The 229,739-nt window shown below is 43.6% G+C and overlaps 4 protein-coding genes across 9 annotated transcripts; 3 read left to right on the top strand and 1 right to left on the bottom strand.

Annotated features, from left to right (window-relative positions):
* Positions 1 to 23,065: 23,065 nt before the first annotated feature.
* On the top strand, positions 23,066 to 80,022 carry LOC124034130 (tenascin-like). The gene is given in 23 exon segments (XM_046346889.1): positions 23,066 to 23,085; positions 36,744 to 37,327; positions 37,675 to 38,895; positions 39,747 to 40,010; positions 40,689 to 40,804; positions 42,326 to 42,451; positions 42,453 to 42,480; positions 45,049 to 45,318; positions 46,089 to 46,274; positions 47,941 to 48,030; positions 48,440 to 48,703; positions 66,247 to 66,522; positions 69,435 to 69,557; positions 70,287 to 70,430; positions 71,087 to 71,206; positions 72,134 to 72,277; positions 72,462 to 72,592; positions 72,938 to 73,070; positions 74,122 to 74,273; positions 74,521 to 74,617; positions 77,405 to 77,566; positions 77,835 to 77,998; positions 78,173 to 80,022. Coding segments are annotated over 22 exon segments (4,809 nt in total). The 5' UTR covers positions 23,066 to 23,085; positions 36,744 to 36,840; the 3' UTR covers positions 78,284 to 80,022.
* A 672-nt stretch (positions 80,023 to 80,694) lies between these two features.
* On the top strand, positions 80,695 to 82,325 carry b3galt8 (beta-1,3-galactosyltransferase 8). The gene has a single exon (XM_046345211.1). The coding sequence runs from the start codon at positions 80,971 to 80,973 to the stop codon at positions 81,958 to 81,960; it is 990 nt and encodes a 329-aa protein (XP_046201167.1). The 5' UTR covers positions 80,695 to 80,970; the 3' UTR covers positions 81,961 to 82,325.
* Positions 82,326 to 87,085: 4,760 nt separating this feature from the next.
* LOC124034129 (dual specificity testis-specific protein kinase 1-like) lies at positions 87,086 to 118,099 on the top strand. Of its 3 annotated transcripts, none has more exons than XM_046346886.1 (10): positions 87,086 to 87,608; positions 90,476 to 90,591; positions 102,710 to 102,915; positions 104,879 to 105,000; positions 106,973 to 107,021; positions 109,291 to 109,440; positions 115,019 to 115,192; positions 115,351 to 115,434; positions 115,648 to 115,734; positions 116,170 to 118,099. In XM_046346886.1, the coding sequence occupies exons 2-10, from the start codon at positions 90,561 to 90,563 to the stop codon at positions 116,284 to 116,286; spliced, it is 1,020 nt and encodes a 339-aa protein (XP_046202842.1). In that variant the 5' UTR covers positions 87,086 to 87,608; positions 90,476 to 90,560; the 3' UTR covers positions 116,287 to 118,099. The 3 variants fall into 3 exon arrangements, with proteins under 3 accessions (XP_046202842.1, XP_046202844.1, XP_046202841.1); XM_046346885.1 differs by having other exon boundaries at positions 87,089 to 87,608; positions 102,707 to 102,915; XM_046346888.1 differs by lacking the exon at positions 90,476 to 90,591 and having other exon boundaries at positions 87,088 to 87,608; positions 102,707 to 102,915.
* A 38,203-nt stretch (positions 118,100 to 156,302) lies between these two features.
* On the bottom strand, positions 156,303 to 192,942 carry LOC124033235 (NMDA receptor synaptonuclear signaling and neuronal migration factor-like). 4 transcript variants are annotated; one of them, XM_046345207.1, is made up of 16 exons: positions 192,650 to 192,942; positions 182,305 to 182,366; positions 180,963 to 181,733; positions 179,886 to 179,958; positions 178,764 to 178,769; positions 176,190 to 176,267; positions 164,465 to 164,529; positions 163,317 to 163,406; positions 161,110 to 161,237; positions 160,734 to 160,817; positions 160,446 to 160,479; positions 160,238 to 160,308; positions 159,999 to 160,078; positions 159,762 to 159,864; positions 157,401 to 157,476; positions 156,303 to 156,818 (listed from the first exon to the last, which is right to left on the bottom strand). In XM_046345207.1, exons 1-16 carry the CDS (start codon positions 192,718 to 192,720, stop codon positions 156,721 to 156,723), a joined length of 1,890 nt encoding a protein of 629 aa, XP_046201163.1. In that variant the 5' UTR covers positions 192,721 to 192,942; the 3' UTR covers positions 156,303 to 156,720. The 4 variants fall into 4 exon arrangements, with proteins under 4 accessions (XP_046201163.1, XP_046201164.1, XP_046201165.1 ...); XM_046345208.1 differs by having other exon boundaries at positions 164,477 to 164,529; XM_046345209.1 differs by lacking the exon at positions 176,190 to 176,267.
* Between the last annotated feature and the right edge of the window lie 36,797 nt (positions 192,943 to 229,739).

Here is a 229,739-nt window from a genome sequence, read left to right as displayed (position 1 = left end):
TTTCAATAAACATTAAAGACAAAATATAGTTTACATGTTGTCAACATTCTAAACCAAACCTGTCTATTTTCCCCAATAGTTGAGCATGTGTCGGTTTTGTTGCTAAACAACCAATCCGTCTTTGCATCTAAGAAATTGTTTTCACATTTAAACGTTATGCACAATCTCAGAATCAATTGGGCTCTCCAAAAATAACATCGTCACTCTGATAGAACATTTATTTTGATTGCCGATTTCCTGCATTGTTCAAAGACCCATCAATGGACAGTGGGGTTTTCACTAGTTACCACAGCCACAAAGTCAGAATTGACTATATATTCATGTAAACAAAAATTAACTTTTTGGTCTAAAATCATAATTATTATTTTGTGACTGTGGTAACAAGTGGCGACCCGTTCCCAGGCTTGCTCCCTTCCATTTTAACCACAAACCATTCAAGTCCCAATTTGTGGCACAGTGTTACCAGGCTCTATGCGCCAGTAATTTGAGGCTGGGGACGAGGTTAGTGGACCACCAACAGGCTACCAGACCTGTCCCAAGGTAGACATCAATCATGTGGGGTTTCTATCCCCTGTCTGGTGGCAAGGCCTGTTATTCCCCTGAAATGAGGGGGGCTGACAAAGCCCTTTATTCAGACAGACTGCCTCATCCCCTGTCACCCCAGCCCCCTGCAGCCTGTCGCACACACACACACCCAGCCCCCCCACCTGTCACCCTCAGTTAACGTGTAGAGGTCAAAGGGGTCAGATGGTCATCATTTGGATGTCTGTCATCATTTCAGATGATTATAAGGTTGACATTTGTGGATCAATAAATGTATAACAGTACAATTTGATGTAATTTATAAAGGTAATGTTACTAACATGAAATGTGTAATGGCAGAAATCTTTATTTTACTCATGTTGTATGTTGTTTGGCACAACTGTAGCATTATATTGAAATATACACCGATAGCAGAATGAACAATAGTTCTGTCGTCTCATACCAGGATCATCTTTGGGACTCCTACACACGGTGTTTTCTGGAACATTCTCATCTCATCCATACATAATCAATTTAGGAGTGAGACGTTTTTTGTTGTTGTGTCAATATGAATGTGTGTGTGAGTATGTGTATGTGTGTAGGAAGAGGAGTTGATGGGGCTTGCTGTCAGTAGTTCATAAGCATGACTTGTCCTCTATTTAGCACTGTGCTGGATTACTGACACTGGGGATGGAGAAATGCAGCTGAAAGGAAGTAGTGATAAGAAGAAGCAGACAAAAAAAGACCAAACGGGAGGGAGGGAGACTGGGTGGGTGGGGGACTGGAGACCGGGGTGGGAGGGAGGGAGACTGGAGACTGAGGCAGGTAGGAGACTGAGGTGGGTGGGATACTGGAGAGGGTGGGAGACTCGAGACTGGGGTGGGTGGGAGACTGGAGACTGGGGTGGGTGGGAGACTGGAGACTGGGGTGGGTGGGAGACTGGAGAGGGTGGGAGACTCGAGACTGGGGTGGGTGGGAGACTCGAGAATGGGGTGGGTGGGAGACTGGAGACTGGGGTGGATCAGAGATTGAAGACTGGGGTGGGTGGAGGGGTGGAGACTGGAGACTTGGGTGGGTGGTTGGGAGACTGGGGTGGGTGGGAGACTGGAGACTGGGGTGAGTGGGTGGGATACTGGGATGGACTGGAGACTGGGATGGACTGGAGACTGGGATGCGTGGGTGGGGTACTAGAGACTGGTGGGTGGGGGTGGGAATAAAGAGATGGCTTTGCCGCAAAATAAAATATCAGGACTGATGGAGAGGCAGGGGAAAAATAGGAAACCAGCAGCAAATCAGGTGGAACCCAAAAGGCAATTTCGAGAGGATGAATTTTCAGGAGATCTCTATTCAATCATATGAAAGGAAAGGTTCCAAGCTTTATTAAAGGGGACAGTGCAATTTCAATGTAAATTCTATAAACAGTTTGAGAAATAAGCACATACATTAGGGATTTATTTCCAGTTATCATTTTAAATAGGTTTCAGATCTGAGCATATTGCAGCAACATATTTTGCCAAAAGAGAACCAACCATTACAATAATGGCCCAACAGAATATAAATAAACTGGTTTTCCATCATTCCTTCCTGGTTTTCAAATAGTTTTCCCCTTAGCTTGCTGCCTCTCTCTCCCCCATTCTCCATGCACTTGAGGACGGCATCAGTAATGTTACTGATAGATATTGATGAGGTATTTGTATGACACAGACATACTGTGGCTGTGGTGGGATAGAGGGAGGAGCTCAGCTGTTCCAATGCACACTACAATTACTCATCCCCTTCCTGGACAGGAGACTGAAGGTGATCGAGCTCTTGCCCCCCTCCCCCAACATTGTCCAGACCTCTCATTTACATTGGCTGCCATAACCAAAAATGAAGCTCATTTGTCCAACGAATAGACCCATGATCTCCCCTTTGTCCTGTACAACCTCCCATTCATTTCCCCCAAGAGAGTAGGCAAAAGAGTAAAAGGAGAGCGGAATCCTTGGCCCAGACAGGCTGTGGAGAATGGCCCATGAAGACTGCTGGAGTCTGACTGGGATTGGATGAGGATGGGGATCCCCCTATAACTCTGGCTCTGGCTCTGCTAAGATGCCCCCCTCAGCCCATGTTTGTCTGTCTCATCCATCTATGATAGTATTTCACCCTGATCGTTGCTCTATTTGATAACCTCCACTAATTGCTCTTTTACAAGTAATCAGTGAGCCTCGTTTTATGCGTATGTATGAGCCAGACACAGGCTGTATTCCAATTTATGGTTCACATGAACCTTTTTCCTTCCAAAGTTACTTAACATTTGTACATTTTTTACTTCCACTGTTTCTCGTTTAATAATAAAGCTTTGCGACAGAAGACTTGTTGACAGCTTGAATCCCCCCGGCTTAGCCCTCCCTTGCGTTTAGTGGGGCAAACAACATCACATTTCGACATTAGCTCATGGTCTACAGACTGGAAGACATATAAGTTAACTCTGCGACATGTTAATCTAGACAGGAATAAAACCCTGACAAATAGTAGTAGTCTGTCTCCTCTCCTACCTGTGTCACATGAATAAGTCATCAGTTCAACACCGGAACACACAGTGTGAACTGCAATGCGCTTCCACAGGCTTCTCTCTTTCTGTAGAGCTTAAAACTGAAGCAGATATGGGGAAAGTCTCAGTAGGTATTTAGAAAGTTGCATGTTCCACTAACTAACCGTTTATGTGCCATGAGCTAATGATATACTCGAGAATACAGATTCCACAAACTAATGTTGCACACCAGTGTTTAATGTAGTAAATTGGAATGTTGTGGGTTCAAAATGAAATTGAAAAATGTTGATACTCTTGTTACATGTTAAGATGTTCATAATTGTAAGCTCTAAAAAAAATAAAGTGAGTCACACACTCATATATATATATGTATATATATATATATATATATATATATATACACACAGTTGAAGTCGGAAGTGACTTAGGTTGGAGTCATTAACAAACTATAGTTTTTGCAAGTCGGTTAGGGACATCTACTTTGTGCATGACACAAGTAATTTGTTTACAGACAGATTATTTCACTTATAATGCATTGTATCACAATTCTAGTGGGTCAGAAGTTGACATACACGAAGTTAAACTGTGCCTTTAAACAGCTTGGAAAATTCCAGAAAACTGTCATGGCTTTAGAAGCTGCTAATTGACATAATTTGAGTCAATTGGAGGTGTACCTGTAGATGTATTTCAAGGCCTACCTTCAAACTCAGGGCTTCTTTCTTGACATCATTGGAAAATCAAAAGAAATCAGCCAAGACCTCAGAAACAATTATAGACCTCCACGAGTCTGGTTCATTCTTGGGAGCAATTTCCAAACACCCGAAGGTACCACATTCATCTGTACAAACAATAGTACGCAAGTATAAACACCATGGGACCACGCAGCCGTCATATTCGCTCAGGAAGGAGACACGTTCTGTCTCCTAGAGATGAACGTACTTTGGTGTGAAAAGTGCAAATCAACCCCAGAACAACAGCAAAGGAACCTGTGAAGATGCTGGAGGAAACGGGTACCAAAGTATTTATATCCACAGTAAAATGAGTTCTATATTGACATAACCTGAAAGGCCACTCCGCAAGGAATAAGCCACTGCTCCAAAACCACCATAAAAAGAGCCAGACTATGGTTTGCAACTGCACATGGGGACAAAGATCGTACTTTTTGGAGAATTGTCCTCTGGTCTGATGAAACAAAAATAGAACTGTTTGGCCATAATGACCATCGTTATTTTTGGAGGAAAAAGGGGGATGCTTGCAAGCTGAAGAACACCATCTCAACCGTGAAGCATAGGGGTGGCAGCATCATGTTGTGGGGGTGCTTTGCTGCAGGAGGGACTGTTGAACACAAAATAGATGGCATCACAAGGTTGGAAAATGATGTGGCTATATTGAAGCAACATCTCAAGACATCAGTCAGGAAGTTAAAGCTTGGTCTCAAATGGGTCTTCCAAATGGACAATGACCCCAAGCATACTTCCAAAGTTGTGGCAAAATGGCTTAAGGACAACAAAGTCAAGGTATTGGAATGACTATCACAAAGCCCTGACCTCAATCCTATAGAACATTTGTGGGCAAAACTGAAAACGTGTGTGCGAGCAAGGAAGCCAATTAACCTGACTCAGTTACACCAGCTCTGTCAGGAGGAATGGGCCAAAATCCACCCAACTTATTCTAGGAAGCTTGTGGAAGGCTACCTGAAACATTTGACCCAAGTGAAATTATGTTAAAGGCAATGCTACCAACTACTAATTGAGTGTATGTAAACTTCTGACCCACTGTGAATGTGTTGAAAGAAATAAAAGCTGAAATAAATTACTCTACTATTATTCTGACTTTTCACATTCTTAAAATAAAGTGGTGATCCTAACTGACCTAAAACAGTGTATTCTTACTCGGATTAAATGTCAGGAATTGTGACAAACTGAGTTTAAATGCATTTGGCTAAGGTGTATGCGAACTTCCGACTTCGACTGTATATAAACTCCCAGTAATTTATTGGGTAAAACACCAAGAAGGAACAGTGATGCCGAAATGTTGGTGTTTTACCCAATAAATTACTTGGAGTTATATATATATATATATATGAGAGAAAGAGTGTGCGACTATTTTACCGCTTCCAGTTTATTCACTGTTAGACAGCACCTCTAACTTAATAATGTTCTCAGGGGGTGCCTCAGTTTAAAACAAATCAGATGTTCATAATTAAAACACTGAGATGAGTTGGCTATGGCATAGGGTGCACTAGAGGTCATCTGTACATTAGTTTGTCATCCCAGCAATTAAGAGAAAGAGGCAGCGGAACTTAAAAATGATGTATTGTCTTTTCGATGTACTGTCTTTCATTCAATTAAATCAACTGAAGTTTTCTGTATGTTATTAGCCTGAGCTGTCCTGTGTCCCAGGGTGTCTGTGTGGATGTTGCCCTGCTCAAAAGTACAAAACTATATAGGGAATATAATGACATTTGGGACACAGTGTGACTGTGGTATTTCCTTGGCTGTCAGCCTGTCGTCTCTGGGATGAGGTTGGACAGAGATCAGGTCTCAGGGGTCACACTTGTCACATTGTACCCATGTGGTCCCAACTGCCCAGCTTTGACTTGGCTCACATTGCCACATTCTACTCACTCTGGTTACGGCCAAACCGCACCCTAGTCCCTATATAATGCACTACTTTATTCCATAGTCCAATTAAAACATTGCCCTTTGAAATATCAGCAGTTAGGGGTCAGGTTTGGTTCATAGTTTCCCTGTGTGCAGGTTAAATATGTTCCATTGGCTCCATTAGTGGAGAGGAATCAGCCCGTTTAAAGTCCCCCAATAAAGTTCTCATTCAGTAGCCCTATCTGTGCTCCATGGACCCCTCTATTCACTATTGAGCCCTTTGTCAGAAGCCAGTCAGGAGGAAATGGTTTACTTGTCTCTCCATGTTTTGTTTGTTTATAGGGAGAGGTGTTGGCACTCAGTCCCTGATGTTTAAAATGAGCCATATCTGAGCCAATAGAAAAACATACAGAGCTGAGAGAGAGAAATATATCGAGAGACATATTCAGCTGTTAATGTTTTAACAGGCTCTACCTTTCAATCACCCTGAACTGAAAAATGAAATGTAGGCCAGATTGTGTTAAACTGGTCTTAATTTTCTCTTTATACAAGGGATGGACAGGGAAATTATTAAGTAATACAACCTACCAACATTTAAACATGTCCATAGCCAGGGTTGGGTAGATTACTTTCTAAATGTAATCGTTACCCGTCCAAAATTGTAATCAGTAATGTAATTGATTACATTCGGTTACTTTTAGATTACTTTTCCCTTAAGAGGCGTTACAAGAAGACAAAAATGTATGTTACCAATTGAACGACATCTATTGCAGGATAAATCATTTTAAAGTTTACATAGCTGGCCATATATGGATGTTACATTTTACTTCATGAGTTGGTTATGTAGGCTTCTTCTAACGCATTGTTTTCTACTACATATGATAATACAATTAAATGATCTCTTTACGTTAAAAACCAAAGTCTATCAGAATTCCAGTCATTCCAATAAATGTTGTATCACTTGATCTTCAAGAATAGGACTTGGAAATATGGAAGTATAGATCAGCCAAATTGTTTTACCTGAGCATGACCCCAAAACTAAGGACTTTGTCACAGGTTCTGTTTCATTTGAGAGTTGTTTCCTTAGGTTACTGCTGGAGGGCACCTTGTTTTCTAGTTTCCAGGTTACCTTGTTTATTTCTTATTGGTTTCAACTGTGTTTAATTACCTTCTCTGTTCACCTGGTTGCCTGGCTAATTAGGTTCCTCAGTTGGCCTGTATCATTGCTGTGGGCTCATGTTTTTTTTTTGTGCTCTTGTTTCTTTTAAGACTCTAAGTAAAAGTTCTGGATTTACCCATACCTCTGCTCGCTGTGTTGCTCTGCGCCTTGGTTCGAGTTCGTATAAGCATTACCGTCACATGACTTATTAGCCAGCCCTACTCTGTTGTTTATGATTTTGTTGTCGTGGAGGACTGATTCGGCCCATTGATTCAAGTTGAAAATAATGCTGCGCTCATGGAATGACATGCTTTGAGCACTACTGAAAAGTGCTATTTACATGTGAAAAATGAATGCCATATGCTGCATTTGCTATATGCCTATTTTTGACCTTTTTGTTGGTGACACTTTGATATCTTGATAATATGCAGCTGTTTAAAGGGCAAATTCACAGATGAAACAATAACAAAACAGTTGCCCCGCCTCTGTTTTAGTAAAAAGCTGAGGGATTGGCCTAGAGAAATGTAACCACTCAGATTAATAGACAGAGCTATGGATGCAAGGACTGACCATCCATGATATCAACATTATAGTTATGAGGCTGTACAGTGTTTGTTAACATTTACAATGTTTACATATATAAAATGTATAAGTCCAAAAATGGATGTATCAACTACAGATTGCCCTGTTAAGTCTATCAGAAGTGTACAAGTTTGAGCATGTGTCCATTAAGCCTCTTGATTTTTTTTATATATCAGAATGAATTCGATTGAGCAATAAAATACCCACTTTTATTCCATGGGCTTGGATCTGCACTATGCAGCTGTTGCAAGAGCACATTTTTCACTGGCTGTCCACTGCTTTCAAAAACAATGATTGATAGGCAGCTTAAACTTCTTGAATTGAACCATTATTGGGTTCAAATAAACATTTAGATTTGTGAACAGCCATCCACAACAACCACAATCCGTAAGGGTGAGCATCAATGAGTGAGCAGCAGTGCCTAGCTCCACTCCTATTCCCCAGGCACTCTCTTTTGACGACTTCTGTAACCATATTAGCCTTGGTTTCATGCATGTTAACATTAGAAGCCTCCTCCCTACGTTTGTTCTATTCACTGCTTTAGCACACTCTGCCAACCCGGATGCTCTAGCTGTGTCTGAATCCTGGCTTAGGAAGACCACCAAAAATTCAGACATTTTAATTCCAAACTACAACATTTTCAGACAAGATAGAACTGCCAAAGGGGGCGGTGTTGCAATCTACTGCAAAGATAGCCTGCAGAGTTCTGTCCTTACTATCCAGGTCTGTACCCAAACCATTTGAACTTCTACTTTTAAAAATCCACCTCTCTAAAAACAAGTCTCTCACCGTTGCCGCCTGCTATAGACCACCCTCTGCCCCCAGCTGTGCTCTGGACACCATATGTGAACTGATTGCCCCCCATCTATCTTCAGAGCTCGTGCTGCTAGGCGACCTAAACTGGAACACGCTTAACACCCCAGCCTTCCTACAATCTAAGCTTGATGCCCTCAATCTCACACAAATTATCAATGAACCTACCAGGTACCTCCCCAAAGCCTTAAACACGGGCACCCTCATAGATATCCTAACCAACTTCCCCTCTAAATACACCTCTGCTGTCTTCAACCAAGATCTCAGCGATCACTGCCTCATTGCCTCATTGCTCATTGCAAACGACCTCCACTCATCACTGTAAAACGCTCCCTGAAACACTTCAGCGAGCAGGCCTTTCTAATCGACCTGGCCGGGGTATCCTGGAAGGATATTGATCTCATCCCATCAGTAGAGGATGCCTGGATATATTTTTTAAATGCCTTCCTAACCATCTTAAATAAACATGCCCCATTCAAGAAATTTAGAACCAGGAACAGATATAGCCCTTGGTTCTCCCCAGACCTGACTGCCCTTAACCATCACAAAAACATCCTATTGCGTTCTGCATTAGCATCGAACAGCCCCCGTGATATGCAGCTGTTCAGGGAAGCTAGAAACCATTATACACAGGCAGTTAGAAAAGCCAAGGCTAGCTCTTTCAAGCAGAAATTTGCTTCCTGCAACACTAACTCAAAAAGGTTCTGGGACACTGTAAAGTCCATGGAGAATAAGAACACCTCCTCCCAGCTGCCCACTGCACTGAAGATAGGAAACACTGTCACCACTGATAAATCCACCATAATTGAGAATTTCAATAAGCATTTTTCTACGGCATTTTTCTATCATTTCGTTTTACTAGCATTTAAGAGCACTTGGAGGCCACGGAAGGAGCGTGTATGGCATTGAAGCTCGTTTGGAGGTTTGTTAATTAACACAGTGTCCAAAGAAGGGCCAGAAGTATACAAAATGGTTTTGTCTGCGTAGAGGTGGATCAGAGCATCACCAGCAGCAAGAGCAACATCACTGATATATACAGAAAAAAGAGTCAGCCTGAAAATTGAACCCTGTGGCACCCCCATAGAGACTGCCAGAGGTCCAGACAATAGGCCCTCTGATATGCCCTCTGATTTGACACACTGAACTCTATTTGAGAAGTAGTTGGTGAACCAGGCGAGGCAATCATTTGAGAAACCAAGTCTATTGACTTGGGATTCAAAATGGTCGGTGATCTGTTTGTTAACTTGGCTTTTGAAGACTTTAGAAAGGCAGTGCAGGATGGATATAGATCTATAACAGTTTGGGTCTAGAGTGTCTCCCCCTTTGAAGAGGGGGATGACCGCGGCAGCTTTCCAATCTTTGGGAATCTCAGACAATACGAAGGAGAGGTTGAAAAGACTAGTATTAGGGATTACAACAATTTTGGGGGATCATTTTAGAAAGAGAGTGTCCAGATTGTCTAGCCCAGCTGATTTGCAGGGATCCAGATTTTGCAGCTCTTTCAGAACATCAGCTGTCTGGATTTGGGTGAAGGAGAAGCAGGGTCTTGGGCAAGTTGCTGTTGGCCGGGGTAGGGGTAACCAGGTGGAAAGCAAGGCCAGCCGTAGAAAAATGTTTATTGACTGATCGATTATCATAGATTTATCGGTGATGACAGTGTTTCCTAGCCTCAGTGCAGTGTGCAGCTGGGAGAGGTGCTCTTATTCTCCATGGACTCTACAGCGTCCCAAATTAGTGCTACAGGATGAACATTTCTGATTGAAAAAGCTAGCCTTTGTTTTCCTAACAGACTGTGTATATTGGTTCCTGACTTCACTGAACAGTTGCATATCGCTGGGACTATTCGATGCTAATGCAGAATGCCACAGGATGTTTTTGTGCTGGTCAAGGGCTATCAAGTCTGGGGTGAACCAAGGGCTATATCTGTTCTTAGTTCTACATTTTTTTTAAATGGGCATGCTTATTTAAGATGGTGAGGAAGGCACTTTTAAAGAGCAACCAGGCATCCTCTACTGACGTGATGACGTCAATATCTTTCCAGGATACCCGGGCCAGGTTGATTAGAAAGGCCTGCTCGCTGAAGTGTTTTAGGGAGTGTTTGACCGCGGACCCATTACGGACGCAGGCAATGAGGCAGTGATCACTGAGATTCTGGTTGAAGACAGCAGATGTGTATTTAGAGGGCAGGTTGGTCAGAATGATACCAAAGAGGGTTCCCATGGTTTCGGATTTGGGGTTGTACCTGGTAGGTTCCTTGATAATTTATGAGATTGAGGGCATCTAGTTTAGATTGTAGGATGGCCGGGGTGTTAAGCATATCCCAATTTAGGTCACCCAACAGTACGAACTCTGAAGATAGATGAGGGGAAAATCAATTATCATATGATGTTCAGGGCACAGCTGGGAACTGAGGGGGGTCTATAACAAGCGGCAACAGTGAGGGACTTCTTGAGAGATCGATTTTTAAAAGTAGAAGCTCGAACTGTTTGGGCATAGACCTGGATAGTATGACAGAACTCTGCAGGCTATCTCTGCAGTAGATTGCAACCCCGCCCCCTTTAGCAGTTCTACCTTAATGGAAAATGTTGTAACTGTGGATGGAAATTTCAGAATCTTTGGTGGCATTCCCAAGCCAGGATTCAGACACGGCTAGGACATAGGGTTGGCGGAGTGTACTAAAGCAGTGAATAAAGCAAACTTAGGGAGTAGGCTTCTGATGTTAACATGCATGAACCCAAGGCTTTTACAGTTACAGAAGTCAACAAATGAGAGTGCCTAGGGACACGCAGGGCCTGGGTTAACCTCTACATCACCAGAGGAACAGAGTAGGTGTAGAATGAGGATACAGCCAAAGGCTATAAGAACTGGTTGTGTAGTGCGTTGGGAACAGAGAATAAAATGAGCAGATTTCTGGGCGTAGGATAGATTCAGGGCATAATGTACAGACAAAGTTATGGTAGGCTGTGAGTGCAGGAGGTAAACCCAGGCATTGAGTGATGATGAGAGAGGGTTTGCCTCTAGAGGCACCAGTTAAGCTAGGTGTGGTGGTGTCTCAAAGGAGCTATCTGAGGCATGATGAGCGGGACTAGGGGTTCCGCAGTAAAATAAAACTATGAGAGCTACCCTCAACAACAGTATACAAGGCATATTGACATTAGAGAGAGGCATATAAGCAATCACAGTTGTTGATTGGGAGAGCAAGGACAACAACAGGTAAGACAACAACGGGTAATCAGCTAAGACAACAACAACGGGTAAATTACAATGAATGGGCAGAGAGGGTTAGTTAGCTACACACAAGGCCTGAGTTCGAGGCTGGGGCCGACAGATAAACAAAACAAAGTACCGTGTTAATGAACAGTCCAGCAGGCATCATGTCACGACTTCCACCGAAGTTGGCTCCCCTGCCTGTTCGGGCAGTGCTCGTCGTCACCGGCCTACTAGCCGCCACGATCCCTTTTTCGTTGTCTGTTTGTCTTGTTTTATTAGTTTCACCTTTGTCCTGTTGTATGTGCTTAATGGGCTTCCTTATTTAATGTATGTGTACCAGCGCCCTTGTTTTGTGCGGGATTGTATTTGTGTTACGTGTGTGCGTTAGGTAGAGGTGTTCGTGTTCTGGACCTGGCACCCTGTGTTTTGGGTGGTCCACATTACTGTCCGCGCCCTGTGTTGTGGGCTTGTTATTTTGTGCCGCATTAAAGTGCACCTTTTCCCTGTGGAACTCTCTGCGCCTGATTCCTTCCTCACCCACCTAGTCCCGCGTGACACATCAGCTGTGTAGCCGAGTGATCAAAGGGTCCAATGAGCAGCAATAGATGAAACAGGGAGACGTTCGGTAGTCGTTACTACGCTAGGCGAGTGGGAGACACGGCGTTCAGGAAGCTAGCTGGCCGTGGCTAGAAGAAGGGTCTTCACCAATATCCACGATGCAGAGGCCGGTTGAGAGCACATCGGCCGAATTACATCAGCAGACCAGCAGACCAGTCATGATGGATCGGTGGGGCTCCGTGTCCACAAACGGTCCAGGTCAATTGGCAAGAGAGGTATTGTAGTTGGTGTACTTAGTTTGATAGCCGGGAGATGGGCCGAGCTCGAGACTAGCTCGAGGCTAACTGGTGCTTGCTTCTGGACAAGGGCGTTAGCCACAATAGCCACTCGGTAGCAGCTAGCTAGCTGCGATGATCCGGTGTAATGGTCCAGAGCTTGCGGCAGGAATCCAGTGATGTAGTGGAAAAAAGCAGTCCGATATTGGCTCAGTGTTCTGTCACTCATGGGGAAAAACTAACTCTGACTGGGAATATAGGTTTTGAATGGTCATCCAACTCAGAATGAGTCCAAAAATGTTGTGTATGCTGCTGCATAAATTGGCGACATGTAAAATTCTAGGGAGATATGTACACTGTAGCTAAGAAATGAATACTAAGTGTATGGTGTGTGCCGTAACGAGCAGCCTGGTGACCTAGAGGCCGGAGAGGGAGCACATGTGACAGTACCCCCTCTCCGGCACGTTCGGCTCCAGCCGCAGGAAAACAACCATAGGGATGATCCCGGGGATCAGGAGCGTACCGGTCGCCTCCGCTGAGATGCAGAAATCTGATGAACCGGCTGAGACCTCCCCAGTTGCCTCGATCGAGGCACGGGAACCTGTTTACCCAGCTGAGGCATGGGAACTTATCGAGCCAGCTGAGGAATGGGAGCCTATTGATTCCGCTGAGGTATGAAAACCCGTCGAGCCAGCTGAGGCAGGGAAACCCTTCGAACCCACCAAAGCATGGAAATCTGACAAACCGGCTAAGGCCTCCCAGGTAGCTCCGGTTCTGACACCCGGACCCGACATCACCTCCAAAATAAAAGCAAAACAAAAAAAACACTCCCTGATGCTTCCCTTAGGTGAGGCATCATTCTGTAACATGTGCGCTGAGAGTCGGGAAGCAAGTTCAGGGAGTGAGTATTTTAATAAATAAATGGAACATAATACAAACAAGAAACTCGAACATCACACAGACATGAAACAGAAACAATATCGCCTAGGGAAGGAACCAAAGGGAGTGACATATTTAGGGAAGGTTATCAAGGAGGTGACGGAGTCCAGGTGAGTGTAATAATGCGCGTAACGATGGTGACAGGTGTGCGCCATAACGAGCAGCCTGGTGACCTAGAGGCCGAGAGGGAGCACACGTGACAATGCTGAACAAATAGTTGTATTGACTACGTCTGTCCTAGCTCGCTCATTAATGTCTTCATCGAAATGACGGATTGCCTCTTAGGCCGGGAGAGTGGTGGAAAAAAAATTCAAATACTGTGAAGAACTATTATTATTTACAAAGGATGTAAAAAACAAAACAAACAAACTTGTTGACTTACTGTGTGAGGTGAATAAAAAAATGAATGAGAAACTCAGCTTATTAGTGGTGAACTTGGTGAGGTAAGAGAATCCAAAATCAGATATTCCAAATGGAACTTTCCTACATATGCATGCAGCAGGCCAATTAGGACCTACTACTATGTGTGCTCAGGCTCGCTAGCTCCCTCTGTATGTTCCTAGAGAAAAACCAGACACATGCTCATTGGTCACATGGAATGCTCTAAACAAAAGACAATGAAAAAATGGTCAAAACTCGTAAGTGATGGTTGTGAAATAAAGCAAAACTTGTTTCTCACAAGCGTAGCAGGTTGTGAACTCAAAGTTTCCACTCCGATAATGAAACGGTAGGCTAAATGACTGTAATTAATACATGCATTAACAGAAATTAATGTAACCAATTAATGGATCATTAATGGTACATTTACTGGGCCTGCTGGTGACATATGTAATGGGGAATTGATAAATAGATATACAATCAAAAGGGCAAACAATTTACAAAATGAATGTGCAAGAATTGGCGGGAAACAGCTGAGCCGATTCTGGAGAGCTGAGTACAGGTATTCTGGAGAGCCGAGTACAGGTATTCTGGAGAGCTGAGTACAGGTATTCTGGAGAGATGAGTACAGGTATTCTGGAGAGCTGAGTACAGGTATTCTGGAGAGATGAGTACAGGTATTCTGGAGAGCTGAGTACAGGTATTCTGGAGAGATGAGTACAGGTATTCTGGAGAGCTGAGTACAGGTATTCTGGAGAGCTGAGTACAGGTATTCTGGAGAGCTAAGTACAGGTATTCTGGAGAGCTGAGTACAGGTATTCTGGAGAGATGAGTACAGGTATTCTGGAGAGATGAGTACAGGTATTCTGGAGAGCCGAGTACAGGTATTCTGGAGAGCCGAGTACAGGTATTCTGGAGAGCTGAGTACAGGTATTCTGGAGAGATGAGTACAGGTATTCTGGAGAGCTGAGTACAGGTATTCTGGAGAGATGAGTACAGGTATTCTGGAGAGCTGAGTACAGGTATTCTGGAGAGATGAGTACAGGTATTCTGGAGAGCTGAGTACAGGTATTCTGGAGAGCTGAGTACAGGTATTCTGGAGAGCTGAGTACAGGTATTCTGGAGAGCTGAGTACAGGTATTCTGGAGAGATGAGTACAGGTATTCTGGAGAGCTGAGTACAGGTATTCTGGAGAGATGAGTACAGGTATTCTGGAGAGCTGAGTACAGGTATTCTGGAGAGCTGAGTAAAGGTATTCTGGAGAGATGAGTACAGGTATTCTGGAGAGATGAGTACAGGTATTCTGGAGAGATGAGTACAGGTATTCTGGAGAGCTGAGTACAGGTATTCTGGAGAGCTGAGTACAGGTTTTCTGGAGAGCTGAGTACACGAATTCTAGAGAGATGAGGACAGGTATTCTGGAGAGCTGAGTACAGGTATTCTGGAGAGCTGAGTACAGGTATTCTGGAGAGCCACATGCCATGTCTTCTCCACACACCCCTCCCATTCTTGTTTCAACATTTTTATATTATACTCAAGAAACATTATCTTAACACATATGTTAGAAGCTTTTCACGGACAGCCACAACTTAATCTGCTAGGACTATTGACACATGCTCTGCCCAAATTGTGGGCCTCCCAAATAGACATAGGCCTACAAACTTGGGATTTGAAACAATCCACAGCAAAAAAAAATTAAAGAAGCTAATTATCCTTTGTCATGCTGTCTTTAGACTGGAGTAATTATATAATTTTGGCAAAACATCAATTCAGTTTAGGGGAAGCCAGCATCCGAACAATGCACTGTGCAATCGCCAACTTTCCTTTCCAATTCGCAAGAGGCTGAAACCAGAGATCTGTATATAATGACGAGATGTTCATGTCTCCGCCCTAACAATAGGAGTTGTTGTCCCAAAGTCGGGAAGGCAAGCTACAAGCTTAGGTCTGCATAATATGACCATGAAAACACATTGGACGTATTCTGGACAGATTTTTGGCAAGAGTGAAACCTCTTGCTCGCTCTCTGCTGAATCTATCACTGGAGAAAGCATCCGAGCGAGCCAAACAGCGCCCATCTGTCTTACTATACAGTACCAGTCAAAAGTTTGGACACACCTACTCATTCAAGGGTTTTTCTTTATTTTGACTATTTTCTACATTGTAGAATAATAGTGAAGTCATCAAAACTATGAAATAACACATATGGAATCATGTAGGAACCACAAAAGGGTTAAACAAATCAAAATATATTTTCTATTTGAGATTCTTCAAAGTAGCTACCCTTTGCCTTGATGACAGCTTTGCACACTCTTGGCATTCTCTCAACCACCACTTTTGTGGTTCCTACGTGATTCCATATGTGTTATTTTATAGTTTTGATGACTTCACGATTATTCTACAATGTAGAAAACTTTTGACCTGTACTCTATGTAGCACATGTATGTATCTGATCCTGTCTGGCCAGAAAGAGTATGTCATACTCTTTTCATCCAGATACATGATCTACACATACTACGGAGCGCTGTCTGGCTCACACGGACGCTTTATCTGAGATTGATGCGTCTTTCTTTAGGCGCTCATCTCGGTCAAATAAATTAGAAATATTTCTATATTTTATTTGGATGGGCAAGGAGGTACGGTAGGACCCCCTTAGGCCCGCCCATAACGCCGGCCCCGACACAGTCACACACACACATCCCTCTGCACCCTGCTCCTCATCTGCGGCTTTTTTGAGCTTATGAATGTGCCAACATCTAGCCCGTTTAGGCATATTAAAACACGTCCGTGTTATCTGATCCAATACGACTATCAACGGTCAGTCTCTCTGTTTGAACAAGTACTTTCCTCGTGTGTTGATCATCCCATTTCTTCACACGTAGGAATGCTCATGAATAAATATCGTCTAATTGGTTCCATTTGTGTAGTTCCGTCATTTCTGCAGTATTTGCTTTTGCCAAATGTCCATCGTTCATAGAGATTGAAGAGCCATTGAACAGTGAAAGAGGAAGAAAGGATCCTCTGTCCTCCAGCTCACGGTGTAGCTCTGCTTGAGCCTAACCTGGAGCCATGTCTCTTCCCTCCCTCGGTTATGAATTATGGATTCCTTCTAATAGGCAGTTTCTCCCTTGTTTAACTTACTGCAGCCACGGGCTTATTGTGCTGATGTCTGATTTTAATGGCACACTCACTTCACCCAAGCTGAGCACTCTCCACTTACAGATCCACTAGCACATCCCTTGCCTCCCAACGCTGTGTTATTGTCTCACTACTGCATTAAGCAGCATGGGTTCCTGTAGACTGGAGGATCTACAGGACTTCTCCGCTCCTTGCTACTCTTGCTACTGTCCAGGTTGACCTTCCCTGAGGATTTAACCCACACCATGCCAGCTCGCGGCTAGTGCATAATAGATGAAGGACAGACATCGGGAGGGAGGCAAAGTGACCAGGCCCCATTATTACCTGGGAATTCAATTTTAATGAGGTAAACAGGTTTTTCCAGGTCATCTGCACCTTCAGTGGGTGGTGTGTCTGCCCCATCAGCTGCCTCATTGCTGCCCGCCTGCCTCCACTACAGTACCTCCCTGCCTTGACACACAGAATTGCTGCAGGGGCTCCATCTTATAATTAGGTCTCACTGTCATTGACAGAAAGTGTCTCACTTCCCGCCGAGTCCTTTTCCTCGCCTTCAAGTCGAGTGCCACCAATTATACAGTGGCAAGAAGACCTTATTAAATATGCTCCAGGCAACCCTTGCCTTAGTTTTTCTTCTCACTCTAGCCAGATGATGTTTTCTGTCAGCTAACATTAGACAGAAGGCTAGCTAGCTGCTCCACCACAAATGAGTGACTAGAGCGCTGTATTGATTTCATTCTAATTTGCTGCTTAGAAAGAAACAATTCCTTTGGCTGGCTTGTGTACTAGCAAGTTATTCAATGTCGATCTGGAGAGAGATGTACTAGCTGGCCATTTTCATGCTGTGGTCATGGCTAAAAGGGATCCAGCTTTTGTCAAATGAAAACCCAGGTTTGACTTTTGTGGCAGGTTAGGAGAATTAACATAGCAGGTTCGGAGAATTAACATTAGCAGGTTAGGAGAATTAACATTAGCAGGTTAGGAGAATTAACATAGTAGGTTCGGAGAATTAACATTAGCAGGTTAGGAGAATTAAGATTAGCAGGTTAGGAGAATTAACATAGCAGGTTCGGAGAACTAACATTAGCAGGTTAGGATAATTAACGTTAGCAGGTTAGGAGAATTACCGTTAGCAGGTTAGAAGAATTAACGTAGCAAGATCGGAGAATTAACGTAGCAGGTTAGGGGAATTAACATTAGCAGGTTAGGAGAATTAACGTAGCAAGTTCGGAGAATTAACATAGCAGGTTAGGAGAATTAAAGTAGGAGGTTAGGAGAATTAACGTAGCAGGTTAAGAGAATTAACGTAGCAGGTTAGGAGAATTAACGTTAGCAGGTTAGGAGAATTAACGTAGCAGGTTAGGAGAGTTAACGTAGCAGGTTAGGAGAATTAATGTAGCAGGTTAGGAGAATTAACGTAGCAGGTTAGGAGAATTAACGTAGCAGGTTAGGAGAATTAACGTAGCAGGTTAGGAGAATTAATGTTGCAGGTTAGGAGAATTAACATAGCAGGTTAGGAGAATTAACGTTAGCAGCTTAGGAGAATTAACGTTAGCAGGTTAGGAGAATTAACGTAGCAGGTTAGGAGAATTAACGTAGCAGGTTAGGAGAATTAACGTTAGCAGGTTAGGAGAATGAACGTAGCAGGTTAGGAGAGTTAACGTAGCAGGTTAGGAGAATTAACTTTAGCAGGTTAGGAGAATTAACGTAGCAGGTTAGGAGAATTAACGTAGCAGGTTAGGAGAATTAACGTTAGCAGGTTAGGAGAATTAATGTAGCAGGTTAGGAGAATTAACGTAGCAGGTTAGGAGAATTAACGTAGCAGCTTAGGAGAATTAACGTTGCAGGTTAGGAGAATTAACATAGCATGTTAGGAGAGTTAACGTAGCAGCTTAGGAGAATTAACGTAGCAAGTTCGGAGAATTAACATAGCAGGTTAGGAGAATTAATGTTAGCAGGTTAGGAGAATTAACGTAGCAGGATAGGGGAATTAACGTAGCAAGTTCGGAGAATTAACATAGCAGGTTAGGAGAATTAACGTTAGCAGGTTAGGAGAATTAACGTTAGCAGGTTAGGAAAATTAACGTAGCAAGATCGGAGAATTAATGTAGCAGGTTAGGAGAATTAACGTTAGCAGGTTAGGAGAATTAACGTTAGCAGGTTAGGAGAATTAACGTTAGCAGGTTAGGAAAATTAACGTAGCAAGATCGGAGAATTAATGTAGCAGGTTAGGAGAATTAACGTTAGCAGGTTAGGAGAATTAACGTAGCAAGTTCGGAGAATTAACATAGCAGGTTAGGAGAATTAACGTTAGCAGGTTAGGAAAATTAACGTAGCAAGATCGGAGAATTAATGTAGCAGGTTAGGAGAATTAACGTTAGCAGGTTAGGAGAATTAACGTTAGCAGGTTAGGAGAATTAACGTAGCAAGATCGGAGAATTAATGTAGCAGGTTAGGAGAATTAACGTTAGCAGGTTAGGAGAATTAACGTTAGCAGGTTAGGAGAATTAACGTTAGCAGGTTAGGAAAATTAACGTAGCAAGATCGGAGAATTAATGTAGCAGGTTAGGAGAATTAACGTTAGCAGGTTAGGAGAATTAACGTAGCAAGTTCGGAGAATTAACATAGCAGGTTAGGAGAATTAACGTAGCAGGTTAGGAGAATTAACGTAGCAGGTTAGGAGAATTAACGTAGCAGGTTAGGAGAATTAACGTTAGCAGGTTAGGAGAATGAACGTAGCAGGTTAGGAGAGTTAACGTAGCAGGTTAGGAGAATTAACTTTAGCAGGTTAGGAGAATTAACGTAGCAGGTTAGGAGAATTAACGTAGCAGGTTAGGAGAATTAACGTTAGCAGGTTAGGAGAATTAATGTAGCAGGTTAGGAGAATTAACGTAGCAGGTTAGGAGAATTAACGTAGCAGCTTAGGAGAATTAACGTTGCAGGTTAGGAGAATTAACATAGCATGTTAGGAGAGTTAACGTAGCAGCTTAGGAGAATTAACGTAGCAAGTTCGGAGAATTAACATAGCAGGTTAGGAGAATTAATGTTAGCAGGTTAGGAGAATTAACGTAGCAGGATAGGGGAATTAACGTAGCAAGTTCGGAGAATTAACATAGCAGGTTAGGAGAATTAACGTTAGCAGGTTAGGAGAATTAACGTTAGCAGGTTAGGAAAATTAACGTAGCAAGATCGGAGAATTAATGTAGCAGGTTAGGAGAATTAACGTTAGCAGGTTAGGAGAATTAACGTTAGCAGGTTAGGAGAATTAACGTTAGCAGGTTAGGAAAATTAACGTAGCAAGATCGGAGAATTAATGTAGCAGGTTAGGAGAATTAACGTTAGCAGGTTAGGAGAATTAACGTAGCAAGTTCGGAGAATTAACATAGCAGGTTAGAGAATTAACGTTAGCAGGTTAGGAAAATTAACGTAGCAAGATCGGAGAATTAATGTAGCAGGTTAGGAGAATTAACGTTAGCAGGTTAGGAGAATTAACGTTAGCAGGTTAGGAGAATTAACGTAGCAAGATCGGAGAATTAATGTAGCAGGTTAGGAGAATTAACGTTAGCAGGTTAGGAGAATTAACGTTAGCAGGTTAGGAGAATTAACGTTAGCAGGTTAGGAAAATTAACGTAGCAAGATCGGAGAATTAATGTAGCAGGTTAGGAGAATTAACGTTAGCAGGTTAGGAGAATTAACGTAGCAAGTTCGGAGAATTAACATAGCAGGTTAGGAGAATTAACGTTAGCAGGTTAGGAAAATTAACGTAGCAAGATCGGAGAATTAATGTAGCAGGTTAGGAGAATTAACGTTAGCAGGTTAGGAGAATTAACGTTAGCAGGTTAGGAGAATTAACGTTAGCAGGTTAGGAAAATTAACGTAGCAAGATCGGAGAATTAATGTAGCAGGTTAGGAGAATTAACGTTAGCAGGTTAGGAGAATTAACGTAGCAAGTTCGGAGAATTAACATAGCAGGTTAGGAGAATTAACGTTAGCAGGTTAGGATAATTAACGTAGCAGGTTAGGAGAAATAGCGTAGCAGGTTAGGAGAATTAACGTAGCAGGTTAGGAGAATTAGCGTAGCAGGTTAGGAGAATTAACGTAGCAGGTTAGGAGAATTAACGTTAGCAGGTTAGGAGAATTAACGTAGCAGGTTAGGAGAATTAACGTAGCAGGTTAGGAGAATTAACGTAGCAGGTTAGGAGAATTAACGTAGCAGGTTAGGAGAATTAACGTAGCAGGTTAGGAGAGTTTATGTAGCAGGTTAGGAGAATTAACGTAGCGGGTTAGGAGAATTAACGTAGCAGGTTAGGAGAATTAAAGTAGCAGTGATAAACATCAGACATGTACATGACAGTACATTTAAATGACAATCTAAATCAGAACATCCTTCTGCACTTAATGAAAAAAAAACGTGTCTCCCTTGAGCGAGTGTCTGGTTCCGGATAACTACGAGAATGGATGACAGGGAAGGATACGCTCGCACACACACACGTCAGCAGGGAAATCAAACTCTGCTCCATGCATTTTGTGAAAAGTCAGTAGACAGAGGTAGGAGTAGAAGCATGACAAACAGGGAGTAGTCAAGCTCCCACTGCAATTCCCTGTGAATCCTCCCTCTCCTCCCTGACTGCGCTGCGGTGAAAGAGAGAGAGAAGTGGAGAGTGCGACAGGAAGGTGAGAAGAGGAACAGATGGAGAGTCGCAGTACGTGTTCCACAGGAACGTAGGGTCTCTCTGCGTGTACAGACATACTCATTTAAAACAGGTGCTATACTTAGACATGGCTCCACAGCTTCTTTTCATCCTATAGTTAATGACGGCGTTGATTATAACCTAAGCACTGATTATTAACACAACTATACATCTATAGACTAGATCCTCTTTCCCTTTTACCCTCAGGGGAGCCAAAGCAAAATGAATCAGGCCACTTGAGTCATGGAATATGCTTTATTACCCAGCGGCCAAGCTACATACAGTATGTGCCATTGGGTTTTGTATGGGATTAGGGGGATATTTTCTATCTGACTGGTCACTGGCTCTCAATAACACGGAGGGGATCATGTCCCCTGCTGAGAAAGCCTCTCTCTCTGTCTCCCCTCACCACACACCGCTACGTCCCTTGCCTCACACACCAGGCATACTTATCACTGTTTATGCATCCCAAACGGCGCCCTATTCCCTATATAGTGCACTTATTTTGAACAGAGACATATGGGCCCTGCTCAAAAGTAGTGCACTATTAAGGTAATAGGGTGCCATTTGGGACACACACAGTGTTATTCAGCCATAGAGAGGAAGGAAGACAATGAAAGTGTTTCCATTTTCAGATTGTTTTATACAGAGAACATCCAGAAACTGGCACCATTAGAATATGCCACATTTTGACAAGGTTTTTTCTGTCACAGCAGCTCTATTTCATGATATATTGAGGAGAAGGAAGCTAATGGGGGTTCCACAAGGTAAGCCCCCCCCCCCATGCACCACGGCCATTATCAGCACCATAGCCTTTGTAGCTCCCGATTAGTCTGCAGGCCGGGTCACTCCATTCTCCATGCTGGATCCTCTGGCTCTTATGAAATATCTTTGATGCACATCCCCTTTTGAAGTCCCTAGGAATTAGGGGACATTGCCTGGGAGCAGTATGGCTTTGGCTCTGGCTGGGTCCTGCCTCGTCCTCGTTGGTTGTTCCTGTGTTTATTTGAAGTGGGGCTGTCTGTTTACACTAAATGCTCAGTGCAGCACAGCTCACGGCTGGTAATTGCTACCAGCATCCACCGGGTTCTGCTCTACTGGCGTACTTGTAGTGGACCCTAAAGAAGGAAGTGTTACATTCACCCCAGACCTGGGTGTAGACCAGAGGGATGGAGGTCCCTGTGTGTCCTGGTCAAAAGTAGTGCACTATAAAGGGAATAGGGTGGCATTTGGGCCGCAGGCTGTATCTAAACACACACTAATCAAGGGCTGTGTGGTTGGTGGAGCACTGTAGGGAGAGCAGGCTCGCTCTGTATGATGCCATGTATGAGGTTTCAGTCTCCTGGTATACTTGGGGAAGATAGTCGGTGAGAAGGGATAAGAGGACAAAGATCTGATTGGCATCATCATAATCATAATTACCATCACCACCACCATTATTATCATCATCATAAAGCAGAGGCAGTCACTAGCTGCATTTCTCTTCTATATTCAAGTCTAAAATTGTATATTAATGTGGCCCTGCATTCACTCATTTTTTCCCATTGGCTGCCTTACTTTGTGGCTAATATGCCCCCCCCCCCCCTCTCCCCGTCTACTTCGTCTACTCCGTCCCTTTCTCTCTCTCCCTCTCTGTACCGTGAGCGAGCAGGAGCCAGCCTTGAGGCATCCCGTTTCAACTCCTCAGCTTCCCGTAAGAGGGGTGGGGGGGGGGGTATTTAAGAGCGCTAGGTAGGAGTGGGGTCTGACCGCAGAGTCTACTGTTTAAGAGAAAGGGAATTCTCCCTCCGTCTCTCTTTCACTCAGTCCCTAGATCTCCTGGCTGCTCTCTCTCTCTCTCTCTCTCTCTCACTGGCTACAGCATCAGCAGGCTGGCTCTCTAGGTGGCAGGAATAGAGTGACTGAGAGAAAGAGAGGAAAATGACATAACTGTCATTGCTTTAGAAGGCAAAGACAGACCCACAAGAACATTTGTTTTATTTGAGCCCAACTCTACTACATTGATTTAGCTCCAGTGGAGAGATTCTGTGAATTCAGTAGAAGGTAAGCTGCTCCTGTCTTTACCTGGCTGCAACACTTTGATGCTCTGTTCGAAATAGAATGAGTGCTGATGTCTAGGTTTTGTGTAATCAGATCATTTAAGGCTATTGTTAGTGTGACTGTGACTGTGGATTTGTATTCATATTAGAGAAGTATCAAATTGGAAAATACAATCAATTTCATGATTTTGGTTTCTAAATCTTCACAGGAAATGACGTATTTATTGCAAAATATGTAGATATCAATGCATATTCTATAGATACATCAGAGAAATTGCTGTTTATTGTCGTAGCAACATCTTTTGAAATAGTAAACTGTGGATTGTAATTAGATAGATTTCATCAATCGAAGTGGGATCTTTTATTGTTTACCTTCATTACCGACAGTAAATTGACTTTACATGTTCAAAGGTGCCCTTTACAGTTTATGAAGGATGTTGTTCACCACATTTTTGACATGCTTCTACTATTTAGCTCTTACCTAATCTCCTCCACCATCCGGCTCTCTCTCTCTAGAGCCTGAGGATGAGGTTAGCTCTTACCTGAACAGAGGAAAATGTGTAAATTGAGGGATCCAAGACATCAGCTAACTACTGAATAATTCTGCAAGGTGTTGTGTTCAGTTGCGGTCGGCTCGGGTTGTGTTAGGAGTACAGATAGGGGTATGGTTGTTTCCGTGGGTGCTGCCTGCTGCAGCCTGCCAGATCTGAGTCTGTCCAGCCCTCTGTAAATCTACTAAATGTGTGCCAGCAGACAGCGGGCTTCTGTAGCCCGGAAGACAGACAGATGCTGTGCATTTGAGTTGCTCTCTCCACTCTCGCCCTGTTCTCTCTGCTCTCTCTGCTCTCTCTGCTCTCTTTGCTCTCTCCACTCTCTCCCTGTTCTCTCTGCTCTCTCTGCTCTCTCTACTCTCTCTACTCTATCTACTATTTCTCCTCTCTCCAGGTTCTCTCACTGTACGGTCGGTACGCAGTACTAGCTGGCAGCTCCGCCGACTCCCTCCCTCCCTCTAGCCTATAGCAATGTACTGTTCACGCTGTTCAGCATGTGTGTGTGTGTGTGTGTGTGTGCACGTGGTCCTCACTCCTCACAGATGTCAAATATATCAGCACGCTCAGAGAGAGAAATTAGGGATATAAGGAGCTTATTGGGGGGTTTGTCGATAACGTCCCACAAAGAGATTACACCCCTGGGACTGTGATGACTGAGAGTGGAGGAGAGGATGGGTATGGAGCTGTGTGTGTGTGTGTGTGTGTGTGTGTGTGTGTGTGTGTGTGTGTGTGTGTGTGTGTGTGTGTGTGTGTGTGTGTGTGTGTGTGTGTGTGTGTGTGTGTGTGTGTGTGTGTGTGTGTGTGTGTGTGTGTGTGTGTGTGTGTGTGTGTGTGTGTGTGTGTGTGTGTGTGTGTGGAGATATTTGTGTGGTGTGCTCTGTGTATTTTGAGGCGCTGTGTGTGTGTATATGTATGGAGATGTGGGGTGCAGTGAAGGAGGAGACTCCCAGGATACCAGGGTTGTGTCTGTTGGATGGTAATTGCGAAATTAGGGGGAGATAAATAACGGTTGAAACAGGCTCAACCCATGCAACACAATGATATTCAGTACCTAATTGGCCGATATTGAACTTTTTCCACACACGATTCCAATGCTTGTGGGATTATTTTTGACATGAGTTGCCTTGGTTTATTTGTGTGGGTTTTATTCTATCGCCGTGAGCTAAGACATATGACACTTCAATGTAGGTTTTCCTCTGTCAACCACTTTCTCATATACTTGACGTGTGTACAGCCAGTGTCAGATTGGTGGCGTTTGAGTGCCGACTGCTTGCCTTCGGTGGTTGCTCAGGCTTGGGGTAGGAATGTTTTATGACCCTATTGCCATGTGCAGAGGGAGGATCCATTGACAGTGACACCCAGTGCCAGAGATGAGTGGGGAAATGTCCTTTGTTTGGACAGCTGTCTCCTCTAACACCCCACGCTTGATAATCAACGCACTTGGAGAAATGAACTGTTTTTACATGTGTATTCATGATGACCTGAAGAGGTTTGTCTGTACACGCCCACGAGGAGAGGGAAGGATGGCAAATGAGTTGAATTTGGATGATTCTCAGGACCAAATGGTGATTTTTTCTTTTGCTGGACCAAACAACTGCAACCCCCCCCCTTCCCTTCCGTCTCTCTCTCTCTCTCCCTCTCTCCCTCTCTCGCTCTGTGTCTCTTTGCACAGTCATTGCTCTCACTGACCGTATGACATAATTACATTCCTGCATATGTCTCGTTGATTGAATTGAATGATGTTCAGTAATTGACTAGATAATGACCTGCTGCGGTTCATTTAGACTATTCCAGGTTGGTAAATGTGTGTTGGTATTTCTGATAAGGAAGTCGTGCATATCACCTTGTATGTCCCAGCCGCTGGCAGTAGGGCATGTCTGTCTGCCAGATGTTAGCTACAACACAGAGATTTAATCAGATCCCAGTACCTGGGAACACATAGCCCACAATGTGGAGCTTGACTGCAAGACCAAAACCTTTCTGGAGTGAAGAAGTAATTGTTTGTGCTTGTAGTAGTTTGAGTTCCTGTGACTCATGAAATCCCACCATTGACAATGAATGAATAGCATCAATCTACCTCTTTGAGAGGACCTATTTGCTTCATGTACACACAGACTAAGCCTTCGATCCAGTAAATTGACCTCTGTAGTATCATGCTTTGTATTTGTGCTTTGTTTTCATGTTATATTTGCTGAACACATTTGAGAGTGACACATACGCATGTATTAAGCCTTATAAAAGGCCTCTTTCCTATGTCACTCCCAGAATTGGCCCCTGATGGTGACGGCCCCTCTGAGACAAAAAGCTCCCGACAGATGAGTCATCACCACGGGAACAAAGACACAAGGATTCTCTCAAAAAGAATCCAATGTCTTAAAGTGCAGAAATCGCAGATGGTTTGTAATGCTCCTCTGATGCTAATGTGTGAGCTGAGTAGAGGGGAAGCACTGGCAGCCGGTTTGTGCGTCCCACATGACACCCTATTCCCTAAATAGTGCACTACTGTTGACCAGAGCCCTGGGACACAGCCTGCCTGTGTTCCGGGGCCTCTGTGTTACCAACATAGTCACTGCATTGGAGGCGTCCAAGAGATGAACACATGTGGCTAATAACACGGCTGTGACTCGTTGCCTTCACCAGTGACCCCACATATTGGAATACACCCACCATAGCATAATGTTCCCGGGGTGGGGTTATATAGCTCATACAAGTGTGTGAATGGATGGTAGTACTTCCCATTAGGACACGCGACACACTTTCAACCCTTATCGACATGCCGACAAGGACAACCAGATGTCCTCATATCACAGCCAACATTCCTGCCTCGATTTCCGAGTGGGAAAACCTCTCCTTCCTGTTAGAGAATAGGGTGGGAGAAAGTCATAAAGCCTGTCAATGCTGTGAAGAATCTCCCTCTTTTCAGTCCTGAAAAGATAAGTCTACAGTACTTTGGATGTCCTTGAATAACCTGAACATCCCTTTGATTAATTTGCAAGTGAATGAAGAGAACATCATTTTATTACTCTGTACCTTTTCATCAAGTTGTCTGCTGTACATTGTTAACACATTTGCCATATTGGAAATACTGGACTGCTGCCAGTGCAGCTTGCGAGGGAGGGACTAGGACCAAGGACAGAGGAAGTTGTCCTCTCCTCTGTCTGAATGTACTACTAACAGTGCAAAGTCAGGGAGCAGCACCACGAGACGCTCCCCAGACGACATGGTGCTCCCTCTCCAGGAAAGGGAATTCTCTGTCCACAGTTGATAGATAGTTTCCTCTCCCAAGTAAACATGAACACCCAGATTGTTCTTGCCTTGAGCCTACCACAGTCCAGGAAGTGGAAGGTTATTGGTCTATAAAGCCACGAAAGAGCCTAGCTCAGGTATCTTCTATCTTCATGTCTGTGAAGGAATTGGATCATGCTGTCCGATTTTTTTCCCCTTCACTCATGTCTGATCCTAGTGTCACTTTTGCATGTGTAGGCATTAAGTAATAAATCACTCTCTAGAGGTAACTAATATGAAGCCCACACAGCTCCTAGTTCTCTTGTTATAGGACTGCAATCAGATCTCGGTCGAGTTCGTCTTGCAGCTAGATTCGGTGACCTGAGACGGAAGGTGTCGGTTACTTGGAAAGTTTATCAGCCAGCCTCAATAAGATACCTTTTCACCACATTGCGACACAGTTGGAATACAGTTCAACACAAGCAGATTCGATTGGAATTGCTCAAGCTAAGGGAAAGGAAGTGGGATAAATGAATGGAGGGTTAGGTTGTTAAGACCGTCTAGAAAGATGAGTGATTAGATGTTCTGTAAAGGCAGCAGATGAGGTTAGACTAATAAACAGAAGGTCAACAGTCCTCAACGTGTAAAAAAAGAGCTCATGAACAATGACTAGTATCTATCCTCTCCAGCTGGACTGGGCTATAAGAGCAGCGTGAGACGGACCTACTGTACGTTGGGCCATGAAGCAGTGAAGAACATTGATGGGCTCACTGTCCAGAGATGAGCGAAATCTTGACATCATAAAATGGAATTGACTCTTCGGATATCTGCCAAGGCATTCCCCTCCCATGTGCATTCACAGTATCACACTTTGTCTCTGTATCTCAATGTCAGATTTGGAAATGGCTTTTCTGTTAAATGAATGTGTGTTTATTTTTGTAACAGTCAGATAAGGTAGGAGGGCTTCAGGGCAACCTTGTGGTTCCGTCAGGGTGATACTGTTCACCCTTGGCAAAGTGATCTCGCTGCAGTGTATTGGCTTCGTCCCAAATGGCACCCTATCCCTATATAGTGCAGTGCTTTTGACCGGGCCCCATAGGGCTCGAGTCAATGTAGCGGACTATATAGGGAATAGGGTGCCATTTGGGACGTAGCACAGTGCTGCGAGATAAGTGTTTGTGCTGGTATCACAGTCCTCCACCCCCGGCCTGTCTTATCAGACGTGAACACACCAACCCCCCACTCCCGCGCTATGTGTGCCATCAGATACACCAGGGTCATGGAGGACCAATAACATGGGCCTTAATTTATATGAAACCAAATCAATTCATCCCAAGAAAAAAAAAACAGACCATATTTCGATTTAATTTTCATTTTGTGTAATTTTATGCTTTTCCCATAAGAGAGAAATTGATAAGCTATATGCCAAGAGGGGAAGTAATCAAAACATTGCAACACATAATTGATTTCATATTCTCGCTTCTTTGAATGTTTTCCCCTTAGTTTTGAAAGCCAGCATATTAAAAGAGAGTCGCCTACAATTTAAAGTTTCTTAAAGTTAATCTTTTGGGATTTAATTGCATTTCTGCAATTATTCAACTGAAGTTGTCACCATGTAAATTTACACAATACGGAAATACTGTGACTTGTCCAACAGCCAGACATGATAACAAGCCAGGGTCCGTTTCTGTGTTGTGACCAACCAGGCCTTTCATCTGAACAAATGGAAGTGTATTGTGTGTTTATTATGACTGCTCAAAACAATCCAATCAGCGAACCCAAACCTGACCTGCCACGACCGACTGCCCTTTTATTAAGGGTGTCCAGACCAGACAAAATAAACGGCTAAGGGGCGTCGGCGTCCAGTCGTCCACTAGCAGACTAGACTAAGAGGGCTTGTTTGGAGGCAGTGGACTGTGTTGCAGGGTGTGTCCCAAAGGGCACCCTATTCCCTATGCAGTACACTACTTTTGACCAACTCCAATAGGGCTCCGTTTAAAACTAGAGCACTATATAGGGAATTGGGTGCCATTTGAGGCTCCTATAGGGTTGTAGGTCATGAGCACAGTCAGTCCCGTCAGTTAGCCTCATCCCTCTAAGGCAAGTGGGGGCAAAGTACGGCACTTTAATCCAGCACGCAAGACATTTACAAAAAAAGAAATAAAAACAAATGTTATACTTTTTTTCTCCCAATTTCATGGTAACCAATTGGTAGTTATAGTCTTGTTCCACCGCTGCAACTCCCGTACGGACCAGCCAAGCCGCTGGCACAATGCCCACTTAACCCGGAAGCCAACTGCACTAATGTGTCGGAAGAAACACTGTACACCTAGCAACCGCGTCAGCGTGCATGCGCCTGGCCCGCCACAGGAGTCTCTAGAGCGTGATGGGACAAGGGAATCTCGGCCTGCCAAACCCTCTCCTAACCCGGACGATGCTGGGCCAATTGTGCGCCGCCTCATGGGTCTCCCAGTCACTGCCAGCTGTGACCCCACCTGGGATCGAACCCAGGTCTGCGATGCAGTGCCTTAGACCACTGCACCACTCGGGAAGCCCTGGCAAATTGATTTTAACAAACAATTGGTCCCCCAAAAAATGCATCCCTCCGTTGAATTTCAAAATCTCGAGTGAAAAAGTTTGCCCAGCCCTGCTCTACAGTATGCGGTGAACTTCCTCCCCTCCCTTTGGACAGATAAGATGAGATTGATTGACTGCTTCATCCTCTGTGTTATCAAATATGAATTCCTGGGGCATCCTGAACCCTGTGCAATATCAGCACAGGTCGTGCACTGTATGATAGGTTGAGACAGAGAGGACAGAGTCTTCCATTGTTGCAAGGTGATAACTTTAAAAACCCATTTTGAGGAGCAGCAACATCGCAACAGAGGGCTGAATTTTACAATCGATGCCATGTCTCTCTCTTTGCAGTCAATCCATGTTATGAGTTGTCCTGGAAATACATTTTTGTGTTTGATGATTATAACTCGCAGCCATAGTGCTGTCCTCAGCTACTCTCTCGCTCTCTCTTGCTCTCTCTCTCTCTCTCTCTCTCGCTCTCTCTCTCTCTCTCTCTCTCTGATTGTGACCTTGGTGGGGATTGAAACAAATCAATACTTTAACTGCTCCAGAAGAGGACATAAGTAGAACCCCTTTCAACTTGCAGGCGTTTCATTATGATTTATGTACATATAAATAATTTCAATATCAGCCACTAGGACCGCCTTATTGAGGAGCTTCTCTTCAGAGATGAATCTTGACATGTGATGAGAGAGTCACTTATTAGCCGATTTATTCTTGGCTTTGCAATGAATGGATGCTCTTAGTATGGCAGTGTGGCATGTTTCAGTTTTGTTTGACGGAGCAACGTTTCCTGGTCATTGAGCCCGGTCCATCCACCCAGACATTTTGTATGGCGTCTCAAGGTGAAAAGATCCTCCAGACAATAACTTTTCATTCATCTCCTCACGAGCGACCCAGATTAAGGAATAGTGTGTGTGGCAAAGAAGGAAAGCTCGTCGTTGTCATGGGTGACCTACAAAACTAGGCAAGCTTGATGATTTCCACAGAAATGAAAAGAAAAGCATGCTTTTCCACATTCCCCTGTTTAACATACTGGTGATGTATAGTCTGGGGAGTTGGTCGGTTGAAGAAGTCATTGAATATTTACAGTTTTTACACATCAAGTGGGCCAATCTGCTTCAATATTCAGTTTGTTTGTTGTGGAGTTTATCTTACTGATACTAGATAGTAGTACGCTCCAGCCATGTGAATGCTTCCCTTATACTCCATCCCACAGGCATATCTTCTATTTATCATTAGCAAACTATCATGATCTGTATTAGCTTGCATTTAAGTCATAAAACACATGCCTGCTGTGCAGAAGGATGGTTGCCTTCCTTCCTGCTCTATCGATAGCTAGCATCTTTCACCAAACGGGCTACACAGTGACAGCCTGCACTGTGCATGGTGAACAGTGGTGTTTTCTGGTGATTTATCTTGGCTGCACCATATGGCACAGTGGGTATTAGTAAAGGTAGACTACAGTGATGATTAAGTTTTCCAGCATGGGGGCCAGGCTGGGCTGAGTTTGAAAGAAATCCTGGCTTCTGCATAGGACGTCTGAAATCCTTGACGGGATTGAATTCAAAAATTCAAAACTTCCAAGTGTCTGCAGGGCCGGTACTGGGCATATTTTTTTTTGGAACTCAGTCATGGTCTCAACCTTCTTTCTCTCTGTCCCATGGCAAAACGAGAGTAGAATTGCATGAAATTAGTTATAAAATTGCTAAATGTTCTGTCCGTCCCATATCAAAATGGGGGGGAAGGGGCTCCCAACCAAATCTCACCTAGGGCCTCCAACCAAATCTCACCCAGGGCCCCCAAAAGGCTAGGTCCGGCCCTGAGTGTCTGAAAGACGGGAGAAGGAAAGAAAAAAAGACATGGTACCACTGGAAAAACAATCATTGACAAAATATTTCTGTGTTTATTTCCCCTGAAACTAGAGGTGAACGTGAGAAATGGTAGCAGTGATGCTAAGCGATTGAACATTTACAGTGCAAATCTTAACACAAGTCAAAACTTGGGCCTATTCCCTATATAGTGCACTTCTTTTGACCTGAGGCCCTGGTCAAAAGTAGCGCACTATAAAGGGAATAGAGTGCCATTTGGAATTAAATCAAATATTGGTATACACCACTGTAGCTTATATGGATTTAAATGGGCTGTAGAAGTGTCCGGGTTTTCCCTCTTGCTAACTCCCTATATTCCACCCTGATCCTCTTCCTTCTGCTTTGTGTTAAATAAGTGCATTCACTTGATTTACTGAAGGATTAAGATCCTCCAAGACTCCAAATGCAACACGCAGCGGAGAGACGAAAGGAGTATTTATCAGAGAAAGAAAGAGCGTTTGGTACTGTAATGGTAACGGGGGGATCTTCGCTTGCATTGTTTGGAGATGGATAACACAGCGCCATGGTTTATACATGACACTAATGAGGAAGTCAGGAAGGTACTGTATGGGAAGGAGATGTACCGAACCTGCCCGTTTCCATCGCAGCTATCGCGGTGTATTTTTTATACGGTGTGATTCTACTCGCATGACAACTGTGGATGGAAACGTGGTTTAGACAGTGGAAATAACACCACGTTGCAAACGGAGTAGGCTTTAATCTCTGCAGGGTCTCAATTCTGTCTCGTACACTCTCTTCTTTTCCATGCAACAGGAAGAAGCATGCTTCTTGTATTCACACCCACATGGCAAAACCGTTCACCAGTTCGATATGGATTTCTAGATTCTCGTCATGTAGATTTGTGCAGGATCATCCTGATTCGATCCGTCAAAATCATGTCAATTTAGTTGGCACTGTTTCTTATAACTGTGATCCCCATCACCGATACTGTATGATCAGAGACCAATGCTGACTTCATTGTTTTTGAGATTTACCGTGTCTCGTTCATTTTGTCTAACCAATCCAAACTTTTGCATATGTATGTTGGCGGAAACCTTGTTCTATAATCTACGACAGGCATTATTGTTGCCTCAGAGGCACGGTATATACAGCAGCGTTTGAAATTAGAATTCGTTTTGAATTGGAAGCTTAGGAAGAAGAGGGGACTTTGTTTGAAACCATTCCCAGCTATCCTCTGTGTGTGATGGATATAAATCTGAAGTGTTGCCGGCTCAGCAGCACTCTTACAATACTGGGCTAATTTAGATCACTTGCACTAAATATGTGTGCCAGCCAGCAGGTTCTTGTTCCCCTGGTAAAACCCCCCACACATTGGCCACATGGCAGCCAACTGGCTTTGTTGCCGTCTGAGAAGCTAACAATAGAGTAAAATAAAAGTGAGAGAATTAGAAAGTAGCAGCAGTCAAATTGTGTCAAGTCCGAGTGAGTGTGCCAGCAACCAACTGCATTAGCATAGTGCCATGGCCACAGGGGTCTGCTGACGGGAAGTCCTGGAGGAGAGGTTGTTTTCTCTGTTCCCATGGTGGGAAAAAGGCTAGAACTGTCTGGTGTATTTCAATGATCATCTAATAATAACCGTTGCAGCATATCAAATTGTGGTTGCAAGTAGTTGATATATTAGACTACTGTCTATGGATATTTGAGAAATACACGTTTGGTTCCTTTCCACTTGTTTCGCCAAAGCCACAGATTTGCTAAATAATGCCTCGCACAAAGACTAGTTTGCTCTCTCAGAGAGGGTTGGTTCCCTAAGTGTTCCATGTGGAGAGAAGCCAGCCAGCCTCCAAAGTGAGAAAGCCAACCATCCGCCCAGAACTAAAACCCTAGCAGCAACTCAAAGCAATTTTCTGGCTATTTTGTTGATTTAATCCCTGGTTTGCGATGCTCAGGCACAGCGGAGCAAGTGTGTGTGTGTGTGTGTGTGTGTGTGTGTGTGTGTGTGTGTGTGTGTGTGTGTGTGTGTGTGTGTGTGTGTGTGTGTGTGTGTGTGTGTGTGTGTGTGTGTGTGTGTGTGTGTGTGTGTGTGTGTGTGTGTGTGTGTGTGTGTATGCCTGTGAGGGGGGGGGGTAGCTTTTTCATGCCCCCGAGGGCCCAGATCTCAGCGCTCCCATCAGCAGGCTACATTAGTGCTCTTACTGTGCGTCCATCACGGAGGCACTCATCCCTGTCTGTCTAATCAGGGGCTGGCTGCTGAAGCTGAGATCAGCCGTGGGATCCCGTTCGCTCTATCCCTGGGACTGGAGCTCATCTGTCAGACAGCCTAATCACACGTCAGCGCAGGTTCAGGAGACTGAGCAGCAGAGCAGTGGCTCCTCACATCACAGGAGCTACTGCTCATGACCTCCCTGTGCCAGTGGCTGTCAGGCTCCCGCTCTCTGTGTGTAGAGAAGATTTATGATTCGCTGCACACCGTTAGTATATTCTGTGTCACTCTGACCCTGTCTGCGGCAAGGCGGTAACCCCCTTTTCATCACCCCACGATAATGGAACTCCCTCCATTATATATCCATGGCTGAGTCCGAAAGGGCACCCTATTCCCTATACAGTGCACTACTTTTGACCAGGTCAGAAGAAGTGCACTATACAGGGAATAGGGTGCCCTTTGGGACGTGCCCGTATGGAACATGTCTAGGGGCTCATGTCTAGTTAATGTTGAATTGGTGTTGAATCGCAACAATTGTCTCTTTTTGGAACATATGGAGAACATTTTATTTTGACTGCTGAAAGCAATCCTACTTTTAGAGCAACCTGTGTATCTGTTCTTACTGAAGGTGAGAAACACCAAATAGATGGTGGCAGCATTTTGACGGTGGCAGCGTAGCCTAGTGGTTAGAGCATTGGACTAGTAACCGAAAGGTTGCAAGTTCAAATCCATGAGCTGACACGGTGCAAATCTGTCGTTCTGCCCCTGAACAAGGCAGTTAACCCACTGTTCCTAGGCTGTCATTGAATATAAGAATTTGTTCTTAACTGACTTGCCTAGTTAAATAAAGGTCATATGAAAATAAAAAGTTAGTGTGTAATTAGCTAGGGGGAAACACCTCTTCTTTGTAGGCAGGAAATCCATTGTTAAATGTGTATTTCCCCTCCCCATTATACTGACCAATAATGACATGTTAAATGTCATTATACTGACCAATAATGACATGTTAAATGTGTATTTCCCCTCCCCCTTATACTGACCAATAATGACATGTTAAATGTCATTATACTGACCAATAATGACATGTTAAATGTGTATTTCCCCTCCCCCTTATACTGACCAATAATGACATGTTAAATGTGTATTTCCCCTCCCCCTTATACTGACCAATAATGACATGTTAAATGTGTATTTACCCTCCCCCTTATACTGACCAATAATGACATGTTAAATGTGTATTTACCCTCCCCCTTATACTGACCAATAATGACATGTTAAATGTGTATTTACCCTCCCCTTATACTGACCAATAATGACATGTTAAATGTGTATTTACCCTCCCCTTATACTGACCAATAATGACATGTTAAATGTGTATTTACCCTCCCCTTATACTGACCAATAATGACATGTTAAATGTGTATTTCCCCTCCCCTTATACTGACCAATAATGACATGTTAAATGTGTATTTACCCTCCCCTTATACTGACCAATAATGACATGTTAAATGTGTATTTACCCTCCCCCTTATACTGACCAATAATGACATGTTAAATGTGTATTTACCCTCCCCCTTATACTGACCAATAATGACATGTTAAATGTCATTATACTGACCAATAATGACATGTTAAATGTGTATTTACCCTCCCCCTTATACTGACCAATAATGACATGTTGAATTGTATGTCACTCTTAACTTACACAAAGTTACTTAATTCCTGATTGTTCAGCATTGTCTTTACAAAGCCCTTCCATATGTCCAGATTTGTTCTGTTGTTGATAAAGAACATGTAATGTACACTCCACGTTCAAGCTCTGTTGCCCACAGAGGGGCATATTTTCACTAATATGTCTTTTTTTATGTAACAACGAGATCAAAGGACAGACCACAAGGTTTTACTGCCAGCCTCCAAACCATAACTCAATCTCAGCACATTTTCCAGCAGACCGTTACTCTTAAAAGAAGCAACATGTCTTGGGAGCCTAGAGAAACAGCCCAGTAACTTTTGGTGTGGAAAGAATCATGTTACCAAATTGAACTGAATGTTCATCTGGAGAGCATCCCGAATGGCACCCTATTCCCTTTACAGCCCAGGGCTCTGGTCAAAAGTAATGCACTATAAAGGAAATAGGGTGCCATTTGGGATGCAAGCCCTGAACACCCGGCCAACCCTGCGCGGTTTGCTGCAAGGCTAGCCGGAACACTGCAGATGGTCTCCCCCTCACCGGTTTTAATCTGTCAGCTTGGGTTGTGGTCTGGGGCGTCGGGAAGGGGAGGGAGAAGGTTAGTTCCATTTTCCCCACATGCAGGTGTTGCCTGTCGTTCATGGCAGCCTGTCATGAGAAACCCGGACAGAGAATAAAATCCCTCAGCACTCAAGGTCACAACTCGCCACCCCTGCAGTAATTGCCCTTGCAGTGTTGGTCCTCAGAGAAAATGTCTGTCTCCTCCACTGTGAGCAGGGGGGATGAGATGGGGTGCGGGCAGGCAAGGAGATAACTAGGCAGAAAGGCAGGGCAGACAGACAGGCGGGCAGACAGACAGGCAGCAACAGGATCATGTATTGGAGGAGGTATTCTGTTAAATGAGTCTGTGGAATGTTAATTGCTTTTAGTAGGATACTTTGACATTTCACTGTAGCCACATGATCTGAAGTGAATCAGGCTGTTGTGTGTTGGTCCCTGCCAGATCCATACTGGCTAGTAAGGGCAAACTAGAAATGTCAAGATGAACAATGAGTTTCATAACTTGAGAATTGAGAGTGGGTTGAGATTGTGCATTCAATATTTTATAAATAGATAAAGTAGCTACTGTTCTCCAATCTTTCTCCTATTATCTTCCCTACTCTCTCTTACATACAGTTTATCTGAACCTTCAGCTTCGATTCACACTAGGCTTTCTTTTTTTCTTTGATTCTAGGATACAAGGGCATCTTCGCCATCTCACAGGTAGAACGACTCCATTCTCCTGACAGATCACAAGCTCTCCCAGCAGGACTTGACAGGACCTGGTCATCATGGTGATGAAAGGCCTACTCCTAGGCTGTGTGACCGTGACCGTGTTGCTCCAGCTCTCCAGCGCTGGCCTGGTCAAGAAGATCATCCGCCACCGCAGAGAGACCCTGAGAGACCCCTCTGAGAACATGACCCTGCCCCACCCTGACCAGCCAGTGGTCTTCAACCACATCTACAACATCAATGTCCCCTCCAGCTCCCTGTGTTCCGTAGACGTGGAGAGCCCCGGAGGAACCGAGATCAAGCCCAAAGGAAGTCCAGTCCAGTCGGACATGCAGACCACAGAGCACCTGGAGCACACGGTGGACGGGGAGAACCAGATCGTGTTCACCCACCGCATCAACATTCCCAAGCAGGCGTGCGGCTGTGACAACCCCATGCACGACATGAAGGACATCCTGAGCAGGTTGGAGATGCTGGAGTCTGAGCTGTCCAGCCTCAGAGAACAGTGTGGCAGTGGAACCAGCTGCTGTGGAGCTCAGATTACAGGTACAGTATAGCAGAGTTGGTCTACAGACGCTCTAGGCCAGTGTTTCCCAATCTTGGTCCTGACACACCTGATTCAACGAAAGGTTTGATAATGAGTTGATTCATTGAATAACATATGTTAGTGCTATGACAAAAACAAAAGGACCAGGATGTGGAAACACTGCTCTCGGGGCAGTTAGTTGTAGTTTCGATTTAGATAACATTTTTAGATTGGTCTTAATTCTTCTAAAGATCAATAATCCCTATTCAGACTTGTCTTTGTCTTTTTGCATAATATTTGTGGTAGAACTTCTACTATTATAATCATCTAAATTGAATTTTGCGATGCTCCCTCCATGTTTCCTCAGGTGAGGTGGCCACCAAGCCTTACTGCAACGGCCGTGGTAACTTCAGCACTGAGACCTGCAGCTGTGTGTGTGAGCCCGGCTGGAAGGGACCCAACTGCACCGAGCCTGAGTGCCCCAACTTCTGCCAGGACCAGGGGCGCTGCATCGACGGCAAGTGTGTCTGCTTCGAGGGCTTCTATGGAGATGACTGCAGTATGGAGCTGTGTCAGGTGGACTGTGGGGACAACGGGGAGTGCATCGACGCCATGTGTATCTGTGAGGAAGGCTTCACAGGGAATGACTGCTCCCAGACCAACTGCCTGAACAACTGCCTGGGGCGTGGCCGCTGCGTCGACGATGAGTGTGTGTGTGACGAGCCGTGGACGGGCTACGACTGCTCTGAGCTCATCTGTCCCAACGACTGCTACGACCGCGGCCGCTGCGTCAACGGAACCTGCTTCTGCGAAGAGGGCTTTACAGGAGTGGACTGTGGGGAGCCTATCTGCCCCAGCAACTGTAACAACCGCGGGGTGTGCGTCAACGGCCAGTGTGTGTGTCACTCCGGCTACAGTGGGGAAGACTGCTCCAAGCTCACCTGCCCCAACGATTGTACTGAGAGAGGCCACTGTTTCAACGGGAGGTGCATCTGCGACCCAGGCTTCGAGGGAGTGGACTGTTCCATTTTGTCCTGCCCAGACAACTGCAGCAACAGAGGCCAGTGTGTCAATGGAGAGTGTGTCTGCAATGCAGGATTTGAGGGCGAGGACTGTTCTGAAATCTCCTGCCCTATGAAGTGTCTGAACCAAGGGAGCTGTGTGAACGGAGAGTGTGTGTGCAGTAAAGGCTTTGCGGGGGATGACTGCAGCATCAAGACCTGCCCCAAAGACTGCCTGGGACACGGCGAGTGTGTTGATGGCAAGTGTGTGTGCTTTGTGGGCTTCACAGGCAAAGACTGCAGTGAGCTGACTTGTCCCAACAACTGTCTGAACCGTGGCCACTGTGTCAATGGCCAGTGTGTGTGCAACCAGGGCTTTGCTGGGGAGGACTGCAATGAGAAGACGTGTCCCAATAACTGCCTGGAGAGGGGTTACTGCGTGGACGGGAAGTGTGTGTGCTTCGAGGGATTCCAGGGCCTGGACTGTTCTCTGCTCACCTGTCCAGGAGACTGCGAGGACCAGGGGAAATGTATGAACGGAGTGTGTCTGTGTAACGAAGGCTTCATCGGAGAAGACTGCTCTGAGGGTAAGAGACACAGGCTGCGTCCCAAATGGCACCCTATTCCCCTTATAGTGCACTATGTTCAGGGATGTAAAAAACTTAAGCAAAAATACTTGAAAGTACTACTTAAGTCGTTTTTGGGGTATCTGTACTTTACTATTTATATTTTTGAAAACTTTTACTCCACTACATTACTCCATACATTTTCACTGACACCCAAAAGTACCTGTTACATTTTGAATGCTTAACAGGACAGGAAAATTGTCTAATTCACACACTTATCAAGAGAACATCCATGGTCATCACTACTGCCTCTGATTTGGCGGACTCACTAAACACAAATGCTTAATTTGTAAATGATGTCTGAGTGTTGGAGTGTGCCCAACTATCTGTAAAAAAAAATTTTTTTAAATTGTGCCGTCTGGTTTGCCATACATAAGGAATATGAAATGATTTATACTTTCACTTTTACTTTTGATACTTAAGTATATTTTTGAAATGACATTTACTTTTGCTACTTAAGTGTATTTAAAATCAAATACCTTTAGACTTTTAATCAAGTAGAATATTACTGGGTGACTTTCACTTTTACTTGAGTCATTTTCTGTTAAGGTATCTTTACTTTTACTCAAGTATGACAATTGGATACTTTTTCCACCACTGACTATATTTGACCAGCGCCAATACGGCTCTGGTAAATAGTAGTGCACCCCCATTGAACTGTAGTTGTGTTGCTGTAGTTTTCATACAAAAAATATTCACTTAGCCTATCTTGACATTTTAATTTCCTTGCTTCCATGATATATACAAGCTTCCATGATATAAACAACAAAAAACAATGATCACTTGTAAAAAGATGTTTTGTGTCTCTCCAGTGTCTCCGCCCAAGGACCTGACAGTGCTAGAGGTCACTCCGGAGACAGTCGACCTCTCCTGGGTTAACGAGATGCAGGTGTCAGAGTACCTGGTCACCTATGTGCCAACCGGCCTTGGGGGCCTGGAGCTGGACATGCGTGTGCCTGGGGACAAGAAGACTGCCACCATCAGTGAGCTGGAGCCTGGCGTGGAGTACCTGATCAGTGTCTTCGCTGTTCTCAACAACAAGAGGAGTGTCCCCGTCAGTGCCAGGGTGGCAACACGTAAGTCAGGAGTAGCGGAACTTTGACCCAGGATGCTGACCTTGGGTCAGTTTAGCACTTTCCCCACTAATGGTTAAGGTTAGGATTTGGGTAGGGGAAGCCTTTCCTAGATCTGTACCTAAGGTAAAATTCACCCCGGAGCCATCAGGCACCTCTGCGGTGCCCACTTTCGGACATTCTCTATCTCAGCAGGCACTCCTGATAAGGCTGACTAGTCTGACTGAGACTGTCCTACAATGGACGCTGTACAACCTTAACCGTTGATGCCTGACTGCTATGGGTAATGCAAAAAATGCCATTCATTAAGGGCAGTCAATAAAAATCCAATGTAACTTTTAATATCAACAAATTGATTACATGGCTAATGCAAAAATCTGTTGCCAATGTAATTTCAGTCAATCACTCATTTGTACCTGGGATGGTGCAGTTTTTCAATGTTGCCCTTGATCTACCCGTCATTGGAACCAGCTGGACGTGAGTCCATGTCTGGGTCTCAATGGCACCCTATTCCTTATAGTGGACTACCTTGACCAGAGCCCATAGGGCTGGCTCTGGTGTAATCAGTGTACTGTATAGGGAATAGGGTGCCATTTGAGATGTAACCATGTGCTGGGTGTCCTGAGGGTTAAGTAAACAGAACATCAAATATGGTCTTATTTGTCCGTCTCATCCCCTTAGATCTTCCTGCGCCTGAGGGTCTCAAGTTCACATCAGTGAGGGAGACTGCAGTGGAGGTTCAGTGGGACCCTTTGGACATCCCCTTTGATGGCTGGAACCTCATCTTCAGAAACACTGTGAGTTAGCAACAGTAGACTCCTCATCTTCAGAAACACTGTGAGTTAGCAACAGTAGACTCCTCATCTTCAGAAACACTGTGAGTTAGCAACAGTAGACTCCTCATCTTCAGAAACACTGTGAGTTAGCAACAGTAGACCCCTCATCTTCAGAAACACTGTGAGTTAGCAACAGTAGACCCCTCATCTTCAGAAACACTGTGAGTTAGCAACAGTAGACCCCTCATCTTCAGAAACACTGTGAGTTAGCAACAGTAGATTCCTCATCTTCAGAAACACTGTGAGTTAGCAACAGTAGATCCCTCATCTTCAGAAACACTGAATTAGCAACAGTGGATCCCTCATCTTCAGAAACACTGTGAGTTAGCAACAGTAGATCCCTCATCTTCAGAAACACTGAATTAGCAACAGTAGATCCCTCATCTTCAGAAACACTGTGAGTTAGCAACAGTAGATCCCTCATCTTCAGAAACACTGAATTAGCAACAGTAGACCCCTCATTTTCAGAAACACTGTGAGTTAGCAAGAGTAGACCCCTCATCTTCAGAAACACTGTGAATTAGCAACAGTAGACCATTCATCTTCAGAAACAGTGTGAGTGGGCAGCACGCCCCTCTCCTGTCTCCCATGGTGCATTGCATGTTGTTAATGGAGCTCTCTCTACCTATTCCACAACGAGGAGGTTGAGATCTTCAGAAGCCCACAGCCTATCATTATCCCTGTTTCCCTGTGGAAGAAACCATATACGCCCCATAACAGGACAGACACCCACTTCAAGCTTCAGTAATTGCCCTAGCTATGTGTCTGCATCCCAAATGGCACATTATTCTCTATATAGTGCACTACTTTTGACCAGAGCCCTATAGGTCCATAGGTCCTGGTCAAAAGTAGTGCACTATATTGGGAATAGGGTGTAGGGTGCCATTTGAGAGGGAGATTATGTGAAACAGGGTTAGTATTTCATGGAAAATAGTTTAGCCGAGACAGTATCCAAAGACTGTTTTCTTTAAGTCTCTAAGTTTAAATGTGACTGAATGTTCTGCGAGGCTTCTATTGACAGCTCTAATGGCCATGTACTGCAGCCATGAGGCACAGAATGATTATTGTTTCTAAAAGCTTTTTTTCTTTTCAAGAGCCTATGAGAAATAGTCCTAGGACATGAAAGCCACAGTTAATTGCATTCAGTTCCCCCCACACACCATACTATAGTTCCACCATCACAGACTGGACCCCTGAGTATGATGTGGCTGACCTATTCCCACACCAAGGGATTGTCCCAAATGGCTCCCTACTCTCTATATAGTGCACTACTTTTGACCTGAGCCCAATTGGCAGTGGTCAAAAGTAGTGCACTGTAAAGTGAATAGGGTTTGGGAAGCTACTCAAGCCTAAGCTTGCCTTTGAGGTGGGTAATGATAGATACACTAGATAGATAGGTACTTAATTAATCCCCAAGGGGAACTGTGCCATTATGAAACATGCCATATCATTTTAATGATTGGTGTTGTTTGGTGTCGGCAGAAAGAGGAGAACGGGGAGATTCTGAACTCCCTGGGCAGCCCTGACACCATGTTCGAGCAGTCTGGGCTGGGACCTGGTCAGGAGTACGAGGTCAAACTGGAGGTGGTGAAGAACAACACCAGTGGACCCCCCGGCACGCAAGAACGTTTTCACAAGTGAGTGTATATCCATTTGTTTACAGGACAACAATTTACTCCTCCAGGCAAATAACTTGTACCTGAAAATAACTTGTACCTGAAAAATGTACCTGAATGTTGAGCCTGAGTAGATGGTAGCTTATAGGACGACCCCCCCCCCCCCCCCCCCAAGTATATCCACTTGGTCGCACTGTGATACCCAAGGTTTACAGAATCATATATACTGTAGGCCTTTGATTTAATGCGTCAAGGCTTGAATGTTTTATCTCTGAAGAAGCTTTGAATGAAATGTTCAGAATTAATTCAGAATTAGACTTTTTTCATGCCTGCCAATGCTGGCAACACACAATTACAGGTAAATAACTAATTCAAAATATGGAGAGCTTCACACGGGGACCTGCCAGCATCAAGTCTACTGTAATCCTTGTATTCATGACATATTTGCATGGGAATAAACCATAAACCCCCCCTTATGCCATTCTGACCTCCTGCGTACATTTTTAAATATGATTTCCATCAATACAGACAGACAGAAGCAGCTTTCAGCTGTCAAAGTTACACACAGAAACACATTGTCACATTGATCCAATAGATTTCTCGAATATCCCCTCTCCTGCAGCTCTGAGATTCTGTCCTAAATGCCACCTTATTTCCTATGTAGTGCGCTACTTTTGACCAGGGTCCTATGGGACTAGTAGTGTACTATGTAGGCGACAGGGTACAATTTAGGAGGATGCAGTCGGACAGTCGTTCCAAGGCATCCTGAAGTTCCAACGTTGAGTGATTAGCTCATTACTTTTTATATCATCGTCTTGATTTACCAGAGGCAGTAAAAAGCCATCACTACCCTCTTGGAATATTTAACAGTTATGAGGAAATAATATCTCCATCAGGGTGCTGCTATCAAGGCTAATGGCTTGTATCAGTGAGAAATACTTTGGGTTTTGGATCAATAGAACTACAGGTTTTGGGGTTGAAACTATACTCCAACTGCCAGTTTGGTTCCCACCAACCCTCTCACCAGCCAAGCTATTTTTAGGTGGCTCAACACCAACACATTCAAGACTAGTAGTCTTCGGGAATGGTGTTTTATTATATATATATATATATTTTAAAGATTTGTGGAACATTTCAGCACTGAAATGGGATCTGAACAGAGTGTGAGCTTTTGACGCTGCCCCAGAGAGTTCTGTAACAACCAATCAGAATAAGGCAGTTTCAATATGCTCAAGAAAATGTTTCACTAGGTTCTCTACTAACCTTTATGGCCTCACCTCCATCCCAAAGCAAGGTCAGGCTCCCTCTGCTTATTTATGGTTTGAAAACAGCCCCCAATTTGCCAGAGTAAACGGAGCAAGGCAAGGAGAAGCCATTAGCTACCTGACGTTCTCCTCTTATAGACCTCTTTAGGATGGATGGGTAGTTTATAAGTTAACGCATTGACTGTCACTACTATAGGACTAGTATTTACAACGTGTATGAAGTCTATGGAGCTGTTGAACAATGGAACCTGAGCACCACACACACACACACACACACACACACACACACACACACACACACACACACACACACACACACACACACACACACACACACACACACACACACACACACACACACACACACACACACACACACACACACACACACACACACACACACACACACACACACACACACACACACACACACACACAGCAGCACAGGGATGGGGTTTCCTATATCTCCATGTCACTCAGGGCTTCTTTATGTCTTCCATTAACACACATTGACATACTGTAGTGGGATTTGCATTCTGGGGGTCTAATTGCATGGAGTGATCCCGTCCCCCCCTCACTCTCCCCCTCCCCCCATGGTGTGTATGTGTGTGGGATGGAGGCACCACTTAGGAGACAATCACAACCCTGGAGCCGCACACATGCACGCACACACACGCGCACACACACGCGCATAAGCACACAGCCAGTCTCATTGGGGGTTAAATCTGTGTTAAGCTCCAATGCAGGTTCCATGTCTTATCTCCCTTTTGCAGAAGGTTTGACTTTCCTGAAGTTGCTGAATGTGACAAATCAATTCCATCACACTGTAGGGAAAGTGCCTTTCATGCTCTAGGTTTTGATGTGTACTTACATGAAAAACCACATGCATGGATGCATACTAGAAATTGCAGTGTTTTCAAACTATTATTTGTAGTACATGCTCTCACTATTCATATTCAACCCTATAGCAAAGGTTCTGATGAGAGCTCACACTCTCTAACCTGGATTCCAAGTCTCTCTGCCCGATCCTTGGCGTCTTACCTGGGCACCTGCACCCAGTACCACTTCCTCCCTTGCCCAGTGCATTCCTAAATAAGCACCCTGCCTTAATTTAACAACCAAACCCCCTTCTCTGGCCTACGAACCTTATGAATGCTTACTAAATGCTTATTAAATGGGATTCGACCCAAATAGCACCTTATTCCCTATATAGTGGACTACTTTTGATCCGGTACCATAGTGCTCTAGTCAAAAGTAGTGCTCTATATAGGCAATATCACCCTGTATTCACCCCACCCCCTTTTCTGGCCTCTTCTCTCTGCAGAGATCGATTCGCCCAGAGAGGTGGATGTGCGTGACGTGACGGACACCACAGCGCTGGTGACCTGGTTTCTGCCGGTGGCTGTGGTGGACGGGGTGAGCGTGACCTACGGGCCCAACGACAACCCCTCAGACAGGAACACAGTGGAGCTGTCCTCCAGCGACACACAGTACCACCTGGGCAGCCTGAACCCTGACACAGAGTATGAGGTGTCTCTCATGGCCAAGAGGGGAGAGATGACTAGTGTGCCTGTGTCTGAGAACTTCCTAACAGGTAAGACACAAGCAATGTCCCAATTGGCACCCTATTCCCTTTACAGTGCACTACTTTTTCATCAAGGCCCATTATTGCTCTGGTCAAAAGTATTGCACTATATAGCATTGTTGGGGTCAATTCCAATTTAATTTGAAATTCCAATTACATTTTTGATTTCACTCATGAAGTGGAGAATGTTCATTGAATTCAATTTGAATTTCAACAATTGTCAATTTACACAATTGGAATTGAATTGTATTTAGACTGTTTGAATTAGAATTGTAAAAACATGTAAATCTTTGTAATTTCATTTAATTGATATTTGTATATGTCCCAGTTAATATAATTAATGCAATATCAAAAGTTGACTACATGATTTGTTTAAGTAATTTCAACTTGTATTTCTATATTTCCAGTACAGCTAGGCTGTCTGAACAGATCAGCCTGAAAGCCTGAGGGAATTCATTTGAATTTGTAGAAGTTCTGGGGATAATATTGAATCGGGGAATGAATTATTGGAATGACCTAACATTGGAATTGAATTATCTCAGAATTCAAATATTTGAATTAAATGGAATTTACAGTGATGGAATAGAATTAGAATTTAATTTGTGGAATTGACCCCAATCCTGCTATATAGGTAATATTTGGTTCCAGGTTCCATTTGGGATATGCAGCCAAGGAACCTGGAACAAGCATTTCATACAGCACTAGGGATGCAAAATTCTGTTTTAAAAAAGTGGTGGTCTGTTCCCACTCCGACTGATCTGTGACTGGATGTGTTCCAGACCTGGATGCCCCGCAGGATCTGCAGGCGGTAGAGCTGACTGACGAGAGCATCACTCTGGAGTGGAAGAACAGCCTGGCTAAAGTAGACAACTACCGCATCAAATACGGCCCCCTCTCTGGAGGAGACCACGGGGAGCTGCTGTTCCCTACAGGACCCATGGACACCACCCAGGCCAAGATCAGTGGTAAGTGATCTCATTTGAATATCTGTAAAACCCTGGCGAGGGCAGAGGGCTCAAATGTGTTAGTTATATCAATAAAGATGTTATTTTGATCTACTTCAACTGCCCTCCAAGAGTTTCTCTTCCAGACAACTTCCTCTTCACTTCAGTTAGCTCCTCAGTTCAATCGGCTTTGTTGGAGAGCGAGGTTGTGGCAGTGTTCCTTTCCCTTTGGTAAGCCAGTACCCCTCCCACTAGTCCAGAGTTACAGGATGCTGTGGTGGTGCTAGTCTCGTTTCCCACTCTACAGGAAGTGAGGAAGTGAACTGAAGTTCTGGTACAGTTTCAGTTTTTAGATACTTTTGCTTTCTCTGAGTTTACATTAACTCAATAACTCTTTAAAAAAGGATTGAAAAAGGATTTCTTTCAATGTGATAACAGCTGTAAAACAACCATGCTATCTGTGTGTAAATGAATAGATATTGTTTTTCAATGTAAACGGCGGCGGCGCTCTGCCAACTATTCAGCCGCCAAGCATTTGTGGTCCTCTTTCAAAAATGTTCTGCATTATATTCAATGCACTTACAGTATTTCCAAATGGTCTGGTTTCTTTTTGTCTCGTGAAACGTTTGTCCGGGCCACAAAAGCCCCCCCAATTTATTAGAAAACAGCTAAAAGGAGAGTGCATTTGGGCTTTAAATTGAAACAAGCAACAGTGTTATTCCATGTGAGCTCCATCCTGGTCAAACAAGAAAAGCAAGGAGGGCCTTTTTTCATCCACATGCATCGGCTCCCAGAAAGCACCATGCTTTGAGGTGGGCGGACGGACGTGTTTTTCTAAACCATGTGCCACTGAATTGAAGGATTAGGCTTCCTACCTGAGAAAAAAAATTAAAAAGATTCCAAACCAGTAATTGTGTCTTTGTCTGAGGCCCATTCTTTGTCCTTGGGAGGCCCATCCCCTGTATATAAGGCAGTGTGTGCATTCCAAATGGCATTCCATTATCTACATAGTGTTTTACTCCCTACACAGTGCACTACTCAAAATAAAAGTGCACCCTGTAGGGAATAGGGTGCCATTTGGGACACACCCAGTGTTTCTATTTAGCTGACTGACGTCCCCCTCCGCTCCTCTCTGATCCTCACACACCTCAGCACTTTTTTCACACAGTTATTATCTGTAATTGCCTTCACGCTTGTGATTTTATTGATAATGAGTTTCCTCTGCATTAGGTGTAATTTCATGCTGCAAGACTCCTGGTGCTTGGCTGCCTAGTGACCTCTGTGGGAGTTAATAAAGGAAATAAGGGCAGTTGGACTGAGGGCTGTTAATTGCACCGCACACAGCGATCTCAAAAGCCTCTTATATCACAGCAAATGTTGTTTCTGGCCCATAGAGAGCCTCTTCTAGAGCCATCAGTGCAAATAGAGGTTCCAAATACAGGTTCCAGGATGAAGAGGCTGAAACCCAATTATGCTTGAATCTCTTTTAGGCAATTAAGACCTTGAAGTGCTTGAGTCTTTTTCATTGTTGTCGAAGCTATTAGCTGCAAACAGCTGAGTGTTTTTCTATTACACTATTTTCATAGATCAAAACCTGATCATTGGTCAATACAACAAAAAGATGTTCCTCATACTCTGTTTGCACACATCCGGTACAATACGTGTTATTTGTCTGTGTGTTGTGTAGGCCTGAGACCTGGGACAGAGTATGGGATGGGAGTGACTGCCGTGAAGAGCGAGCGCGAGAGCCTTCCTTCCACCACCAATGCCGTTACAGGTGAGATCTATTCACTTTTACTGTATTGTAAATAATTACATTGTGTTGTTTACTGTCATGGATAGTAGTAGGAATCTACTAATTATAATTCCCATTCAACTATTTACCTCCTACAATCCACAAATAGTTTTCTCCACTTGTCTTGCACTACAGTCAGACATCCTAGTCTTGTTAGCCTGAAATGCTCCTTCTATATTTCCTATTCTATATTCTATATTCTCCTTCTATATAATTTATTCTATATTCTTTGTCTATTTCATATTCTTTGTTCTATATTATCCTTCTATGTTCTATATTCTCTTTCTATATTTCATATTCTTTGTTCTATATTATCCTTCTATGTTCTATATTCTCTTTCTATATTTCATATTATTTGTTCTATATTCTCCTTCTTTATTCTAATCTTCAGCATTGGATGCGCCTAAAAACCTTGAGGTGGAGTCTTCCACTGAGACTGAGTTGGTGCTGGTGTGGCAGAAGCCGGTGGCTAAGATCGACAAGTACAAGTTGCTATATGTGTCAGCTGACGGGTACAGGGCTGAGTTGACCCCCTTCTCCAATGACATCAAGTACACCCTGAGGAACCTGACGCCTGGCATGCTGTACACTATAACCCTGACCGCTGAGAGGGGACACAAGCAGAGTGGCACCGCAACCATCTCAGCAGCGACAGGTCAGTGAAGTCTCTAGCCTTGGTCCCATACATAGAATTAGAATGAATAGAGCAGGTATCCCCATTCAGGCCAGTTATAGCCATAGTGGGAGGACTGGCGGCCAAATTGAGTGTCCCCTCATTCTATTTACAGTATATGGTTCCATACTGCAGTAGCCACAAGTCAGTTTGGACAGAACCTCTCCAAACCTGGTCCCATACATATATTTTTATGGTCTCAGAATGTACAGTATGTATACGAGCCACAGGTCAGTGTAAACAGTACTGTAATTGTCAAGCCAAAACTTCAATTTAATTGACAATAACTGTCTTGACAATGACAAGTTGGCAAGAGCACAAGCTAATCTGGAACCAGGGTAACAGTACACCTCTCCTAGACTGGTTCCAGACTGTATGTACAGTGTCTGACCTAACTCCATCTTCATTGGCTAAAGCACAAACAGACTGGATGACTAGGCTACATCTCTTCACACGATGAGTTTTAGAAAGTAATTATGTTAGGCTATACCTTAGCACGACCACTATTCATCTTCCAGTTATATTAACTATCAACAATCTCTTACTGTATCTTAAAAAGCTATAGGAGGGATTTACACTGTCCATCATCCATGTTGATGCTGTATAGTAGGGAAGAAAGTTTTTTTTTTATTTATTCTGTGAGAATGAGTTTGGGCTGTGTTTTGTGAGGTTTGGTGCTGTAGGGTTTTTTTATTATATGGTTTTGTACTGCAGGCTTTCGTACTGTAGGACCCCAGCCCTTTTCTCATTAACCAAAGATTCACTTTTGCTCTCGAGGCCTGCAGCCAAACCTAGGCAGTGAATTGAATTCATTGTTAGCACTTTTTCTGTCTGTCTCTGTTTCCCCCCTCAAGCCTTTAATTTAACTGAATGTGGGTTTATTTCACTTATTTTACTGAAACTAAGGAAAGAAAAAGAAAAGATGATTGTGATTTTTTTTTGTTGCTAGCCCCAGTGGTCAGGGTGCTTCCAAACCAAACATTTGAGAAGAAAGTCCTCCAGTTATGTAACAGGGTAGCCAGTAATATGGCTATGGGCAAAATTGAAAACGCTGGGATGGAAAACGCTGTGATGGTTCAGAATAACTTTATTTTGTTGAATCTGTGTCCCATGCTGCCAATGGTGCAGAATGGAGGCAGTGTGTGTGTGCTCCATACAAAGCTCATTCATGTGATAATTGTTAGAGTGAGCCCATTCCCCTGTGTTTTTTGTGTGTGTGATTTGACTACGATGAACTGTGGGTCTATCAGATAAAAGGACACATGCGGGAGCCCCTGCAAAAACATTGTGTCCCCGAAATTAACACTCCTCTAATCCGCATACAGCGTTCGCTCCTCCGACTGTTTTATCGTCTCCAGACGGGTAATGCAAACACTAAGCATGCTGCATGTTAGCGGGGATATAAAGGGATTGGACAAGGGGGGAGGGGTGTGGGGGTTGCCCCCCCCCCAGGTCTGGGCCTTACTTGTACTTGTGTTTGACAATCATCAGGCATCGAAAGGATTACAAGAATCTGAGTTCAAGTGTCTGGAGACCCACTGGAGTCACTGAGCAAATAAGAAACACATACCTCTGGCGGGAAAACAACGCTCAGGAACAGCGGTTCTGAATTTTGAGGCTATTTCAAATGCTGAGCCAGTATTATAATAAATGTCCCGGTAAATTGAAAGTACCAGATCCGTACAGCAGTCAGAAATGTACAGGAAGATCAGGAGACAATAAACCTGCAGTTTAACCATCATTTAGGCTAATCTGCAAATTCAGGGACTCACCGAGTTGTGGGGAGCCTTTGTGTAAACGGAAGACTCAGGCACAATGAGAGAGAACTGTTTGATTGATCATATCTTGAGCAATAGTCAAAGGAGCCAATAACCGGATTGGAATAATAGAATAAACACATCAGCATGTATTGGCTTTAGTGCCCTGCACACACCATACAGACTTTGATGTATAACCCTAGAGTGTAAACAAAGACTTATTTAAACCTTATTAAGATTCTGCTGTACAGAACCCTCGCTATTCCGTTCACCCAGCTCAATGTAACATTGACAGGTTTAGGCCAGGGTTTCTTAAACTATGGTTTGGGACCCAAGGTGGGACCTGAGCATGTGAGCCAGTGGAGGCTCCTCAGAGGAGGAAGGGGAGGATCATCCTCCTCAGTGAATACATTTAATTATTTATTATTGTAAACAGATAAAACTATACAAAATATACAAAAACACATATAAATATATATATAAACTCAGCAAAAAAAGAAAGGACCTTCAGGACCTTCAGGAACTTGTCTTTCAAAGATAATTTGTAAAAATCCAAATAACTTCACAGATCTTCACTGTAAAGGGTTAAACACTGTTTCCCATGCTTGTTCAATGAACCATAAACAATTAATGAACATGCACCTGTGGAACGGTCGTTAAGACACTAACAGCTTACAGACGGTAGGCAATTAAGGTCAAAGTTATGAAGACTTAGGACACTAAAGAGGCCTTTCTACGGACTCTGAAAAACACAAAAAGAACGATGCCCAGGGTCCCTGCTCATCTGTGTGAACATGCCTTAGGCATGTTGCAAGGAGGCATGAGGACTGCAGATGTGGCCAGGGCAATAAATTGCAATGTCCGTACTGTGGGACGCCTAAGACAGCATTACAGGGAGACAGGGCGAACAGCTGATCGACCTCACAGTGGCAGACCACGTGTAACAACAACTGCACAGGATCGGTACATTCTAACATCACACCTGCGGGACAGGTACAGGATGGCAACAACAACTGCCCGAGTTACACCAGGAACACACAATCCCTCCATCAATGCTCAAACTGTCCGCAATAGGCTGAGAGAGGCTGGACTGGGTGCTTGTAGGCCTATTGCAAGGCAGGTCCTCACCAGACATCACCGGCAACAACATTGCCTATGGGCACAAACCCACCGTCGCTGGACCAGACAGGACCGGCAAAAAGTGATCTTCGCTGAAGAGCACTTCGCTCACCAGGGGTGATGGTCGGATTCGTGTTTATCGTCGAAGGAAAGAGAGTTACACTGAGGCCTGTACTCTGGAGCGGGATCGATTTGGAGGTGGAGGGTCCGTCATGGTCTGGGGCAGTGTGTCACAGCATCATCGGACTGAGCTTATTGACATTGCAGGCAATCTCAACGCTGTGCATTACAGGGAAGACATCCTCCTCCCTCATGTGGAACCCTTCCTTCAGGCTCATCCTGACATGACCTCCAGCATGACAATGCCACCAGCCATACTGCTCGTTCTGTGCGTTATTTCCTGCAAGACAGGAATGTCAGTGTTCTGCCATGGCCAGCAAAGAGCCCAGATCTCAATCCCATTGAGCACGTCTGGGACCTGTTGGATTGGAGGGTGGGGGCTAGGGCCATTCCCCCCAGAAATGTCTGGGAACTTGCAGGTGCCTTGGTGGAACAGGAAAATCTGGTACAGTCCACGAGGAGGAGTTGCACTGCAGTACTTAATGCAGCTGGTGGCCACACTAGATACTGACTGTTACTTTTGACCCCCCCGCTTTGTTCAGGGACACACTATTTAATTTCTGTTAGTCACATGTCTGTGGAACTTGTTCAGTTTATGTCTCAGTTGTTGAATCTTGTTATGTTCAAATATTTACACATGTTACGTTTGCTGAAAATGAACGCAGTTGACAGTGAGAGGACGTTTCTTTTTTTGCTGAGTTTATATACACTACCGTTCAAACGTTTGGGGTCACTTACAAATGTCCTTGTTTTTGAAAGAAAGGCACATTTTTTGTCCATTAAAATAACATCAAATTGATCAGAAATACAGTGTAGACATTGTCAATGTCGTAAATGACTATTGTAGCTGGAAACAACAGATGTTTTTATGGAATATCTACATAGGCGTACAGAGGCCCATTATCAGCAACCATCCCTCCTGTGTTCCAATGGCAAGTTGTGTTAGCTAATCCAAGTTTATCATGTTAAAAGGCTAATTGATCATTAGAAAACCCTTTGGCTGTTATGTTAGCACAGCTGAAAACTGTGGTGCTGATTAAAGAAGCAATAAAACGGGCCTTCTTTAGACTAGTTGAGTATCTGGAGCATCAGCATTTGTGGGTTCGATTACAGGCTCAAAATGGCCGGAAACAAATAACTTTCTTCTGAAACCTGTCAGTCTATTCTTGTTCTGAGAAATTAAGGCTATTCCATGCATGAAATTGCCAAGAAACTGAAGATCTCATACAACGCTGTGTACTACTCCCTTCACAGAACAGGGCAAACTGTTTCTAACCAGATTAGAAAGAGAGTGGGAGGCCCCGGTGCACAACTGAGCAAGAGGACAAGTACATCAGTGTCTAGTTTAAGAAACAGACAAGTCCTCTACTGGAATCTTCATTAAATAGTACCCGCAAAACACTCAACTCAATGTCAACAGTGAAGAGGCGACTCCGGGATGCTTTGACGTCCTCTAACCTATCAGAGCTCTTGCAGCATGAACTCACATTTTGTCCGCCCAATCAAAGGATCAGAGAATTAATCTAATACTGAAAGCATAAAATACAGCTAGATAGCACTGCAGTGTATAACATGTGGTGAGTTGTTGATTCAAAGAGAGATAGAGGCAATAGTCGAACAGTTTTGAACAAATTAATTTCTTCCAAAATGAAGGAGAGACAAGAGAAAAATAGAGAGAGAGAGTTCTTCATTTTTTTCACTTTCTATTTCACTTATTTAGCTAGCAAATGCAGCTAGCCTACTGAAACACCCTGCTCAAACAGAGGAATTATATGTTAGCTAGCTGGCTATGTCTTTCCAACACAACACTGGAACTCTTCCAATTAAAGGTAAGCTTTTGGTTTACTAATATATTGCCTCCGGGGCCCGTCGGTGTAACTGCTTAATGACTGTACACTGTAACGTTACTCATGATTGTAGCGGGTTTACTAACGCGTTATTTCTATCAGCTATGCTGACTATGATGCTACCACAGATAGAACAATGAGTTTAGTTATACATATCTTTGTTGTTACTTTAGCAAATATGGTGACAACGATGTAGGCTGTGTGTAGCGGTTTGGCTTGGAAAGGTTTTTTCGCCTGGTCACATACAGCTGATGTGTTGTGCATGGAAGTCCACAAGTGAAGGGAAGAGGTGAGGTTAAACTAGGTAGCTGCATTCTCTAGCTAAGTGAAATAAAATAAAAAAAACATACAATCAAATCTCTTTCTCTCTCTCTTGCTTCTCCTTCATTTAGTAAAAAAATGATTTCTTCAAAACTGTTCAACTATTATCTTTCTCTCAATTTAAATCAACTACTCACCACATTTTATTCACTGCAGTGTTAGCTAGCTGTAGCTTATGCTTTCAGGACTAGATTCATTCTCTGATCCTGGACAACATGCCAGTTCATGTTGCAAGAGCTCTGATAGGTTGGAGAATGTCCTCTGGAATTTGTCATAATTACTATGTAAGTCTGTGGAAGGGGGAGAGAACCATGTGCCTCCAAGGATTTGTATTGAATTCAATGTACCCAGAGCAGGAAAGAAGCTAGCTGTCCTCCGGCTAAACCATGGTGCTACCCTGCAGAGTGTTGCTGAGGCTACTGTAGACCTTCATTGTAAAGCAGTGTGTTTTAATCAATTATTTGGTGACGCAAATATATTTAGTATAGTTTTACCTAAAATCATTTGTAGTTTTTAAAGTTTCACAATTTTTATTTTGATGACATTCACTGAGGAGGATGGTCTTCCCCTTCCTCCTCTGAAACCAAAGTTCCAGGAACAAGACCGGAAATGTTGTTGAATTTTAAATACGTTTTGACGTTTGATACAATTTTTTTTATTTTACCCCGTTTTCTCCCCAATTCTGTGGTATCCAATTGGTAGTTACAGTCCTGTCTCATCGCTGCAACTCCCATAATGACTCAGGAGAGGCGAAGATCGAGAGCCGTGCGTCCTCCCCGAAATAAAACCCGACCAAGCCTCGGTGTTTCTTCACACAATGCCCACTTAACACAGAAGCCAGCCGCACCAATGTGTTGGAGGAAACACAGTGCACCTGGCGACTGTGTCAGCGTGCACTGCACCTGGCCTGCCACAGGAGTCGCTAATGCGTGATGGGAAAAGGACGTCCCTGCCGGCCAAACCCTCCCTTAACCCGGACGACGCTGGGCCAATTGTGCGCCTCCCCATGGGTCTCCCGGTCGCAGCCGGCTGCAACAGAGCCTGGATTTGAACCCAAAATCTCTAGTGGCACAGCTAGCACTGCGCCTTAGACCACTGCGCCACTCGGGAGATCATGTTGATACTATTTTGATATAAAAAATGTTGCATGACAATTTATCCTCCAAATGGAGCACAAAGTGCCTGTCCTACATGTTTTTGAGATGATCTCGTCTTGATAATAAGTTATTTTATTCATCCCATCACATATCCATCTGCATGTGCTAAAGGCCAAACCTGAGACCCTGCCACAGTTGCTTCTGATGACTGAAAATGGGAGCAGATAATAATCCCAAATGGCACAGTATTACCTACAGTTGAAGTCAGAAGTTTACATACACCTTGGCCAAATACATTTAAACTCCCTTATTCACAATTCCTGACATTTAATCCTAGTCAGAATTCCCTATTTTAGGTCAGTTAGGATCACCACTTTATTTTAAAAATGCTTTTATTTCTTTCAACACATTCCCAGTGGGTCAGAAGTTTACATACACTCAAATAGTGTTTGGTAGCATTGCCTTTCAATGGTTTAACTTGGGTGAAACGTTTCAGGTAGCCTTTTACAAGCACTCCACAATAATTTGGGTGAATTTTGGCCCTTTCCTCCTGACAGAGCTGGTGTAACTGAGTCAGTTTTGTAGGCCTCCTTGCTCGCACACGCTTTTGCAGTTCTGCGCACAAATGTTCTATAGGATTGAGGTCAGGGCTTTGTGATGGCCACTCCAATACCTTGACTTTGATGTCCTTAAGCCATTTTGCCACAACTTTGGAAGTATGCTATGGTCATTGTCTATTTGGAAGACCCATTTGCGACCACATAATTTTCCATCCTCATGTCGCCATCTATTTTGTGAAGTGCACCAGTCCCTACTGCAGCAAAGCACCCCCCACAACATGATGCTGCCACCCTCGTGCTTCACAGTTGGGATGGTGTTCATCGGCTTGCAAGCCTCCCCTTTTTTCCTCCTGTCATGCAGGTGATAGAGGACCCAAAAGCGACTTAACAGAAACAGAGTTTATTCAAGTCCAAACAGGGAATAACAGAAATCCTCTAGTCTGTAGAGGGGAATGACAAGAGAAGCGGCCACAGACTGCAGGTCGCTTCGGGTAGGCGCAGGCCGTAGTAGACAGAGACACCTGCTCACACGCAGCATCTGATGAAGGCAAAAAAACACGACAGGACAGGGCGAAACACAATCACAGCATGGTGAATACAAAACAAGGAACCGACGGGACAGGAACGGAACACAAAGGAATAAATAGGGACTCTAATCAGGGGAAAGGATCGGGAACAGGTGTGGGAAGACTAAATGATGATTAGGGGAATAGGAACAGCTGGGAGCAGGAACGGAACGATAGAGAGAAGAGAGAGCGAGAGAGTGAGAGAGGGAGGGGGAGAGAGAGGGATAGAAGGAGGGAAAGAACCAAATAAGACCAGCAGAGGGAAACGAATAGAATGGGGAGCACAGGGACAAGACATGATAATAAATGACAAACATGACAGTACCCCCCCCACTCACCGAGCGCCTCCTGGCGCACTCGAGGAGGAATCCTGGCGGCAACGGAGGAAATCATCGATGAGTGAACGGTCCAGCACGTCCCGAGACGGAACCCAACTCCTCTCCTCAGGACCGTAACCCTCCCAATCCACTAAGTATTGGTGACCCCGTCCCCGAGAACGCATGTCCATGATCTTATGTACCTTGTAAATAGGTGCGCTCTCGACAAGGACGGGAGGGGGAGGGAAGACGAACGGGGTGCGAAGAAAGGGCTTAACACAGGAGACATGGAAGACAGGATGGACGCGACGAAGATGTCGCGGAAGAAGCAGTCGCACAGCGACAGGATTGACGACCTGGGAGACACGGAACGGACCAATGAACCGCGGAGTCAACTTACGAGAAGCTGTCGTAAGAGGAAGGTTGCGAGTGGAAAGCCACACTCTCTGGCCGCAACAATAACTTGGACTCTTAATCCTGCGTTTATTGGCGGCTCTCACAGTCTTCCCCGCAGACAAAGGCAGACCGGTAATGAAGTCTAAGGCGATGTGAGACCATGGTCGAGAAGGAATGGGGAGCGGTCTGAGACGACCGGCAGAAGGAGAGTTACCCGACTTAGTCTGCGCGCAGTCCGAACAAGCAGCCACGAAACGGCGCGTGTCACGCTCCTGAGTCGGCCACCAAAAGCGCTGGCGAATAGACGCAAGAGTGCCTCGAACACCGGGATGACCAGCTAACTTGGCAGAGTGAGCCCACTGAAGAACAGCCAGACGAGTGGAAACAGGAACGAAAAGGAGGTTACTAGGACAAGCGCGCGGCGACGCAGTGTGCGTGAGTGCTTGCTTAACCTGTCTTTCAATTCCCCCGACTGTTAACCCGACAACACGCCCATAAGGAAGACTCCCCTCGGGATCAGTAGGAGCCACAGAAGAACTAAACAGACGGGATAAGGCATCAGGCTTGGTGTTCTTGCTACCCGGACGGTAAGAAATCACAAACTCGAAACGAGCGAAAAACAACGCCCAACGAGCTTGACGGGCATTAAGTCGTTTGGCAGAACGGATGTACTCAAGGTTCTTATGGTCTGTCCAAACGACAAAAGGAACGGTCGCCCCCTCCAACCACTGTCGCCATTCGCCTAGGGCTAAGCGGATGGCGAGCAGTTCACGGTTACCCACATCATAGTTGCGCTCAGATGGCGACAGGCGATGAGAAAAATAAGCGCAAGGATGAACCTTATCGTCAGACTGGAAGCGCTGGGATAGAATGGCTCCCACGCCTACCTCTGAAGCGTCAACCTCGACAATGAATTGTCTAGTGACGTCAGGAGTAACGAGGATAGGAGCGGACGTAAAACGTTCTTTTAGAAGATCAAAAGCTCCCTGGGCGGAACCGGACCACTTAAAACACGTCTTGACAGAAGTAAGAGCTGTGAGAGGGGCAGCAACTTGACCGAAATTACGAATGAAACGCCGATAGAAATTAGCGAAACCTAAAAAGCGCTGCAACTCGACACGTGACCTTGGAACGGGCCAATCACTGACAGCTTGGACCTTAGCGGAATCCATCTGAATGCCTTCAGCGGAAATAACGGAACCGAGAAAAGTGACGGAGGAGACATGAAAAGAGCACTTCTCAGCCTTTACGTAGAGACAATTCTCTAAAAGGCGCTGTAGAACACGTCGAACGTGCTGAACATGAATCTCGAGTGACGGAGAAAAAATCAGGATATCGTCAAGATAGACAAAAACAAAAATGTTCAGCATGTCTCTCAGAACATCATTAACTAATGCCTGAAAAACAGCTGGCGCATTGGCGAGACCGAACGGCAGAACCCGGTACTCAAAATGCCCTAACGGAGTGTTAAACGCCGTTTTCCACTCGTCCCCCTCTCTGATGCGCACGAGATGGTAAGCGTTACGAAGGTCCAACTTAGTAAAGCACCTGGCTCCCTGCAGAATCTCGAAGGCTGATGACATAAGGGGAAGCGGATAACGATTCTTAACCGTTATGTCATTCAGCCCTCGATAATCCACGCAGGGCGCAGAGTACCGTCCTTCTTCTTAACAAAAAGAACCCCGCCCCGGCCGGAGAGGAAGAAGGCACTATGGTACCGGCGTCAAGAGACAGATAAATAATCCTCGAGAGCCTTACGTTCGGGAGCCGACAGAGAGTATAGTCTACCTCGAGGAGGAGTGGTCCCCGGAAGGAGATCAATACTACAATCATACGACCGGTGAGGAGGAAGGGAGTTGGCTCGGGACCGACTGAAGACCGTGCGCAGATCATGATATTCCTCCGGCACTCCTGTCAAATCGCCAGGTTCCTCCTGAGAAGTAGGGACAGAAGAAACGGGAGGGATGGCAGACATTAAACACTTCACATGACAAGAAACGTTCCAGGATAGGATAGAATTACTAGACCAATTAATAGAAGGATTATGACATACTAGCCAGGGATGACCCAAAACAACAGGTGTAAACGGTGAACGGAAAATCAAAAAAGAAATAGTCTCACTGTGGTTACCAGATACTGTGAGAGTTAAAGGTAGTGTCTCAAATTTGATACTGGGAAGATGACTACCATCTAAGGCAAACATGGGCGTAGGCTTGTCTAACGGTCTGAAAGGAATGTTATGTTTCCGAACCCATGCTTCGTCCATGAAACAACCCTCAGCCCCAGAGTCAATCAAGGCACTGCATGTAGCACCCGAACCGGTCCAGCGTAGATGGACCGACATAGTAGTACAAGATCTAGATGAAGGGACCTGAGTAGTAGCGCTCACCAGTAGCCCTCCGCTTACTGATGGGCTCTGGCCTCTTACTGGACATGAATTAACAAAATGTCCAGCAACTCCGCAATAGAGGCACAGGCGGTTGGTGATCCTCCGTTCCCTCTCCTTAGTCGAGATGCGAATCCCTCCCAGCTGCATGGGCTCAGTCTCAAAGCCAGAGGAGGGAGATGGTTGCGATGCGGAGCAGGGAAACACCGTTGATGCGAGCTCTCTTCCACGAGCCCGGTGACGAAGATCTACCCGTCGTTCTATGCGGATGGCGAGAGCAATCAAAGAGTCCACATCTGAAGGAACCTCCCGGGAGAGAATCTCATCCTTAACCACTGCGTGGAGTCCCTCCAGAAAACGAGCGAGCAGCGCCGGCTCGTTCCACTCACTAGAGGCAGCAAGAGTGCGAAACTCAATAGAATAATCCGTTATGGACCGTTCACCTTGGCATAAGGAAGCCAGGGCCCTAGAAGCCTCCCTACCAAAAACTGAACGGTCAAAAACCCGAATCATCTCCTCTTTAAAGTTCTGGAACTTGTTAGAGCAATCAGCCCTTGCCTCCCAGATAGCTGTGCCCCATTCTCGAGCCCGGCCAGTAAGGAGTGAAATGACGTAAGCAACCCGAGCTCTCTCTCTAGAGTATGTGTTGGGTTGGAGAGAGAACACAATCTCACACTGCGTGAGAAAGGAGCGGCACTCAGTGGGCTGCCCGGAGTAGCAAGGTGGGTTATTAACCCTAGGTTCTGGAGGCTCGGCAGGCCAGGAAGTAACAGGTGGCACGAGACGTAGACTCTGGAACTGTCCAGAGAGGTCGGAAACCTGAGCGGCCAGGTTCTCCACGGCATGGCGAGCAGCAGACAATTCCTGCTCGTGTCTGCCGAGCATGGCTCCTTGGATCTTGACGGCAGTGTAACGAGCGTCTGAAGTCGCTGGGTCCATTCCTTGGTCGGTTCCTTCTGTCATGCAGGTGATAGAGGACCCAAAAGCGACTTAACAGAAACAGAGTTTATTCAAGTCCAAACAGGGAATAACAGAAATCCTCTAGTCTGTAGAGGGGAATGACAAGAGAAGCGGCCACAGACTGCAGGTCGCTTCGGGTAGGCGCAGGCCGTAGTAGACAGAGACACCTGCTCACACGCAGCATCTGATGAAGGCAAAAAACACGACAGGACAGGGCGAAACACAATCACAGCATGGTGAATACAAAACAAGGAACCGACGGGACAGGAACGGAACACAAAGGAATAAATAGGGACTCTAATCAGGGGAAAGGATCGGGAACAGGTGTGGGAAGACTAAATGATGATTAGGGGAATAGGAACAGCTGGGAGCAGGAACGGAACGATAGAGAGAAGAGAGAGCGAGAGAGTGAGAGAGGGAGGGGGAGAGAGAGGGATAGAAGGAGGGAAAGAACCAAATAAGACCAGCAGAGGGAAACGAATAGAATGGGGAGCACAGGGACAAGACATGATAATAAATGACAAACATGACACCTCCAAACATAATGATGGTCATTATGACCAAACAGTTCTATTTTTGTTTCATCAGACCAGAGGACAGTTCTCCAAAAAATACAATCTTTGTCCCCATGTGCAGTTGCAAACCGTAGTCTGGCTTTTTTATGGTGGTTTTGGAGCAGTGGCTTCTTCCTTGCTGAGAAGCCTTTCAGGGTATATCGATATAGGACTCGTTTTACTGTGGATATAAATACTTTAGTACCTGTTTCCTCCAGCATCTTCACAAGGTCCTTTGCTGTTGTTCTGGGATTGATCTGTACCTCCAGGCATTCGGAAATTGCTCCCAAGAATGAACCAGGCTTGTGGAGGTCTATAATCTTCTTTCTGAGGTCTTGGCTAATTACTTTAGATTTTTCCCATGATGTCAAGCAATGAGGCACTGAGTTTGAAGGTAGGCCTTGAAATACATCCAAATGTACACCTCCGATTGACTCAAAGGATGTCATTTAGCCTATCAGAAGCTTCTAAAGCCATGACATAATTTTCTGGAATTTTCCAAACCATTTAAAAGCACAGTCAACTTAGTGTACGTAAACAAAGTAAATGTCCTAACCGACTTGCCAAAACTGTAGTTTGTTAACAAGAAATTTGTGGAGTGGTTGAAAAACGAGTTTTAATGACTCAAACCTAAGTGTATGTAAACTTCCGACTTCAACTGTATATAGTGCACTACCTTTGACCAGGGCCGATAGGTTTCTGGAATAGGGTGACATTTGGGACACAGGAAATACACTACATGACCAAAAGTATTTGGAAACCCCTTCAAATTAGAGGCCTCTGCTATTTCAGCTACACCCGTTTGCTGACAGATGTATAAAACCGAGCACACAGCCATGCAATCTCCATAGACCGACATTGGCAGTAGAATGGCCTGTACTGAAGAGCTCAGTGACATTCAACGTGGAACCTTTATAGGATGCCACCTTTCCAACAAGTCAGTTCGTCAAATTTGAAGAACTTGACTGGTCTACACAGAGCCCTGACCTCAACCCCATCGAAAAACTTTGGAATGAATTGAAAAGCTACCTGAGAGCCAGGCCTAATCACCCATCATCAGTGCCCAACCTCTCTAATGCCCGACCTCACAATACAAAAAAAAAACCACACGTTTTAACCTATTGCCACTCAAATCATGCCTCTCCCATAACCCATTATCACCTAACAATACCTCTTCCCACATTGTGTGTTTCCCTCACTTTGATGCACTGACTGTAAAAGATGTTTTGAAACCAACCGTCCACGGTATAGAACCACCCCTCCCAGACAAATATGATTCAGTTCACATGAGGCCTGGCATGGCCTACGGTGAATCAATCGTTGATCCACCCGTAGCACACTATCTGCCTGTCAGGACATGCCATGAGATAAAAAGCACCTGAAGCATTTCTAAACTGTCAGTGGGCTAAGAAGTTAAGCAGTAGTTACAATAAGTAATAATACGTATTTGTATGCAGTGGCAAAACTAGTAGCGTTGCGTGAAATTAGTTCTAAATTTGCAACATTTTCTCTCTGCCACATGGCAAAATGTATAGAATTGCAAGAAATGAACTTTTCAACTTCAAAATGTTCTGGACGGGTGCCACTAAAATGTTTTGTCAGCAAGGTAGGGAGGACGCCCAACCAAATCTTTCTTAGGGCCCTCAGGGCTGGCCCTAGCCTTTTGAGTGTTGTTCAATGTAGTAATCTATTTTCAGTTGGGATTTAAGTTGGGTTTCAGTTTGGTTACAGCCATCTGTTTTACAGCATAGAGTACATGGATGAACCTGGCCTCTGCATACTTCTGCTGTCATGGAGAGAATAATACCTGTCATTTCAGATCAGTTAGCCCCCTGGTACCACCCACTCTACAACAACACTCACATAGAGCCCCCTGGTACCACCCACTCTACAACAACACTCACATAGAGCCCCCCTGGTACCACCCACTCTACAACAACACTCACATAGAGCCCCCCTGGTACCACCCACTCTACAACAACACTCACATAGAGACCCCTGGTACCACCCACTCTACAACAACACTCACATAGAGACCCCTGGTACCACCCACTCTACAACAACACTCACATAGAGCCCCCCTGGTACCACCCACTCTAAAACAACACTCACATAGAGCCCACCTGGTACCACCCACTCTACAACAACACTCACATAGAGCCCCCTGGTACCACCCACTCTACAACAACACTCACATAGAGCCCCCTGGTACCACCCACTCTACAACAACACTCACATAGAGCCCCCTGGTACCACCCACTCTACAACAACACTCACATAGAGCCCCCTGGTACCACCCACTCTACAACAACACTCACATAGAGCCCCCTGGTACCACCCACTCTACAACAACACTCACATAGAGACCCCTAGTACCACCCACTCTACAACAACACTCACATAGAGCCCCCTGGTACCACCCACTCTACAACAACACTCACATAGAGACCCCTAGTACCACCCACTCTACAACAACACTCACATAGAGCCCCCTGGTACCACCCACTCTACAACAACACTCACATAGAGACCCCTAGTACCACCCACTCTACAACAACACTCACATAGAGACCCCTAGTACCACCCACTCTACAACAACACTCACATAGAGACCCCTAGTACCACCCAGTCTCCAGAAACACTCACATAGAGACCAGGCTGCACACACACATCGCTTTGTTCTATTGAGGTCTCGCTTTCTGTCTTGCCTCTCACCTGCTAAAAAAAACCGACGTCAAATTAGTTGTCCCTCATCTACTTATTTGGTCACTTTAAAAGGGATATATTTGAAATGATCCTTTCAAAGCTCATTTGAAATGATTCTTTATTTTGACAAAGGGAAGTTTTTCCATTGCATACTCGCAGTATAAACAATACGGGTATTGTATCATTGTTAGTAAACATCAAAAGCACATGATAGTTCAGCTGTTCCCAGATAATGATGATTCAGCAAATGGATAGATGGAGAGTCAGTGGTTTCTTCAAGTCCCTGAGGAGCTTTTGTTTCATTCTGTGAAGGCTCTGTTCTGTATGCACCCCCAGTTCTCCCTCCATCCCTCGACTCAGACCGCTCTGCTCCGCTCCCAGACCCTCTGCTCCTCATTCTCATGCTCACATTGACACTGTGGCCAGGAGCCTGGCGCCTGGTGTTGGGGTGCCAGGGACTGTTGCGGCTTGCTGGGACCATGGCTCAATGTGGCACATATTCAAGTCTGCTCTGAAGCCCATTGTCTGCATGCTAATGATCTGAAGAGAAACCAGCCCCAACCCCAACGTTTCGTAATTGTATGTTAGTTAAAGGGAAAATATGGCTGTTTTTTTCCCCCCCATTTACTGAAAAGTTTCTGTTTTGGAGCTACAGTGTTTTCTTCAGACAGCGCTGATTGACATTAGCCTAAACATAATCCATTCACAACACTATGAAGTATCCATACAAACACTGTCAGTCTGTCTCCATTGATTGATTAGTTTGTGTAATGTATGTTCAACACACTTCTGAAAGAAGTTGAGAAAGAAATGTTTGCACTCCTAGGTTGTGTCCCAAATGGCTATTCCCACTATTCCCTATATTTTATTTAACCTTTATTTAACCAGGCAAGTCAGTTAAGAACAAATTCTTATTTTCAATGACAGTCTAGGAACAGTGGGTTTAACTGCCTTGTTCTGGGGCCAGAACGACAGATTTTTACCTTGTCAGCTCGGGGGATTCGATCTTGCAACCTTTCGGTTACTAGTCCAACGCTCTCACCACTAGGCTACCTGCCACCCCATATACAGTGGGGCAAAAGAATATTTAGTCAGCCACCAATTGTGCAAGTTCTCCCACTTAAAAAGATGAGAGAGGCCTGTAATTTTCATCATAGGTACAATTCAACTATGACGGACAAAACGAGAAAAAAAAATCCAGAAAATCATTGTCATGCTGAAAGACCCAGCCACGTTTTATCTTCAATGCCCTTGCGGATGGAAGGAGGTTTTCACTCAAAATCTCACGATACATGGCCCCATTCATTCTTTCCTTTACACGGATCAGTCGTCCTGGTCCCTTTACAGAAAAACAGCCCCAAAGCATGATGTTTCCACCCCCATGGTTACAGAAAACGTTTGACCTCAAAGGGTATATAACAAAGTATTGAGATACACTTTTGTTATTGACCAAATACTTATTTTCCACCATAATTTGCAAATAAATTCATAAAAAATGCTACAATGTGATTTTCTGGATTTATTTTTCTCATTTTGTCTGTCATAGTTGAAGTGTACCTATGAAGAAAATGACACTTTTTTTGCCCCAATGTATAGTACACTACTTTTGACCAGGGCCTCCATGTCCCTCTCTATCACCCTCCCTGCTTCCCTGACTGACTGGCTGACTACTGTATCTAAAGCAGGCCTGCTCCGCTCCTAACGAAGAGTTACAGCGCCTGGGATTTGTCTACTCTGATTTTCATTTTCCACCACTTCTTCTCACAACAAGTTCCCTCGTTTCACGTCAGCCGAATCCTCTGGGTTCACACTGGCTCGACCCTTAACGTTTGGTGTAGTGTTCTAATGAGTTATGCACTTCCTCTAACAGCTGTAGACTCCTGCTGGTCTCGGCTCCTCTACTCTTCCTCGGCCATCATTAGCTACTGCTAATGACTAGTTAACACCGTTGGCTTCTACAACACTGTATCTGACCGACCCATCTGCCCTGACGTCACCCAAACTCTAGTAAAACTCTGGCTGTGTCTGTCTAATGTTCCTTTCCTTCTGAATGTGGATTCCTTTGCGTATCAGTGTATTATGGAACTGATGCACAAATCCCATGTATGTTCTTTTGCAGTCACAGCATCGATAAACTGAGGGTTGAATTTGATCAAACTAGGTGGTTAACAATGTACCTATCTACACCGATAAAATGCATGTTGTTACTTTCATACTTACCTAGGGTTGCACAATTCCTGGAACTTCCAATAAATTCCTTGTTTTTCCAGAAATCCTGGTTGGAGGGCTCTGGATTTCTTGCTTATTCATTCCTGATTCCGGGATACCTCCAACCGGGATTTTGGGAAAACCATGGAATTTATTGAAAATTCCAGGAATTCTGTAACATTACACACTCACCACAGTGGATGTGATAGGCACATACACTAAGCACAAGCTTTTCTACCCGTGTATAGTCGTGTCAAAACCTATTAAGAGGCCTACGTGGTATAAACACTTCAGTTATGCCTGACACAATGAGTATGAGTGAACACAAAGTCAACGTGAAAATCGTTATAATTCTTGGAAATAACCTCTTCATTTCCCCCAGGATGGGGTATGTAACAACTCTTAATTATTGCATCTGGTGAACCTGCTCTTCTTGATTGTCTCATATGGATCCATAGATTGATATGGACCCATAACTAATTGTGATGTCTATTGTACACACAGATTTGAATAACTTTTATTTTCTGATCTTCTGTAATCTTCATAAGAACTGATTTAAGTACTCTGGAGGTCTAGGGGACAAAAACAACATGTCTTCCCTTATCACCCAGAAGCTGAACCCATCGTGGAGTATCTCTTGGTCTCCGACATCACACCAGACAGCTGTAAACTGGCCTGGTCAGCGGAAGAGGACCTCTTTGATAGTTTTGTCATTATGATCAATGATACAAGCGACGACCTCGCTTCTCCGCAAGAGGTGGTCGTGCCCGGGGAGGAGAGAACAACAGTGCTTACTGAGCTAATTGAGGACACAGAGTACAACATTGAGCTCTATGGAGTCATTTCGGGACAGCTCTCCAATTCTATTTCCGTGGTGGCAAAAACAGGTACGTGATATGACATCACACCAGCAATGGCCTAGGGCTCCTGGATAGATTACGTTAGGAATGTATTCATTACAACGTGCCAGCTTCTTTTAATACTGTAAATGGTATATTCTCAACGTCTCAATGTGTACTCCTAAAACAACAGCATGGAAATGGGGTCAACGTTGGGTCAGTGTTGAATATTTTCCATCCCTGCAGCCATTTTTGTTTACTAACCTGATAATATTGTGTGATAATATTTGTTCAAGGCAGTAATCTGGTAGAATTATAAACAGTTATCTTTGCAAATTAATTATTAAAACCTGCTTGGGCTGCCTTGTGTGTCATGTGTCAGCAGCTGTGTGTGATGTGCCTCATCGTGGTTTGTCAACCCAGTTGGGCATGTCTGTTCTGTGTTCACTGTCCTGTCATTGTCTTGTCTGTCAGCACTCTTGAGTGATTCCACAGGAATCATCCAGCAGTCCTCTCATCTTAAACCAGTCGCAGCGTCTGTGAACCAACACACTGTCCTGTCTGTCTGTCTGTCTGTCTGTCTGTCTGTCTGTCTGTCTGTCTGTCTGTCTGTCTGTCTGTCTGTCTGTCTGTCTGTCTGTCTGTCTGTCTGTCTGTCTGTCTGTCTGTCTGTCTGTCTGTCTGTCTGTCTGTCTGTCTGTCTGTCTGTCTGTCTGTCTGTCTGTCTGTCTGTCTGTCTGTCTGTCTGTCTGCTTCTTTCTGTCTGTCTGTCTGCTTCTTTCTGTCTGTCTGTCTGCTTCTTTCTGTCTGTCTGTCTGCTTCTTTCTGTCTGTCTGTCTGCTTCTTTCTGTCTGTCTGTCTGTCTGCTTCTTTCTGTCTGTCTGTCTGTCTGCTTCTTTCTGTCTGTCTGTCTGTCTGCTTCTTTCTGTCTGTCTGTCTGTCTGCTTCTTTCTGTCTGTCTGTCTGTCTGCTTCTTTCTGTCTGTCTGTCTGTCTGCTTCTTTCTGTCTGTCTGTCTGTCTGCTTCTTTCTGTCTGTCTGTCTGTCTGCTTCTTTCTGTCTGTCTGTCTGCTTCTTTCTGTCTGTCTGTCTGCTTCTTTCTGTCTGTCTGTCTGCTTCTTTCTGTCTGTCTGTCTGCTTCTTTCTGTCTGTCTGTCTGCTTCTTTCTGTCTGTCTGTCTGCTTCTGTCTGTCTGCTTCTTTCTGTCTGTCTGCTTCTTTCTGTCTGTCTGCTTCTTTCTGTCTGTCTGCTTCTTTCTGTCTGTCTGTCTGCCTGTCTGTCTGTCTGTCTGTCTGTCTGTCTGTCTGTCTGCCTGTCTGTCTGTCTGTCTGCTTCTTTCTGTCTGTCTGCTTCTTTCTGTCTGTCTGCTTCTTTCTGTCTGTCTGCCTGTCTGTCTGTCTGCCTGTCTGTCTGTCTGCCTGTCTGTCTGTCTGTCTGTCTGCTTCTTTCTGTCTGTCTGTCTGCTTCTTTCTGTCTGTCTGTCTGCTTCTTTCTGTCTGTCTGTCTGCTTCTTTCTGTCTGTCTGTCTGCTTCTTTCTGTCTGTCTGTCTGCTTCTTTCTGTCTGCTTCTTTCTGTCTGTCTGCTTCTTTCTGTCTGTCTGCTTCTTTCTGTCTGTCTGCTTCTTTCTGTCTGTCTGCTTCTTTCTGTCTGTCTGTCTGTCTGCCTGTCTGTCTGTCTGTCTGTCTGTCTGTCTGCCTGTCTGTCTGTCTGTCTGCTTCTTTCTGTCTGTCTGCTTCTTTCTGTCTGTCTGCTTCTTTCTGTCTGTCTGCCTGTCTGTCTGTCTGCCTGTCTGTCTGTCTGTCTGCTTCTTTCTGTCTGTCTGTCTGTCTGCTTCTTTCTGTCTGTCTGCTTCTTTCTGTCTGTCTGCTTCTTTCTGTCTGTCTGCTTCTTTCTGTCTGTCTGCTTCTTTCTGTCTGTCTGCTTCTTTCTGTCTGTCTGCTTCTTTCTGTCTGTCTGTCTGTCTGTCTGTCTGTCTGTCTGTCTGTCTGTCTGTCTGTCTGTCTGTCTGTCTGTCTGTCTGTCTGTCTGTCTGTCTGTCTGTCTGTCTGTCTGTCTGTCTGTCTGTCTGTCTGTCTGTCTGTCTGTGTCTGCTTGCTTCTTTCTGTCTGTGTCTGCTTGCTTCTTTCTGTCTGCTTGCTTCTTTCTGTTTGCTTGCTTCTGTCTGTCTGATTCTGTCTGTCTGTCTGCTTCTGTCTGTGTAAATACCACACTCAGCTTCTGATGGCCTCTCATTCACGGGGGTCCAGAGAACTGCTCAGGAAATTTACTCATCTATTAATTTGCTCCGTTTTTTTTGTCTCTATCTGTCAAGTTGTCTCCAATGTTGTCTTTGGCTGGCTTGCCCCTAAATGGGTTTGTCTAATTGTCTTTAAACTGTAAAGGGAAAGTTGTCTGAGTGTCTGAATGGCTCTCTCTTGCTGTCCTCTGCCTTCTCTGGGGGTATGGCTTCACTCTCGGGTCCAATGGCCCTGCCGCATGTTTCACTTTAGTGTGTCTGCAATGGGGGCAAGTTAATCTGCCCCTGTCATGTCTGTCACGCAGATACTGTGGCTCAGTGCTGACGACAGGCGCTGGCCTCTTTGTTTCAGTCTATCTCCTTTTATTATTATTATTATCTACTTTAACTAGTGGTTCTCAATGCTGGTGTATCGGCTCACACTAAAAGAATAGAATAATGTGTATTATCTGGGTTATTAATGGGATTTAATATGATCTTTACGGATGTATTGAGGGATGGGATCTTTAGGAATGCTTTAGGGATGTGTTTTCCTGTTAAAATTCTTTGTTTTAAATTTGGAACCAGTAATATTTTATACAAAAATGTGACGAGGCATTATTTGATATCTTAGGATCTGGTATACATTTCTCCTCACTTAAAAGCCTGCCCACGGAGTCTTTAGCTAACTAGCTACCTGTCTTCTGTGTGTTTGTTGGACTCTCTATCATTTATCCTATGCCAGGGCTGGGCACCCCCACGGGCATCCGTTTCTCTGAAGTCACTGATACCTCTGCCACCGTACACTGGGCAGTCCCCAGAGCTCGAGTGGACAGCTACCGTGTCACGTATGTCGCTGCTCAGGGAGGTGAGTACATACAGATATACCTATACTAAACATACCCGTGGAGGCTGCTAAGGGGAGGACGGCGTCAAACACATAGAAACCGTTCCGCTCCAGCCATGACCACGAGCCCGTCCTCCCCAAGGAAGGTGCCACAAACCTCCTGTGATATACATACCTATACTGGACATACAGTGGCTGCAAAACCAGGGGTAAGTCATTGACACGTATGGTGTGGTCATATGGCATTCGTTTTCATTTAATCAATGAAAAATTAATACGGTGTTTTTTTGAGTTTCTGTAAAAAGAACTGATTCCTGTGGAATCCTATGTTAGTCTCATTCTGCCCTCTAGTGGCTGTTCTGTCTATGTGAGAGGATGTGGCAGTTTGACAGCAGGGTGTCAACACAACTTCGATGTCAACTGCTTCGCTACTGGTTCACTATTTCACCTCACTACTTGATGATAATGAAAACACTTTTTGGGAGCACATTCTATGGAGTTCATATGCAAAATGCTTTAGAATGCCTTGCATTATAACACACTTATAATGTGTTATGACACTAACTTTGTATACAAAATCAGACGTTTGACTGACCTTTTGACCGTGTGCGCGTGTGTGTGTGTGTGTGTGTGTGTGTGTGTGTGTGTGTGTGTGTGTGTGTGTGTGTGTGTGTGTGTGTGTGTGTGTGTGTGTGTGTGTGTGTGTGTGTGTGTGTGTGTGTGTGTGTGTGTGTGTGTGTGTGTGTGTAGGCGCTCCCAAGACTGTGACAGTGGGTGGAACTGAGACTCAGACCGTGCTGCCAAACCTGACCCCTGGAGTTACCTACCAGGTGTCCGTCATTTCTGTGAAGGGACAGAAGGAGAGTGAGCCAGGCTCCAGCAGCGTCACCACAGGTGAGATTCACACTTGTTCACAACACAAGGGCTGTGTCCATTTGTGTTACAAATGGGAATTCTGTTGAGCGTGGAAAAACCCAGCAGTATTGCAGTTCTTTACACACTCAAACCGGTGCGCCTGGCACCTACTACCATACACCGTTTAAAGGCAGTTAAATATTTGCCCATTCACCCTCTGAATTGTCTCAAGGCTTAAAAATCATTCTTGAAGCTGTATCCTCCCCTTCATCTACACTGACTGAAGTGGATTTAACAGGTGACATCGGTAAGGGATCACAGCTCCACCTGGATTCACCTGGTCAGTGTGTCATGGAAAGTGCAGGTGTTCCTAATGTTTTGTACACTCAGAGTACATCCTCACAACAGCTATAGGCATGTCTTTGTATGCTCTGCAGAAATGGTTGGATTCATTCAATATTTCTAAACAAAGCATCAAACACTAATGGTGGTAACCCGCCTCTAAAGGCTGAGCGCGTAGACCATTGTGAAAGCTGTTAGTGTGCACAGATGGAGCATGGCTGGGGGTGGAGAGGCTTTGTGTTTCCGTTTAACAACAGAACATGTCTCTATCCTTGGGGAGGTATTTGATGTGGTTCTGCTCAGAGTAACCATATTGTTTGTCTGTGTGCGTGCGTGCGTGTTCTATGTGACAGCTCTGGACAAGCCCCGTGGTCTGACCGCAGTCAACATCACTGACACTCAGGCTCTGCTCCACTGGCAGCCTGCCATCGCCACTGTAGACGGATATGTCATCACCTACAGCGCAGACACTGGTACAGTATCACAAGCACACACACACCATCTGGATGTACTGTACAGTATATTACAAGGGATTGTGGGAGAAAAGGCATTAGGCCTCCCATTGCGTGTGTTGTATGTTCCTTCATTGTTTGGATTTAAGAAGAGATCTAAATTGACAGATTGCTTTAATCTCCTTGCCAGAATATTTTAGACAGATGCTGACCGGGCCCTTACTGTATCTGTACGGATACTCTCCTTTACTGTCTCTGTCTGTCTATGTCTGTCTCTGCCTGTTTCTGTCTCTGTCTGTCTACAGTATGTCTGTTTCTGTCTCTGTCTCTGTCTCTGTCTGTCTATGTCTGTCTCTGCCTGTCTCTGTCTATCTACAGTATGTCTGTTTCTGTCTCTGTCTCTGTCTCTGTCTCTGTCTCTGTCTCTGTCTCTGTCTGTCTATGTATGTCTCTTCCTGTTTCTGTCTACAGTATGTCTGTCTCTGTCTCTGTCTCTGTCTCTGTCTCTGTCTGTCTGTCTGTCTGTCTGTCTGTCTGTCTGTCTGTCTGTCTGTCTGTCTGTCTGTCTGTCTGTCTGTCTGTCTGTCTGTCTGTCTGTCTGTCTGTCTGTCTGTCTGTCTGTCTGTCTGTCTGTCTGTCTGTCTGTCTGTCTGTCTGTCTGTCTGTCTGTCTGTCTGTCTGTCTGTCTGTCTGTCTGTCTGTCTGTCTGTCTGTCTGTCTGTCTGTCTGTCTGTCTGTCTGTCTGTCTGTCTCTGACTGTCTCTGTCTCTGTCTATCTCTGACTGTCTCTGTCTATCTCTGACTGTCTCTGACTGTCTCTGTCTATCTGTGACTGTCTCTGTCTATCTCTGTCTATCTCTGACTGTCTCTGTCTATCTCTGACTGTCTCTGACTGTCTCTGACTATCTCTGTATTCTTTAATTGTATCTGTGTGTTCTGTGTGTGTAGTTTCCCCAGTGATGGAGAGAGTGTCTGGGAACATTGTCGAGTTTGAGATGAGCTCCTTGACCCCTGCCACCCACTACACTGTCAAGGTCTATGCCATGAGAGCGTCTGCTAAGAGCGCCGTCACCACAACTGAGTTCACCACTGGTGAGTGGCCTAAAGGGCCAAGGCCTAGAACATGTCCCTCCCACACACAAACTCTCACTTCCAAGTCTGCCAGCTGTTTGTTTTTGTTTTTTACCCCCTACCACTTCAAACAGACAACCTGAACCTGCAAAAAGAAGGTCAAAATAAGAGGTATGCAGTCTGAACTATGCTCTCTCTCCCCTAGATGTGGATGCTCCTCAGGGCCTGGCAGCCAGTAACATCCAGACAGAGAACGCCATGTTGACCTGGAAGGCCCCACGCGCTGACATCACCGGCTACATCCTCAGCTTCGAGTCAGCTGACGGCACAATCCGGGTAAGTAATGGTCTGCTGGAGCCATAGAAATGGAACCGTAGAAATATAATCTATTCTAATCCAGTAGAATCTATTCTAATCTGAAACCTATTTCTATGGGTGGAACAACCTTGCATTCTTTCAATTCTAGAATAGATGATTGTTTTGTCCAAGAGGTCTATTGACCTATTGATGAATACATATTTGGGATCTAGAAAATCACTATATTACAGTGTCTATGTTAGGACAGACACAGTCTCACAGTTTCAGGTAATATGGACACTGTCCTATCTAAATCCAATTTATTATTAATTCTGTATTTCTGGCGTATATTCTGACTACTGTGGTGTTGTGGTGTTCCTCCAGGAGGTTGTTCTGAGCCCCACAGCCACCTCGTACAACATGGCCCAGCTGAGTGCCTCCACTGAGTACTCCGTCAGACTGCAGGCCATCGCAGGGCCCAAGAGGAGCAGAGTCATCACCACTGTCTTCACCACCAGTGAGTGTGTTACCATAGTGATGCTGGAGTCTAGTGGTAGCTCTGCCGACTCCGGACCAAACATACCTTCTGGCAATAGGGTTATGGATCCTGCCTCGTCCCCTACTCTCTGTTTTCCTCTGGATCTGTCTCCCCGACTGCCCCTGTTCATAAACGCTAAAATATGAAAATATACACTACTGTTCAGAAGTTTGGGCTCACTTAGAAATGCCCTTAAAATAACTTCAAATATACAGTGTAGACATTGTTAATTTGTAAATTACTATTGTTACTGGAAATGGCAGATTTGTAATGGAATATCTATATAGGCATACAGAGGCCATTTTGAGCCTGTAATCGAACCCACAAATGCTGATGCTCCACACGCTCAACTAGTCTAAAGAAGGCTAGTTTTCAGCTGTGCTAACATAATTGCAAAAGAGTTTTCTAATGATCAATTAGCCTTTTTAAAATGATCAACTTAGATTAGCTAACACAACGTGCCATTGGAACACAGGAGTGATGGTTGCTGATAATGGGCCTCTGTACACCTATGTAGATATTTCATAAAAAATCTGCCATTTCCAGCTACAATAGTCATTTACGACATTAACCATGTCTACACTGTCTTTCTGATCAATTTGATGTTATTTTGATGGCCCCAAAAAACGGGCTTTTCGTTCTAAAACAAGGACATTTCTAAGTGGCCGTAAAACGTTTGAACGGTGCTGTATGTTTAATGAAACATGTAGAGATGGCCACTGTTCCCTCTGTTCTGTTCACCATCCACTGAGACCATCTCTATTCAATATTCATCTCAAGCGTAGAGTTTGTTGGGCGGATGGAACTGTTTAGTAACTAATCCTGTGTGTGTGTGTGTGTGTGTGTGTGTGTGTGTGTGTGTGTGTGTGTGTGTGTGTGTGTGTGTGTGTGTGTGTGTGTGTGTGTGTGTGTGTGTGTGTGTGTGTGTGTGTGTGTGTGTGTGTGTGTGTGTGTGTGTGTGTGTGTGTGTGTGTGTGTGTGTGTGTGTGTGTGTGTGCGTGCGTGCGTGCGTGTGTGCGTGCGTGCGTAGTTGGCGTGCTGTACAAACACCCTAGGGACTGCTCCCAGGCCTTGCTGAATGGAGACACAGCGTCTGGTGTTCACACCATCTACCTGGGTGGAGATGAGGGTCAGCCCATACAGGTCTACTGTGACATGGACACGGATGGAGGTGGATGGATTGTAAGTCACCGGCCAGTAAACTGTGCAACCCAACTTGGCAAGACCTCCTATGAAGTGCATACGTATAATGCTTTATATCACATCCTTTATCATGCTTTATAATGAGTTATAACACTGACTATATGAACAAACGCATAAGCGGTTCTAAACCGTGTTGATTCCGATATATCTAATGTGGTGCAATGGATCTTAGTCCATACGATGTTTGAATGTGCGAGCTGATGTAGTTTGGCCCGATCCCATGCAGGTGTTTGTCCGACGCCAGAGCGGTAAACTGGAGTTCTTCCGCAACTGGAGGAACTACACTGCTGGCTTCGGTGACATGAACGACGAGTTCTGGCTTGGTATGGTCATATTACATTACATTTACATTTAAGTCATTTAGCAGACGCTCTTATCCAGAGCGACTTACAACTTGGTGCATTCACCTTATGACATCCAGTGGAACAGTCACTTTACAATAGTGCATCTAAATCTTAAAGGGGGGTGAGAAGGATTACTTATCCTATCCTAGGTATTCCTTAAAGAGGTGGGGTTTCAGGTGTCTCCGGAAGGTGGTGATTGACTCCGCTGTCCTGGCGTCGTGAGGGAGTTTGTTCCACCATTAGGGGGCCAGAGCAGCGAACAGTTTTGACTGGGCCGAGCGGGAACTGTACTTCCTCAGTGGTAGGGAGGCGAGCAGGCCAGAGGTGGATGAACGCAGTGCCCTTGTTTGGGTGTAGGGCCTGATCAGAGCCTGGAGGTACTGAGGTGCCGTTCCCCTCACAGCTCCGTAGGCAAGCACCATGGTCTTGTAGCGGATGCGAGCTTCAACTGGAAGCCAGTGGAGAGAGCGGAGGAACGGGGTGACGTGAGAGAACTTGGGAAGGTTGAACACCAGACGGGCTGCGGCGTTCTGGATGAGTTGTAGGGGTTTAATGGCACAGGCAGGGAGCCCAGCCAACAGCGAGTTGCAGTAATCCAGACGGGAGATGACAAGTGCCTGGATTAGGACCTGCGCCGCTTCCTGTGTGAGACAGGGTCGTACTCTGCGGATGTTGTAGAGCATGAACCTACAGGAACGGGCCACCGCCTTGATCTTAGTTGAGAACGACAGGGTGTTGTCTAGGATCACGCCAAGGTTCTTAGCGCTCTGGGAGGAGGACACAATGGAGTTGTCAACCGTGATGGCGAGATCATGGAATGGGCAGTCCTTCCCCGGGAGGAAGAGCAGCTCCGTCTTGCCGAGGTTCAGCTTGAGGTGGTGATCCGTCATCCACACTGATATGTCTGCCAGACATGCAGAGATGCGATTCGCCACCTGGTCATCAGAAGGGGGAAAGGAGAAGATTAATTGTGTGTCGTCTGCATAGCAATGATAGGAGAGACCATGTGAGGTTATGACAGAGCCAAGTGACTTGATGTATAGCGAGAATAGGAGAGGGCCTAGAACAGAGCCCTGGGGGACACCATTGGTGAGAGCGCGTGGTGAGGAGACAGATTCTCGCCACGCCACCTGGTAGGAGCGACCTGTCAGGTAGGACGCAATCCAAGCGTGGGCCGCGCCGGAGATGCCCAACTCGGAGAGGGTGGAGAGGAGGATCTGATGGTTCACAGTATCGAAGGCAGCCGATAGGTCTAGAAGGATGAGAGCAGAGGAGAGAGAGTTAGCTTTAGCAGTGCGGAGCGCCTCCGTGATACAGAGAAGAGCAGTCTCAGTTGAATGACTAGTCTTGAAACCTGACTGATTTGGATCAAGAAGGTCATTCAGAGAGAGATAGCGGGAGAGCTGGCCAAGGACGGCACGTTCAAGAGTTTTGGAGAGAAAAGAAAGAAGGGATACTGGTCTGTAGTTGTTGACATCGGAGGGATCGAGTGTAGGTTTTTTCAGAAGGGGTGCAACTCTCGCTCTCTTGAAGACGGAAGGGACGTAGCCAGCGGTCAGGGATGAGTTGATGAGCGAGGTGAGGTAAGGGAGAAGGTCTCCGGAAATGGTCTGGAGAAGAGAGGAGGGGATAGGGTCAAGCGGGCAGGTTGTTGGGCGGCCGGCCGTCACAAGACGCGAGATTTCATCTGGAGAGAGAAGGGAGATAGAGGTCAGAGCACAGGGTAGGGCAGTGTGAGCAGAACCAGCGGTGTCGTTTGACTTAGCAAACGAGGATCGGATGTCGTCGACCTTCTTTTCAAAATGGTTGACGAAGTCATCTGCAGAGAGGGAGGAGGGGGGAGGGGGAGGAGGGTACAGGAGGGAGGAGAAGGTGGCAAAGAGCTTCCTAGGGTTAGAGGCGGATGCTTGGAATTTAGAGTGGTAGAAAGTGGCTTTAGCAGCAGAGACTGAGGAGGGGAAAATGCCAGGTCCGCAGGGGGGAGTTTTCCTCCATTTCCGCTCGGCTGCCCGGAGCCCTGTTCTGTGAGCTCGCAATGAGTTCGAGCCACGGAGCGGGAGGGGAGGACCGAGCCGGCCTGGAGGATAGGGGCAGTCAAAGGATGCAGAAAGGGAGGAGAGGAGGGTTGAGAGGCAGAATCAGGAGATAGGTTGGAGAAGGTTTGAGCAGAGGGAAGAGATGATAGGATGAGAGCGGGGGAGAGAGGGAAAAGGATAGCACAGGGGCAGGTGGGAGGTGTGGATGAGAGCGAGAGGGAAAAGGACTTGGAGACTTGGAGGGGGAGTTGCAATGAGGTTAGTGGAAGAACAGCATCTAGTAAAGATGAGGTCGAGCGTATTGCCTGCCTTGTGAGTAGGGGGGGAGGGTGAGAGGGTGAGGTCAAAAGAGGAGAGGAGTGGAAAGAAGGAGGCAGAGAGGAATGAGCCAAAGGTAGACGTGGGGAGGTTAAAGTCACCCAGAACTGTGAGAGGTGAGCCGTCCTCAGGAAAGGAGCTTATCAAGGCATCAAGCTCATTGATGAACTCTCCGAGGGAACCTGGAGGGCGATAAATGATAAGGATGTTAAGTGTGGAAAACATTTCAACACACACGTTGATTCAGCTATAGCACCACTGTGTGATCAGGAGTATTTTGTCAAATGTTTGAAATCTTTTAGATGCGATATGTTTTATCGTCCTCCACAGAGGAAACTTTATGTCCACAGTTCCCTACATTTACATAAAAAGTCAAGCACATCACCTTGACTTGATATCTTTTTCTCCAAAGGCCTGTCAAACCTCCATAAGATCACAGTAGCAGGACAGTATGAACTTCGTGTGGACCTCAGAGACAAGGGGGATGTAGCCTACGCCCAGTATGACAAGTTCTCTGTCTCTGATCCCCGCAGTCGCTACAAGGTCCACGTTGGAGGCTACAGTGGTACCGCGGGTCAGTCTTCCTTCTCTACAACCATTAGTTACATGCCTGCATCCCAAATAGCACCCTATTCCCTACATGGTGCGCCATTTTTGACCAGAGCCCAAACGTAGTGCACTATATAGGGCATAGGGTGCCATTTGGGATGCACATTCAAATAGATAGAATAAACTGAAGTTATGAAGGACTTGACATGGTGTTCGGTGTGAGTATGACGTCAGCATGGATTCAAAACCTCCTTCCTCAAGTCCGATCACTTTCTCTCTGCTGCCCTGTGTAGGTGATTCTATGACCTACCACCATGGTCGCCCATTCTCAACCTACGACCATGACAATGACATCGCCGTCACAAACTGTGCCCTGTCCTACAAGGGTGCCTTCTGGTATAAGAATTGCCATCGTGTCAACCTTATGGGACGATATGGAGATGACAGTCATAGCAAGGTGAGCGCACATATATTTGAAAGTACAAAAACGAACAGCAATTTCTACATCCATGTTTCAAAAATACTTCTGTAGCGCAGTATGAAACTATAGACAGAAATGTTTGCATGCAAATTGACTATGCAAAGGAGGAAATGCAAGGCATTTGTGTTAATAAAATAAAATGTTCTTCAGGGAGTCAACTGGTTCCATTGGAAAGGCCACGAGCACTCCATTGAGTTTGCTGAGATGAAGATCAGGCCGTCCAACTTCAGGAACTTTGAGGGAAGAAGGAAGCGATCGTAAACCAACCGACCAATCCACGCTCCGACCCCTCTCCTTGTCGCTCCGCTTCGTGACCCCTGAACGCATCCTCCATCCTCTGCCCCCGCTGATTCCAGGGTAGCATTCCAAAAGGCACCCTATTCCCTGTGCAGTGCACTACTTTACGGGCCCTCGTCAAAAGTAGTGCACTACATAGGGAATAGGGTGCCATTTGGGACACAGCCCACACCTCCCCGCAGCTACCAAAGCCACTGCCAAGAGCCCAGCCACCTCATATTACACCCCTCCTCCTGCTCACTCACAGAAATAAGCACAGATTCAGTCAAATTCACTACAAATTCCACTATCCAACCCCACCTGATACAAAATGGTTGTGTGCAGTATAAATACTGTCAAAGCCAAATTGATGTGAAACAAATGAACTCCACCAACCCAGCCCACGCCGATTAAACATGCACCAAAGAGAGCTTAATCTATGAAACCCGAGTATAAAGCATTTCTTTCTTTCTTCTCACTCTCACAATGTTACAGCACTAAGCGGAGGGGTGCATTTGAGTCTGGTATGGCATGGCACATTAACATGTAGAATACTGATGTTTTCTGCCTCTACAGTGTGTCCATCTCCTCCAGCCACAGTAGCTGGTTCATTAGGGTGTTCGCAGAGAGGGCATGGCTGTCTACATACATGTGGTCTTGTTTTAGTGTCAGGGCCTCTTCAATAATACTGATAACCTCTAAACTGGATTATATACATTCTATTCTTTGAATAACACAACACCCAATAAAAGCACATACTGTTCCGTATCTACATTCGATTCCATCATCCGGATTGAAGTGATGTTATTGATCTCCTGGATTGAAGTGAGATGAATTGATCAAAAAACGGATGTTCTTCATGAACCGCACGACTCGCTAAGGTGTTAAATGTCACGTGTAAAAGGGCGAGAGATCCCAGAGAAAGTCCTATCTTGTCGTTCCTCAGTCTATATGTGTGACTCATCCTTTGTCCCTTTATATCTTTCCCGACGTCCCTTCTTCACCTCGACCTGCGAACTGTCATCTGAAACGACACGGGCGAAAAGGAATGACATTCTGAACATGGATCATCTGCTGCATCCCACACAGACATACGTGGATGACATGACGTGTTTCCATTGATGTGTGTGGGCCACGCAAGTGCTTGTGCAATTGTTTCTGACACATTTACCTGAGCTTGTACTATTTGTTCCTCCAGCTATCATGCATTAGCTACAGGATCCAGAGGGAAAAGTCCATGTGTTTGATTTGTTTTGATTTCCTCTATAAAATCCAAGGCGGGACCTATTATTCAATATATAATGAAATGGTGGGTGATTGTTACATTTTTTGCTAAATGTGAAATGCATATATGGATACATATATGTGTGCAACAAGTCAGAGGGGAATATTGTGTTGAAATACAAAATATATTGATGCTGAAAAGAGGTTCATGGCAAATTCCAATTGACATTGTAAGGTCACAGTGTTCACTTTGCTGATAAACATATATTTGGGCACACCAAAATGAACGAAAGAAAGAGAAGTTGTTCTCATTCTGTTTTGTCCCCCCTCCCCCTCCCCATGCCTGGAGACGAAACCACTGACCCCCGTCCCTTGAATACCTGTGTAATGAAACGTGCTTCTGTGCTTCTGTGGTTTAACATTTTGGGGGATTACAACTGGGTGAACAACAGGTGTTTCTCTGTAACACGTATTACAATAAAACAAAGTTTGTTTAAAAATGACGAGTCTTCAATCTTGTCTGAAGCAAAACATTTGTGTGTGTTTTTACCTTTGATATTTGGAGTTGGCTCGTCAATAGCTCTGCGACGCACCCATGGGAAGGAGCCATAGAGTCTCTATAAAGCCTATTTTGGGGGCTATTTATATTTAAGATTTACATTTACATTTAAGTAATTTAGCAGACGCTCTTATCCAGAGCGACTTACAAATTGGTGCATTCACCTTATGACATCCAGTGGAACAGTCACTTTACAATAGTGCATCTAAGTCTTAAAGGGGGGGGTGAGAAGGATTACTTATCCTATTTAAGAATGCACGAATGCACGCCTCATATTTATAATGAGATTGTATTTTTATGACAGGTGGCCTACACATGAAGGTCTATCGATCACATGTATTGATCAATGTCACGTGAAGGGGGCACTAGCGCGACAAAAGCACCGCTGCTATGATACTGATGGTTTGCGGAGACTGATAGTTTGTACGGTTGTGGCTACCCGCATAGCGCCATCTAGTTGTCACTTCGGTGATAACAGTTGTTGACAGCTGTGGCGTTGTAACTAACCCGTTTCCTAACCGTAAACTTATTAACCTAATCTGCTACATTTAGTTATCGTAACCCACTAGGTAAACAAACCACCAGTGCTGAAAACCGGTAGTATCACCACCACCACCGGCCATTCCAGTATGACCCGTATGCTGTTTAGTAGTCAGAGCTTTTAAGGAGCTCTGAGTCAGACGGAAACTATTTTCCTGGTTGCTCTTTGGCCTGGGAGTGGCAACATGAAATCGTAGCAAGGAAATGATGCAAGCTTGATGTTGTCGCCACGGTGAATGCTTTTCTTTTGGTGCTTCGCGAATACAAAAACAGTGACCTAGGAATTAATATGTTTAGGAATTAAAATCAGATACACTCGAGATACCGATTGTAATATGATTACTTTGCAATGCTTAAAACGTCTTACTGGAGGTTAGTGAAGTATTTTATCATTGCAGGTGTACTCATAGTTGTTGTTAATATCTTACTGAACAAAAAAGCTCAGCCAAAGACGGATTTACCAACACCAAGTCCTCTGTCTCAGGAACTTTACAAGGTGATTTCCCCAGAAACCTACAAATACGTTCTCAACCATGTGTCTGTGTGTAAGGAAAGAAGCCCATTTCTGGTGCTAATGGTTCCAGTGGCACCCTCTGATGGGTTGTCCAGGGATGCTATCAGAAAGACATGGGGCAGACCAGGCCTCATCTCTAATGTGGATATCCTCACTCTGTTCTATGTGGGCTTGCCCGCGGAGGAACAAAGCTCCCACATTCAACAGGACCTGGAGAAGGAGAGCAAAGAACACGCTGACATCATCCAAATGGATTTCCTGGACAGCTACCAGAACCTGACCATCAAGTCCATGATGATCATGAACTGGCTCGCCACCCACTGTCAGGGTGCCTCTTATGCGATGAAGGTGGACACAGACATTTTCGTCAACGTGTTCTACCTGGTCAATAAGCTGTTAGTTGAAGGTGGCCCTCTCAGGCGTAAGTACATCACAGGCTCAGTCATCAGTGACGGCAGGCCTCGTAGGGATAGGAAGAGCAAGTGGCATCTGTCTGAGGACATTTACCCCGAAGACACGTTCCCCCCATATGTCTCTGGAGCAGGGTATGTCTTCTCTATTGACCTGGCCAACAGGATCTCATGGGCATCCAGGTTTGTGAGACCCATCCCCCTGGAGGATGTCTATGTGGGGTTGTGTCTCCGGGTTCTAGGGGTCCGGCCTGTGTACTCTCAAACACTGCTTCCTCCCAGGAACTTGTTTGAGATCAATCGGTTGGATTATGAGACGTGTACGTATGCCACGCGGGTCATTGTCACTGGATTTAAACCACATGAGCTGCTGGACATTTGGGGTGACTTTCAGAAAAGCCATCTCACCTGTTGATGTCTCAATCCAGTCTTTCTGAGGCACTAAAATGAATAACAAGCCCTCAAATTCATGTGTATGTTTCTTTGTTTTCTCCAGTGGTGGAAAAAGTATCCAATTGTGCTCCTTGAGTAAAAGTCTAAAAGTATTTGGTTCTAAATATACTTAAGTATTCAATGTAAAAGTATGAATAATTTCAAATTCCTTACATTAAGCAAAGCAGACGGCTCCATTTTTCTTGTTTTTCGAATGTACAGATCGCCAGGGGCACACTCCAACACTCAGATATAGTTTACAAATTTTGCATTTCTGTTTAGTGAGTCAGCCAGATGAGAGGCAGTAGGGATGACCGCTTGTTCTCTTGATAAGTGCGGGAATTTAACCGTGTTCCTGTCCTGCTAAGCATTCAAAATGTAACGAGTACTTTTGGGTAATCAGGGAAAATTCATGAAGTAAAAAGTACATTATTTTCTTTAGGAATGTAGTGAAGTAAAAGTTGTAAAAAAATATAGATAGTAATGATACCCCAAAAAACTACTTAAGTAGTACTTAGAAATATTTTTACTTAAGTACTTTCCACCACTGGTTCTCTCTGACATTACAACTAGTGGAGGCAATGTTCTTTGATGTCATACACAATATCTTGAACTTGACTGGTGTTTGTTGGCAAAATTATAAGCTACAATTAGGTGAAAGGTTTATTATCGACCTCCAATGCTAAAGAGGTTGACATAAAATGAGATGTATTCATTCCAAAGGTAGGCAAAGCTCTGCAGTTACACTTGATAAACAGCTGGTGGCATAGTTCACCCACTATCCTATTATAATGACATGGAAGAGAACAGATCAGTGTCACAGTGCAATGGTGTGTGGTGTCATGGCCAGAGTATCATTACAAGTCACATATGTTATTTAATCATGTCTATTGAAGTGCCTTCTGATCATAGAACATGTTGAATCTGTCCAACTTACTACCTCAGAAAATGTATTCCATATTATGTTCAATGCATTTTTATCCTCTGCACTGAAGAGTGTCATTGAACAAGTAGACCATACTCTAAATTCACCTGACTATCCTTAATGCAATGTAATCTAACTGAGGAAAATGTTTATATTTATGACTTTATTTAGTTATTTGATGTTATAGTATAGTAATCCATATCATCATAATGAAGTGTTTGTTGGTGGAGACTGTTACATAATTGCTGTGGGAAAATAGTCAAGTTAACAGAGGAATGAAGATGTCCTCAGATGCTGTGTAATCACAGGGTGGGTGGATGGTAAAAATGATGATATAATGATAGAATCTCCCTGCAGCTGAAGAGGGATTTGTTAGTGAGGGGGATCAAAAATAGGCTGATGATTCATGAACATTAGAGTCGGCAGCCCGCTTCTCTCAGCCAGCCTGCAGCAGATGGTTGACTAACAGTCAGGCTGTAGGACCAGTCACACTAACCATAGCACCATGAGACGGTGACAAACAGCAAGTTCCAGCCTTTCTTTTTTTTACGCTACTTTACCTCTTTTGTGTTTATTTGGTTCCCACACTTTCAGAGCGAGTTTATGCTTAGACTGGTGCACTCAAGCCTGCAAAACAACCATGTTCCGCTTTCCCGGCTCCGATGTTACCATCACGCAAACTCTGTTTGACATCAAAATGTTCCAAGAAATATAGCTGGTTCATATAATATTTGTGAGTTTAGTTTACAGTGACTGTCTATGAAAATACTGTTTAAAATGATTATATAGTAAAGACTTAGCTCGAATAATGTCTATGTCTCCAATACTGCATCATTTTACAGATTATTATATTGTGTTATGGGGGGGGGGGGGGATTCTGACCCGGGCTAAGCACGTGTAAATGGAACTTAATTCCCTTGTATTAACTTTTCTCTCTATGTGTATTCTGACCTTGAACTTAAGCATGGGAATAGCATGCTATTCACCCGCTATTCATTGCCAGTGGATATCATATAAATGAAGGCGTGGTGGAGGTGTGTCTACAGATCCACCGTATTCTGACCTTGATTTAATTCCCTCATAATTCCACCACCTTAACGCGATGAAAGGTTGAATAATGTAGAGCAACCTGTCACTTCCAAGTGCAACAACATAAAGGTATGTTATACTTCATTCTTTCCCAAATAGAAATAACACCATTCTGGCTCCTGAGTGGCGCCGTGGTGCAACTGCATTGCATGTAGTAGTGTTAGAGGTTTTACTACAGTCCCGGGTTCATATCCCGGGCTGTGCCACAACCGGCCGTGGTCGGAAGTCCCATAGGATGGCGCACAATTGGCCCAGTGTCGTCCGGGTTAGGGGAGGGTTTGGCGGGTGGGGTTTTACTTGGCTCATTGCGCTCTAGCGACTCCTTGTGGTGGGCCGAGTGCCTGGCGGCTGACCCCGGATGCCAGATGAACGGTGTTTCCTCTGACACGTTGGTGCGGCTGGCTTCTGGGCGTTAGGCGGGTCATGTTTCGGGGGGCGCATGACCACCTTCGCCTCTCTCTCTCCCTCGAGCCCGTTGGGGAGTTGCAACGATGAGCCAACATCGAACAATTGGGGAGAAAAAGGGGCTAAAATAAAAAAACATTTACAAAATAACACCATTCTCCATGCACTATACTTTATAAATTGACAAGAATAAAACAGTAGGTATCAATTACAATTATTTTATATATATTTTACCTTTTGATCGCTGGAGACATGTGAAACCAGTCATATGGCGGCAAACGGAAGCATATCAACACTCTTCCACAGTGAAGTTCGGAATGAAATGTGGAGACCCAGACTATAGGCTTCTAGAGGCCATGAAGGTGGTATACCGGGAAACCAACGGAGTTGATTATTTCTAGAAGGTTTTAATTATATGCCCAGACTTTTCACTGTATTTCTTTTACAATTTGTAGTATTACATATTAGACACTATTGGTAGCCACGCTCAGTTCTACTCACGTACATGTATAATTGTCACTAACTTCATTTGTTAGTCTCCTTACATTTTGCATCATTCCATCGTTAGGTTACCTTTCTTTCCCCTGTCACGTTCATGTGGTTGTTCCTGAGGATCGCGAGCAAAAGTGGATCATATAAGGCTAACGTATTACAAGTTGTGCATTAATGTATCCGATTTGAATCATTATGGAACGCACACCAGACTTAGCAGTTTAAACCTGGACCCTGACACACGGTTCATGACAACTGGACCATTGTCATCACAGTTTCATGATTAGTGAGGGTCATCAGGTTAGAGTTATAGGACTACTATTCAACCCTTACTGTACACTTTTCTCCCCTTACAATATTTCATGGATGGAACCATTGATTATGGAACTTTCGGGATAAATGAAACCACTGTATTTTTGATTCACCAATATATTTTGTGCAAGGGCTGGTTCATTTGTAATCCTAGTGGGCCTATCTAACTTGTTTTTATTGTGCAAAATGATCATTATCTGGCTAATAATGGGGGCCACATCTGGCTAATAATGGGGGCCACAAGGAATATGTTTTGCAGGTGGGTTAGAAATGCCAAGGCTGATTTCTGCTGGTCACAGCCTCTACCCCTAATTTTTTGCGTTAAAGGCTTTCCAAACCTGTTTGAAAACTTTACCAAAATACTTTCCTAACCCTAAAAAATATACAAGATTAGAGTATTTTTTTATCTATATATTGGTGCTGGAAGGATATGAATATACATATATTTACATGGATTTCGTTTATTGATCCCAAATATTCTGAACCGTTCCATACACTACATTACCTAAAGTATGTGGACACCTGCTTGTCGAACATCTTTTTCCAAAATCATGGGCATGAATATGTAATTGGTCTCCCTTTTCTGCTTTAACATCCTCTACTTATCTGGGAAGACTTTCCACTAGATGTTGGAACATTGCTGCGGGGACTTGCTTCCATTCAGCCACAAGAGCATTAGTGAGGTCGGTTACTAATTTTGGGCGATTAGGCATGGCTGGCAGTCAGCATTCCAAATTATCCCAAAGGTATTTGATGGGGTTGAGGTCAGGGCTCTGTGAAGACCAGTCAAGTTCTTCCACACCAATCACGAACAAACCATTTCTGTATGGACCTCGCTTTGTACACGGGGGCATTGTCATGCTGTAACAGGAATGGGCCTTCCCCAAACTGTTGTCACAAAGTTGAAAGCACAGAATCATCTAGAATGTCACTGTATGCTGTAGTGTTCCTATTTCCCTTTACTAGAAATAAGGGGCTTAGCCCGAACCATGAAAAACAACCCCAGACCATTATTCCTCCTCCACCAAACTTTACAGTTGGCACTATGCATTCGGGCAGGTAGTGTTCTCCTGGCATCTGCCAATCCCAGATTTGTCCGTTGGACTGCCAGATAGTGAAGTGTGATTCATCACTCCAGGGAACGCACTTCCACTGCTCCAGAGTCCAATGACATCGAGCTTTACACCACTCTAGCCGAAGCTTGGCATTGCACATGGTGACCTAAGGCTTGTGTGCGGCTGCTCGGCCATGGAATCCCATTTCATTAAGCTCCCAACGAACAGTTATTGGGCTAACATCGCTTCCAGAGGCAGTTTGGAACTCGGTAGTTAGTGTTCGAACCGAGGACAGTCGATTTTTACATGCTACGTGCTTCAGAACTCGGTGGTCCCATTCTGTGAGCTTGTGTGGCCTACCACTTCGAGGCTGAGCCATTGTTGCTCCTAGATGTTTCCACTTCACATTAACAGCACATACAGTTGACCGGGGCAACTCTAGCATGACAGAAATTTGACGAACTGACTTGTTGGAAAGGTGGCATCCTATGAAAGTGCCACGTTGAAAGTCACTGAGCTCTTCAGTAAAGCCATTCATCTGCCAATGTTTGTCTTTGAAGATTGCATGGCTGTGTGCTCGATTTTATACACCTGTCAGCAACGGGTCTGGCTGTAATAGCCAAATTCTGTCATTTGAAGGGGTGTCCACATACTTTTGTATTTATAGTGTAATTTAGTGTGTCAAGAAAATTCTAATTAAAGGTACACCAAATTTAAAGGGATAGCTTTAGATACAGTAAATGTTCTGAAACCCCTATTGAATGAATACTCCATGTGAACATTTGTTGGCTAGCAAGTGGGTGGGTTTTCAGTGGTTGAACAAAATGTATTCAGCGCGCAAAAGGGAACCACGCTGCAAAGCCCAATATGCAGCTGCATACGGTAGCCTACTGTAAGTCTGAATACCAACTACTGAGAAGTGCATAGGAAAGGCTGCACAGGAAAGGTATACATTTCCTAAATCTGAATTGGCCACAGAAGTAAAAAATATATATATATATATTGTAACTGATTTCATAATGTAGTTTCACGCCACTTATTGTAGAGTGGGTGGAGACTGAGTTGAGCCATGTCAACCGACGTAATGGAAGTTGGATCCTAAGACAAACCATCAAACATGTATTTCATCGAGTTTGTTTCACCCCCCGTCGCCATACCGCTTTCAGACTGTGAACCTTGCATAACGCGAGTGCGTTGGTTGGAGACTGAAGATCCGCACACCCTACACGGAAACAGTGAAGCGCGCCCAGAATTCGGTGCCCAATATAGTATATCCTGTGTAGAATAAAATCAAGACATTTCTGGGAGATCACATAACTTGCCTTTATAAACGAAGTGGACTGTTATAACCATGTAAGTAGGCTAGAATTTATACCGATTAAGTATGTGTATGTCGTAAATAGATGTATCAAAGGTTGGAGTTGTAGCCTAAAGTTGCCCTTGTTTTTCTTAAAACAACTAATCATTCATTGATTGAATAGTTGAAGATTAGGTTGCATACCACTAAGGCATAGAAAATAGCCTCGATGATGACTGGGCAAATGGCTGGCTCCTATTCAAAAATCTAATCTCATTTTTTAAAGATTTGTCATATAGCCTGCTGTACTTTGCTTTTGTAATCCTGCTTTTAATTGTAATATTTTATTAGATAGGGTAGTTTGGGGCAACTAGCCCTCTGGGTAACCCCCTGTAATTCTCATAGAAACCCACCTTATGTCACCAATCTTTCCTAACACTTTCCTCTGACTGCCACAACTCTAACTCAACTAAAAATGTAATCGTTCTCATCTACATGTTTTAAGTCACTCCAACAAAACGATTTTAAGGTAAATGTATCTAGTATTTTGTCATTTAGAAAAGGTTATATTTATATATAAAGTATATAAGCTAATGAAGTCAGATCTATACACTCCACATTTTGTTGTGTTAAAGCCTGAATTTAAAATGGATTCAATTGAGATGTTGTGTCACTGATCTACACACAATACTCCCATAATGTGAAAGTGGAATTATGTTTTTAGAAAAGATGAAATGTAATCAGTCAATAACTATTCAACCCTTTTGTTATGGCAAGCCTAAATAAGTTCAGGAGTGTGCTTAACAAGTCACATAGTAAGTTGCGTGCACTCACTCGGTATACAATAGTAGTGGTTAATTAAGAGTCTATAGACGGTCCTGTGCGTCAATATAATGAACATAATATTAAAAGTCCCCATCAAAATCTATACATTTGCATGGCTTGCGCCTCAATCCACCACATCTGTGGTGGAAAGTGGCAGAGCTACAGAACTGTTTGTCAGACCAGGAGACATCTCAGAAATTGGTCTTCTCAGGAAAACGTCTGTGGCCACCCTATGGAAAGATGAGACTCGCGAACACGATGGTGTACTCCGTTTTGCTCTATGACCTTTACAAATGTCACGGGACTCATATTTCCAAATTAATGGAAATATGGAGGTAGTTTTATGCCAACAAAATAAGGGGTTAAATATGTGTCACCCGACAAATATTTCCTAGATCTCATAGATGTAGGACAGACACTGCAAAACTTTATACCTCATGATTTTTTTTTTTTGGACTGTATTCTTTTGCCGTTTAGGAATGTGTTATTCAATCTATTGTTATGGGCTACAGTAGGAAAGGCCAAATTCAATATTTTATCAAATAATTCGTGAATAGTTTGTTATATATCTAAAGGGGTCCTAAAAATCCAAATCAAATAGTTAAATGATCCATGGTATGACCATTTTAAAACAATTCCATATGTTGGCTTAGTAGAACATGATTTTTAGATGATTACCATATCTCTGTACCTTACACATACAGTTATCTGCTCTGTCGAGCAGTACATTCAAGCACATATTCAACCACAAAGACTAGGGAGATTTTACAATAGTTCGCAAAGAAGGGCACCTATTGGTAGATGGTTAAAAAATCAAAAGCATTCATTGAATATCCCTCTGAGCATGGTGGGGGGTCGGCAGGTAGCCTAGTGGTAAGAGCATTGGGCCAGTAACCGAAAGGTTGCTCGATCGAATCCCAGAGCTGACAAGGTAAACATCTGTTGTTCTCCCCCTGAACAATGCAGATAACTGTTCCTAGACTGTCATTGTAAATAATAATTTGTTCTTAAACTGACTTGCCTAGTTAAATAAAGGTTAAATACATTTTTTAAATGGTGCAGTTATTAATGAAACTTTGGATTGTGTATCAATACACCCAGTCACTATAAAGATACAGGCACCCTTCCTAACTCAGTTGCCGGAGAGGAAGGAAACTGCTCAGAGATTTCACCATGAGGCCAATGGTGATTTAAAACAGTTACAGAGTTTAATGACTTTGATCGGAGATAACTGAGGATTGATCAACTACATTGTAGTTACTCCACAATACTAACATAAATTACAGACTGAAAAGAAGGAAATCTGTACAGAATAAAAATATTCCAAAACATCCTGTTTGCAATAAGGCAAAAAATGTGAAAATAATGTATTTTTTTCCTGAATACAAAGTGTTGTATTTGCAGCAAATCCAACACAACACATTACTGAGTACCACTCTTCACATTTTCAAGCATGGTGGTGGCTGCATCATGTTATGGGCATGCTTGTCATCGTTAAGGACTAGGGAGTTTTTAAGGATAAAAATAAATGGAATAGAGCTAAGAAATCTATTTTAATCCTACCTTGTAACATAACAACATGTGGAAAAAGTTAAAGGGAGTGAATACTGAAAGCACCGTTTACATACCATTAGGGAGCCTAAAGATAAATTATACACTTGTTTAGAAAGATATTAATGCAATCAATGGTACCTAAATTAGCATTTTCCAAATCATATATAAATCATCTATACGTAAATTCATTGAGTTACACAGTCATGTTTTGATACTTTAGGATGATTTGGACATGAAAATGAAAATAGGAACCTTACATTACAACCTCATCATAGTGAGGATATTAATAGTGAGATGTGCAATGCCATTGTGTTTCAATATTTGATGTATTTCATAAAAATAACATACCTAGACTTTATCTTTAAATAATGAATTACTCAAAAATGTCCAAATAAGTGAATGAAACAGGTTGCCTATTGAATTCATGTTTATGTCTGCCTCTAAATGTTGCCTGCACGAAAGAAAAGCCTAATGTTTGTCACTGTACAGTAACAGTCCTGGGTCTGTGTGTGCTCATTGTTGCATGTATGTGGTTTTCCCCCAGCTTCTGGATAAGGACTATAGCTTCTGCCCAGCTGGCTTGGGTATTGTACTGACTGACAGTCAGTGCATTTTCACCCATCCTCAAGATGCATATGAATAGCTTATTAAATCAATTGAGTAAGTACTGTAAAAAACTACATTTTTTTCTTAGCCCTTCTATTTTCCCTTGCAAATGGAAATCCCCTGCCGTCATATCCTATGATTCTCCCATGACAACTATGTATAATATAGGAACGTTTCACAGCTTTGCAGAAGTAGTGCTTTGAATTTGTATCCTAAGGCCTGGTTTTACTCCTAACCATATGCCTATGAGTCTGATAGATACTTCCTTAGACATAATACCCTTTAAGCCCTGTTTATACCTGGTGCTAACATGTACCCGTTGTCCTGATCTTGTCCACATTCTGATTGTGCCACATTTTTAGACAGGCGTAGACAAATAAAAGACACATTGTGATCTGATTGTGATCAGATCTTCCTCACCAGCTCCAGAGGTAGTCAGCATGCATTGTGCCTGGATATCAACCAAGTGTAAACTGTGTAAACAGATCTGGAGGGTCATCATTATACCGGCCTCTAAAATCATTGACAGGTAGCACCATTGACTCATGGCATCAGTAATTGTCTCAAAATAAATACATTCATATTATTTTGAAATAATATCTTTCAAATCATTTGCAGACCAGTTGATCTGGTCACGATGTGGACACAGTGGACGGATGAGACACATTTTTAATGCAATGTGTAGACTCGACAATCCTTGATCAAATAGTAACTGGATGATATTGCTCAGATCACGAAACTCACATGTTAGCACAGGGTGTAAACGAAGCTTTAGACATAACTGTTTTATATCCTAAATGATCAGTCAAATCAAATATTGTGCCTGCTTTGCAGAGTTTATGATTATAGCGCATGTGCATGGAGCTTCAGTTTCTCACCCTGTGTCCTTGTTTAGACATTGAGTCTCTCATATTGTGTGACTAATGTGTGTCTCAAATGGAACCCTATTCCCTAGTGCACTACTTTTAACCAGAGCCCATAAGGAGTAGGGTGCATTGTCCTAATATAGAAACTCCTTTCCTCTGCATATCCTAACCTTTTTCAGAGGTGTTGAGTCAGGAAAGTGTCCCGTTACCCTGTTACTTGTATACATCTATCCTCCTGGAGATCAGAGACTCATTCTCTAAACAGACTCCATCAATTTTGATCTTATGTATGACTTACGCAGAAAACCACGTATAAGAAGTTATTTATAATAACCTTCCTTTGACGTGGAAATGATCTTACGACTAAGTTCAAGTATAAATCTAAGAACATTATTATAAATGAGGCCTCAGGTGAATAAATGTGACGAGAGTGATGTACTGGCACGTTAGAGACTCGAGCATCTAAAATAGCCCTTGGGGCCATACCAGAATAGAAGTGCTGATTTAGGATCAGGTCCCCTTGTCCAGTCATTATACCGGTAATTAAACATGCTAACTTGATCCTTGACCAGAGCACTCTTACCCTGAGACACTTTATGAATACGTGCCCTGAAGACTTGCTGGAAATTGTCATTTTCTGTTAAAGTGGTTGTGAAGTGGATGTTTACAGAACATTTGGCATTTTAGTAATCGAGCAGACGCTCTTATCCAGAGTGACTTACAGTAGTAATTGCGTACATTTTTCATACTTTTTCACAGAAGCCATGGAGACTGTGCAGGGCCTTCTTCTGTTTCTGTTTGCCATCTGACCAGCGTAGAAACAAATGGTCTGGTTCCCGTGAAGCCTGTCTGTGGTGGGGGTTAGTACTTTGGAGCAGATAGGAGGGGATGGCAAGGGGAGGGGAGGGAGAGAGAAATAGAGAGGCCGGAGGAGTCAGGAGAGGGGACTCAGAGGAGGGAGGGGCTGGCATAAATCCCTCTCCTCTCTCTGGGTTTGTTGCTGTTTATGATGATGTAATCAGAGGGGTTGAGGCTTTTTAGTCTGTCCTCCTCTGAACCAGGATTTCCATATTACTGGGCAAGTAGGCAGACTGACTTACAACGTGTATGTTCTGCCCTTTTAACTTCTTAGCCTTAAGCTCACACACAGATGTCACAGTGTATGTTACATAGGGAAGGATGCATGGGGATAACCTCAGGTTTCTGTACGTCTGTTGTCATCCCTAATGGCAACACTACTTGTGCACTATATTATGCATGTATTTTGAATTATGTATCCGGTGGTGTATTTAAACACCCAAAACTATTTCTATGAGGTTTTTTCATTTATTCCCACTGACACGCCACTCTTCCCTCACCTGAGAGGACTTGCAAATGATGTTGTTCCTTCCTATAAGTGTCTCCCGTCCAAGACTGTCCAAGGCTGTTCTTTACTCTCCCAACGTTCCTAAAACTTCCTCCCTCACTAAATGTCAACTCCTAAACAAACCCTAGATCCAGTTGGTTGTTTGACCACTGCACGGTAGGAGACAGGACAAAGCTGTGTCTGAAATGGCACTCTGTTCCCTATATAGCGCACTACTTTTGACCAGAGCCCTATGAATGACCTGGTCAAAAGTAGTGCCCTATTAGGGAATAGAGTGCCGTTTAGGACATACACAAGTTGGAGAGGGACAGAGCTACATTGTGTCCTGCTGACATTTTGTGTGACCTCCCATACTGTACATCATCCTACTCCCTCCCGTCCCACAATGCTGTGTTGTTCTCAAAAGTCATTATGCTACCGGAAAGCATTTAGTGCACAATTGATCCATGATGAGCAAAGCCAGCGTTTCCACAACTGTTAACAACTACAGTGTGTTGTGGGCCTGCACTGTCTGCATCAGTATCATTTGTAAACAAGGCTTCATTCTCAAAGTAAGGGTGCCTTTTATACGATTTCTTCTCTGCCTATGCTGTATATATAATTCAATTGTAATATATATATTTTTTATCCTATAGCATCTAAGCAAAGTTGCACTGAGAGTACAAAACATTAAGAACACCTGCTCTTTCCATGACATAGAATGACCGGGTGAATCCAGGTGAAAGCTACGATCCCTTATTGATGTCACTTGTTAAATCCACTTCAATCAGTGTAGATGAAGGGGGGCGACATGTTAAAGAAGGATTTTTAAGCCTTGAGACAATTGAGACATGGATTGTGTATGCGTGCCATTCAGAGGGTGAATGGGCAAGACAAAAGATGTAAGTGCCTTTGAACGGCGTACGGTAGTAGGTGCCAGGCGCACCGGTTTCTGTCAAGAACTGCAACGCCGCTGGGTTTTTCCACGCTCAACAGTTTCCCATTTATATCAAGAATGTTCCACCACCCAAAGGACATCCAGCCAACTTGACAACTGTGGGAAGCACTGGAGTCAACATGGGCCAGTACAGTGCCTTGCGAAAGTATTCGGCCCCCTTGAATTTTGCGACATTTTGCCACATTTCAGGCTTCAAACATAAAGATATAAATCTGTATTTTTTTGTGAAGAATCAACAACAAGTGGGACACAATCATGAAGTGGAACGACATTTATTGGATATTTCAAACTTTTTTAACAAATCAAAAACTGAAAAATTGGGCGTGCAAAATTATTCAGCCCCCTTAAGTTAATACTTTGTAGCGCCACCTTTTGCTGCGATTACAGCTGTAAGTCGCTTGGGGTATTTCTCTATCAGTTTTGCACATCGAGAGACTGAAATTTGTTCCCATTCCTCCTTGCAAAACAGCTCGAGCTCAGTGAGGTTGGATGGAGAGCATTTGTGAACAGCAGTTTTCAGTTCTTTCCACAGATTCTCGATTGGATTCCAGTCTGGACTTTGACTTGGCCATTCTAACACCTGGATATGTTTATTTTTGAACCATTCCATTATAGATTTTGCTTTATGTTTTGGATCATTGTCTTGTTGGAAGACAAATCTCCGTCCCAGTCTCAGGTCTTTTGCAGACTCCATTAGGTTTTCTTCCAGAATGGTCCTGTATTTGGCTCCATCCATCTTCCCATCAATTTTTTAAAAAGCAGGCCCAAACCATGATGCTGCCACCACCATGTTTGACAGTGGGGATGGTGTGTTCAGGGTGATGAGCTGTGTTGCTTTTACGCCAAACATAACGTTTTGCATTGTTGCCAAAAAGTTCAATTTTGGTTTCATCTGACCAGAGCACCTTCTTCCACATGTTTGGTGTGTCTCCCAGGTGGCTTGTGGCAAACTTTAAACGACACTTTTTATGGATATCTTTAAGAAATGGCTTTCTTCTTGCCACTCTTCCATAAAGGCCAGATTTGTGCAATATACGACTGATTGTTGTCCTATGGACAGAGTCTCCCACCTCAGCTGTAGATCTCTGCAGTTCATCCAGAGTGATCATGATCATAGAGGGACGGCCAGGTCTTGGTAGATTTGCAGTGGTCTGATACTCCTTCCATTTCAATATTATCACTTGCACAGTGCTCCTTGGGATGTTTAAAGCTTGGGAAATGTTTTTGTATCCAAATCCGGCTTTAAAATTCATCACAACAGTATCTCGGACCTGCCTGGTGTGTTCCTTGTTCTTCATGATGCTCTCTGCGCTTTTAACGGACCTCTGAGACTATCACAGTGCAGGTGCATTTATACGGAGAATTGATTACACACAGGTGGATTGTATTTATCATCATTAGTCATTTAGGTCAACATTGGATGATTGAGAGATCCTCACTGAACCCTTTCCCATAAAAAGTGCACTACTTTTGACCAGACGCCTATGGAGCCTAGTCAAAAAGTAGTGCACTACATAGTGAATAGGATGCCATTTGAGACGGAACCCAGTTCTGCATCACAACTCTTTATTTGATTATTTATTTTCATAATCCTAGTACATTTGATTAGGCACTGGGAATTCGTTTGAGTTTCAGGGGATTATAGCAAAGTAAGCACCGTGCACAGTGTACACACATTGTTCCACACTTAATTAACATTGTATTTTTTTTGTTTACAGAGGAAATGGATGTCAATAGGCCTGTCAGTTTGTGCAAACTGCTGATGTAAAAAGGGGCTATCTGAAATAAATGTGATTGACTGGTAGTTAAGATTTCCAGGCAAATCTCTGGTCTTTGCTTTAGACTGATGGTACTGAGATCTAGTCTAATAGCGGGTTAATGCGAGATACTAGAGGTCCCCACCCACATGACCACACAATGATATAACAAGAAAATACGATGGGATTTTCCTGAGGAAATACATTGTGTAAGATACAGAGGAGCTGCAACACTGATGCAATTATCTACCTTATTCATGGCAGAAATGTACTCAATGGAAGTATACATTTCTCAGTTCTATTCTTTCTTTCTTTCTTTCTTCTCTCTCGCTCTGTATTTCTCTAGAAAGCATTTCATTTTGAGTTATGCCTTGGTTTGGACTCTCGGGCCATTAGCTACAGGCTCAACAGGAACCCAAACGTAGAGACAACCTCAGACAGACCGCCATGTATGGCACACACATACATTTTAATTGCAAAAAGGACAGTGGCTTTGGCATGTTCCACCTATGTGCGGTGACTTATGGTTGATACTGAGCACAGTCAGCGCCACAGGTATGTGTGGTCTGGCTGGGGCCTGTATGTTTCAGACCTATTGATCAGCTGTAGAGACACACAACATGATCCTTCCATGCTGTTTCTGTGTTGATCGCAGAACTGCAGACGTACACAGGAAGCACCAGGGCTCATGTGGCAGAGCCCCTTTCTTTGTGTGTGAAAGGTTGCAGCTCGAAAGTGTCAGGGATCGTATCAGAATCTCTGTCGTGAGACTCATGTCGGTTGCACGTCTGTGCGAAGGCGGCGTAATCCCTTCAGACATCACCCCGTTGACGTGATTTACTCTCAGTCCGGAAATGGCTTCGCTGAAGGGTTTCGTTCAGATGCCTCTGACTCTATTTCTCTCTCGATGGCCACATTTATCACACAGCGTATTCACTAGAAACACTGTCCCGCTCTCTCTGCCAGGAACTGAGAAAGCAGTCAGATCTGCGGGAACTTCCTCAGAAAGAGAGTCGTTCCCCTGAGGGACAGCCTCACCCTGGTGTGGACTGATCTCACTGTTAAAGTCTCATAACTCACATTCCTTATCTGTAGGTGGGACGTCAGTAGGGCGGTCCCACTGGTGGTGTTTCTCATAAAGGTCTCTGCTGTCGGACACTTAGTCAAAGGTCAAACTCGTTTCGTGTGATAACAGGCCTTTCCACAGGAGATCACTTTAACGAAGGCCCTGATCTAAAGTAGTATATAGCGAATAGGGAGCTATTTAGGACACCCACTAACAAGTGTCTTCCTTTTTTTGCAACTCTTGGCTCAGTAACAAAGCACTTTGTAAGATAAAGCTAAAAATAGACCAACCCAAAAAATACAGATTTGTAAACACAAATTGAATCCAAACATTATGAAATTCCGTTTAGAGACAGAGATTTGTTGTTTGCACACCGAGATTCACTCTCAATTAACGTGAAGCACAAGCAAACTGATGCTAAGTGTCATGGATCCCTCCGGAGCTGTGTCATTACGCACACCTGGTCCCCATTCCCATTGATTAGTAATTGTATAAATGTGCCCTTTGGTTCACTATTAGGCTGTCGATTTGTGTTCTAATGTCTGTCGCGTGAGTACCTGCGCTGTGTTGTCTTGGTTTCAACCCTGTGTTTTGTAAACGTGTTTGTTTGGTCCTGTGCCTTTACACGGCGCACTGTAATTTGGGTCAATAAAAAAAATATATATATTCCTTCGCCTGTCTCCCGACCCTTTTAGACCGACGTGACACTAAGGAGGCCTGTCACAATGGCCTGATTAATCTACCAACATGTTTTCATGCAAAACAGTGTTCTAAATGGCATTCTATCATTTACATTTACATTTAAGTCATTTAGCAGACGCTCTTATCCAGAGCGACTTACAAATTGGTGCATTCACCTTATGACATCCAGTGGAACAGCCACTTTACAATAGTGCATCTAAATATTTTAAGGGGGGTGAGAAGGATTACTTTATCCTATCCTAAGTATTCCTTAAAGAGGTGGGGTTTCAGGTGTCTCCGGAAGGTGGTGATTGACTCCGCTGTCCTGGCGTCGTGAGGGAGTTTGTTCCACCATTGGGGAGCCAGAGCAGCGAACAGTTTTGACTGGGCTGAGCGGGAACTGTACTTCCTCAGTGGTAGGGAGACGAGCAGGCCAGAGGTGGATGAACGCAGTGTCCTTATTTGGGTGTAGGGCCTGATCAGAGCCTGAGGTACTGAGGTTTCCCCTCACAGCTCCGTAGGCAAGCACCATGGTCTTGTAGCGGATGCGAGCTTCAACTGGAAGCCAGTGGAGAGAGCGGAGGAGCGGGGTGACGTGAGAGAACTTGGGAAGGTTGAACACTAGACGGGCTGCGGCGTTCTGGATGAGTTGTAGGGGTTTAATGGCACAGGCAGGGAGCCCAGCCAACAGCGAGTTGCAGTAATCCAGACGGGAGATGACAAGTGCCTGGATTAGGACCTGCTTCCTGTGTGAGGCAGGGTCGTACTCTGCGGATGTTGTAGAGCATGAACCTACAGGAACGTGCCACCGTCTTGATGTTAGTTGAGAACGACAGGGTGTTGTCCAGGATCACACCAAGGTTCTTAGCGCTCTGGGAGGAGGACACAATGGAGTTGTCAACCGTGATGGCGAGATCATGGAACGGGCAGTCCTTCCCGGGAGGAAGAACCGTCTTAAGTTCAGCTTGAGGTGGTGATCCGTCATCCACACTGATATGTCTGCCAGACATGCAGAGATGCTTGCCACCTGGTCATCAGGGGGAAAGGAGAAGATTAATTGTGTGTCGTCTGCATAGCAATGATAGGAGAGACCATGTGAGGTTATGACAGAGCCAAGTGACTTGGTGTATAGCGAGAATAGGAGAGGGCCTAGAACAGAGCCCTGGGGACACCAGTGGTGAGAGCGCGTGGTGAGGAGACAGATTCTCGCCACGCCACCTGGTAGGAGCGACCTGTCAGATCCAATCCAAGCGTGGGCCGCGCCAGAGATGCCCAACTCGGAGAGGGTGGAGAGGAGGATCTGATGGTTCACAGTATCGAAGGCAGCCGATAGGTCTAGAAGGATGAGAGCAGAGGAGAGAGAGTTAGCTTTAGCGGTGCGGAGCGCCTCCGTGATACAGAGAAGAGCAGTCTCAGTTGAATGACTAGTCTTGAAACCTGACTGATTTGGATCAAGCAGGTCATTCTGAGAGAGATAGCGGGAGAGCTGACCAAGGACGGCACGTTCAAGAGTTTTGGAGAGAAAAGAAAGAAGGGATACTGGTCTGTAGTTGTTAACATCGGAGGGATCGAGTGTAGGTTTTTTCAGAAGGGGTGCAACTCTCGCTCTCTTGAAGACGGAAGGGACGTAGCCAGCGGTCAGGGATAAGTTGATGAGCGAGGTGAGGTAAGGGAGAAGGTCTCCGGAAATGGTCTGGAGAAGAGAGGAGGGGATAGGGTCGAGCGGGCAGGTTGTTGGGCGGCCGGCCGTCACAAGACGCAGATTTCATCTGGAGAGAGAGGGGAGAAAGAGGTCAGAGCACAGGGTAGGGCAGTGTGAGCAGAACCAGCAGTGTCGCCTTTTGACTTAGCAAACGAGGATCGGATGTGTCGACCTTCTTTTCAAAATGGTTGACGAAGTCATCTGCAGAGAGGGAGGAGGGGGGAGGGGAGGAGGATTCAGGAGGGAGGAGAAGGTGGCAAAGAGCTTCCTAGGGTTAGAGGCAGATGCTTGAAATTTAGAGTGGTAGAAAGTGGTTTTAGCAGCAGAGACAGAGGAGGAAAATGTAGAGAGGAGGGAGCGAAAGGATGCCAGGTCCGCAGGGAGGCGAGTTTTCCTCCATTTCCGCTCGGCTGCCCGGAGCCCTGTTCTGTGAGCTCGCAATGAGTCGTCAAGCCACGGAGCGGGAGGGGAGGACCGAGCCGGCCTGGAAGATAGGGGACATAGAGAGTCAAAGGATGCAGAAAGGGAGGAGAGGAGCGTTGAGGAGGCAGAATCAGGAGATAGGTTGGAGAAGGTTTGAGCAGAGGGAAGACATGATAGGATGGAAGAGGAGAGAAGCGGGGGAGAGAGAGCGAAGGTTGGGACGGCGCGATACCATCCGAGTAGGGGCAGTGTGGGAAGTGTTGGATGAGAGCGAGAGGGAAAAGGATACAAGGTAGTGGTCGGAGACTTGGAGGGGAGTTGCAATGAGGTTAGTGGAAGAACAGCATCTAGTAAAGATGAGGTCGAGCGTATTGCCTGCCTTGTGAGTAGGGGGAAGGTGAGAGGGTGAGGTCAAAAGAGGAGAGGAGTGGAAAGAAGGAGGCAGAGAGGAATGAGTCAAAGGTAGACGTGGGGAGGTTAAAGTCGCCCAGAACTGTGAGAGGTGAGCCGTCCTCAGGAAAGGAGCTTATCAATGCATCAAGCTCATTGATGAACTCTCCGAGGGGACCTGGAGGGCGATAAATGATAAGGATGTTAAGCTTGAAAGGGCTGGTAACTGTGACAGCATGAAATTCAAAGGAGGCGATAGACAGATGGGTAAGGGGAGAAAGAGAGAATGACCACTTGGGAGAGATAAGGATCCCGATGCCACCACCCCGCTGACCAGAAGCTCTCGGGGTGTGCGAGAACACGTGGGCGGACGAAGAGAGAGCAGTAGGAGTAGCAGTGTTATCTGTGGTGATCCATGTTTCTGTCAGTGCCAAGAAGTCGAGAGACTGGAGGGAGGCATAGGCTGAGATGAACTCTGCCTTGTTGGCCGCAGATCGGCAGTTCCAGAGGCTACCGGAGACCTGGAACTCCACGTGGGTCGTGCGCGCTGGGACCACCAGATTATGGGTGGCAGCGGCCACGCGGTGTGGAGCGTTTGTATGGTATGTGCAGAGAGGAGAGAACAGGGATAGACAGACACATAGTTGACAGGCTACAGAAGAGGCTACGCTAATGCAAGGAGATTGGTGACAAGTGGACTACACGTCTCGAATGTTCAGAAAGTTAAGCTTACGTAGCAAGAATCTTATTGACTAAAATGATTAAAATGATACAATACTGCTGAAGTAGGCTAGCTGGCAGTGGCTGCGTTGTTGACTTTGTAGGCTAGCTGGCAGTGGCTGCGTTGTTGACACTACACTAATCAAGTCGTTCCGTTGAGTGTAATAGTTTATACAGTGCTGCTATTCGGGGCTAGCTGGCTAGCTAGCAGTGTTGATTACGTTACCCTGCGTTAAAAGAACGACAATAGCTGGCTAGCTAACCTAGAAAATCGCTCTAGACTACACAATTATCTTTGATACACAGACTATGTAGCTAGCTATGTAGCTAGCTACGATCAAACAAATCAAACCGTTGTGCTGTAAAGAAATGAAATGAAAAATGTGATACTACCTGTGGAGCGAAGCGGAATGCGACCGGGTTGTTGAGTGCGGAAGTTCTATTCAGTAGACGTTGGCTAGCTGTTGGCTAGCTAGCAGAGTCTCCTACATTAAGGACGACAAATATCCCCTACATAGTGCACTACATTAGGGCTCTGGTCAAAAGTAATGCACGATATAGGGACTAGGGTGCCGTACGGGAGGTGGATGAGAGTCTGGATGTCTGTGAAAGTAACTGTGATTGAGGAGGGTGTCTTTATGATATACCATGGGTTGTCAGTGAGTGACATAAGGCTGCACTGTAAGTGTTTTCTCTGACAGCCAGTTGGGTTAAGTCGGTGCAGTAGAGCTGAAAAGAGTGCGTGTGCTAGCTTTGATTCACACTTGTGTCAGCATGTCAGTCTGTGCTGTTCACTGGTGTCATTGTCAGGACTGGGTTTGTTTTTCTGGAAACTAATACCGAACGTTAAGAACCTTTTAAGATGTAGTGACGTGCTTAGAGGCTTGTGATTGTCCAGTGCTTGAACATTGCTTGTACAATAAACTTTGTTTGAATCAACAGAAAATACTGTCTGCTTCCAACTCACACTCTCAAACACATCGACCCCCTGAATGCAGCTCACTCTCCAGATCCCAATCACCTGTTCACACACCTGTATGTCATTTACACACACTATTTAGTTGATGTTTTTGTTACACGTTATATTCAGAGCTCTGTTTTATTTCTGCATTAGCCCTCCTGTGTATTGTAGTTTTTGGCCATCCTCAGTAACAACACCTTGCCTATTCCCTGCCTGTACTTTTGCCTATCAGATTTCCTGTCGTCAGCCCCTTGCCTGATCTCCCGGACTACGTTATTGGCCTTTTCCCTGCCTGTACTGTTACCTTTTTGGCGTCCCTGTGTATGACCTTCTGCCTGCCCCTGGACCCAGCTACCTGCCTCTTCCTGTGGTCCATTGCTAATAAACACCTGCTGCGCCCTGCGCTTGGAACCAGCACCCTGTCTCTCCATCGTGTTCATTAAAGTTGTAAGCGGTGGACAGTTATGTACGTTGTAAACCACATGTCTGTGCCACACGTCATAGGTGCCTATCCTACTGCTATAAAAACAATGACCGTTTGGTTTGCTGCACAAGCTTCCTGTTAGAGGTTCTCTTCTCAGCGACAGTTTCCTGTGACAGGCGATTCCAATCATTTGTGTTTGTCTGATAAGGGCTTGGTGAAAGAAGGCCTAAAAACCTTAAAGATGGAATCACACACTGACATTTATAAATGATGCAATCGAGGAACATAATCTTATGAGGACAAAAACGGGTTTACAAATTAATAAAAGATACATCTACAGATAAATCAATAACACATTTTATTTGCCAAATGTCTCCCTCTCATCCTGTGTGTGGGCTACATGTCCCACTCATATCATCTCATTAAAATAAATATAACCCCTCTCCATCTTTCTTTTTATGATAAACCAAGATGGAAAACAAGTCACTTGACTAGAGAAGGCTACACTGGACAGTCTCAGGCCTGCTCCTCTCTATTTTAGGGAACCATTGTTGTCTCTTTGTTTCACTCCATAAAGAGGAGGCATGAAGGGTAGGCACTTTCCCTCCCATCTAGTTAACGAGTGTGTGATTGAATTATTGTGTTCTAATCTGCTCTGTCTTTCATCCGCTGTACTTTATTTCTGCATGGGGTTATTTGGGGGTTTTGCAGACTCTTTGTTTAAGGACAGCCCTTCTTTCAATGTAATCTGTCACAGAGGTGAGGGGTGTGGCTAACATTTGTGTGTGCGTGTTTGTGTGTGCGTGTGTGCGTGCATGTGTTTGTGTGTGCATGCGTGCTTGCATCTTCATGTTCGTGTGTGTTTGTGTACCATAGCAGACATCACTCCCCACTCCAGGATGTGTGACTGTGATGTGGACGTGTCCTCGGAGCCCACCAGCCCCACGCTCTATGGCGAGTCCTCTGACAAATACTACCATGTGGACCGCTGGCAGAAGCTCCGCACCGCCGTCCGCAAGCTGGAGTTCTGGGAGAACTTCACCGCCGAGCTCATCGGTAGTGGCTTCTTTTCCAAAGTCTACAAGGTACCTGGTCCCTCCCTAGCTATCTGTATTGAACGTAGCATGCATCCCAAATAGCACGCTATTACCTATATAGTGCACTACTTTAGAACAGAGCCCTATGGGTGCCATTTGGGATGCATTAGGACAAAGCATCCTGTGGGTTGGGTCTAATTGGGACATACAGTAGTTGCCATTACACAATTAGCTTACACTCCATCATGGATGCCTGAGCAATGGTACCCCACTGTGTTTCAGCTAACATAACTTCCCCAGGGGCCTCCCGGGTGGCGCAGTGGTTAAGGGCGCTGTACTGCAGCGCCAGCTGTGCCATCAGAGTCCACGGGTTCGTGCCCAGGCTCTGTCGTAACCGGCCGCGACCGGGAGGTCCGTGGGGCGACGCACAATTGGCCTAGCGTCGTCCGGGTTAGGGAGGTATTGGTCAGTAGGGATGTCCTTGTCTCATCGCGCACCAGTGACTCCTGCGGCAGGCCGGGCGCAGTGCGTGCTAACCAAGGTTGCCAGGTGCACAGTGTTTCCTCCGACACATTGGTGCGGCTGGCATCCGGGTTGGATGCACGTTGTGTTAAGAAGCAGTGCGGCTTGGTTGGGTTGTGTATCGGAGGACGCATGACTTTCAACCTTAGTCTCTCCCGAGCCCGTACGGGAGTTGTAGCGATGAGACAAGATAGTAGCTACTACAACAATTGGATACCACGAAATTGGGGAGAAAAAGGGTGTCAAATTAAAAATAAAATAAAAACATAACTTCCCCAATCTGTACTCTGTACAGAAGTAGAGCCAATGGAGGAGTAACATGGCATGCATTTAGATTTTGAAGTGGAATGGGCCTGGGGAGAAAGACAGATGGGATGATTACAGAATGAATTTATTAGTCTACTAGAGTTGAACACTGGATGTTCTGAGTAGAGAGAGATAATACTGGCCATTAATCTGTTTTATGTTATGTGATGATTTAATCACATTAAAATATTAATATAATTGAGCAGTGCCAGTGAGATGGTGAGGTAATACATCAGAGGTCACTGTAAAACCATGGGGGCTGTTCAGAATGAAAATGAGGGCAGTGTCAATTAATGGAGGTCATAATGAATTTACCTGCAAAAACAGCTCCTTTCATACACCCAACTGTTATTTTTTTAATTTATTTTTATTTTTTGTACATCGTTACATGACTAGGTCTTGAGCAGGTCTTTTAGTGGTTAAAGGCCCAGGGCAGTCAAAAAACTGGATTTCCTGTGTTTTATACATATTTCCACACTGTAAGGTTGGAATAGTACTGTGAGATTGTGGAAATGATGATAATACTCTTTCAGTGTAAGAGTTATTTGAAAAGATCGCCTGAAATTTCAGCCTTCTTTGGTGGGTTGGAGTTCTGGCCATCCATGATGACATCACCATGCGGTAAATTGGTTAATATTAGACCAATAGGAAAAAGAGTTCCAAACCTCTGGCAATAACAGCAAATGTTCTGTTTTTCCCTCCCCACTCAGACCACTCCAAGACAGTTCTGGCAAAATTCTTGATTGTGAAATTGCTCTTTGCTGAGATGCTATTTTTGTTTATTTTAATTGATAACAATCACAGTAAGGTCCTTAATTGAATAATATATGTTATTTATCTTTGTGTAGCGTAAGACCAATCAAATCAATCAATGTGCATGCAAAAACACACATATTAAAACAAACAATTCTAAAAATCAACCTACAATAGAGCATGCTGGGAAATATGATAATGATTGGCATAGTTTTTGATAGTCACGTAGGCCCATTCTACCCCTATGAAGTGGTTCCATAAGGTGTGAAGGCATAGTGTTTGTCCAAGCAATCTTATTAGCCTTTTTTGTTTATTTTAATTGATAACAGTCACAGTCAGGTCCTTAATTGTTGCCCAGAATGATTTGATATTGAGATAAAAACGGCTGCATTGGCCCTTTAAACTGTAAACCCTCGTCTGTTTCTCTAAGGTGATTCACAGTACGACCCGTAAGGTGATGGTGGTGAAGATATATAAGAACGACGTGGACCAGGATAGCATCGTGCGTGAGATTAGTCTACTGCAGAAACTCTCCCATCCCAACATAGTCAGGTATTAGTCAGTTACTCCCACCTTTTTGTGATGATCACTTATACATTTTGGTACATGTCCTTATTGATGACAATTGGAATGCAGGGAATGTATGCGTTTGTCTTCTACGTGCTGCAGTCAATGGCACGGGAATATAGTAGTTCAATTAGTTCAATTACCCCTCTGAAGTGGTTAGATAAGCTGTGAAGGCATAGTATCAGGTGGATATTATTAAGTGCACCACAGAATCATGGCATACTGTTCCTGTATTCGAGTCCAAAATATAGGGTATTATACTGTGTTATATTGCATTATCTTTATACTGTATTTACATATTTATATACACAAGCATTTTGCTACACCCGCAATAACATCGGCTAAAACATGTGTATGTGACAAATACAAATACATTGATTTGATTTATATTATGCTGTACACTCTCAGAAATGTGTTCTTTAAAGGGGCACACACGCTTGTCACTGTAGTACCTTAAGTTATCGGTACATAATTGTACCTTTGCAGTTCGTATCTTTGTGTAGCGTAAGATCAATCAATCAGTCAATGTGCATGCAAAAACACACATATAATGAAACAAACAATTCAAAAAATAAACCTACAATAGAGCATGCTGGGAAATATGATAATGATTGGCATGGTTTTTGATAGTCACGTAGGCCCATTCTACCCCTATGAAGTGGTTACATAAGGTGTGAAGGCATAGTGTTTGTCCAAGCAATCTTATTAGCCTTTTTGCAAGGTCACAGTATCAGCGGGAATCAAACAGCACAGTTTATCTGCTGATGTCAGAGCATAGAAAGCCGTGATAAAAGCGTACAATATGTACCTGGCACAGACAGGCCATCCGTCCCTCTGTGAGTGGGCACTACTCAAACAAGGATGTGAAAACATGGCCTTCCTCAGACACAGTGGTTGAATCCCAAATGGACCCTATTACCCACAAAGTGCCCTTTTTTTTTACCAGGGCCCATATGGTGCCATTTGGGACAAATTCACTGTGTTTGAGGAAGGCAATGTTCTCAGGCTCCGTTGTCAGAGCAATATAATAAAATGGAGACTGACCTGTTCATGTAATTAGTAATAACCTTTCAGTGAAGGATGGTGTTTTTAGGTTGTTAATCTCGGCAGCCCAGGTGAGTTTCTCGACATTTTGTCTGTCCGCAAGAGATGCTGCCTAGAAGGTCAGCATCCCAGAGTTGCCTCTTCACTGTTGACATTGAGACTGGTGTTTTGCTGGTACTATTAATGAAGCTGCCTGTTGAGGACTTGTGAGGCGTCTGTTTCTCAAACTAGACACTCTAATGTACTGGTCTTCTTGCTCAGTTGTGCACCGGGGCCTCCCACTCATCTTTCTATTTTGGTTAGGCCAGTTTGCATTGTTCTGTGAAGGGAGTAGTACACAGTGTTGTACAAGATCTTCAGTTTCTTGGCAATTTCTCGCATGGAATAGCCTTCACTTCTCAGAACTAGAATAGGCTGACAAGTTTCAGAAGAAAGTTATGTGTTTCTGGACATTTTGAGCCTGTAATTGAACCCACAAATGTTGATGCTCCGTATACTCAACTAGTCTAAAGAAAGCCAATTTTATTGCTCCTTTAATCAGCACCACAGTTTTCAGCTGTGCTAACATAATTGCAAAAGGGTTTTCTATTGATCAATTAGCCTTTTAAAATGAAAAACTTGGATTAAATTGCACAACATTGGAACACTGGAGTGATGGTTGCTGATAATGGGCCTCTGTATGCCTATGTAGATATTCCATAAAAAAATCAACCGTTTCCAGCTACAATAGTCATTTACAACATTAACAATGTCTACACTGTATGATCAATTTGATGTTATTTCAATGGACAAAAAAAATGAGCTTTTCTTTCAAAAACATAGACATTTCTTCTAAGTGACTTTAAACGGTAGTTTATATTCTGAATTTCATTGTGTTCCCCATTATAATTCTGTTTTTTTCCATTCATTCTAGGTATCTGGGGATCTGTGTGAAAGAAGATAAACTCTACCCCATATTAGAGGTGATTGTTACTTTCTCCAACTTGGATTCATGACATGTTCACACTCCAGTGAGATAAGTGAGGAGCCATGCTAATGTTTTTTTCTGAATCAAGTACTGTACATATGCACACAATTAGGAAAACAACCTCTCATTCAACGTCAACAAAACAAAGGAGATGATCATGGACAACCACATCGAAGGGACAGCAGCGGAGAAGGTGGAAAGTTTTAAGTTCCTCGGCATAGACATCACAAACAAACTGAAATGGTCCACTCACACAGACAGTGTGGTGAAGAAGGCGCAACAACAATTTGGCTTGTCACCCAAAACCCTGACAAACTTTTACAGATGCACAATTGAGAGCATCCTGTCGGGCTGTATCACAGCCTGGTACGGCAACTACACTGCCCTCGACCGCAAGGCTCTCCAGAGCGTGGTGCTGTCTGCACAGCGCTTCTCCGGGGGAAAACTGCCTGCTTTCCATGACACCTACAGCACCCGATGTCACAGGAAGGCCAAAAAGATAATCAAGGACAAAAACCACCCGAGCCACTGCCTGTTCACACCGCTATCATCCAGAAGGCGTGGTCAGTACAGGTGCATCAAAGCTGGGACCGAGAGAATGAAAAACAGCTTCTATCTCAAGGCCATCAGACTGTTAAACAGCAATCACTAACTCAGAGAGGCTGCTGCCTACATTGAGACCCAATCACTGGCCACTTTAATAAATGGATCACTGGCCACTTTAATAAATGGATCACTGGCCACTTTAATAAATGGATCACTGGCCACTTTAATAAATGGATCACTAGTCACGTTACACAATGCACTCTAAATAATGCCACTTTAATAATGTTTACATATCTTGCATTACTCATATCACATGTATATACTGTATTTTATACCATCTATTCCACCTTGCCTATGCCAATCAGCCATCGCTCATCCGTATACTTACATGTACTTATTCTCATTCGCCCCTTTAGATTTGTGTTTATTAGGTAGTTGTTGGGGAATTGTTAGATGACTTGTTAGATATTGCTGCACTGTCGGAACTAGAAGCACAAGCATTTCGCTACACTCGCATTAACATCTGCTAACCATGTGTATGTGACAAATAAAATGTGATTTGTTATGCAAAAGTATATGGACACCCCCTGAAATGGGCACACGGCCATAGATAAATATCGGCAGTAGAATTGACTTACTGAAGAGCTCAGTGACTTTCAACGTGGCAGCGTCATAGGATGACACCTTTCCAGAAAGTTAGTTTGTCAAATCTCTGCCCTGCTAAAGCTGCCCCGGCCAACTATAAGTGCTGTTATTGTGAAGTGGAAACATATAGGAGCAACAACGGCTCAGCCGCGAAATGTGTTCTCTGGAGTGAATAATCATGCTTCACCATCTGGCAGTCTGACAGACGAATTTGGGTTTGGCGGATACCAGGAGAACACTACCTGCCCGAATGCATAGTGCCAACGGTAAACTTTGGTGGAAGAGGAATAATGGTCTGGGGCTGTTTTTCATGGTTCGGGCTAGCATACTATGACGTTCTAGATGATTCTGTGCTCCCAACTTTGTGGCAACAGTTTGGGGAAGGCCCATTCCTGTTTCAGCATGACAATGCCCCTGTGCACAAGGCAAGGTCCGTACAGAAATGGTTTGTTGAGATCGTTGTGGAAGACATTGACTGGCCTACACAGAGCCCTGACCTTAACCCCATCAAATCCTTTGGGATGAATTGGAACTCCAACTGCAAGCCAGGCCTAATCGCCAAACATCAGTGCCTGACATCACTAATGCTCTTGTGGCTGAATGGAAACAAGTCCCCGCAGCAATGTTCCAACATCTAGTTGAAAGTCTTCCCAGAAGAGTAGAGGCTGTTATAGCAACAAATGGAGCACCGACTCCATACTAATGCCCATGATTTTGGAATGAGATGTTCGACGAGCAGTTGTCCACATACTTTTGGTTATGTTGTGTATATAAGGTTGGGTTGTGTGTCTGTGTGAGTGAGCCCTTTCATCTGGGACAATATGGCCTGCAGCAGTCAAAACATGTTGGTTTTTCAATAATGAAGCAGTTTTATCAACTTCCAAGAATTTCCTCTTCACTTCAGTTTGCTACTCAATTCATGCACCTTGGTTGGAGAGTAAGGTTGTGGCAGTGTTCCTTTCCTTTGAACTTAAACCTAATTTCCAGGTCTGTTTTCGTAAGTGAGGCTGATTGGTCTCTTGGTCTGTTCTCAGTTTGTTAGTGGGGGCTGATGGGTTGTTTATCTGTTGCAGTATGTGAGTGGGGGCTGTCTGGAAGAGCTGTTAGCCAGGAAGGATGTGTCTCTGTGCTGGAGGGAGAAGGTGGACCTGGCCTGTGACATCACCAGGGGAATGATCTACCTGCACTACAAGAACATCTATCACAGGGACCTCAACTCCAAGGTACAGTAGATTAGGGACCTCAACTTCAAGGTACAGTAGACTAGGGGCTGCAACCTCAAGGTACAGTAGACCAGGGACCTCAACTCCAAGGTACAGTAGACTAGGGACCTCATTCCAAGGTACAGTAGACTAGGGACCTCATTCCAAGGTACAGTAGACCAGGGACCTCATTCCAAGGTACATTAGACCAGGGACTTCAACTCCAAGGTACAGCAGGTCAGGGACCTCAACTCCAAGGTACAGCAGACCGGGGTCTTCAACTCGAAGGTACAGTAGGCCAAGGACCTCAAATCCAAGGTACAGTAGACCAGGTTCCTCAACTCCAAGGAACAGTAGATCAGGGACCTCAACTCCAAGGTACAGTAGACTGGGGCCCCCAACTCCAAGGTACAGTAGACCAGGGACGTCACTGAAAAAATAAAACTACACGCCCATCTAAATGTAGATTATTGTCGTATTTGTGGTGCATCGACCAAAAGGTAACCATTTATGAACAGGAACAGTAGGAAGGTCCACACTCAGGAAAAACAGTAGGAGATGTAATATAATAATAATAATATATGCTATTTAGCAGACGCTTTTATCCAAAGCGACTTACAGACAAGTGTGCATACATTCTATGTATGGGTGGTCCCGGGGATCGAACCCACTACCCTGGCGTTACAAGCGCCATGCTCTACCAACTGAGCTACAGAAGGTCATCTCACACACTAGCTGTCACTGAATTGGCACCCTATGCCCTATATAGTACGCTACTTTTGGCCTGGCTACAGCCACTGACTACTCTCTTTGACATCAGGAAAACCCCTACTCTTACGTCAAACGTTTGCAACATCAGTGCTGTGGCATAATGTAGTGATCCCATTGGCTGGTCTCGATTGTAAAAGAGGTCTCCTGATCTCCTGAATAAATAAATGTTAAATAAATCGTTTTTTTTTCTGTTGTGGACAATGCAGGATAAGGTTGAATTAAGGCTCATTCAGTAGTCAGACTGAAGCTGAGGATAACTCTGTCCCATGTGGAGAAGACAACAGCGTAGAAAGATCGTTTGACTCTCTCTCCCGGTTGCCAGGTTCCACAGAAGTGCAGGTCAGTTATGTTATGCAGAGGAGCCAAGCAACAAGCACAGTCCATTGTCATGCTAATGTCCTCCCACTCTGAGCGGGGTTATTGTACACACACACACACACACACAGACACGTACACACACGTGAATGCACACACACACAGGGTTGGGGAGTAATTGATTACATGTAACCAGTTACATGTAATTTGATTACTAAAAACGTGTAACTGTAATCAGTTACGTTACCAGCACACACAAAAATAGCCAATTACAGTTACTTTTGAAAAACTAAATGATTACTTAATGGATTACGTTTAAATTCAGAAAGGATGTTTGCGAGAGAAACAAATACATTATGACATCTTTCTGTTTTCTCAATGACATTCCATACAGCCAGAGACCACTATGATGAAATACCAAGTGCGTTTGATGGGTCTTTTTTGTCTTCTTCTGGAGCCTCTTAAGGGGAAAGTAATCAGATTACTTTACTAAATTTGGGTAATCCAAAATGGACGTTACTGTTTACGATTTTGGACAGGTAATTAGTAACCATAACAGATGACATTGAGAAAGGAACCTACCCAACTCTGCACACACACACATCCAGCCAGCCAGTCTCGCTTAGTCTGGGAAAGTAGGATCAGTGAGCAGTGAATCAATAGTAGAGGCCCATTACACACACGCACACACACACACTCTCTCACACTCACTGTAAGGATGTATGACAGAAGCCTATAGACAAGACGAGGCATCTTCTCATGTGCAATCTCTTTCAATCGTGAAAGAAGAGACTTCCATGCCTATAAATAACAAAGGATCCAAGCCAGACATGCAAGGTCATTCACTATGTCCAATAAGACATGTGCAGTGTATTTTCTGAAGTGGTAATGTTAGGTTAAACCAATCACTGCTTCAGTTAGAGACATGAGGTTTGGCTGCACAGCGCAGGGCTTCTGACATCTCTCCTGTAGAAGCAGTCATTACAGTGTAAAATGACCAGGGTAAGGAAAGGCATGGTGGATGGAATTGCAAACATAGATCATTTTAGTGAGCTTTACAAGAGTAACTGGAATCCAGATTTAGCTCTGAAGGTCAAATGGCACCCTATCCACTATAGTACACTATTGGGATCATAGGGCTCTGGTCAAAAGGAATGCACTGTATATGGAATAGGGGTATCATTTGGGACACAACCTTGATTGCAGTTCATGCCAATTCCTCTGAGTTCCAGTGGCACAGACCTTTTTTATTTCCCCTCAAACTCCATTCTAGATATTTTCCTTTCTTTGGCTCTGGGGTGAGGGCCCATGCTAAATTTAGCGGTCAGGTCTGGTGCTTGGAGCGATCTCCAGATAATAACAGGCTACTGAATGGAAACGCTGGAGCGGGAGGGAGGGCCTGTGGCTCCCTCTATAATGGGATCCAGATGCTTAGGAGTCGTCAGCCAACAGGGCCCTCCCCTCCCTCCCTCCGCCCGCTTTCCCTCATCAGCAGTTCCTGCTCTGCTCCACACCCCTGTCTGCCTGCCTTTCTGCTTGTCTGTCTCTCTTGGGCTGTCTCTGCTCCACACCCCTGTCTGCCTGTCTGTCTGCTTGCCTGTCTACCTGCCTTCTTATTGCCGACTTGACTCTCTCTCTCTCCGCCTGCCTGTCTGTCTGCCTTTCTACACCCAAACCGCTCTGTCTGCCTGACTGTCTCTCGGCCTGTCTGCCTTCCTGCCCTGCTTGCCTGTCTCCCTGTCTGCCTGCCAGTCTGTCTGCTTGCATGTCTGCCTGCATGCTTGTTGCCTGCATGCCTCTCTTCCTGACTCTCTCACTACCTCAGCCTGCCTGCCTGCCTGCCTGTCTCTCTCTCTCTCTCTGCCTGCCTGCCTGCCTGCCTGTCTCTCTCTCTCTGCCTGTCTCTCTCTCTGCCTGTCTCTCTGTCTGTCAGCCTGCCTGCCTGTCTCTTTACCTGCTCGACTTAAGTAACCACTCCACTGTTGAATCTTGGGTCCTATAGTAGCTTACCTACTGTTACTGAGCCCAGGCCCCAGTCATCTCCCATGCACTCTCTCCACACTTACAATAAATATTCTGCTATGGTAATCACCACCGAACACACAGTTGGGCTTTGTTCTCTGTAAGCATAGATGCCAAAGCAGGTGGATTATCACCTCTGTAGCTCACCAACAGAACCCAGGTCAGAACTGAATCCTTTAGCATGGAGGGGAGGTGATGAGTGCAGATTCCATTGAGTCAGGCTATTTAAGAGTGTCTGGTCTGGCTGTCTGGTCTGGGGTATCCCCTTCATAACGGCTTCGTCCCAAACAACACCCTATTTCCTAGACCAGAGCCCCATACAGTTATCTGCCTATACTATGGAGAGAATTAAGAGTTGTTTCATGACATGTCTGTCATCACGTTTTCTCAGCTTTCAAAATGCCTGATTTGATTTGCTCGGGTATCTAAAGCATCAAGTAGGCCTACAGACAAGTGTAATGTTGAACGCATCTGGTTGAGGATCATGTGTGAGATTCCAAGGCAGAGAATGTTCTGTTGAGTTGTCTGTATATTCAGACACATTTTCTTGACTCAATAAGTTGTGTGGCGGTATGGTAGAGCTTGCTTATTGCTGTGATCGTACTATAACTGTGTTACACTACCCTCTGCTGGCAGATGTCATAACAGAAATGCTTAATGGTGGCAGGACGACTGTAGTGGACAAAAGGGTCCGAATGAAATCTCCAAAATATGTTGTTTATTCGGCTGGATCTTGCCATGTCATGTTGAAATGTCTTGGCATATTGTTGTGTATTGGGGATAATCATTTTCTATATATTGATACATGTTATTGGTATATTGATGTGGATACTGTGGTACAGTGTGACATTGCCAGGGTTGGGTGTTCAATTCCCACCGGGCCACCCATATGAAAATGTATGCAGACTACTGTAAGTCGCCTTGGATAAAAGTGTCTGCTTAATGGCATAAAGTAACCTCCAAAATGATTGGCACCCTTAATAAACATGAGCAAAAAAGACAATAAAATAATTAATAAACAATACTGAGCTATATTGTATACTAAAAAATATATATATATATATTGTTTTATACTAATACAATTGCTCAGAGAAAGATATTTTTGCTTGACAACAAGTCATGTTTTTCTCGCTCAGAAAGATAGAGATCAAACGTATTGGCACCCTCGTTTCCAATACATTGTGCACTCTTCCTTTGTAAGGATAATGGCACTGAGCCCTTTTCTATCATGTTTTATGATTGGAGAGTGGACAAAGACCTCTATTTTTGTCTATTATGACCATATCACCTGCTTCCTATCCAAGTGCCACAGCCTTATTCTAAAATGTATTAAATAGTTTTCTTCCCTCATCAATCTACATACAATAACCCATAATGACAATGCAAAAACAGTTTTAAAAAAATGTTTGCTAATAAAAATGAAAAATAAACAGAAATATCACATTTACATAAGTATTCAGACCCTTTACTCAGTACTTTGTTGAATCACCTTTGGCAATGATTACAGCATCGAGTCATCTTGGGTATGACGCTACAAGCTTGGCACACCTGTATTTGGTAAGTTTTTCACATTCTTCTCTGCAGAACCTCTCAAGCTGTGTCAGGTTGCTGCACAGCTATTTCCAGGTCTCTCCAGAGATGTTTGGTCGGGTTCAAGTCCAGGCTCTGGCTGGGCAACTCAAGGACATTTAGAAACTTGTCCCGAAGCCACTCCTGCATTGGCTTGGCTGTATGCTTAGGGTCGTTGTCCTGTTGGAAGGTGAACCTTCGCCCCAGTCTGAGGTCCTGAGCGCACTGGAGCAGGTTTTCATCAAGGATCTCTGTACTTTGCTTCGTTCATCTTTCCCTCAATTCTTACTAGTCTCCCAGTCCGGGTTCAAGTCCAGGCTCTGGCTGGGCAACTCAAACATTTAGAAAAAGCCACTCCTGCATTGGCTTGGCTGTATGCTTAGGGTCGTTGTCCTGTTGGAAGGTGAACCTTCGCCCCAGTCTGAGGTCCTGAGCGCACTGGAGCAGGTTTTCATCAAGGATCTCTGTACTTTGCTTTGTTCATCTTTCCCTCAATTCTTACTAGTCTCCCAGTCCCTGCCGCTGAAAAACATCCCCACAGCATGATGCTGCCACCACCATGCTTCACCGTAGGGTTGGTGCCAGGTTTCCTCCAGATGTGACGCTTGGCATTCAGCTCAAAGAGTTCAATGTTGGTTTCATCAGACCAGAGAATCTTGTTTCTCATGGTCTGAGAGTTTTTAAGGGTCTTTTGGCAAACTCCAAGCGGGCTGTCATGAGCCTTTTACTGAGGAGCGGCTTCCGTCTGTCCACTCTAACATAAAGGCCTGATTCGTGGAGTGCTTCAGAGATGGTTGTCCTTCTGGAAGGTTCTCCCATCTCCACAGAATGACGTAACAGAATGTGGAACAAGTCAAGGGGTCTGAATACTTTCCGAAGGCACTGTATACTAATATATTATTTCTTATGTCTGTCTCTGCAGAACTGTCTGATCCGTGTGACAGCGCGGGGCAGGGAGGCCCTGGTCACAGACTTTGGCCTGGCCAGAGAGGTGGTGGAGCAGCCGGTTAAAGACCCAGAGAGGAAGCTCTCCCTGGTGGGATCTGCCTTCTGGATGGCCCCGGAGATGCTTCGCGGGGAACCCTACGACCGGAAGGTATACATGCCACCAAGACCCTTCATTGGATAAGATGTGGTTAAGAACACTCTTTGGAGGCTAATGGAAAGATTCAGTTTTTTTCTTCATTTTCTCATTGTTTGAACACGGCTCATTGTTGGTTGGATGATTGGTATGTGGTTCTGTGTTGTCATCAGGTGGACGTATTCTCCTTTGGGATTGTACTCTGTGAAATACTGGCAAGGATCCCTGCAGACCCGGAGATTCTACCAAGAACGCAGGTAAAGCTCAACTCTGTATTCGCCTTATGTATGACCGTCAGTGAAAAAGCTCTGTTCATTTTGATGTACACTCACACAAACACACATAGTGAATAGAGAGCTGCAGGAGACCTAGAGTACGACTAGACATAGATCCAGGTTGTCTGCCGTGTACCCTGGGTGGAAGCTCTGCCGTACGCACCATGTGTAATGTCTGCTGTGCGTGTTTGACAGGACTACGGCCTGGATGTGAGTGCGTTTAGGGAGCTGGCGAGCGGGTGTCCTCAGCGCGTGTTGGAGCTGGCAGCCAGCTGCTGTCTGGTGAGTAGACACAGTGCACTATACTTTACAGCACAGTTCATGGCTGCTTACAGATACAGTATACTTTGCTATAGTAGATACAGAATTAGGTACCATAACTTTACTGTAGTAAACGTTACATGGCTGCTGACAGCCTGATGACCAGTATAGAGCCCTAGCTATGTGTAAACTTAAATGGGAAGCCAAAATCTCTTTGTCTCTGGTCTGATGCCAGACAGACTTCACATGTCAGAAATAGTATTTCAGGACCCACAAAGCAGTAGGAGTGCTGATCTAGGATCAGGTCTTTCCTGTCCAAAATATCTCATGTATCTTAAAGACTGATCCTAGATCAGCACTCCTACTCTGAGACGGTTTGCGTATACAGGCTCTGATTTTGTTTTAAACCCCAGACAAGGCCCAGTACTGATCCTTATGTTTCCTCTGTGTTTTCAGATGGAGTCCTTCAGGAGACCGGCATTCATAGAGTTGCTGGATGAACTGGGGGAGATCGCTGAGACTCTTGAGCCGCCCCCTAACCCGCCCCTTAACTCAGAGCAGACCACTGGGTGAGCAGCCTGGGCTGGCCTGGTCTGGCCGACGCCCCCGTCCACCCATCCATCTGGAGGAAGTTCTGTACTCATATACGGACTTAATCCCAAATGGCACTCTGTTCCTTGTATAGTGTACTACTTTTGACCAGGTGCCCTTTAGAGAATAGGGTGCCATTTGGGACACAACAATAGACAGCTGCACAGGGCCAGGGGACAGAGATCCTCAGGATGACCTCTCTATAGGGGCTGACCTCTATGCCTGTGCCTACCTACACTGCACCTACAGATGTGTCTGTGGGTGGATCCACAACTTTCAAATTTAAGAGACTGGTGGATTGATGAATAGAAAATACTATATGTGTCTTCTTGAAGAGAGGGTCTCTTTGGAAGCTGGAAGGCTTTACTTAACCAGTTCACACACTTTGTGTGCAGTTGAATATCTCACCTAGGGGGATAGCAGTTGGGCATCATTTTGTTTAGCGGCATATCTCACCTTATTTCAACGTTCTTTCCTTAAATTCATCTAATATTTCTACTTTTTGTTTTAGTTTGTGTTGTTGTTTATGACAGTATTTTGTGTTGATGATACAGACATCAATCTGTTGATGCCTTTCCTTCCCCCGTTGTTTTCCATTGTCTATCTAGCTCTAGTTTCTATTGTTTATCCAACTCTACCTAAATGACCAGACGCTAGAGAGACGTCATGTTCAATTCTCCATGTCACCTCTTTTCAGAAGTGAACTTGCCTCTCTCAGTTCATTTAGCTGCGCTCTGAGTGGAGATGTTTGTTGTTCACAGCCCACAAGGAGCTCAACAAAGACATCGCCACGGCCCCGATTCTGACCTGCTGACGTCAGTTCAGCTAGCTAGCACAATGTAGACGGCAGGCTGATGCCAGTGGGTGGGTACACAATGTAACAGAGTTTGATTCGTAACCTCACACCTCAGCTTGAAATGTCTCTACGCGTGCTTTCAAATTGGGTACCTTTTCTTATTGGCTATTGTTAAGCCAACACAGTGACACTTTACATACAGTGGATAGGTCTATAACATTAGCTACAGTACAGTAATACTCAATTCATTGTCCCTGAGCTCACTCTACCTGGCCGAAGATCTTATTTCAATAGATTTAGTATTTTATGTTCTTATGTACAATGTAACACTTTTTGTCCCCAGCATGTTTAATCATCTGTCCTATTTATTTATTTGTCAACTTTTTTTGCAATGTACATGTGCACATTTATATTCAGGTATCTACGGTATCCGGTACTGCTTTTGACATCCAATATCCAATCGGATATTTCTTGTTAATGAATAACATGTGGCTGTAAATCTTGCCCGTAGTTGCCTGTAGTTTTTAACGGAAATGTAAAAAGTGCTTTGACACGTAGGAAAGTCAGCCAATAACAACTGTCTGTGAGAACGTTCCAGCGGAGTCGATGCTCTTGCCAAGTGACCAGTATTTACCAGTGAGTGTGTACTCATCTCAATCAGATGTTTCAAGTATCACTTGAAGAGTAGAGACATGTTTTATTTGCTTTTTGTTGTTGTAAAACAGTGTATTTTTAGAGCAATCTAGACATTCCTTTTTTGAATTTTAGTTTTTTTAAATATGATTAAATATCCCCCTTCTCGCCCGCTCTGGCAGTCTTTGTGATATTCTATGAAGTAAGTTCTTACTTTATTTGGACTTTGTGTACCATTACTCTGAAAAGCTAAATACATTTGTAAGAAATGAAAAATAGGCGTTTAAAGAAAAAAAAGTCATATTTGAAACATTCACATGTATTTTACAAATGAATTGCTTCTTTCAATAAAAGTTTTTTCTAGAACAGGGTAAGACTGATGTGTGTTTGGCATAGATTGGATCTTACATCATCAATGGCGGTCTAAGTCCAGAATTGTAACTACTGTATAACAACCTTGTTGGGGGTCAGAAGTGGCTTTGCTTTCATGTTTGGTTACCTGGGCAACTCCCCACCTCCTCAGGTGTTCTTGACCATGCTAATCAGATTTCAGACTGGCCCTAAGCTCTTTGAAGCTTGGTCATTGGCATAGTGAATTTACAAAGTGATTATGATGTACTGTACGTAACATCTTTATCTGAAACATCTGGGTCATGCAAAATGTTTTGAAACTGAAATTAGCTAGCATTTTCAGGTGGTACCTCCCTGCTGACTGAACATGGTCCTAGTACCTGGTCTGGTTGTTCTATTCCTGTTCTTCACTTCCTGCTGTGTGGACAAACAAGCTGCATCCCTCTATAGTGCACTACTTTTGACCAGAGCCCCATGGGCCGTGGTCCCGTGGGCGGTTGTCAAAGGTAGTGCACTATGAAGGGAATAGGATGCCATGTGTGAACAACAGGAAGTCATTACAAGGCCAATTCTCTCTCCGGGTGAGCTGTTATGAAGAGGTCATGTTAGTGGCACACTAAGGAAGAGGCAGCTGTGCTGTCAGAGCTGCCCATCATTCAGATGATGTCCTGGTCTTCACCTCTCTTTCAGCTTGTGTCTCTTTCAAAATGACAATAATGAATAGATCTATACTGATGAATTATGCAGAAGGACTGTTTCTTGCTGATGGTTTTTGTCTGATGAGGCTTTGTTCCCTCCACACAATGTAAGGGCTCTGGCCCTTGAGATCAAGGCGTTTATCCCTCTCCTCTCATACAGGGGTGTTGGTTAGGAGCTGCCGCGGTTTATTATATGTCCGTGCGGTGTTAACCTGAGCAATAACACAATCTGATAGGAACCCGAATCCACTGGGGCCACTGGGTTTCTCTCTCGCAGAGGTTTGGTTTTATGGGGACGCATGGGGAAATGCATGATGGTGTTTAAGAAGCATTATTGGTGAGGATAATCTGTTTCCTAATCCCTTTCTATTTCATTCAGGCTCGTGGTAATGGCTGGAGTCGTATTGGCGGAATGGCATCAAATACTTTAAACACGTGGTTGGATGCCATTCCATTGGCTCCGTTCCAGCCATTATTATGAGCTGTTCTCCCCTCAGCAGCCTCCACTGAGTAGCTGGTACGTGTAGTGTTGTGTAGTTGTCAGTAGTACTTTACCCAAAATTCAAGTAGTGCATTATGTACTGACTTAAACTGCCCACAAGGTTGTAGCGTTTTGTAAAATATGTTTTGGAAGACCACGTTTTTGTTCGCTTTTTTTCCCTGGGAATAAGGGCCTCACTTGGTTGCTTTTGCTCAGTTGTATTCTTCCCTGTCGTCATTTATAGCAGGGTAAGTATAGTATAGCTTTTGTGAAATAGCATCAAATTCAAACCCCTCATTTCCGTGCAAATGTGCTTTCACACAAATATGTTTACTGGTCATAATGTTTGGCTAAAAATGCCTTCATTCAACGATAGCTTCATTGTTGTTCCCCTTTTATCATCCACCGGTGTTCCGCCGGGGGTTTAGGGATGATGTCACTCCATTTATTGCACCTACGCAGGTCTTTGTGAGGTCGTTCCTTGTGTGACTGTGGTGAGCCGATGCGGTAATTGTTTGCACGGCAAATATATATCATTTGAAAAATCTGCAGAGAGTTGAATAATTAAACACTGAGGCAATATCTCTTCTTTTATTAGATTGGGCTTTGCTGAGCACAAAGAACACTGGTACCATGGGTTATATGGGGAGGTGTGAGAACTAAGGAAATAGATTCTACTTAGGACACACGGCACACAATCTCCACAAACTAACAGCAGAGATGAATAATAACCTCCAAATAAACCATAAAAGTGAGTTGAAACATTTTTGTTGTTGTTGCATTGCACAAAATGTGTGTCAAAGCACAACCTGAACTGTTTTCACACTGCGCAGGCAAATTCACTTTTTTTTTTTTTTTACTTAATAGGGCTTAAGACTGGGCAGATACAGTAGAGTGAGTTTCTGGGTTTCAGTAAATCGACCAAAGCTTAATCACTACTTGAGATTGACCAGGCACTGCAGCTGTCACTTAGCCTACTGAACCAAGTAAGCATTGGTATAAATGTCATACAGGCTATTGAACTGTGCATGTGTGTCATGTGTGTGTGTGTTGATGTGTGTCCATGTATATATGTACAGTCAGTGTCAATGTGGTAGACAGCGCATGAAACCAGTGATCGATGAAGAAGAGCCTGTAAATGTCAAACCCAGGCATGGAAGCGTACTGGAAGGGAAGAGCATTGTCCCAAATGGCACCCTATTCCATATAAAGTGCACTGCTTTTGACCAGAGCTCAAAGGGAGCATGAACAAGTTTACCTTTATGATGTCAATCCATATTCATGGCTGTACACAGACATGAATATGACCTCGAAGGTTCAAATAAGAGAAATGATGCATAAAAGCTGTGTTGTCAGTGATGAGTCAATAAGTATAATAATACGCTTTGGTGGGTAGAATAAGGGGCATGCTGCTAGGGTCAGGGCGTGTGTCAGCGAGATTGAATGCCTACATGTTCCCGAGCTAGAAACTGGGTGTGTGTGTGCATGCGTGTTTACAAAGTAGGTCAGGGAGAGACTGGAGGTGACCCAACATTGGTAGATAAAACCAGAATCAATCAGGAAGATGGATTTGGAGGGAGTGCCATGGTGAATATTTTTCTATACATCACATATGCGTATATGTATGCAAGCCTGACTCTGTCTCTTTAGATAAAAGCATTTCCTAAATGGCATATGCAGTATTACTGTATATTACAATTTCCTCTCATATTACGCCTAGGGAAAGTGGATGAATTCTCAGTCATAAAATCAGATTTTACGAGGCAGTTTACTGCTCTGTGTCCAATTAAGGTTACTAGATAATTTATATAATGCTCTTTCCAAGAAACATGAGCGAGACGTGGTATAAAGTGGTCTACGTGCGTTATTGAAGCCCTCAGAAAGTATTTCATTCAATTCAACCCCACGAGGTCCACAGCTAATTAATTCTCCCCAGCACCAGCACCAGCACCAGCACCACCACGGCCAGTAACCCCTAATGTGCTGAATGGAGCAGAATGCAGAGTAAATCAATGGGTCTGATGGGATGTTTCAGTGTTAATCGATATTGGGAGGGATAGATCTATAAACCCTGCTTCTAGGAGTGAATCTGTCTGCAGGACCTACAGCTAGAGGTCACAGTGTCTGCGTCCCAAATGGCACCCTATTCCCTACACCCAAATATAGTGCGCTACATATGGCTCTGGTCAAAAGTAGTGCACTATATAGGGAACAGGCTTCCATTTGGGATGCAGGCATTATGGATGGACCAAGGAGAAGGGAGCTCTGTCATTGGTATTCTGGGAAGAAGCTCTCCTCTCCCGGCCGGCCCAGTACTTTCGGTGTAAATGGGGTTGTACATTACTGTTGTTTTCGGTAATTGAAGTGCCGTGGTGACAGAAGATTTACTGTTCTGCCAATAAGCAGACGTTTGAAGATAGATCAGAGCTGGCAGAGCCTTGGCAGAATGTGTTGAGCTCTGCGACGGAGTTGTTTGTTATACGATGACCACTGGCCAAATCCTTTCAGAGTCAAGTGGGAATGTGGCGGAGAGTTGAGGAGTGAAACATAAGCAAACAGTGAAGAATAACAGCCTAAGAATGATTTTTTCCCTGCCAAAGAGAGGGGGGAGGATATGCAGAGACAGAGCGATGAGGTAGAAATGACCTTTGAATGACAAAATTCAGATTGTGGGGCAGCAGGGTAGCCTAGTGGTTAGAGTGTTGGACTAGTACCCGAAAGGCTCCAAGTTCAAATCCCCGAGCTTACAAGGTAAAAATCTGTCGTTCTGCCCCTAACCCACTGTTCCTAGGCCGTCATTGAATATAAGAATTTGTTCTTAACTGAGTATCTTCCAAACTGAGTGTATTTTTAGGTGTTTCAACATGGCTGTACTTTAAGACTTTCTTTTTACCTCTACATACAGTGCATTCAGAAAGTGTTCAGACCCTTTGACTTTTTCCACATTTTGTTGCGTTACAGCCTTCTTCTAAAATGCATTAAATTGTTTGTTTTTTCTCTCATCAATCTACACACAATACCCCATAATGACAAAGCAAAAAACAGGTTTTTAGAAATGTTTGCAAATGTATAAAAACAAAACCTGAAATATATTTACATAAGTATTCAGACCATATACTCAGTATTTTGTTGAAGCACCTTTGGCAGCGATTACAATGCTGCAGACAATGCTGCAGACATTTTCGGTACCCTTCCACAGATCTATGCCTCGACACAAACCCGTCTCAGCGCTCTACGAACAATTCCTTCGACCTCATGACTTGGTTTTTGCTCTGACATGCACTGTCAACTGTGGAACCTTATATAGACAAATGTGTGCCTTTCCAAATCATGTCCAATCAATTGAAATGACCACAGGCGGACTCCATTCAAGTTGTAGAAACATCTCAAGGATGATCAATGGAAACAGGATGCACCTGAGCTCAATGTCGAGTCTCATAGCAAAGGGTCTGAATACTTATGTACATATGGTATGTTTTTTAAATTTTTAATACTTTTTCAAAAAATTCCAAAAACCTGTTTTCACTTTGTCATTTTGTGGTATTGTGTGTAGATTTGATGAGGATGTTTTTATATTTAATCCATTTTAGAATAAGGTTGTAAAGTAACAAAATGTGGAAAAAGTGAAGGGGTCTGAATACATTCTGAATGCACGGTACATTAAGAACACCTGTTCTTTCCATGATATTGACTGACCAGTTGAATCCAGGTGAAAGCTCTGATCCCTTATTGATGTCACCTGTTAAATCCACTTCAATCTGTGTCGATGAAGAGGGGGAGACAGGTTAAATAATGATTTTTAAGCCTTTAGACTGTGGATTATGTACATGTGCCAGTCAGAGGGTAAATGGGCAAGACACAACATTGAATTGCCTTTGAACGGGGTATGGTTGTAGGTGCCAGGCTCACCGGTTTGAGTGTGTCAAGAACTGCAATGCTGCTGGGTTTTTCACGCTAAAGAGTTTCCGGTGTGTATCAAGAATGGTCCACCACCCAAAGGCCATCCAGCCAACTTGACACAACTATGGGAACCATTGGGGTCAACATGGGCCAGCGTCCCTGTGGAACGCTTTCGACACCTTTTAGGGTCCATGCCCCGACAAATTGAGAGTTTTTTTGTTAATGAGGCTATGTTTAGGGTTGAACCGAGATGTGGAAATTAAGCTAGGGTAGGGTTGTGGTTGATGTTAGGGATGAACTGGGATGTGGACATGAAGCTAGGGTTAAGGTTGTGGTTGAGGCTAGAGTTGAACTGGGATATGGACATGAAGTTAGAGCCTGGATGTAGTCATAAATACCCCACCTAACCCTAGCTTCATGTACACACCCCGGCAGAGTGCAATATTTTATGCATAGTGCAATATTACTCCACTGTGGCTGTTTCTAGTTACAATACAGACTCATACAGTAATGTCTATGTACCTACATATTTCCAATTATATCACACCTAAATATCTCATCCTTCATACAAATCGATACAGATATACTGAATTGTTAACCGTTATGTGAGTAATGATGAACAGTGAAGTAAGTGTGGTTCCCTGCTGTACAATCCAGAGCAGAGAGCAAAGCAGAGGTTCTGTAAATAAAGAGAGTAGGAGGGTCTAGAGGACAAAAATGATGACATTGAAAATTCAGCCAGGAAGGAGGGGAGGGGGGGGGGGGGGTGATATAAAACTGGAGAGACAAAAATCAAATGAGAGAAAAGAAGAATGAAGGTGGGAGTGAAGGAAGGAGGGAATGAGAACAATGCAAGGATGATGAATGTCGGACAAGCTGTAAAGAGGCGTGCTGTATAGGAGGCCATAGATTTTCTACTCGGCTGTGGGAGTGACATGCAGAAGTTGGTGCTGATAGAGAGGAAAGGGGAAATGAACGGGAGGAAAGTTTGTGCGTGCCTGCGTGTGTGTGTGTGTGTGTCTGTGTATGTGTCGGTGACTGTGCATGAAAGATCAGAGAGTGGGTCAGGCATGGTATATTGCTTTTGTGTATTTTAAAGATAGAGTGTGAGTGTGAGCGTGCGAGTGAGCGTGTGTCAGGGGGATCCTTGTTTTCTGTCAGAACAGATTGAATAGTGCAGTTTAAGAGGGAAGGTGTTAGTGCTGTTCTTAACACAGTTTTGATGCAACTCTTCTCCTGGCTGTATTTGACTGTCTCCTGGCTGAAGTGCCAGAGCTAGCAGGCTAATCCTACCTGGCTGTCACCTGCAATGCTTGTCTTGCGTCGCGGTAGGCTCTTGTAGCCCGGAACAATTGATCCTGACCTGAATACGAGCCTGTCTGACTCCTCTGCCATGAAATGTGAATTAGAGGATCTGAGGCATTTGACAATGCCTCCTTGAACAGGTGAACTTTCATGTGCCTTAATTACAAGCTTGTACGGGATCCGTAAATATGAATAAAGATGATAAACTATCAGCCTATTTGAGCCAAGTACAGAGCACTGAGCTAAAGGATCCTTCCTGGCTAGTCATGATTGGTTGGACATGCCGAGAGATGAATCCTGATTGGTCTGCCATGTCAAAGGCTTCTGTCTATAACAGAATGGGCTCTACCCCGGTCAGTATATAGATCATTTTAGCTAGCACAGATATTTTGGAAAGATATAGCTATGGACAACAGCAAAATTGTTGCTACATCTCTCAGAAACATTGCTGCCCTGAATTTAGCTGGGTTCAAGTAGTGAGTTTACTTTCTAGAGGACAATGCCATGCTGATTCTAATGCGTTTACATGTGTGGGTGGGGTGGGGCTAAGGCTTAAGAGGGTGAAAACAATGCTGAATGGGCATAAACAAAGAAGAGCTCTCTTGGAATGTGTGAAAATCTCAGGGCATTTCCTCCTACTTGTCTTTTAAGTGGGATAACAAATACAATTTTAAAGCAGCATAACTTTCCATGTTTCCTCCAACTACAGTGTATGATATACCATTTTGAAGCTCCGAGTCTGTCCTTTTATAAGTAAGCAACTTACTTCCATTTGACATAAGCCTCAATAGAGAAATCTGGACACAAATGTAAGACCAGTGATATGTTCAACGTGATCCCCTGGATCAGCCCCCAGAGCACGTTCCACAGTCTCGCAGCAACCTTCTCGTCTTTTAGAGGGGGTTGATTTAGGAAGCTCGTCTTTTAGTGGTAGTTGATTTAGGAAGCTCAGCTCCCAGAGCACGTTCCACAGTCTCGCAGCAACCTTCTCGTCTTTTAGAGGTGGTTGATTTAGGAAGCTCCATAGTTAGGGATGTAGTGATCGCGGAAGTAAGGACCCTCTGCTTCCTTGCAGCCTGTGTTCGGGACGTAGATCACCAGGTCGCTGTTGTAATGGAGCAGTTCCCGACTGCTCACACAGTAATCACTCATGTTGGTACAAACAACAGCAAACTTCATATGTCGAAGCAATCCACAGCTGACTTCAGAGGGCTCATAGGCAGGCTAAAGGAGACGGACAAGCTGGTTCTCATTTCCTGTCCTCTGCCAACAATAGGTCACGGAATTGATTGCTTTAGCCATCTACACTACTGGCTTGAATCCTACTGTTCCTCAATCGATTTGGAGATCATTGACACTTTTGACCACTTCTGGGAGAGGCTCCAGCTTTATAAGAGGGATGGTTTGCATCCAAACAGGAGAGGGGCAAAGTTCTCAGCCAACATTGAAGAAGCTATTATAAAGCATTGGCTCAACAACAGCTCAAGCCCTGCTCCGAATGTCCTTGAGTTTACATTTACATTTACATTTAAGTCATTTAGCAGACGCTCTTATCCAGAGCGACTTACAAATTGGTGCATTCACCTTATGACATCCAGTGGAACAGTCACTTTACAATAGTGCATCTAAATCTTAAAGGGGGGGTGAGAGGGATTACTTATCCTATCCTAGGTATTCCTTAAAGAGGTGGGGTTTCAGGTGTCTCCGGAAGGTGGTGATTGACTCCGCTGTCCTGGCGTCGTGAGGGAGTTTGTTCCACCATTGGGGGGCCAGAGCAGCGAACAGTTTTGACTGGGCTGAGCGGGAGCTCAGTTCCAGTCCCTAGAATTGAGGACGGAGATGATAGCAACATAATATCATGAAAATAATCATGGCCTCTAAACCTTCAAGCTGTATACTGGACCCTATTCCAACTAAACTACTGAAAGAGCTGCTTCCTGTGCTTGGCCCTCCTATGTTGAACATAATAAACGGCTCTCTATCCACTGGATGTGTACCAAACTCACTAAAAGTGGCAGTAATAAAGCCTCTCTTGAAAAAGCCAAACCTTGACCCAGAAAATATAAAAAACTATCGGCCTATATCGAATCTTCCATTCCTCTCAAAGATTTTAGAGAAGGCTGTTGCGCAGCAACTCACTGCCTTCCTGAAGACAAACAATGTATACGAAATGCTTCAGTCTGGTTTTAGACCCCATCATAGCACTGAGACGGCACTTGTTATTGTCGTACTGCTACAGATAACCATATTCCCAGGGGGAATTGGCAGCAGTAATCTTGTGCCCATACATTTTAATTCCACTATTAGTTATGTTACTCTTAGCCCAAATGGGAAGCCCACTGTGGTCAGCTCGTCCAGTGCTATTATTTCAAAAGCCATAAATATTGATACCCCAGCTGTTAAAAAAACATCACATTCAGGGCTTGGCCTGTCACATACACTACATTGCGAAAGTATGTGGACACCTGCTCATCGAACATCTAATTCCAAAATCATGGGCATTAATAACATGGAGTTGGTCCCCCCCTTTACTGCTATAACAGCCTCGTCTCTTCTGGGAAGGCTTTCCGCCAGATGTTGGAACATTGCTGCGGGGACAAGCTAATTAGTGAGGTTGGGCACTGATGCTGGGCGATTGGGCCTACCTCGCAGTCGGTGTTCCAATTCATCCCAAAGGTGTTCGATGGGGTTGAGGTCAGAACTTGACTGTGCAGGCCAGTCAAGTTCTTCCACACAAATCTCGACAAACCATTTCTGTATGGACCTCGCTTTGTACACGGGGGCATTGTCATGCTGAAACAGGAATGGGCCTTCCCAAAACTGTTGTCACAAAGTTGGAAGCACAGAATCATCTGGAATGTCACTGTATGCTGTAGTGTTCAGATTTCCCTTTACTAGAAATAATGGGCTTAGCCCAAACCATGGAAAACAACCCCAGACCATTATTCCTCCTCCACCAAACTTTACAGTTGTCACTATGCATTGCGTTTTCCTGGCATCCGCCAAACCCAGATTCGTCTGTCGGACTGCCAGATGGTGAAGCATGATTATTCACTTCCACTGCTCCAGAGTCCAAAGGCGGCTAGCTTGATACCACTCCAGCCGACGCCTGGCATTGCGCATGGTGATCTTAGGCTTGTGTTGCGACTGCTCGGCCATAGAAACCCATTTCAGGAAGCTCTCGACGAACAGTTCTGGTGCTGAAGTTGCTTCCAGAGGCAGTTCGGAACACGGTAGTGAGTGTTGCAACCGAGGACAGATGATTTTTATGCACTACGCTCTTCAGCACTCGACGGTCCCGTTCTGTGGCCTACCACTTCACAGCTGAGCCGTTGTTGGTTCTGGACATTTCCACTTCACAATAACAGCACTTACAGTGAACCTGAGCAGTTCTAGCAGGGCATAAAAGTCACTGAGCTCTTTAGTACAGTTATTATTATTTTATTTAAAACATTTGGGGTGTGAACTCAGTCGGTGTCTCAACTTACTGTTGAGAGTTAGAATAATAGAATTCACACTTGCCAATGTCAGTTAGTATTTATTTAAAATGGTAAATTAGTCTAGTGTCCAGCTATCTAAACCTTTAACGTAATCAAAACAGCAAACTCCTCGCTGATTGGCCTAATTCTGACAAATAGGCCCCACAAGTGCTTGTCCAGTGCTGTCTTTGCTAATTATCTTAAAAAGCAGGGATGACACTTAAGCATTGTGTGAAATTGGAGCAAGTCACCTAAACCATAGCATGGATGGAGGTGAAACAAAACGTTCAAAGAATTTCTGTGAGGGTTTTGAAAAATTCCCTCTTGAAGCAAATTGTGTTCTCGAAAACAGGATGATTCGTCAACAGAAAACAAGAAAAAGAATGCCTGGACAACCATTTGTAATGAATTGAACTCAAATGAAAAAGTTAACAAATAGACGCTACAACAAATTCAGGTAAGAAAATATATTTATTGTTGGATCTCTTTGAGTGTTAAGTTTTTCGTTTGTCAAACAACACAGTGAGGCATAAATGTATTCGTGTGACAGAAATGTTGAATAAAAAAACAAGAGCTGGCACACACCCAGAGAACGCACACTTTATATATAATCTCCCAGTAATTTATTGGGTAAATCCCCAATGTTTCGGAATCAGGGCAGCCTTCTTCAGGGCAGAAATGTAACACAAACAATATCATACACAATTACTGATATCATTTCTATATTGTCTTTTTATGGTCCTGTGGAGAAACATAAAAATCTACTTAAAGAAGACAAATGTTGCTCATAGGGAGCGTTTCAAGACTGGTTGCAGCCCCCCAGTAAGACAGATGAGCTGGGGAACTAGTTTGACCGGGATCATTGAAAGTCAGCAACCCCGGGAAGGTATCCCAGATGATGACCATTTGGACAGTGCAGATGTGGGACCGTTCCTATCCTCATTTGGTTGGACACATTCATTCAACATGTGCCAATCCCGGACTGCAGGGAATATGTAATGTCGTCAGTTATCTCTTGCACTCCCAGAATAAAGAGGAGGCATACGATCACAATAGCCTGGAAGGGATCAAACTGGACGAAGGTCAGCCTGCCACATCTGCAGCAGCCAGAAGAAAAGGTCGTGTCACTAACCTGGGTCGGAGGACAACAAAAAAAGAGCCTGAGCATGAGACACCGGCCATGGGATTTCATGGGCGGAAACGAATGTGTTTAAAAGAAGACCGTGATATGAAGAGGCACATCCTTCATGTTGAGTCGGCTATGAAGGAGAAGGAGATAAACATGAAGCAGCGGCAGCACCAATGTTCTTCTCAAACCAGCACCAGTCCGGGGTCCCGATATTTCCATTTATGAATTAAAACCATATTTTTTTTGTCACCAATCCATGGCTATTGTTTTCTTCAATCACTTGAGCTATCTTCGTTGTGAGAAGTGCTCCATAGCAAAAGCACCTCTGCAGGCTATTGCTGTCATTGTCTGCCTCAAGCACGGGAATATCTGGGTCATCCTCATCTTCAATGCGAGGATGCTGTTTGAGGTCGTTGTGAAGCACTGCTGTTGCAATTACGACAACGCGGCATCTTCTTGGTTGGAAGCGCAATGTGTTTCTGAGACACTAGAAACGACTCTTCCATGCACCAAACATGCGCTCCACTACACCTCTGGTGCGTATATGACCTTGGTTGTACTGTTGTTGCTCAGGTCCTATTGCATGAAGATTGGAGGTGAACAAGAAGTTGGTCTGTGACTACCCACTGTCAGCAAGTAGGATTCCACGATGCTGTCCTCCTTCATGCAGAGCATACAAAGAGGAGTTTGGAAAATCCTTGAGTCATGAGTTGTACCTTTCCAATGTGCAATAATGTTGGAGAACTGCAAATTTGGAGTGGACACACTTTGTACATTTATTGTGAACCAGTTTTTACCATTCCTGTACTCCTCAGCACCTGCTGTAAAGGGACACTTGATGGGAATATGACATCCATCTATACAGCCAATGACTCCAGGGAAGTTCCCATATCCAATTAACTATACCTTGTGGGCAGCAGCATCAGGGATCTTGATGTAATTTTGTTTCAGTTCACATATAGCATTGCATACTTTGTGGACTATTTTGCATGCAGTCGTTTAACTTACACTACAGAAGTCTCCTGTTCACGATTGAAGGTTCCAGATGCCAAAAACCTCAAGGAGATCCGTACTTCTAGGGAGGGAGATATGGGCCTTCCCCTAAGAGAGTCAGTTGAAAGCCTTGGCTTAAGCAAACAAATGGTGTCAGCTGCATTTTCTTTGTACATACGGAAGCGGTCACGTAAATTGTATTTAATCAAAATCATTCACTGGGCTGCTCCTGTCTATAACTGCCTTTCTGTCTGGCCTTGGTGGTACTCTTTGATCATCATTGAAAAAGTCCAACATTTCCTCATCTTCTAATGCGACTATCCCCGATGCTCCTCCCTCTTTTTCCCCTGCCCTGCTACAAAGTTTCTCCCTGCAGGCGGTAACTGAGTCCAAGGTAATGAGCTCCTTAAACTTGACCCCAAAAACACATATTTCTTCTTTAATGCTGCTGCCCCTTAAATCGCCCGGCCTATCTCCTCTCGGGGAAGGTTCCCATTGCTTGTAAGGCAGCCACGGTTAGTCCTTTATTTAAAAGGGGGAGATCAAGCTGATCCTAACTGTTAAAGGCCAATTTTTATTTTGCTCTGTTTATCAATGTGTTGGAAAAACGTTTCAATAATCAACTGACTGGCTATCTTGATATAGTCGAAATTCATCCTTCCGGCACGTAGGTCGTCACCTTCACATTGAAATTCGATGCTAATTTCGTTAGCTTCTCTAAGGTTGGCTTAGTTCTGTAGGTGGTCTTTGTCCTTTCAACGTGGGGACCTCAAGTCCACACGTCCTTGGAACAGCTTACAATCTGAGCCCCTTTAATGTAGGACTGTCGCGCTAACGTCCTCGGAACACAAAGTTACATTTTCGTCAAGGGCTTTATATAGGAGGGGAGAGAAGGGCGTGTTTCATAGTTTATAACCAATGTCTGTTCACATGGGCAGGGCCACTGAGTTGAGCATAGTTTACTATGACAAACCGTTCGCTCATTAAGAAGATCAATTACGTTTAATCTTTTCACAAATAGTTTCACGTTTAAACATTTAAATTGCACAACAATTCCATGTGAATCTGATAACTATAATGTGCAGACTTCCCAAGATACAGTTTATGTCATCCTATCATCAGTAATAAAGGTCTCAGACGTCAACTGATCTGGCATCATATTCATTTAGTACAAACGCATATTTTCAGCTGGTTGGATTACCAGAATATGGTTCCTTTCCCCCCACCTTTTGATGTTCCCAGACTCTCTATGTTTAACAAAGGCTTTTCAAGAGTCCTTCTGTAGAGTCAAGAGAGAGGAAAGGGAGAAAGCTATTTATGGGGGGGGGTCATAAACCTCACCCACAGGCCAACGTCATGACAGTACCGAAGCGGAGGCAGAATCAAGGTCAGGGCAGACAGGATGATCAGGCAGACAGGAAAGTAGTCCAGAGTCAGGCCGGGGTGAAAACCGAGAGGACTATTAAAAAGAGAATAGAAAAGGAGTACAGGAAAACCACGCTGGTTGACTTGACTAAACATACAAGACGAACTGGCACAGAGAGACAAGAAACACAGGGATAAATACGCTGGGGAAAATAAGCGACACCTGGAGGGGGTGGAGACAATCACAGGAACAGGGTATGACAGCTTCCCACAGTTGTGTCTAATTGGCTGGATCTCCTTTGGGTGATGGACCATTCTTGATTCACACGGGAAACTGTTGAGTGTGGAAAACCCAGCAGCATTGCAGTTCTTGACACACTCAAACCGGTGAGCCTGGCACCTACAACCATACCATACCTACAACCATAAGTCACTTAAATGTTTTGTCTTGCCCATTCAACGATTGTCTCAAGGCTTCAAAATAATTATTTAACCTGTCTCCTCCGCTTCATCTACACTGATTTAACAAGTGTCCTCAATAAGGTAGTATTGCTTTCACCTGGATTCACCTGGTGAGTCTATGTCATGGAAAGAGCAGTTGTTGTTAATGTTTTGCATTCCTGGCTGATTATATTTCGTTCTAACCTGGTCCCAGATCTGTTTGTGGTTTTGCCTACTCCACTGTCATTGTCAAGCCAAACATGGCAATTCCGTAAAGAGTTAGCAAGAGAGCAGAAACGTTGGCACCCAGGCTAATGTCGCTCTAAGAAACAATACTAAACAACTCTCGTCAAAAACAGTGCACTATAGAGGGAATAGGGAGCCATTTGGGTTACAACCTGTGTTGTTTTGGGGAGAGTGGCTGTGAGGATGCAGTGTTAGAGTGATTTCTATTGACAGGCCCATTGGGCTCTCTGGTCTAATCCCATCACTGGTGGTGCCCTTCCTCAATGGAGGAGCTTCCAATCTGACAACTGCAAAATGAAAGCCAGGAGGAATGAAACACACACACACACACACACACACACACACACACACACACACACACACACACACACACACACACACACACACACACACACACACACACACACACACACACACACACACACACACACACACACACACACACACACACACACACACACACACACGCTCATTTCTGGACAGGAATTAATTATTTTATGTAGGACAAACAGAATTTCAGACACAGACTATATAGACAAATGCACGCCCGCAACCACACACACAGACACCCACACTACGTACAGTGGGGAGAAGTATTTGATACACTGCCGATTTTGCAGGTTTTCCTACTTACAAAACATGTAGAGGTCTGTAATTTTGTAATTTTCTGATGTATCAAATACTTATGTCATGCAATAAAATGCAAATTAATTACTTAAATCATACAATGTGATTTTCTGGATTTTTGGTTTTACGTTCCGTCTCTCACAGTTGAAGTGTACATATGATAAAATGCTTTGTAAGTAGGAAAACCTGCAAAATCGGCAGTGTATCAAATACTTGTTCTCCCTACTGTATGTGTGCGAACGCCACACGCACACACACACACACACATGGTGTGGTAGTATCTGTGTGTGTGCATGCATGGGTGTGTGTGTTGAGGTGCCCCACATTAACAAATACTATAGTTTACTATAAAATACTATAGTACTTACCATAGAATTATGTAGAAAACTGTAGAAATACTATACTCCCCACCTCGATTGTGTAGTGCTTACTATAGAATTGTGTAGTACATCATAGAATACTATACCACTACCCCTTGATCCCTTGATTAGTTGTGCATATACTATAGTTTCTTAACTATAGTAATACTACAGTACTAATACTATACGAACATGTAAATAATACAGTTTATCATAGTCATGTCACAAAAACACTAGAGTAAATACTAGTCATGTCACAAAAACACTACATTGATTACTAAAGTGAGTTGTTGCCTGACGTTTTTGTCTTCCTATGTACTTTGATTTGTTCTATAGTTTCGGACTTATCAGATGATGTTCTTGAACATGACTTTTGATGCTGTGTTGCCCTATTGTTTCTTATGGCTTCTTAGCTCTAGCATTTAGCATATAGTTAATTTACGTTTAAGCCAGTTCAGTATTGCTAGTTATAGCACCCTTTTTGAGTAGCATTATATGGCAAAGTTGTATTGATGAATTGTGCCAGGGTTATTGTAGCTTATTGTGGATTTATGTTTAATGGCTACCTGTTTCCTTTGTTCCTAGAACCATACATACTACACTGAACAAAATTATAAACTCAACATGCAACAATTTCAAAGATTTTACTGAGTTACAGTTCATATAAGGAAATCAGTCAACTTAAATAAATTCATTAGAGCCTAATCTATGGATTTCACCTGACTGGGAAAACAGATATGCATCTGTTGGTCACAGATACCGTAAGCAGGCCATGGATGAACTGGGACAATTTCAGGTTCCAAGAATTGTGTACAGATCTTTGTGACATGGGGCCATTCATTATCATGCTGAAACATCAGGTGATGGTGGTGGATGGACCTCAGGATCTCATCACGGTATCTCTGTGCATTCAAATTGCCATCGATAAAATGCAATTGTGTTTGTTGTCCGTACCTTAAGCCTGCCAATACCATAACCCCACTGCCACCATGGGGCACTCTGTCCACAACGTTGACATCAGCAAACCGCTCGCCCACACAACACAGAATATGCCATCTGCTATCTGCTTGGTATAGTTGAAACCAGGATTAATCCACGAAGAGCACACTTCTCCAGCGTGCCAGTGGTCATCTAAGGTGAGCATTTGCACACTGAAATTGGTTATGACGCCGAACTGCAGCCAGGTCAAAACCCTGGTGAGGACGACGAGCATGCAGATGAGCTTCCCTAAGATGGTTGTGCAATCCCACAGTTTCATTAGCTGTCTGGGTGGCTGGTCTCAGATGATCCCGCAGGTGTAGAAGCCAGAAGTGGAGGTCCTAGGCTGGCGTGCTTAAACGTGGTCTGCGGATGTGTACTGCCAAAATTCTCTAAAATTACGTTGGATGCGGCTTATGCTAGTGAAATGACCATTCAATTCTCTGGCAACAGCTCTGGTGGACATTCCTGCAGTCAGCATGCCAATTGCACGCTCCCTAAACTTGAGACACCTGTGACATAATTGCACATTTGAGTGGTGTTGTCCCCAGCACAAGGTGCACCTGTGTCATGATCATGCTGTTTTAATCAGATTCTTGATATGCAAAACCAGTCAGGTGGATGCATTATCTTGGCAAATGAGAAATGCTCACTAATGGGGATGTAAACAAATTTGTGCACAAAATTTGAGAGAAATAAGCTTTTTCTGCATATGGAACATTTCAGGGATCTTTTACTTCAGCTCAAGAAACATGGGACCAACACTTTACATGTATCATTTTATATTATTGTTCAGTATATATATTCTTTAACTTCAATGTCCTCTGACGATTGACCTGCCTAAAATAAAACGTCTTAAAGAGAAGTCATGAATTTGAGTCCCTCTTAAGGGAGCCTTTTTCACCATTTTCTAAAACCAGCCATACAGTCTTTTCAACACTAGACAATTTCTTACAAATAATGCTAAAGTGTTCAAAGCATAGTATACTGTTGTATTTTCATGTGGGTACTCTGAAATTCAATTTAAAAGATGATATGCCTGTCATTAAAAAAAGTCCAAGGACTGAGAGTGTTTGTGAGAGTGAAACAGCATGGTAAGTGTTGCAAATCTGAGTTGGCTTAAAATGTGTTCACCGACAGCTCAATACTTCCTGAGTCATGATCAGAAGAGACAGAACACTTGCAGAGGCAGACGTAGTCACAGGGCAAGGAAAAACACATCTGAGAGCTGATGGATAAGACATGGCGTTCCAGGGTCAAGGCGACCCCATTTCTAGAATTTAGACCAGCTCTGTCACATCCTGTGGGACAGATATCTGTGTTAGACCATTCTTGAGAGATGTGGGGGGGAATAGAGATTGATTGATTGGGGACAGAGCATCTAGACCAGGCCACATGGTGAGCCACTCACCTCTCCTCAGGATTCCAGGTTCAACTAGGCCAGTGTAAGAAGATAAATACATAACGCAGAGGATGAGAGGACTAAAAACTAGAGTACTAATGGTCAATAGGGAATTGTAATTAGGAGTTGGTTTTCGGTTCAACAGCTGTTTAGAATCTGTGGAATGTCACTCCTGAACTCAGAGCTACAGTGGGTCAAAAAAGTATTTAGTCAGCCACCAATTGTGCAAGTTCTCCCACTTAAAAAGATGAGAGGCCTGTGATTCTCATCATAGGTACACTTCAACTATGACAGACAAAATGAAAAAAAAAAATCCAGAAAATCACATTGTAGGATTTTTAATTAATTTATTTGCAAATTATGGTGGAAAATAAGTATTTGGTCACCTACAAACAAGCAAAATTTCTGGCTCTCACAGACCTGTAACTTCTTCTTTAAGAGGCTCCTCTGTCCTCCACTCGTTACCTGTATTAATGGAACCTGATTGAACTTGTTATCAGTATAAAAGACACCTGTCCACAACTTCAAACAGTCACACTCCAAACTCCACTAGGCCCAAGACCAAAGAGCTGTCAAAGGACACCAGAAACAAAATTGTAGACCTGGACCAGGCTGGGAAGACTGAATCTGCAATAGGTAAGCAGCTTGGTTTGAAGAAAGCAACTGTGGGAGCAATTATTAGGAAATGGAAGACATACAAGAAAATACAAAATATAACTTTTTGGTAAAAACTCAACTCGTCGTGTTTGGAGGACAAAGAATGCTGAGTTGCATCCAAAGAACACCATACCTACTGTGAAGCATGGGGGTGCAAACATCATGCTTTGGGGCTGTTTTTCTGCAAAGGGACCAGGACGACTGATCCGTGTAAAGGAAAGAATGAATGTGGCCATGTATCGTGAGATTTTGAGTGAAAACCTCCTTCCATCAGCAAGGGCATTGAAGATGAAACGTAGCTGGGTCTTTCAGCATGACAATGATCCCAAACACACCGCCCGGGCAACGAAGGAGTGGCTCCGTAAGAAGCATTTCAAGGTCCTGGAGTGGCCTAGCCAGTCTCCAGATCTCAACTCCATAGAAAATCTTTGGAGGGAGTTGAAAGTCCGTGTTGCCCAGCAACAGCCCCAAAACATCACAGCTTAGAGGAGATCTGCATGGAGGAATGGACCAAAATACCAGAAACAGTGTGTGAAAACCTTGTGAAGACTTACAGAAAATGTTTGACCTCTGTCATTGCCAACAAAGGGTATATAACAAAGTATTGAGATAAACTTTTGTTATTGACCAAATAATTATTTTCCACCATAATTAGCAAATTAATTCATTAAAACTCCTACAATGTGATTTTCTGTATTTTTTTCTCTCATTTTGTCTGTCATAGTTGAAGTGTACCTATGATGAAAATTACAGGCCTCTCTCATATTTTTAAATGGGAGAACTTGCACAATTGGTGGCTGACTAAAAGTTTTTTTGCCCCACTGTACATGTGCTACGGTCTGTACATTGAGTCGGGAGCAGGATGCTTGTTATTTGGCCATTGGCCAAGTGGTACTGCAAGGACTTCTGATTGGTCAACCCCAGGCTAGGGTGGGGTGGGGGTTTATAAATGGCATCCTGTTCCTTTGTACGGTGGAGAAAAGCTGAGGACAGGGGAGACTGAACGTCTGTCTCCCAGCATAACATCTATGATTTGTCCTGCTCAAATAAAACTATTTTTCTCCCCCTGATTTGCTTTGTAGTTAGTGTTATTGAAGAATAACATCAACTGCTTAACAGCAGTCACAGTGGGAGAGCCACAAACAACACTCAGCATCAGTCACCAAGTGGTATTTCATCCAAAATAAGCCTTACGTAACACACCACTCTAGCCTAACCGTTCTGCTCGAGGAGAGGTGAGTAATTTCTCTGCCAATTTCAGTGGTTCATTTGGATCTGTGACTCATGGCAGCTTGCTTCAGGCTCCGACTGTCTCCATAATGGGGAGTAAACACCTTTGACTGGTACTTTGTCTCAACCAGGTGGCCAGGGCCAATAAAGAGATATCACATGGGATATAACTGCAGTTATGGTAACACAATTTGAAAAGAGTTATTGTAATTTATAGAGCTTCCTGTAGTTCTAAAAGCACAATTTGAATTATATGTATTTAATTGTAGACGGCAGGCGATGAATGCTATTTGAGTACTGATGCCTCCTGCCTCTGGGTTCAGTGTGAGCAGCCACAGCTCTGTTGGACGCTTGATGTGTGAAAATGCTCCAGCTCTGTCACTTCCCAATTACAGGCCAGAGTTGAAAAAGCCACCTCAGCAACTTTCCTATCCACACACTGTTCTCTCTCTCTCTCTCTCTCTCTCTCTCTCTCTCTCTCTCTCTCTCTCTCTCTCTCTCTCTCTCTCTCTCTGAAGCAATTAAAACACCCTGATTAGGTAGATGAGCAGTGTAATCAGAGCGTAAACCTGTGAATGAGCTCAGCTGGAACGACAGAGACAACATAGCAGAATACCTTCTTACATTAAGTGTATAAATGATGTGTTGAACCAATTATATGTGTTATATGTGAAGTGGTATGAAGAATGAATTCATGTTGAGTTCAATATTTGAACCCTGCTTACAGTTTGAGGTGGGGTTCAACCAGCATTCATACTGCGTGCCAGGCTGACGGCATTAAAATCATTGAGTTTAGATAGGACAGGACACCAGAGTCATTGACCTTTTCCGATCTCAGATTTCCCCTCAGAATGTTTAAAACCATCTTGCAACTAGACCCAGATGTCATGTCTTGCATCAGCCAGGAGTATATGTGAGTCAAGATGCTGAGCGGAGGGGAAACACAGATCGAAATGCAGCCTGGTCACATGGTCACACCTAAAGCCCTGCAAACTGTTGACTCTCTCTCGCTGGCCATTAGAAAAGAAACAAACTGAGACCAACTCAAAGAAAAAAATGACTCCGCAGCAGAGAGAAGGTACATCAGTTCAGCTGTCAGTTCTCTTGTCTCTTCTCTCTGTTTTCCTCCCCTCCCCTGGGCCTGGTAATGTGCCATAGAGGCAGGTTTCTACAAAGTGCGAGAGGAGAGCTGACTGAGCATATTGGAGAGGAATAGAATAAAAAATGTAGAGAGACACTGAACGAACAGGAAAGCTAACAGTATATCTCTCCTTGGGGTCTATGAGGAATGTATATTTCTATACAGAGAACTATAGCTACCTTTGCGGAAAAGAGGAACTTAGTAATAAAGCCTAACTTCTGACGTTCAGAACTACAGGGGAGATGAAAGGGAGACCAGAGAGAAGCTTTCTCCTACATAGCTGGCCTGGGGCGAGGATTAAAAGTAAAAGTGAGTTACACGGTTGTTAAGGATTTAAAAGTCGGTTGAACACACACTGGCCAATTCATGGTAGATTTAACTAATTACTTTACAACACAGGAAATTCATCACCTCACGTAATAATTTAGCAGAATGAATAAAACATGAACAGAGTAAAAGTTTTGGGGGAAAAAAAACAAAGAATAAAATATGAATATATTAGAAGATAAGGCCGGTCTTTACCATAATCTGACAGTCGGATAAAGTCTTCTGGATCGATGAGGATTTGCCTAATGAAAGGGACTGAAATCCCATTTTCCTTATAGTAACTACATCAGCAGTATCCAGAGGTCCAGAGGTTGCACTGCAGTAGATATATTTACGGAATGCTAGCATTAGTGTCCTTGGCTTATTACACTGCGTCAGTGTCCTCCCTTCCCAGGGGTCTGTGCTTGTGGGCCATCGCGCTCTCTCCAGTGCCATCATAGAGTTATTACCATCCTAATGGCAAGAGAGGTGGACGGTGCCCCAAAATGGACCTGTAAACTAGGGCTGGGTTGTAGAGATTGGAAGAACCATAAATGGAATAAGAGGCCGGTAGCAACCGCTACAGAATGTCCGGTCAGAACAAGGAATGAAGCAGAATGTCCAGGTTAAGAGGTTTTGCTCTGACCTCTATTGGTTCAGATAACTGAGAATCTTATCCAGTGAGAACTGACATTAATTGTGGTTCTGGAAATAAAAAGGAAAATATACTTACAGTAGGCTATAGCACTGCTATGACATGCATGAAATGGCTGTGCAATCTTTGTCCCAAGTGGCGCCCTATTCCCTATATAGTATACCTTTTTTGATCAGGGCCCATACGGCCTGGCCTATATGTGGGTCAAGATGCTGAGAGGAGGGGATCCATTTGGGACAAAGTCATACATGGTGCTGCCTGCTTTCACACTGCACACAAGCATTTCGCTACACCCGCAATAAAATCTGCTATACACGTGTATGTGACCAATGAAAATTGATTTTGTCCACTTTATCAGCAAGAATTGGTCTGTGTGCTCAGTGCTGGCTGGTGTCTTATGTGATTATACCTGGCAGGGAATATCACTTAAGGCACTGTAACGGATCTCGTCCTCCTCTTCTGAGGAGGAGTAGCGAGAAGGATCAGAGGACCAAAACGCAGCGTGGTAAGTGTCCGTAATGTTGAATAAAAACAACAGAACACTAGAACAAGACAAAATAACGTCCATCAACGAAACAGTCCCGTGCGGCGAACAAACACTGACACAGAAGACAAACACCCACGAAACACAGGTGGAAAAAAGGCTCCCTAAGTATGATCCTCAATCAAAGACAACTAACGACACCTGCCTCTGATTGAGAACCATACTAGGCCGAACACAGAAACCAACATAGAAAAACAAACAGACTGCCCACCCCAACTCACGCCCTGACCATACTAAACAAAGACAAAACAAAGGAACTAAGGTCAGAACGTGACACTGTCAGCCTATGTGTGTGAAAAGTGATGTGAACATATGGCAGTCTGGTATATATACTGGACAATCTGTTGATGCTCTTAACCCAGCCAGTACAGGAAGCTGTGCCTCTAATACAGCAGTAGGCAATTAGATTCAGCTGCGGATGGTCGGGGGCCGGAACATAATTTGAATAATTTTTACACTGCAAAGTGATCACAACTAAGCACAAAATAATCTTGGGAAATTATCATATCTCTTTTTTAAAAATGGGAGTACTTGGTGAACAGACTTCCTAAATGAAACACTTTTAGCTGAATACCATTTTGGGGGAAAAAATACTCAAATCTGTTGCCTACCCCTGCTCTATAATATATCTATAACATATTTTTATATCAGTGAGGGATGGTGAGGACTAGTGAGGGTGGATGGCTTTAGGGCATGATAACACTGTAGAAGCATTCAATTCCCTCTGTCTCAGCCCGAATCTATTCCGAGGCCCTGTCCCAAATGGCAATCTATTCCCTATATAATGCACTACTTTTGACCAGGGCTCATAAGGTAGTAGTGAATTATGTAGGGAAGAGGGTGCCATTTGAGACACACACTGAGCTCTGCTCTCTGTACTCTTCTCCCCTCTCTGACCCCCACACAGTAAAGACCTGATTGATGATTGATCTGACCGTTATGATGTGTACCTGGGTTCAACCCAATTAACCTTCAAACCCCAAGTACAGGAGTGGTGGGAGAACGGTTAGGGTGCGGTGGGGGAGCGACAGGGCCCTGACAGGTTCACCAATGGCTGAGTCTGAAATGGCATCCTCATTTATTTCCTACATAGGGCACTACTTTTGACCAGAGCTCTATGTAATAGGGTGCCATTTGTGACACATCCATATGCTTGCTGGGGTGCATCAGGCATCTATCATACACACTCGTCAGGGAGGGTGAAGGATGGTTATTGAGCTCAGCAGTGGTGGTAGGTGGAGTACATCCATATTCTCAGAATTTCACCTCCGATACCTAGATAGCAGCCCCCATTGACACCACTCAAATCGATGTTGTACTGCTGATGAAAATGTCCTGCATAAATTCAAATATTGATTGTTTTTCAGAACCATCTTCTGTTATATAATGTACTGATCTAAAATCTTAACCAAGGAAACAAATCCAATGTAAGGATTTTTCTGTCATTGGATTCCTTGGGCATTTTTTCAGGTCCAAACAGTGTAAAATATATATGTACATATACACACACTTCTGGTCAAGATTTTTCTTTTATTTGTACTATTGTCTACATTGTAGAAGGGGGAATGCAAGACAAAAGATTGAAGTTCCTTTTAACGGGGTATGGCAGTAAGTGCCAGGTGCCCCGGTTTGAGTGTGTCAAGAACTGCAATGCTGCTGGGTTTTCCACGCTCTACCTTGTAGAGTCCATGCCCCGACAAATTGAGACTCTTCTGAGGGCAAAAGAGGATGCAACTCAATACTAGGAAGGTGCTCCTAATGTTTTGTACATTCACTGTACAGTATACATAAAAAGGTATGTGGACACCCCTTCAAATTAGTGGATTTAGCTAATTCAGCCAAACCCGATGCTGACAGGTGTATAAAATCGAGCACACAACCATGCAATCTATATAGACAAACATTGGCAGTAGAACAAGTCAGTCCGTAAAAAGAGCAGACCCGGTAAACTGTAAGTGCTGTTAATGCAAAGTGGAAACATCTAGGAGCAACAACGGCTCAGCCGCACAGTGGTAAGCCACACAAACTCACAGAATGGGACCACCGAGTGTTGAAGCAAGTAGCGCTTAAAAATTGTGTGTCCTCAATTGCAACACTCACTACCGAGTTCCAAACTGTCTCTGGCAGCAACAGCAGCACAGAACTATTCGTCGGGAGCTTCATGAAATGGGTTTCCATGGCTGAGCAGCCGCACACAAGCCTAAGATCACCATGAGCAATGCCAAGCGTCGGCTGGATTGGTGTAAAGCTCGCCGCCATTGGACTCTGGAGCAGTGGAAACACGGAGGCATATGAGCTGGGGGACAGTTATTGCCCGGGATCACTGATAGCCAGCAACCCCTGTAAGGCATCCCCGATGATGACCATTTGGACAGTTTAGATGGGGGGCCGTTCCTCTCCTCATTTAGTTGGACATTTAACATGTGTAATTATGACAATGGAGAATCTTCTTGGTTGGAAGCGCAATGTGTTTCTGAGACACCATACACCAAACATGCGCTCCACTACACTTCTGGTGCATATATGTGCTTGGTTGTACTGTTGTTGCTCAGGTCCTACTGCATGAAGAAAGTGGGTGAACAAGAAGTTGGTCTGTACATACTGTATGTACCCACTGTCACCAAAGTATGTTTTCCTCCTGAGCATGAAAAGAGGAGTTTTGGAAAATCCTTTCAATGTGCAACGACGTTGGAGAACTGCAAATTGTGAGTGCACACACTTTGTCCATTGATTGAGAACCAGTATTTACTCATCCTGTACTCTTCAGCACCTGCTGTAGAGGGACAATTGATGGGAATATGACATCCATCTATACAGCCAATGACTCCAGGGAAGTTTCCATGAACTCTACCTTGTAGTTGGCTTGGGCAACAGCATCGGGGATCTTGATGTACTGTAATTGTCTTTCAGTTCACATATCGCATACACAGCCCCTGTAGGGAAGGAGGGATGGGCATTCCCCTAAGACAGTCAGACAAAGTCCTTGGCTCAAACAAACAAATGTCAGCTGCATTTGCTTTTGTACGGAAACGTTACAGAAATCGATTTTATAAAAATCATTCTATAACCTTCTGTCTATAACCGCCCTTCTGTCTGGCCTTGGTGGTGCTCTTTGATCATCGTTGAAGAAGTCCTGGTAATCCATTTTCCTCCATTGCCAAGGTAAACCTGGGGGCCACCCCCCGAGTGGCGCAGTGGTCTAAGGCACTGCATCGCAGTTGCTAGCTTTGCCACTAGAGATCCTGTTTCGAGTCCAAGCTCTGTCGCAGCCGGCTGCAACCGGGAGACCCATGGGGCGGCACACAATTGCCCGGGTTAGGGGAGGGTTTGGCCGGCAGAGTCGTCCCTGTCCCATCGTGCCTCAGCGGCTCCTGTAGTAGGCCAGGTGCATACACAATGACACAGTCGCCAGGTGTACGGTATTTCCTCTGACACATTGGTGTGGCTGACTTCTGGGTTACGTGGGCATTGAGTCAAGAAGCAGTGTGGCTTGGTTGTGTCGTGTTTTGGAGGATGCATGGCTCTCGACCTTTGAGTCTCCGTATCGGGAGTTGCAGCGATGAGACAACACTGTAACTACCAATTGGATACCATGAAATTGGGGATAAAAAAAAGGGTAAAAGTTAATTAAGAAAATAATAATTTTAAATCACCTGGGGGTCAATGTCCATTAATCTGAAGTTTAACCTGCCTCTGGCCAGGTTTAATTTAAGGCTTCATTTAGATCTAGATTAACTCTAATCATCCTTCTGGAAATCAAACTTTTTAAATCTACCTTGGCAAGTCGGAGACTTTTTTAAACCTGAGAAATGCCATTTAAATTAGTCCAGTTTAAAAGTGCAATTGAGTCTAGGATGAGGCTTAATCTGTATCCAAGAAACCGCCCCAATGAGTCTGTCTATTGAGAAGTCACAAGTTAGTCCTCTCACTCAAACCATTGTATTTTTGTTCTTGTCTTATGTTGCACCTACCCCACATTTTCCAGGAATATTCTTATCATGTCACTGAATGTATCCAGATTAATCATAGATTTCGTTATCAACAAATGCAGTGAAAGATATAGTAAATGTAAAACGCACATAAAATCAGCAGTGTAATGTCTGGATTCAGTCTTGTGTCAGGTGAACTGTTCTCATCACCTTTTGGTCTAATAATTTTCACATAATCTCCAAACTGATCCCTTTCAATTGCTACCGTAGTTCTGCATATTTCTTCTATAAGAAACATTTCAATTTAGCCCGATCCATATAGGCCATTTCCCTTGAGTATAAAGGGTTCAGATTTAAGGGTCTTACAGGACTATAAAGCCTTCTCTATGGCCTCCATTCCTCAGCTGTGAGGTGTGAAGTGGACCTGGAGGGTCAGGACCCCATGGCTCATTTTACCCTATATAGTGCACTACTTTTGACCAAGGTCTGGTCAAAAGTAGTGTACTATATAGGGAATATGGTGTCATTTGGGGCCGCTCTCTGAGGAAAGTGCAACGAAGCAGTGCCCTTGGTAGGACTGGGGCCCGGGGGGAGAGGCAGGAGGTAGTGTAGTGTGGAATATAGCACCCTTCTTCAGTGAAGACAGCAGAACGGTTGAAGCAGTCTGTCATATGATCACCCATCTTGCTGTCCATGATTCATACAGGCTGTAAATGCCTGGTGAAACCTACAACCTAGGAGACATACCTGCTATAAAAGTGCTTATAAATGCCATTCTTCACTCCAATCTGAGCCATGCATGCATGCACACAGGCACGTACACACACACGCACGCAGGCACACACACGCAGGCACACAAGAACACAAATGGAAGTGCACACGCACACACAAACAAAGAGATGCACGTGTATGTGTACAGGTAAAGAGATGTGTTTGTGTACAGATACTGTACAGTTATCCATAGGAAATCACTCTCGCTGTGTGGTTGAACGTCTTTGACGAGGCACAGAAAACACTCTGAGCTAATGGAAAACCCTGACTCATTATCTTGAATTATTAATATCCCTGGGGACCTTTTTCAAATGTGTTGCCAAAAGCCACAACACCAATTAAACACCAACACTCTGAGAATGTCACGTAATCCAATCGTGTGCCCTTTGAGGAATGTTAACTTTGGGGCTTACGACAGAGGGAGGAGAGTGGCCCAGATTCAGACTACATCACGTGTCATGGCTTGTTTCTCCCTCCCTCACTCCCTCTCTCTTGTTCCCTCTACCTGCTAATGAAAGAATCTAGCCAGCCAGCCAATCCCATGAGTGCTCACCATCACTTTGTTCTTGTTTTGCAGTGTTGGTCTCAGCAGCTCCATCCTCCATCTCCCTTCAAGAGTTGTGTAAAGTAGTAAAGCAAAATACTTTAAAGTACTACTTAAGTCGTTTTGGGGGTATCTGTACTTTACTCTTTATATTTTTTAATTTAAAAAAACTTTTATTCCACTACATTCCTAAAGAAAATAAGGTATGTTTTACTCCCATACATTTCACCTGACACCAAAAATGACTTGTTAAATTTTGAATGCTGAGGCAGGAGAGAGTTATGGTCCAATTCACACAACTATCAATATAACGTGTTGTCATCCCTACTGCCTCTGATCTGGCAGACTCACAAAACACATATACTGCATAAGCTATTTCTCAGCCTTTGATTCAGTTGTCAATTGCATAAAACACTTTTTTCAAAACACCACACACAATCCTCTACCTAAAACACAAAAATCTAACAGGAAGTGACTTGCTTTCCTTTTCTAAACACAACCAATCAAAATGCTACACTTATTCACCATGTCACACACACACTCCTCACATGTGCAAACACTAATAGCTTAACTGATCACTAACCAATCACTGCTTTACTGTAGTATAGGCCTATAAATAGGTCAAAGGTCAGATTACCTGTTTTGAACAATGGATGCCAACAATGGACAGAGAGCAAGAGGAGTAGGAGGGAGAGGAAGAAGAGGACGAGGGAAAAGAAGAGAAGGAAGGAGAGTCATCTCTGATGAGATTAGGGCAACACCTGTTGATCATGTGATCAACCACGGTTTGACCATGAGAGAGGCTGGACTGAGAGTCCAGCCCAACTTGAGTCGATTTACAGTGGCATCCATAATTCGAACCTTCAGAAATTAGAACAGGTATGCAACTACAGTGCCTTGCGAAAGTATTCGGCCCCCTTGAACTTTGCGACCTTTTGCCACATTTCAGGCTTCAAACATAAAGATATAAAACTGTATTTTTTGTGAAGAATCAACAACAAGTGGGACACAATCATGAAGTGGAACGACATTTATTGGATATTTTAAACTTTTTTAACAAATCAAAAACTGAAAAATTGAGCGTGCAAAATGATTCAGCCCCCTTAAGTTACAGTTTTTTTGGATTGATTACACACTAAAATGAAAAGTAGTACACTATTAGCAAAACCTTACACTCAAGAAGCAAAACATCAGCCCACATTTGCACAACTATAAGCACATTGTCAACCTCACACTTGTAGCAAAACTCTACACACAGTGATTTGCAAAACATTAAACACACTTAACATACATTACACACAAAAATCTATCATGAAGTCACATCCTTGCAATACCAAAGCACTGACTGTCAGATTACCACACCCTCCAACCTATTGGTTCAACACAGTCATCAGGTGTGCAAACACTCGTTTGCTTAATTGTAGACACACCAATCAGGTGTATTAGCACTATAAAAAGCAGCAGGTGAGTTCATCGGCCTTCAAGCACAATGGAAAGAGTCAGAGAAAGAGGACGACGACGAGGAGAACGAGGAGGTGGAAGACAAGAAGGTGCTCAAAGAGGACCGAATCTGACAAATGAGATCCGCGCAACACTGGTTGACCACGTTGTCAACCACGGCCTGACGCTGAGGGAGGCTGGACTGGGAGTACAGCCAAATCTAAGCCGATATACAGTGGCAAGTGTGATGAGAACATTTAGACTGGAAAATAGGTATTGTAAAAATATCATCATATCAAAAACATCTGCACGGTTTCAGTAACTGCTTACAGTACTGTATTCTATGCACTATCAGCACTTCTGTTACCTTTTCCTGTGAAATTACTGTACTATTTTATACTGTTTTTTTTCTACATAGGATTGAGGGTCAGGGACGACAAGGGGGAAAGGCCTCCTATGTTCACAGAACAGCAAGAGAGGGAGATAGTAAACATGGTTTTGGCCAACAATGCTATAACACTCAAGCAGCTCCAAGCTAACATTGTCAATAACCACGCCATTTTCAACGACATCCATCAGGTCTCAACATCAAAACTGGCACGCATCATATTCAACTGAAGCAAATTTATCGAGTGCCTTTCGAGCGCAATTCTGAAAGGGTGAAATGACTGCGGCATGATTATGCAGAGGTATGTATTCACTTTAGCAGTGTGATCTTGCATACTGTCTCATAATCTTTTACTGTACTGTAATATGTATACTAGATCTACACTGAACAACACAATTTTGCCTGACACTGTTTTTCAGAGAGTTTTACGAATGGATGGAGAGGAGATCCAGCATGAGTTCATTTACGTAGATGAGGCTGGGTTCAACCTGACGAGAACACGGAGGGGAAGAAACATTATTGGCCACAGGGCTATCGTCAATGTCCCAGGGCAACGTGGGGGTAATATAACACTCTGTGCAGCCATTACACAGAATGGTGTCCTCCACCGCCATGCCCATATGGGCCATTACAACACAGCACTCATACTTACATTCTTGGACCAATTGCACAACATAACAGCAGCAAATCAAATCGATCATATGCAATACATTGTTGTCTGGGACAATGTGTCTTTCCACCGCTCTGCTCTGGTTCAGATCTGGTTTCAGCAACATCCACATTTCACCGTCCTATATCTTCCACCATACTCTCCATTCCTCATCCCTATAGAAGAGTTTTTCTCGGCATGGCGGTGGAAGGTATATGATCTCCGTCTCCAGGCTGAGGTACCCCTCATCCAAGCCATGGAGGAGGCCTGTGACCAGATGGAGGTAGCAGCAATGCAAGGATGGATTCGTCATTCAAGACGTTTCTTTCCAAGGTGTCTTGCTAATGACAACATTGCCTGCGATGTTGATGAAATTCTCTGGCCAGATCCAGCTAGGCGAAGAGACAATGTCTAGTTGTTTATTTATTTTATTTTTTGATCTTACAATACGTAAAGTGACGTTTGTTTACAGTATTATGAATCTCCAAGTCAACATTTTGGGCGTGTTGAGAAATAAATGAGTTTCTTCAGTCTGCAACATTGGTCTTGTGTAGTGTTTGGTGAATTGACATTATATTTGTACTTTGTTGATAGTAGCCTACTCTAATCATAGGGAAGTAGAAGTGCTAAAAGTGTTTTAGGTTTATCACAGCATAGTGTAACTCGTGCAAACAGAGTATAGTAATGTGAAACGTGTGTGTTTCATATGGTAACAAAGTGTGGTTTTTAAAAAGTGTATAGTTTTTACAAGAGTGTTTAATTTTGCAAAGGATCTGTAGTGTTTTACTAATTGGGTGTGTGGTTGTGCTAATTGTGTGTAGTGTTTTGAAAACACGGCCCTGTTTTGAAAATCGTGCTTTAGCAATCAAAAAAAACTAATACTTTGTAGCGCCACCTTTTGCTGCGATTACAGCTGTAAGTCGCTTGGGGTATGTCTCTATCAGTTTTGCACATCGAGAGACTGAAATGTTTTCCCATTCCTCCTTGCAAAACAGCTCGAGCTCAGTGAGGTTGGATGGAGAGCATTTGTGAACAGCAGTTTTCAGTTCTTTCCACAGATTCTCGATTGGATCCAGCTCTGGACTTTGACTTGGCCATTCTAACACCTGGATATGTTTATTTTTGAACCATTCCATTGTAGATGTTGCTTTATGTTTTGGATCATTGTCTTGTTGGAAGACAAATCTCCGTCCCAGTCTCAGGTCTTTTGCAGACTCCAGGTTTTCCTCCAGAATGGTCCTGTGTTTGGCTCCATCCATCTTCCCATCAATTTTAACCATTGTCCCTGCTGAAGAGAAGCAGGCCCAAACCATGATGCTGCCACCATGTTTGACAGTGGGGTGTGTTCAGGGTGATGAGCTGTGTTGCTTTTACGCCAAACATAACATTTTGCATTGTTGACAAAAAAGTTCAATTTTGGTTTCATCTGACCAGAGCACCTTCTTCCACATGTTTGGTGTGTCTCCCAGGTGGCTTGTGGCAAACTTTAAACAACAATTTTTATGGATATCTTTAAGAAATAGCTTTCTTCTTGCCACTCTTCCATAAAGGCCAGATTTGTGCAATATACGACTGATTGTTGTCCTATGGACAGAGTCTCCCACCTCAGCTGTAGATCTCTGCAGTTCATCCAGAGTGATCATGGGCCTCTTGGCTGCATCTCTGATCAGTCTTCTCCTTGTATGAGCTGAAAGTTTAGAGGGACGGCCAGGTCTTGGTAGATTTGCAGTGGTCTGATACTCCTTCCATTTCAATATTATCGCTTGCACAGTGCTCCTTGGGATGTTTAAAGCTTGAGAAATCTTTTTGTATCCAAATCCGGCTTTAAACTTCTTCACAACAGTATCTCGGACCTGCCAGGTGTGTTCCTTGTTCTTCATGATGCTCTCTGCGCTTTTAACGGACCTCTGAGACTATCACAGTGCAGGTGCATTTATACGGAGACTTGATTACACACAGGTGTATTGTATTTATCATCATTAGTAATTTAGGTCAACATTGGATCATTCAGAGATCCTCACTGAACTTCTGGAGAGAGTTTGCTGCACTGAAAGTAAAGGGGCTGAATAGTTTTGCACGCCCAATTTTTCAGTTTTTGATTTGTTAAAAAGGTTTGAAATATCCAATAAATGTCGTTCCGCTTCATGATTGTGTCCCACTTGTTGTTGATTCTTCACAAAAAAATACAGTTTTATATCTTTATGTTTGAAGCCTGAAATGTGGCAAAAGGTCGCAAAGTTCAAGGGGGCCGAACACTTTCGCAAGGCACTGTATATAATGACTATTTTAGCATTACAGTAATGTACTGTAAAATATGTATGACTGCATAGTATTGCATAAACATGTGTATTTCTAAGCCATCCATTTACTTCACTACATTGAATGAGGTTGGTTATCATGCTGTACTACATTTTTTTGTACATTGTTTACAGTTCCTATGCTGAACACATACTGTGCTTGCATTCTGTACAGAGTGGAAAGGCAAAGACATCATGGAGGACGAGGACACTTGTTTACAGATGTACAAGAAACTGTAATTATAAATATGGTTTTGGCCAACAATGCAATTAGGATTCGTGAGATAAGAGAGCATATCTTGAATAATGACACCATATTTAACAACATCAATGCTGTAAGCCTGTCGACCATACAACGCATCTTCCAACGGCACCGAGTGAAGATGAAACAACTTTACAAGGTGCCATTTGAGAGAAACTCTGACAGAGTCAAGAATATGCGACATTACTTTGTAGAGGTATGTATGCAACACTACTTCCAGTACTTCATACATACCATCTTTACTCATCTGTATATCCATTTGTCTGTTACAGAGAGTATTGGAGCTGGATGCCCATGTAATTCGCCATGAATTTATTTATGTGGATGAGGTTGGCTTCAACCTCACCAAAACCAGGCGCCGCGGAAGAAATGTAATAGGACAGAGGGCAATTACCAATGTCGCTGGACAGCGTGGGGGTGATATAACTATGTGTGCTGCCATCACTCAAAATGGGGTCCTACATCACAATGCCACACTGGGTCCGTACAACACCGGCCATATGCTCACTTTTCTGGATGCAATTTACACAATACTTGTCCCTGATCCAGATCAGGAGCCTGCTAGATTTGTTGTTTTATGGGACAATGTTAGTTTTCACCGGGCTGTTCTGGTCCAAAACTGGTTTGCCACCCATCCACAATTTGTAGTTTTGTACCTACCCCATATTCACCTTTTCTAAATCCCATAGAGGAATTCTTCTCAGCCTGGTGCTGGAAAGTGTATGATCGCCAACCCTATGCCCGGATACCGCTTCTCCAGGCAATGGAGGACACATTGTGGGGACATAGCGGTTGTCTCTGTCCAAGGTTGGATACGCCATGCTAGGAGATACTTCCCTCGATGTTTGGCAAGAGAAAACGTATCTTGTGATGTGGACGAAGTATTGTGGCCAGACCCAGGCCGGAGAAGAGATGTAGCGTAACTTAGCACTGGTGACCCCCCCCCCCCCCACCCCCCCGGGACCCCACACACACAATTGTGTTCTTTACTGTATTCTAAAGAATATACTTTACATATGTTTATGGTTTTGTTGTATGCTACCGTCTACATCTTTAATGTGTGGCCTAATAAATATTTTCTGTTTCTACATTGCATTGGTGTTTACAGTGTACTTGTTACCCCTCTCAGAAGATTACTTTCACTGTAGAACATTGTATTGAAATGTAGATATAAGCCTATGAAATACCAACGAGCTTTAGATTTAGAACAACAGTGTTTACATGGTATATCCAAAAATGTACTATTATGAAAGCAGTGTTTGCCATTTGATGCAAATTCTTCATTCCGACATGTGTTTAAGGCATTTTGAATGCAGTGTTACATTTTGAAGGAGATGTGAGGCATTTTGCATTTTGTGTGTGCAGTTTTGGGAATTATGTGTGTAGAGTTTTGAGGAAAAAGAGACAGTTTTGAAAACGTATGTAAGCAGTTGGAAAAACTGTAATATAAGGAATTTGATGTAGGGCATTTATGTTTACATGACCATTTTTTGTACTTTTCCATCCCTGTACTTAAGTAAAAGTATCTGATTTTTTACTTAAGTAGTATTTTACTAGGTGACTTGTATTTAATTCATTTAATTCATTTTTTATTAAGGCATCTTTACTTTTACTCAAGTAGGACAATTGAGTACTTTTCCACCAGTGCCCTTCAGTTATTCTCTGCCTGCTGTTTACAAGCATTGCTCTGTGAAGAGTCACACTTAAGTACATCTCCTATGAGCTGACAACCTTTAAGCACCAGCTGATGACCAGCCAGACTGTGGAAAGTGTGCCAGAGGTGTGTGTGTGTGTGCGTGTGTGTGCGCGTACGCGTCAGAGACAAATAGTTTATCAACCATTGTGTATTATAGGCAGAGAGGCACCAGATAATTGAGGATAAATTGAGATGCTGGACTGGATGGATAAATCACCTATCTATCACTGTGCCGCTTATTTACCGACAGGTCATTGTAAAATCGAGCAAGTTATTTACAGATTCAGGTGAGTCAGCCAACAAAGAAACAACGAAGACACAAATTGGTTAGAACTGGATACATTTTTTACTGGAAAGAAAAATAACACTTTAAAAACATTTTCCACTGGTTAGTACCAATATTGTACAGTGTGAAACATACTGTACTGCTTGTGATGATAGTTCAGTTACAGCAAGTTTAAAATGTCAATTAAATGTAAATTCTCAAGATATATGGCTATTCTAAGTAAAGGTACACTACTCCAGTCTATTTTCTTTAGCATCTCCTAGTATTAAAATCACCAGAGACATCAAACCTTATCACTATCATAATTAGCATTTTAAACAATACTTTTATCAAGACATTTGGATATTCAACCTGACTAAAGAATTACATTAGTGATAGCCGTCACTTCTAAAATCTCCCTTTCTATTGTAGTATGCTATGTAAATCTACCTAATGAAATCTACTGAAAATGCAATGCCCTGGTCCAGACATGACTCTGTGAAAAGTTAAGACCGAGGTTACACAATATGAGATCTGTGTGCGCTCCCCCTCGTCCCAAAATACAATCACTTCCCAACATGAGGCGTCAGAGCAATCAGAGCTGCATCAATCAATCATCATAACTCAATCAGCATCCCCAACACAGAGCATACAGAGCAGAGAACTAGTCCAAAATTACACCCTTTCCCCATAGGGTTCTGGTCAAACGTAGTGCTATATACAGGGAACATGGTGTCATTTGGGAGGCATACAATATATCTTGATAAAAAAGTGGACGCAGTCAACGGGGGAGAAACTCATACATTAAAAATAGGATGAAAGTTCATGGAAATGTCTTATTTACTCATTGGTGACGACAGAAGGTTTGAATTAATAGAGCGTGTGAGATGGATTTCTTGGTTTGTGCAATTATTATTTCTACTCACAGAAATGGAAATGGCTGCTTCGTTGGCCAGGATGATAAGTCAAACCACGAAGAGCAGTCAGCGCTCGCTTCGCTGATTCTGCCTTCAGTATAATATATTACAGCCACTGCATTCACTATAGAAAGTGCACTACTTTTGAACAGAGTCCTGGTCAATAGTAGTGCACTAAATAGGAAATAGGGAGCTATTTGGGACAAAGCCCCTAGCTCTCATCTAAATATGGGCCAGACCAACTTCTCATTTACACGTCTCTCTTTTGCAATCTCAAAGTTTTAATGTCTATCCATGCTTGTCAACTATCCAAGAAAGATTGCCATAGCCCTCGTATATTACTCTTCTTACGTATGCATCCCAAATTGCATCCTATTCCCTATATAGTGCACTACATTTGCTCCACCACTTCCTCCTCTGCTGGCACAATGGTTTGAAATCATCCTCAAATACCAGATAATAAATATTCCTATATCCATGGTATTTAAAGGATGGTTCTCTGTCCACTGGCCTATCCCCTGGGTCATAAACATATTTGAAAGCAGAACCATACATCATTGATTCATACAACATTTTTGAATTCACTGTATTTCACTGTGCTCAATTAATTCACTTCACTTCATTTTTTTTATAGCTAATTTGCATTAAAACAGGCCACGCAAAGACAGATAGATATGGCCAAATTGATGTATTTTAATACAGTAACAATTAATGTCTTTGTGCTCCAACACCTAGGTCTCGATTCAATCCATATCGAGGAAGAGCCGCGTTGGGCAATTCCCGATCGAGCCGGACATATGCAGTGTGCACCGTGAATGTAGTCTCCGCGAACACAGGAACATTGTCTTTTAAATTTAAAATTGTGCTATTGCGCAGATCTTCCGCATTAAATCTAGGCCCTAATCCCTCCCGGGGTTAGCTTTTGAGAGAGGCAGCAGTGAGGCTCTGAGAAGAGGAAGTTGAAGGCCAGTAACTGTGGGATGTCCAAGACCACACATACAGCAGGCTACTTTCTGAGTAGCAAGATACACACGTCCTCATCTGCTATAAACACTGAACCTCACATATCAATGTGTACAGTCGTGCTCTTTCTCTCGTTGGTCACTCTCTCTCTTTTCTCTCGTGCTCTCTCCCTCTGTCTCTGCTTCCGTATCAATGTCAGTAATGTTGGAGATTGCTGTGCATTGGGACCAAAACAAGGCAAACGCATATTTTCTAATAACAGTGTAGGAAATGTTACAAAGTCTATTGCTACAGGATAGAGGGTTTGCATCCTTGGTTAACAGTTTTGTAAAGGTACACATTCAACAGAGGAGTGGGGGAGAGATACAATACCCATGTGGCACAAACTGAATGTTGATTGCACATCAATATAACGCATGTACAGTAATACTCGTATGTTAGTGAGAAAGAGTTCAATGTAGAAAAACTACGTGAGTAAAATACATGGAGTGCCTGCCTCATTCTAGGAAGGTCAACAAAGAATTGTTAGGCGTGTACCCTCTGTACCAACGTTGCTGAATAATATCAAATCTTACGGAATATAAAGAAAGTGGCCTCTCTTTTGTCTCTCTGTGGTGAGTATGACCACATGGATGCATAAAGATGTGTATTATCATCCCACTCCCCCCCCCCAGCTAAGAGAGAACACTGATAATGAAGACTCCTCACAGTTCAGTACCCCTGCAGTGCCCCATCAGGCTAGGATTCTGAGAAACACACAAACCACCCACACACACGCGCCGAGGAGCTACACACACGTTAACTTATTAGCTCTGGTGGAACAGTTTCAGGAGGGAATGCGAAGAGCATCCGTAAATGATGTTATTTGGCCACTTTTGAGCACGAACAAAAGTTGGAAACCAATCTCAATATCATGACCCGCTCCTTCACAGAACAGCTCCGCGTTTGTTTGAGGTGTTCTGCACCACTACTGAGTGTTGCACAATATCACATGGGCAAGACAGAAAGCCCGTTTGTTAAAAGTCAATAGCACAATACACAGAAAGTAAATGCCATAAGAATGACATGACAAGAATACTGAGATTTTGGTTCGAACAAGATCGAAGAAAAACACAGGCAGTGCAGAGAGTAACTAGACTAACTAGCAGCAATACTAGTTCAATACAAGTAAATATACTGTAGATATAAAGAGAGGGAGATGACCACAAGCAGTGTGACACAAGTCATCTAGGCCTAGTCCACGTTCCATAAACCTCACGGCAGTATTAAGTGATGCACAGTTAGCAATGCAATGCAGACACACACAGTAAGACAGAGCGCTCGCGGCATCAGGGTATCATTCCCTGGGAGTGAACTGAACACTACAAGAAAGAAACGTCTGTGTCCGTAGTTCAGCAGGGTAAAACATAAACGTGGAAGGGCTCTGGTACGGTGTCACTGTTGCATGCGTAATGAGCAATAAGCTACAATTGACCTAGTGTGTGAAGAATAATACATTTAAAAACTGCCTCGTTCACACACAAACACGCACAGGTGCTCAGAGACACAGAAATGGTTTCCCTGACAACCACTGAGCGGGGAGAGGATCGGAACTAGTCGACAGACATCTCCGTCCTATTCCGTTACGTTATGACGGTACATGAGGTGACGGCAATTATCATACGAGGGATAGCAGTAACCCTGAGTTATTCAAGACAAACAGTTCATAAGAAATACGAACACAATAAGTTCAAAATAAATGCTGTTTTATACGATATATAGATACTTTGAATTATTGGTAAGACTAATTTAGTACTATCTTTTCTATTTGTGGTGCATGTATAGATAACGGAAATCTATTCTCTAAAGCTCCGAAAACCATCAAAGCACTTTATAAATACATTTAGCTCTTTAGGGAGATCTACGTACTTCCGGAAAAAAAAGCTTTAATCTGAGTTCACACAGCTGACAGGTAGACAAAGGAGGAAATCTGTCGCCATCTCTTCTCCCCTTTCACAAAGAGTCTTTATTTTCCCTGCAGGTGCTGCATCTCACTCTCTCTCTCTCTCTCTCTCTCTCTCTCTCTCTCTCTCTCTCTCTCTCTCTCTCTCTCTCTCTCTCTCTCTCTCTCTCTCTCTCTCTCTCTCTCTCTCTCTCTCTCTCTCTCTCTCTCTCTCTCTCTCTCTCTCTCTCTCTCTCTCTTTCCAAGAAGACTTTCTGGGCTCCTGAGCATAAAATCTAACTCTATGTGTCTCTTGAGACTAAAGGATGATCTATCCACTCCTCTCTTCTACCTTCACTCTCTGGATCTCTCTCAGTAGAGGCATTGGTTGAGACGGTGAAAATGGATGGGGGGGGGGGAATATACAGTTCACCTCTTGACAGTAGCTGCTACTGGAATTCACTTAGTGCCTTCAATTCATCCGAGAGCTTAGGATTGAAGCCTCCTCGGTGAGTAAAACCACCTGAACCCCGTCTTCCTGTTGCACCTCTTCTACAGAGCGCTCCCGTCCAGGACCTCTCAAGGAAAGCCGTCACTGTAGGCTATCGGTGATGAGATACACAGCCAGTAGGCTGACAAAGGTGAAAGGTGAGCAATGTCACAAAAGGTTGTCATAGTCAAGCAGCTTGGAGTGCTGGCGGGTTTTCCACAGGCGGAAGAGACGGAAGTCAAAGTACATCTCGATCATCTCCTTGCCTAGAGAGAGAAATAGAGAGAGGGTGGGCGGGGTCGAGGGGCTCCGGTTAAGTCCAGTTGATTTCTCTTCACCTCTCCACTAGCTAATCCGTTCTCAGAAAATAAAATAATTCATGTACCCCCCCCTTCCCAACAACTACTCTCAAAGGTTGATTGAAATATACAGTTGATTGAAGTGTTCATGTACTGTAAAGCTTGATCAAGCTATAAACCGGTGGAAATGGAGGAGACAAGATAAAAGAGAAAGAGGTGGAGAAATAGTGGGGTCTTGTGGGTCAACAGAGGAGAGGGAAACACTCAGTGGAGATGATGAGATATTAATTGAGAAATAATTAGCATGACATCAATAAGTGTCAGGGGGAACTGATTGATGAGGGGTGCGTTCAGAGCTCAGGAAGTTCAGACATGTCTGCCAGTGTGTTCCCTAATGTCCTGATTAACTTGGTTTGCCTTACTAGGTTTGATTAATGTTCACTATTTACATTCAGGGAACGTGTACAGCGCAGCATGTAGCAGATATTGGAAAATCGGAAATGTACATATGTGAAATTGTGTGTGTGTGGTCATGCGTGTTACACTCACCCTGCGCAGACAGCTCTAGTGGGGACTTGAATTCGATGGCATGAGGTCTCATTAGCTGCTTCAGGTTCTGGATAAGCTGTGAAGCAGAACATTTTACATTTTCAAAACATCCATCTGGCAAAACAGACAAACCTCTTGAGAGGAGAGAAAATAGTCTTCTGTTCACAGCAAAAACAATTGCAGACATATTGTCACTCATTCTTTTTCCAAAGGAAACTAACGCTCAGTTGTACCTCCAAAAGCAATTACAACTAACTCCAAAGTTAAATATGTCATAACATCAACCGAAAAGAGCCCTTCATAGTGGGAACGACAGGGGCAGAGTGTGTGTGTATACAGCAGAATGGGAAGTGACACTGAAGTGAGAACCTGTGTTTGTCTCACGGAGTATATCTGTTGTTGAGTGGCCGTTGTGTGTACGAGGAGAGTGCTCATTGCTGGAGAGAGCCTGTCAGAGCACATTACTGTACCTTACATAACCCTCCTCCTGCCCACTTCTCCCCTCACTCCCTACACCCCCCCTCTCCCCGCTCCTCTCCCTCTCTCTGCACCTCCCCTTTCCCTGCACCTCTTCTCTTCTCCACTCCTGCTCCACTCCCTGCAGTCTGGACCAGCCAGTGCCACTGCCCCATGGAGCCTCGCAACCAATTAACATGTTTTTCCAGAAGCCCGTTTCCCATCTGCTGACGCCATTCACAGAGCAGTAGAAGTAGCAGCATGCATGATCTAAATCAATGTACGGAACCTCTGGGGAGTTTGTGTGCGTGTGTGTGGGAGAGGTCAGGGTTCGCGGCCCCTAGCGGGACTCTGAATATAACGTGCTCCAGTGTTACAGTGCTTAACCTCAACTCCCCTGACCGTGTCGACAGAGATGAACAACAATCGTTTGAACCCTTAAAGCCGGGTCACTATTTTAAAAGAGGGGAATACTGTACAACAGAAGGATTTCGGTGGTGGATTCTATCGGCAGAAACCAGCAGACGGGTTAACAGAATTCAGAGGAGGAACTAGTTATGTTTTTGTCTTTTTGTAGGCTAGAGGTGACTGCTCCCCAGGAGAAGACTGTACAGGGAGTGAATACAACTAAAGGAGTGGAAACGAGCTGTATAACAAAGTTAAGGTTTGCATCCAAAATGGCATCCCACTCCCTATAGGCCCTGGTCAAAGTGGTGCACTGTATATGGAAAAGGGTGCCATTTGGGAGACACACAACATCAATCAAGGAGATGTTAGAGTTGAGTTGCAGCTACAGGTAGGCTGGGTGTGTACCGGTACGTAGGTCTCTCTGAAACTAGCAGACTATTATTAGACGGATGACTAAAGCTTTCTATCTGCATTCCAGCTGAGGTAGCAGGGGATTACAGATAGCAGAAGAGAACACTGATAAATGCACTGAAAAATGCTTCCCTGTTTCATTTCTGCGACTTGTACAGCCCCCAGACTGCCACGCACGCACACACACACACACAGACACACACACACACACACTCCAGAGAAGGAACAACGTGGCGAAAATGTCAGCTAGACTGGAACAACACTGATGTCTGTGTCAGAGGGTGTGCACACTGTACAGCGTGCTAATGAACAAAATGCATGTATGTGTTGCTGTACATTTGACTGCCTAATACAGCGTGTGAAAACAGTATGTTCAATTATTTAAATGAGTAAACACAAATCCTGTAGCATATGTACGGAGTTTCTGTGTGAGAGTGCATGCATTTTCAAGACCATCTGAACTAAGTGCCTGTGTGTGTTTGTGTGTGCGTGCCTGAGTGTGTGTGTGTGTGTCTGTGTGTGTACGTGAATCTGTTTGTGTGCATAGCTGCTTGTTCCCTGCAGTGTCTGCCAGTACGGCTTAGTCTCTGTGGGTGAGGAGGGCCAGCAGGGCAGGGGGATGTGTGTGTGCGTGTGTGTGTGTGTGTGTGTGTGCGTGGCTCTATATTGGCTACATAAATAAAAAATAGGCCTATATACTGTGCAGTCATCTATAATGAGGCAGTACAGTTGTGGTAATAAATGTTTACAGTGACAGAACAGGAAACAACTCTTTACATAAGTTAATATAGTACTGGGTAGGGTTAGCCTGGGTACCAGTCTGTTTGGCTCTCCTATGACAAAGATTAGCATGACGAGGATTGTCAAGGAGTGGAATGACAGCTAAACAGACTGCTACCCAGACTATGGGGCCAACATTTCAGTAACTTTCAGAAAATCCCAAAGGTTTCGGCAGAAATTCCACGAATCAGGAGGGGAGAACGCAGGAAATCCAGGAATCCTCCAACTGGGATTACTAGAAAGCCTGGTAACTTTGGGAAAATTACTAGAATTTTGCAACTACAATGGGAAACTTTAAATCCATACTTTTTCTCCATTGGCGCTCCCCAGAACATAGCAGCCCATTATGTGAATGAGGTTGGCCTCAGGGTTTAGTTTGCTCATGAACCGACTCAACTTCTTCCAGAACCTGTCCATACAAATACAAGTGGAAGAGATTAAATTCATCTGCATTTTTATGGTAGTGTATGACTTTGGTCTATGCTCCTTCAATCCAGTGACAGTTGTGATGGTGATATTGTTGTCAGAAGTGAGTGATCTTACTGGATCATGTCCTCCTCCTTCTCCACCTTGGCAAACGTGGCCACTTTGTTCTTGAGCAGGTACAGATGCCCCGGACCTCCCTGGAGAACAGGTTCATTCCGGTTATGTGCGTGCAACAATAACCTCTGCAGCAATAAGCTGACTTAAACAATGAGTTTGAGACAATAAGAACCCATTCTCCAGCTCACACACGCAAACACACAATAGTGTCTAAGCCATCTCCCCTTCCCCTCTCTCACCTGACAGAAGATGAGCATGTTCCAGATCTTACAGCCTTTCCTGTAGGCTGTCAGCTTCTTCTCTATCTCCTCTGTGATTGGAGGGAAAGATGAGGGAGGAAAGTATAAATGTTACTTTTCTGCAGGCTGAGGAGAGAGGCCACATACTGTACTATGATCATTATTCAGGGCATACTATGACTGAAAAACAAACACTTCCTCTACTCACCAATGATGTCATCGAATGTGGCATGTTCATGATCCTACAGAAAGAATGAAAAATAGGGCACAGTAAGATGAGACAGTAAGACAATTCCAACTACTGTGTGAACGGGGTGGTTTATGGTATGAACGTTATGGCGTAGCATTTAAAAAGTTGATATTTTCCATATAAACTGAAAGAATTAGGAAGTGTAGAAGAGACTCTTGCAAATCAATATGACAGTCATCAGAATATCCAGGAATGATCATAACAGGTAGGAGTAGTGCAACGGACCAGTGGATGAGAGGGACTCACATAAAGGATGGGGATGACCGAGGGGTCGTCCCGACGGATGATGTTAGGGACATATTCAGCCTTCGGGACCTTAGAGGATATCAGCTGGAAGAAGACAGACAGTCTCAACATCTATACAAAAATCCACTAAAAACTGTCTACAGTGGGTACATTATATACTGTAAGTAACATCATAATAAGAATGGAAACAGATAAATACATTTGTCAGAAACTACCCTACTTAGTAGTATGATATCTGTTTAAGGTCATATAGAACAGCACTACAGAGATATTCTACTACAGTTTACACTTAGCTATTAACAACACAATGTACCCTATTCACTTTGCACTGCTATGAGATGGCTAACTGGTCTCGTAGGTGAGCTGAGAATCTCACTATGATTTTGGGGGGGGTGAAGTCCTCTCCCTCGCAGGCTGCTCTCTCCAGCTCTCTCTCCTCCTCCCAGTCCGCATCCTCCTGTGACCCTTCATCTAGAGCCCCTGACGAGGACTGCAGGTCCCCATCTGACACACACACACACACACACACACACACACACACACACACACACACACACACACACACACACACACACACACACACACACACACACACACACACACACACACACACACACACACACACACACACACACACACACACACACACACACACACACACAGATAAACACAGAGTCGGGGAGAGATGAAAGGATCACAAACAGAGCTGATTAGAGGAGAGTCTGCAATCAAAAGCTACGCACCTGGCTGCTGGCTGTTTGCAGAGAGAAGAAGACAGGAATCATAGAGAGACACACATCGAGGAAATATCACATTTACATAAGTACTCAGACCCTATACTCAGTACTTTGTTGAAGCACCTTTGAAAGCAATTACAGCATCGACTCTTCTTGGGTATGATGCTACAAGCTTGGCAAACCTGTATTTGGGGAGTTTCTCACATTCTTCTCTGCAGATCCTCTCAAGGTCTGTCAGGTTGGATGGGGAGCATCGAGGCACAGCTATTTTTTGTCACACCCTGATCTGTTTCACTTGACCTCGTTATTGTCTCCACCCTCTCCAGGTGTCGCTTATTTTCCCCAGTGTATTTATCCCTGTGTTTCCTGTCTCTCTGTGCCAGTTCGTCTTGTATGTCCAAGCCTACCAGCGTTTTTCCCCGGTTTCCTGCTTTGCCTTTTCTCCTTTTTCTAGTCCTCCCGGTTTTGACCCTTGCCTGTTCTGGACTCTGTACCCGCTTGCCTGACCATTCTGCCTGCCCTGACCTCAAGCCTGTCTGCCACTCTGTACCTCCTGGACTCTGATCTGGTTATGACCTTTTGCCTGTCCACGACCATTCTCTTGACTATTCCCTTTGGATTTATTAATCATCTTAAACTCCAACCATCTGCTTCCTGTGTCTGCATTTGGGTTTCAGGTCTCTGCGTTGTCTTGGGTGTGTGCTTAGCCTCATTGTCCTGTTGGAAGGTGAACCTTCGCCCCCAGTCTGAGGTCCTTAGCTCTCTGGAGCAGGTTTTTATCAAGGATCTCTCTGTACTTTGCTCCGTTCATCTTTCCCTCGATCCTGACTAGTCTCCCAGTCCCTGCCGCTGAGAAACATTCCCACCACCATGCCTCAGTTTGGCCGGGAAGCCAGCTCTAGGAAGAATCTTGGTGGTTCCAAACTTCTTCCATTTAAGAATGATGGAGGCCACTGTGTTCGTACCCTTCCCCAGATCTGTGCCTCAACACAATCCCGTCTCGGAGACAATTCCTTCGACCTCAAGGCTTGGTCTTTGCTCTGACATGCACTGTCAACTGTGGGACCTTATATAGTCAAGTGTGTGCCTTTCTAAATCCTGTCTAATAAATTGAATTTACCACAGGTGGACTCCAATCAAGTTGTAGAAACATCTCAAGGATGATCAATGGAAACAGGATGCACCTGAGTTCAATTTCGAGTCTCATAGCAAAGGGTCTGAATACTTATGTAAATAAGGTATTTTTTTTATTTTTTATTTTTTTACACATTTGCAAAAATTCCCGAAAAACCTGTTTTTGCTTTGTCATTATGTGGTATTGTGTGTAGATTGAGGATTTTGTTTTTTGTTCATCACAAGAAATCATAGGCACATAAAGCAGGCACACAAAGCCATCAGATACATAGACAATAGGTTGCAGAGAGACACGGACACAAAACATTTAGAATGAAAGACAGAGCTTGGAACATACAAGCACAGACTCGGACAGACCCTGGACAGATATGGAGGACGGCAGAGACGCACAGTACAGGCGTAAAGGACAGACGTACAGACGCAAGGTACAGTAGACCGCCGCCGCCAAAAGACAGACGTGAATAGGTAGAGGAAAAATACAATCAGGGTCAAACAGTCTGTACAGGGGAGCTTCTTTCAAATGAGTGTGTGAGTGTGTGTGTGTTTGTGTGAGTGTGTGCGTGTCCATAGTGTACATATAGTGCCTGTTTTGTGCCTCAGTAAAGTTATTCTTAACTGTACGTGCTTGAGTGAGAAAGTGTGTTTGCGTATGTCTCCTGGGCACGTCGGCTTGCATGAGCGAAGTGTGTGTATAGTATGTGTCTGGACTCACTGTCTCTGGAGCCATGGAGAGAGTCTGGCTTCATAGGGGTGGGGTCACTCCAGGAGCGGTTGAAACTCTTGGCTCGGCGGTCGGCATATGCTGATGAGGGAGTGGAGGAGAATGAGTGGAGGATGAGGAGGAGGTGGGGGGGAGGAAGAGTGCCACACGCACTTTCCCTAATCAAGCCCAAAACACACTGGGCATGTTCCAATAATATCTATTTTCTTCTGAAGTGTACACTTGTTCACTACTTCCCACAAGTCTAAAAGCATTGGAATGGCGGAGGCTAGAGGGAGTTTCCACCTTGTATTTTAATACCTGTAATTTCCTTCCAAATCAGTGAAGGGAAGTGAACAAAGGAACACTTTGGGAGAAAAGGACAGATAATTGGGATGTAGCCACTCAACACAGATGCTAGTAACTCAGAAACGTCTTTCACAACGGAGTGGGATTCAGTCCGCTATACAGACGCCAACACACACAAACACTTCCCATATGTTCAACACATCCCGGTTCATTCAAAACAGCCGGGATGAAAACATGTTCCTTGTATTGCTCTGACTGAGTCATCATCACGAAACAGTGATGCTGAGTGGGTGAGCATCTGGTACTCCAGCTCACAGCTGGGCCTGTCGTATCCAAACCACCCAGTCACTTAAAAGCTGCTAATAAAGTCAACACCTCTACCACCTCTACCAGCTTCTTCTAACCAGACGTCCTACTATAAAACGCCAACTTGAAAGCTTTTATGCCGTAACGTTGATGGTCTTGACTCTTTGACCACTTTCTCCTGGGAGTTGGATGTCTATTTTTCAGACAGGTTGAAATGTAAGAGAGGGACACAGAATTTAGAGGGGAGAACATGTGGAAGGGGGCGGGTGAAGTGAGATTCGGTGTGCTTGGGAGACTATACTACTACAGTTTCACCACACTCCCACAATGGACCACTTGGTTCCATTTACTGTAACTTTAACTAGTTAATATTGAGCCATGCCACAATTATTTATGAATGCATGAATGTACCATGCAGTATATTTTATCCAGCACACACTGACACATGTACTGTACAGGCTGCATGCATATAGCACAACCACACTGACGAAAGTAGATCCCATAATAACAAGCTACGACGGCACAGGCACCAGGGCCACACTCACTGGGGAACTCACTCTGAGCCTTCATTCTGCGGCTGCCCACCATTCTCAGGTGCTTCCGGAAGTTCCTGTCACAGAAAAGAACAGAGCAGTAGAAGGGAAAGTGAAACGGCGTGTCAATCAATGCCTGTTCATGTTTTGTTTTTTTTGGGGGGGGGGGGGTGCTTTGCTGTTTGAAGTTATTCAGTCTTGATCAATCTGATTCCTTTCGAACTCTCCCACAACATGATTCAACTGGATCAAAAGAGATGAACTCTTTTCCAAGTTTGGTCAGTCTGACTCATGTCAGTCTGACTCAAAAACATTGTGGATCTGTGATTTTTTTTTAATCCAATCTTGTGAAACAAGTTCCTGTGATTCAGCTGTCATCTACTGACAGTGTACAAACTCTTGAAAATAAAAAACATGTGATGTTAGTTACACAGAAAGTAAATACTGACTAGATTCAGTAATGCATACAGATAACCGTGTTACTGGAGCCTGGTACTGTATATTGCATCCTCATAAACAGAAGCAATTACTAAATAACTTTTTTAAGGAAACACATGCAATGGTATGGCTCAGTTGTGAAGCGTCATTCAGGGCAGAGCCCCGACTGTTTTGAGCCCCACCTGTTTAGCTAAAAATATATACAGTGCATTTGGAAAGTATTCAGACCCCTTGACTTTTGCCACACTTTGTAACGTTAAGAACATCTCAGCAATCTACACACAATACCTCCATAACGACAAAGCAAAATAAACAAGTTTTTAGACATTTAAGCTCTTTTTTTATTTTTTACTTTGTCCCCTTCCACTGAAAAACATCTTCACAGCATGATGCTACCACCATGCTTAACAATAGGGATGGTGCCAGGTTTCCTCCAGAACTGACGCTTGGAATTCAGGCCAAAGAGTTAAATCTTGGTTTCATCAGACCAGAGAACCTTCTTTCTCATGGTCTGAGAGTCTTTAGATGCCTTTTGGCAAACTCCCAGCGGGCTGTCATGTGCCTTTTACTGAGGAGTGGCTTCCGTCTGGCCACTCTAACATAAAGGCCTGATTGGTGGCGTGCTGCAGAGATGGTTGTCCTTCTGGGAGGTTCTCCCATCTCCACAGAAAAACTCTAGAGCTCTGTCAGAGTGACCATCGGGTTCTTGGTCACCTACCTGATCAAGGCCCTTCCTTCCTCGATTGCTCAGTTTGGTCGGGCGGCCAGCTCTAGGAAGAGTCTTGGTGGTTCCAAGCTTCTTCAATTTAAGAATGATGGAGGCCACTGTGTTCATGGGGACCTTCAATGCTGCAGAGAGTTTTTCGTACCCTTCCCCATATCTGTGCCTCGACACAATCCTGTCTCAGAGCTCTACGGATGATTTCTTCGACCTCATGGCTTGGTTTTTGCTCTGAAATGCACTGTCAACTGTGGGACCTTATATAGACAGGTTTGTGCCTTTCCAAATCATGAATACTTATGTAAATAATGTATTTTTGTTTTATATTTATTATTATTTATTTTATTATTTTGATTTTGATTTTAGATTAAGGTTGTAACGTAACAAAATGTGGAAAAAGTAATGGGGTCTGAATACTTTTCAAAGGCACTGTATGTATATATACAGTATATATACAGTAGTATGTATATATACAGTATTACTTTATTCATTTATATATTTTTTTTGTTATTAATATAAAAAACGTGTTATTTTGGCATTATCAGTTTGCAAACCATGTAAAAACAAAAAATGAATTAATAAAGCCGCATACAAAAACATGGTCTCATCTTTGCTTTCTTGAGTAAGGCAGCTTCAAAATGCAGGTGTTTCAGCCTAGCCTCAGTGCTTTCCGTGGTGGTGGGGCAGCCAGCGGAAAATACAGAGCGTAGGGGTTGGTAATGTGATTGACTCAGTGTTCTGTCACTCACTGGGACACTACGTCACTGCAAAATCTATGGGGATAGCTTGAAAAATCAAGCCCCTTGGGTGTTGCCATAGAGTTACATTAGAACTGTCCATCCATCAAGGCTCAAGGTCATTGGCCACAGCTAAAATGACGTCAAATCAAGTTATATCTACCATAGCTTTGATTGGACTCATGTCAACATCATACTTTCAAAATCTTAGCTAGCAAACTAGACAAGCTGTCATTATCATGAATCAAGTCAACAATCTACTGAGAAAATGTATCCATGCTCATCGAAAATTGGACATAAACATTACACAACAAATTGGAAATTGCAAATTCAACAATGATTGGTTTGGAAGGAATCAGTGACGAACGGCAAACGTTGCAAAGCAATCACTAGCCTGTTATTCAGTGGAGTGGGTGTGTGGTCCAAGTCTACGTTTAAGCATCTCTTTTCCAAGCTTAAAAGGAGTTTGGTTTTATTTGATTAGGATCTATTTTAGTCCTCATTTGGACTAATCTTCAAAGAGTCCTTAAACATTAAAATACAATTTATAATACGATCACATTTTCACATATAACACACTGTTACAAACAGACATAACGCACTAACATATTGATCAGATAAATACTCTTAACAGTCTTTTCTGTCTGGATAACGCATAGATGGTGGACAATCTATTCCTAGTATTTACTGAATGCCTGTCTCTTACCAATTGAATACTGTTGTGAATAGAGTTTGGCCGTTTTAAATGGTGTATATTATGAAATAAAATAAGAATGTTTTTTCAATTATCTTGATTGATTGATGACCAACCAAGAGCATTGCGCATTGACTACAACAGAATAACCATATGTCCACCTTAAAACAATCCTTGCTGCTTTCTTCTGTGCATTCTGCAGCCTCCTAATTTCACTTGCTGATGCATTTCCCCAGACCACCGAACAGTAGTTCACCTGACTCTCAATTAATGCTTGGGTTAAGAATTTTCCTGTTAAATATGTAGCTATCCTTCTGATCATGCATGCAGCTTTAATATTTATTTTAACATAGATGAGTTATTTGAGACAACCATGATAAGCAGTTGTCTAGCTGCACTCCTAGTAGTTTGGTTTCTGCCTCTTCCTCAATTTGTACTCCCCCCATCCTTAATGGTATCCCATGCTGTGTTGGCCTTTTCCTGGTAGAACAGAACAGGTGTTTAAAACGATTTTGTTCCGGCAAACCTACCTAACCCACGATATTTTCCAACTCTACTTGTAGAGCTTGCTGTACCTGTTGAACCAATTGTCTTGCTGCATAAATTATAGTATAATCTGTAAATATAGTAGCTTGAGTTTCAGATAAGGCATAAGGAAGGTTGTTGATATATATCAAGTAAAGTAGTGGCCCAAGGAAGCTGCCCTGCGGTATTCCATAGTTTAAAGCATGAGGGGAAGAAAATTAACCATTGTTATAGGTGGACTGTTTCCTGTCAGTTAGATATGACTGTACCCAATTCAATGCTACCTCCTTAAAAGCATAATGCAACAATTGTGTCAAAATTATTTTATGATCCACTAAATCAAATACTGCACTAAAATCTACAAATAGTACACCCACAAACCTGCCATTATCCATAGCATTGAGCCTCTGATCAGTCATGTCAACCAATGCAGTGGTAATGGAATGGTTTTTGTGAACAGCATGCTGATTGGCTGTGATCAGATCATTCTTTTCCATGTACTCCCATATGTGTCTACTCACAATACCCTCCAATATCTTACTTAGTGAAGGGAGCATACTAATTGGTCGACTATTGGCAGGTGTAATGGGTTCTTTGCTATTGTTCGGAATAGGACACAGTTTAGCATGCTTCCATACATTTGCAATGACCAATTACATTTGCAGTGACCAATTAAATATTTCAAAAGGATAAACATTCATAAGCAACACCATGGGCCAGAAAAGTTTGAATACAGCACCAGTGAATGAGTTGTTTATATCTCACCACCGGTGAGCACAGCAGTTACTATGTCAGCTCAAGGACAGGGAATTAGACAGCTGGCCGCTTCAACCCCGGGCAAAACGGAGGATTGAGGAGGTCAGCACTGCGCCAGGGGTAGATTTGGATCAAATTAGTTCAGTAAAAGAGGTAAGTTTGGGTTTTGCATTGTAGGGAGTATAATATTGTGACAAATGCTCAACAATATAGCCTAAGATAATGGTGGCGCAAGCATGTAAAGTTAATAATGGTGCTATAATGGTTTGTTTGGGCTATTATTAGCCTAAAAGGTTGAATACATTGGCCATGCTGTCAATCTAGTATGAATTCTGGCACGTAAAAAAAAACTGGAAACTCAGAACTGGGAAATCTCAGATTCAGTGAGTTCAAGACAACTGGGAACTCTAAAAAAAAAACAAGCTCCGACTGGGAAAATAATATGTTTTGAACGGTCATCCAACTCGGAATTCCAAGTCGGGAACTCGGGCCACTTTCTAGAGCTACGACCTGAAGATCAGACATCATGATTCAACCTTGTTTTTTTTCCAAGTTCCCAATTGTCTTGAGAGCACCATCAATCCAGAGAATGACAGACTTTGACGACAAAGTTTGATGACGAAATTTGCCCACAAGAAGGACTGCCGCGCCATCTTCCTGGTCAAGTCAGCACAGCATAACAAGGTGAATCAAATGCTGCACTAAAATTACTAGACAGCTGGCGTCTTCAACCCCGGGAAAAACGGGGATTTTGATGTCTAGCTCCCTCATTAATGTCTTAATCGGAATTACGGATTGACTCTTATGCGCTCGTCGTCCCATTATGCCATAGTTTGTACATCTTAATTGTCAGTAGAAACCACATTTGTTTAAGCAAGTCAGCCATATCAGCTTTTTTTTAAAGGTAGTAAATGAGGCTGAATTAACAGTTTCATTGCCAGACAAGGCTCCGCTGATAACCAGGTGTGGCGGTGGTAAGGATTCACTCCATGGTGCTGAAAAGAAACCTCTGCTGTTGGGACAACTTTATGTAGGCCCTAACAGTTTGTGGGAATCTTTAATCACCGTTATAGTGCAATTAATTAGGGTTCAATTCCCGGTCCGACTCTCTTCTCTGTATACATCAATGATGTCGCTCTTGCTGCTGGTGATTCTCTGATCCACCTCTACGCAGACGACACCATTCTGTATGGACACTGTGTTAACTAATCTCAAAATGAGCTTCAATGCCATACAGCTCTCCTTCCGTGGCCTCCAATTGCTCTTAAATGCGAGTAAAACTAAATGCATGCTCTTCAACCGATCGCTGCCTGCATCTGCCCGCATGTCAAGCATCACTACTCTGGACGGTTCTGACTTAAAATATGTGGACAACCACAAATACCTAGGTGTCTGGTTAGACTGTAAACTCTCCTTCCAGACTCACATTAAGCATCTCCAATCCAAAATTAAATCTAGAATCGGCTTCCTATGCCACAACAAAGCATCCATCACTCATGCTGCCAAACATACCCTCGTAAAACTGACTATACTACTGATCCTTGACTTCGGGGATGTCATTTACAAAATAGCCTCCAACACTCTACTCAGCAAATTGGATGCAGTCTATCACAGTGCCATCCGTTTTGTCACCAAAGCCCCATATACTACCCACCACTGCGACCTGTATGCTCTCGTTGGCTGGCCCTCACTTCATATTCATCGCCAAACCCACTGGCTCCAGGTCATCTATAAATCTTTTCTAGGTAAAGCCCCGCCTTATCTCAGCTCACTAGTCCCTATAGCAGCATAGTAGTACGCGCTCCAGCAGGTATATTTCACTGGTCACCCCCAAAGCCAATTATTTCTTTGGCCGCCTTTCCTTCCAGTTCTTTGCTGCCAATGACTGAAACGAACTGTAAAAAATCACTGAAGCTGGAGACTCATCATCTCCCTCACTAACTTTAAGCACCAGCTGTCAGAGCAGCTCACAGATCACTGCACCTGCACATAGCCCATCTGTAAATATAGCCCATCCAACTACCTTATCCCCATAATGTTATTTATCTTTTTTGCTCCTTTGCACCCCAGTATCTCTACTTGCACATTCATCTTCTGCACATCTATCACTCCAGTGTTTAATTGCTATATTGTAATTATTTCACCACTATGGCCTATTTATTGCCTTACCTCCCTTATCCTACCTCATTTGCACACACTGTATATATACTTTTTATATTGCATTATTGACTGTATGTTTGTTTATTCCATGTGTAACTCTGTGTTGTTGTTTGTGATGCACTGCTTTGCTTTATCTTGGCCAGGTCACAGTTGTAAATGAAAACTTGTTCTCAACTAGCCTAGTTAAATAAAGGTGAAATAAAAAATGTAAAAATTAAAACATTACTGTATTGTTTTAGTGTTGTGTTGTTTAGTGGCTTTGCTGGCATGCATCTAAAAAATTTAAAGAAGTGTCCCCAAAAAGACTTACATGCTAAAATCGCCACTGGTATGGCTTAAGGTACAAGTTATGTGTGCTTAACCTCCTCTTCCTCTCTAACTTAGAAGTTGAAATTAGACTTTGAATTTGAATACTGCCCTCCCTCTCATCCCTCACTACTTCTCCTCGTCTCTTCATCCTACTTCATCCCTTGTTCCCTTGTCTCTCACTCTACACAGCTGTCTGGTATACACATATCCATGGTTCTGATTCATGTTGTGGATCAAACACAGGCATTATGCATATGGGTGTGTGTGTGTGTGTGTGAGAGAGTTGCTGTCGTCAGTTTACCCACGAACACTGCCTGCTTTAAAGGAGGAAGTAGAGAGGGAAAAGGATGAGGGGAAACAGAGAAAAGAAACCACCCTAAATGTAAGTGGAACAGAGTGGAAGAAGAGAAACAAGCCTAAAAAAAATTATCCATAATTCATGAATGTTTATTTGACACGTGATGCTATTGTGCATGCATGTTAAGACGCTTTTAGCGCTGTCGTCGCTTGTCTTTGTTTAAGAGGACTCTCTCAAAGTTAGGTATTTGTTCCCACGTGTTGTCCAGTACGCAATACTGAATCGCTCTCTATACTGTTGTAGTATGAATGCCATAGTTAAGACAAACATGTTGGAAGAAACACTCATAAATGATAACTAATGTTGTGCATTCTGCTGTGTCCAATTTATAATGGAAATACCTTTATTGAGACTGTTGCCTAAGCCTGGGGTTACACAAAGCAACTATCATGCAATTTTAGTTGCAAGTGGCATCATCTCAAGTAACTTTGCTGTTACATGAAGCAACTCAAATATGATTAAAATTGCATGGAACAGCCAATCAAATTGAAGATGCTTCTGTCATATTGTTTGCGAATTCTAAACTCACCCCATTTCAACAGTGGAGATTTGTAAAAACCCTACTGTCTGTCTCTCCGACATTTGCAACATTGTTTCAATATTCAAATTCGATGTCCAGCTGTCCCATAGTGTTGGGATTCGGGACGAGACAGATACAGGCAGGCAACGTTTCTCAACCAGTCGAAATCATGAATCTGCTGGCATCATTTTTATGGATATACACAAAGAAATGTAATTGAAATAATGTCAAAAGAAACTAAGTGCAGCTAGTTTGCAGTCTTTCCAGCTTGAAGCGATTGTGTTAGCTAGCTCCTCTGTACAGTGTCCTGATGAGTGAGCACATTTTCCAGGTGAAAGCATGTCTCATTAGCTCATTGTTATGGATGTATCCAAATAAATGTCTCTGGAAAACAGCTTAACCCTCTATGGCATGACTTTTTATTTTTGGGGCGAAAAATATTTCACCTGGTTTTTGGGGAGCTTCGGGGTCCCTGATAATATATTCATCATAAAATGTGTCATTGTCGTCCCCCAAACAGATGTTGGTTTCATGCTGAAACACCAAGGTTTTCTATAGTATGTATGATAAGTGGAATAAGGAAAACAAGCAATATATGCATTAGAACAAGTTTAATTTAGACAAACATCAACCACAAATAGTTCCAGTCAATCACAATAAGAAGCAAAGTCAAAACCTCAAACAAACAAATAAACTAACATCCAAATGAGTGTGTGTGTGTGTGTGTGTGTGTGTGTGTGTGTGTGTGTGTGTGTGTGTGTGTGTGTGTGTGTGTGTGTGTGTGTGTGTGTGTGTGTGTGTGTGTGTGTGTGTGTGTGTGTGTGTGTGTGTGTGTGTGTGTGTGTGTGTGTGTGTGTGTGTGTGTGTGTGTGTGTGTGTAGAGGTTAGCCTATATGTGCAAGTGTGTGTGTGTTTCAGTGTGTCTGAATGTGTGTTTGTGTGGGTTATTATTTGACATACATTACATTTACATTTAAGTCATTTAGCAGACGCTCTTATCCAGAGTGACTTACAAATTGGTGCATTCACCTTTGAATCAGTGTTTCTCTTTTTGACAAAGCACACTCTGATTTCCAATTCTGTGTGGAACCTCAGGTAGCAGTTGCTGGTGGATGTGAAACATAGGTGGACATCACATTTCTGGCACTTGGCTTTTGGTGTACCTGTGCACCCTGGTACCTTGCATCTCCCCTTCTTTTCAGTGGGCTGTGGCATCCAGGTGCACATCGGGGACTGAAATTGGAGCAGCGGGTTCTTTTCTCCACTTCTCCTCATACCTCACCGGCAATTGTGGAACTGGGATAACATTTCTCGTGCTCCAGACTCTTTCCACTTTTGCAATGTATGACTTGAAGGTATACAGCTTCATTTGTTCCTTCTTTCTCATGCCAGTGCCTTCACAATCTCTTTGGTAGAGCAGCCAGGTGGTCACGATGATCATATCCAGGAAGTGGAACACCAGCCGGCGGTAACACTTCTTTGATCTGATTTTATCCTGGTACAGTGAGTCGAGCAGATCCACCCCACCCATATTCTTTGGCGATAATCTTTCGATTCAGATCCCAACTGTCAACCTCAGGGATTTTTTGATGGCCTCCCATCTATTCAGTATCATGGTGTCAGCCACTTGGGACACTCGGCAGGCTTTGTTCCAAAACATGAAGGTGCCTGGTAAACCAACCAATGTACACCACAATACCCAGGAAAGGGGTTAAGGGGCTTGTTTACGGGACATGATATCATCAGATCTTGAAAGCAGGCCATGCCATTCTGGGTAAGCATTGAAGTATGCATTGTGGGGTGTTGTCCATCGGGGTAGGCGTGGAACATCAACCTCTGCTACATCTTCATCCGCAGCCATTCTCCTTTATAAAACAAAGCAGGAAGCACACATTTGAATGTGTCATATACCCTTCTTCATCTACTGACACGCATGCAAACACACACACACACCACACACACATTACTTTGCTGACTGACCCCTAACTGACCCCTGACCTCCTAACTGTCTTTCGAACCTGATTCGGGGATCCACTCTTCCTGACTCTCCTCAAGCTCACTGTCCTCACTGTCAGCGGGAATGACCCTAACTGCTCGATGATGTTCCTTCTGCCCATAAAACGTTCTTGTGTCCATTTCCTGTAAGTATCAGTAGATAATAAACTAAAAACATTGACCGTGGTCATAATTATGCATCCGAGCACATCTCCACACTTTAGCATGATATTGCCCGAACAAAAGTGGTCAACGGCACAATGTTGCCCTGAGGCAACGAACCAAAAAAAAACACAGTTTTAGTATATAAATAAAAACAAAATAAGTATTTAAACAATCAAACATACTTCTTTACATACTCATGCACATGCATATATTTTTTTATATGAGGTTATTTGAATTTAAACATGTTAAAAGTGATTTTATCTTACCAATTGGTGGCCCTGTGTCCCATGCGGCTTTGCTTCGTGAAAGGACTGCTCCACCCCCAGACAAAAGGCCACACTCACTTCAGCCTCTCATTTCATTGGACACAGACATGTTAGAAAAATATATCTATATATATATATATATTTTTTTAAATGGAAGGGGGGGGTATGAGGTACAAAAAGGTAGTTTGTTGCCTGAGGGAAACACCATGCCACAGAGGGTTAAACAAATGCAAATGCAGCTACTTTGCTGTTATTCTGCCTGCACTTTTTGACGTGACTGTAAGTTAGCCGTAGTTGGCTAGCTAGCAAGCAAGGGATAAGAATGTTGCCAGCCAGTATGGCAATGGAACATTTAGAACGAATGACTGGGTCACGTCTCTAGCAACCGAACCGATAGAACGAACAACCAGCTGGCTTGGGTAGCAACCCTAGATTTGTGTCGGGACTATATCTTGTGGAAGGATGAAATAGTATGCATTTTTTTTGATGAAAATATGTCAGTCATTATTTGAATATGTTGGTAACCTGTTGTATAAAACTGATGTTTGGAGGATATATTGGCACGGGTGTTGTTAAGCTCAACTTTGTCACGGGCCTAACACCTATCCTCCAAACTTCGTCTTCAAGGGCATTATCACTTAAACATCTCCTGCTGTGCTTGTCTTTGTTCTGTCAACCTTGGTAGAGGGTTGTTCTGCGCAGCACTGACAGCTGTGTGTTGACATGACAACTGGGTCAGGATTCCGAACCGTGGAATGGATCATGTGACAAAAGTGTTTGTTTTGATTGGCTGTTGAAAAGTTTTAATTGGATGCAACCAAGTTACAGATTAGTTGCGGGGGGGGGGGTGCTTCGGCGAAGCAATCAATAAAAAACTCAGTTGCATAAGACTCAAATTGTGTGCAAGTTGCAACGTGTAACGGCAGCCTAACGGTTTGCGTGTTAGATACCAAGCTAAAGCTAACGTGTGTTTTCTAGACAGCTGGTTTACAAATAAAATACTGTCAAGGTCTCTTACACAAATCAACTGGGTGCCTGTGACAGTACGATGCACTCCCTGAAGTGACTCAGTGATGAAAGAGAGAGAGAGAGAGCGAGAGAGCACCTACCTCCAGGCCTAAATTAATGAGAGGAGTTTTGGTGTGTGTGCACGTGTGTATTAGCGTGCGTGCGTTACTCTTCATATTCAAACTTCTCAGTCCAATCTCCACCCATCCATATGTGTTCCTTTAATCTGAATATAATAAATCGAACCAAATTGATACAATGAAACACTGTCCATACTCCTCTGCAACACATGAGAACCCTGGTGCACCGAATACACCGACAATTTATTGTACCCTTTATCCTGTAAGAGCTACACTGTGACACGTGATTCATACCGTCACAGCCACACAACGCTGTCCGGCAGAGAAGTGAGTTACAGTCCAGTCTCCATGAACACAGTCACACGGTGTGCACTGCAGCAGCTCGGTGTTTAACACTGATTAAAACTGTCATGCCAATGTCATGCTGTAAATGTTCATACATTGATTCATTGCCACGGTTACACACCACTGCCCATTGTCGCACAGCCGCCAGGCCTAAGGAACTAAAGCTGTTGTAGCAGTGTCAGTCTCACCAACGCAAACCCAGCTCCTGGTCCCATCTACAGTAGTACAGCTAGGCTTGTCTCCCAAATGGAATCCTATTCCATATATACTGTAGTGTGCAACTTCTGAGCTGGGTTTGAGTTGGTGAGACAGACACTAGCTTTCCTCGTTTTCCGCCAGCCCATCCATGCACAGACAGCAACCCAGACACTCACGCACACCAATCATTATTGACTTCTGGAGTCAACTGTCTGGCTCTTAGGCAAAGTGTTGTATGATCACGCTACCTGGAACAGTGAGAGGCTACTGAGACATGGTCGATCATTATAGTTGGTCTGACGGACAGGGTGTGAGTGTGAGGGGGGGCACAACAACAATGTTAGAGGGTGCCTGTGCGCCTATGCGTCTGTACGTGTGTGTCTGCGCAGGGGTTTTTGGGGCGGGGCCCACACCACACTACAGCACTGTGTACAGGGCAGCCAGGGCAGACATGGAAGGTACCTCTCAGTCTCTGTTATAGTAGAGGTTGCCTCCTGTTCTCGTTTCCTCCTTTTTCTCTCAGCAATGCACCGGAATGCCCTGCTGGGACGTCACAGTGTTAACGGGGTCAGGGCTCAGAGGTCAGAAGTGAGGGGCTGGGTTTGTGAGTGCAGGGTTAGAAGGCGTTAGTGAGCGGGGATCCACGCCACAGAGAATTAGCCATCACAGGGTTAGCACTGGTTAGTGGCTAGTGGGTTAGAGCCAGCAGCACAGGTGCTTGTTGTACACGACACACACTGCAACAACACACATAAGGATACCACCAAGACAGCAATTGTGTTTGTGTGTACCTCCTAAATGGATATATGTTGTGACAGGGTGCCAAAAAGAGTAACCATCATGTGTGACAGATGCTATCCATATTCTACGCACTGGGGTCAATCACTGCCTGTCACACAGATGATGAGAACTGTCTGTGTGTGTGTGTTGGTGTGTGTTGCCTACTGTGCATAAACTAGACTGCTGTATGCTGTGGTATAAACTAATAACTACTAATGAGGATTATAAAACAAATGACTTCACAACCTGTTCTATGTATACTGGACAGTGCACAATTAAGAAATAAGGCCCAAAAGACTTGTGCTATGTGCTGAATATAGTTACAAGTAAATTGCGTTGTTTGGCCCGAAGTCAACCCATTTACCGGTGACAGAATTAAGCACATAGCACGGTCTCGAGTGCTTTATTGCTTTAATAAAACGGTTACCAACATTAAAATAACAATACATTTAACTTGTTTAGTATGGTCTGTTTGAAACTCCACTTACTACTTGTAGCTGTATAGTCTGTTTGTGTTGGTCTTGGCTAGCTTAATGCTACTGTTGGTAGCTAGCTAGCAGTCACTCACTCACAGCACCGTCATTAAAAGGGGCATGAAGGAAGCCCCGCATGCCTACAATTTTATGTTTTTCTATGTAGTGAAAATGCTCGGGAGCAGGCAATGTTGAGAAGTAATCTTTAAATGTGTTGCCCTTTTCTTAAATTTAGCTTTGTAATTAAATAAAACAAGGAGACAAAAAAAAAATTGCATTCGAAAAATGTGAAGTTTTTGCTGTGCACCAATGGGGTAACCTAGGTAACCACAGGTTGTTTTCCCCACAGGCGGGAGGGGGCGCAATGTTATATCTAATACCAACTGGGACTATGCTAGCTAAACTGGATAACTAGCTAGCCTACAGCTAGCCTAGTTATGTCTGCTAACGCTCTGTACATTGTCATTTATCGTCCATCCACTAAAAAAAGTGTTCTGTGTCGCCTGGTGCACCACTCCGGCAGAAAAGAGGAAGATAATGGATACTGTTCCTGGAGTCAATGTACCAGGCGACATGGGACACTTTTATAGTGGATGTACAATAAATGGCAATGTACAGATTAATGAGAACAAAACATCTTAAAAGTTAGCAAACATAACTAAATAAGCTATAGGCTAGCTAGCATAGCAACAATTGTTTGTTAGAAGTATAGAAAGAACAACCAGTGTTTTTCCCTAACAACATTGCCGGACTCTTTCGTCTAAAGGAATACTTAAATAGCATGAATTGAATTATCAAGATAAAGTTAATGAAAATGTGTCATTTATTTACATTTTATATGTTGGTAACCGTTTTATAGAAGCAATAAGGCACTCGAGACCGTGCTATGTGCAGAAAACAGTCTAAGTTAAATGGGCTGGCTGGCCCTTCGCGTCGCATCGGGCTGAACAACAGCATATACCCGTGACTGTATTCAGCACATAGCATGGTCTCTTGTGCCTTATTGCTTAATTATGAAATATAATCCATTCACTCTCAATGTGTTCCAAATGGGAACCTATTTCCTTCATAGTACTCTACTTTTGACCAAGGTAGTGCCCTATATAGGGAATAGGGTGTCAGTTGCGATCTACTTCTATCTAGACTGGCACCACTAAAACAATGAGTCACATAATGGCCTTTTCTTGAAACCACCTACAATGTGTACTTTTCATTACACTTGTGCACTTGTGTATTATACAATATTGCGTAACTACAGTTAGGCAATTCTTTGTTCCTTCCCGAATGAGTCCTTTTGAAGAGTAATTCGTCCTTTTGTTGCACCGAATGAACTGACGAAGCCAAACTTAAAACAACGTCAGTCTGGAGAGGGGTGTGTGTGTGTATGTGTCATGACCCTGGCTACAGAGGAACAGAACACTACACTACCATCTCTAGTGTGACTCATTGTGCTACAGTACTGTGTCTTTTATGTTCTGCATTGTTGATCCGTAGATTAATACAATTTAATACCAGCTATACTGTTATAGTGAGAATTCAATCTGCACTTATTTACAATTTAGACCGATTGTGCAGAATATATATTGCTTATTCATTGGAGCTTTGGATACTGTTGATGTTTTTCCGTAACATGGAACACTCAGTACAGCAGGGGGGTTAAGAGGGGTTAATAGGGATGAAGGGTACAGTGGGTAATAGCACACAGGGAGACGTAGCCAAGAGTTTAACAGTGAGTTGTCTGAGGGGCACAGAGAAGGAGTGAGAGAAAGAGAGAGTTACTCACGATATACTGTAGGCGCAGGAGTTGGTGCAGGCCGTGTGGAGGAAGGGAAGGAGAGAGAGGAGAATCAAGTTAAGACACTTTAGTAATAAATGAAGAACTTGACAGAGAGATATACGTTTGGGAGAGCTAGCTGTCAATCATATGATATTCCAGTCAAGGACACTGTGTGCATCACAAATGGCACCCTATTCCCTATATAGTGCACTACTTTTCACCAGAGCCCTATGGGTCCTGGTCAAAAGTACAGCACTATATAGGGGATAAAGTGCAGGGCCTCCATGGGGAGTATGAGGGGGGGACAGATGACGCAGAGGAAAGGAGGGACAGCGACAGATGGAGAAGAAAAATAAACAAAGACGTTGACAGAGGTGCACAGAGAGGGAGCGATGGAGAGAGTGTAGGATCCAGGGGGACGGCCAGATAGGAGATGAGTGGAGAGATGAGTGGAGTGAGAGAGGGAGCAGGGAGAATGACAGTGGCGTGCTGGGAGTGCAGGGTGTGTGTGGGCCGTAATTACTAGTTCAACCAGACAGGTGATCATTAAGCAGTCAGCAGTGTGTGTGTGTGTGTGTGTGTGTGTGTGTGTGTGTGTGTGTGTGTGTGTGTGTGTGTGTGTGTGTGTGTGTGTGTGTGTGTGTGTGTGTGTGTGTGTGTGTGTGTGTGTGTGTGTGTGTGTGTGTGTGTGTGTGTGTGTGTGTGTGTGTGTGTGTGTGTGTATGTGTGTGTGCGCGTGTTTGTGTGTGTGTGTGTGCGCGTGCGTGCGTGCGAGAGCGTGCCTCATGTGTCTATGTGTGTAGACTAATGAACCTGCTCATGCAACACACAGTGCCCAAGGTCCGAAGGCCTTGCACAGTCATTAGCCCTTCTGTACTGCATGACAGAGCCTCTCTGAAACTACTGGCCTCCAACTGTGTCCAAGGTAAAGCCATGTGAAGGAGTCAAAACGTCTCAAATGGCACCCTTTTCCCTTTATAGAGCACTATATACTGTTGGGAATCCGGTGCATATTTGGGAGGCACTCTGAACTCTCATCTATCTTTAGAGAACACGGAACTCTTGAGGAAGCCATGTCATGTTCGTTAGGAGTGTGTTATATCTGGACTGGGCGTATCCTATACTCACGCCTGCATTGTTGTGGTTGCCGTCTGGAAGCTGAACATATTCTCTTTGGGGAACCAGCTATTAGGGTTGTCCTCTACATACCAAGGAAACAAAGCAGCAGTTTAGCCCACAACATAAGACTCCAACTGTTGTTCTCTCTCAGCAGTTACCATGCTTCATACAATGGATGTGGATACCAAAATCGTGGATACCAAAATCCCTGTGAGCCTCCCAGGCTCATGTTAACCCAGGGTTAAGAACATAAATTCTAGTTGAATAATATTACATTGTATTGTATCACTCACTCTACACTTATTCCACAGATCTTGGCCAAAATGCGTTTAATTTGTTGTTAGTAATATTCATAAAAAATAAAAATAATGATGAGTTTATATATATTTTTACAGTATATAGTACCAGTAAAAAGTTTGGTCACACCTACTCATTCAAGGGTTTTTCTTTATTTTGACTATTTTCAAACATTGTAGAATAATAGTGAAGACATCAAAACTATGAAATAAGACATATGGAATCATGTAGTAACAAAAAAAAAGTTAAACAAATCAAAATAGATTTTATATTAGAGATTGGCTCAAACACATTAAGGAAAGAAATTCCACAAATTAACTTTTAACAAGGCACACCTGTTAATTGAAATGCATTCCAGGTGGCTACCTCATGAAGCTGGTTGAGAGAATGCCAAGAGTGTGCAAAACTGTCATCAAGGCAAAGGGAGGCTACTTTGAAGAATCTCAAATATAAAATATATTTGGATTTGTTTCACATTTTCTGGGTCACTACATGATTCCCTATGTGTTATTTCATAGTTTTGATGTCTTCACTATTATTAGTCAAAATAAAGAAAAACCCTTGAATGAGTAGGTGTGATTGAGATTAAGATTTAGCTGCGGGCCCCACTGTTTGAAGCAACATCATTGTTGTTGTAATATTACAAATGGAAACGCTTTGCGTTTGAGAAAAACATTCTGTTCCAAATTAATCTTATCATAGTGGACAAGGGATGGCGATAAAGAGATATATAGACACCTAAGGCCCCACTCCCCTCCATTTTCCCTCCCCCCTCCTCCTCCTCCTCACCTCTCTCCTCAGCAGTGCCTTGTCTGTCTCTGTCTCGGTCTTCGCTGTACATCCTCTCCAGCTTCTTCCTTTGTTTGCCTCCATCTTGCGGGGACGTCTCCAGATCCAGGGAGCGCTGGCTCTGACATGGGGCCCTGATGCAGGTCACAGACTCAGGGGTGCAGTCCTCCCGCGAGCCCCCCCTCCGCACCCCCCAGTCCCGGATGTTATGGGCGCTCCCCGAGCTCTGCAGGGGCTGGGACTGGGACCTGTGGTTCTGTGGGCCATGGTTATGGTTGCCACGGTGATGGTTGCCACCACCACCACCGCCGTGTTGGTATTTGCTGCCTGGTGGTTGTGGATTGGAGTACGAGGGCTGGTTGGAGGTGGGAGGAGGGGACAGGGGCTGCTTCAGCACCTCCAGCTCCAGGCTCTCCTCGCTGCCTCGGCCTCCTAGCATGCCTCCCTCCCTGGTGATGGTGTAGACCCGCTGGGCAGCTGGCTTCAGGCCCGTCAGACTTCCCTCAGTGGACCTGGGAGGAGGCTGCTGCTCAAAGGAGAAGCTGCGCCCTGCTGAGAGCCTGCACTTGGACGGTCCTGTGGACTGCAAACTATCTGGCTGCAGGGTGCTGGGCTGGGGATGGAGACAGCTGGACTGGGGATGCAGGGTGCTGGGCTGTGACTGGAGACTGTGGGCCTGGGGCTGATTCTGAGGGTGCAGGTTGTTGTGGAGATGACTGAGGTCAGGGGAGTCTGTGTCTTGGCCGATAAAGGTATCAGACAGCAGGTGATCTGGAAAGAGAGAGATAGAGAGAGAGTGAGAGAGAGAGAGGGGGGAGAGAGAGAGAGAGAGAGAGAGAGAGAGAGAGAGAGAGAGAGAGAGAGAGAGAGAGAGAGAGAGAGAGAGAGAGAGAGAGAGAGAGAGAGAGAGAGAGAGGGCGAAGAGATGAGCTGTTTGTCTTTTGATCTCAAGGCCTTGGCATCATTTGAGCAAACATCAGGGAGCCAAGAAAGCTTTTGGGAGATGAGAGGGGGAATGAGATGTGAAGAGATGGATGACGGAGAAGGGGAATTGGGAGGGACTTTAAGAGGATAAGTTGAAGGATAGAAGGGGTTTGGCACACTTGCCTGGTCCTGGGCCTTGAGAAGATATACCCTCTCACAGTAAAATATGCCAATAATGTGGTCAAATTTTCAGAGCATTCTCTGCTTCTAACTGCTATACAGTGAGATGAGAGGAAGGCCGAGTGATGTGGAAGGTTACACGAAATATGAAGACAAGCCAAGTCCTTGGAAATGTACTAGATGAGGTTGAGATGTAGGCTACCAGATGAGGCTGGGCACAGGTGAAGACGTTGCCTACCTGAGCCGGCACGGTTCTCAGGGTGTGTGTGAGACAGATAATCTCCAAAAGCTCTGGCTGCTCTGCAAAAAGAAGCACAACACAACACTGATTAGCACTGGACCACTGGCAGCCTGCCTGCCTGCCTGCCTGCCTGCCTGCCTGCCTGCCTGCCTGCCTGCCTGCCTGCCTGCCTGCCTGCCTGCCTGCCTGCCTGCCTGCCTGCCTGCCTGCCTGCCTGCCTGCCTGCCTGCCTGCCTGCCTGCCTGCCTGCCTGCCTGCCTGCCTCTCACCGTGATCCTTCCTGCTGACTCCAACTGAGAGTGATTCACTATTTCAAGGCGTCTCCTACTCAGTAGCTAGCTACGTCCCAAATAGCTTCAGATTCCCTATAGTGTACTACTTTTGACCAGAGCCCATAGGGTGAAATCCAATATGCAGTGTGTTCCAGACAGGTTTGATATGATTCCTCACGCTTGCACACACATATACACAAATACACACACACAGACAAGCACAGACACACACACATGCACGCACACACACAAACACACGTAGTCCCGTGGGGAGCACTGGGCATGGAGCGTTAGAAGAGGGACGTGGGAGGCTGAGTATGTACATGAATTCAATCGTTACCTTCGTAAAACTTAAAAGCACTCCTTTTACATGTCACAAATTCAATCTACCCTACGGTTTCTTAGCATGGGCCTGGGGATAGATTTGCAATACAAAACCAAAGCTGCGTGCAATTCTCTTCTCCAGGTTTAATACTTCCTAATACAATCTCCCATGTACTGTACCACACACAGTAGCAGGGTCATTTCATTTGGTTTTAGACTGTGGGTATAAATGTGTCTTCCATATGGCACCCTACAGTATTTCCTAACTTTTCATCATGGGCCACGGGGCTTTGGTCAGAGGTAGTGGACCTATATAGGGAATAGGGTGCCATTTGGGACACAAACAGAGGCGTAGGTGCTTCAGATATGGTCATGTGAAGGCTGTAAACTGTGCAGACATTTTATTCCAGCTCAGTGCTAAAATACCAGATTGAACTAACAATCAAGACCATTGTTGAATCAGATTTTAAGTGCTGTGCATGAACAAAAGCCTGCACAATCTGCGGCTCCATGACCAACCCTCTGACAAAGGATTTCATACGGAACATCTTTATGAATACTTACAACCTAATAGGGTGGGTTATGAAATATTACCATACATTTCATTTGAATTCTTCAACATCATTAAAAAAAATGTATTTCCCAATTCCCTTTTCCTTAAAATGTGGAGTGAATGTGGAAATGTTTTATTTAGTGGCTAGAGCTATTGTTCTTGTTCTCTTAATAGGCAACAGAAAATTAATTAATTAGATCAACTTTCAAACACAAACACATTTCTACAAACACATTTCTAAGCACGCCCACATAGCTATGCAGACTGCACATAATATTTGCTGGAGACACAGAGGATATAGGCTAACACAAGTAGAGCATGTGCGTACATAGTTACACACATATCACACGCATAAAAGCGCGCACACACACACACACCTACATAGATACACAGGGCTTTAATCCTCCCCCAGTCAGTGGTGCTGGCTGGCGTTGTGCAGTCTGTACACATCTCCGGGGGATGCTGCTATGAAATGGGATTGCTTTGTTGTTGTAGCCATGGCCCTCTCCCTGCTACAACACACACACTCAAACTAATTAAATATGAGGCAGCATGTGTAGCAACTCTCACCCTGAAAATGTAGGTTGATATTTATTGGGATGACTCATGTACTGGAGGCAGCTCTGTAGTCACTAGCTGGCACAGGTACAAAGTCATAAAATCCGATTTTAAACCAAACCCTAACCTTAACCACACTGCTAATGTTATACCTAACCCTAACCACACTGCTAACCTTATGCCTAACCCTTACCACACTGCTAACTTTATGCCTAACCCTTACCACACTGCTAACTTTATGCCTAACCCTAACCCTAACCACACTGCTAACCTTATACTTAACACGAACCTTAACCACACTGTTAACCTTATGCCTTACCTTAACCACACTGCTAACCTTATGCCTAACCCTAACCTTAACCGCACTGCTAACCTTATGCTTAACCCTAACCACACTGCTAATGTTATACCTAACCCTTACCACACTGCTAACTTTATGCCTAACCCTAACCTTAACCACACTGCTAACATTATGCTTAACCCTAACCTTAACCACACTGCTAACCTTATGCCTAACCCTTACCACACTGCTAACTTTATGCCTAACCCTAACCTTAACCACACTGCTAACCTTATGCTTAACACGAACCTTAACCCCACACTGTTAACCTTATGTAACGGATGTGAAACGGCTAGCTTAGTTAGCGGTGTGCGCTAAATAGCGTTTCAATCGGTTACGTCACTTGCTCTGAGACCTTGAAGTAGTGGTTCCCCTTGCTCTGCAAGAGCCGCGGCTTTTGTGGAGCGATGGGTAACGATGCTTCGAGGGTGACTGTTGTTGATGTGTGCAGAAGGTCCCTGGTTCGCGCCCGGGTATGGGCTAGGGGACAGTTTAAAATTATACTGTTACACTTATGCCTAACCTTAACCACACTGCTAACCTTATGATTAACCCTAACCTTAACCACACTGCTTACCTTATGCCTAACCCTAACCTTAACCGCACTGCTAACCTTATGCTTAACCCTAACCACACTGCTAATGTTATACCTAACAGTTACCACACTGCTAACTTTATGCCTAACCCTAACCTTAACCACACTGCTAACATTATGCCTAACCCTAACCACACTGCTAACCTTATGCCTAACCCTTACCACACTGCTAACTTTATGCCTAACCCTAACCTTAACCACACTGCTGACCCTATGCTTAACACTAACCTTAACCACACTGTTAACCTTATGCCTAACCTTAACCACACTGCTAACCTTATGCCTAACCCTAACCTTAACCACACTGCTAACCTTATGCCTAACCCTTACCACACTGCTAACTTTATGCCTAACCCTAACCTTAACCACACTGCTGACCCTATGCTTAACACTAACCTTAACCACACTGTTAACCTTATGCCTAACCTTAACCACACTGCTAACCATATGCCTAAACCTAACCTTAAATGAAGACCAAAAAGCTCATTTGTGTTTTCATAAATGTTTCCGATATATAGGCTAGGTAATTTTGACTCTGCAGCTGGCACATCTAGTGGAAGCCCAAAAAACAACAACCTGCCCTGAAAAGTCCCAGCAACTGGTAGAGAGAGGGAGAGGAGAGAATGCTATCATCCCTTATCTATCTGGCTCCACTCCTTCCTATACACATTCTAAAGGGATGTGTGTAAAAAGGTCATGGGGATGACAAAACACATTCACAACAACCACTTCCAGAGGACAAACTGGCATGGAGCCAATCTCTTTGTGGCACTACAAAGGTCCAATATAACACCAACTGATATCTCCCTGTTCCTAGCTCACCTCGGATTGCAATCATGCATATTGAAGTAAGAAAGCGGAGAAGATTATTTAAGAGAAGTGATGTAAACCCAAATGGCATGTTCTGTGAAAGCAAAGCAAACGCCTTTGCTTTTGTCTGTGGTGCTGTGATGTATAGGGAAGTAAACACACTCATGTATGCAGTGGTGTGGTCAGGCAGGAATAGTGTAGCCAAGCCCACACATCCCACTGCTGTGCCTGTGGATTATACATACAGTGCGGTGCAATGTAAATACATCATACTGATGTGTATGCAGAGGGCGGTGACGACAAAATGCATTAGGGGCCGTAATAGAGGACATGAGTAGGGTAACCTGCCCAGGAAAAACTATAGGCCCTAGTTATAAGCCCAGAGTTGTTCCTCATCAGGTAATCAGAAAGGAATCCTGGCCCTTGGACATGAAGAAAGAAAAATTCAGCTCAATGAGGTAGTGCCTGAAGTGACAGTCTGAAGCCACTTTTCCTATCTGTGTCAAAAAGCCAGCCTTCGGTGTTCTGGCCCTGGGTGTCTTAGTGAAATCATGAGTGTAGCCCAGTTACTGGGTGTCTCATTGACAACAAACCGGGCTCTTTTATAACGTTTTAGAGTCATTTGGGAAAGAGGGGTGAGTGTTCAAACAGAGTGTTCCTGCTCAGCCACTGAATCTCATCACAGATCTCCTAACTGAGAGGATGACCTCTTTATGAGACACCCTATACATCTCCCTCTCCCCATCTTTCTCACCTTCCCTCTCTCCCTCCATCCCCCCTCTCTCTCACCTTTCCCTCTGTCTTCCTCTCTCCCTCTCTTTCCCTCTGCTGCTATTGGACCAGGTCTCCTTTGGAACAGAGATGTTCAATCTCAATGAGAGAGAAACGCGGTGTAAATAAAGGTCAAATAAAAAATAAATAAAAAAATCTCTCTCTCTCTCTCTCTCTCTCTCTCTCTCTCTCTCTCTCTCTCTCTCTCTCTCTCTCTCGCCTTCTCTTATCGACTGTGTTCTCTCCAATACAAATACATCCAATTGAGTGAAATGACAAGATGACACAACAAATATCGAGTTGGCCACTTAGCGTCTTAGTTTCTTGTCCTCAATTACTCTCTCTCTCGCTCCCTCTCTCCCTCTCTCTCTCTCCCGATCTCTTTCTCTCTGGGAGTCAAATGGAAATCTCTAATTTGGCAGGCCTTCAAAGTACCCGCTGGCCGCTTTCTCCGTTTCACTCTCTACACTGAGGTTCTTAGGTGATTAAATTGATGTTTATCAGAGTCCGTAAGAATGATTGCTTTGTAATTGGATTAAACAACAACAACAACAACACCAGATGTAGGAAATCACTGGGTAGTTAACGCCAAGTAAGCTTAATCAGTATTTTGACCACACGCAGACAGTCTCAGCCTACGGAACCGTGTTCCCTGCATAGTGCACTAGGTTTGACCAGGGCCTCTATTGGGGACATGGTGCCATTTGGAACACACCCTCAGCCCTACTTTGCATAACATGATGAGTTATGCTGAGCGCGAGCGCCGTAGCCGGCCCGGTGTGCAGCGTTAGTTTCTGACCCGCTGTGTCCGGCGTTCCATTCGGCTGTTCCGTCTGCCGTTGGCGCAACAGTAACATGGGCGTAATTACTCAGATCAATGAGGGCCAGGCAGCCTCCACTGTACAGGATCACTGTCTCCCTGTGTCACTCCAGTCCAGGCTCCCTCTACAGGCTGTAATCAGAGTAATTACAGCAGCTAGATACCACAGATACATCCCCTCTGCACTGTAATCCCTGCCATACAGAGGAGGGGGGGGGGTGATAGGGAGGGAGAGAGAGAGATCACCCACTCTCTTTTCATCTGGGAGCCCTAGTCTAAAGTATTTGTTCTCTCTGGATATCGCTCTGTGCCCCTCTGACTGCCTGAGAGCACAGAGAGAAAATTGAACACAGGTTGGGTGAAAAGGCCGGTGGCTTAATTAAGATACATTAGTGCTGAGATGGCCTAAGATTCAGACAATAAACACTAGGTGTCAGGCAGACAATTACCTCTCTGTCAGAAGTGGCTGTAGGTTCAGCACTAGGGCAGCATGTGACTGTGTAATACAAAGATTGCGTCCGAACTGGCACCCTAGTCCCTACACAGTGTGCTACTTTTGACTACAGGGCTCTGGTCAAAAGTAGTTGACTATATAGGGAATAAGGTGCTAGTTTGGACGCACGCACCCCAACGCCAATGTACAATATCCTAATGGAATACACCAAGAGGCTGCTGAACTAGCTATTCCTCACATCAATGCCATGGCACCAGATGCGTTTCAGGCCTGTAATGTGGATGTAGAATCATTAGGAGAGAAGCCAAGATGCGCAGTAATAACCAGAAAGGGCTAATCGTGAGTGTAATGGAGCTAACCTCCACTGTGCTCTCTCTGCTGTGTTCAGCCATACAGTCACTGGTCAGCACTGCTCTGCAAGTGGCCACACATTACATTCTGCCTGGTATGATGAGTAGAGCCAGGAAATGACACTGTACAACAGATGAAACAGTTTCGTCAACACTTCTGGCGTTCTATTGACTTGCATGGCCAGAGAAAGCTAACTTCAATCCGCCTGCAATAATTGCCCTCCTAATTGTACTAAAATACCCAGTGTAGCCAAGTATACACTTATTCTAATGTTACCAGGCCAAATATATCAATATTTTGCTCCAGTGCATTTTCAGATACACATATTAGTCCATTTACCTTGATGGCATAAATATACCTCTTGGCTGAAACCACTCTCAGTCCTGTGCCCAGCAACCGTCCAGTCCAGCATTGCAAGATGAATAATAGAACATACCAGAATAAAGAAGTAGACGGTATCCTGTCTGTGTCCTCAACTTGTTACCCATTTTAAACTTTATTCTAGCAGTAAACAAGATGTGTCGTAAGATATGTCCTGGGTAACACGGGGTAATTGTCAGAACAAGTGTGTCCATGTTAGCTACATGGAAAAAGTGACCTTCAATGTTTAGTCGCTGCTGCTGGAGACTAATCAGCCAGTGATTGTGATTCTGAGGCAGAAGTGATGTACAACCACACCACCATGACATCGATTGATTTTATAGTCTATCTACAGGTTGGTAAAAAATAATAAAAAGTCCATAACTCATGGAAATGATACCATCGTAGTGTTTAAAGTGAACACTAAAGTTAAGGGTGATTGCTTTCTGAAGGGTCTGGAACACGTCTCGGAATCTGGCATAGAAAAAGTGGAAAACACAGCTCTTGAGCTTCAGTCCAATAATATGTGTCTTTGATAATGTTGATCAGTTTGATTGACAGAGCATAACAGAAAAAGGTCAAAAGTGTGTGTGTGTGTTTATGCGGTTGAGGCTGTGTAAGTGGATGTAAAGGTCAGTATGTTTCTGTGTGTGTGTGTGTGTGTGTGTGTGTGTGTGTGTGTGTGTGTGTGTGTGTGTGTGTGTGTGTGTGTGTGTGTGTGTGTGTGTGTGTGTGTGTGTGTGTGTGTGTGTGTGTGTGTGTGTGTGTGTGTGTGTGTGTGTGTGTGTGTGTGTGTGTGTGTGTGTGTGTGTGTGAGAGAGAGAGAGAGTGAGAGTGAGTGAGAGAGAGTGGGAGGGAGTGAGAGAGAGAGAGAGAGAGAGAGAGAGAGAGAGAGAGAGAGAGAGAGAGAGAGAGAGAGAGAGAGAGAGAGAGAGAGAGAGAGAGAGAGAGAGAGAGAGAGAGAGAGAGAGAGAGAGAGAGAGAGAGAGATAAAGAAGGAGAGTGTGTAAAATAAATGTTCTGGTACACCATAGATGCCAGAGCCTGTTGGTTGGAAAGCTTAAAAATTATGGAAACTTTTTAGAAATGTGTTGTTGCCTACATGCTTCATGCCATTTGGAAATCAAGGGTTTAGGATTCAATTTTGTGTGCAGTTGATTGGTAGCATTTCATATGCCTTTTCATATCAGATCACACACTCACACATATAGGGTTCTTCAGTTTGTTACCATAGGTGAACCCTTTTTGGTGCTAACTAGAAGTCTTTGCTTCTACCTAGCACCCTATAACCCTGTATGTAGGGTTCTTCATAGAACCCCCTGTATATGGCTGTACCTAGAACCCTTTACGAAGGGTTCGGCCTAGAACCCTATATGATATGAAGGGTTCTACCAATAACAATTTTATCATCTAAAGGTTCTTCCTAGAACCCTCTATGAATGGTTCCACCAGCCTTATTAGACTTTAATTTAAAATGATTTCTGACAATACATTTCATATATCACAATGCCTTTCTTCGAGGGCCAAGTTATACCCATAATACAGTGGTGTTAGGAAACTCCTGGTTTAGAGGCCACATCAGACCTGCAAATCACATTATGCTGGCTTGCAAAGGGATGTGAAACTACTATTGGAATCCAGACAGAGATAGGATATCCAACAAGTGGAATTTTTATTCACCCGCAACCTGCATTCAGAATGGCTGCCAGGGTAGAGAAGACTGAATATTGAGACTACCTCAATCATCTATAATACTAACAAATTGGATTAGTTTAAAAAATATATATGCTATTCATATTTGTGTAAAATGAATCAATCAATGTACATGCAAAAACACAGATATTAAAAACAATTCTGAAGATCACCCTGCAGTAAAGCATACTGGGAAATATGATAAATGCTTATATGTCGAAACCTTCTTGCCTTCCAAACAATCCTTCTTGCCTGCCAAAAGAATCATCAAATAACCCTTTCTTCCAAACACGGTTCTTAGGATGTAAAATGTTCTAGGTAGAACCCTTTGCCTTACGAAGAACCATTGTCTTCCACAATGGGTTCTTCAGATCAAAATGGTTATTGGTAGAAGCCTATCCCTGCGCAAATAACCCCTTTGTAACCCCTTTTTCTAGGATTGTAAATCACTTATCATGTTAAATACCATAACCCCACCTTGGCTACTGGGCATGAAGAAGCTAGATGGTACAAAGGGTACTGCTTGAGTTACAACACAATAGCCTACAGTAGATAAATGGGTGATTTTGCAATTATGGGCATATGTAACATGTTTTTTTTTTTAAATGCATTAACAGAAATAATTTTCTCATTTTGTCAGGAACCATAAACTGGTAATGCCTGTGACCATTTTATTTGACAATACATGGACTTCACTCCATTTTTCTCTGTTTCCCTCTACACATGTCGTTACCGTTGCATTATAAAACATTCGGTTTTAAAAAACATAATTCGGTTTTGAAAAAACATAATGGCTTTTTGGATTATTAGGTTAATCTGACTATAGGTTTTTGGTACCACCACACTTGTAAATAATTATTTGAATACCTTAATCCATAAATATGGGCCTTTGCTGGCTGTGCTTGTATACCTGCACGGGGGCTAGCATCAACAACATCATCTCTTGTTCAAATTATGATATCATTTTTACATTAGTTATATTGGGAACATATTTCTCCTTGATGTAGACAGATGTGTGATAGTTAATGTTGACATGTATTTTTTCTTAGGAAATATGTGTACATTAAGTTGGTAATGACTGTGTGGCAGTAATACATTGCATTAGCTGTGTACAGTAAGTGAGTGGAAATCGATATCTAAAATATCATTGATTGCTACAAAGACAGTCAAATATAATTGACTAAGCACTATTGAGCATTTTATACTAAAGGTATACAAATACTACCTTGTAATGGTAATAATCTGTTCATTGTCATTACCGACACATTTTGTGGCGGTAGTGACAGTGTTGGTAATGACAATTTGCAACATTTATGGATTTACCTGCCAGACCATGAGGTTTAGTTTGTTAATATGATCGGCTATAAATTCCAACCACAACAAAATGAAGTGTTTTCTTTCAAATAGAGGATAATCTAGAAGAGTTCGAGCCTTTGCTGTAAAGACTATTCTCAGATCTTGACATATTCAAAGTTGCTTTTCTTGAAGATGGAGACATAATAGAATACACTCTCCATGGCATATCCTTGTTCTCCACGGTCAGTTCCCAGTTCATGTGTGACTTATGATAAAAGCACTATAATGTATCGTTTTGTTCAAAGTAATGGTAATGACATAAAATTGTGGGACAACTGTATTTTGTAGAAATATATATATATATATATTATATTTAGGACTTATGACACATAACAAATCTATATAGCTTTAATTTATTTGACTCCTTTTCTAACCAGGTGTATTAAATATTTACAAATCATTTTCATGTTGAAATACATAGCAGAAGATCTAAAGTCAGGGTGTGGGACAATTGCCTTCTCAATGCGAAACAGTGGAACACCGGAATAAAATACTTTTGAAAATGACTCAAAAAGCATATTTGAAAAATTAACAAAACCTTTAAGCTTATTTTAGTGTCAACTTTTATGTGTAAAAGAAAACGCTTTTTTTCTTAACATAGTTGCAAAATCGCCCTAATAAGGAGTATTGCCGACAAATAAATGTCTCCGTGGTTTTACTAACTCTTATCGCTCAAAGCATATTTGTTACAAATTCCCATGGCTGTTCAATGACTTGAAAGAAATACATTATCGTTGTAGCTAGCCCAATAAAAATAAAATACATTCGAGGAATATAAATTATGGGCTGATATGATAGCAGATTTATCCATGCAATTAAATTAAATACTTTGCAAAGCAGATATTTGATCACACAACCCCACAACAGTAAACAGTGAAAAAAACATTTGATAGGCTATCATTGATATATCATTGTTTGTAAAGGTTTTAGCTCGTTTGGAATTACTGCTTGAACAATAAAGCAGAGTCGCTATTCACCAACACCGCTATTCCAACAGTTATCAGCGCCGCAACATGCACCTGGTTACACCCTGTATCTGATCACTATACCTGCCAGCTACGGAGGAGCCCCCGGCCAGGCACTCACCTAACTTTTGCGGTCACAGAAGATATTGCATCGTTCTTTAAAGTCTTCCTTTTGGACACTGCAGTTCCCATGCTGAAGTGGAAACGACACGAGCAAAAAGCCAGATCATTACACTGATGGGCGATCAGATATTAAGGAAATAAAAGCTCGTTGAAAACACGGAGGTAAAGCGGAACCACTCTTAAATGGGAAAACTCCCCCTTTACCCTGAGTTGTAAAAAAATGAACCAGTTTTGTAATTTCATAGCCTACTCAATTACGTTCAATCTAGAAAATCTATTGGTATCTATGGAAAGCTTGTAGTGGGTGACTGTGAGCGCAGGAACAGCGCTGGTGATTCAGAGAGCAGAACGTGCCCGGCTCGTAGCGCGCGGTTGCTTGCGTGCCCCTCGTGTTGTACTCCTTTATTATACACCCACTAGTGGTGAAAAGGTTTCCGCTAGTTAATACAACGACAAAGTCTAAATTGGCTATATTGTACAAATTCCCCCCCAAAATGTTTAGCTTTTTCCTCTTAATTTAAGATTTGTGTTAAGGGTAATGTTAGCAGTGTGGTTAGGGTTAACGTTAGGTTTAAAATCAGAAGAGAAATTGTAGAAATGGGCGGGGTTTATGACTTTGTGGTTGTGGTAACTAGTGACGACCACGCTTCAGTTGAATCAGTTAGTTCCTTAACATACAGTATTTTGAGGACTGCCTTGGAAGAAGCAATATTTGTTGCACCCGTGAGGCAGAGTGCCATACCAATTGAACTCCTATGCTGTTATAGTACCCCATCAATTTAACATGTATAGGGGACAGATTGGAGTGGCAGCAAGTCTTGAACCTTAAATGGTTGAGCATTTTTCCATGTCCTTTTGGTCTGTTTTGCCCTGTAGTCGCTGCTAGTTTGGTTGCCTTTGTTAGGCCATTAGAAGTGCAAGTGATATAAAACAACACATTTTCATTAACATGCTGTAATGTGTAAACATTTACCTAGAAGCCAACCTGCTTGCACCAATCCATTGTAATTACAGCATACTACTCTGAAATACAAACCCTGCAATGAATTTAATTCATCTATTCATTCCGGTTACAGTAGTATTTACATTTGTTTATAGTATAATACAGTCAATTCTCTGGTATTGTACTGTGTGTCATTACACAGTATTTGCTTTGATACCATATTTGCATTACAGTAGGTGTACTGTAATATGAAATACAGATTTTTACTTGCCTCTGAGCTGCCTGTAAGCTACTGTCAAATTCACGATAACCTCTTTACAGTGCACCATTAAACCGTGGGTAGGCTACTAGCAAAATTATTATTTGTAAAGATGAAGTAAGTCAGCCCTTGTCTCAAAGCAAAGCCTGAATCACCCATCTTGGTTACCTTGTCATCGTCATCAACACAGTATATACAGAGGTGACATCATTGACCAAGCATACCGTCCATCTGACCAAATTCTGCATTTCGCTACACTCGCATTAATATCTGCTAACCATGTGTATGTGACAAATAAAAATGGATTTGATTTTGACAGATGTGGTTTAGTGCTGTGGACAACACCCCAAGCGCCAACAGCTATTTCAGCACCATTGACAACTCCTACTCCTCTCGCCACAACAACAGCTTTTTCAGCACCACGGACAGTGTCTATGACAGAAATGCAGACTGTGACAACTGCAGTGCAAACCATTTACAATATTTAACCCCAAACAATACAAAGTAGAGTTTCTCAAGCATAATAATCCAGAACTTTTGTCATTGTCTGCATCCGAAATGGCATCTAGGGGTCTTGGTCTAAAGTAGTCCACTATAAATGGGCCCTGGTCAGTGTAGGGAATATAGGGTATAGGGTGCATTTGGCACGCACCCCAGAACCTTTGTTAGGAAGGATGTTCAGATTATTCGACAGCATTAGCAGCAGGAGTACAGCTGACGGACTCAGACAGGACCTGAATGACTGCTATAGGGAATCTTTCACACCAGATAACATTCTTGTCTCTTTTGACACTTTCTATCCCAAATGGCACCATATTCCCTATATAGTGCACTACTTTTGAACTAGGGCACTATATAGGGAATAGGGTGCCATTTGGGGCACAGCCCTTATTCTAACACAGCTGATGCACAAGGACGTCATCGTAGGTAGGCCATAGAGGAGGTGGGTGAAAAGAGTTGGAGAGAAAGAGATAGGAGGACCTGGATGAAGGGTTATAATTGGTTTGCTATGGACAAATATGAAGACATTTTTGGTGAAAAAGATAAGAGTGTTCTTCAATGTGCCTTCGGTGTATTCTATGAGACAATGGCATTGGTACATTGCTTTACACATACACATACAGTATACAGCATTGTAAGCATGGAGCAGACTATTCTCCACCACCATCTGAGCAACATAAAAAATATATATGTGTGTGATTCCCAAATGGCACCCTGTTCCCTATGTGGTGTACTGCTTCTGACCAGGGCCCACAGTAGTGCACTAGGGGATAGGGTGACATTTGGGAGGCAGTCTTTATCTTTGGATCTACAGGACTGACTGGCTGCTACTGAGTACATCAGAGACTTCCCACCTGCTTCATTATCTCAGACAGAGACCAATGGATGTGGGGAGGGGTAGAGAAGCAGGGGACGTGTGGTTTAGGTACACACTCTGAAGGAAGTTGACGCTGAAACGTCTGTGTGATTTTTTTTTCACACGCCTGCTGAAGTTTTTCCAATGTTTTTTGACAGTTCCATGTGGAGATGCTAGAGCACTAGTGGGTTCTCATCAGACTTGCAGCCAAAATATGAATAATTAAGACAATGGCCTGTGGGTGTGTCTGTGAGTGCAATGGGCAGATAATGGGAAAGTTTCCGACCCCCAAATTAGCCAGGGATGGAATTGGCTTTGGGGGAGAGGTTTAGGTCTTTTTTTGTTCTGTTTTTTTAGGGCTTTATAGATGATCAAAATGTTTGCTAGACCATCAGAGAGAAGAGTACCCCTTTATTGCTTTAGTAAAAGGTGCCTTGGTTTGTTTGCCCAGACCTACAGGCAGTGACATCACCAGACCCGGGCTTTCAGGGCTTTAGCCCCGAATGATTTTAGCTCAGCCTCGAGTCTTTTGCGCTGATGGGATGGTGTAAAACAAACTAGGCTACACTGCATTACACACTACAATGAAGACTCCAATCATGAGCCCCGGCCTGCCCTGTGTACAGTGGCACTTTAGGAGGCGGAGTCAAAGTCGTTTTCCAGTTTGTTTGTATGCCTGTTTGCATGCGACTATTCCTCTTTTGTTTGTTGATATTTGTTAATAAAAATAATAATCATTTAAAAAATAAGTTGTTTTCCAAAATCATGTTTTATTCATCCAATGAAATTATATTTCAGCGCACGCAGGTGACTGTTCCTTTTCTGAGGGAGAGAGCACAAAGTTGAGAAGGAGAACCGGAGGTAAACTTTGTTAGATTGCTACTACTATAGTTAATTTAGATGAAAAAACAATGTGCTTTGTTAGCCCATTTGTTAGCCGATTAACATGTTGACTCAAAAGCTGCACTGACATATAACGTTAAGCTAGCTAGCTAACTAGGAACTACCCAGAAAATGTTATGAACACTGAATCCATATGCTGGAGCTCTGTTCACCACCTGAAAAGCATCACTAACTAATCAATTACTGTCTAATCAATTACTGTCCAAATATGAGAGTTGAATCAGGCTTGAGATTGAGTGAACTGCTATTATTTCAAGGAACAGAAATGGTCCCAGATGTTTACTTTAGCTCAAATCAGGTAAACATATTATTTGTTGTTCAAATTGCTTCTCTGTTTGTGTGTGTGTTTACTCAATATTGCTACGGCACTGATATTATTCTGTCTCTGTAATAATATAGGGGATATTGTAAAGCAGAACTTCGTGTAGCAAAGGAAGAGAGGCGAGTGAGAGAGTGGAGCACACAGGACAGAGAGAGGAGAACACATAAGAACCATAGGGAGAGAGAGGGGAGGCCCACACAAGACAGACAGAGGAGCGTTCAGGAAAACCGAAGAAGAGAACACAGACGAGAGAGAACTCAGACGGCAAGGACCAAAGCAGCAAGGGCCAGATGATTTGGGTGTTAAGCAAACAGGTCCAAGTCAAGTTCAACTTGCCCACTATCCGCAGCAGCCATTTGGATTGCAGAAAAGAGCTTTCTAATAAAGCTGGTTCCAAATGTTTAATTGGCTGGAATATTCTGTTAGCACAAACGCTGCGTTTTGCTTTGCATGCCGCCAATTTGGGAAAGGAAAGAGATTGTTTGATAACCACCAGATGCCAAAATTGGAAGAGCACTCTGGACACTTTCCATGAACATGAGGGCAAATCCTCACACACAAAAAAAGTGCTTTCATTGCAATACTACACTGCCTGTGCTACACATGGAAACATAGCAGAACAGTTACAAGTCACAAATAAAAAAATTAAAAAAACTGAAAGAAGAGAATATCTTAGAAGACTAGTAGCAATAGCAATTCTCCTCTGTAGACAAACCATCCTATTCTGTGGTAATAACGAAGCAGAAACAAGTAGCAATCGAGGTCATTTCCTTGAGGTTATGAAATTCTTCAAAGTATTCAACCCTTTTTGTTCAGTCGTAAAATCCATCATCCCACAGGCCCGACCTCTCTCCAACTTCACACAATGAAATGGTTCGGTACGGCTCACAAGAAAATAACAGTAACAATTGTCAAGAAAATGAAGGAATCTAAAATGCTTGCAGTAATGGCAGATGAAGCCAGGGTCAACACACATTGAACAGTTGACGGTCTGTGTTAGGTATGTGACTCCAGAGGGTGTTCAAGCGTTGTTTTTGTTGTTGTTGGCATTAACACGCTAAGTGGTTTTGATGCAAAGGCAATAACCGATTCAATTGAGCTACTCTTAACATCAAATGATATTCAATACCTAAAATGTGTGGCAAAACCTTATGATGGTGCTTCGGTGACGAGTGGGGCAGTTGCTTCCGGATGTTTCTCACAGAAACAATATATGTCCACTGTTACGCTCATTAATTACATTTGGTATTGTGCCACACCTGCAAAGCCATTTCCAGAAGCTAATGAATTCTTTGACATGTTTGAGGGAAGGTACTCTTTCTTTAGTGGAAGTCTTGTTAACCATCAGAAATTCAAAAAAGTACAGAAGCAACTGGGTTTCTAACGGTTTTCTAACACCCGCTGGGCATGCCAGTTGTAGTCTGTCGATACAGTGTTGGAGAACCTTCCTGCTTTACTTCAGTGCCTGGCCACTGTTGGCAAAACTGTCAAAGTTCTCAACTCTCTATCTCCTTCTGATGTTCAAAAGCCTTCTGGCCACCACTGAGGGTCTCCACAAGTTCCTCCAAAGGGAAACAGTTGACTTAGCCTATGCAGTTGACTACACGGAAGCTGTGTGCGATGCTTTGAAAAGCAAGCATAGAGATGAGACGGACACAGAGTTGTACGAGAGAACAAAGTCCTTCTGTGAAATCAATGAAATCCCAGATCCAGCTCATGCAGGAGGGAAAAGCAAACAGAAACGTATGGACGGTTTTGTTATTGTGTCTGCATGTGGGGGCACGTTCTGAGGTCAGCAACAGTACTAGTGAACCCAAACTATAATTCCCTTGCCTAACTAGAATATTTGCTGAGCTAGATCAGATTTTCAACTGCTAGATTTTCTACTGTTGGAGCTGACCTGCTAAGAGGCATCCAAACCTGGACGGTTTTGTTATTGAGTCTGCAGTCCTAAACTTCTTGTCAGAAGAAGACCTGCAGGAAGTTGCAAACATGTATCATATTCCTCGTATTTGTTTTTGTGTCATTAAATAGGTATAAATATTTTGCTGTAGCCAATAGACCTTGGAATCTGTGATTTATTACCACAAATACTATTTTTTTATATTATTCTCAAGCGTGTTTGGTGCACGAGCTCCAGGTCATCTATAAGTCTATGCTAGGTAAAGCTCCGCCTTATCTCAGTTCACTGGTCACGATAACAACACCCACCCGTAGCACACGTTCCAGCAGGTATATCTCACTGATAATCGCCAAAGCCAACACCTCATTTGGCCGCCTTTCCTTCCAGTTCTCTGCTGCCAGTGACTGGAATGAATTGCAAAAATCGCTGAAGTTGGAGACTTTTATTTCCCTCACCAACTTTAAACATCAACTATCTGAGCAGCTAACCGATCACTGCAGCTGTACATAGTCCATCTGTAAATAGCCCACCCAATCTATCTACCTCATCCCCATACTGTTTTTATTTATTTACTTTTCTGCTCTTTTGCACACCAGTATCTCTACTTGCACATCATCATCTGCTCATTTATCACTCCAGTGTTAATCTGCTCAATTGTAACTATTCGCTCCTATGGCCTATTATTGCCTACCTCCTCATGACTTTTGCACACACTGTATATATTTTATTTTTTTCTACTGTGTCATTGATTTGTTTATTGTGTTATTGGCTTGTTTATTGTTTACTCCATGTGTAACTCTGTGTTTTTGTCTGTGTCACACTGCTTTGCTTTATCTTGGCCAGGTCGCAGTTGCAAATGAGAATCTCAACTAGCCTACCTGGTTAAATAAAGGTGAAATATATATTTTTTAAAGAAAACGAGTTTGTACATATTATCTGCAAAAGCTGTCTGTGTCCTACTACTCTACAGTTAAAATACAAGCCTACTGCTGATGTTTATGCAGTTCCACAATATTCCAAAGAATAGCAGCCTCAAATCCCAATCCTGCTATGTTGCACATAACCAGAACATTATTTCATATAAAACATTCATTTGTGGTCTAGGGTTCCACCCTTTGAATTATTTTGGAACTGCACAGTGCGCACAGCATTACAAACTCACATTAGTAATGTGACCAACATCAACATGAGGCTTTTTCATTGCCAATCAAATGTTATACATGGTTTCTGAAAACATTGCAACTAAATAACTATTTAAAAAAAGCTTTTTCCATCTAGTTATGCACTTGTAGTTTGTACTTGCTAATATATGTATATAAATATTATCGTAACAGTAGCTACGCAATTACCTAACACCATATTCCATGGGCTTACTGAGCACAATTCACTGAATTAATATGTTGTGTTGATTATTTGTTGTCAGGAGAGCACAGCACATGGAAGAAAGCAGTGTGATATGCAACATTCCGTTTTGTTTCTGCTACATTTTCACTGCTAGCATGCGAGGCCAAGAGTGCAGGCCTCCTCGTTGTGAACGTGCAGGTATCACTAATTCCTTCCCACAGAATACAATACCGTACTATATTTTTGGAGCGCCAAAAACCCTTTTTTGGCCACATATGAGTGCATGATATTTTTGTTTGTTGATCATTAATATATTGTGAGACGTGCCTTGTGAGAGGTTATATTTGTTGCACCCCTTAGTGGGAATACTGTACCAATCTAACTGGTATATGGTAGTTAGTAAGAATACTTTACCAACTTAACTGGTATGTGGTAGTAGTGCCCCATCAATAAAACATGTATAGGGGACAGATTGGAGTGGCAGCAAGTCTGATCATTTTGACATGTTCTTTTGATCTATTTTGGCCTGTAGTCGCTGCCAGTTTGGAAGCAGTTGTTAACCCCCTAGAGTCGATGGCCGTGCCCCCGCGGAAATCAAATCAGCATTAGAAAAAATGAATCTGTCTGTTTACACTAGATATATCTGTTTTTTGCTTGGTCTGCATCTCAATCCACTGCACCCACCAATGGGGGCCTTCCGCATCAGCGGTGGAAGGTGGACGAGCTACAGCGGTGTTTGTCAGACCATGAGACATCCCAAAAATCTGTCTTCTCGCGAAAACTACTGTAGCGTGCAAGCGTTTGTGGTGTCTCCGTTTTGCTCTACGACCCCTACAAGTGTCACGGGACTCGTCTGAAGTCGGTAACGTCGATCTGTCAACTTCTGTCTGTAGAGTCCAAAACACTTTTGGCTACACACTAATATGGAAAGGTGAGACTCTCGCAAACACCTACATACCCCACAAGCCTCACAAGACTCATCGGAAGGTAACACAGTACCAGTCTTTTTAAAATATGGAAGTATACACTGAGTATACCAAACATTAAAGTGCCTGTTCAAAGGCACTTAAATCTTTTGTCTTGCCCATTCACCGTCTGAATGGCACACATACATAATCCATGTCTCAGTTGTCTCAAGACTTAAAAATCCTTTGTTAACCTGTGACATCATTAAGGGATCATATCTTTCAACGGGATTCACCTGGTCAGTGTATGTCATGGAAAGATCAGATGTTCTTAATGTTTTGTACGCTCAGTGTACAGTGAAAATAATAGTGATATCTTTCCCACAGAAAATATGTAAATCAGGCAAAAACTTGTCGGTGTAGACCATTTACAGTTTCCAATCTCTCCAAAAGAATGTGGTGATCAATGGTGTTGAAAGCGGCACTAAGGTGAAGGAGCACGAGGAAAGAAGCAGAGTCTTGGTCTGATGCCATTAAAAGATACAGGGGGTAAAAATTGTGTCTCCATTGATCCGAGGTCCTGGCAGTTCTGGACAACTGAGTTTTGGAGAAATACGCATAGTCCGTAATTTGCTTTCTAATGATCATGATCTTTTCGTCGAAGATGTACATTAATTCATCACTGCATCACTTTGGGAATTTTACTTTTTAGTTAGCTTTGCTACAGTATCGTAAATATATTTTAGATCGTTTTTATTTTCCACAATCAGGTTGGAAAAGTAAGCTGATCGAGCAGCAATGAGAGCTTTTCTCTTTCCAAGCTAGTCAGAAGACGTCCAATTTGGTGGGGCGCCATTTCTGTTCCAAATCAAACTTTAGTCACATGCGCTGAATGCAATCGGTGTATACCTTACAGTGAAATGCTTACAAGCCCTTAACCAACAATGCAGTTTTAAGAAAAAAAAGAAAAAGTAAGAGATAACAGTAAATAACAATAGTGGGGCTATATACAGGAGGTACCGGTACAGAGTCAATGTGTCAATGTGTGGGGGCACTGGTGTCGCGGTGATTGAGTTAATTATGTACATGCAGGTAGGGTTATTAAAGTGACTATGCATAGATAATAACAGAGTGTAGCAGCAGCGTATGGGGGGCTGCAAATAGTCCGATTAGCCATTTGATTAGCTGTTCATATGGCTTGGGGGTAGAAGCTGTTTAGAAGCATCTAGGACCTAGACTTGGCACTCCGGTACCGCTTGCTGTGCTGTAGCAGAGAGAACCGTCTATGACTAGGGTGGCTGGAGTCTTTTACAATTTTTAGGGCCTTTCTCTGACCCCGCCTGGTGTAGAGGTGGATGGCTGGATGACAGGAAGCTTGGCCCCGGTGATGTACTGGGCCGTACGCACTACCCTCTGTTAGTGCCTTGTGGTCAGAGGCAGAGCAGTTGCCATACCAGGCAGTGATGTAACTTGTCAGGATGCTCTTGATGTTGCAGCTGTAAAACCTTTTGAGGATCTGAGGACCATTGCCAAATCTTTTCAGTCTCCTGAGGGGGAATAGTTTGTGTCGTGCCCTCTTCACGACAGTCTTAGTGTACTTGGACCATGTTAGTTTGTTGGTGATGTACAGGACGGGACTGAGCACGCACCCCTGAGGGGCCCCCGTGTTGAGGACCACCTGGGGGTGGCCTGTCAGGAAGCCTAGGATCCAGTTGCAGAGGGAGGTGTTTAGTGCCAGGGTCCTTAGCTTAGTGATGAGATTTGAGGGCACTATGCTGTTGAACGCTGAGCTGTAGTCAATGAATAGCATTCTCACATAGGTGTTCCTTTTGTCCAGGTGGGAACGGGCAGTGTGGAGTGCAGTAGATATTGCATCATCTGTGGATCTGTTGGAGTGGTATGCAAATTGGAGTGGGTCTAGGGTTTCTGGGATATAAGTGTTGATGTGAGCCATGACCAGCCTTTCTAAGCATTTCATGTCTACAGACGTGAGTGCTATGGGTCGGTAGTCATTTAGGCAGGCTACCTTAGTGTTCTTGGGTACAGGGACTATGGTGGTCTGCTTGAAACATGTTGGTATCGTCTATGTTACGAATTTGAAAAACATATGATATGTAGCAAATTCCAATTTGTTGTGGCTAACATTAGCTAGGTGAAGATTAGATGCTCAATCCAATCGCAGTATTTACGCAGTAGCTCCTTCTCCAATGGTCAAATGAACTCACAGATTGGTCTTGGGTACTGTATAAAAACCTACAACTACTACCAGGGCGACCCATCTCACAGGTATGAATTCACTTTTCAGAATTAGAAGTGTGTGGGCATGGGATGAACATAGCGGATGAAGATGAAGATTGTAAATAAAGGATTTGAAAGGGATATCTGTCCCATGTGGGATAAGAACTCATAACCATTGATGTATTAAACAACTGTTTTAGCAACTAGTTGATTTGACCACCATTTTCATCTATTTCTTTTCACAATCCTTTTTCCTTTCATGTTGGGGATTGGAATGTCTACCTCAGAACTGTAACATGCAATAAATGGACTTTGGGACATTATATTTCATCAGCCAAAATGGTGGTAACAATGATAGCTGGAATATGAAAACGAAGGTCGATTTTGTGATGTCATTAAAAGTTAAATAAGGACATTATAATGGAAACATTATAACTTGAAGAGTTTCATAATGTGTGTATGATATTGACATCCTGTGCGTTCTGTAGAAAATATCCAGATCAAAGAGAATATTTTTGTGATGGAAGAGGCTGATTTTAGTTGTCTAACAAGATCATAGTATATTGTGAGACTTTACCTCATAACTAGCTAAGCCTCAGGGAACCCAGAAAGAGTGTCATAAAGACGGAAATGCCCCTTTCTACCCTAGGGTAGAAAACATGTGAGTTAAGAATTTACATATCAGACTAGAGGACCACGCACTGCAGCCAGGGTCCACGATTAGTCACGATCCCAAAACGCAACACAAGGTTGAGGAAGACAAAGGAACCTCTTAACAATCAATGCTACGGTTGATTACAGTGTCTAGGAAGGTGAATTCAAGCAGGAGCACCTGTTTATTCTTTTCAAGTCACCAGTTGTCTACACAGCCCTCCTACCCACGCTGGGAGCATCGACACAGCTGATTAGCCTCCTCAGAAGCCCACTCTCACAGAACGAGTGCAAGGGAACAGACAGCTAAGAGAAGGGACATTGTGACATCTTGTGGACAATCAGAGACTTACACCTGAAAACAAAAGACCAGACCATCAGAGATACCCAACGGAGACATTCAACACGTAAATAATCAATAACACATAATAACAATTCTGACCCATAAGAGCGGAAGTTCGGGGCAAGGTGTTAGGGCTAAACTAAGCGTAGTTTACAAATGGGTCCAAGTGTTGCTTTTCTCTCTTGCTTTCCTCTCTCGCCCTCTTTCTTTAAATCATCATCTTGTGGAACAAGTATCATATTGTGTTGGTCCGCTAGGGATCTGTTGCCATTGTATTATGGCATTGTACAATGGCACTGTTTAAAGTGACTAGTGATACATTTATTACATCCAATTTTTAATGATTAAGTGGCTAGAAATTTGAGTCTATGTCGGCAGCAGCCACTCAATGTTAGCAATGGCTGTTTAACAGTCTGATGACCTTGAGATAAAAGCTGTTTTTCAGTCTCTCAGTCCCAGCTTTGATGCAGCTGTACTGACCTCGCCTTCTAGATGATAGTGGGGTGAACAAACAGTGGCTCGGGTGGTTGTTGTCCTTGATGATATTTTTGGCCTTCCTGTGACATCGGGTGGTGTAGGTGTCCTGGAGGACAGGTAGTTTGCCCCCGGTGATGCGTTGTGCAGACCTCACTACCCTCCGGAGAGCTTTAGAGTTGTGGGCGGAGCAGTTGCCGTACCAGGCTGTGTTATAGCCCGACAGGATGCTCTCGATTGTGCATCTGTAAAATTTTGTGTGTGTTTTTGGTCACAAGCCAAACGCGCTGTTGAGCCTTTTTCACCTCGCTGTCTGTGTGGGTGGACCATTTCAATTTGTCCGTGATGTGTACGCCGAGGAATTTTCCACCTTCTCCACTAATGTTCTATCGATGTGGATAGTGGGGTGCTCCCTCTGCTGTTTCCTGAAGTCCACAAACCGCATTGACATGATTGGTTGATGGTAAGTGGGGGCGGTACATCCTGTATAAACACAAACTCACTTCCTTGACAACAGCTTTGCACTGCTCCTCGAAGCACAAGATGTATGAATGTCCTGACTTCTGCTGAGGCCAATCTTGCTCTGACTTCTGCTGAGGCCATATCACCGTAAATGCTGCATAGCCAATGCAGAAGTCGGATTGACTATGCGCCCAAATGCACAATGCACCTCTCTCTCCAGAATGCACCCTCTCCCGCCAATTTGTGCACATTGTTTAATAACTTCATTGTGTGAATTGTTTGCGTTTGATTGTTAGTGTATATCAATTCCCCGTATATCACCAGTAGAACATTTACCATGAATTCCTAGAATTTCTCATCTACAATGTGTGTTACTTTGGTTAAGGTTTAAAAAAATTACGCATTCAATATTGTTCCAATCTTCCTGTTCTCATTGTTGGAGTTGACACATTGTTTGCAGAGTGCATAGTGGCGATTTTAGCACGTGAATCTTGGTGGAGCAATTTTATTGGGGAATGCATGCCAGTAAAACCTCAACACAACACTAAACAATACATGAATTGCACTATAACAGTGAAAAACGGTGCCCACAAACTGGTAGGGCCTACATAAAGTTATCCCAATAGCAGAGTCGCAACAGCAGTCCCAACATCTTACCACTGCTACACCTGGCTGTCAGCAGAGTCTTGTCTGGCAGTGAAACAGTTCATTCAGCCTCATTTACTGCCTTCAAAAAAACACAGCTGATATGGCTGACTTGCTTAAACAAATGGGGTTTCTACTGACAATTGAGATGTACAAACTACGGCATAAGGGGACGTTGAGCGGAAACGAGGCAATCCATGATTTCGATTAAGACATTAATAAGCGAGATAAGACGGACGGAGTCAATATAACTATTTGTTCAGCACTTTTGAAATGTACAGCGAAAGAATTCAGAACATTCCTTTCTTACAGTGTTCTCCCTGTACACCAAGTCAGAACCATAGGATAAAGAAAGAGGGCATATAAAAGCAGACAATGAAAGCTCTTACAATATTCGATGATTACATTTCTCTAAAACAGGTTATAGACTACATGTGCACCACCAAGTCAGAACAGTAGGCGAAATGAAGAGGGGAAAATATACCAAATTATTAGGGTGAGACGCATGGGCTACTAACAGCTTACTACACAACATATACTTAGTATTACTTTTTTAGCTGCAGTATACATATCTCCCTGGCATATTACATAATTTTTTCAGCAACACACAAAACATTTTTGGACTCATCTTGTTGTGCTGTGCCCACTTGAACAGGAAGGTGGTGCCGCCGCGCTCCTTCGTGGCATCAAACTCTTTCATCAAAGTCTGGCATTCTCTGGATTTATGCTGCTTCCAAGACAACTGGCAACTCGGAAAGAAGAAGGTTGAATCATGATGACGTCAGTGATCTTCAGATTGTAGCTCTAGAAAGAGGCCCGAGTTCCCTACTTACAATTCCTAGTTAGATGACCATTCAAAGTGTATTTTCCCTGTCCGAGCTGTTTTTTCCCCAGTTGTCTTGAACTCACTGAAGTCAAATTTCCCAGTTCGGAGTGTCACGAATATTACCGAAGGTGACTCCCCTTCTTGTTCGGGTGGCGCTCGGCGGTCGTCGTCGCCGGTCTACTAGCTATCGCCGATCCGTTGTTCTGTGTTCATTTAGTTTTGTGTAATTGGTAGCACCTGTTTCTAGTTTGGTTGTTAGGATAGGGTTATATATAGTCTGTTTAGCCCGCTTCTGTTTCGTGCGGGCTTGTTCGTCTGTTTTGTTGGTTGAGTGTATTTTTGTTTGCATTTGGGTTTCACGCTGTCCGTTTATATTTCTGTTCATTTGTGTTTTCACTTTTGTACATGTTATGTTTCCGGGACATTAAAGCGTGTTGTTTTTCCCACATCTTTTGCTCTCTGCGCCTGACTCCACACCTCTTCACTCATTATTGTAACACGGAGTTGTTGTTTTGAGCGTGGTAGGAATCATGTTGGATTGACAGCATGGCCAATGTTGAATGTTTACAATTTTAAACTAAGAAAAGAGAACCTTAAACCGAGAATTGGGACCACACACCCACTCCACTGAATAGCAGGCTAGTGATTGCTTTGCAATGCTTGCAGTTAGTCACTGATTCCTTCAAAACCACTCATTGTTGAATTTGCGATTTCTAACTTGTTGTGTAATATTCATGTCCATTGGCTGATGAGCACCGATACATTTTATCTATAATTTCTCTTCCTTATTTCTCTTCATATAACCAGGATTAAAAAGGATTTGGAAGTAGATTGTCGACTTGATTCACGATGACTGCTAGCTAAGATTTTGAAAATATGATGATCAGCCCAATCAGCTACTGTAGATATAATGTGATTTGACATTGTTTTATCTGTGGCCAATGACCTTGAACCTTCTTGGATGGGCACTTCTAATGTAGCTCTAAGGGGCTTGAATTTTTTTGCTCTACCCTTAGGTTTGGCAGTGACGTAGTGTCCCCATGAGTGACAGAACACTGAGCCAATAACGGCACAACTAGAGAACATTACCAACCCCTACGCTCCGTACTTTCCACTGGTTGCCCCACCACTACAGAGAGAAATTAGCTATGTTGAGACACCAGCATTTTGGAGCTGCCTTATTCAAGAAAGCAAAAAAGAGACCATGTTTGTATGGAGGCCTTATCGACTCAATTATATATATACAGTTTACATATGCTTAGGTTGTAGTCATAAAAACCTATTTTTCAACCACTCCACAAATTTCTTGTTAACAAACTATAGTTTTGGAAAGTCGGTTCGGACATCTACTTGTGCATGACACAAGTCATTTTTCCAACAATTGTTTACAGACAGATTATTTCACTTATAATTCACTGTATCACAATTCCAGTGGGTCAGAATTTTACATACACTAAGTTGACTGTGCCTTTAAACAGCTTGGAAAATTCCAGAAAATTATGTCATGGCTTTAAAAGCTTATGATAGGATAATTGACATCATTTGATTCAATTGGAGGTCTACCTGTGATTGTATTTCAAGGCCGTACTACAAACTCAGTGCCTCTTTGCTTGACATCATGGGAAAATCAAAGGATATCAGCCAAGACCAAAAAAATAAGAATTGTAGACCTCCACAAGTCTGGTTCATCCTTGGGAGCAATTTCCAAATGCCTGAAGGTACCACGCTCATCTGTACAAACAATAGTATGGAAGTATAAACACCATGGGACCACGCAGCCGTCATACCGCTCAGGAAGGAGACGCGTTCTGTCTCCTAGAGATGAACGTATTTTGGTGTGAAAAGTGCAAATAAATCCCAGAGCAACAGCAAAGGAGCTTGTGAAGATGCTGGAGGAAATGGGCACAAAAGTATCTATATCCACAGTAAAACAAGTCCTATATCGACACATGCTGAAAGGCCGCTCAGCAAGGAAGAAGCCACTGATCCACAACCGCCATAAAAATCAGACTACGGCTTGCAACTGCACATGGGAAAAAGATTGGACTTTTTGGAGAAATGTCCTCTGGTCTGATGAAACAAAAACAGAACTATTTGGCCATAATGACCATTGTTATGTTAGGAGGAAAAAGGGGGAGGCTTGCAAGCCGAATAATACCATCCCAACCGTGAAGCACGGGGGGTGGCAGCATCATGTTGTGGGGGTGCTTTGCTGCAGGAGGGACTGGTGCACTTCACAAAATAGATGGCATCATGAGATAGGAAAATCATGGGGATATATTGAAGCAATATCTCAAGAAATCAGTCAGGAAGTTAAAGCTTAGTCGCAAGTGGGTCTTCCAAATGGACAATGACTTCCAAAGTTGTGGCAAAATGGCTTAAGGACAACAAAGTCAAGGTATTGGAGTGACCATCACAAAGCCCTGACCTCAAGAAAATAGAACATTTGTGGGCAGAACTGAAAAAGTGTGTGTGAGCAAGGAGGGTTACAAACCTGACTCAGTTACACCAGCTCTGTCAGGAGGAATGGGTCAAAATTCACCCAACTTATTGTGGGAAGCTAGTGGAAGGGTACGTGGAAGGCTACCCGAAAAGTTCGACCCAAGTTAAACAATTTAAAGGCAATGCTACCAAAAAATTTGTATTTTTTTTATTTCACCTTTATTTAACCAGGTAGGCTAGTTGAGAACAAGTTCTCATTTGCAACTGCGACCTGGCCAAAATAAAGCATAGCAGTGTGAACAGACAACACAGAGTTACACATGGAGTAAACAATTAACAAGTCAATAACACAGTAGAAAAAAATGGGCAGTCTATATACAATGTGTGCAAAAGGCATGAGGAGGTAGGCGAATAATACAATTTTGCAGATTAACACTGGAGTGATAAATGATCAGATGGTCATGTACAGGTAGACATATTGGTGTGCAAAAGAGCAGAAAAGTAAATAAATAAAAAACAGTATAAAAACAGTATGGGAATGAGGTAGGTGAAAATGGGTGGGCTATTTACCAATAGACTATGTACAGCTGCAGCGATCGGTTAGCTGCTCAGATAGCTGATGTTTGAAGTTGGTGAGGGAGATAAAAGTCTCCAACTTCAGCGATTTTTGCAGTTCGTTCCAGTCACAGGCAGCAGAGTACTGGAACGAAAGGCGGCCAAATGAGGTGTTGGCTTTAGGGATGATCAGTGAGATACACCTGCTGGAGCGCGTGCTACGGATGGGTGTTGCCATCGTGACCAGTGAACTGAGATAAGGCGGAGCTTTATACCTAGCATGGACTTGTAGATGACCTGGAGCCAGTGGGTCTGGCGACGAATATGTAGTGAGGGCCAGCCGACTAGAGCATACAAGTCGCAGTGGTGGGTGGTATAAGGTGATTTAGTGACAAAACGGATGGCACTGTGATAGACTGCATCCAGTTTGCTGAGTAGAGTGTTGGAAGCCATTTTGTAGATGACATCGCCGAAGTCGAGGATCGGTAGGACTGAAAAATACCAATTGAGTAAACTTCTGACCCACTAGGAATGTGATGAAAGAAGAACAGCTGAAATAAATAATTCTCTCTACTATTATTCTGACATTCCACATTCATCAAATAAAGTGGTGATCCTAACTGACCTAAAACAGGGAAGTTTTACTAGGATTAATTGTCAGGAATTGTGAAAAACTGAGTTTAAATGTATTTGGTTAAGGTGTATGTAAAATTCTGACTTTAACTGTATATATATTTGACATTGTTTGCAAACTGATATGTGACACGTATTAATGGCAAAATTACATGCAAAACAGGCAGCCACCCCCCCAAAAATGTTTTATTAAGGGTCGCCACTGAGAGTGCACAACCTGTGCTACACTTGTGATAAACAAGTTTTGTCTTATTTATTGACGAGTTCTGTCAATTTAGTCATTGTCTTTTGTTTGGAGAGCTCCTGTCGATGTTGAGTAAGGACACACACGCATAGAAATTAGGCCTATAGACTACCTGGCCAGCGTGGAAATGTAGGAATATAAATGTGCCTATTTCGGTATCTGATAATATTTCTGATTGGCTTAACGCACCACCACTAATGACCTGTGGAGCTTCTCAAATAAATGTTTTCTTCACCTCAAACAGCAAGCAAACAAAGTCTGTTTTTACATCCATTGAGAATTACAATAGTTCCTCAAGGTATTTGAAACATCTTTCCAGCTTTCCTTTTCGATAACCACTCAACATGAGGAGGGAAAAATGTAAAGCTCTGATTCAGTGGAAACGTCATAAAGTGGCTTCTTATCAGTGCTTGACTTGGACTGAAATAAATTCCCATACTTAGTTTGGTTGCTGCTACTGTTTATATGGTGCAGGAGCTCCACAATACTTTTGAGCTAATATTCTATAAGAGATACAGGGGCTCAAGCAGTAGAACAGTTGAGATGCTGCTACTCAGCTCCAGTGAGCTCCTGCCTAAGTCAAGCACTGCTTCTTATCCCTTGTGCAAATAGTCTACAGCTGTGTCTGTCCCGAGCACACCAGCCCGGGAAACTGTGTGCCCAGAATATTTTATACAATGTTGGAAACTCGCTAGTGCAAACTGTGGGCCGAACACAAGTTAATAGTTGATTCAATGTTTCAAGTTCATTGCAGACAGGCCATGTGAAACCAATGTGATTCATATAATATGTATTTTTAATCAGGATAAAGCTGTCCCAACAGCTCTATAGCTTTAAGTTGGCATTTTTTTTACATAGTTGACAATAGAAGTTACTTTTTAAGTTTGAATCATTTTCATTTAGATTTGGATAAAATGTTGATTAACCAAATGACAATGATTTTGAGATATGAAGATACGAATATATTAGTTAAAGGAAACTGTTTCATGAAAATGTGCAAATGAAAACTACAACTGGCATGCAGATCGGTAGAAATGGTAAGTTAAATTGGCATTCAACATGAGAAAGGTTGCCGACTCCTCGTGTAGCCTATTACCTGCAACTTCAGGAGAGTAATGGCAGAATCTGCGAAAGCCAGCAGGAGCTGGGGTAGAATAGTTGGGTCTGGTTAAGTTTTTTTTTCTGCTTCTCTCGAGGCATCAAACTGTAAGTTGAAAGCATCAGACAAGCTCAATGCACACAGTTGATTACACATTTAAACATTTCAAGCAATCGATTGGTCAAAAGAACAGACAACTTTCGGTCCACCAATATGTTTTTAGTCGGGACAGCCCTGGGTTACACTGAAAGCATGTTTCTATCCCAAAAATGTATTCTCCCTCACAAAAACATCTATCTTCAACATCATCATTTGAAGACGCTCCAGCGACTCCATTTGAAAAGAGGAAAACTTTTCAATAACTCATGGAATTAATTATACTTTCATTGGATATCAGTCTAATTCTACAGATGGATATTAGCTAATGGAACCCGAGACTGATGTGTTTTGTCAAAGATGGGCCAGAATGGGAACAAGATGGAACCTGTTGACATTTACTGCAAGTGCTTGTTTGTTCATGCATTGATTTGGTGAAAAGGCCAAGCAATTAGATCAGTGGTCACCTTTTATGACTCAAGATCACTTTCTGAATCAAAATGCAAGCCGAGATCTACTGCTCAGACTTCTTTTTTTAAACATGACTTAAAAAGTGTAAGCCTATGCAACATTAACCTATTAAAATTAGCAATAAGGATTGTAGTAAACTACCTGCCCAATACATTATCACTGCATGTTGGGTATGCTTGAATTGCCCTGCCAATGTTGTTCTTCGCAGACTATTTTGAAATTATATATTTAAAAAAAATGTAGGTATACGATCACACTTGTAATAGATAATTTGTTGTATTACTTTTGAGTGAGCATAATCATTGTTTTGTTTTCTTTTACTGGACTGATGGCCTGCATCTGATGGTCTGTTTGAGGGGAGGGAGAGAGCAGAGGCTGCCTCACTGCTTTCCTTCCATTGAAAATGAATGTGAAACAGTGTTTCACCGCAGGGTGCTGCCAGTAGTATACACGGGCCTTACCATCCCTCCGCTAGGAAAAGGGGACACTTTCTTCCAGCTGATGGCAAAATTAACACTATTATTTCTGCCTATTAAAGACCTAGTAATATTTTACATCAATAGCAGTCAATATTAATCGTCATCTTAATTCAATCTCATCTGAAAGTTGTAAATTCTTGGTTATCTTCACGAACCCTGGCTAACAAGTTGAATCAGCAATACAAAATTGGGTTTAATTATTTATTTACTAAATACCTAACTAATCACACAGAATTACACATACAAATAATTAAATCATAACTTGATTTCAAAATGACATCAAAGGAAAACGTCCATGGCGGGCGGAACAGATATGACAGCTTGTTACACAAAAGAAAAGGGGCTGGGTTTGAGTGAAAGAGCGGGAAGACTGAGGAAAAAAGGAATTACCGCCCATTTGGAAAAGGAAAATGTAATAAATATTTACTCTGAGCTGCGCTTCGTTAGGTTGGTGGTAGATGGAAGGCCGTGTTGCCCAACCGAGTCCTTTGAAGAATGTCTCTGGTTGTCAATTGGACACGATGTAGTAACGTCGTTGGGTGATAGACGGGATACTCTGTCTGTTCCTTCCTAACCCTCGTTTGCATCTCCTGTTGCTAACTCAACGGCTAGGAGGTATCACTTCTGTAGTGAATAAGAGTTCAAAGTTCATACCATTCGCAAACAAAGCTCACGCTGATGTTGGCTTCGTTCTGTAGTTATTATCTGAACCATTCTGACATAGGACCGTCGTCCTCACGTCCTCGGAACAGGAGGTTATATTGTCGTCAAGGGCTTATATAGGAAGGAAGAGGAGGGCGTGTTTGAAAAGTTGTATAGCCCATGTCCCTTCACAGGGGCGGGCCACTGATTGAGCAGAGCCCTATCTTATGAAAACCCAAATCTCACATTTTAGAAGCTAAAATCACATTTCATCCCATCACGAAAAATGTCATATTCAAACATTTAAATTGAACAACAATACCATGTGAATCCGATAACTCTGATGTGTAGACTTTCCACTGTAGAGTTTATGTCATCTGATCATTGATGAGAATGTCTCAGATGTCTCAGATCGAACTGACATCATATTCATTAAGTACCACCGCATATGTTTCATTGTTCAGATTACATTTACATTTAAGTCATTTAGCAGACGCTCTTATCCAGAGCGACTTACAAATTGGTGCATTCACCTTATGACATCCAGTGGAACAGCCACTTTACAATAGTGCATCTAAATCTTTTAAGGGGGGGGGGGGTGAGAAGGATTACTTTATCCTATCCTAGGTATTCCTTAAAGAGGTGGGGTTTCAGGTGTCTCCGGAAGGTGGTGATTGACTCCGCTGTCCTGGCGTCATGAGGGAGTTTGTTCCACCATTGGGGAGCCAGAGCAGCGAACAGTTTTGACTGGGCTGAGCGGGAACTGTACTTCCTCAGTGGTAGGGAGGCGAGCAGGCCAGAGGTGGATTACCAGAGTATAGTTCATTTCCCCCCACCTTCTGATGTTCCCAGAATCTCTATGTTAACCAAGGGTTTTGCAAATGTAACCTCAGTAGGGCAGAGAGAGGAAAAGGGGGGGAGAGGTATTTATGACTGTCATAAACCTACCCCCCAGGCCAACGTCATGACAACAGGGTGACACAGCTCTATTGTGTGCAAGTAAAAAGAGCTCTACAGTACTATTAGACCTATGATATGAATTATATGGTGGATGTACTGTTTCTATGTGTTAATGTTTAGGTGTATGCATTTTAATAAACTTCTGTTTTCTAAACCTTGCCCTTGAGACAAAAAAAAAGTGGGAAGGAAATTGTTTTGGGGAAAGAGTTGAGTTATTGACTAGACTGGTGAGGTCGGGCATCCAGGCGGCTCGGACTTCCTGAAATTTGACATAGAGGATGTCTTAATAAAGACAATCTAACGATAAGTTTTTGTACTTTATTTGAAAGAGTTGTTCATTTGTTAGGCTACTGGCTAAAGGTGCAACACAATATTGACTATTGAATTACCTTTGATCTAGTTCAGTCTCACTTTAACATATTCAATATTGACCTCTTACCTAGCTTGATGACTGTGGGCATTTTTGCTAACTTTTTGTTGTTCTAAATATAGATGGCTAGAAGGGCCATGGGTCATATTAGATTGTGTTGGAATGCAGGAGATGAGTTTCATATAAACCAAAAATATTATGCGGGAGGACCCCAGAAAATGTATGGCTCAGACACTCTTCTGCTTGGCAGAAGGCCTATCTAATTAGCCATTCCAGTAATCCAATTAACTGCCTACACATGATCTGCAGCCTACTCACTGTCTAACCCCCCAACGCAACACAGCCAATGCTGCCAAACATCACCTGATGATACTGATAATATTCCCTCTCCTATCTACCTCCTCCTCCTCCATCCCTTCACCTCTTCCTCCAGCCCTCCTCTCCTCTTTCATCCCTCCTCCACTTCCTCTCCTCCACCAGCTCACCATCCAATATAACCCCATGTGAACATTAAACAGCAAAATGACTATCTCAACAGGAGTGTCATCTCATTGGAGGCAGCTGAATGTTTGTATTGTCAGTTTGCCCTCTGATGCCATATTTAAATGGCTTCTCATTACATTGCCGCTGGTGAATTATTGGTATCTTGCTATATATTTTGAGCAAGGTCGGAATACTAATGAGCAATATTGCAAACCTTCTTGAATGTGCAAATTATACCATAGCTTTGCAATGTTATCATAATGCGATATGGTAATTACCATAGTGGCAGTAAATGGATTCAAGGTCAAGATTATACATGATTTTGTATTCTCCTATTCCCCGATATACAACTGACTATGGTTAAGGTGAGTGTGCATGTGTATTTGTGCGTGTGATTGTATCTGTGCAATTTGTCTCTCTGTGTGTACGTACGGGGCTGGTTTATTGGCTCTCCAGCGTGCGTTTGGCAGGCATGGACAGTGAGTCACAGAGCTGAGTCATGTCATTGCTGCTACTGTACACTACCTTCCAACACACACACACAAATAAAATGTCAGTCCCCCAGAGTGCAGTTATGGCTACTCTGCTGATGTCAGACATTGCTGTTAGGGTGATAGATGTGTGTGTGTGTCTTGGCTCATGTTGGAGGGTGCTGTTAGCGTGATGGATGAACAGTAGCACATGTCCAATGGACACACTGGCTGCATGCTAAACAACACAGAGCCTGAGCCAGCCATAATGGGGTCGCTTATCTAGTATGCACACAGAGTACTGCCTGCCTGGGACTACTGTATACCAGACCTGTGTTCCAACACTATTGGGAACCATTTCAAATACTTTAGCTGGGTTTGACTGGTACAATGGAACCAATACAATAGTTGCAAAACTGCAAACCCTGCTTATCTGTCACTCCAGGCTGTCTAAAGCAAATGCTTAAAGTATTTGAAAGATTTCAAATAGTGTTTGAACACAGGTCTGGTATGTAAAGAGAAAGAAGGGAGCAGATGATGTTCCTTCCTACCTCTATTCTAATTGGGTCTGTCTCCAATATATCTGCAATATTAAAGCTGATCTACGCTCTAAAAACAAAAACAAAAAACACTCAGGTACTTTGAGTTATCTATTGTGACTTGATAATGTGATAGGTCTGTCAGTACAGTACAATACTGTCATACATTTCATTTACTGAAGTTATCTTCTTATCCACGCGTGATGGAGATTGGCACATCCAGGCAGGCTTGCTAGCTTAGGCACAGACCTCCTTTCATGGAGACTTGGACCACTCATGACACAACAGTTTAGATTTCCGAATTCATTGTTTCATCTCTGTAGTTGATTGAAGTTGTAGGTGCAGTCTAGCTCAGACAGAACGGGAATATCTTGACCGTCCTGACCAGCCAATTTGAGTGTACATCATACAAAGCTATAATAAACCGGATATTATACAATACATCCTTATATACTCTTGGCTAACAGGAAACGGTTACCAGTAACCATAGTAACCCAAACTAACCCTTGTTACAATACTAAACAGTACAGTAGGTCCATCCTTTCCAACACAAACTGAAGACATTAAATCAGAATATAATTGAAATATTATTGAGAACATAAAATATAAATGAAAAGGAAACGTATATGTTCAAACTACAATAATTATTTCATAAATCCTTAAGCCTTCTCTGAAGGTGTAGAAGGTTCCCCACTGCCCTAGAGGATTCCAAAGCTTGCCAAGAGGCATTGAAATGGAGCCGTTTTCCTTTAAATGGCAGGTTTCTCGGAAAGAGAGTGTCACAGTCACCTCTCTCCACTGTATTCTGTAACAACCGAGGGGGAAAGGTAAACAAAAGTAATTCAGGTCTAGCATCTGTAGAATTTGATTGAATCCTAACAGAGTTAGAATTCATTCTATCCGACATTGAAGTGAGTTCAGTTCCGCATGTATTTAAATGCACCTTTATAGTCATAATGTCTCAGAGTCACCTCGCCTCCAATGTATTCTGCAACAACAGAGGAGAAAGGCAAACAAAAGTCATTCGGGTTTATGTAAATGACCACAAAATAATCATCATCCTCAACCTCTCCTTTTCCCTGCAATTCAAGTGAGCCATGAAATGAGAGAAATAGGGATTCTGTACACAAAAAGGGGAGAGGAACCAGAGAGCGTAACTGTATTGTTTATAAACTGTAGAATAACCTGCCAAAATGTCTTCTTCCATACATACATTTGAATGCTTGAATTACTGAGACGCAGTTCTGATTGCAGTATGGTTATTACACTCATTCTCCATTTCCAATTAAAGCATATGAGAAGAGGCATGAAGGACATTTCCCACAGCACGCAACCTGGAGAGTGACAGGGAAGTGTGGAGCCGTGGAGAGTATGTAGGAGAGAGACTGTCAACGGTGTGGGAGAAGGACATTGCAAATCAGTGTGAGAGACGGTGAGAAAGGATGGAGGAGAGGGGGAGGAGGAGTGTGATGATGACAAAGTATGACCTTTTGAACTTCCATCAAGACCCACAACAATGAATGTAGAGAAAACTAGCCATATGTTGAGATTTCTAAATGTCGTGGATTGTGTCTCCTAAATGTCACCCTATTCGATAGATAGTTTACTACTTTTGACAAGAGCACTATGGGCCTTGGTCTAAAGTAATGCACTATGAAGGGAATAGGGCATCATTTTGGATGGATCCAAATAGAAATGTGAAGAAAGGACTCCAGGGTGCAATGAGGAGGAAGAGAATCCCTCCCGGCATGTAGCGTAGATGTCTACATCACGTGCCATAGCCTACTAATCAGTATGAGGGTGAGTGTTCACTCATGTGTTGATCACATGGTGCAGTGGGTATATCACATCCTCTCCCCATCATTAAGCACTTTGAGAGCACAACTTGGCCGTGTGCCATCACAGGGCAGAATCCATCTAACCAGAAGAGAATTACATTCACACACACATTCACACACACACACACACACACACACACACACACACACACACACACACACACACACACACACACACACACACACACACACACACACACACACACACACACACACACACACACACACACACACACACACACACACACACACACACACACACACACACACACACACACACACACACACACACACCACACACACATACGCACACTGGAACACCATCACAGGGCAGAATGATCCTTCTACCATAGCATAATCTATCAAACCAACCTTTCCAAACCATTCATCACTCAAACTAGGATATATTTCAGAACTTATTCTATAAAATTGGTTCTGAGTTGCTGAGATAAATAACATACCAATCGCATATGGGCCTTTCTCTGAATTGAATGCACATATTAAGCGCATTATCATAGGGGTTCCATCCTAATTATCTGTACTGTTGTGCGGTTGTATGCACACTGCTCATAGATTTTACTGGACTTGTAGGGGTGTAAAGCTCAGCGCCCTCCCGGGGTGCAAGAGCTATTTTTAGAAGCTTCACTGCTTGCTGACGCACATCAGAGGTACATTAACATATACCATCCCACTCAGCAAACAGCAGCAGACAGAAATAGCTGCACAACGGAACTTAGGTTTGCACAAAATGGCACCCTATTCCCTACATAGCGCACTACTTTTGACCAGAGCCCTACGGGCCCAGGCCAAAAGTAGTGCACTATATAGAGAATAGGGTGCCTGTCACGACATCCGCCGAAGTCGGCTCCTCTCCTTGTTCGGGCGGCATTCGGCGGTCGACGTCACCGGCTTCCTAGGCTTTCTAGCCATTGCCGCTCCATTTTTCATGTATCCATTTGTTTTGTCTTGTTCCCTTCACACCTGGTTTTCATTCCCCAAACAATCTATATATGTATTTATTCCTCTGTTCCCCATCATGTCTTTGTCTAAGATTGTTTGTGTTACGTGTATTTTGGAATTGTGAATATTGTTACGCGCATTACTTTTGTCTATGTTCAGTGTTTGGGCACATTTTATGTTACTTTGTGCTGTCATTTTGGAACGGAATAAAAAGTGTGCCTGTTCACTACACTCTGCTCTCCTGCACCTGACTTCACCTCCAATACACACTCCTTACAGTGCCATTCGGGATGCAGCCTCAGTAGGTGCTATTCTTACCTGCAGATCCGTCCATCATCACTCCCTAATACTGGACCAATGAGACCAACTCCCTTACTGTCAACGAGAGGCCAAGGCTCAGGCCCTAATAGCACCCGACAGTCTTTAAGAAAAAAATGTGCTATCTAGAACCTATAAAGGGTTGTTCGGCTGTTCCTTTAGGAGAACACTTTGATGTAACTATTTTTGGCCACAACTATTTTTGTAACTATTTTTGGCCATAGCATCATCACCTGCCAAAGCATTCCATCTGCACTGTAGAGTCTTAAAAAGCTTTAGCTCCATAACTAGACAATCTGCCTTTCCTATTCTGGGAATGTATGTGTGTGGACACCTAGTTCAAGGCTGAATCTCTATGAATGTATTTATTTATATATACGGTATAGAAAATGCTGGATCAAAATGGATAATCAATTGCGCTTGCTTCGTATTCCCCATATCAAGTTCAATAATAGATATTTCAGATTGGTGTTGTCTTTGAACTCCTCATAGACTCTTGAAACATAAGATTCTGTGTAGACGGTCCACACTTAAAATCAAGTTTTCAAAGGTCCTTATATACTCCATCAAAGAAAACCTTTTTATTGGTCGAAAGTAGTGCACTATGGAAAACACTCTTAGGTTATTTTATTTTACCTTTATTTAACTAGGCAAGTCAGTTAAGAACATATTCTTATTTTACAATGACGGCCTACCCCGGCCAAACATTCCCCTAACCCGGACGACACTAGGCCAGTTGTGCGGCGCCCTATGGGACTCCCGATCACAGCCGGTTGTGATACAGCCCGGGATCAAACCAGGGTCTCTAGTGACACCTCTTGCACTGAGATGCAGTGCATTAGACCGCTGCGCCAGTCGGGATCTGACTCGAGAGCCTCGGGAGCCCCTGAAACTACACTCTTAGAAGAAAAAGTTGCTATCTAGAACCTAAAAGGGTTCTTTGGCTGTCCCCATAGAAGAACACTTTGAATAACTGAAAATAATTGGAAAAAACATGCGTATTTTATTTCATAATATACATAATTTAAAACGGCCAAGTTCTATTCACAACGGTATTCAGTTGGTAAGAGACAGACATTCCGTAAATACTAGGAATAGATTGTCCACCATCTATGTGTTATTCAGACAGAAAAGAGAAATAGGCAAAAGAACATTTCGATTTAGAGCAATAAAGAAATTGAGTGAGCAAACCAGAAACCTTTCAATATATAAATTTAAACATTATTTTAAAATGATTTAAATATAATACATAGAAATTTTGTGGGACTATAGTACATGAAGAATCAATATTGTTTTTAGATTGAGTATTTATTGGGTCATTATGTTAGTATATATATATATTTTTTGTTATTAAAAAATTATTGGGCCTCCATAACTATATCTATAGTTTTTTTGTGTATTTCTTTTCCGAATTGGATACATCCCCTCTACCACAAGGAACCCCACTAATCCTACCAACGGAAACGCACGAGGTGGCTCATAACAGACCTCCATCCTATGCTAGCTTACTACCGATGGCCCGGCTAGCTGTCTAAATCGCAGTGACCCCAACCAACCTCACTACTCACTGGACCCTTTTGATCACTCGACTAAGCATGCCTCTCCTTAATGTCAATATGTCTTGTCCATTGCTGTTCTGGTTAGTGTTTATTGGCTTATTTCACTGTAGAGTCTCTAGTCCTGCTCACTATACCTTATCCAACCTATTAGTTCCACCACCCACACATGCGATGACATCTCCTGGGTTCAATGATGTTTCTAGAGACAATATCTCTCTCATCATCACTCAATACCTACGTTTACCTCCACTGTATTCACGTCCTACCATACCTTTGTCTGTACATTATACCTTGAAGCTATTTTATCAACCCCAGAAACCTCCTTTTACTCTCTCTTCCAGACGTTCTAGACGACCACTTCTTATTGCTTTTAGCCGTACCCTTATCCTACTCGTCCGCTGTTCCTCTGGTGATGTAGAGGTGAATCCAGGCCCTGCAGTGCCTAGCTCCACTGCTATTCCCCAGGCGCTCTCTTTTGATGACTTCTGTAACCGTAATAGCCTTGGTTTCATGCATGTTAACATTAGAAGCCTGCTCCCTAAGTTTGTTCTATTCACTGCTTTAGCACACTCTGCCAACCCGGATGTTCTAGCTGTGTCTGAATCCTGGCTTAGGAAGACCACCAAAAATTTGGAAATGTTCATCCCAAACTACAATATTTTCAGACAAGATAGAACTGCCAAAGGGGGCGGTGTTGCAATCTACTGCAAAGATAGCCTGCAGAGTTCTGTCCCACTATCCAGGTCTGTACCCAAACAATATGAACTTCTAATTTTAAAAATCCACCTCTCTAAAAACAAGTATCTCACCATTGCCGCCTGCTATAGACCACCCTCTGCCCCCAGCTGTGCTCTGGACACCATATGTGAACTGATTGCCCCCCATCTATCTTCAGAGCTCGTGCTGCTAGGCGACCTAAACTGGAACATGCTTAACACCCCAGCCATCCTACAATCAAAGCTTAATGCCCTCAATCTCACACAAATTATCAATGAACCTACCCGGTACCTCCCCAAAGCCTTAAACACGGGCACCCTCATAGATATCATTCTAACCAACTTGCCCTCTAAATACACCTCTGCTGTCTTCAACCAAGATCTCAGCGATCACAGCCTCATTGCCTGCATCCGTAATGGGTCAGCGGTCAAACGACCTCCATTCATCACTGTCAAACGCTCCCTGAAACACTTCAGCGAGCAGGCCTTTCTAATCGACCTGGCCAGGGTATCCTGGAGTGATATTGATCTCATCCCATCAGTAGAGGATGCCTGGTTATTTAAAAAAAAAAAAAGTTTTAATTTTTTACATTTATTTGAAATCTCGCGTCTTGTGACGGCCGGCCGCCCAACAACCTGCCCGCTCGACCCTATCCCCTCCTCTCTTCTCCAGACCATTTCCGGAGACCTTCTCCCTTACCTCACCTCGCTCATCAACTTATCCCTGACCGCTGGCTACGTCCCTTCCGTCTTCAAGAGAGCGAGAGTTGCACCCCTTCTGAAAAAACCTACACTCGATCCCTCCGATGTTAACAACTACAGACCAGTATCCCTTCTTTCTTTTCTCTCCAAAACTCTTGAACGTGCCGTCCTTGGTCAGCTCTCCCACTATCTCTCTCAGAATGACCTTCTTGATCCAAATCAGTCAGGTTTCAAGACTAGTCATTCAACTGAGACTGCTCTTCTCTGTATCACGGAGGCGCTCCGCACCGCTAAAGCTAACTCTCTCTCCTCTGCTCTCATCCTTCTAGACCTATCGGCTGCCTTCGATACTGTGAACCATCAGATCCTCCTCTCCACCCTCTCCGAGTTGGGCATCTCCGGCGCGGCCCACGCTTGGATTGCGTCCTACCTGACAGGTCGCTCCTACCAGGTGGCGTGGCGAGAATCTGTCTCCTCACCACGCGCTCTCACCACTGGTGTCCCCCAGGGCTCTGTTCTAGGCCCTCTCCTATTCTCGCTATACACCAAGTCACTTGGCTCTGTCATAACCTCACATGGTCTCTCCTATCATTGCTATGCAGACGACACACAATTAATCTTCTCCTTTCCCCCTTCTGATGACCAGGTGGCGAATCGCATCTCTGCATGTCTGGCAGACATATCAGTGTGGATGACGGATCACCACCTCAAGCTGAACTTCGGCAAGACGGAGCTGCTCTTCCTCCCGGGGAAGGACTGCCCGTTCCATGATCTCGCCATCACGGTTGACAACTCCATTGTGTCCTCCTCCCAGAGCGCTAAGAACCTTGGCGTGATCCTGGACAACACCCTGTCGTTCTCAACTAACATCAAGGCGGTGGCCCGTTCCTGTAGGTTCATGATCTACAACATCCGCAGAGTACGACCCTGCCTCACACAGGAAGCGGCGCAGGTCCTAAGCCAGGCACTTGTCATCTCCCGTCTGGATTACTGCAACTCGCTGTTGGCTGGGCTCCCTGCCTGTGCCATTAAACCCCTACAACTCATCCAGAACGCCGCAGCCCGTCTAGTGTTCAACCTTCCCAAGTTCTCTCACGTCACCCCGCTCCTCCGCTCTCTCCACTGGCTTCCAGTTGAAGCTCGCATCCGCTACAAGACCATGGTGCTTGCCTACGGAGCTGTGAGGGGAACGGCACCTCAGTACCTCCAGGCTCTGATCAGGCCCTACACCCAAATAAGGGCACTGCGTTCATCCACCTCTGGCCTGCTCGCCTCCCTCCCACTGAGGAAGTACAGTTCCCGCTCAGCCCAGTCAAAACTGTTCGCTGCTCTGGCTCCCCAATGGTGGAACAAACTCCCTCACGACGCCAGGACAGCGGAGTCAATCACCACCTTCCGGAGACACCTGAAACCCCACCTCTTTAAGGAATACTTAGGATAGGATAAAGTAATCCTTCTCACCCCCCCCCTTAAAATATTTAGATGCACTATTGTAAAGTGGCTGTTCCACTGGATGTCATAAGGTGAATGCACCAATTTGTAAGTCGCTCTGGATAAGAGCGCATGCTAAATGACTTAAATGTAAATGTAAATTTGTTTATTCATTTATTTATTTATTTATTTATTTTTAAAATGCCTTCCTAACCATCTTATATAAGCATGCCCCATTCATGAAATTTAGAACCAGGAACAGATATAGCCCTTGGTTCTCCCCAGCCCTGACTGCCCTTAACCAAAACAAAAACATCCTATGGCGTTCTGCATTAGCATCGAACAGTGCCCGTGATATGCAGTTGTTCAGGGAAGCTAGAAACCATTATACACAGGCAGTTAGAAAAACCAAGGCTAGCTTTTTCAAGCAGAAATTTGCTTCCTGCAACACTAACTCAAAAAAGTTCTGGGACACTGTAAAGTCCATGGAGAATTAGAACACCTCCTCCCAGCTGCCCACTGCACTGAAGATAGGAAACACTGTCACCACTGATAAATCCACTATAATTGAGAATTTCAATAAGCATTTTTCTACGGCTGGCCATGCTTTCCACCTGGCTACTCCTACCCCAGTCAACAGCACTGCACCCCCCCACAGCAACTCGCCCAAGCCTTCCCCATTTTTCCTTCTCGCAAATCCAGTCAGCTGATGTTCTGAAAGAGCTGCAAAATCTGGGCACCTACAAATCAGCCGGGCTGATCGTCTGAGATTCCCAAAGATTGGAAAGCAGCTGCGGTCATCCCCCTCTTCAAAGGGGGGAACACTCTTGACCCAAACTGCTACAGACCTATATCTATCCTACCCTGCCTTTCTAAGGTCTTCGAAAGCCAAGTCAACAAACAGATTACCGACCATTTCGAATCTCACCATACCTTCTCTGCTATGCAATCTGGTTTCAGAGCTGGTCATGGGAGCTCAGCCATGCTCAAGGTCCTAAACGATATCTTAACCGCCATCGATAAGAAGCATTACAGTGCAGCCGTATTCATTGATCTGGCTAAGGCTTTCGACTCTGTCAATCACCACATCCTCATCGGCAGACTCGACAGCCTTGGTTTCTCAAATGATTGCCTCGCCGGGTTCACCAACTACTTCTCTGATAGAGTTCAGTGTGTCATACAACTCTCCTTCCGTGGCCTCCAATTGCTCTTAAATACAAGTAAAACTAAATGCATGCTTTTCAACCGATCGCTGCCTGCACCTGCCCGCCTGTCCAACATCACTACTCTGGACGGCTCTGACTTAGAATACGTGGACAACTACAAATACCTAGGTGTCTGGTTAGACTGTAAACTCTCCATCCAGACCCACATCAAACATCTCCAATCCAAAGTTAAATTTAGAATTGGCTTCCTATTTCGCAACAAAGCATCCTTCACTCATGCTGCCAAACATACCCTTGTAAAACTGACCATCCTACCTATTCCTCGACTTCGGCAATGTCATTTACAAAATAGCCTCCAATACCATACTCAACTAATTGGATGCAGTCTATCACAGTGCAATCCGTTTTGTCACCAAAGCCCCATATACTACCCACCATTGCGACCTGTACGCTCTCGTTGGCTGGCCCTCGCTTCATACTCATCGCCAAACCCACTGGCTCCATGTCATCTACAAGACCCTGCTAGGTAAAGTCCCCCCTTATCTCAGCTCGCTGGTCACCATAGCATCACCCACCTGTAGCACGCGCTCCAGCAGGTATATCTCTCTGGTCACCCCCAAAACCAATTCTTTCTTTGGTCGCCTCTCCTTCTAGTTCTCTGTTGCCAATGACTGGAACGAACTACAAAAATCTCTGAAACTGGAAACACTTATCTCCCTCACTAGCTTTAAGCACCAACTGTCAGATCAGCTCACAGATTACTGCACCTGTACATAGCCCACCTATAATTTAGCCCAAACAACTACCTCTTTCCCTACTGTATTTATTTATTTATTTTGCTCCTTTGCACCCCATTATTTTTATTTCCACTTTGCACATTCTTCCATTGCAAATCTACCATTCCTGTGTTTTACTTGCTATATTGTATTTACTTTGCCACCATGGCCTTTTTTTTGCCCTTACCTCCCTTATCTCACCTCATTTGCTCACATTGTATATAGACTTGTTTATACTGTATTATTGACTGTAATGTTTGTTTTACTCCATGTGTAACTCTGTGTCGTTGTATGTGTCGAACTGTTTTGCTTTATCTTGGCCAGGTCGCAATTGTAAATGAGAACTTGTTCTCAACTTGCCTACCTGGTTAAATAAAGGTGAAATAAAAATAAATAAATAAAATATTATGTATGTTTGTAATAGTGTGTTATATGTGAAAATGTGTTCGTATTATAAATTGTATTTTAATGTTTAAGACTTGGAAAATTTGTCCAAATGGGGACTAAAAGAGATCCTTATCAAATCAAAAATCAAATCAAATAACTATTTTTGATTCCAGGTAGAGCTCTTTTGAGTTCCATGTGGAACCCTCTATGGTAAGGGTTCCCTTTATTCCTAAGAGTGTAGTTCTAAAACAAAGACTTTGTTGAAGGGCGCCCTTGTCCTCTCCTCCCTGGATGTCACTGAGAATCATTATGAGCAGCTTGTAAACATACAACTGCACTTATAGCCCAAATTAATTTTTGTTCATGTCTGAATTACCAACATGATCTCAAACATTAAAATGTAATTTGGGTCACAACAAAATTTCAAAAAGATTCCAACTTTGCCAACTTACACTCAAATTAACCCAACACATGAATTATCCATATGTAGCAGCAGACATGATAATTCCTCAAATATAAACCTTCTATCCAACTATCTTGATTCCCACTATGCAATTTAGATTATACTAATATTTTCATATTTGTTATTTAAAGGGGTAAGGGATTTGAAAAAACAACAGAGCAGTCTGTTGTTTTTTGAATCCCAATCAAGGCATTGTTTGATCTCGACATTTCCACTCATCAAAAACACACTAAAGAGAGTTGAAGAATGATTCATCAGAAGTCCACAGGGTCCTCTCTCTTCCAATGGTTTAATATTCCACCTGTCAATCAACCAACCTGTGCACCCGGGTGAAATGTCTATCCCTCGTCAGTCTCAGAGGTGGTCTGGCTCATTACTATGTAAATCCTCTTCATTGTCACAGATTCCCTCTTCCCCACTGTCTGCTTGAAATTCAAAACAACAGACATTTACACGTTCTGTAATGACTCTCAATCCAAATCTAAAGAGAGCTCACATTGCTGTCTTTGCCGGCAAGATCTTACAGTGTCCCTTCTAAATTGGATGTATTATGGATGAACGTCTATTTTCGATGCATTCATTCTGTGTGGTGACAGTTAAAACTGAAGCAACTCAAAGGTTAAGAGTTTAGGTATTAATTCAGAGTGGTTAAGGTTAGGGCTGTGGTTCGGGGATGGCTAAACACAATAACGTATTTGTTTCCCTCAACTATCGTCAAGTATTCTCACGGCTTGTGACAGCACTGCGAATGGTGGTGGTACAGTGGTCTAAGCAGGACATTCCAGTTCTGAGCATAACAAGTTTGCATCCAGTGCGGGGCAATCATTTTTATGCCAAGAAAGGCATATATCAATGTTTTCAGGACCTTTTTTAAAGCATCAGAAAATGTATATTTCTAGTGATCAGGCTGGTCTGTGCACTCTTTTCATCATGTACAGTATTGCTCTACTTTCAAATACCACATTGTTATATTCATTTTCTGGGCACAGATGTCAGTTCAACGTCTAGTTTTGATTTTCATTCGGTTGAGTTGTCAACTAACGTGAATTCAACGTGAAATCAACAACAAATGTCAAACAAATAAAAAAAACAGTCTTTTGGCTTGATCTTGTATACATTTAATTAACAATATAAATCATATTTTGGTCACCAGATTGAGAAGGCGTTACTGAGTTGGCTGATCTTTAGTCTTGTGTAGCCAGCTGCCATCTTCTGCTGTTCACTCCAAGAAGCCAGGAAATCAAGACTTCCTGCCTCTGAATAGGTCAACCCGGGTAGTATTAAAGGGGACACAATCACATAACCAGATCTGCGTACCAGGCAGTAGAAAGCACAGGCATTTATAAAGAAAAACCCAATTTTGCCGCTCAATCTTTCTCGCTCTGATCCACCAACATGCCACCTGATGTCGTGTGTGTGTGTGTGTGTGTGTGTGTGTGTGTGTGTGTGTGTGTGTGTGTGTGTGTGTGTGTGTGTGTGTGTGTGTGTGTGTGTGTGTGTGTGTGTGTGTGTGTGTGTGTGTGTGTGTGTGTGTGTGTGTGTGTGTGTGTGTGTGTGTGTGTGTGTGTGTGTGTGTGTGTGTGTGCGTGCGCGGTGGCACGCTCAGCTGCCTCTCACTCTAACCTGCTGTCAGCCGGTTATTTTCCCCATCAACAAGACTTAATTACTGAACTGCCCCCTAGCCGTCTGGGGACTTGGGCCCTGACCTAGGTGGATGTCATTATCATTACCCATAGACAGACACACACAGACACAGACACATGCACACACACATGCACACCCATACACACACACAGTCCTACTGTATTGTCCTCCACATCGCATTGTTACACAGAGGACCTTACCATGTACAGCAGGTATGAGACTGCCACATACCTGGGAAAGGAATTACGGTTCACTGCGGGATGCGTCCTAAATGGTACCCTATTCCCTATATAGTGCACTTCTTTTGACCAGGGAACATAGAGCTCAAAAGCATAGGAAATAGCGTTCCCTTTGAGATGCAAGCCTGCATGATTCATACAGTATCTGACACGTTATGCCAACTTTGTCTGACCTGTCCACGGTATTAGTCAGTTCAGAGAAGTTAGAAAACCTTGCAAGGTGTGGGTGTGGTGAATCTGTAATGCTGCACACTGAGTCAGGTCTTCACTGTTCATCATTCAGACAAAAGCGTTTTGAAGAAGAGACATAGATCAGCATTCATTACCTCTATGATTTGACAAGCTTCAGCTTTGAAACATGTCAAGGTCATTCTCCTGACATGACTGTAAGAGAGAGCGAGGGAGAGATTAAGGACAACTTTGACTATGCACAGACTCAGTGAGCATAGCCTTGCTATTGAGAGAGGCCGCCGCACTTCCTAACCTCCTGCCAAATGTATGACCATATTAGAGACACATATTTCCCTCAGATTACACAGACCCACAAAGAATCCGAAAATAAACCCAATTCTGATAAAGTCCCATATCTACTGGGTGTAATACCACAGTGTGCCGTCACAGCAGCAATATTTGTGACCTGTAACCACAAGAAAAGTGCAACCAGTGAAGAATAAACACCATTGTAAATACAACCCATATTTATGTTGATTTATTATCCCTTTTGTACTTGAACTATTTGCACATCTTTACAACACTGTATATAGATACAATATGACATTTGAAATGTCTTTAATGTTCACTGTTATTTTTTATTGTTTATTTCCCTTTTGTTTATTATCTACTTCACTTGCTTTGGCAATGTTTACATATGTTTCCCATGCCATTAAAGCCCTTGAATTGAATTGAATTGAGAGAGAGAGAGAGAGAGAGAGAGAGAGAGAGAGAGAGAGAGAGAGAGAGAGAGAGAGAGAGAGAGAGAGAGAGAGAGAGAGAGAGAGAGAAAGAGAAATAAATACAGCAGGCTATCAATGTTGATGAATTGATCATCGAGGAGATATCAAGAAGCTTGCTTTTAGTCTGACATTTCTTCCAAATTCCCTTGAAAACGAAGCATGGGTGTCACGCCCTGACCATAGAGAGCCTTTAATTGTCTCTATTTGGTTTGGTCACGGTGTGATTTGTGGTGGGCATTCTATGTTTTGTTTTCTATGATTTTGTGTTTCTATGTTTTGGCAGGGTATGGTTCTCAATCAGGGACAGCTGTCTATCGTTACCATACTTAGGTAGGCCTTTTTCCTCCTTTCTGTGTGGGAAGTTGTCTTTGTTTGTTGGCACTATTGCACTATTACAAGCGTCACGGTTGTTTTTGTATTGTTTATCCTAAATAAAGAGGGAATATGTACGCTCACCACCTGCACCTTGGTCCAGTTCTTTCGACAGCCATGACAATGGGATTTCAACAGGCATGCACACACACTGCAGGCTATTCTCTTCCCTAGACAGCACAGTAGTTGGTTGCACCTAAATTGGGGAGGAATGTCTCGTTGTAATGGCTGGAACAGAATCAGTGAAATGGTATCAAATACTGTGTATCAAGCACATGGTTTCCATGTTTAATGCCATTCCATTCGTGTCGTTCCGGCCATTATTAACTTCTTTGGGATAAGGGGCGGTATTTTGACGTCCGGATGAAAAGCGCGCCCAAATTAAACTGCCTGCTGCTCAGGTCCGGTCCCTGATTGCAGTTCCTATGGCTTCCACTAGATGTCAACAGTTTTTAGAAAGAGTTTCAGGCTGGTTTTTGGAAAAATGAGGGAGAAGTTGTAGTTTT

This window comes from Oncorhynchus gorbuscha, linkage group LG04, assembly GCF_021184085.1.
Source record: "Oncorhynchus gorbuscha isolate QuinsamMale2020 ecotype Even-year linkage group LG04, OgorEven_v1.0, whole genome shotgun sequence".
Classification (NCBI taxonomy): Eukaryota; Metazoa; Chordata; class Actinopteri; order Salmoniformes; family Salmonidae; genus Oncorhynchus; species Oncorhynchus gorbuscha.
The sequence above is the reverse complement of the archived record's forward strand: the minus strand, read 5'-3'. Positions and strand labels throughout refer to the sequence as shown.

Bases quoted from the DNA above. Each gene is read 5' to 3' on its own strand.
- b3galt8 (XM_046345211.1), top strand. From the start codon at position 80,971: ATGCTTAAAACGTCTTACTGGAGGTTAGTGAAGTATTTTATCATTGCA.
- LOC124034129 (XM_046346885.1), top strand. From the start codon at position 90,561: ATGCATATGAATAGCTTATTAAATCAATTGA. The intron at 90,592-102,706 runs GTAAGTACTGTA...TGTGTACCATAG, and splicing joins TAGCTTATTAAATCAATTGA to CAGACATCACTCCCCACTCC. The intron at 115,193-115,350 runs GTATACATGCCA...TGTTGTCATCAG, and splicing joins GGGAACCCTACGACCGGAAG to GTGGACGTATTCTCCTTTGG.
- LOC124033235 (XM_046345207.1), bottom strand. From the start codon at position 192,720: ATGGGAACTGCAGTGTCCAAAAGGAAGACTTTAAAGAACGATGCAATA. The intron at 159,865-159,998 runs GTAAGATCACTC...TTGTATGGACAG, and splicing joins AAGGAGGAGGACATGATCCA to GTTCTGGAAGAAGTTGAGTC. The intron at 157,477-159,761 runs GTATGGATTTAA...TCTGCTTCACAG, and splicing joins GGAGCGCCAATGGAGAAAAA to CTTATCCAGAACCTGAAGCA.